General features: G+C 30.2%; 28 protein-coding genes across 60 annotated transcripts; 14 read left to right on the top strand and 14 right to left on the bottom strand.

Moving 5' to 3' along the window:
- Positions 1 to 19268: 19268 nt before the first annotated feature.
- LOC127241389 (pleiotropic drug resistance protein 2-like) lies at positions 19269 to 27564 on the top strand. Its single transcript, XM_051260412.1, has 17 exons — positions 19269 to 19637; positions 19745 to 19865; positions 21067 to 21155; positions 21261 to 21345; positions 21452 to 21742; positions 21955 to 22045; positions 22860 to 23760; positions 23937 to 24097; positions 24172 to 24275; positions 24360 to 24525; positions 24612 to 24775; positions 24862 to 25194; positions 25270 to 25560; positions 25639 to 25722; positions 25794 to 26155; positions 26235 to 26661; positions 26778 to 27564. The coding sequence occupies exons 1-17, from the start codon at positions 19309 to 19311 to the stop codon at positions 27048 to 27050; spliced, it is 4272 nt and encodes a 1423-aa protein (XP_051116369.1). The 5' UTR covers positions 19269 to 19308; the 3' UTR covers positions 27051 to 27564.
- A 54-nt stretch (positions 27565 to 27618) lies between these two features.
- Positions 27619 to 28869, bottom strand: LOC127241390 (uncharacterized). Its single transcript, XM_051260413.1, has 4 exons — positions 28470 to 28869; positions 28278 to 28388; positions 28078 to 28158; positions 27619 to 27988 (listed from the first exon to the last, which is right to left on the bottom strand). Exons 1-4 carry the CDS (start codon positions 28686 to 28688, stop codon positions 27914 to 27916), a joined length of 486 nt encoding a protein of 161 aa, XP_051116370.1. The 5' UTR covers positions 28689 to 28869; the 3' UTR covers positions 27619 to 27913.
- Positions 28870 to 41429: 12560 nt separating this feature from the next.
- Positions 41430 to 43402, top strand: LOC127241167 (cytochrome P450 77A2-like). The gene has a single exon (XM_051260085.1). The coding sequence runs from the start codon at positions 41672 to 41674 to the stop codon at positions 43208 to 43210; it is 1539 nt and encodes a 512-aa protein (XP_051116042.1). The 5' UTR covers positions 41430 to 41671; the 3' UTR covers positions 43211 to 43402.
- A 4161-nt stretch (positions 43403 to 47563) lies between these two features.
- LOC127241494 (uncharacterized) lies at positions 47564 to 50668 on the bottom strand. The gene is made up of 2 exons (XM_051260578.1): positions 48626 to 50668; positions 47564 to 47939 (listed from the first exon to the last, which is right to left on the bottom strand). Exon 1 carries the CDS (start codon positions 50101 to 50103, stop codon positions 48793 to 48795), a length of 1311 nt encoding a protein of 436 aa, XP_051116535.1. The 5' UTR covers positions 50104 to 50668; the 3' UTR covers positions 47564 to 47939; positions 48626 to 48792.
- A 6164-nt stretch (positions 50669 to 56832) lies between these two features.
- On the top strand, positions 56833 to 59636 carry LOC127241527 (uncharacterized). The gene is made up of 5 exons (XM_051260639.1): positions 56833 to 57525; positions 57769 to 57890; positions 58005 to 58045; positions 58144 to 58242; positions 59234 to 59636. Exons 1-5 carry the CDS (start codon positions 57048 to 57050, stop codon positions 59397 to 59399), a joined length of 906 nt encoding a protein of 301 aa, XP_051116596.1. The 5' UTR covers positions 56833 to 57047; the 3' UTR covers positions 59400 to 59636.
- A 7218-nt stretch (positions 59637 to 66854) lies between these two features.
- LOC127241287 (DNA-directed RNA polymerase I subunit 1) lies at positions 66855 to 78114 on the bottom strand. The gene is made up of 20 exons (XM_051260242.1): positions 77796 to 78114; positions 77549 to 77708; positions 77152 to 77463; positions 76155 to 76346; positions 75861 to 76040; positions 75339 to 75501; positions 74379 to 74566; positions 73688 to 73948; positions 73195 to 73283; positions 72924 to 73071; positions 72581 to 72799; positions 72199 to 72498; positions 71956 to 72094; positions 70709 to 70926; positions 70086 to 70288; positions 69761 to 69959; positions 69330 to 69667; positions 68521 to 68661; positions 67712 to 68444; positions 66855 to 67633 (listed from the first exon to the last, which is right to left on the bottom strand). The coding sequence occupies exons 1-20, from the start codon at positions 77966 to 77968 to the stop codon at positions 67013 to 67015; spliced, it is 4977 nt and encodes a 1658-aa protein (XP_051116199.1). The 5' UTR covers positions 77969 to 78114; the 3' UTR covers positions 66855 to 67012.
- Positions 78115 to 81924: 3810 nt separating this feature from the next.
- Positions 81925 to 89271, bottom strand: LOC127241529 (uncharacterized). Of its 2 annotated transcripts, none has more exons than XM_051260642.1 (6): positions 89028 to 89271; positions 87322 to 88014; positions 86837 to 86925; positions 86416 to 86515; positions 83231 to 83433; positions 81925 to 82181 (listed from the first exon to the last, which is right to left on the bottom strand). In XM_051260642.1, the coding sequence occupies exons 1-5, from the start codon at positions 89184 to 89186 to the stop codon at positions 83284 to 83286; spliced, it is 1191 nt and encodes a 396-aa protein (XP_051116599.1). In that variant the 5' UTR covers positions 89187 to 89271; the 3' UTR covers positions 81925 to 82181; positions 83231 to 83283. The 2 variants fall into 2 exon arrangements, with proteins under 2 accessions (XP_051116599.1, XP_051116598.1); XM_051260641.1 differs by having other exon boundaries at positions 81925 to 82186; positions 89028 to 89269.
- Positions 89272 to 100509: 11238 nt separating this feature from the next.
- Positions 100510 to 101670, top strand: LOC127241213 (putative F-box protein At1g32420). The gene is made up of 2 exons (XM_051260143.1): positions 100510 to 101104; positions 101168 to 101670. Exons 1-2 carry the CDS (start codon positions 100510 to 100512, stop codon positions 101668 to 101670), a joined length of 1098 nt encoding a protein of 365 aa, XP_051116100.1.
- Positions 101671 to 105396: 3726 nt separating this feature from the next.
- On the top strand, positions 105397 to 155545 carry LOC127241288 (phosphatidylinositol-3-phosphatase myotubularin-1). 6 transcript variants are annotated; one of them, XM_051260247.1, is made up of 19 exons: positions 105397 to 105581; positions 140683 to 140751; positions 143305 to 143379; positions 143959 to 144030; positions 144868 to 144937; positions 145231 to 145280; positions 145783 to 146075; positions 146184 to 146257; positions 146334 to 146397; positions 146570 to 146635; positions 146857 to 146956; positions 147046 to 147159; positions 148663 to 148832; positions 149052 to 149136; positions 150283 to 150495; positions 151879 to 151938; positions 152035 to 152099; positions 153594 to 153873; positions 154565 to 155545. In XM_051260247.1, the coding sequence occupies exons 1-19, from the start codon at positions 105459 to 105461 to the stop codon at positions 155078 to 155080; spliced, it is 2559 nt and encodes an 852-aa protein (XP_051116204.1). In that variant the 5' UTR covers positions 105397 to 105458; the 3' UTR covers positions 155081 to 155545. The 6 variants fall into 6 exon arrangements, 5 of the variants coding, with proteins under 5 accessions (XP_051116204.1, XP_051116203.1, XP_051116206.1 ...); XM_051260246.1 differs by lacking the exon at positions 140683 to 140751 and adding an exon at positions 112346 to 112414; XR_007836497.1 differs by lacking the exon at positions 105397 to 105581 and adding an exon at positions 140348 to 140532 and having other exon boundaries at positions 150329 to 150495; positions 154565 to 154711.
- Positions 114271 to 115921, top strand: LOC127241289 (uncharacterized). The gene is made up of 2 exons (XM_051260250.1): positions 114271 to 114674; positions 115659 to 115921. The coding sequence occupies exons 1-2, from the start codon at positions 114366 to 114368 to the stop codon at positions 115707 to 115709; spliced, it is 360 nt and encodes a 119-aa protein (XP_051116207.1). The 5' UTR covers positions 114271 to 114365; the 3' UTR covers positions 115710 to 115921.
- On the top strand, positions 117309 to 119921 carry LOC127241198 (uncharacterized). Its single transcript, XM_051260127.1, has 8 exons — positions 117309 to 117466; positions 117551 to 117679; positions 118230 to 118308; positions 118412 to 118520; positions 118623 to 118690; positions 118775 to 119221; positions 119304 to 119325; positions 119792 to 119921. Exons 1-8 carry the CDS (start codon positions 117309 to 117311, stop codon positions 119830 to 119832), a joined length of 1053 nt encoding a protein of 350 aa, XP_051116084.1. The 3' UTR covers positions 119833 to 119921.
- Positions 155546 to 157499: 1954 nt separating the features above from the next.
- On the bottom strand, positions 157500 to 159637 carry LOC127241540 (uncharacterized). The gene is made up of 2 exons (XM_051260661.1): positions 159222 to 159637; positions 157500 to 157826 (listed from the first exon to the last, which is right to left on the bottom strand). Exons 1-2 carry the CDS (start codon positions 159525 to 159527, stop codon positions 157710 to 157712), a joined length of 423 nt encoding a protein of 140 aa, XP_051116618.1. The 5' UTR covers positions 159528 to 159637; the 3' UTR covers positions 157500 to 157709.
- Positions 159638 to 169874: 10237 nt separating this feature from the next.
- On the bottom strand, positions 169875 to 174916 carry LOC127241466 (cyclin-L1-1). 2 transcript variants are annotated; one of them, XM_051260522.1, is made up of 9 exons: positions 174751 to 174916; positions 173233 to 173422; positions 172640 to 172721; positions 172309 to 172449; positions 172001 to 172170; positions 171345 to 171615; positions 170865 to 171273; positions 170345 to 170380; positions 169875 to 170213 (listed from the first exon to the last, which is right to left on the bottom strand). In XM_051260522.1, exons 2-9 carry the CDS (start codon positions 173382 to 173384, stop codon positions 170134 to 170136), a joined length of 1341 nt encoding a protein of 446 aa, XP_051116479.1. In that variant the 5' UTR covers positions 173385 to 173422; positions 174751 to 174916; the 3' UTR covers positions 169875 to 170133. The 2 variants fall into 2 exon arrangements, with proteins under 2 accessions (XP_051116479.1, XP_051116478.1); XM_051260521.1 differs by having other exon boundaries at positions 174760 to 174916.
- Positions 174917 to 186655: 11739 nt separating this feature from the next.
- LOC127241212 (uncharacterized) lies at positions 186656 to 186976 on the top strand. The gene has a single exon (XM_051260142.1). The coding sequence runs from the start codon at positions 186656 to 186658 to the stop codon at positions 186974 to 186976; it is 321 nt and encodes a 106-aa protein (XP_051116099.1).
- Positions 186977 to 195833: 8857 nt separating this feature from the next.
- On the bottom strand, positions 195834 to 199930 carry LOC127241520 (uncharacterized). Of its 6 annotated transcripts, none has more exons than XM_051260619.1 (5): positions 199816 to 199930; positions 198521 to 198746; positions 196558 to 197587; positions 196162 to 196268; positions 195834 to 196083 (listed from the first exon to the last, which is right to left on the bottom strand). In XM_051260619.1, the coding sequence occupies exons 2-5, from the start codon at positions 198652 to 198654 to the stop codon at positions 195978 to 195980; spliced, it is 1377 nt and encodes a 458-aa protein (XP_051116576.1). In that variant the 5' UTR covers positions 198655 to 198746; positions 199816 to 199930; the 3' UTR covers positions 195834 to 195977. The 6 variants fall into 6 exon arrangements, with proteins under 6 accessions (XP_051116576.1, XP_051116578.1, XP_051116577.1 ...); XM_051260621.1 differs by having other exon boundaries at positions 198521 to 198736; positions 199816 to 199918; XM_051260620.1 differs by having other exon boundaries at positions 199677 to 199895.
- Positions 199931 to 200736: 806 nt separating this feature from the next.
- LOC127241290 (uncharacterized) lies at positions 200737 to 209767 on the bottom strand. 4 transcript variants are annotated; one of them, XM_051260252.1, is made up of 14 exons: positions 209108 to 209767; positions 207507 to 207593; positions 207182 to 207285; positions 206997 to 207047; positions 205909 to 206080; positions 205482 to 205802; positions 204622 to 204825; positions 204022 to 204534; positions 203711 to 203920; positions 203338 to 203526; positions 202999 to 203171; positions 202456 to 202608; positions 201718 to 201799; positions 200737 to 201634 (listed from the first exon to the last, which is right to left on the bottom strand). In XM_051260252.1, the coding sequence occupies exons 1-14, from the start codon at positions 209585 to 209587 to the stop codon at positions 201248 to 201250; spliced, it is 3126 nt and encodes a 1041-aa protein (XP_051116209.1). In that variant the 5' UTR covers positions 209588 to 209767; the 3' UTR covers positions 200737 to 201247. The 4 variants fall into 4 exon arrangements, with proteins under 4 accessions (XP_051116209.1, XP_051116210.1, XP_051116208.1 ...); XM_051260253.1 differs by having other exon boundaries at positions 200738 to 201637; positions 204658 to 204825; XM_051260251.1 differs by having other exon boundaries at positions 200739 to 201637.
- Positions 209768 to 212528: 2761 nt separating this feature from the next.
- Positions 212529 to 217522, top strand: LOC127241291 (3-phosphoinositide-dependent protein kinase 2-like). 3 transcript variants are annotated; one of them, XM_051260257.1, is made up of 12 exons: positions 212529 to 212666; positions 212861 to 213387; positions 214382 to 214562; positions 214672 to 214724; positions 214800 to 214901; positions 214975 to 215083; positions 215171 to 215249; positions 215335 to 215500; positions 215583 to 215717; positions 215814 to 215962; positions 216049 to 216271; positions 217219 to 217522. In XM_051260257.1, exons 2-12 carry the CDS (start codon positions 213178 to 213180, stop codon positions 217303 to 217305), a joined length of 1494 nt encoding a protein of 497 aa, XP_051116214.1. In that variant the 5' UTR covers positions 212529 to 212666; positions 212861 to 213177; the 3' UTR covers positions 217306 to 217522. The 3 variants fall into 3 exon arrangements, with proteins under 3 accessions (XP_051116214.1, XP_051116215.1, XP_051116213.1); XM_051260258.1 differs by lacking the exon at positions 212529 to 212666 and adding an exon at positions 212756 to 212860 and having other exon boundaries at positions 212987 to 213387; XM_051260256.1 differs by lacking the exon at positions 212529 to 212666 and having other exon boundaries at positions 212778 to 213387.
- Positions 217523 to 219814: 2292 nt separating this feature from the next.
- Positions 219815 to 220942, top strand: LOC127241211 (F-box protein At1g67130-like). The gene has a single exon (XM_051260141.1). The coding sequence runs from the start codon at positions 219815 to 219817 to the stop codon at positions 220940 to 220942; it is 1128 nt and encodes a 375-aa protein (XP_051116098.1).
- Positions 220943 to 222466: 1524 nt separating this feature from the next.
- Positions 222467 to 223636, top strand: LOC127241210 (putative F-box protein At3g16210). Its single transcript, XM_051260139.1, has one exon. The coding sequence runs from the start codon at positions 222467 to 222469 to the stop codon at positions 223634 to 223636; it is 1170 nt and encodes a 389-aa protein (XP_051116096.1).
- Positions 223637 to 229641: 6005 nt separating this feature from the next.
- Positions 229642 to 234294, bottom strand: LOC127241158 (uncharacterized). The gene is made up of 7 exons (XM_051260074.1): positions 233832 to 234294; positions 233165 to 233734; positions 231796 to 233088; positions 231276 to 231609; positions 230946 to 231207; positions 230656 to 230872; positions 229642 to 230599 (listed from the first exon to the last, which is right to left on the bottom strand). The coding sequence occupies exons 1-7, from the start codon at positions 233943 to 233945 to the stop codon at positions 230213 to 230215; spliced, it is 3177 nt and encodes a 1058-aa protein (XP_051116031.1). The 5' UTR covers positions 233946 to 234294; the 3' UTR covers positions 229642 to 230212.
- Positions 234295 to 235624: 1330 nt separating this feature from the next.
- Positions 235625 to 239028, bottom strand: LOC127241424 (uncharacterized). The gene is made up of 6 exons (XM_051260466.1): positions 238883 to 239028; positions 238620 to 238768; positions 238301 to 238433; positions 237160 to 237404; positions 236652 to 236823; positions 235625 to 236151 (listed from the first exon to the last, which is right to left on the bottom strand). The coding sequence occupies exons 2-6, from the start codon at positions 238739 to 238741 to the stop codon at positions 235981 to 235983; spliced, it is 843 nt and encodes a 280-aa protein (XP_051116423.1). The 5' UTR covers positions 238742 to 238768; positions 238883 to 239028; the 3' UTR covers positions 235625 to 235980.
- Positions 239029 to 239053: 25 nt separating this feature from the next.
- Positions 239054 to 239647, top strand: LOC127241425 (uncharacterized). Its single transcript, XM_051260467.1, has 2 exons — positions 239054 to 239193; positions 239307 to 239647. Exons 1-2 carry the CDS (start codon positions 239091 to 239093, stop codon positions 239645 to 239647), a joined length of 444 nt encoding a protein of 147 aa, XP_051116424.1. The 5' UTR covers positions 239054 to 239090.
- An 87-nt stretch (positions 239648 to 239734) lies between these two features.
- LOC127241423 (ribonuclease H2 subunit A) lies at positions 239735 to 241290 on the bottom strand. The gene is made up of 6 exons (XM_051260465.1): positions 240926 to 241290; positions 240712 to 240799; positions 240440 to 240577; positions 240246 to 240333; positions 240042 to 240162; positions 239735 to 239970 (listed from the first exon to the last, which is right to left on the bottom strand). Exons 1-6 carry the CDS (start codon positions 241273 to 241275, stop codon positions 239793 to 239795), a joined length of 963 nt encoding a protein of 320 aa, XP_051116422.1. The 5' UTR covers positions 241276 to 241290; the 3' UTR covers positions 239735 to 239792.
- Positions 241291 to 246618: 5328 nt separating this feature from the next.
- LOC127241209 (F-box protein At2g43440-like) lies at positions 246619 to 248149 on the bottom strand. The gene is made up of 3 exons (XM_051260138.1): positions 247821 to 248149; positions 247066 to 247387; positions 246619 to 246969 (listed from the first exon to the last, which is right to left on the bottom strand). The coding sequence occupies exons 1-3, from the start codon at positions 248147 to 248149 to the stop codon at positions 246619 to 246621; spliced, it is 1002 nt and encodes a 333-aa protein (XP_051116095.1).
- Positions 248150 to 251390: 3241 nt separating this feature from the next.
- Positions 251391 to 258544, bottom strand: LOC127241375 (uncharacterized). 11 transcript variants are annotated; one of them, XM_051260388.1, is made up of 18 exons: positions 257892 to 258544; positions 257692 to 257749; positions 257064 to 257195; positions 256818 to 256979; positions 256537 to 256718; positions 256360 to 256403; positions 254741 to 254815; positions 254532 to 254657; positions 254353 to 254434; positions 254029 to 254137; positions 253858 to 253922; positions 253631 to 253768; positions 253343 to 253548; positions 252983 to 253129; positions 252837 to 252897; positions 252344 to 252448; positions 251826 to 251939; positions 251391 to 251720 (listed from the first exon to the last, which is right to left on the bottom strand). In XM_051260388.1, the coding sequence occupies exons 6-18, from the start codon at positions 256401 to 256403 to the stop codon at positions 251685 to 251687; spliced, it is 1308 nt and encodes a 435-aa protein (XP_051116345.1). In that variant the 5' UTR covers positions 256537 to 256718; positions 256818 to 256979; positions 257064 to 257195; positions 257692 to 257749; positions 257892 to 258544; the 3' UTR covers positions 251391 to 251684. The 11 variants fall into 11 exon arrangements, with proteins under 11 accessions (XP_051116345.1, XP_051116346.1, XP_051116347.1 ...); XM_051260389.1 differs by having other exon boundaries at positions 256537 to 256713; XM_051260390.1 differs by having other exon boundaries at positions 256537 to 256708.
- LOC127241208 (uncharacterized) lies at positions 256837 to 258537 on the bottom strand. Its single transcript, XM_051260137.1, has 5 exons — positions 258402 to 258537; positions 258091 to 258170; positions 257692 to 257763; positions 257135 to 257195; positions 256837 to 257018 (listed from the first exon to the last, which is right to left on the bottom strand). Exons 1-5 carry the CDS (start codon positions 258535 to 258537, stop codon positions 256837 to 256839), a joined length of 531 nt encoding a protein of 176 aa, XP_051116094.1.
- A 1851-nt stretch (positions 258545 to 260395) lies between the features above and the next one.
- On the top strand, positions 260396 to 268254 carry LOC127241493 (ribonuclease H2 subunit A-like). Of its 6 annotated transcripts, none has more exons than XM_051260577.1 (5): positions 260396 to 260505; positions 260620 to 260707; positions 260792 to 260912; positions 260984 to 261095; positions 261253 to 265102. In XM_051260577.1, exons 2-5 carry the CDS (start codon positions 260650 to 260652, stop codon positions 261271 to 261273), a joined length of 312 nt encoding a protein of 103 aa, XP_051116534.1. In that variant the 5' UTR covers positions 260396 to 260505; positions 260620 to 260649; the 3' UTR covers positions 261274 to 265102. The 6 variants fall into 6 exon arrangements, 5 of the variants coding, with proteins under 5 accessions (XP_051116534.1, XP_051116533.1, XP_051116530.1 ...); XR_007836542.1 differs by adding an exon at positions 268178 to 268254 and having other exon boundaries at positions 260404 to 260707; positions 261253 to 264316; XM_051260576.1 differs by having other exon boundaries at positions 260404 to 260707; positions 261253 to 261318; positions 262368 to 265102.
- Positions 268255 to 274545: 6291 nt separating this feature from the next.
- LOC127241402 (pentatricopeptide repeat-containing protein At5g04780, mitochondrial) lies at positions 274546 to 276809 on the top strand. Its single transcript, XM_051260431.1, has one exon. The coding sequence runs from the start codon at positions 274658 to 274660 to the stop codon at positions 276512 to 276514; it is 1857 nt and encodes a 618-aa protein (XP_051116388.1). The 5' UTR covers positions 274546 to 274657; the 3' UTR covers positions 276515 to 276809.
- The last annotated feature ends 8386 nt before the right edge of the window (positions 276810 to 285195 follow it).

The following is a 285195-nucleotide window of genomic DNA, read 5'->3' as shown; positions in this document are numbered from 1 at the left end:
AAACAGTTGTTTTTATAATGATTCATCCAAATAAAAATCCGAACTGCTTCTACTTTTGACTTCTACTTCTGCTTCTACTACTTTTGGCTTCTGTTTAATTTTTTAAGTCAATCCAAACGGATCACAATTGTATATATGAAACTTTATGGTTCGACTGCTTTGATAGTGAATCTTACCTTAGTTGGAACCCCCAGACATAACTCATTGATGAGCGAACTTAGTTAACAATTATTTTGTGTTTATGTTCTTCTTTGTCACCAGTATGTGCATTCTTAATCAGCTCATCTAGCAAATAGCGAGTTTGTGTTATTCAATTTTTTTCTGTTTTTATTCTAAATGTTGAGATATTGCTGCTATTAGGTGTTTAAGCGAATTTTCGGGGCCGACAGTTCTCTTATGTTCTTCGGTTCAGTTCGATGCGATTTCGATTTTTAATATTTTTTTTGGTGTGATTAACCGAATTGATTATAATATATTAGTATATTTTAAATTTTATATTAATTATTATATTATATTCTCATTAGGTTTGGTTCAGATTCGATTCAAAATATTTGTAAATATTTTTGTGCAATTGCAAGTTTAATTACTTTTTAATATATATATTTTTAAATTCGATTCGATTCAAATTATTTGTAAATACTACAATTATTTTTGTTAATCAGAAATTTCAATTCGAATACCATTCACATTTTTGAGTAATTATTCGATTCAATTTGAATACCAAATACTTATGTATTTGCAAATATCCAAATGTGCACTATTAGAGGAACTAATCTAAAATTATAATTTTTTATAATTATTACTTTTTTTTAAAAAAAAAAGTCTAATGGACTGGGCCTTCTATAATTGCAGACCATGCCGAAGTTAAAGGCTGTGTCTCTTTTGGATATTTAGATTCTTTTTTCTCATTTATGTACCTATGAGATATACAACATAAGAAATTGGTGAAAAATAATTTTTTTTTATTCAAATAAAATAATTATTTGATACAATATTAATTTTCTAATCATTTATGCAATAAAACATAAAATTTGGTGAAGTTGAGAATTTATTTATCAAGATAAAATAGATATTTGATATAATATTTATATATAAAAGAATTAGATATGGGGTGTTTGGCAAATAAAGCTTCTAGCTTATTGAACAGCTTTTAACTGTTTGATCAGTCAAAAAATTAATTTAAGTGTTTGGTAAATTAGCTCTTTGGAATAGCTTTTTGGACTCAAAAAACTAATTTCTGAAAAGCTAACTTACCCAGCGTTTTCAAATAGTTTTTTCTGTAAAAAAAAATTTATTCCTTATATGCCTTTAAAAATTTATTATACATTTTACACAAATAAATATATTTTGATTATTTATTAATTATATTAGAATATTTTATTATATTATAGTTTTACTTTTATAAATTTAAAATAATTAATTTTTATATAAAAATTATTTTAATTGTAAAATATATAAATTTATTAAAATCAACATAATATAGAAAATATAAATATTAATAATTTATTTTTTTTATTAAAGTTGCATTATATAAATTTTATACTAAAAATAAATTAAATTTATTGAAAATTTTAATATAATGAACTAATCGATAACTAACATAATAAATATATACACGAAAAATTTATTATTTTATATTTTATATCATTTTCAATAGAAAAAAACTATTTATATATTTTAATAAAAATATATTATTTTTAAATATAATTGTAATAAAAATAAATACTTTTATAACACTTTTACAACTTTCAATAACTAATAACAAAAAATTTTAAACATTATAAACTCAAAAGAATATAATTGAATATATTAGAAACAAAAATAAAATAGAAATGTCCTCAATTGTCATTTTACGTATAAACAGCTAATATCAAACAGTTGTTTTACCAAATATTTTAATATAACCAGCTAATCGAATCAGCTAGTCAAATCGGCTAATTAAATCAGCTAACAGCTAATAGCTATCGGCTAATTGCCAAACACGTCCATGATATTTCGAAAAATATTCAGCAATAATATCGAAAATTTCGGCGACAATATCTATTAGAAACATTCAGAAATTCCGAAAGGAGATAGGATCGGAGCAAAATATTCTAAAATGAATTAGAGTTAGAGTTGAAATAAAAGGTTTATCCGCGTAGTATTCTTAGGTGATATAATTTTTTATAAATATTATTAAAAAAATATAATATACATATATTAATATAATATGTATATTTTATTTATTCATAAAAAGATAATAATTCGGTTGATGTATTTTTTTAACAATAAAAAGTAAAATTCGAAAATAGAGAAATATCTTCGAATTTGATAGATGAGTGTCTGAGATTAGGGATCTCTAAACACCGTAGAATACATAAAATAAGATAGGAAAAATAAAATAAAAGACTGGAAAATAAAGTGGTGATCCCCAAAAGTAATTATCTTGAATTTTTGTAAGTTGAAGATGCCTTTTTCGAACAGTACGAAATCCTTAAATAACCCCTTGAAGAGGTGGTTCGAACCGCTGTCTGGTCGGTTACCATAACCGCTATTAACCACCCCAAAAGTTCTCTTCTATTGACACGTGTATCAACCGTCCTATCACGTCCGACCTTCAAAAACCGCTCGTCAGTTGAAGCCACCCTCCACTATCAGGAACTGCCCTCTCACCTCGCCTGCAGATTAAATGCTTCACTGCCCGACCTTGTTACGCACGACCTTATACTATCTTATCTCCATAGCAGACCTAACTGTGCCCGACCATCGAACTCGGCATGATTATACTCGACCTCAGCGCCCGTCCTTATCGCACCCGACCTTCAATCCCGACCTCATACCGTCTCAATTTTGTGTCCGACCTTGTTATGCCTGACCTTTGGACTTGATCCGACTTCAGTGTCCGACCTTCTTACGCCCGACCTTTGGGATTTGTCCCGACCAGGTCCGACTTCAAAGTCCGACCTTATTAGGTTCCGACCAAGTCTGACTTCATTACCCGACCTTATTCCGTCCGACCTTAAGTTTGACTCGACCAAGTCATTGCAGCTATATTTGGACTTTTGAAAGCCCACTAAACTTTTGAATAAATCTTAACCTAATTTGGTACGCCCATTCTCAAAACCCTACCCACTATTTTTTGTGCTCAACAAATTCAATATAAAATATTATTTTATATTAATAATACAATTCTATATTTCTCACATAAAAGATCCATCCAAAAAAACACAAAATAAACAAACTTAAAATTGTCATTGGTTTTTCCTTTTTTCATGACTAGGGACTGAACCTCAAACAGATAATTCATTGTTTCTTTGGATTTTGTTTGAGAAAATTTAATTTGCATTTGACATTAAAATAATATTCAAATAAATATTTTTATGAAGAAAATATATATTTACTTTTAAAAAAAAAAAAAAGAAAAAACAGAATTCAACTTGAAAGAATTATGTGAAAGAAACACAATCATTCTCAAGAACTTGACCCCTAATAATTAGTAGTGGTTGGCATATAGTTGCAAGGCTGTTTTGAATTTTAATGGACCCGGGCAATAATAAAAAGTGATCGACGTGGGAACTCGACCGGACTGAATACCCTGCAAACCAGGTCCGATGGAAAAGTTACATTAAGCGAACCATGTGTGGCAGGTGACCTGAGGCATCGGGGGTTTGAGAACCCATGACCTCATTGTCACAAGTTCAACTCCTACACCACCAAGCCATCCCTTACGGAAAATAAAAAGTGAGTTCCTTATTTAATTATGGGTGTGTTTCTTTAGAGGGGTTCGGGGGAATTTAGGTTTGAGTTTGGTTTTTATTTGAATTTTGAAATGGGTTTAAATTTTGTTGTTGTTATTTTATTTTTTTTTTGTGTTTTGGGTTTGGTTGGGGTTTTGGGAGTTTTAACAGATTTGATGAATAATGAATAAAATAATATAAATGTGTATTAAATTTAATTGATAAAAGTTATATTGTACGACCTGATTATGAATTTATAATGTACCCAATATATATATATTTAAATTTTTATTTATTTTGTATTATAGAAAATTTTATTCTTTACAAAATGACATATATATTATATATATTTTATTAAATTATAATATAAATAAATATCAAATAATTATAATTACAGGTTCTTGTGCATTGCCGTGCATAAGACCCTTGAACTTTTCGAATTTAAATAAAAAAAACTGTAGCATTTCAGCAACTGTCGGACATAAGAAAATTAAGTGAATTCCGCGCCACTTTCCAAACCTACAGTAATCGCATACCAAGTTTAGTCAAACCTCATGTGAAGAAACATTACGTTATATATTAATAATATAAAATTAATAATTTCTTATTATTTGTAAGTACTTTTTGGGTTGGTTTGCTTTTATTGAAAATAAAAGATACAATTTTTTTAATAAAATATTATATAGAAATATTTTAAAATTAAATTAAAATTTTAAATTTAAATACAATCAAACAAATTTTAATATTATATATATTTAAAATATCTATTTTATATATACGTATACATATTTTGAACAAAAGAAATTCCCGAAGAATCTAAAAAATTTTGAACTTTGGACCTGGTTAAGTGACCTATACCCAAAGTCGGTCGATAGAGTTGGCATGACATAAGAGAATTAAAAGTCATAACTTCATTCAAAATGATGTCTAAAAGTTCACATATGTATCGGTGTTAGAAGACGGGCCATGGTGATAAGGCTTCCAAGAATTTCGGGAGAATGCATAGATGGGTCGAGGGGTCAAACACAACGATTTTGAATAGTATATCTGTATCGATGACAATTACAATATACTGCATTAAATTTTGAAGTCTTCGAATCTTGCTTGTCACACATGGTTCGCCTAGTGTAATTTGTTTTGTCAAATCTAATTTACAGACTATTAGATTCGATCGGGGGTTTACTCAAAACGTACCAAAAGAATAGCGGTTGTGAGTTCCCACGTTATATATATATATATATATAAAATATATATATATATATATTTAGAGGCAATCAAACATAGGTTGCATAGATTTGGAGGAATTACTTATCAGCTGAAAATTTTACACAATTTTTTTTTTAATCAATTTGTAAGTTGCATGAGACTCTATTATCTTCTCAAAAATATTGCCAAAAAAAAAAAAAATAGAGAATTCGGTGCAATATTTTTAAAAATTTACGAAAGTATTCTGCAATTTTTTGGAGATTTTGTGCAATGTGATAATTTTTCTAGTTACAATGCTATGAAAAAATAAATAAATTATGTTAATAATCAAATTAAAATCCGAATTATAAACATGGTATAAAATGAATACATACATATAATAATAATAATAATAATAATAATAACTAATGTAAATAATCATAGCAAAATATATCAAATATAAAAAATGTTTCAACAATATAAAATGAGAAGTGAAATAGATTGATTGAATAAATAATTTACCAATATATTATTAGCCTAGTAATTTTTGAGGGGGTGATTATTTATGTTATCAATTCATTTTGTTTAGTATATCATTTAATTTTCTTCTTAAAACATTTTGTGTTTTTTTTTTCTCTTTCTTTTTTTTTTAATTCTTTTAGTGAAATAAATTATAGATATAAAGTTTTGTTTGATTTTGGTTTAAATTAAGTTTTTTATTTGATTTTTTATTTAAATATATTGTTAGATGATATTGAAACAAATTAAAATAATTTATTTTATCAAAAATTGGGTTGACCGAACAATTTTTTCTTTATTATTTGAGGAAAAAAAACACACACACACATACACCATGAAGTTGCATAATAAAATTTTACTGTAATTTTCGGAAGTCACTGAAAACTCCATATGGTACTAAAATTTCATATTACCTATTCACGGTTCCAAAAATATTGCATAAAAAAACTATTTTCGTTAGTACTCAGCGGTGATTGCAATTCATATGTCCACGTACAATTGTTCATCGGGTTATATTGTCACACTATAGTATAATAATTGTAAAATTTGTTGTATTGTTCAGCCATGCTCATCTCAACACGTAAAGTACTAACGACCATACTCTTCTTTATCAAAAGTCACATTTTAGGCGCGTGAATTGTGATCGTCGTTTAGTACTAATAAATAAGGTTTATTATGCAATATTTTGGAAACCGCGAGTAGGTAATATGAAATTCTAAGACTCGATGGAGTTTTTAGGAAATTCCGAAATCAGAGGTGGGTTTTATACTATTTTGCCTAAAAATATTTTAAAAATCAAAGAAAATTGAACTCTTATATTTAACATAAATTTTTCATTCATAATATCGAATAAAACTACCGCTTTGTTTGGTTTGTGTTCAATTTAGAACTTTCACTAAATTTTTAATTTAAATACTCCATCGGTGTCATTTAATTTTTCTGGTACACCGCAAATATAGGATTTTAGAAGTATCATAATTAGTAAATAAAAAAAAAATATTAATAAAAATAGTCACAGTAAAATACAAATAATTATAAATTAATATAACTAATTTTGTTTGATTATTGTTTTAAATTGATTTGAAATGAATTATTATATTAAGTTTTTATTTAAATAATATTGTAATGTGATACTTGCTAAAGAAAACGGTATATTTTTTCTAGAAAAATTTGATGAGTAATTACGTTGGTTGAATTTGAAATGGTAAAAAAAGAAATTCTTAATTAAATTAAAATTAAAAAAAAAATTAAAAATTTATAAATTCAAAATATAGATAAAGTGTGTATTTTTCTTTAAAAAAAATATATAATAAAATAAGAGATGCAACACGAACCAAAATAAATCAATAGCAATGTGACATAATATGTGAGACGAAAAAAATACTCCCTCCATCTCATGCAATATGGCATATTACTACAGATACGAAAATTTAGATAAAATATAATTAGTAAGTAATTAAAGAGTTTATTAGTAAAAATAATTATAGATAATATTAAGATAATTAAATAGTTTAATTAAGATTAAAAAATTATAAAGTATAAATTTAAAATGTGATTAAAGTGTATAATCAAAATTAGAAAAAAAGTTTACAAATTATGTGGGACGAATCAAAATAAAAAATATTGACAAATTATATGGAACGAAAAAAATAATATTTATAACATAATATTTTAGGGTAAACTGTTTTTTTAGTCCCGTAACTGGACTCCCTTATCATTTTAGTCTCGTAAGTGGAGCCTGTCGCAAACTAGTCCCATAAGTGAAAATTTTTCCTTGTTTTAGTCCTCGGGCGCCGGAAACGCCCACGTGGCTCGCCGGAAACCACGTGTCCGCCAGGTCAGCAACACCTGGCAGACACGTAGATTTTATTTTATTTTTTTATTTTTTAATTTTTTTTTTAAATTTTATTTGCTTTTTTTCTAAATTTTTTAATTTGGTCAAATTAAAAAAAATTAAAAAATATAAAAAAATGAAAAAAAAAATTCACATGTCTGTCAGGTGTCGTTGATCTGGCGGGAACCCGGTGGACACGTGGCTTCCGAACCACGCGGATATCTTCGGCGTCGGAGGACTAAAACAACAAAAAAAATTTCTGCGGGAACCAGGTGGACACGTGGCTTCCGAACCACGCGGATATCTTCGGCGTCGGAGGACTAAAACAACAAAAAAAATTTCTACTTATAGGACTAGTTTGCGATATGTTCCACTTACAGGACTATAATAATAAGGGAGACCAGTTATGAGACTAAAAAAATAATGTATCCAATATTTTATTAAAAATTATACTTATGAAATAATAAAAATATTCATTTAAACACGTATGCACCCCGTCTCAAATATCTTCACGTGCAATTAAATTAAAGATCTTATCCCAATTAGACGGGAAATAAATGTCGGCCTAACTAAAAAGGAAAATTTTATTCATAATAAATAGATAAAAATAATAATATGGGCAAGTAATTATAAGCATTCATTGCATGTCAAGTTGCCACCAATGTTATTGTAATAAAAGTGGTCCATGTATCACTTACTTAATTTAGATGTATGGCCACTTTGTGTTTCTAGAGTTTTATTTTATTTTATTTTATTTTATTTTAAAATAATTTTTTTTTTTTTTAAGTGCCGTCGTCATCGACTTTTTTATTATTTTAATTTTTATAATTAAAATTTAATTTGAAATAGTTCGTAAGTAGAAAATTTTCTTACATTTGATTATACGGCCGTGAAAGTAACTGTTTGGCACCCACGTAGCAATGCTTGTCTGGTGTATACCTGTCCTTCAGCGTGTTACGTGGGTATCACGCAAGTATCTTTAGCGCCGAAAAAACAAATGTTTGAAAATTTTCCACTTATAAATATATTTCAAGACATATTTTAATTACATGACTAAAATAATTAGAGGTGCAATTACGGAACAAAGAAAAAATACCGTTTATTTTATTGAATTTGATTTTTAATAATAGTTTAAGTATAATATTTAATATAAAAAAATATTTTTATAGAACGAAAAATCAGTATATAAAAGTTGATACTAATCGGTATAAAATATTTATAGCCTAATTTTTTGTATGCCGAATTAAGGTATACAAGTAGTTCAGTACAATATCGGTATTGGTATCTATGGTACAATATATGGTATGGTATAAAATTTCTTACGGTGCTAATTTGTGTTCTTTTATGTTTTTATTATATCAAAATACTAATTAAATAAAAACCACTCAATTTTAAATCAAAACCAAAACACATCTATAAGACTGCATTTAGTTACTGATTGAGTTTTTGAATTGAAAGTTAAATTAGGATGAGAGTGATTTATTTAATTAATATTTAATTTATACTGCAATATATATATGATTTAAAATTTTAAAAATATGCATTTAATTATTTTAATAAAATATACTTCGTCTGTCTCAATTCAATTGGGCCTTCTGAGGTTTTGTAGTAGATTAATAAATAATAGTATTTCATTGGTCAGTAATAGTGTGCAAGAGTTTTTGACATTTTTGCTCTTTAACTTTTTGTATAAAGTAATTATATATGTAATGTTATATTTGTAATTTAATAAAAATCAAAGATATTTCGGTATCAATATATGATTACTTTTTCTAAACTATGAAATTAATACTTAGAAAAGAGACAAACGAAAATAGTAAAAAATGTACTTTAAACTAGGACGGAAGAAGTACTATATAGCATGGATATTATTTTATCTATGATAAAATTTTATATAATACAAATAATTAAAAATTAGTATAAATATTTATTTATAATTAACATAAAATATTTCACAAATAAATGATGAGTTCTTAATTAAATATATTGTTTATTGAAATAAAATACTACCTCCATCTCCAAAGAAATGTAACATTTATTTTTTGCACATAGATTTTTAAATATTAGTATTATATTTGTTTACTGCGAAATGACAAAAATGTCCATATTAGATTGTGTGATATAAAAGTAATGTCATTTGTCTAATATATTAGAAGTTGTAAGGGTATTAATTATGTTAGAGAGGTAGTACAATTACTAAATAAAAAAATGATATCCTTATTTTGAGCGAATAAAAATAAAAAATAGTATCCTTCTTATGAGACTAATAAAATATAAAAATTGAAGATTTTGAATGTATTTTAAATGAGTCTCGTATAATACAATATTTTGAGAAAAAAACATAGCTCCAACTAGAATTATATCCCACAAAATTAATTAAAAATCAAGGACATACTAAACTATCAATATATGGAATACTAAAAATAACTAAAAATATTTAAATTGATAGTTAAAAATAACAATACAAATATAATATTATTCATTTATTTTTAATATTTAGTTATTTTATTTTATTTGGTATTCTAGCATAAAATGTATTACCTATATATCTAAACATTGATATATCTATCTGTCTATCGATGTCGTAATATATAGTTAACTTGGGTATGATAATGATATACTGCATTATTCAAAATTTTATATCATTATCATATCGAAAATCAACGGTACTGTATCATACCGTACCAAAATTTATAATAGACCGAAAATATGATATATATATATATATATTTCAATACAATATGAACACTATATTGTATTTTCGGTATTTTTTTCACAACTTCACTCAAATCTTTGTCCGCCAATATTATATTAGTATTTCTTTAGTAGCGGATCTTGTGCTGATTCAACCAATCAGCATGGTGCTGATTTGACCGAATCAACATATATCATATACATAATCAACATATATTTACACATAATACATCATATATTGAGTATAATATAATATATGTTGAATTATAATAACATATGTTATATTATAAATATGTTGAGATATATATATAAAATATATGTTGATTATTTGTATAGCATATATTGATCCGATCAAATTAATATCCTACTGACTTAACCAGATCAACAACGGATCAATGTCCTACTTCTGTTATAGTTGGTTTGCTATACTTATGTATACCCTATTTATAGTAAATTATTTTATTCAATCATATTTTTATTACCTTCAATTTAACAAATAATACTTCCCACATAAATTGTTCATATTTTTTATTTTCGTTCATTCCACATATTTTATCATTGTTTTTTTCAGAAATATAATTATACATTTTAATCACATTTTAAATTTTATTATTTATAATTTTTTCATCTTAATTAAATTATTTAGTAATTTTAATATTAATTTATAAATATTTTTATAATACAATAATTATTTTTACTAATATATTTTTTAATTACTTATTAATTATATTTTATCTAAACTTTTATATTTACGGTAACTAGTACAATTTATAACAATTTTGTCATTACTTTTTTACTTACCTGGTCACCTTTTATTAGCTCCTACATAAATTTGTTGTTATTTCTTCATTTTATTTATACTTAACATTATAATATTAGTATTTGTTTTAGTTTTCATATTCAATTAAAATGGAAAATTATTTTGGTCTCGTAAATGGAGCATGTCGCAAACTAGTTTTATAAGTAAAATTTTTTTGTTGGTTTAGTCCTCCGGCGCCGGAGACACCCGCGTGGCTCGCCGGAGGCCACGTGTCCGCCAGGTCAGCGACACCTGGCGGACACGTAGATTTTATTTTTTATTTTTATTTTTTTAATTTTTTTTTAAAATTTATTTTTAATTTTATTTATTTGGTCCAATTAAAAAAAGAATAAAAAAATAAAAAAAATAAAATAAAATTCACGTGTCCGCCAAGTGCCACTGACTTGGTTGGTCACCTGGCGGACATGAGCCACGCGGGTGTCTTCGGCGCCGGAAGGCTAAAACAATGTCAATTTTCCACTTATGGGACTAGTTTGCGACATGCTTCACTTAAGAGACTAAAAAATGATAAAGAGGTCCAATTACGGAATTAAAAAAATAATTTACCAAAAAAAAAAGCAAATACAAACCACCAAATACATAAAATTTTAATTTAAACTCATTATTTGGATATTTATTTAAATAATAGAAAATTATTTATACATAATCAATACAGTAGTGTATGATCATCCTCTCTCGAAGCTAACTATAGACTATAATATATTACTTAGACTGATTAAATATAGGATGTGCATTTTTCGACACATATTTATTATTTTTATATTAAATTTTACTTGAATTTTAATATTGTTTTATTATATAATATTTCATAAAAAAAAAATAATATTATATCATTATTAAAAATAATGCAATATTAAAACATATTACACGAATAACAAAAACTATTTAATTCGTGAGAAAATCGTACATTAAAAATACTTTGTATAATATTAAATCAAATTTAATTATATTAATATGAAATCCAACTTAATATTAAAAAAAAAAAAGGATAATATGAACGTCACCAAATTTCAAATCCTTTAAAAACACAAAAAATAAGAAAGAATTGAAACATTATTCAAAAATAAAGGGAATCCAAATATGTCCAAACATTTATTTTTTAATTTCAAAGTCAAAAAACATTAAATAATCTCATATAATAATAATTTAGTCCAAAGTTATTAGACCCAAGATAAATTTGACAAATTTACATCAAAATTGTTGGAAAATTTTCGATAGGGTCGTAGGATTATCGTACACTCAAATAATTCCTACAAAGAAAATTAATCGATAGCAAATCCAATCAAAATAAAAAATATTGAAATGAAAGAAAAATAATAAAATCAATGCTAGAAATATATGTAGAAATTGCGACTCAGTTCACTGTCAATCGACTACAAATTATCCAATGAAGCCACACCACCGAAACAGATAGTCAGATTTCAAAAACTAACTACTCGTCATCTAATTTTGTACTCATTTGATCAGATACAAATTTTAAGAAAAATAGATAAAAATAAAATATTTTAGTTTTTAAGATAAAAAAAAAAGTAATATTATTTTAATAAAAAAATATCAATAAATTTAAATAACAAAAAAAAATAATAAATTTGGATATTAAATTAAATATTATTTTTATAATATATATTTATTATATAAAATAAAAATAAAATATATATACCGTGGATCTCACCTAAAAGTAAATTTTGTAGTTTTTTTTTTTTAAAAGACATGTATACCTCATTCCTAAATCTTATAAAAATATATTATTCAAAATACAAAAATAGTACTATATTTGTCCGACTCTAAGGATCTCATTTACTTTTTGTGTATTCATCTTTGAATATTAATTATTATATCAAAGTGTAGTACAAATTAAAAAAAAAATTGCAAAAGTACTTCTATTAGTATCTTATAACAGTAATATAAAGATATTTGTACAAAAAAATTATACAAATATAAAAATATTTTTAATATTAAGTATAATGACACAGTAAAAATGGCCTTTACCCTTGCACGCGGACGAAGAGAATAAAATATAGTATATAGTTAAATTGTTGGTTGATGATTGAAATTCATAAGCTTGTGAAATTAATTATTATTAAATTTATTGGTAGTCATTTGATTTGTATAAATTGTGTTCAATTAATAATTTGGTTTTTATATACTCTTATCATCCCATATATAAAGTTTTATTTTTTATTTTTGCCAATTTCATATTTATATCATTTTTTTTTTTTGAAAAGAGTTTTATACGTTTTAATCATATTTTAAAATTTTAAAAATATATATGTTTTAATTTTTATTAAATTAATTAGTTATTTTAATTTTAATTTATAATTATTTGTATTATATAATATTAATTTTACTAATATATTTTTAATTATTAATAAATTATTGAGTTCTTAGATTCACATATCTACAATTACTATAATACGATATCCGGGACGGAAAAGATATTTCTTATCATATCTTTTTTCTTATTGAGAGACTGATATTTATATTGAATTATTTTTCACAACTAGTTTGAATATTAATTTCAATTCATAGTGGGGTTTCGGTTTTTTATACTATTAGTTTTGAATAGTAAAATTTGTAATTGAAATTGTTGTTTGATGTGATATTGATATAATATTTTGAATGTCAAATTAAATTTTAATTTAATATAATAATAAAAAATAGGTGATTAATTTGATTTTTTTTAAAAAATATTAAAATAATAAAAACAAAAACAAAATCTTAGAAATACACACAGACGAGTTTGTTTTGTGAAAGAGATATTTTTTATATAAAATATAGAGAATTGTTTAGATAATATAAAAATAATAAATGTGTATAATATATTAACTTTTCTTTGGAAAAATGTGTAAAAAAAATCAAAGAGAATACCATATTTACAAACCTAACTTATGAATTAAATGATACTACCTCCATCCGACTCTAAGGTCTTATTTACTTTTTGAATATTAATTATTATATTAAAATGTAATACAAATTTTTTTAAAAAAAATTACAAAAATATTTCTATTAGTGTCTTATAATACTAATAAAAAGATATTTGTATAAAAAATTATACAAATATAATAATATTTTTAATGTTAAATATAATGACGCAGAACGTAAATATGTCGTTAGAGGGGGAGAATACTTTTCTAGTCATGTGAATCCTTAATTGCGGAGTTATTTAAATTTAAATAAAGAATAAAATATTTAGAACGTGTTTGATTGACTTTTGCAATTTGTTTCTTATTTTTGCTTTTGAAAAACTAAAAATAAAAATTTAACTACATTACATTAAAATATATATATATATATATATATTTTTTAAAAAAATCATTTTTATAAAATTCATTCAAGCACAAAATTAAATTATTTTCTTATTTTACTTTTGCTTTATGAATCCATTTTTCATATTGTTTATTGTTTTCACTTAAGATATATTTTTTTGATACGATGTACAGTGAATTGTATAGGTAATATAAAAAAAATAATATTTTTATATTAAATATTGATATTTTGTGAGATAATAAAATATAATATATTATATATATTAAAAATTATGTCGGAGAAAAAAAGTTAGAAGAACAAACCCATATATTTCATCCAAAGAACAATTTTAATTGCAAAATTACTTATTTATTGATGCCTAACTCAAAATTTTTATTTATTTTGAAATGCATTTAACTCTGTGTAGTATAATTAATTTGAAATTAAATTATTATTTTGATTTATTATATTTATTATATAAGTATATAATTAAAATTTATAATCTAGAAATCATTCAAAAAAAAAAATAACTTTTAAATCAAATTATATAATCTATAATTTTAAAAGCCTATTATTTATAATTTTTAAAATAAATAAAAAAGTATTAATAGGAAAATATATTTACTTTAATAATGTGTCATTTTTTATTATTTTTACTAATTCTATATTTTAAAAAGTACAAATTATCTTATGGTTAATATGTATTGTCTCTAGTTTGAATATTTGAATCTATAAATGTGTACTAATTTAATTTAAGGGACATAATAAAATTAGTACAGATTTTTAAAATATGGTAAATTATACAATATCCCTTTGTATTTTAATAAAAATGTACAAAATATCTTGTATTTTATTTATTGTGTGAAATTCATTTGTGTTATATTAAAATTTGTACAAAATATTTTTTTCGTCCAAAACTGATATTTTGGTGTAAAAACGAATATAATTATGTGAGTTTTATACAAATAAAAAAGAAAAATCTTAATTAATATTTTTTGAATAAAATAAATAAATAGATAATTGATTAATCTTTTATTTTATAACTTTTTTTAAAATAAAATGTTATATGATTTTTACAAAAATAATAAAATAAAGGATTGATAAATTATTTATTTATTTATTTATTTTAAAAATATTATTTAAGATTTTTTACTTTTTTTATTTGTATAAAATTTATATAATTATATTCGTTTTTACACTAAAGTATCAGTTTTGGACGAAGAGAGTATTTTGTGCAAATTTTAATATAACACAAGGAGATCTTACGCAATAAATAAAATACGAGATGTTTTATGCATTTTTAGTGAAATACGGGCGGTAAAGTATAATATACCTTAAAAATATTCCAATAAAAATATTTTTTATAAAAATATTTTAAAATAACAAATGAAAATGAAATATATATTAGTTATATCAATTCGTTGTCATTTTTTTTCTCCTTGGTGCAACACTATATAGGAGAAAAAAAAAATGGGCCGAACAAAGCAAAAAAAAAAAAAAAAAAAAAAAAAAGTAAAAATATAACTATATAATAAATATAAAAACAAAATTTGGGTCAAATTATTAAAAATATTAATTTTTTCATTTTTTGAACTAAAAAAAAAATCATATTTTGAGGGTAGCTAGGGTGTGAGGTGACCCATAGTCCCTATGTGCTTTTGTCCGTGGGTGCGAGGGGTGAAGTAAAAATTATTTTAAAAATATAAAAAAATAATATTTCCTCCGTCCCATATTTATATATCCATTTGTTTTTTGCACGAAGTTTTAGAAATATTAGTATTATATTGAGATAAAGGATAAAGTAGAAATAAAGATAAAAAAACTAAATTAACCCTATTAGTATTATATGATATAAAGGTAATGACATTTGTGTAATATATTATAAATTAGAAGGGTACTTGTAATGTTAGGTAGATATTACAATTACTAAAAAAGTAAACGGATACTTTGTTGTGGGACGGACCAAAATGAAAAAATAGATAAATTGTTAAGGGACGGAGAGAGTATATGTGTTGAATATTAATTTATTATTATTATTATTATTATTTTTTCAAAATTGTCAGAAGTTTGAATTTATGATATTATGAATTTATCCCCGCATCATTAAGTTATTTTTTTTTATGGGACTTGAATATTAATTTTTTGTAAATATATATATTATACTCCCTCCGTCCTAAATTAGATGAACCTTTTGGGATTTTGTAGTAGATTAAGAAATACTACTCTCTCCGTCCCATAACTATGGTATTGTTTGCTTTTTGCACGAAGTTTTAGAAATATTAGTATTATATTGGAATATAGTAGGAATAAAGGAGTAATGACATTTGTGTAATATATTGTAAATTGAAAGGGTATTGTAACGTTAGGTAGACAGTACAATTACTAAAAAATGAAATTGATAGAGACAGACTAAAATGGAAAAATAGATAATTTGTTACGAGACGGAGGGAGTAGTATGTTTGTAATTCAAGTAAAAATTAAGAATATTTTAATATTAATGTATAATTATTTTTTCTAAAATAAAAATAATAATATTTGAAGTGAAATACCTAAAAATGCTATAAAAAAATACCTAAAAACGATTGATATTATGTTGACCTATCAAAAACCCCGTTTTAATTGTGAAAGCCATGGTACTCTTTGTACCTATTATTGTAATTAAAAGAAAGAATTAATTTCGAAAATATTAATTTTAAAATCTTTTTAATTTCCAAGGTTTTGTTTGTTTGTGGCACTTTTGGTTAACGTTATTAATTTGTGTTTTGAATAGAAATTTTTTTTTATCTAAAATCATCATTCAATATAATATAAATATTTATTTATTTGATATTTTAAATATAAAATTAAATTTTATTTTAATATAATAACAAAAATAAATATTTAATCTCATATATTTAAAAAAAGAAAAAAAAATTGAAATATTAAAATCCAACAGGAAACCCCCAACAAACCCCGTAATTTGCATGTAGGTATTTGCATATTCTTTACTGCCACATTATGGGTAGACCGTAGACTAGCGTGGGTAGTAGGGTGGGCATGTGTGTATAGGTTTTAGATCTAATTATAACACCAAAATAATAATAATAATAATAATAATAATATCAAATATCAAATTAAATACTATTTTCCTTCCATTTAGAAATATATATTTTACTTATTCGACGTAGAATTTAAAAAAAAATAAATAAAAAAATTATCCCTGCGTTCTATAAATAAATATTTATTTATTTTTTTACACGTAATTTTAAAAATATTAGTATTATATTGAGATATAGTAGAAATAAAGTAGAAATGACTAAAATAATCTTATTAGTATGTGTGATATAAAGGTAATGTCATTTGTGTAATATATTGTAAGTTATAAGGGTATTTGTAATGTTAGGTAGATAATACAATTACTAAAAAAGAAAATAGATACTTTGTTACGAGACAGACTAAAATGGAAAAATAAGATACTTTGTAATAGGACGGAGGGAGTATTCCTTTCGTCTCGGATATTGATACGAGAATTTATGGGTGTGTTTGTTTGGGGGATTGGATTAGATTTCCACTATTCATCCCATTTTTTTCTCCCCAAAAAAATCAAATCAAACATCTATTTCTCGTTTTTTATATTATACTAAAAATAAATTTTACATTCAAAACATCACATCAACACCTATTTATATCACATGATACAACTATTCAAATTAAAAAATTTTACTATTCAAATCCCAATTTAAAATCCAAACCCCCAAACAAACACACCTTATGAGGGGTATAATTAGTAAATAATTAAACATATATTAGTAAAAATAATTATCGTATAATAAAAATAATTATATAAATTAAAATTAAAATAACTAATAAGTATAATTAAAATTTTAAAAATTATAAATTAAATTTTTTAAAATAAGATTAAAGCGTATAATTATTTTCCAAAAAAGAAAAGCGGCAAAATAAGTGGGACGGACGAAAATGAAAATGTGAACATAAGATGTGGGACGGAGGGAGTAATATTTTAATTATAATTGATAGTTAAAATAATGTAAATATAATTTTGTCTTTTTTTTATGTAAAAATAATGATACGATAGTAAAATAGATAATATTTGTAAGAAAATAAGAATTTTTAAATTGTTATTTTATAATTTGACAACTCAAAATAAATTAATTACTTATTAATTATATTTTATTTAAATTTATGTATCTACAATAATAGTTCCATATTACATGAGATTGAAGGAGTATTATTTTTTAATCTATTAAAAAAATTTAAAAAATACATAAGAGTAGGACAAATAGAATATTATATATTATATTTTTTAATAATATTATTAAAAATTGTATCACTAAAAGAATTAGCTGTTGGTATATACACCTTATGTTGTTTCTTCAGCACTCTTATTTTTCTGTAATAATTTTTTTTCTTTTCCATTTCAATATGCTATCTAATGTATGCATACAGTTTCCATGTACACGCAACTAACATTTAAGAAGATTATACGAGACAAACGAAAATGAAGTGTATAATTATTAAAATATTTTAAGAATATAAAGTGTATAATTACTTTTTAAAAATAAAAAATAAATTATATGAGACAAATAAAAAAAATAAATATTTTATATAAAACAAATGAGTACTACTACTTTTTACTATTTTTAAAATTATTTTTACTTTTCATATTATAAAAAGAGAAAAGGTATGTACTATATTAAAAATCGGACTCTAACAAAATGGGTTATTTAAAGGAAGAAAAAAAAAAGAAAAGTTAAATTTTAGGGTTTGAATTTTGAGTTGGAATTTGAATAGTAAAATTTTTGAATTTGAATAGTTGTATGATGTGATATAAATAGGTGTTGATGCGATGTTTTGAATGTAAAATTGATTTTTAGTATAATATAAAAAATAAAAAATAAGTGTTTGATTTGATATTTTTTAGAAAAAAAAATGATAAAATAATGTATTTAAAATCCAATCCCCAGAACAAAACAGATCTGAAAAAAATATTAAAAGACATGAATGTCAAATTCATAATTAACTTTGCAGATTTAAAATAAATTTGAATGAACGCCCAACCAAATACTTTAAATTTCATTACGTCCAAATCCATCCAACCAAACTTTCTACAAAAAAAAAAAAAAAAACAATAAATAAATAAAATAAAAATTGCCAAATAAAATCCCATCATATCCTAAAGAATTATAGAGTGAAGTATAAAAATATGAAAGCTACACATCTATATCTATATCTATATATATAAAAATGTATGTTTTCATGGCCATAAATGAAGTTTGATAGCCTAACAATCAACCATGGCTCCACCACCACAATCCGCCGGAGATTCGCCGCCGGTTAGCCGGAGATTCCGACCGGCGGCAGATGCGGCGGGACGTGCAACGACGCGAGGCAACGACGATCGAGAGGAGCTACTTTGGGCCGCCATCGAGAGGCTGCCGACGTTTGATCGCGCGACGAAAGGGATAATGAAGACAGTGTCCGAAGAAGGCAAAGAGTTGTCCGAACAGGTCGATTTTGCGAATCTCAGAGATCATGAAAGAGCGATTCTTGTCGGAAATGTACTCCGGGCCGTAGGAAATGATCCCGAAAAGTTCTTGCGACGGCTGCGCGAAAGAATCGACCGGTAAATGAGCGATGAAAAAAATAAAGTTGAAGGTTAGTTGTGTTTTTGCATTGCTCGTCGTAAAATGCATTCGTTTTTTTTTTTTTTTTTTAAAAAAAAAAAAATAGGGTCGGCATCGATGTCCCAAAGGTTGAAGTTCGGTACGAGCATTTGTCGATCGAAGGCGAGACTTACGTCGCGTCGAGGGCGCTCCCGACTTTGCTGAACGTGACGTTGAATGCGATAGAGGTATCGTTTCATCTTCATTACTCGATATTCCGTCGATTGAGCTAGCGCGAACAAATCTATTGTCGTTGCATAACTTATAACAACGAAAAACATCAGATCTCTCTAGAACTTCGAAATTAAACGTATTTAGGCAAGAATAGTATTAACTGGGGCAGACCTAGGTAGGGGCAAAGGAGCTTTTTTTTATTTTTAAATTTAATATATATATATATAATTGAATAAATTAAAAATATACTTTATCTTTGTTCCAACTCAAAGTAGTCTTTTTAAGTATTTTCATCTATTCCCCTTCAAAGTTTTTTTTTTTATTATTATTTTAGTAAAATTAATCATACATCAATACCAAAATTCATTTAACTTTCACCTAAATTACAAATATACTATTACGATTTAACATAAAGTTAAAGGCAAAAATGTCAAAACATCTTATATATTTCTAATTACTAGTAAAATACTGTTGTTTCTTAATGTTTGTTTGGGGGATTGGATTGGATTTACACTATTCATCCAATTTTTTTCTCCCAAAAACAACCAATCAAATATCTATTTTTTTTTTATATTATACTAAAAATCAATTTTACATTCAAAACATCACATCAACACCTATTTATATCACATCGTACTATTCAAATTCCAACTCAAAATCCAAACTCCCAAACAAACACACCCTAAGAGTAACTCCAACCCATTGTACCAAAATTGGGGGCGGGGGAGGAGGAGCTCCAACCCACCCCAAATATACTTTTTAGAGTAAAAATTGAAGTTTATAATTAGAGTAAAATTACTGTAGATCAACTATTGCATTTTTACTGTAGCAACTGCAAAAATGGAGTGGAGAGTTGAAGATGTCTAATACTCCTTCGGGAGTACTAAATTTTTATATAAGATGTGTTTGTATGAGTATTAAATTTTGAATAATAAAAATAATCATATTTAAAGTATTTTTTTTTTCTACTAAAATAAATTTATCTTAGTTGATGTTATAGTAATTTGTTATTTTGCACGGTTTTTAAAATATGGCAGGTCGAAAATTAACAAATAAATTGTGTTATTTTGAAAATTTTAAAAGTTATATTTTTTTCGTCGAATCCTAGTTTCACCCCCGAGTACTAAGATGGGTGAACTTCTAACAAGTCCTTATGTTTCAGAATTAATTATTTTTTTTAAAAAAAATTATGGTCGTTGTTGTCGTTTCGCATAGGGACTCATCGAAAAGGTGAAGATTCTCCCGTCGAAGAAACAACACATCAAGTTGCTCGACGATGTTAGCGGGATTTTAAGGCCTTCGAGGTTCGTATTACTATTCCAAATATCGAAAATCTATCGAAAAAAAAAAACACACAGTTAACCTAAAATTCGAATGTAAGAACTAACGACGAACTTCTTGGCATCCAGGATGACGCTGCTTCTCGGGCCTCCCGGTGCGGACAAGACGGAGTTTCTTAAATCGTTAGCTGGAAACATCGGGAAGGATCTTCGGGTGCTCGCTAGATCGATTCGATTAAAAAAATTTCGCTTCTTGTTTTAACATTTAAATACTTCTATTGAAATGTTCGGTGTAATAACTTCTTCGATGACGATGTCAGGTCAGCGGAAGGATCACATACAACGGTTACGAGCTCTCCGAATTCGTTCCGCAGAAAATCAGTTCTTACGTCGGGCAGCAGGATCTTCACCACGGCGAGATGACGGTCCGAGAGACGTTGGATTTCGCGGCACGGTGTTTAGGAGTCGGGACGAGATATGATCTTCTTGTCGAGCTGTCGAGGCGCGAAAAAGAAGCCGGGATTAAGCCGGATCCCGAAATCGACGCGTTTATGAAATCGACGGCGATTGCCGGTCAAGAATGTAGTCTCGCAACGGACTACATTCTTAAGGTGTGTTTCTTTTTCACCCGTGGTTACGTAAATTTTGAAAATTTTGACACTATTTATCAATAATAATTTATTAATATATATTTTTTAAAATATTTATTTTACACAATCATCACTTCAAATATTTTTTGTTTAAATTTTAATTTTTTTTTTTTTAAATTTCAAAAATCTATATTTTAAAAGGACTCTTTAAGGACATGAGGTAATGACTGCAGATACTTGAACTAGAAATATGCGCTGATACATTGGTCGGAGATGTAATGAGACGAGGAATATCTGGTGGTCAGAAAAAGAGACTCACAATTGGTATGTTAATTTAGAGCCTGCTTTGAGCAAGACCTCATTTGTTAAGAAACTAATATTTTTTAAAATTATTATTTTTAAATATGTAATATTATTTTTTAATTATTATAAAAATAAAATAACATAGAAATTTATTCTTTTAAGTAAAATAATTTTTCTATTAAAATTTTATATAAATAATTTTTAATAGTAATTTAATAATGTTTGTTTTCAAAATAAAAATTTTCGAACAATTTTATAAGTAATGTGTTCGTATATGTTTATTATATTATTATGAAATATATTTAATTACTCTTAAAAAAAAGTATAAATAAAAAAAAGTATTTTTTGTATTTAAAAATATCGCATTTAATAATTATATTAAAAATATTAATAAAGTGAATACATTTACGCTTTTTTCTTATTTGATTTTTACAAAAATGATAACAATAAAGAATTGAACAATTATTGATTTATTTATTTATTTTATTGAAAAATATATTTAATATATTTTATTTTTATTTTTATAAAATTTTCATAATTTCAATCATATTTACAACTAAACATTAAACGAAAATGGTATTGCTTGGTTCGATTTAACACAAGAAGTTTCGCATAATAAATAAAATATAAGCCTATTTTGTACATTTTTTACTAAAAATAAAAAGAAATTTTATACATTTACCTCAAAATAAAACTAGTAAAAATATCTAGAGGAGATTATTCTAATCGAATTAGATTACAAAATTCTCGTATTCTTGTGTGCGTTCAGGTGTGCGTTCAGTTTACTTATATTTCCTCGATTTCTCTATGCTTATACCGAACATATCATACGTAGGAGAAATGTTGGTCGGACCGGCGGGAGTCTTTTACATGGACGAGATATCGAACGGGCTAGATAGCTCGACGACGTTCCAAATTATCAAGTACTTAAAGCAGATGGTTCGTACGATGGACACGACGATGTTAATGTCGCTTCTCCAGCCAGCGCCAGAGACTTTCGAGCTCTTCGACGACATTATTTTGCTCGTCCAAGGTCATATAGTCTACCACGGTCCACGTGACTCCATACTCGAATTCTTCGAAGGTGTTGGATTTAAGTGCCCCGAGAGGAAAAGCGTCGCCGACTTCTTACAAGAAGTTACATCGATGAAGGATCAAGAGCAATATTGGTTCCAAAAGAATGAGCCTTATCGATACGTTCCATCATCTGAATTAGCGAGCAAGTTTAGCTCGTTTTCCGTAGGGAAGAAGCTAATCGACGATTTATCCGTTCCGTACGAAAAAAGTGAAGCTCGTCGTGATGTTCTCATCACTAGTAAATACGGGCTTTCGAATGTCGAATTGTTGAAGACGTGTTTGGCGCGGGAATGGCTTATGATGAAACGGAACGCGTTGTTTTATGTTTTCAAGATGTTCCAGATCACGATCATGGCGATCATCGCCTTCACCGTCTTCTTTAGGACGGAGATGAAGTTTGGGCACTTAGAAGACGGTCGAAAAGTTATGGCGGCACTGTTTTTCAGTCTTAACAATGTTATGTTCAATAGCTTATCGGAGCTCGGTTTGACGGTTTATCGACTTCCCCTGTTTTTCAAGCAGCGCGACGCTCATTTCTACCCGGCTTGGGCGTTTTCGTTACCGATATGGATTTTTGGGGTACCTCTTTCGGTTATGGAATCGTCGATCTGGACAGGTGTTACTTATTACACCATCGGATTCGCTCCTTCGGCTAGTCGGTATCACCTTTGCATCGATATTTGTTTTTTCATAAACTATTGATGTAATACTCCAGCTCGCAAGCTAAGCGTATCAGGATCATAGGCTGATCACTCCCTGTGAGGCTCGTGGGCCGGAGTGTTACAATAAAGTTTGGATCGGTGTTTATGTTATTTTATATTCGTACTATTTTCAGGTTCTTTCGACAATTGCTGGTGTTTGTGATCGTGCATCAGATGGGATTATCGCTCTTTCGATTCATAGCCGTGATCGGGCGAAGCATCGTCACCGTAAGCATTTTGAGCGCCTTTACATTGGTGTTGATCTTCGATCTCGCCGGCTTCATTATCGATAGAGGTGAGTTTATATTTTCACTCGCTTTGATCGTGATTGATGGTCGCGTCGAATGAATTTTTCTTTTCCGTGCTTAGATGAGCTTGCGCCGTGGATGCTTTGGGGCTACTATGCGTCGCCTATGATGTACGGTCAGAGCGCGATAGCCATAAATGAGTTCCTCGACGAAAGATGGAGCCGGGTAAGTGTTTTTTACGCATATTTTAAACTTTTAGGTAAGATGGTCATTTAACAGTTAGTTTAATGCATTTTGTCCGTTTCATAGCCCAACACCGATCCGAGATTTGCTCAAGCTACTGTCGGGAAGGTTCTCCTCAAGTCAAGGGCGATGTTTTCGGAGGATTACATGTATTGGATATGTGTCTCCGCTCTTCTTTCGTTCTCAATCTTCTTCACCATTTGCTTCACAGTTGCGCTAGCCTACCTCGACCGTACGATTCTTATTTTCCCGTTCTTTTTTTTTTTTTTTTACCGTTCTCTCGGATCATGTTCTAATGTTCGTTGGATGTTTATGCAGCTTTAGGTGGTTCGGAGTCTCTAGCGATTGAAGCGAAGAAGGTGAAAGAGAAGAAGGACGACGGAAATGAAGAGGAGAGCTCAAGAAAACGAGGAATGGTGCTTCCGTTCACTCCGTTGTGGCTAGCGTTCGATCACGTCAACTATTACGTCGACATGCCTATGGTTCGTCAATTCTTTAACGACTATCTACCGTATAGCTTGTTCCAAAACTCCAAAAAGTTATATTGATATCGTAATGTCTTCCCTAGGAAATGAGGAAGCGAGGGGTGAGCGAGTCCCGTCTTCGACTATTGAGAGACGTGAGCGGAGCCTTTAGGCCCGGGATTCTTACCGCATTGGTGGGCGAGAGCGGCGCCGGTAAGACAACCTTGATGGATGTCTTAGCGGGAAGGAAAACATCGGGACACATCGAAGGAAACATCATCATTTCCGGATACCCAAAGAATCAATCTACATTCGCTCGGATCAGCGGCTACTGCGAGCAGATCGATATCCATTCTCCACAAGTTACCGTCTACGAGTCTCTCGTGTACTCCGCGTGGTTACGTCTCTCGCCGGAAGTGACCGAGGAGACGCGAAAAGTAAGTAAGCTATCTCGAACTCGATATATTTTTAACGGTAGTCGGAAATTAGCCTAACTATCGAAGCTTCGACAGATGTTCGTCGAGGAAGTGATGGAGCTGATCGAACTGAATCCGGTGAGGGATGCTTTAGTCGGCCTCCCGGGAGTAAACGGGTTGTCGCTCGAACAACGGAAGAGGCTCACCATCGCCGTCGAGCTCGTCGCCAATCCTTCAATAATCTTCATGGACGAACCGACGTCCGGTCTCGATGCTAGAGCAGCAGCGATCGTGATGCGCACGGTGCGTTCGACGGTAGACACGGGACGGACAGTAGTCTGCACAATCCACCAACCGAGCATCGACATTTTCGAATCTTTCGACGAGGTAATTCACAAACCCAGCTATCGGTATCCATTTTCAGCCATCATCGTCGTCTTTTCACTTACACCAACTTCGTCGTAGCTGTTGCTGATGAAACGAGGAGGACAAGTAATCTACGCCGGCCCTCTCGGTCATCACTCGTGCCATCTGATTGAATATTTCGCCGTAAGTAATCCTAACAAAACAAATACACTAACCTCTCGACACATCGATAACGAAATTCTCTCTTCCGCCAGTCCGTGCCGGGAATTCCTCTGATCAAAGATGGCTACAACCCAGCCACTTGGATGCTCGACCTCACCACGCCCGCAGTCGAAGCTCAACTCAACGTCGACTTTGCGGAAGTTTACGCCAACTCCGACCTCCACCGTAGAAATCAAGAACTCGTTCGCGAACTAAGCAGCCCAGGTCCGGACTCGCAAGATCTACATTTTCCAACCAAATACGCACAACCATTCACGACGCAATGTAAAGCTTGCTTCTGGAAACAAAACTTGTCGTATTGGCGACATCCGGAGTATAACGCCGCAAGGGTCCTCGTTACGTTGATCCTCGGAGTCCTATTCGGAGCCATATTCTGGAACGGAGGACAAAAACTGTGAGTCGGAACAACTCGATATCGAAATAATCGACAATTACCTTGTCCGGCGTCTGTCTAACAATTGCTTTCCTCGCAGATCGACGGAGCAAGATTTAATGACTCTTCTCGGAGCTATGTACGCTTCTGTCATTTTTCTCGGCGGGACGAGTGCTTTCTCCGTGCAGTCGGTTATTTCGGTGGAACGAACGGTGTTTTACCGGGAAAAGGCGGCGGGAATGTACTCGGCTCTGCCGTACGCATTCTCTCAGGTAGCGATTGAGACGGTATACGTTGCGATCCAAACTTTGGTGTACACTCTCCTACTTTTCTCCATGGTTGGATTCGAGTGGCGTGCGGACAAATTCTGCTGGTTCTATTACTACATGTTCATGTGTTTCGTCTACTTCATCGCCTACGGAATGATGCTCGTCGCCCTCACGCCGAACTTCCAGATTGCCGCGATCACGATGTCGTTCTTCCTCAGCTTCTGGAACCTGTTTTCCGGCTTCATCATCCTTAAACGGGTAATACTCAACCCGCCGCAATAACCATCGCTCAACATAAGCTCTTACCTAAACAAAATGACAAGACAAACACAAACCTTAAACTTATTACATGGAAATGCTCGGTTTTTCGACAGGAAATACCTGTGTGGTGGAGATGGTACTTGTGGTGCTCCCCTGTTTCTTGGACCATCAATGGCCTCATTACGTCGCAGTTAGGGGACAGGACGGAGGTCGTTCGAGTGCCTGGCGTCGCCGGAGATGTCCTAATTAAGGATTATTTCGACAGATTTTTGGGGTTCAGACATGACTTGCTTGGAGCTGTTGCGGCTGCGCATCTTGGCTGGGTATTACTTTTCTCTACTCTATTCGCCTTTGGCATTAAACACCTCAACTTCCAAAGGAAGTAGCGAGGATAAGCTATTACAACATTCTTTTATTGCAACTCGATTTTACGACGAGATTGCGACAAGGGGCTTAACAAGCCATGGGACTAAACCTATATCAGCAATATTTAGACTATTGTACCTCAAAATTATTTAGTTGGAAATCACAATTACAACAAACAGTAGCTTTCTTCACTACCGAATCTGAGTATGTAGCAATAACCGAGGCATTAAAACAAGCATTGTGGCTAAAAGGTTTAATAACTTAAATTGGCTATTTGCAAAATAATGTTATAGTGTTCCCGGATAGTCGGTCCGAAATACAATTATTTAAGAATCCTGTATTCCACGACAGAACTAAACACATTGATGTACGATTTCATTTTATACACAATATTATATCTAAAGAACTGTTAAAATTCCAAAAAGATTCCTTCTAAATATAATCGGGCTGTTAACAAGACTTCCTAAAGAATTCTATCCCCCAAAGCCACGGGACTAAACATATTTCAGTAATATATCGGCAATATTAATCGACTATTGCACCTCGAAATTATTTACCGAAACAAAACAAAGATACATGTAAGAACTCTTGCATAACATCTACAAGCATTTGTTCTCAATAAATGAAGAAAAGAACATATTTTTCGAGTACTAAGAATCAATCCAAACCAATTAATCCACAAATCGATATTCGAACTTCATTACATTGTAAATTGTCAGTAATCCTAACCAGTAATGGCTGCACTCGCTCTACCATTGTCAATCAACTCCAAAAAATTAACATGGCAACAAACAGATGGTTAAAATCGAAATCGAACAGCGAAAAAAATAAAAAATCAAAGAGATCACACAGAACATACATAAGATCATTGAATTTGAATAACTCAGATGTCTGAGTTCACAAACTTGCTGAGTTCTTCCAACTTTTTCATCCTCAGCTTCTCACTCTGACCCACCAACTGCAAATCCATTACACGTTTGATTGATTTATTCAATTCGGAAGTATAGAAAAATTGTCGGGAATGGTTTCTACAATTGAATTAATTACCTCGACAAGTGTATTGGTGAGCTGAGATTTCTCGTTGTTCTTTTCTTGCAAAGCCTCCATAGCTTCTTTGTACTCTTTCTCCTGTGCAATTCCAACGAGAATTTTTTTTTTTTAAGAAAATAAACGTATTATTGGGAATTTTGAATCGAAGTTAATTGCGGAAGAACAAAAAGGGGGAAAGGGAAACTTGTCTGTCTTACTTTCTTTTGGCAGATCTGTCCAAGAGATTTGAGGTCGCGATTGGCTAAATCGATTCTCTTACGAACAGTGGCGACTTCCTTCCTCATAGGATCGCTGAGAACTTCGAGTTCCTGCGAAGAAGACGAAGTAATTTTGAAATTAACGGAAACCCTAATTCTTTTTTGCAATTAATTAATCAAGTAGGTAGGTACCTCCCAAACTTGGGCGAGGCGTCGGGTCTCTTCCTCGGCGCGGGTGAGCTGAGACTGGACTTTTTCTCTCATGGCGATTTTGCGGCGTTCGATTTCGTCTTCTCTGGCCTGGAAGGAAGCCTCGTACTCCTCGGCGACGTCGGTGGACGAGGTTGTCCGGCAGACGTTGCCCATCAGAGACTGAGATTGATCTGCAGGGGTGGGGGTGGGGGTACTCATGGCTACAGGTTGTGCTGCGGTGTTAATTATATGGTGACATTTGGGTCTGGATCTTCCATGGCTGCTCTTGCCGCTTTGATTATATATGATATGATGGTGGTGATAGTTACTTACTTTACACGGTGGCTTCCACTGACTTGCTTAAGCTTTAATGCTGGCCTGCCCTCCCTCACAGCTCATCTGTTGGTGTTTGTTATAAAATTATATGCAAGTTTTCTTGACCACGACAACTAAATACTCCCTCTCTCTCGTATGTGTCCATTTGCATGTGTATTTTATAAGAAATATCGCCAAAACAATAATTATACATTTATTTTTTATGCAGAATTTAAAATATTTTAATTATAGCGAGCGCATAAAAGTAAAAGTAGTGTAATGATATTTTTGTTTATTTTTTTTATATAAAAATAATAATGTAATGTAAAATAGAGATATTTGTAAAAAAAAAAAAAGGATATTGAACGTCACAAAATAGAAATATGTATACTTTGTATCTGGACCGGAGATAGCATTTTTTACTTGGAAAAAAAAAAAGAGTGGATACATTTGAATTTAACAGATGAAGATGATAAAATAATTATACTCTCTCTTGGCAAAGATGAAGCTTTTTATTTGGAAACAGAAACTTAGGTAGTATAGATTAATTATTTAGATAACGATGATTAATTATTTAATTATTAAAATAAATTAAAAATATATGTTTAAATATTTTAATATTATATCTCAATAAAATATATAAAATATGGATATAATTGATAGAGAACAAAATTTTATATAATACAAATAAGTTAAATTGATTTATATTTATTAATTGTGTTTAAAATTGATAAATAGATTTTAAAAAAATCATCTTTTGTGTGAAAAAAAAGGTCATCTATAGCTAAACGGCATATGTATATAATTTGGATGAAAAAAATAATATTTTTTACCCCATTCAAATCTATATTTATATATTTCTTCTTTGTAGTAAAAATTTATTCTCATTTTTTAGCAAAAAAAACAAATATATTTGTTTTTTGTATTTTTTAAATTAAAAAATTAATAATTATTACCTAATTTTATTAAAACTAGTTTTCAAACATTTGAGCGCAACATCGAAATTTGAACCCATAATTTGATGGTCACAAGTTTCCTCTCCACACCACCAGACAATTTTTACGGGATAACAAACTCCATTTTGTTAGCCCCACATATATTTGTTCTTTTGTTGTTTGTACAATTTTACTTATTTATTTATTTATATATAAAATATGCACATGTTATCGTTATTTTTCAAATATGTAATGAAAAATAAACTATTTTTTGAATATTTATTGAAAAAAAAAAAAAAAGCAATGCGATGTGGTCAGTTGCTTTTAAGGTTTAATTTTAATTGTGTATTATTCATCAAATTTTCAATTATTAAATTATAATAATGTTATAATTTTTATTTTTATTATTTTAATATAAATTAAAAATTAAATTAAAAGAAAATCCATTATGAGAATGACACATGTAATGTTGTGTTAGATCAATTGAATTCAAAGTCATGCGAATGTCGTTATCAGGTGGTCAATTTTTTGTCATCTTCACTCTAAAGTCACGCTTCACAAAGCCTCTCTTTGTTTATTATTCGTTGGTGGCCGATCAATTCATTCTATTCTTTATTTTTCTTTTTATTTTTATTTATATATATATATATATATATATTTGGCGTGAGAATCCACCGCCGTTATTCAAAAGTGCGCACTTATAAACACTCAGTCGAATCTAATACCTTGCAAACTATTTTTTATTTTTTTAAAAAAAATTTTCAAAATCTATATATCTATATTTATTTTGTGTATGTGGACTAAAAAATATTATTCCCTTCGTCCCAAACAAGGTGTAACATTTATTTTGGGCACGAGTTTTTAGATGAGTAGTAACAAGTAGGATAATTTAAAAATTAGGTGATATGATAGAAAGAAAAATGTATATTTTATTTTATTTTTATTTGGGTGATAGAGATGTGATAAAGTGTGCAGTAGAAATTAAGTATAATTAATTATTTTCTATTTTGGAAATATTGCAAGATGTTTAGGACATACCAAAAAAGAAATATTGCAAGATGTTTAGGACATACCAAAAAAGAAATATTGCACGGTGTTTGGGACGGAGAGAGTAATATTTTTATTATTTTAATATAAATTAAACATTAAATTAAATTAATTTTACATTCAAAACATCATATCAACACTTATTTATATCACATCATACAATTATCCAAATTCAAATTTTTTACTATTCAAATCCCAACTCAAAATCCAAACTCTCAAACAAACACACAATGAACCTCTTAATTTTATTTATTTTTTATTATGCTATAAATAAATAATATATATATTAGAGGTGCATATATTAAATCGCTTTAATTTTGTGATATATATGCATATACTAGGACACGCCTTGCGCGTTACACCGTGCGAGTATTGTATAATGTAAGTATTTTGTTTGGAGTATAATTTTAACAAAATATATATAAAATTAATGACTATATAATTTACAAGTAATTTCATAATCGGAATAGGTTCTTTGGTTACATCAATACTAACAAAAAATTGCTCACAGTTTCAAAAGTATCAATAAAAGTATCATTTAGACCCTAGTAGGTAAATGGTTTTAATATAGGTAGATATTATCTTTGATGATGCCAGAAATACAATACAAAAATCAGTATCTAATCACTATTTAATGAATGACACTTTTTAAAAAATACTAACTTGAAAAATGCTCAAATGCACACAAATTATGCAATCAAAGCCCAAAAACAAATAAAGCCCATTCAATTCGAGAAGAGAAACATAGCCCAATGCTACATAAACTAGAAAGGCCCAACGTATCATAATAGAGGTCCAAACCCATCCAGCCCTTCAAAGCATACAGGCAATCCGAGATGACCCGGTACAAAAACCCGACCCGGAATCGGGCAGTATCTTTGGTCAAACTGCCAATCAATCCATCTATCCATCCCAACGACTTCGAATCGAATCAAACCATCCACCGCAATACCAATCAAAACTTGAATACAATAATAATAATTATTATAATAATAATAATAAAAAGCAAAACAGAACTGCATATAAGAACAACTAATCCATCAAAAAACACTGCAAAAGCCAATCCAAAAACCAACTTCTCAACCACAAACCACCATGCAACAATCAAATTGAACCAAACACAAGCAATTCAAACCTGGTACCCTGGACTAGAGAACACATGAATTTGTTCCGAATCAAAATTGTTTATCTATGTGTGTATTTATGTGCGTAGATACTTTTTCTAATCTCCAATATGACTTTAGAAATCCTCATCTTCTTCACCATTTCGAGAGCCATCCCATTTCAGAATCCGCACATTTCCATCCTAACATTACTTAGATAAAAAATAATGGTCAGGTTAGATTAGATGGGTGTATAAAGCAGACTATGAGCAACAACATTAAAGGTAAAAATAAAAAAAATTACTTACATCTGTTCCACATACAATGCCTCCACCAACTGAAGGATGAAAACATGCTGTAGTAGCCATTTTTTCTGTGTTGGAAAGAGTCTTCATATGTTTCATATCACGAACCCTGTATATCTGAGAGACCATAAATGCATTTAAATACTTGGAAAGAATTGAGTATTGTCAACACACAAAAATGTATTTAGTGCTTTTAGTATATTTTTGCAATTTTTAATATCAAGACCAACTATATTAAAAAAAAAAAAATGATAACTATTCTTATTTGAGTTCATTCATGATCCAATAGTATAATTTTTATTGGAATACACAAGATACAAACATATAAGACTTCGTGTATTCTAAAATCCTTTATGTTAATAAGTCTTAAAAGTGGAATTCAACAAAATATCTCAATTTTATCTTTCTCAGTATAATAATAATAATAACATGATGAATTGGAGTTGTCAAAATGTACAAGTTTTAGTAAATCAAAGTATGCAAAATAGAAAATGTTATTTTGCACATTACTCCCACCTCCAGATTTGTATGCCTAACTTTAATCGAAGCGTATCTTTTAAGTGAACTATGACGCTCGCCATAATCTAGCAAAAAATGTTCTGAGGTAGGCAAGAACGGGAGAGTTGCCAAATTAAAATAAAAATAAATTATAAAATAATAAGCTTTCATAAAAATATATTAGAAATTTGAAACACCATCATTATCTTACATTTCTACATATTTATTACAATGGACCTATCACGAAGCCTACTAAGTTTTTGAAAAATTCATATACCAATAAATAGTGTCATTTATTCCCAAAATTAGTTAACTTCCCACTGTAAGTATCCTTTATAACTTCCCAAAATATAGATATAATGAGACACCATATTAAAATTTGCCTTTTACAACTAATAAAGAAGTAATGGTCTTATATTCAATTGTTATCCCCGTCAAACGCTTGATAAATTGTCATAAGTAAAGTGATCCAAATTAGTTAACATAACTAACCTGTATTAAACTCAAGCATTGAGGTGCTGATATTGCACAAGACTTTGAAATAGAACCAAAACTATAAGAAGGAAAACAAGCATTAGCTTCACAAAAAGATATTAGAATTGGGTAAATTAACATGCAAGAAAATATGACTCACGTAGCCTCCTCAAGAGAATATATCCTTAATTCTTGTATAAATTCATCATTTAGTAACATCATTCGTGTAGTTTGTAAAGTTGAACCACCAAATAGCGTCAACTCTAGGTAGGACACATGCTACGCAAAGTGCTAAAAATCTTCCGCAGGGAGAAAAATGAGTGCATGCTTCCCTAGCAAAGTAATGTTCTAATAATTAGAATTTAAGACTGTCTAAAAAATTTTGGGAAGCATTAGTCAATTCACATCGAAGCAATTCCCAGAATAGCAAATAACTTTACATACCTACGAAGCATAACATTGGAAATTATTAAGCGAGGCTGAAGAGGTGTGTATGGATTGTTTATATCAGATCTCCACAATGTAATCCTCGTATTATAATATGATAATAAATCCTGAAAATCTCTTGTATTTCTGATAATCGATGCTCGTGCTACAGTTGTAAGTTGCATGAACATATCAAATAAACTTTCCTGAAAGACAATCATTATAAAAGTAATATAACTGAGATTAGTATATAGAAAAAAAAACTAACAATGACAAAATGAAACCTGAGCAGTTAGGAAATATAGTGCAACATATGGGTGAAAACACACTGCATTGTATGCAAAGTTTGTATCTTGTCTCAACATAAGTTGAGGTTCAGCTCCCACTCTGTATTCCCAGATAAAACCCGTTGCATACAAAAAAGTTGGATCAAGTTTTCATAACATCAAACAAGGCTAATAATGTTGTTTCTTTTTTCCGAAATCCTAACCTCCTCTAGACAGGTTACTGCCAAGATTTCCTGTTGGGCATTGAAAGATATTGAAGACACCTCACTTGCTGCAAAGTAGCAAGAAAAAGCAATAAATGACAAATGCCTTAACAAAGTGTTTTTTTTTTTAAAAAAAAAAGATGTATTGAACAATATAAATTTTGAGATTTTAAGAAAATGATGCTCTCTGATAATGGCTTCTGTTATTGGATTCCACACCCGTACTCCATTTCAACTTCCAGTTGTAAAAATATTAGTATAGACTGGATGAAATTTAATCTGCAAAATCCTTCGAATACAAGAATGACTTTAAATTTTGCAAGGTTCTAACCAAACAAAGAAACTCTTAGACATTAAATGTTAAAAAATCGTAGATAGCTTATAATAGTTAGTTGAACTTAGTTAATGGACAACTTACTGCCCAATTTATGCCGTGATCATTCCTTTCGAGCGACATTAATAATCTTCCAGTTTGAAAATCAGTTAACCTCACATCAAAGTTTTCACTGTAAATAATAATAGCATCAGAGAATTTTTACAAAAATATTTTGGCTAGCTTATATTGAATTATACACACGCAAAAAGAGAGAACAAAAACTAACTGAGTAGAAGCAAGAATCTTCTCGTCAGAAGTGACGGCTATTGCCATTTATGCACTTAGTACAGGACATCTAGAGCAATACTCGATAGACATTTTCTCTGCCATGATATAAACATGCATGTAAATTTTAACATTTATAATAATTAATAATTCATTCATAAAAATTTTATTTAAATCACGCGTTAATGTTGTTTCTTCTATAAGGCGGTATTTCTCTGAGGTGTAAAAGCCTACAAAGGTTCCTCTCATTGGCGAAAGTTTATTACTGTACAATGAAGATAAACTTGTTTATGCTGAAGAATGACAAAATTGACAGAGAAACCAACCATTGAAGGGATTGAACTTGTGAAAACTGAAAATGTACAAAAAATAAATCAAACTTACTCTAAAAACAGATAAACAAAGATCTAGCTGACTATGCGGACTGATATTCAATGTAGAGACAATGTAGATAAACTTGTTGATGCGACAAAATTGACTAAAAAACCAACAATCGAATGAATTGAACTTGTAAAAACTAAAAATGAACAAAAAATATGAAAATGTATATAAAATAAATGGAACTTACTGCTAAGAAACATGCTAAGAACATAGATTGAACATCAAACTTACCGCTAAGAAGATCTAGTTGTTGGACTGATGACTGGTGCAGACTGATTTCCAATGCATTGATGCTGCATAACGATGAAATTGACTAAGAAACAAACAATCGAATGGATTGAACTTTTAGAAAATGAAAATGTACAAAAAAACAAATCTAACTTATTGCTGCTAAGAACACAAAGATTTGAACTTGCACAACTAATCAAACTTACTGCTAAGAACACTCTACCGAACAGATATGATTGAACTTATAAAATTGAAAATGAAAAAACTAAGTCGAACTTACCGCTAAAAAGATCTAGTTGTTGGACTGACGATTGATAGGGACTAATTTCCAATACATTGATTTTGCATAACGATGAATTAACTAACAGACTAACAATCGAATGGATTGAACTTGTAAAATATGAAAACGTACAAAGAAAAAATCTAACTTACTATTGCAAAGAACACAGAGATTGAACTTGAACAACTGAACGAATTTACTGCTAAGAACACCCTACGAACAGAGATGATTGAACTTGTAAAACTAAAATTGAACAAAATAAGTCAAACTTACCGCTAAGAAGATCTAGCTGCAGGAATGATGACTGATGCGGACTAATTTCCAATGCATTAATGCTGCATAACGATGAAATTAACTAAGAGACTAACAATCGAATCGATTGAACTTGTAAAAAATGAAAACGTACAAAGAAAAAATCTAATTTACTGTTGCTAAAAACACAGATACTGAACTTGTACAATTGATCGAACTTACTACTAAAAACACACTATGAACATAGATGATTGAACTTATAAACCTGAAAATGAACAAAATAAGTCGAACTTACCGTTAAAAAGATCTAACTTCTGGACTGATGACGGAGGTGGACTGATTTCCAAAGCATTGATGTTGTATAACGATGAAATTGACCAAGAGACTAACAATCGAATGGATTGAACTTGTAAAAAACGAAAATGTACAAAAAAATAAATCTAACTTATTGCTACTAAGAACACAAAGATTGAACTTTTTGCTAAGAACAACTTACGAACAGAGATGATTGAATTTATAAAATTGAAAATGAACAAAATAAGTCGAACTTACCGCTAAGAATATCTAGCAGCTGGACTGATGACCGATGTGAAAAAATTACCGATGCATTGATACTACATAACTATGAAATTGACTAAGAGACTAACAATCGAATGGATTGAACTTTAAAAAAAATCGAAAACGTTTAAAGAAAAAATCTAACTTACTGTTGCTAAGAACACAGAGATTGAACTTGTACAATTAATCAAACTTACTGCTAAGAACACCCTACGAACATAGTTGATTGAACTTGTCAAACTGAAAATGAACAAAATAAGTCGAACTTACTGCTAAAAATATCTAGCTACTAGACTGATAACTTATGTGGAAAAATTTCTAATGTATTGATGCTGCATAACGATGAAATTGACTAAGAGAGTAAAAATCGAATGGATTGAACTTTTAAAAAACAAAAACGTTCAAAGAAAAAATCTAACTTACTATTCGTAAGAACACAGAGATTGAACTTGTACAACTGATCGAACTTACTACTAAGAACACCCTATAAACAGAGATGATTGAACTTGTAAGGCAAAATATGTCGAACTTACCCTTAAGAAAATCTAGCAGTTGGACAGATGATTGATGCCGACTAATTTCCAATCCATTGATGCTGCATAACGATGAAATTAACTAACATACTAATAATCGAATTAATTGAACTTGTAAAAAAGAAAAATGTTCAAAGAAAAAATCTAACTTACTGTTGCTAAGAACACAGAGATTGAACTTATACAACTGATCGAACTTACTACTAAGAACACCCTACGAACAGAGATGATTGAACTTGTAAAACTGAAAATGAATAAAATAAGTCGAACTTACCGCTAAGAAGATCTAGTTGTTGGACTGATGACTGTTGCAGACTGATTTACAATGCATTGATACTGCATAACTATGAAATTGACTAAGAGACTAACAATAGAATGGATTGAACTTATAAAAAGAACTAAAACGTACAAAAAAATAAATCTAACTTACTACTGCTAAGAACACAGAGATTGAACTTGTACAACTAATCGAACTTACTGCTAATAATACCTTACAAACAGAGGTGATTGAACTTATAAAACTGAAAATGAACAAAATAAGTCAAACTTACCGTTAAGAAGATCTAGCTGCTGGACTGATGACTGATGTTGACTGATTTCCAATCCATTGATGCTGCATAACGATGAAATTAACTCAGAGACTAATAATCGAATGGATTGAACTTGTAAAAAAGAAAAACGTTCAAAGAAAAAATCTAACTTACCGTTGCTAAGAACACAGATATTGAACTTATACAACTGATTGAACTTACTGCTAAGAACACCCTACGAACAGAGATGATTGAACTTGTAAAACTGAAAATGAATAAAATAAGTCGAACTTACTGCTAAGAAGATCTAACTGCTGGACTGATAACTGATGTGGAAAAAATTTCAACGCATTGATGATGCATAACGATAAAATTGACTAAAAGACTAACAATCGAATCGATTGATCTTTTAAAAAACGAAAACGTTCAAAGAAAAAATCTAATTTACTATTTCTAAAAATACAGAGATTGAACTTGTACAACTAATCGAACATACAACTAAGAACACCTTACGAACATAGTTGATTAAACTTGTAAAACTGAAAATGAACAAAATAAGTCGAACTTACCCTTAAAAAGATCTAGCTGCTAGACTGATAATAAATTTGTGAAAAAATTTTCAATCCATTAATGCTGCATAACAATGAAATTGACTAAGAGACTAACAATAGAATGGATTGAATTTGTAAAAAACTAAAACGTACAAAAAAATAAATCTAACTTACTACAGCTAAAAACACAGATATTGAACTTGTACAACTGATCGAATTTACTACTAACAACACCCTACGAACAGAGGTAATTGAACTTATAAAACTGAAAATGAACAAAATAAGTCGAACTTACCGCTAAGAAGATCTAGCTGTTAAACTGATGATTGATGTGGAAAAATTTCCAATGCATTGATGTTGCATAATGATGAAATTGACTAAAAGATAAACAATAGAATGGATTGAACTTGTAAAAATTTAAAACATACAAAACAATAAATCTAACTTACTACTGCTAAGAACACAAATATTGAACTTGTACAACTGATCGAACTTACTACTAAGAACACCCTACGATTAGAGGTGATTGAACTTATAAAACAGAAAATGAACAAAAAAAAGTAAAATTTACCGCTAAGAAGATCTAGCTGCTGGACTGATGACTGATGCGGACTGATTTTCAATCCATTAATGCTGCATAACGATAAAATTGACTAAGAGACTAACTATCGAATGGATTGAATATGTAAAAAATGAAAACGTATAAAAAAATAAATCTAACTTACTGTCTCTAAGAACACAGAGATTGAACTTGTACAACTAATCGAACATATAGCTAAGAACACCCTACGAACAGAGTTGATTGAACTTGTAAAACTGATAATAAACAAAATAAGTCGAACTTACCGCTAAGAAGATCTAGCTGCTAGACTGATGATTGATGTGGAAAAATTTCCAATGCATTGATGCTGCATAACGATAAAATTGACTAAAAGACTAACAATTGAATGGATTGAACTTTTAAAAAACGAAAACGTTCAAAGAAAAAATCTAACTTACTATTTCTAAAAATACAGAGATTGAACTTGTACAACTAATTGAACATACAACTAAGAACACCTTACGAACATAGTTGATTGAACTTGTAAAACTGAAAATGAACAAAATAAGTCGAACTTACCGTTAAAAAGATCTAGCTGCTAGACTGATAATAAATTTGTGAAAAAAATTTCAATCCATTGATGCTGCATAACAATGAAATTGACTAAGAGACTAATAATAGAATGGATTGAACTTGTAAAAAACTAAAACGTACAAAAAAATAAATCTAACTAACTACTGCTAAAAACACAGAGATTGAACTTGTACAACTGATCGAACTTACTGCTAAGAACATCCTAAGAACAGAAGTGATTGAACTTATAAAACTGAAAATGAACAAAATAAGTCAAAACTTACCGCTAAGAAGATATAGCTGCTGGACTGATGACTGATGCGGACTGATTTCCAATCCATTGATGCTGCATAACGATGAAATTGACTAAGAAACTAACTATCGAATCGATTGAACTTTTAAAAAACAAAAACGTTTAAAGAAAAAATTTTAACTTACTGTCTCTAAGAACACAGAGATTGAACTTGTACAACTAATCGAACATATAGCTAAGAACACCCTACGAACAAAGTTGATTGAACTTGTAAAACTGATAATCAACAAAATAAGTCGAACTTACCGCTAAAAAGATCTAGCTGCTGGACTGATGACTGATGTGGAAAAATTTTCAATGCATTGATGCTGCATAACGATAAAATTGACTAAGAGACTAACAATCGAATGGATTGAACTTTTAAAAAATGAAAACGTTCAAAGAAAAAATCTAACTTACTGTTTCTAAGAACACAGAGATTGAACTTGTACAACTGATCAAACATACAACTAAGAATACCCTACGAACATAGTTGATTGAACTTGTAAAACTGAAAATGAACAAAATAAGTCGAACTTACCGCTAAAAAGATCTAGCTTCTAGACTGATAATAAATTTGTGGAAAAATTTTCAATGCATTGATGTTGCATAACGATGAAATTGACTAAGAGACTAACAATAGAATGGATTGAACTTGTAAAAAATTAAAACGTACAAAAAAATAAATCTAACTTACTATTGCTAAGAACACAAAGATTGAACTTGTACAACTGATCAAACTTACTGCTAAGGACATCCTACGAACAGAAGTGATTGAACTTATAAAACTGAAAATGAATAAAATAAGTCAAAACTTACTGCTAAGAAAATATAACTGCTGGACTGATGACTGATGCGGACTGATTTTCAATCCATTGATGATTCATAACGATGAAATTGACGAAGAGACTAACAATCGAATGGATTGAACTTGTAAAAAACGAAAATGTACAGAAAAATAAATTTAACTTACTGCTGCTAAGAACACAGAGATTGAACTTGTACAACTGATCGAACTTATTGCTAAGAACACCCTACGAACAGATATGATTGAACTAATAAAATTGAAAATAAACAAAATAAGTCTAACTTACCGCTAAGAAAATCTAGCTGCTGGACTGATGACTGATGCGGACTTATTTCCAATGCAATGATGCTGCATAACGATGAAATTGACTAAGAGACTAACAATCGAATGGATTGAACTTGTAAAAAAAATGTACAAAAAAATAAATATAACTTATTGTTGCTAAAAAAATAGAGATTGAACTTGTACAATTGATCGAACTTACTGCTAAAAACACCCTACGAATAGAGATGATTGAACTTATAAAACTGAAAATGAACAATATAAATCGAACTTACTGAGTTGCTGGCCTGATGACTTATGCGGACTGATTTCTTAGCCTGTATGTCCTTGTCATACAAAATAACATATTAAAACAAACATATGAAAATTAAACAAATAATACATACTTTATAAAGTATAATATGTATAATCATTTTTATTTTATATTTGTTGTGATAATAGACGGTATATGCTAGATCAATTTTAATATGTGTTGTGAATACTATTGTCATATGTATTATATTTATATTATATAAATATATACTTTATACTATCGACTTATACAAAATATGTTTTCTAGTATATTTGACTTGTGCTATCTATACTATATATGCTTCTTATATATAGTAACAGCCGCATATAAAATATTGTTTTAAGTTTTTATTTATATATATAACATAAGAATCCATAATTTTTATCCTTTGAGTGTGCTTTAATACGTTTTAAGTTGAATTTAGTAACCTAAAAACTAAATCAATAATACAAATCACAATAAACAAACTATATGTAATATACAAGACTTAAAAGAGGTCGAGAATTTGATATCATGGATCAAAGTCTTTTTATGATGGATTGCATGTAGAGTTAATTAAAATGGTGAAAATGATTAACTGCACATGTGAGTACCTAGCTAGCTAGCTAAGAGGACAAGTTCAGCTGTATATCTCTAACTTTTCTTGCTCAAATTTAATGGCCGAATATGGTTGTTAACCTCCATTAATGGCGTCCAACAACTCCCCCTTCCTCCTTCGACCTCTCTTCTTTTCACCTGTAATTTCGAATACACACTGGAACCAAACCCTAACCCTAATCCACAGCTGATTTAATTTGGGTCCTTAATTAATTAATTGCTTCCACCCGTAATTTCAAGCTCCACCTGTTGATATACATTCCCCGATTTCCCCCAATTTCTGCACTCCGAGCTCCGGTCATCTTCATCAATGGAGTTCCTACCTTTCCTGCTCTCCTCTGCGCTCTTTGCCGCTTCAATTTTCGTGTTTTTTCTCTCCAGGAAGTCCCGCTCGAAGAAGCTCAACCTCCCGCCGGGGCCGCCGGGGCAGGCGGTGGTCGGAAACCTCTTCCAGGTGGCGCGCTCCGGGAAACCGTTTTTTCAGTACGTCAGGGAACTTATCCCTCAGTACGGACCGATTCTGACTCTCCGGATGGGTCGCCGGACGATGATCGTGATCAGCGGCGCCGATTTGGCCTACGAGGCGTTGATCGAGAAAGGGCAGATTTTCGCGACCAGACCGCCGGAAAATCCGACGAGGACCATTTTTAGCAGCAACAAGTTTACGGTGAACGCGGCGGTGTACGGGCCGGTGTGGCGGTCGCTGCGGCGGAATTTGGTGCAGAATATGCTCGGAGCGGCGAGGGTCCGGGAGTTCCGCGCCGCCCGCGCGGCGGCGATGGAGAAGCTGGTGGAGAGAATCGCCGCCGAGGCGGAGGCGAACGGCGGCTCTGTTTGGGTGCTGAAGAACGCGAGATTCGCCGTATTTTGTATTCTTCTGGCGATGTGCTTCGGCGTCGAATTGGACGAGGAGACGATCGAGGAAGTCGATTTGATGATGAAGAATGTTTTGATTGTTCTCGATCCCAGATTGGATGATTTCCTGCCGTTGCTCCGCCCCTTCTTCGCCAAGCAGCGGCGGCGCGTGATGGAGGTGCGCCGCCGGCAGATCGAAACCCTAGTTCCCTTAATTGAGCGCCGCCGCCGCGAAATTAGGGATTTGGGGTCGAATCCGCCGCCGCCGGCGGCGAAGATTGCGTCGTTTTCGTACCTCGATACGCTGTTTGATTTAAAAATCGACGGCCGGAAGTCGGTGCCGTCGGACGCGGAGCTGGTGACGCTCTGCTCGGAGTTTCTCAACGGCGGTACGGACACCACCGGGACGGCGATCGAGTGGGCGGTGGCGCGGCTGATCGAGAATCCGAAGATCCAGACGCGCCTCCGCGACGAGATCGTAGCCGCCGTGGGGGAGCGGCGCGTGGACGAGAAGGACGTGGAGAGAATGCCGTATTTAAACGCCGTCGTGAAGGAGCTTCTCCGGAAGCATCCGCCGACGTACTTCGCGCTGACGCACGCCGTGACGGAGCCGGCGAAGCTCGCCGGATACGACATTCCGACGGACGCCAACGTCGAGTTCTTCCTGCCGGGGATCTCCGACGACCCGAAGATATGGCCCGAACCGGACCGGTTCGACCCGGACCGGTTCTTCTCCGGTCGGGAGGAGGCCGACATTACCGGCGTCTCCGGCGTGAAAATGATGCCGTTCGGCGTCGGCCGGCGGATCTGCCCCGGGCTGGGGCTGGCGACGGTGCACGTGAGCCTGATGCTGGCGAGGATGGTGCAGGAATTCGAGTGGTCGGCGGCGGCGGCGGCGCCGGTGGATCTGAGCGAGAAGTTGGAGTTTACGGTGGTGATGAAGAACAGCCTTAGGGCTAAGGTCACGCGGCGGTCGCCGCCGTCCGTACAATAATTATTTAATTAATTAATAATTTATTTGTATTGAATTCAATTGCTGGTGGCTGTTTTATTACGTCAAATTATAATTGCTTGTGTTGTTATTTTTTGAAATTGCTGTTTGTTTGGGAATTTATTTTATTTGTAAAATTGTTGTATTGGCTTTGCTTGGAAAGTATTGTCGTATCTATTTATGGTTTATTTGCCATTATAATGGTCGGCATCTAATTTAGTCATTTTTGTCGCCATAAATAAATTTGATAACTAATTTGAATGTCTATTTCAATAATATTCCTGAATTATTTTAATGAACAAAAACATTAATATATATATATATATATATATGTTGAAGCCTAAAATTTGGATGTTTGACATCTTTCGGGAACTCGGTGGGTGTCGGTTTCGGAAATACTCTAAATAGTCTGTTCGTCATCAGACTAGGAGCGGCTCAGGCGGTGGAGCCGTTGCACGGCTTCGAGCCTAAACGGATGATTTCGATGGTTTAAACTAAAATCTACTAGAAATTCCATAAAAATAAGTTGGAAACATTTATTAACATAAAATAGATTAAAATTAACAAAAAGACAACATAAATTTGGACATAAATGGATAATACTTATAAAATCTATGGATAAACTATGAAAATAAAAGGCAAAATAGTATAAAAATTCCATGTGGTTATCTGAATGTGCTGAAAACCCTATATGATCTTAAAGTTCTATAAAATTTACTTGTGGTTTAAAAAATGTTGCAAAAAACCCTCCATTTTTTGTTAAGAGTTAACGTGAGTGCATTTCACGCGCCCAAACTACAATTTTTTGTAGAAAAATTGATATATTGATATGTGAAATTAAAAAAGTACTCTTCCTAAGGCATTTCAAAATATATTAATTAAAAGAGAAGGACATTTTTAGTTATTTTACTTATATTTTAAAAAAATATAATTAAATAATAATAATAAATAAAAAAGAAAGAAATAATATGTATGTATATGTGTATATATGAGTTTAAAAAAAATAACATAGGTGAAAAAAATATAAGAAATGAGAAGAAGAAAGAAGAAAAAAGACATAGATGGTGGTTCTGTAAGTTTTGATGTAATTTTAGATGTCTATGTTGGAGAAGAAGAAAAAAGAAAGGAAGACGTCGGCGGCGCAGCACTGTAAGTTTTGATGTTATGTGTATGTGTAAGCTTGTGTGTGTGTTTTACGTGCAAATGTCTTTATGTGTGTATGAGTGAAAAAAAAAAAACTAGTTAAAGTCAGAAAGTTGGTCAAATTTCTGCTAAGGACTATAACGTTCCAGACATATAAAATATTAACGTCGTTAGTTTAATTTTGAAGAAAGGAAAAAATGTGCAACATTTTAGAAACCACAAAATAGATTTTATGGAATTTTAAAACCAAATGGAGTTTTCAACACATTCGAAATACTACAGAGAAATTTTATGCTATTTTATCAAAATAAAATAATAAACTTTAAGGATAAGATGTGTCTTCTTTTTGTCGTGTTTGTTGTTTTGTGTTTCTCACTAAATATAACCTAAAATTGCAACCATCTCCTAAATTTTAGGAAATTATTGTAATTATTTCTTCAAACTCTTCATCTATTTCCTCCAACTTATAAACATGGGGATTGAACCATATTTTTCAAGTTTTTGGGAGTTAAGATTAGATTAATCTATAAGTTCCGCCGCCAAGCTCTATTTTTGTCGGAATGTTGTGCAGTAGGGGCGAATGTACGTAGGGGCAGAGCCCTTCCCCCACCCCCCAACAAATTTTTTATTACATATATAATTTTATTTATATATAATCTTAAAAATCATAAGAATAAATTTAAAAAGTGCTAAAAGAATTATATAAAATGTATTTATTTTGAGGTTTTAATTTTGGGTTTAAGTTTTAAATGGTAAAAAATTTAAATTTAATTGTTTAATATAATATAAATAAGTTTTGATATGATATTTTAAATTATTTTTTAGTAAAATATTAAAAAATTAAAACAAAAATTTGATTTAATTTTTTTTATTTTTTGGAAGTAAAGAATAGTAAAAATTCTTTAAAAAGAAAAAAAAAACTCCAATTAAATATGTTTGATGATTTTTCTAAAAGTGAAATAATGTATTTTAAATAATATTACAAAACAATATATATAATTGTTGTCATTATGGTTTGTAATTGTGCAAGGTTTCTAATATATGACAATTCCAAATTATCCGACAATAAATAAATTCTAAGAGTGTTTGTTTTGTGAAATAGTTTGATGAGATTTTCTTTTATATGAAATATAAAAAATTGTGTATGTAATATAAAAATAATACGTGTATAATATATTATTTTTCGTGGAAAATATGTAGGTTTGTTTTGACAAAAAAAAAAAACACACTTAATATTTTTAAAAATTTGAAAGAGTAACCCCCTTCAAAAAAGTCTGGTTCCGCCTCTATCTGCGGCCTGGGAGCTCCGACTCCATTTTTATCTTCGAGTCTTCTTCAAGTTCAGGTGTTTTTGGAGGTATGTACAACAATATAAATGAAGTGAACAAAATTGAATTGTATATGTGAAATGAGTATTTTCTATGATTAAAAATTGGACAGTTACAAAAATTTAAATCTCACCTCTATATCATACTATAGCTTAATTAAACTAGGGCGAGTTGTTGGATTTAAATGAATTTGTTAGATATATGACCTAAGCAATTCAAACAATAACAAATAATTAATCGGCTTTGTTCTTTTTAGAGTTTCATTTAATTTTTTTTTAATAAATAATCATCCATATCTTTATAAATATATATATTTTTATTATTTTTTTTTATAAAAAATTACATTCAAATTAATATTTTAAAAACAAAACCTAATAATTTATTTATTTATGTTTTCGGTCATTCATTGTTTTAGGTACAATTATATTCATTCCGTCAAGTTAATTAAGTATATATTTATTTTTGCATCAAGTTTTTTAAAAAACAATAATATTTTAATTGCAATATGTAATTAAAAATAGTGTATTTTGCCCTTATATTTTTTATATAAAAGTATTGATATGGTAGTATAGTAGAAATATTTGTGAAAAAAATAGTATATTTAATAAAATGATTATTTTGTAATTAAAAATTCAAAATAAATATATATATTTGTGAGTGAACGGAATCGTATGTATTGATGTATCTAACTAATAATATGGACTTTATGTGTCGTTATAACTGATCAAATCAAGTCAAAATTTACTTTGTTGAATAAGTATCGTTTTTTTAGGAGTTAGTTTTCTCTTCTTTTTTTTGGATTCGGATCAGGTGTAGAAAGCTTAGTTTTCAGTACTGTGTTGAAAATAATTTCAACCCTCGGATCTTGAAGGATGATGAATTCTGATGATGATGATGAGTAGGGTTGTGTTGGTGGTGGCAAACAGTTGAGTTTGTTGGTGGTGGACTGGTGTTGATGGTAGTAGCACACGAACAACTGGGTGGAGGAGAAGAAGGGGGTGGTGGTGGAGGAGGCGGCGGCGGCGGTGGCGGCAGTGGTGGTAGAGGAGGACAATTTCGTGGAGATGGAGAAAACGGCGACAGTAGTGTTAGAGGACAGCTTGGATGGAAATGGAAGAGGAGACTGCCGCTGTGGTAGTGAAGGAAAAGAAGAGAAGTTGGTGGATGTGGTGGGTGGAGGTGGAAGTGGCGGTGAAGGAGGAGGGAGTGGTGATAGGAGGGCTGATTTGGGAGGATCAGCATGTGCTGATTTCGAAGTGTTCACCACAGGATCCGGATCTCTTTTTTTTTTATGCCATAAATAAAAAAGATTAAAAAATAAACCATATATGTTGAATAGGGAATAAATATTTGATGTAATAATACATTAAGTTCAATTTTGATTTTGAATGTGATATTTTTAAATAATATATATATGAATCGCATAAAAAAAAAAATATTTTTTATATAATATTTCGAACAGAAAATAAATTGTAAATAGTATTATATTTATTTATTTTTTTAGAAAAAAAAAAAAGGGCTTTATGACAATAGATCAAGTACTGTATACATAAAAGAATAAACAATAATATATAGGCATTTCATATTTTAATCAATTCTACTATTTCATCAAAAAAACTCTGGCATGTCCATGTGCCACCAATTTTATAGAATATTTTTATGATTTAATATATGTGCTGCCACTAAAATGTTACAATTATGCAAAAATATCATTCGTTATCCAAAATAATTAAAATATAATCTAATTAAAATAACAAATTTATATTTTAAAAGTATAAATATATAAAAGCAATATTTATTACTAATATTTTTATATTATCAATAATAATTTATTTTTTAATATTAATATTAATATTTGTATATATTTTATTTTTAATTTATTTATTGTGCCCCAGTAAAAAGAATTTCTAAATCCGCCTCTGAGCATGTCGAAGGACAATGCAGTTGCCGAAAAAGCTTCAGCACAACACGTTGACAACAAGATTCCATGTGACAATCGTTTGGTAACTTTACAGGCTAGCGTGCTGCATAACCAAATACAGGTTGAAATTCAAGCCTCGTTCCATAACTCAGCAACAATTTGTAATGAAGTCGCATGATTTAGGGACGAGGAAGCTCGAAAAGAAAGAGTCTCGGACCGTTAGCTCCAATCGGATCCTCCCATGACTTAGCCATCAGGTACGGCGCCAATCTCCATTTTGCGCCGTTTCAATATAGTCGAAGTAACCATATTGAACAAGGGCAACAGGTCCGGAGTACCTCTGTCATCGAAAAATTAATTAGTTCTTCTCTTTTTTGTGTTATTTTTATTAGAGGTAATCGGTTTTAGAAAAGGTAATATGTGCGTGATGATGTAGTTTTCATAAAGGTAGTTAGTCTCGTTATAGAAAAAATATTGAGAAAATAATTACAGAAATAACGGAGAAGGTGACTGTAAAAAAATACTTTTACCACAACATACTTCACCTATAAAACATAACTGTCAAGTCCCGTAAGGGAGGGCGGGATTAGACATGTGACCGTGAGCTCACATACCAACAATTCACAGAATCATAGGGTGGTAGAAAACTTCGGGTTAAAAAGATCGAAAAAAAAACATAAATTCAATCACAACAGGCAAAGAAAACAAATATCACTTAAGTTCTTGAGAAATGCAACCGAAGACAAACAAAATACCTCACTTTTAACACGGCATTCGCATCCTAGTTAAAAATAAACATCATTCATCGAGGTATCAACACATTCGGATTCATTGTAACATACTAGCTAGCCAATTTCTTGTCAAATGCTCAATTTAAAATATAAAGAAGAATATAAAGTTGCAATAGGTAGCAATGGTAGCAAAGCAAACTCAAACTATCACGAAAAATTAAAAGACAAATGCACATTTTCATAGCAACCAAAGTATGAATTAACGCATAGAACATTATGAATGAACACATAGTACCTGCGTTTGAATCCTCCAAATTATAGAACTCGAGAAAAATTCTCATAATTACTCTCGGGCAATCGTTGCTGTTGATTCTTGTCTTTCGTATTTATGCATAAATTGAATCCAACAACTGCACGGGGTAAGAATCAAGACATTTTCGAATTTAACAATGTCGGATCAGATCAATTGGTTTTTGGGATTTTCCGAATTGAATCTAGATAAGATCCCGGAACAACCAATCTCAACTTCCTCAAGAAACCACACTCATCTGCATCGAATGCAGATTCAATTCTCAATTTTGTCGCAACAAGAACGAAATTCTCGCCATTTCCAACATCGATCTCGTACAGCTCCTCAAACACTTTCCCAACCTCACTAATCAACCCCTGATAACTTAACTTGCTCAAAGGTATCACATTTATTATCAGAGCTCCCTTGTCGCATAGAATGCCATTGATGGCTCGAAAAACAGACTCAGAAACAAACTGACGAGGCGGCGCGCAAACGCCGAACTCTGCGTCATCAGAATCTAAATCAACCATAACTACATCAAACTTATTCCCCTCAGCTACATCAATGGACAGATCATTAACATATTTAATTGCATCTTCGACGATCAAATCGATTGTGTCATTGCATTCTAACCCAAAATATCTCTTCGCCACTTGAATCACGGCGGCGTCGGCCTCGACGCCGACGACCTCAAAGCTCAATTTGGTATGCAGAAACATAAGCAGAGCTCCTCCTCCAACCCCCAAACATAAGGCCCTTGGAACAATTCGATCTTCCAAAAAATTACAGAGCACTGAAATTCCTGCAACCATGGGGATTAGATACGGCTGAACTAATTCGTTGGAGTCTAAATCAAATTCCATGGAATCCAAGCTCTCGAGCTTTGATTCTTCCTTTGGATGGATACTAATCTGAGTTTGGATGAAATTCGGCATTCTCTTAAACCTCAGCCGCCTCCTAAACTCCTTACCGCCGTCGATTTCCAGCTCGACGTTCTCGATCAACATCTCCCCAACGCGAGGCCCCTCGCAAATCTCCAAAATCGAGCTTCGAATTACCTCATCTTCGTAGTCTAAGAAAACCGCCGGTTCGGGAATTTCTCCGGTCGCTGATTTGGGGGTTAGGGCTAACAACAGCGGCGCCAAATTCCGCGGCGGCGCTGCGGAATTAGGTATGACGGTGGAATAATCGTAGGAAATAGGGTGCGGGGAGGCCTGCGGGTTGCCAATTAAGATCAGGCGGGAGAGAGGTTGGGAGGTGGGGGAAGAGAGGAGGAGCTGGAGGTGGCCGGAGAAGGTGGAGAAAATCCAGTCGGATTCGCGGCCAAGTGGAACCCGCATGGCCGCTGTAGAGGCGGCGGCATCCTCAGAGGCGGCGGCCGGCGAATCGAGGACAGCAATCCGGTGGGGATGGCCGGGAATTGTGAAGGCGATGTATCGGGAAGGCACTAGGGTTTCGAAGGTCGATGGGATGAGTGCCATTCACAGTTCACATGACATTTTTCCTGATGTGTTTTCCCTAATCATCATCAAAACTGAGATTAAAACCTAATTCCACCGATTGGATAAAACCTAATTCCATCGATTGGATAAAACCTAATTCCATCTATATTCCCCAGCCATAATACATCATCCTTCCTAAATCTCAACCATCGAAACCAAACCAAACCTACAGTGATTCAACCAAATTGTGATCCAGATCATCAATAATCTATCTATTTCCCCAACCACGGATCTGTCAACTTACACAGATGAAGAGGAAATGTCGAAGAGCGGCGCCTCCCAACCCGACCTCTCCGGCCGGCAACGAATCCCTCCTCAACAAAATCGAATCGAGCGCCGCAAATTGTGCCACCAAATAAATTGGAAAAGCCTACTACCGGCGATTCAATCAATCCTCTCTCTCCTCAAAATGCTTCTTCTACCATCGATCGATCGATCGATTCGACTAAGATCATCTCCAACCCCATGGGGTGTAAAAAATGGGGGGCAGTGACACTGTACCTCCACTCGAAAATGGAGTGGAGTTTTTGGTGTATTTTTTATATTTTGGGTATTGAATGGTGTAATTTTAATTTTTCGGTATATTATATAATTTTATTTTTTAAAAAATTGTGATATAATTATTGTGCTGTTGTGTTATAATGGTTGCGCTCATGTAATATATTTATTTGCTCTTGTGATAAAAAAAATTATGTTTTTGTTATATGTTCTTGTGATATAATGGCTGTGCTTTTATGATATAATGGTCATATAATGATTGTGCTCTTGTGATAAAATAATTGTGCTCTTATGATATAATGATTGTACTTTTGTGATATAATCATTATATTCTTGTGATATAATTGTGGTGCTTTTGTGATATAATGATTGTGCTCTTGTGATATAATGATTATATTATATTTGTCTTGATAGTATTTAATTATTTATTTAAAATAATTTTATTTGTAATAATTATTAATTATAAATATTAATTTTCATATATGTAACTTTTAAATAAAATATAAATTATATGTATATGGACCTAATGCAAAGATAAATTAAAATTTGGGTGTAATTTATAAATATAAAAAATTATATAAAATAATATAAAAAATGAATATATAGAAAATATACGTTTTTTTAGAGTAAAAATTGAAATTGATGATTAGACTATAATTTTACTGTAGCAACTGTAAAAATGAAGAGAAAATTTGGAGATGGCCTTAACAAGCTTTTTTTCCCGAAATTTAACGTCTTTCTTTCTTTTGTGCGACGTGCCACGGGCTTTTTGACAGAAGAAAGGCGAAAGGAAAAGTAGCATGTCGGGATAGTGTGCACCTTGTTCTAATCGGTCGGGTCGGGTCAGCCCAAATTCAAGTGTTCGTTGATAAGGAGAGAAAAAAATATATATATTTTTAATATAATATGAATATATATTATATATATTAATTTTTATTTAATATATAAAATTACATATAGAAATAAATATTTTATTTAATTTTTTTATTTTAATTTTATAAAATAATCAATATATGATTTTTTAAAATTTTGTATTATAAAATAATTATATTTTTCTAATAATGATTACATAATTTTTAATTTTTAATATATTAAAATTTTATTATATAAAATAAATAATAATTTTAATAAAATGAAAAATAATAAAAATTAGGGGACGTAAAATTCGGTTCTACAATGTAAGTGAAAAATTGAATGAGTTTAGGGTAAAATCGTACTTGTTTGTTATTCATTTTAAGATACAAATTAATAGATATGATTTTAATTAATATATTACTATATTTATTGATTGTAATATCGGTAAATTGAAGATAATTATCTAAACCATCGAAATTTTTTCTAAAACTACCCCATCTTATTTTATTTCCCTAAAACTCCATTTACATATATTTATATTTTTTTAATTCCAAATTTCTATTTTTACTCTCGGTCGCCCGCAATGACTCTCCATAAAAGGTAAGTGTGTGTTTTAAATTTTGTATTATTCTCTAATTTTAATTTTATTGGTAGTATTATTTGCTTCTTTATTGTATTCTATGTATTCTATTTTTTTATTTTTTGTCTCGATTGTATTTTCTCGCATTAATAATAATTTTATGTGTTTGTTGAATATAATATATTGATTTTTTATGTTAAAAATTTTCAATTTGTTGAATACATATTGTTTTGTTTTTGTAGGAAATTTATAGAAAAAGAATATCGTAATTGAAAGAAAATAGAAGAAATAATTGTTGATGATTATAAGATAATTATTGATAAATATATTTTGAGTCCGACCAAATCTTGTTAGTAGGGCCAATTTTTGTGCATTAGTGGTGTAACGTTGATCATTGTATATCTTATAAATATTCAATTTTTTGTTGATTAAATATTAAACTTAAATTGTTTGTAGCTTTCACTTATATTTTAATTTGATTTAGCAAGGAAACGAAATAATATCTTAAATAAGCTCAAAATTGTTTAAAATATTACTATTATATAAAATTTTATTATATTTAAAATGATGTCTATATTCCATATATATTTTATTGATATATAATTATAAAAATATTTAAAATATCAACAACATTACTCATATAAAAAATAACAAAATAATATCATAACTTATTATTAATAACACAGTGATCTACACTATCTAAAATAATGTATCCCTAACAAAATGATTCATTTTTTACGGGCTGGAAGTATTAGATTTGTTATTATATTTTAATTTTGTAATATTTTTATAATTTTTAAAATTTTGTATTCCATGAAATTATACTAATAACAAATATATTTTATTAATTAACATTTTAACATAAGTATATAAATAGTTGATTTTAGCAACAGCCTTGTGGGTATTTCCTTCCTCAGTGAAACCCACTCTCAATCGCTCTTTTTAGGTTGGCTGCCACCGTTGGAACCAATGAAGCAAATGATTGACCATGAAAACATCAATTTGGATTTGGGTATAGAGGGTTGGTCCCAAGAGATCCTTCTAGTAAGAGCAAGATAGATTTTTTGAAAAACCCTAGATAGGAAAAGAAAACTATGGTGGACCCGCCGCAAGAAAGGAACGTCAGATTGGTTCGAATCCAATTCGTGAGATAGAAATGATCTTAAGAGGGACCTAGCTAAATTCTCGAACAGGTGATTCTGTAGTCGCAGCTTACTCTTTCTCGAGGTGGGATACCCAAAGACTCGTCGAATCAACTCAACTACTGCTAGCGAAAGAGATTCATTTTCAATCCACCAAAGGGACTAAATCTTGAATTGCCAGTACAGTGATTTCCGGTCTTCCTCACCTGTTCTAGTGACATAGGATATTTTCTAGAGGACCGACGTAAACAAGCTCGCGACTCTAATAGAAAGAAAGGGTAAGCTCTCTATTTGCTTGCAATGCTATGCCTATCAAAGAAAGTAGGTGAAGGCTTCCTTAGCGGCCAACTACTCATTACGCTGTTTGACTTCACTGGGGTTGGACGAATTATCCGAAGAGGATCGTTTAACCGTAGCAAGAGCGCGAAAAATTGGATACCTATCCAGAAGTTTTCCCAACTCAATCATAGATGATGGAATCATCAAAGATTTGACCTTTTCGAACTCTCTCTGTAACTCACTAGAGGCCCGGGAAACAAAGATGAGACAATTCGGCTACTAATCTCACTCTCGGCGCAAAATTTTTTCCGATCTTGAGTCTGCTAACCCGACCTACGACCAGATTGCTTACATTTTCTGTTGCACAATTGGACTCCTCTCAAACATAGAGTTAGTAAGTCCAACAATCAATCAGAGCTGCCGGGCTCAGCGAATGCAGCCTTCACTCATTCTTGGGCCTTCGGGGCCCTTAGGGACGACTCCAGTCAAGCAATACAAAGAATGACATTGACCGGCCAAATATCACGTAGAAAAGACTAGCGAATGATGGCCCACTCCACCCAAGACGAAGTAGGTGACTTTGGAAGCTCAAAGAAGATCTCAATAAGCAGAAAGACCGGCATTGTTCACTAAAAAAGGGTTGTATGGATCTAAGCAGGAAAGATGCTGATTGGAACTTGGCGCTTCTTCAATCGGCAGCAACTCAGGAACCCGTCCAGGTAGGTTTGCTCAGGTTATGGCAGGTGCCTGGGCTACGAATACTTGCAAAGAGCTTATTAGCGTATTCGTTCACTGCTGTCACTTCCTTCTTACCATTTCTCTTCGAAAATCTCTACAAAACCACAGCGCTCCGCGTTCTATCTAAGTTCCGCTCTTACGTACGCCCCACCTCACATAGAAAAACCCGTGTGAGTGGGAGAGAACCATCTCGTCTTACGCGATGTTGTTGCCCGACGATTGCTACTAAGAACCTAATAGAACTTTGTGGCTCTTGGCCCAGACAACGTCCTAGGCGAAGAAAGCTGAAGCCTTTTTAAGAAGTGTATTAGTAAAAATAATTATTATTTAGTAAAAATAATTATAAATTAAGATAACTAAATAGTTTAATTAAGATAAAAAAATTTTAATTTTAAAATATAATTAAAGTGTATAATCAATTTTCTAAAAAATGAAAGGACAAATTATGTAGGACGGAGAAAATAGAAAATAGGGACAACTCATGTGGGACGGAAGGATTATAACATTGGAAAATGTATCCGGTTGATATAGCAAAAAGATAAAGCAATATAGAGAACAAAAAGTAGATACTAATGCTCTAGTATTTTGGGTATGTTTCTCCAAGGGGTCCCTGTTTTTTTTTTAAAATAAAATAAAAATAAATTTTTATTTAATATTTATTATAATTAAATAAAAATATATATATATACAATATATATGTCATTTTGTAAAAAATAAAATTTTTATAATATAAATAAATAAAAATTTAAATATATATATGTTGTGTATAATATAAATTCATAATCAAATCATACAATATAAATTTTATCAATTAAATTTAATACACATTTATATTATTTTATTCATTATCCGTCAAATCAATACACATCAAAATTCTCCAAACTCCAACCAAACCCAAACACACAAGAAACAACAAAATCCAAACTAATCACAAAATCCAAATAAAAATCAAACCCAAATTCAATTTTTCCCAAACTCTGTCCAAGAAACATACTTGTGTTTGAATTAATATAAATTTGAATTTTTTTTAATAATTTATTATTGAAAAACGTATATAAATAATAATTTTAATTTTAATTTAAAATCACAGCCAATACATTCATTTATGATTTTTGTTTATATGTATAATTAATAACTTTCACCAACATTTATTTGTTCGGTAAAATCAAACAAAATAATTAAATCCCAAACAAACATGCTCTTTATTTAGAAATCTGATAGTAATTTTTTTTATTATCACATGTCATACTAAGTGTGATTTATTTTATTGGTTAGTTTGCAGATTATTTGGTTCAACAGGGAGTTATCCGGATCTTACCCAAATGACAACGGTTGTGGATTTCTACGTCTTTAGATTTCACATGCCATACATGGAAATTGCAGAGTATTAGATTAGACCGCGATGGGAATATTAATTATTAAATACTAATAAAAATATATGTGTATTTTTCTCTTAATTTGTATATAGTAATTAATATTCAAAACTTAATAAAATAATAAATAAATGTAAACTTATGACTTATAAACATTATTATGAAAATATTAAAATAAATATGTACTCTCTCCGTCTGGTTAAAGGTAAGCATTTATTTTTTTGGCGCATAGTTTAAGAAATTCTCCATTCATCCCACTTAATTTATCAGCTATTTTTATTTTCGTCTGTCCCCACGTAATTTTTCCTTTCAATTTTTTTTAAATATAATTATATACTTTAATCAAATTTTTAATTTTTTATTATTATTTTAATTAAATTAAATTATTTTGTCATATTAATTTTAATTTATAACTATTTGTATTAAATTATAATTATTTTTACTAATATACTTCTTAATTACTTACTAATTACACAATATATAAAACTTCGTGTCTAAACAAAATAAGACAATTAAGTGGGATGGAGAGAGCAATAATATATTAACGATATCGGGTAGTTAAAAGTAGTGTAATATATAATTTTTTCTAGCATGACGTATATAAAATAAACATTTATAGTAAGTTTATAATAAAATATTACTTCATCCCAGATATTTTGGGCTTATTAAAAAGTGTATTAGAAAAAATAATTATTATTTATTAAAAATAATTATAGATTAAGATTAAAATAGGTAAATAGTTCAATTAAAATTAAGAAAAAATTTAAAATGTAATTAAAATGTATAATTATATTTTTAAAAATAAAAATAACAAATTATAGGACAGACAAAAATAAAAATTAATGAAAAATTATATGAGACCGGAGGCGGTACATATTTACTAAAACAAAAATATTTTATAAAAAATAATAATATATACTTAATAAAAGATTATTATTTTTATTTAATAAACTTAAGTAGGATAGTTATTTACTATTTTCGTCCAATCTAATTTATCACATTTGAATGAGCTACATTTTAGATATAATATAATTAGTAAATAATTAAAAAATATATTATTAAAATATTATAAAATTTAAAATATAATTAATTTGTATAATTATATTTTTTTTAATTAGGTGGATAAAAAATAATAGAGATAAATTATGGGACGGACGGATTACTTCAATTAAAAAAAATAAAAAAATTATTTTTTTTATTTAATAAACTTAAGTAGGATAGTTATTTATTAAACAGTTGGCATAGTGAGCGAATTGGGTAGAGAGAGAGAATAGTGGTGAAGAGAAGGGGAGCAGAGCATTGGGTGTGGGTGGAAGAAGGAGCCACATTTTGGTATCAGCCTCCATCGTCAGCACCATCATCATCACCATCAGTAGTAGCTCAGAATCAGACTCACAGAGGAGAGAGATACAGATACAGATAGAGATAGAGAGAGAGAGGACAAAACCGATTCTGGTGATGCTCGGCGTATTCTGCGCCCGTCCAAGGCCTTGTTTCCTCGTTTCTCACTACGCCCACGGCCTCGCCGCCTCCTTTGATCGACTCCTCCGCACCTCCTCCCTCCACCACTCGCCGCCGCCGCCGCCGCCGCTTCTTCGAGATCCCACCTACCGCGCCCCCTTTCAATGTCCTCCCCAGGGCACTGGAGCCGCTTCTATTTGGAACTCCCTCCTGCCTTCCTACTGGCGTCGCCGCCGCGCCGCTCTCCTCAGCCGACACGACCACGACGCCGTCAATCCGGGGGAAGGCTCCTGGAACGTTGCGTGGGACGCTAGACCGGCGCGGTGGCTTCACCATCCGGATTCGGCTTGGCTCCTCTTCGGCGCCAGCGCGAGCATGGCCGCCGCGCACGTGGTGGAGTCCGAACCGACTTCCGAGGTCTCCGTGCCGGCGGAGGAGCTTATTGCAGAGAAGCCTTGTAAATATCGGGTGATTGGTGAGACAAATCGTTCTGATTGATTGCTTGATTCCATTTTGATGCTTATTTTGCCGAAATCCTATCTTCAGATTGTGCTTGAACTCCTTGCTTGTGTCGTATTCATTTTTTGTTGTTTCGTTTTGCCTTTTTGTTCTTCTGCTCGATTTCGAAATTAACTGTAATAAGCAATTCTCGTTATCATCTTCCTCCAACTAACACGCCTCAGAGATTGTTGGATCATCGTTTTTCGTTCTGTTGCAGGGGTTTTAGCAGATGGAAGGTGTTTGTTCAGAGCAATAGCGCGCAATGCCTGCTTGAGAAATGGTGGAGAAGCTCCAGACGAGAATCGTGAGACAGAGCTTGCTGATGAATTAAGAGCTCAAGTACACACATATTCATATATATATACATACATACATACATACATATTCAATTTTTGTTTGTCAATCTATGGTAGCATAGATTATATGTTTTATTGACTGTGTTCATGTGTTCAGGTGGTCGAAGAGCTGTTGAAGAGGCGAGAAGAAGTAGAGTGGTGTGTCTCGAGAATTTTCATATAAAGTCTTGACTGAATGATTTTTTGGTTGAAAAAACTTGGTTTAATCAAGATGTTGTTACCGCTGTGTGTTCTAGGTTTCTTGATGAAGATTTCGATAAGTATGTGAAGGGAATTGAGCAGCCCTTTGCCTGGGGTGGAGAACCTGAGTTGTTGATGGCTTCACATGTTCTTAGGTGAGTCTTGTTAGGGCTTATCTTATTATTTGTATGTTTTGTATGAGAGATTGAAATGAATTAGAATATCGAGGGGGAGAGCTTACTTTATCCCGGGAGGGATGTAATTTGTCGAAGAATTATGGAATGGATTGATTAACCAAGCAAATAACAACATTGGTGAATTTAGATTCATTTACAAAACTTAAATGATTGTAGTAATTGATCCTTGTAGTTAGAAGTTAGACCCAGTGATTATGTAAATGATATCTCATGATAGAATGTATGCAATCTTTTAATTCTGCTAATCGTTCATGTTAATTATGCTATTTATGTGAATTCGAGTTGTTTTGAAGCATGCTTGTGGGTCAATTAGTGCATTTCTGAATTTTCTTCTTCTTTAGCTATGAATTCCTCGGTATCTTATGCTTTTGATCAAATTATGTTAGAGGGTTATATTCAAGGCTGATTCTGGTCGAAACTTCCATATATTGTCGGCAAATTGTAGGTTTGTTTCGGTCCTAGGCTAATATCCTTGAGAATTCACTTGATCTGTTTTAGCTATTTGTGTAACACATCATTTTAGCCTATCAATTGGATTCGTTTTCAAAGGGATACATCACTCGATCAAGATAAGAAACTTACGATAGTTTTATTTGATTCTCAGTTCAAAGGTTTTTATTGCCTCCTATTAGACAGCACCGAAAGAAAAATTACAATATGTCATGAATCTCTAGTTAATGCTCATACATTTGTGGAATGACGTGTGACACAAATTTATATATGATCTCCAACGAATTGGAATAATACCATATATAAAAACACGTTGGAGATTCGAGCATGCTTTTTGGATTATGGTTATCTTTTCTTTAAATTCCTGATTCCGGCGCAGACTTATTTTGTGTGTACCCAATATAATGTGCTATATTGTTGAACGCTATCTGATACAGTTTAATTACGTCATTTTGTTCGAAACTTCTGGATATCATTGTCTAATTAAATGTTGGTACAGGACTTCCATATCCGTGTACATGAAAGAGGAGGGCACTGAGAATTTCATAAAAATCGCGGATTATGGTAAGGAGTATGAGAAAGACGAGGAGGACAGTCCCATCAACGTTGTTTTTCATGGATATGGTCATTACGACATTTTGGAAACAATGCTGGAGTCCAGGTAGATTCAAGATTGAAAAACTCGGACCGTTAGGCAATTATTTTACCCGAATAAGAAGTAACTGAAATGCACTCAGTTGAAGCAATTTTTTTTCGACTTCATCTTTCTCTAATACTTGAAATTTCTGTCGAATGCGATGAAATATATATGTTCGCCGTTTTGTCTTCTATATCAAGATAGATGCCTAAGAGATGTGCGCCGCATAATTTGTTAATCTTTATAAAATGTATAGTTTCTCGTAGCCTAATCTATCTATGGCTTTCGAAACTCGGAGAATTTCTTATATCTGCCCGTAGTTGGTGTTACATATACACGGAAATGAGTTTAGGACGCCCGATCGAACATGTATTACCATTGCCTATGTAATAGAGTCCGGCGCACGATTTTTATTTATTTTTTTAGATAACGTGGGAATCCGCAGCCGCTATTCTTCGGTGTGCGACCTTTATTTATTTTTTTAGATAACATGGGAATCCGCAACCGCTATTTTTCGGTGCGCAATTTTTATTTATTTATTTTTTAGATAATGTGGGAATCCGTCAGCGGCTATTCTTCGGTGCGCGATTTTTATTTATTAATTTTTAAATTTTGTGGTTTTCTTGATTCTTTTCTTGAGTTAGCTAGAGTATGAAAGAAATAGTTGGCAGTTAATTTGTGTAATATTTGTTGGTTACGGTTACACAACACATTGGGAACAAAATAAAATTATTTAGGAGCTGAAGATTGTATTTCCTTTACTTGAGTAAATAATCATGTTGTGTTCATGTGTTAATTAGTATAAAGATTATTTTATTTATTTAACTGTGGTTGATCTAATTTTATAAAATTAATTTATATTAATCTTATGTAAATATATATTTTGTATTTATTTGTATTATATACACTTCAGCCAAAAAAAATAAACACATTTTTCACAACAGAATTTAACATTAAAAATATTTTTATATTTGTATAATTTATTTTATATATATTATTGTATTTCTATTATAAAAAATTAATAAACGTATTTTTATTTTTATATTTTTTTTAATTACATTTTAATATAATAATTAATATTAAAAAATTAAAATAAAAAAAATTACTGTGTACTTTATGATTGGTTTGAAGTAGTATAATTCTTTTTTTCATTAAAGTATTTTTTTTAAAACACATTAATATATATATATTTAATTAAATATATTATATCATAACTTAAATATTAACCAAACAATCTAAAATGATAACTAAGCTGACTTTTGATTCTCAATTTTGATTCAATACTTAATTTTTTATTCAAAATATTATATTTAACTATGATTTCACACTAAAAAAGAAAGTACCGGTCAATTATTATTGTTTTCAATATTGTTTTATTATAATTTATTAATAATATTTATATTTTTTTACAAATATTATATTAAATAATTATTTTTATTTAAAATATTATATTAGTGTTTTGTTAGTTAGTTTCAAACTCACATTTTTTTATTGACTAATTATTCCAAAAAAAAATATTAAACTAAATATATATTTTTTGTATTATATAAATAAAAAATATTTTTTATTTAAAATATCAAATTAAAATTTATTTATATTATATTACAATTATTTCAATCAAAAATTTATTATTCTTAATCTCAAACATAGCTATCATACCTACAAATTAACAAACTCTATTGTTTTGTGAAATTGCTGGAAATAAAAAAAATAAAATAAAATCATGTGAGATATAGCCAATGTGTGTTGAGAATATAATAATAATAATGAATATGTGTAGTATATTAATTTTTTTTTAAAAAAAGAACAAAGACTATTTATTCATTTAACAATTATTTTTATTTTTTTACTATTCAATATTTACAATTTTTTATTAAAATATAATTTTTCATCACCCAAATATATGCTCAAATATTCAAACATAAATTTTAACAAAAATAGTTAATAATTATTAATTTTTGTCTTTTATAATAAAAAATACAAAAAAAATGCACTTTTTTTTTAATTAACAATAATAATAATATTTTTTATATGATAATTCATAAGAAATGAGCATATCGTTTTAAATGACGAAAAGATATTATTTTTATTTAAGAAAACATATTATAAAATTATTAAAAGCATTGTAAAAAAAAATTTGATGGTGCATGTATCTCCAGCATTAGAATTATGATTAAAGTTTTACATACTTCCCTAAATAAAATTTATATTTCAATTACAATACTAACAAATATTTCCTAAATAAAATTTATATTTCAATTACATATATAAAATTTAAAGTTACCATCTATTTTTGTCTATAACATAGAAAATTATGTAGAAAATATAAAAATAATAAATATGTATAATATATTATTTTTTAAAAAAGATATACGTAAATTTTTTTCAAAAAAAAAACACACTTTTATTATAACATAAAATATGGAACAAATAGAATAATTATCTTTCTTTACAAAATATTACATAGAATCCAATATTCAAATCAAAACATAAAATCTAATTTCAAGTAAATTCACCATATGTATTTTTTCATGTGTTTATGTAAATATTTAAAATTTATTATACTATTCATTTAAATTTATTATAAAGTTGTCCATTTTAAAATTTTCTCAATTTTCAAACACATCATTTTTATTATTCTTAAAGAGGCATAGGGCGTGTTTTTTTTGTAAAATATTTTGAAGAGATATTTTTTATATGAAGTATATGAAATTGTGTAAATAATATAAAAATAATGAATGTATATGATATATTAATTATTTTGAAAAAACCGATATGGGAAAAAAAATATATAAAGAGAACACATTTATACTTATACAAAATATTACCGAAAACAAATATTTTATGAGGAATCGGGATATTATTGATTTATTTTTGAAACTAAAAAAAAAATAATAAAATACTTTTCAATATCTAACAATAAAATTTATAAAGTTTTTTGTTTTGATTTGATTCGAAATGTAGATGGTAACTTTAGTTTTCGTTTAAATATTATTTTTATTTGATAATTTGTGAGAAAAAATAATATAGTTTTATAGAAAATCATGAAATCAATAGTAGAAATTTTTTTATTTGAAAAAAATAAATAAATAAATAAACAGGTCGTTTCTTTTTGTATTTTATAATAATTTTTATTTTTCCTAAAAAATCGAATAATAGTTAAATATAATATTTCATAAATAAATAAATAAATATAATTTTATTGGAAACTTTCATATATATATATATATGAAATGAAAAAATTAGAGTTTGTATGTTTAGTGCTTACATTTTTTTTATTTTTATTGTTAGATACAAAAAAATTGTAATAATTTTATAGAAATGATATTTTGTATGTTTGATTTTTTTTTTATTATATATGTGTAGTAATCGATTTTCATTAGACGATACTTCCTCAGTCTCACATAAAATGTTTATATTTGCAATTTCTGTTCGTTCTATATAATTTTTTCTTTATTTTTTTAAAAATATTATTATACACTCTAATCATATTTTAAATTTTATAATTTATAATTTATTTAATATTAATTAAATTATTAAATTATTTTAATTTTAATTTATAATTATTTTTATCAATATTTTTTAATTACTTACTATTTTTTTTTAAAAAATTGTGTTTATAATAAAATTGAAAAATATTGTGGAATAGAGGTAGTATTTATTTGTTCAATAATATTGTTCAGGAACAGTGCTACTTATTTAAATATTTAATAATAAAAAATAATGATCACACATATGAAGTGGGGAATATTCGTCTTCGGTGTGTTTTCCGTTGAACGGTTACGGTCACGTGTTAAAAACACGTGATTTTTCTGTAGTAATGCATGGATTAAAAAAAAACAAAAAAGTGTATGGATACTTGGTTTGTATTGTTACACGTGGATCTCTATGATTGCTTAAAAATTGCATGACTTTATCATGTCATTAATTATCGATCCATCAAAATTATACTCCCGTCTCAAATCAAATAAGCTTTTTGAAATTTTGTACTTCCTCTATCTCTCCGTCCTAAATAAGGTGCAATATTTATTTTTGATACGAGTTTTTAAGAAGGTAGTATTAAGTAGGATAATTTAGAAATTAAGTGATTGAATGGAGAGAGAAATATGTATTTTTTTTTTTATTTGGACGATGTGAGAAGATAAAATGTGGGGTAGAGATCAAGTATAATTAATTATTTTCTATTTTGAAAATATTGTAGAGGATATACCAAAAAAAATATATTGCAGGGTGTTTGAGACGGAGGAAGTATAAATTAAAAAATATATATTTTTTATTAGTCAGTGAAATTAAAAATATTTTGTTATTAGTATAGAAGTATATTTACTTTTTAAATAAAAAATATATATTTTGAATTGACAAAGTAAAAAATTTTATCCGTTAATCAATAAGTTTATTTATTTATAATTTTATCTCTTATTTTAAAAATAAAAATATAATTCTTTAAATTTTACGTGTCAACCAAACACACATAATTTTAAAAATATACTCCAATAATATTTGTTTACTACTTATACATGCACTTTGGCTCTATCTGTGTTTGTGTTCTAGCTATGATATTATTATTCATTAATATTCTATCGTTTGAAAATAGTAAATTAACTACTCCCTCTGTCCCATAACAAGGTATTTATTTACTTTTTGAGTCATTATACTTAACTTTAAAAATATTCTTATATTTGTATAATTTTTTATATAAATGTCATTATATTAGTATTATAAGACACTAATAGAAATATTTTTACAATTTTTTCTTGATTTGTAATAAATTTTGATATAATAATTAGTATTCAAAGATCAAACATGAAAAAAATATATGAATACTTAATTATGAGACAGAGAGTATTAATTATGTTTTTATTTTATATTACGGTTAAAATTAATTTTATATTTAAAATATTACATAATATTTATTTATAACATATTAAACAATTTTTACAATTCAAAACCTTAAACTCACAAATACAATTTTTGTTCTTTTAAAGTATGATTTATCTTTTATTTCTTCGATTGTATATGGTCTTTTATAAAAATAAATAATGTATTTTTATAAAGATATCACAACAATTATATTTAGAGTATGTTTGGTACATATAATAAATTTACAGTGAAACAAGAATAGAAGATAAAATTGCATAGAAGAGGTAAATTCTAAGAGTTATTGAACAATACAAGTAAAATTGCAAAAAATATCAGTAGTTTGTGAAATTTGCTGAGAAAATATTTTGGTTCTAAAATTTCAATTCATCTATTTGTGGTTACAAAAATATTTCACACTCGCCCCATTCAAAAGTAGACCGATGGTGTTGATATTTTGTTGTTGTGGACCGTTATATCTCTATTGAATTTTTACTTAGGCAAAATTACGGGAGGGGTAAAAAGTCATACTAAGATATGTTTGAAGTGTCTTTAGATGATAACCTTCCCTCATAACTTCAAATTGTCAAATGAAGTTCTGAGATCGAACTAGGAAGAGAAGCCATGTGAAAATTTAACGGCAAAGCCAAATCGGAATACTAAAAGAACCACAAGCCTCCGTTTGATAATATTGCACACTTACCCCTCCTCATTGGTCCACAAAATTTCTTTTGCAAATCACTTATGAGCAAGGTGAAGGTAATTTAACAAAAGACTGAGGAACGAGGGTAATAAATGATACACTTACGGTCGACGGAGGCCATCGGAATTAGAATGACGCAGAGCGGTGAGCTCAATTTTGTAATTTTCTTCTTTCTAATTTGGGATTTCTAATCATGCTCGGAGTAACGAGGCGTTTTATATAATATTTATTAAATACTAACGAAAGAGATAATTTTTGTAATATTTTTAAAACTACAAATAGATAAATTAAAATTTTAGAACTTGAGAGTTTTTTCAACAAGTTTTGCTATACACGGGCAAATTTTTTTAATTTTGCCTAAAAATCTTGGGTCTTGTAATAGTAAAATAAATAAAACTTGGGATGACCTCGTAGATACGAGAATTTGAGTAAAATATAATTAATAAATAATTAAAAAATATATTAGTAAAAATTATTATTATACTCCTTCCGTATGACTATAAGGATCTCATTTATTTTTTGCGTCATTGTATTTAATATTAAAAATATTTTTATCTTTGTATATTTTTTTTTGTACAAATGTTAGTATAATAATTAATATTCAAGTATCAACACTCAAAAGTAAATGAAACCCTTAGAGCCGGATAAAAGTAGTATAATATAAATAATTATAAATTAAGATAAATAACTAACTAATTTAGTTTAGATTTTAAAAAAATGATTATGAAATTTAAAATAAGATTAAAGTGTATAATATTTTTTTTTTAGAAAAAATGACATAAAGTGTAACATACAAAAATAAAAATAATAGACAAATAAAGTGAAACGAAGAGAGTAAATTTTATAAGTGTTTCTAGTTTATATTTAAAATTTGAAATTTATTTAAATTTTAATATAAATAATATTTTGATATAATATTTTTTAAATAAAATAATACTCCCTCCGTCCAACTTCTCATGTCCATATTTCCATTTTCGTCCGTCCCACTTATTTTGTCACTTTTCTTTTTTGGAAAATAATTATACACTTTAATCTTATTTTTAAAAATTTAATTTATAATTTTTTAAATTTTAATTATACTAATCAATTATCTTAATCTTAATCTATAATAATTTTTATTATACTATAATTATTTTTACTAATACATTTTTAATTATTTAGTAATTATATCCCTCCTAAATTCTCGTATCTACAGTAAGGCGGATAAAATATCCGGAACAGAGGAAGTACTATATTTTAATTGAAATTTGTGATGGATGACTAATAATATTTTGGTTTCTTAATTTGATTTTATCATATATATATATTATTAATAAAATACCGTATATCCAAAAAATATTAGAAAAAATATTTTATTAAAAATTTTGAGAAAAAGATATAAACGTTGAGATCACCGATCTCCTGTATATTACATAAGATTACTAGACTAAATAATAAAATATACTCCCTCCGCAGTCTTGATTGGATTGGACACCGAATTAAAAAATATTGATAATAATATTGGTAGTTAGATAAAATCGTATTGATAAAAAATTTTTTTTTGCAGAAATAGTAACAATTGTATAATAAAAATAAAAAAAATAAAAAATAATTTTAAGGTGATACGTTTATTTATGAAAATAAAAATATTATTTTGAGATGAAAAAAAATAGTAAACAAACTGTTATAATGGAATAGAGTATAATTTAAATAAAATACTTTTTTTGTCATTCAAATTTATTCTTTTTTTTTTTTTTATCTATCCAAATTTATTCTCGTTACTTTTTCTGGTAAAAAGATATTACTTTTTCTATTTTTTTTATCCAAAAATATAAAATTTTTTATTTTTATCTATTTCTCTTAAAATTATACTGGTGAACATACAATTGAATGACGAAAAAAAAATATATATATAATATAAAAATATATATAGATATTAATTTATATATTCATTATAGAAGCTAACTTACTCTATCAAACCAAATCATTTTTCATAACTTGTCAAAGTTTCTAGTTCCTAACGATAACAAACACTACTTCAATTTCACAACAAAACTTCATATTCTGCATAAAAGTAAACAAAACTTACAGAGACTTGCAGATCAACAATCTTCTTCCAGTTTCTGCATCATATCAAAGCATCCAGTCCCTACTTTCGCAGGCAACCCCAGGCAAATCCGAGACGACGGCGTTTCCAAGCTGTCGACCAAACCGTGGGACGCGGCCTCGACTATAAACTTGGAAGCCGTCTCGAATGACATCTTGAGAAACGGCGACAACGACTCGGAAATGCTCCCGTGCCTGCTCATTGGCCGGTACCCTCCCGTGTGCGTCATGTAATCTGCAATCAAGCTCAAGTGACGAAAATCAATTTTTACTCCGTAAATGTCGAAGACTTGTTTCACCTCTCTTATTACAGTAGCTCTTGCGGCTTCGACGCCGTATGTTTTCAGCATGGCGTGGATGTTGTTAGAATAGAGACGACTGACATCAAGATCGTCTTGCAAATCCCAGAACGATCTGAAATCGACGCCCGAAGCTTTCATTGCCCAATACAAGTTTTCATCTCCATCATTCTTTTCAGCTTTTGCGCCGTTTGATTTCAGGTTGTCGTCCCAAATCACTGTTTTTTCGTCTGGATCGTATTGCACCACCTTGCATTGGCTGATCTTGCTCTTGCTCGAGCGCTTGATGTACACTTTTTTGGCGGTTTTTAGGGCGACCTGGAAAATGAATTCGTCGGGATGTGATAATATTCTTTTAGGAATATAATGTGAAAACTTATATATATATATAGATACCTGAGCAATCAAGACATGGGGTTCTGTCGTGAATCTGAAGTGAACTTCAAACTTTAAACCTTCACACTCGATATAGATAGCCCTCCGGACTTTCTGATCGGATGATGATTTCGCTATTTTACTCAGGATTTTCTCTGATGTTTTTGCCTTTTCCCGACTAGATTTAGCTTCTGATACAGCTTCATCTTTGTGATCTTCTGAGTCATCAATATCTTCATCTTCTCCAGCTTCGATATCTTCAGATTGATGATCTTCGCTGTTCTTAGAATTTCCCGGATCTTCATTAGGGTCGCTGTCGGATCCATCCTCGTAATCGACCTCATCCGTACCCTGTTGCTTTCTCTTTTGTGCATCCGCGTCAAGATCATCGCCATCTTCGTCGTCGTCATTGTCCTCGTCATTATCATCGTCCCTTTTCTGTTTCTGGGCACCTGGCTCGTCCTCATCAGCTTCATTCGATGCTTCAGATCTTGGTGCAGATGTGGAATTTTGTATTCCGCTTACTTTGGATAGAAATACAACATGACTTTCGATTGCATCCTCGAGCTCCCTCAAGAACGAAGATTTCAAAGTTTCATGTGTGTCTTCCAATCGAACAAACTCGCTATCCTTCAGTTTAATTATCAGTTTATAGATCCGGTCTTTATGCAACGAGAGCTGAACTTCCATGCTCTCTACCAAATCGGATACACTCACCTTTTTCACACTCGAAACAAGAGAAACAACGTCGTGCCTGCAAACGACAAAATTTATTTTAGTCCATAGTTAAAAATTGAAAAATTTCATATTAGCTATCAGTACAAACTTACTTTGATCTCCTCTGTGAGAATGGGCATGTCAAGAGGGGAGTCTTGATAACATCTGATGCAGTCATCAAAATCTCCTGAAGCCTTGGAATACCGAGAGTAACATTCATTTCCCCGCGCCCCGCCAGATGAAAAGTGTTGAGTCTGTTGAAATGCAAACATGTGATTAACCATTGCACATTAAAAAGAACTACCATTGAACTGATATTTCAAACTTTAAAATTGTATAGAACCTTAAAGGATGCATAGCCTGAGACCCTGAGTACAAATGATAAATATGCTAGCAAAATCGTAAAACGAACTCAGATAAATGCTTACCAGTTCAGTGTTAAAGAGCAGGCGAATATATAGGTTTAAACACATTCAGTCTGTCCACTCCCAGTGAAACAATTCTCCATAGATATTATTAAAAAATACAGATATACACACACATTAATATAATACAATATATATCATTCACTCATAAAAAGTCAACCATTCAACACAAAATATTATTTTTTATATTACCAACACAATTTCACATACCACACACAAAAAAAATCAATTCATATAAAAAACGTTGAATGAACAAATTCATTATATTTTCTTAACAGCTCATTTACTCCAACTTTTGTTGTTCATATATAGATAAGTAGGCAGCAGGTTTTGTCAAATTAAAGTTTTCTTTTAACTACAGACTATATATGTAAATTATATAAGATCAGTAGGTGAAAGATTAAGCAAGTTGTTGTCGACGATCTGGATTTCTTGGATTTAAGAATGCAAGATCTTTAAATAAAGTGCAACAACGAATATAGAGAAAGGAAACTTACGTCATCTGAGTCGATGGTTCGCCTACAGACTGAGCTGCAATGACCCCTACAGGTTCTCCGGCTTGTACAAGGCTAGACAAGTATTTCTGCTCCACCAACTTCATAAACCTGTCTCGATTCATTCCAAGAGCCTCCTCATTTTTCAATTGGTGATCTTTCTTACTCGACCTGTGCTTCTTGTGTGTGTTCTTTCCACTTGCTTTATGTTTTACAGATAACTTCTCTTGCTTCTCTTGAACATAGCTCCTAGCTTCTTTTTCAAGTCCCTCGGGAAGTCTGTTGATGTAACTACCAAATTCATGCATATTCTGGAATTTCTGACTGAAAGTTTCCTGATTCTGAATCATTTAAAACAGAAACGCGACATTATGAGTCTATGTTATAAAAGTTACAACACATAAGTCTATTTTATAAAAGATGATATTACTTACATCTTCTAGCGCCTTAAAATTGTTCAGGAAGCTTGTCTTGTGCACATCAATGCCATCTTCTCCATAGTAAAATTGAACGATAGAACCATCAGCATCACGGACAGTATAATCATAGTGAACTTTCAGGCTCTCAAGATTTTTCATCAAACAACGCTGTAGATATCCACTGCGAGATGTTTTGACTGCAGTGTCAACCAACCTGAATAAAATTAACAAATAGCAGCACAAAATGTGAGTCCAAATTCATCAGAGCAATCAAATAGGAAATCAACTTCAGTAAGTTGTTTAAAAGGTGCAACGATGCAAGTCAAATACTAGGCCTTACCCTTCACGACCAGCCATGCAATGGAAATAGTATTCCTGTGGTCGAAGCCCGGTAAGAAAGCGATCAGTAATAAAGCCTCCAGCTCTAGATGTGAAATCCCATGGTGGAAAGCTGGGCAAAGTCTTTCCAGAAACCATCCGAGGTACCCTTTTACCTTCCAGCTCCTGCTGCCCAAGATAGACAGATATTTGCTGGAAATTCACCTGAGGAATTGGATAATACCATATTAACTTTATTACTAATCATTTATATAAGAAATTAAGGTAAGAAAGTGTAGAGCCACACTAAAACAAAAGATGTACATGATAAATAAGGAAAAAAAAAGCCATTAGCAAATGACTAAAGGAAGACAGTGAAACAATCTAAAATCTCCTGAAAACACAACCATGTAGATTCTAGAAACAAGACAAATGTGTTGTAATAGTGTACAACATCAAATAGAAGGGAAACCATATTACGTGGTGTGTAGCTGCTAATTTGTCTAAAGAAATAATTTTCAGCAAGAAAAGTAGTAATATGTATTGTAAAAATATAAGCACACATTTATGTATATAAAACATCCATTTAATTTAGACATCATCAATTATAACAACTTCATGGCTGATGATGGTATTCAAACTTACCGTACTACCCTTTGCCCCAGTTGTTGTCATGACAGAGATGCAATTCTTAGGGAAAGGTTTTAATAAACCAGTTGTCAGCAAGTGTTTGAGTATCTGAGAACCTTCCCTAGTTAGCCTATTTGTCAATTTGTTTTTCATTTTCATGTCCAAAGCTGCAGTAGCAGATTCTCTGTCCTGGCAAATGACTTTCTCAACCTCCAATTGCAGTTCTTGAGGGCCTATGTAACCAAAATGAAACATAATGTTCAAGAATAAATAATCAAATATATAAATATGTCAAAAAACACCACTCTGAAAATCACATCAACCATTACACATGCAATATAGTAAAAAATGGGAATGGCATCATGTCGATGTTACGCCATTTTTATATAGTATTTTTAGCTAAAGCATAAATCCCCTCTAAATACCATGATAACTGAAGCACAAGAAAGCATCACGCTGCACCTCTATTGCCAGCGAAGAATCATAACATTGATAAAATCACTGAAAAGGCCATCATGGCTAATTTTGAATTTAATCAATAGCCTGATAATTGTAATATCTCAAGTTTCAGGGCATCTGTTTCTATCAGAAGTCATCAAAACTTAATGTAAGTAAAAAAAATAAAAACCTGTGCATTCTTTGTTACATAGGCACTATACTTCTGCCAAAGCAATGATTTCATGGAGACTTTACCTATTCCATTTTATTACAAATAGTCATATTTGCATAAGAATGAGGGCACTGGATTGAAAACAATCAAGAATAGAGCAATGAGTTCCAATTGTAATATTGGCATTGAGTGTATATAATTGTTTGTAACCAAGCATTGGAGTGATGAAATTGGCTGGTTCCCATTATTTGAATCCACAGTGAGACAAAAATAGAAAAAGGCAGCAGCCTGCACACTTGATCGCCTTTGTCTAAACAATTCAAAGCATTTAAAGTACAATTGGGTATTGTATTAAATCTTTCTAAAAACTAACAATAAATAACATAGGATCCCAAAATCTAGATGAATACGATCCCATAAGAAAGAAAATTCCTCATTTAATAAAATTTCGAGAAATCAAGCATTATAAAAATTGTACGAAGTAAAAAACAAAGTTACTTCATGAGTACAAAAATATATTGCAGCGGGAAATGGTAGCTACGTCCACAGCTGTCAGCAGACAACTTGGGAATAAAGTCAAAGGCAAAAGTTATAAACAAAATTAGCTATCTCAAAATAACAGATAAAAGCAATAAAAGCCAAGATATAATACCGATTTGCCCAGGTTTGAATTTCACAAAATCACAGTGAACCTCTTCCCCAACATCTTCGCCTTCAAGCTTCTCCTTCCTTTGGGCATCATAATTAGGTAATATGATAAGGTCATCTAGCCCACAAGTGAATCCATGAAACTGAGCAACATAATACACATTAATTAAAGGTATGATTCCAAATGTTCGGAAAAAGGATTCTTCAAACAGAAGAAATACAATTTATAACACAACATAAGAAGCACCTGTAAAAAGATAGTAAATAGGCGACTCAATGCAGATAGAAAGATGCCTGCACTGTATGAACCATATAGCTCCTGCACTGTATGAACCAAGCCAAACTTTCCAAATTGAGCCTTGTCAATCACTCCCCGCAAAAGCTCATTTTTCCAGATCAACAAGCTGTGTTCAGCATTATGGTCATCATCTTCCTCTCCATTTTTGAAACTGTTACCCGTAAAATAATTCTTTGGAATTTTCCCCTGATTTTTAACAGTACAGGGTGCATAACCATGGGTTATATGGTTCAACAAGGCAGTGATGACCTGAAAAGGCAGAGAAACAGATTACGGTAACTTACTAGATCATGCATCTCGAAGACTGGAAAGTGGACGTTAAAAACTCAACCTGTTTTCCTGTCCAAAGAGGCTCAGGTTTCCATATCGTAGGCAAAACACAGTCCACCATACCTTCAGCATCCACTAAAGAAACCTTCCTAGAATTATTCCCAGGATTTGAACCAGACACACGAGCAAACACGCCAGAACCATAAAGCAGCTGACTAAATTCACTACGATTTAGAAATGTATTCTTCATTGTAAGGAGCACAGCACCCACAATATGGTCCTGGATTATTAGATCATTAATATAATCAATCATGCAGGTGCTCGAGCAAATATTTTAAGAAAACCACTGCAACAATTTTCTGGAAGGAGGACTATAGAAACTGAAGTTCAGAAATGATACTGACCTGAATCAAGCCCCTCACAGTATCACCCTTTGTGGGAACAATATATTGTTCATTTGCATTTACAATATTATAGGCCTCGGCACGGGAAATTTCATCTTGAGGAAAATGGACATTAATCTCATCACCATCAAAATCAGCATTATAGGAGCTGAAACCAAATTAAGAGGTTAGTATTATCCTTAGGTAATATATTATCGATGTAAAGAAACTTAAAAAGAATTTACCATAAAAATATAAAATAAAAATATAATAATAATAATAATAAGCTAACCTGCAATTTGCATAATGCATGCGAATTGTTTTTTCTCCTTTTAATACACGAACAACATGAGCCATTATACTTGGCTTATGTAGTGTCGGCTGAAATTGAAAATTCAAATTTTGTTAACATAACAGCTAATAAGGATCAGCTGCATTGTTAGTAGTTTACGTTAACCCAGAGAGAAGAATACTGACAAGTGCATGGAATACAGAAAAAGAATACATTGACACAATGTAACACATGAAATCAAACATCTATAACATAACATCATTTGTTTGATGTGAACTGTTATTATGTATATCAACATTTCAGTCTCGACAGGGAAAAACTTTCCTAGCATACATCAACCCAGTACGAACTTAACTTTTAGAGTCCTAATTAAATAACATTTGATCTACCATAGAAAGACCCAGTATAGAGGATATAAATAAACACCAAATGATGTTGTAGATATGATTAGCAAAATGAATAAACTACAGCTTTAATGAATCAACACAAGTACCTGCCGATTTACAAGCACAACATCACCATCTTGCAAGTGGCGACACACGATTTTTCCCTCAAACTCAAGCCCATTTTTGCCTGATTGTGAAACTGCTCCTCTTGAAGAAGGTAACTTCCTTGATATTGCTAGACGCATTTTTTTGCTTGTTGGCAGCTTTACAGTGGCTACACTGTCAATGTAGGATGTTGCCCCAGGATGAATTTGAGGCCCATTGATGACTGCACGTCTCAATTTCTCAGCATTCCAAGGAGTAACCCTCTGTAATCATTAAAGGTGATAAGGAAATCTTAAAATTTTAAGGTGAGGATGCAATTGATACTTGAGTAATTACTTAAAAATCTTGTCTTCTAAAATGGAAGGTTCAATGTTACTTCAAATTTTATAATCTCCCAGACCAGTAAAACTTCTCAAGTATGTCTAACATAACAACAGTTCAGTATATGGTTTATAATGTCATGGAAAGCAACTAGCCATGAGATCAAACATAACAACCACAAACAGGAAGAAAATAACCATATAGATTGATTGGATTTAGTTTATGTCCAATTAACTATAGGGCAGTTTATTAACATCAATCACTATATATTGCATGACACTACTTTCATATACTTGGCACACATTAATAACATCTTCCTTAGGACAAAACTGACACAAGAAAATAGATGCAGAATGAAAGCATTCTCCATACCTCTGGATAGGTCAACGTCAATGCAAAGTGTGGGGGAATTCCAATTTCATTTACTGCCAAATAAGGATCTGGGGAAATAACAGATCGACAGGCAAAATTGACCCTTTTGCCCATCATTTTTTGCCGGAAAATACCCTCTTTCTTTTCAAGGAATTGACAAATTCCAGAAACATCTTTTTGAGCTTGAGCTGCAATAAAAGATAGAACCTTATATCCATGTATAGATCCATTTGCAAGCTTACACAGTAAAAACAAAGTCGAAAATGTATTAAGTATGTTGTCATTCAATACTAGAAAACAGAACACATCATTAAATGGGAGTTATAGATCATATGTGCATCCTTGAAGCAACCAATTTTAATTAATTTTTAGAAAAATATAAATAATTTAAACTTAAAAAAAAAAAAAAAAAAAAAAAAAAAAAAACGCATTCCATATTCTCGGACAAACTCTATGTGTAATACTATACAGATGTTCATGTAGTCCAACTAGCTTGGAAGCAAGAACAGAATGACACAAGACACATATTGATGTGATCCAACTACAAGAGCAGTTATGCAAAGCACATAAAAAGGGAATCATTCCATCACATGAGCCCTTTTTTCCCTGGATCTAAACATGACTGACAATTGGCAAGATATAAATATTAATTGCTAGTATTTGAGAATTTGAGTTGTTTTAATATAAATTCTACTGAATTTGTGCATATTCCATATTCTCTAGGTTTGAAAACATTTGACGAAATTGGTGAAAAAATCAAGGATAAATGAAGAACACGGACAGAAAGATTGGAGTCTGCTATTCATGGCCATGAACAACTCTTGCAGAGGTGATCTAAATGGCTAAATTAAACCACAATCACATGTGCTATATTTGTAACTCCTGCCCTTGATTCTAACCGTGACACAGAAATTAATTTTAAAACAGCGCTAAAGCTGAAAACAAGATCAACAGACTCACTAGTTGCTGTTTTGCTATCAAATAAGAGATTGATAGATTGTTGAAGATCCATCCATCGAGTAATGATCTTTGACGTTTCAGCACTATTAATATGAGCATTTCCTAAAGCACTATTTGTTTGCAACACCTTCCCTAATAGAACAGTATGTGGGTGCTCCATCACCTGAAAGGAAACCAATTATGGTCACAACTTGCAGTAACGACAGTTTATAGGTAATAAGATCTTTGTAATCATATAATCAGCTTAATTCACCATCCTCCCGCATAATCAAGAAAAGATGTACTAAGAATGACACTTAATAAATAAATATATATACGTATCATACTTCAAAGGTTTTATTTCAGTGGTGTTATGAGTCTTAAATAAATTGAACCACCAAGGGACTGTCCTTAAAAATAAATTCTCTTCTGAATGTGCCATGCAATCAAGTGAAAAAATGTGCAGGCAAATAAAAACTATAAGATCATAGATGGAAAGTGTCGAACATAGATGCTGGACCAACAGGATACCCCAACACTTACAGAATTGCCACCTTTGGCTGGAGGCCGGAATTTTATTGGTGGAACAAGCACTGTTTCGAGGAAGAACATAGAGTAGCCTTCCATGTCTCCAGAAAATTTAAATTGATTCTGTTGAATATTACAGATATATGAGCAAAGGGTGGCTTCATTTTTCCATAAATGCCTCAAAATATCTTTAACCTGTCAAAACAATAAATACAATTTTATAATGACTCGTCAAAGGGAAATTTTACAAGGTAATTAGGAAAAATGCGAGTAACTAGAACAATAAAGATTTATCCCCGTATAACCCACCTCTGAAGGTAAGAGAGGTCCAGAGAATAAATTGTTTGGATCCTTCAAACCAGGATTAAAATTCCGACTCACACCTTTTTTGCCAGACTTTTTGGTACTGTTAGAAATGTCTATATCTCCCTCGCTTTGATCTATATCCAACTTGGCATTTCGTATGGCATTTGACCGTAAATGAGTACTGGAGAGTCCAGTCTGCACACAGAATAGTAACATAGATAGTAAGAAGAAATAGAGGAAAAATCACAAATACATAATCATTTAAAGCAACAATTGTTGTTTCACGCACATGAAATTCAAATTCACGCTTACAACTGCGATGAACAATGATCATTCTACCTACACAAACTTAGTTATTTCCCCCTTGCTCAACCTTGTGGATTCAACAGTTTTAAAGTTTCTGTTCCATATCCGAAGCACTCAATATATAAATACCCAAGTAAATAGCAACTTATCCAGAAAATTTCTAGTGTCGCGGAAATGAAACACAAATTCATAACAAATATGGTTTCAATATGTGCTAGATCAAAGTCGTAAAACAAATCCTTCAGGCTTTGCGAAGATCAAGTTTATCTTCTCAAACTTTTTCCCTGGAACAAACTCCTCTAAACTATTTACTGACGAACAATGAGAAAAAGGATAAGATAACCAATTATATACACAAAACGACAAATACAAGCATCAGTAACATGCTCCCAGAGTGAGAATCTGCGTACAATAATAAATTGCATCATTTCATATCTTAATTCAACTTTGCATTACCAGACACCTAAAATGGGTATTAAACTATTAATGAATAGAACACAAATTTCCAAAACAATTACATACAGCTACAATATCAAGAAGGCACTAACAAAGATGTATTAAAAATTTTTGCATTAAAATTGATATATTCGATCAGAGAACTTCCAATATATCCCGATTTCCGGCAACAGCACAGGCTACTAATACATTAATTAAAGTATCCTTTTCAAATCCTCCCCAGTCAAATCAAACTTACCACATTAAACCATCCAAATGTAGGTTTACTGATCTTCGGATTCTTGCACTCACAATGAGTGCACTTCTTCTCTTTTTTCCTCATGAAATTACTCAAAACCGACATTGCTTCACTAAGAAGACATGAATCCCAGCAAGTTTCAGTTCCCTGCTCATGCTGATCTTCTCCACCAGATGGGCTCTCTTCTTCGTCCCCGAGAAACGACATATCAAAATTTTTCTTCTTTTGCGCAGCTTGTCGCGCACCCAAATTCTTTGCAGCTACAAAGTTCCCCCCCGCAATAAGTTTCAATTGAGACACACAGCTTTCAACCTAAATCAAGCAAGCATTATTTCAAATGATTGAATGAATGAATAAATCCAAAATAGTAGGCAACACTTAAGTAGAAAGATGCTACCTCCTCCCTGCGTGCCCTAAAGTGAAAGCAATAGAAACATGTCTTGTTCAAAAGATTGCTCAGCATACTGAAGAGCAAGGGATTGTAGGCTAAGGAGACAAGGTCGATATGGCCACAGTGGCCAGGGCAATAGAATCCACGCTGCCCGCATGACACGCATCTGCAGATTAGAAAATGATGAATGACAGTAATGTAATAAATCAGCAAAATCAAAATCCTTTGTTCCGATTATTAGTTCACTGCTTACGGGGATTTGTCGTCGACAGGTCCCATGGCCGGATCATAGAGTCCGCCAGAAATTACAGCGCCCAATGTATCGACGGTGTGAGGATTTGTTATCTTCACGACGCTGTGACTCCTCACCTCTTCATCCGTCATGAATTTGAAGTGCACAGACTCTACAACCTCGGTCGTCGCCATGGCCGGAGAAAAAGCACGATGAAACAATAGAGAAGAAGAAGGAGGAGGAGGAGATATGTGAGAGTGACTGTGGCCGCAGCCGGTGGCCGGGGCGGCGGCGGCGGCGGCGAGGGTTTAAGGGCGCGGTTGGGTTTTGTATTCCAATCAAATACAGGGTATGATATATAAGGACAAGTGTGGGACCCAACATTTTTTTTTATGTTTTTGTAATAATAATAATATTATTATTATTATTATGTTCGTCCGTCAACTTTTCGTCTTTAACGGGAGTGTGTGTATCTTTTTCTTTTTTTTTTTTTTTCATTTATAATTAAGACAAATAAATAAAAATAGTACTATATTTTTTATATAAACAAAAAAATATATATATTTTCTCCGTCCCAACTTAAATTATTATTTTTTATTTTACTAAAAATAATTATACATTAATATCAAAATACTTTAACTTTTGTCTAAATTACAAATATATTATTATTTTTTATCATGTTAAAATCTACACACTCACTAATAAAATACTATATTTCTTAATCTATTACAAAACTCCAAATAGCCTCTTTGGACCGGAGAATGGAGTATTTTTTTATACAAAAACAATTTTATTTGTTTATAATTTTATTATTTCCTCAATTTCAGCTAATTTGTCTATTTTAGCTGATGGATGGAGTTTTGCGTATTAATAATAAAAATAATTATAAATTAAGATTAAAATAAATAAATATGGTTAAAGTGTATAATTATATGATTAGAAAAAAATAAAAATTATGTGAAACAAAAATGAAAAAGATGGACAAATTAAATGTGAAGAATAGAGCATTTTTTACTTTGACTAATAATTGTCACTATATTTTTTATTTATATGTTACATTTATCCAAACAAATTTCTACTCTTTCTTTTAAATTTGTGCTTATTTTTTTGGCAAAATTGAATGAAACACGTTTGAGGTTTAATGAATTTGCGCTAAACTTTTCATACTTTTAATACTTAGTTAAATTTTCTTAAAACTGGTGTCTTACCCTAGTCGTCCTTACTTATTTAACGCTCTTAGTGTTTGATCTGGACGTATTTAAATTTCCAATAAATTTCATATTTTTCAGTTTTAAACTCTTAAAATTACAAATATTAATTCATTTTACATTTAGCCTCAAAATTACTAAATAATTCTTAGAACCAAGAGAAAATAATTATTTCTTCTTTGAAGCTAAATATAAAAAAATAATTATATTTGTAATTTTAAATATTTAGAAATATAAATTATGACTGTTGGGGGTGCGCAAATCAAACATTGTTAAGTTAAATAAAGACAATTAAAGAGTAGATAGTAGAGTTTATGAAACCACGAAGAAATATGATGCAATTTTAAAAGTACGGGGACTTGACGCTAAAAAAATAACCAAAAACACATTATATATTAATAAACTTGTTCAAAAATTCGAGCACATTTTTAAGTGACAAGAAGAAATATAAATTTAGAATGTGTTTGTTTGGGGTTTAAATTTTGGTTTAAAATTTGAATAGTTATATGATATAATATAAATAAATATAAAATTATTTTTTAGTATAATATAAAAATAAAAAATGAGTTTTAATTTGATATTTTTTTTTTTAAAAAAATAATCATGAATAATAAAAATTTAGAAAAAATTGATAAGAGAACACACGCCTAAGGACAAAATAGTGTTGTCGACTTGTCGTGTCCAAGTACATACACGGAAACAATTAGTTAGCGCTATGTATTGATATGATATTTTGAATGTAAAACTAAAATTTAATATTATATAATAAATAAAAAATAAAATATTTGACTTAATATTTTTTAAAAAAATTAAAAAAATAAAATCATGATAAAAATCTAAAGAAGTAAATTTTAAATATTTTTTACTTTTTTTTTTATCGGATTTTATGTTTATTTTTTTTTATTTTTTTATTTTTTACTCTTACTAGGATTTGACTGTGTTTACTCAGATCATCTCCACAAAAAATGAGGGGAGGGGCTTCAACCCACCCCCAAATTCCCTCCCCCCATTTTTGCAGATATCCATAATGCTACTCTATTTCTTTTAGTAACACTGTTACTCCACTCTATTTTTTAAGTGGAGTTTTTATGGTGTTTTCTTTTTTTTTATATTTTTGGTATTTTTAGGTGTATTGTGTAATTTTTATTTTTTTTAGTAGATAATATATAATTTTATATTTTTAAAAGTTGTATGTAATTTTATTTTTTTAAAAAAATAATGTATAATTTTATTTCTTAAAAGTGATATAATTTTGAATTTTGGAAAGTAATATATAATTTTATTTTTTTAAAAAAATAATGTATAATTTTATTTTTTAAATTGATATATAATTTTACTATTTGAAAAGTAATATAATTTTTATTTTTCTAAAAGTGATATGTAATTTTATTTTTTAAATTAAAATGTAATTTTACTTTGTAAAAAGTTATGTTTAATTTTTTATTTTAAAATTAATTATTTTATATATTTTTCACAAAAAAAATTATAATATGTATAATTATTAAAAAACGATATGTTTGTATTTTTATATATGTAATTTTTTTAGAAAAATAAATTATATGTGTATGGATCTAATGTAAAAATAAATTAAAATTGGGATGTAATTTATAAATATGAAAAATTATATAAAATAATATAAAAGATGAATATATAGGGAATATAAGAGTAAAAATTGAAGTTCATGTTGGAGTAAAAACATTTTTACTGTAGCAACCGAAAAAATGGTTGGAGTAAAAACATTTTTACTGTACCAACTGAAAAAATGGAGTAGAGGGTTGGAGACACCTCATAATCCATTTGTATACAAGTTTTTTTTTTTTTTTTTGAATTTTTCAAATAATAAAAAGTTTGACATTTAAGGGTGTGTTTGTTTGGGAGATTGGATTTTAAATACACTATTTATCCCATTTTTTTTCCTAAAAAACATCAAATCAAATATTTTTATTTTATTTTTATATTATACTAAAAATCAATTTTACATTCAAAATATCACATCAACATCTATTTATATCACATTATACAACTATTCAAATTCAAAATTTTTACTATTCAAATTCCAACTCAAATCCAAACCCCCAAACAACACACCCTTAATATAATAATTTGTCATAGTAAAAAATATATATTGTGCTGGAAAAAAGAAATTGTTATTAAAATAGTATCAAATTTTTAAAAATTGATGGGTCTTTTTCTATAGAAGAATACACCAAATGCATGACTCGTGATCATCAAAACTCGGCAAAAGAGGACGTTAAATATAATATTTATAAAATAATGTAAATTATTAAAAAAAAATAATTAAAGAGATTCATAATATAAATTTGATTGTAATTAATATTTTTTTATAATTTTTTTACAAACATCAAATTAAATATTTATTTATTTATTTATTATATTAAACTAAAATTTAATTTTAAATTTAAAACATAATAATATTTCAGTATAACAGTATAACCCAAAACAATACATTAAATATTATTTTACTATAATATTTTAATATTGTAATATAATACTCCTTCATCATTAACAACATATTTATTTGCTTTTTAAATTATTATATTTAATATTAAAAATATTATTACATCATTCCATTTGTATTAGACAATACTAACAAAAATATTTGTCGGTTTTCTTCTGATTTGAACTTACACCCGAATATAATATTAATATTTAAAATTTATATGCAAAAACCAAAATAAAGTGCATCTTACAAAATAGAAAAAAAAAACATATTTTATAACAAAAAAAAAAAAAAAAATTAGATGACAAGAGTACTACATTTTTACTAAAAAGTATATATGTTGTCCACTAAATTTATGCATAATTCAATTTTTAATTAAATTTCATTAGTCACTATTGTTTATTCTCCTGAATAATAACCAATTTGTCGCTATTTTTTATAAATAATAATAAAAAAAAATTATAATTGAAAAACTAAACCAAAACTCCAAAATAACTTTGTCCTAGTTGTTCATGCCACTTTACCATTCCCAACTTACTCAAAATTCCACAAGAATTTAGCATAAGCACCCAAGCTAAGTTCAAAAATAGCATATCATAAGATGCATGTCTACAAAACAAAACACAACTCAAATATCTACCAAGTTCAAACTGCAGTTACACAAAAGTTGAGTTGAGAGATCGACCTGTATACTATGTGCCGAGAATAATCCGGTCGCTGGAGGTAAAGTCTTGTTCACTGCCCTACAGAGTTTAGTACAAAAATTAGTCCGGACAGAATAGACCAATAATGCATTCTTCTAATGTTGGATACTTTTTTTAATTTTACAAGCAGCAATCTAATCCGCCATGGCGTTTATTTCCAAATATTTCATCGGAATTAGGTGTCCATTACAAATACTACAAGGAAAAAACAAAAGGCGAATAGGCTCAATTGAAGCATATCCATCCAAGACATGAGAATTTCAAAAAAGCTTTAGGAATAACATTGAAAGAAAAAGCAAACAATTGGTTTAGGAATACCATATAGAAAGTCGGGAATTATTAAAGGAAATATAAAAGCAAATAATTTTACCAAAAATAGCTATTATATTTATACCCAATATATAAAAAGAAAGGCGGCGGCTAAAGTCCTGAAATTAAAAATCAAGAATGTGCTAAACAACACACAATGTAATAACAAACAACATACCGTATTACTTTTGACAACACATCATTTTATATTAATATAATACAAATATAGCACATGAACTAACAACACAAACTATAGTCATTCACAACACACAACAATTGCATGCTTTTATACAACACACATATAATTCCGAACAAACAACACATGCCTTTATTACATATAGACAACACATCATTTATATTAATATGTAATAAAGACATGTGTTGTTTGTATATTCAAATCAGCATCGTAACCATTTCCAAAAAGGAATTTCCACTAAGCATGAACCGATTTTAACCGACGATACATTTTACCAAGGCATTTGAAATTACATGAAGCTACGGAATCTTGCAAGATCCTTAATTAAAACCATAACCAATAAGGGCACCCTTTTTACCTGAAAAAAGACAAACCGACCTTACTTTTATTTGTTCAAAGGACGAAAGCACTATCTGTTATTGCTACACATTTTATAATTTTTAAGCGTGCTAATTATGGTCCTAGGCAGTAGAAACTTCGATGTAAATTCCTAAAAAAATGCACAAACACATAACGGAGAAAACAAGGAAAAGAAAACAGATAATGCTAATAAGGAAAGCTTAATTAAAAAAAAATACCTATAACAACTCTTATCACAGGTTAGATACTTGCACTTCCATTGTACCAATAGCTACAGCGACTTATCCACCTTAGAAGCCTTTGAACTAGTCATGCAGTCGGAAAAAGCTGCTATTCGAATATTGTCGGAGAGGGATTGCCTTACGGATTTGACTGCATTAAAGTAACTTCCTTCAAAAGGGGCTTTTAGTCCATCAATAACCTATAATCATCATAAACAGAAAGAACAAGATGTCAAAAATGGTAATATACTATAGGAAAAAACTAAACAATAACATCAAGCTTAGTGACGAACCCGAGCTCGACTCATCCCCCCCAAGAAATAATCGCAATAAACACATTAACCTTCTCATATGGCTAAGCTGAAGTGTGGAGTCTTTGTAAGGTTCAAACTTAAAATAGACTCAACTCATTATTATCTATGCGTGTTGATATCTATGGTTTGATGTTATACTTAGATATGCTTATTAAATACTAACAATTTTATTTTATTTTATCAAAACATATTTATATCAAACAAACTATCTTTTGTTCCTATGTTATATGGTTGTTTTACTTTATAACGATATTTTTTATTAATTTGTTGCAATGATTGTTACAATAATCCAACTTCCTTTCTCATTAAATATCTATCGTAGTTATATCAACAAAATTAGAGCGATAGGTAAGCTTTCACCAAGCCACAATCCGCATTTCTTATGAGTAGAGCATTAGTTTCACATTAGAAAATTCCGATTGGCAATTGTATTTCTTTTGTTAATGCCAGGATAAAATATTGTTGTTGGCATCCTCAATAGATTGTCTGGATACATCATTTCCGTCTCCCAAAATGTTCAGTTCAATTAGGGTGTGTTTGTTTGGGGGTTTGGATTTTGGATTGAATTTGAATATTAAAAAATTTGAATTGAAATAGTTGTATGATGTGATATAAATATGGATTGATGTGATGTTTTGAATGTAAATTTAATTTTTAATATAATATAAAAAATAAAAAATAAGTATTTGATTTGATGTTTATTGGAGGAAAAATTTATGTGAACAGTAGAAGTCCACCAAAATCCTTCAAACAAACACACCCTTAATGTCATAGGCTCATTTCTACAGGCTCAAGCTATGCTTTCTTAGGCTCTATGTTAATATATTTGTCTCAATATCATAATCTTATCTTAATTGGCGACACTCTTTTGTGTATGCTAAACATACTCAGTGTTCCATTTCCTATAAGTAATAAAAGACCATGGGTGTTTTTGTTTTGTGTTTTGGTTTGAAAGAATATTTTTTATGTGAGATATAGAGAATTATGTAAGTAATATAAAAATAATAAATGTTTGTAATATATTATGTTTTGTGGAAAAATGTCTTCGGAAATTTTGGGTAAAAGACCAAAGCCCATCTTCTCATTTCTTGGTAACCCTTAGTGATATTTTGGGGCCATCAACTATTACCAAACATCCAAGTGTCTAGGTGGAGGTGGTTTGTTACATTTATTGATGGTTGCACAAGAGTCTCTTAGATTATTTATTAAAATACGAGTGTTATTTGAACCACAATTTTCCAATTTTTCATGCAACGATTCATAATTAATTTGGCACAAAAATAAAGCACGTTCGTTTAGATAATGCTCGTGACTATTTCAATCATACCTTGAGGCATTTTTTTAGAAGGAATGAATTATACATAAATTATCTCGTATCACCACTCAATAACAAAATAAAGTGGTGGAGAGAAGAAAATGCACACACCTTCTTGATACACTCAAGCTTTCTTGTTTGGACAAAATGTGCCAAAAGTAAATTGGAGAGAAGTTGTCTTTGCATTAACTTATGTCATAAATAGAATTCCTTCTAGGGTTTTAGGATTTCAAATCCACTATAGAATCCATCCAACTTCTACGCAAATATTTGCTTCTTTTTTTTTTTTAATCTTATTCAATGGATTTTTTTGGGGTGTGTTTCTTTTGGGGTTTTGGATTTTGAATTAGGATTTGAATAGTAAAAATTTTGAATTGGAATAATTGAATGATGTGATATAAATAGATGTTTTGAATGTAAAATTAATTTTTAGTATAATATAAAAAATAAAAAATAGATATTTTATTTGATTTTTTTTTTTGGGGGGGGGGAATGTTGATGAATTGTGAAAATCATATAAAATCCCCCAAACAAACACACCCTTGGTGTACTTTTGTTCATACTACTAGACAACTCTATGTACCAATTGATGTTACATTTGTTGAAAATAAACCCTATTATACCGATCCTTTAATTTGATGTTACATTTATTGAAAATAAGCCCTATTACAAAAATCCAAGCGTTACAAGGCAAGTTAATTGCGAAAGGATACAAAGACATATGGAGTAGATTTTCAAGAAATGTTTGCTCCAACGGCAAAGATGAAGTGAAGGTAAATAGTTTTTAAAGGTAATTTGGTTGAGGGAATCCAGGTAATAAATAGTTTTTAAAAGTAATAAATAGTCTTTAATTTTACCGGATTTAATGAAGTAATTGTAGGACAAAATTACGGGATTTGGTTGACTGATCTTAGGGTGTTTTTCTTTTGATTGGATTGGGTAAAAGTTTGATTTGAATTTGGTATTAAAATAATATTTGATTGAATATTATGTGAAAGTAAAAAATGTATTTTTTTAGAGAACACAGAGACTAAATAGTAAAAAACTGAAGGTTTGAGGCTAAAGAAACACACCCGTATTTGCCTTGTTTAGTGTACCAAGAAATAGTACATATATAGATTAGAATTTATAATAGGAAATAGAATTGAAATATACACAATTACTCATGTTCTTTTCTACACTCTTTTTTTCAGTATTAACCTTTGACACCACTATTAAAAAACATACGTCCCCAAGAGAGAGAATATTGGAGGAACGAGAAAAACCTTGGGAAGAAAGAGCTACCATCACTACCAAGGCTAGTACAATTAAAACATCTAAAAGGCTAGAAATAAGAATTTAGTGTGCTCTTTATGTATTTTGGAGGTTTGGTTTTTGTTGTTTTTAAATGATATAGTTATTGAATGTGATGTTTTACATTAAAAATTGGTTTCTTTCAAGTAACTATGCCATTGCACATTGAAAAAATTGGAAAAAAAAAAAAAAAAAAAACCCGACTTCCAAAAGCATTAAAAGTATCTTAAAATTTAAAACAAGAAAATACATATAGTTACCAATACAGAGACTCCAGATACATCGACAGCCTTCAATGAAAGAAGCTCCAAAAGTCTCACAGGGGTTGCAACAAGAAACTCTGGTTCACAGCTCTTCAAACTGACAAATTTAATGCATTAGACATTTAGATGCCAGTAAGAGTAGCACAATAATAGTCCAAAACGGACAAACAACTAAGCTATGGCATTACTTGACACCAAAAGTGACGAATAGTCCAAAGGGAAAAAAAAGACAAATTTGGATTGCATAATAAAAGCCATCTTTTATGCAACCCCACGGTAACAATTTTGAAACTACACACAATATAACTTCAGGCACAAAAATTTGAAACTAAGCAAGTACAAAATTGCATGCTTCCGATCATAACAACTAGTGCATAAAGGGAAATAAAATAAATAAATAGAAGGCTGGTATGCTAACCCATTAATTTGATGATCAATGGAGGCACCTGGATGCAAACTCACTGTGTGTATTCCAAGTTTTTTCAAAGGCTTGCAAACCTGGCGTACCTGGTAAAGGTCAAGTATGGTATAAACAGATTATTGAGATTGCTAAAAATCATTGAGGTATCTCAACAAACCATTAGAACATTACTTACGTGTGGTATAACATTCAGAGACGAATCATATTTTATGCTTTACGTAATGTAGAAAAATTGCAATAGTTATTATGCAAAGTTGCAAACCAACATATAATAATACAAAAATATACAAGGTATTTGTGAACTCCAAATTTTGTACAAAGGTTACATCATTTAAATGACAATGCATTATACTACGTAGAAAATTCATGACAAAAAACATGAAAAACATATATATTGAATAAAGATGCAGCAAATAATGTTTGGCTAATGGAGGACATGATACATTCTAAAAAGTAACTAGTGTAGCCTACAGAGCACAAACCTCAGAAGCTTTTTCTTGTGATGGCACTAGGTATAAAAGAAAAGGACGACTAAGAGATAAGCCTTCTTTCTTCTTCATTGATATGGTATCAGCAGCAGTTACTGCTATCCAAGCAATTTGCTCTGTTGTGGAATTAGCTTCATCTGTTTCCAGTACATCTTTTCCCACGCAATAGGAATCCCAGAAGTCAATTCCCCACTCACTGGTATAGATTGGTTTTTCCCCTTGATCATTTAATGCTCCGCCATTTTGCAAACCATCTTCGATAGAAGCAAAGCATTTACTCAGAAACATCGAAGGGTTAGTGTAGTTCTTGTTGCTCTCAGAACTACGATCTATCAGAGAATAGTTGGACCCATCCCACTTGAGAGTCTGATTGTGATATGATTTTCCCAGATTGATCGCAATCTCAGGCCCCGGAAATCTAAAAGAGGAAAATATTAATTTCCCAAATTTGACTTTCTCAAACTTCTGCTCTTGAAGATCTTCAGGTGTGCTGTCATTTATGGGTTTCTCTTGAAGATCTTCAGGTGTGTTAGCATCATTTATAGGCTCATTCTTTAACCTACTAGATTTCTTATCCACAAGTTTCTTAGTTACTTTCAAATCTCTCTTTCTTTTCCTTGTCGGTTCTGACTTCACCTGTCTTTCATTGAAGGGATCCTCAGGAGTTGGAAGGCTGAAGCACATACCCTGAAAAGCAAAGTTACCAAAATTTCATACATAAAACCAACTACAAATCTTGCAGGATTGATTCAGAATGCATTGGCTTGCTAGTTTCTATTATAAAAAACGGCCGTAATACGTCAAGAGTCTTTCAACAAGTAGATAAAAACATCATGAAGTATGTTAATTTCAAATTGGTTTGAAGAGTTTGAGAGAAGTATAGTGGGTAAAAGTATTTTGGATGTCATGCTTGATAAAAAATTATACCTTGTGTTTTCAAATATTTTTAAGCACTCCTTCCCCATCAAATCCATCATATTCAATACCCATTTTCCATTCGAAATATTACATATGAAAAGTTTTTTCTAATTTCTATTAAAAAAAAAAAATCTAGAAATCCAGATTTGTTCACGTAGTAATTATTTTCACTTTTTTTACCTTTCAACATTCACGACTCCTACTAAAATGATCACATCAAAACCATTGTTCAAACAAAACCAAAATACAAATCACAAACATCTAAAACACAAACAAAGACACAGTTACCTTAAAGAAGGAAAATTCATTTTACTCTGAAGTTTACCAATAAAATTGACTTCATTCTATTTTTAAAATATATTCCACAGAACATCATTATCTTCCACCTCAGAATTTCTAGTTCACACACTTCAATTGGTTTAGTTTTATCCTTGTATAACAAAATGCATATCAATTAACTGATTTGCTTCTCTCATTGTAAAGGTTTTCGTCTTTGTTTTCAGGAACCAATCAATAGGTTTTGTATTTCTTTTATTTCGTATACATTTCTCCAGTGTTTCAAACAATACGATAAACTCGTCTAGCCATACGATAAAATCCAAACGCACCGCAATCGTGATCAATACACTACCAGATATCACCAACGCAAGGAAAACAACTAATACACTTAAGATAAAGTTACGAAATACGAAAGTAGAGAAAAAATAGGGCATAAAAATCTAATCGAAATAACAATGTCAAAAAGCTCATTTTTCACCACCAGAAATTAACAACAAAGAGACCTGACACATTCGGCGTTTTCCGGAATGGCGTCGCTTCTTGGCGGCAATAAGGGCAGCAACTCGATTGGAGACCTTGGATGAGGACTCGCCTTGCTTCTCCTGCTTCTTTCTGCTCTTCTTGACCTTGCGCCGGCTTATCGAGTCGTCGCTTCTACCCATTTTCCGGCTGGACGAGACGGCAGCTACCTCTCTCCTCTCGCGAGTCGCCTCTCCCCTCCGATTCACTCCGGCGGGGGGTTTATATAGTGGTGGGGTTTCTGGACATGCTCGGCATTTTGAGGATTGTCGGGGATTTACTTGTAATTTCATTCTTGCATTGCACTCTGGCTAATGACGTGCTTATTGAGTGTGGTTGGACCGGTCTGTACAAATCCGATGTGATGTTTATTCAAGCGGTCCGACCGGACCGGTCTAGCCCCATTTGACTCGAGCTTGATTAAACACGGTAAATAAAATAGCGAAGGTGTGTTTGTTTGAAGGATTTGTACAGACCGGTCCAACCACACTCAATACACTATTCATCTCATTTTTTTCTTAAAAATATCAAATTAAACATTTATTTTTCATTTCTTATATTATACTAAAAATTAATTTTACATTTAAAACGTAACATCAACACCTATTTATATCACATTATACAACTATTTCAATTCAAATTTTTTATCATTCAAATCTTAACTCAAAATTCAAACCTCAAACAAACACACCCTTAGACTTTCAAGGTAGATAATGAAATTACAGAGAAAATAATAGCAAATGAGAATTAATTCTCTTATTTCATAAAATAAAGAATTTAGTTGATGAATGATTAATTGGACCAAAGGAAAGGTTTAACGAATGAAAATTCATGAATAAATATTTTTGATGATTTTTTTTTTTAAGAAAATTACAAATTATATACGATATTTTTGTAAAATCATACTCCCTCAGTCTTATATCTATCTATTCATTTACTTTTTCCCCGAGTTTTAGAAATAGTAGTATTATTTTGGAATGTAGTAGAAATAAAAATAAAAATATGAAACTAACATTAGTAGTATTGTATGATATAAAGGTAATGACATTTGTGTAATATATTGTAAATTGAAATAGTATTTGTAATGTTAGATAGATAGTACAATTACTTAAAAAAAATAATAATAAATGAATACTTTGTTATGCGACGGATCAAAATGAAAAAATGAATACATTGTTAAAGGATGAAGGGAGTATTATAGTATAATTTTTATAAAAAAAAAAATCGTAAAAAATAAATATTTAAATAATAAATTAAATACTACTCCCTCCATCTCAATTAAAATAGTATTGTTTACTATTTTTGTCAATCCCAAAACAATAGTCTCATTTCCATAAATAACCATATCACCATAAAACTATCCCTATTTTTTCATTATTATTACACAATTGCCACTACTTTTTACACTAATATACTCACAAGGGCAAAAAAGTCATTTATCCTTACTTTTTACCAACTACTAATATAATATCAATATTCCTTGAATCTCGTGCCAAACACAGTAAGACTATATTTTTGGGACGGAGGGAGTATAATTTTTGTAAAAGTTAAATAATATAATTTTAAAATTATAAAAACTAAATAGTACATAAAGGATAAAAAAAAATTTTAAAAAAATACTGCAACATTAATTTTTCTCAGAGAAATAAAAATTTCTCTTACTCAAACAAACAAAATAAATGAAAATATTTCTATTTTTCTGCTATCAATTCCATGTACCAAAAACCCCGTATGGAAAAAATAGAATTTAAATTTAATATTAAAATAATGTATAATAAAATATTTCGAAAGAGAAAAATATATACATATCTTAAAAAATACAGAATCTAAATAGTAAAAATTTAAAGTTTAAATATAAAATATACAAACCCTAAATTAAAATACTTTCTCCTTCGACAGCAGGCTTCTTATTTCACTTTTTACATACGGATTAAGATAAATTATTATTTTACCCGCACATTCACTCAAGATCAAACACTAATCATAACACTCATAAAAGATATCATACCGTTTGATTTACAAGAACTTGATAGCTAACATGCTCTAATTATAGATTAGGGACGATGTCTACGGATAAAAAAAAAAAAAAAAAAAAAAAAAAAAAAAAAAAAAAAAAAAAGATATATTTTTCTATTAATATTATAAATATATATATTTCTTTTGTTCATCAAATTTATATATATTTTTTCTTTGTAAAAAAATGTGTATTATATTTTTAATCAAATACTAATTTTTATACATTCATTAATTTATATATATGAACGTTATATTTATTTATAATTATACTACAACTATTTGCAAACTCAATTTATCAAAAATAAAAATATATATATATTTTATCAATCTATTCATATATTTTTTAAAATATTCTTATTTTATATTATAATAAATTAATATAATATTATATTCATTAAAGTTTGTATTTAGGTCGAATGAGTATAAATTTAGTGGACGGAGTAATATACATATTTACACTATATATATTATATTTTACATATTTACGGAAAATAAAAAAATCAATATAAATTATATGTTTTTTAATATCTAACATAAAATTCAAAAAAAAAAAAACATTCTATATTATGCTTGACCAGTTTCATATTGAACTATGAGTGCTTGATTTGTGTTTCTAGTCTAGTTGTTTTGGTAATTTTATTATTATGATTACGAAATAATTTATAAATTCCAATTTTTGTTTTACTTAATTTATTTTTATGAAGTTCATATTCGTAAATATTGTTGTATTTATTATGTTTAGTCAAATAAAATTATACTTTTTATATTTATTAACAAATTATTCATTTTTCAATTTTAGTTGTCTCATAATAAAATATATATTTCTTTTTCTAATAGTTATATTATCAATTTAATATTAAAAATACTCTTACAACTTATCGTATATTACACAGATGTCATTATTTTATATCATACAATATTAATAAATTTATTTTTGTTATTTTCTTAATTTGTACTATATCTCAATGTTATATTATATTCCGAGTGTTATAACAAAATGGTTTAGGCTTATGTTTACAATAGGTGTAGATGCTGGATGATGTTTCAATTATATGCCTCGACCCCAACGACTTAAAAAATATCATTTGCAAAATTGCAATGATGAGAGATGTATCAAAATAGGGGACCTCTATGCCGATGAGGTAAAAATGTTCATGGTCCAATTGTCTTTTCTTATACACGATATCTTTTAAAAGGAATTATACTAAACTTTTGATGGACACACAAGAATAAAAATATGTGTTTGAAGGAACTAAGACTCGATAGGAACAAGCTCGCCGGCTTTTTCTATATGCTAGCTTGCCATTCTCCATTATCCGTGCTACTTCATAAATTTTTTGTTTGTTTAATCCACTAATAGAGACGGCTATTCGAATCTCTAATTATTGTATAAATACCTGCTGGTCAGTCTCGGACAAAATAGATATCCAAAACCATCCATTTCGGACTCCGGTATAACGTCAATGTTGAGGAGGAAATGCGAGATAAGCTAGTGCAATAAGTTAGTTAGTTCAGGGAATTCGTGCATAATATTACTTCTTTATGATATATCATCATTTCATTCTTTTTTTTTTTTTCCAAAACTAAATTATTTCTTTATCACCTTAATGAAAGTAATGTGTGTTTTGTTAGACAACGACAAAAAAATTAAATGTAATGTGATGTATATGTCTAATCGAATGAAAGTAGAGCATCCAATTCACGACAAAGATTTATCATTCCATCTTATGATTCTTCCTTAATTAATTGTTCCTACAAATTCTCCTTCTCAATTTTTTATTCTTGTTTAAATCTTGTCTTTTACAAATAATCAACTGAAATTTGTATCTTTTGTTTGATTTTTTTAAAAATGTATACTTATTTGCAGGGTACTAGGCTCGGCGGGGTTATCCCCGTGCGCATTTTCTGTAACGGCTGCAAGTTCACGTTGTAAAAAAAAAAAAAAAGTATTTATTTGTATGCTAAGTGTTCATGTGCTTGGAAAAACATAAAAGTATGTCGAGTTCGAGTGCAACCAAAGTATTTTACAAAAACGACTACATAATGTAGTTATCTTTCTCAGGAAATAACGGAAAACAAATCAAAAATAGACGAAGAACCAGAGGACAATGAACACCAAACATGTGCAGTGCAGGCAAAGGGTGTGATGTTTTAATGAGGGTAATGTTTTACAAAACTGTATACTATTTTATAAAAATAATACTAAATTTATAATTAAGAATATTCTATACTATTCTATAAAAATAAAAATAATACTAAATTTATAATTAAAAATATTCTATATTATTCTATACTAGTAAATAATGAAGAATGTATTAATAAAATTAATTACAATATAATACAAATAATTATATATTTAGATTATAATAACTAATTAATTTAATAAAAATTAAATAAATTATAGATTATAAAGTTTATAATACGATTGAAATATATAATTTGTCTTTAGAAAAAGGAAAGTAACGAACGAACATAAAGAATGTGAGGGACTAAAGGAATATCAATACTAATAAAAATTAAATAATTATTAGTGATAAAAAATAAAAATTTTTTGTGTCGATGATTTTTTTTTTTATAAATTTATTAATTTTAAATACAATAATAAATATAAATAAATTTAATTATATTTATAACCCCTTACACTTAAAATCTATCCAAAATCTCTTTATTTCTATCTCTTATTAATTAAAAATATTTTTATCTTTAAAATTTTCGATATTTGTATAAAACTAAATCATGTTAATTATAAATAAATAAATATTTTTTATTTATTTGTATTATATAAAATTTTATTCTATACAAAATAATATCAATGGTGCATATGTTTTATTTAAATATAATATTAAAAATATTTAAATACATATTTTAATTTTTTTATCAATATATAATATACTTTAATTATACATCACCATTAAATAATTATTTCTCACTTATCTAAATAACTAATTTATACTACATAAGTTGTTGTTCTCAAACAAAAAGCATCATACGGGACGAAGGAGTATAATATTATTTTTGTATATTAATATTTTAAATTTATAGTACTAATATTATATAATTATATCTGGTTTAAATATATTATTATTTAATATATTAATATTTTTTTACTTATTTTTATTTAATATTTAAGTTAAATATTTATTAATGGTTTGTTTGTCAGATATTTTTTTATATGATTTTCAATATGTACAGGAGTATTTTATATTTTTAAAAAATAAATATTCAATATAAAATATTTTTACAATTATTTTTTATTTTAACGACACAATACAATTATGTTTACTTCACATAAAAAATAATTAAATAAAAAAAGAAACTCTAAGTTTATTAGTATTATTCTAATTACAATCTAATAAATTATTATTTATATAATTTTTATACAATATATAAATAACAAAAATATATCTAAACAAAATCAAAATTGTCACTTTTTGAATAAATGGTGTGTTTGTATTGTGAAATAGTTGGAAAGAAATTTTTTTATGAGATTTAGAGAATTGTATAGAAATTATAAAAATAATAAATATTTATATATATTTTGTTAAGCAAAATATTGTACTCGTTCGTCCCTGCTATCATGTCCGTTGAGTATAATTAGGAAATAAATCAAAATTAGATAACTAATTTGTCTAATTAAAATTCTTAAAAAAATTATAAATTAAAAATTTTAAAATAAAATTAAAGTGTATAATTAATAAGTTGAGGGACAAATTATAAAGTTCAAATATTAAAATAAAATTAAAATGTATAATTAATAAGTGGATGAAAGAAAATAGAAATGTGGATATAGTAAGTGACAGAAAGAAATATTAATATAAATACATATAGAGTGTCTTTACTTTGAATGATTAGATTATAATACATATATTATTTTTATGGATTAAATAATAATGAGATTAATTAATATGATGGTTACTTTATTTGATTAAATATAAATTAACATAAACTTTAGTATAAATATTATTTGAATAAATTAATCTTACCCATTTAGGTAGTATAAATTATCCTTAATTAGCGTATTAATGTAGCGAACTTTAGTCAATATCCGAGTTTTAATTCATCATAGTAAACATGTTATTAAAGTGTATAAAATAATACTCCATTCGTTCAACTAAAAAGTATACATATTTCTATTTATGGTCATTCAATCACAAAGTAAACATTTCATTAAATACGTCATTTTTTTTTACAAATAGCAAAGATCCGTCGTGCATTATATCCAAAGACCTTCACAGGATTACGAAACCATACCAAAAATGATGACATTCCACCGGATGAAATGGCACCATGAGTGTCAACATATTCTCTAAGCTCACTAAGGCTGGCTGTCTCTCGACTATTCGAAAATAGTTCATTTAAAAGAATTTGGAATTGAGAATATATATATACAAAAACAGGCAACATTAAGGCATAAGTTGGAAAATACCATATTTAGACACACCTGATTCTAATCCGCCAGCAAGGACGGCTATTAGTATGAGCAGGGTGAGTAAGAGTAACTGCTTATGACTCATTTTTAAAAATATTAGTCCATTATCATTATTAAAATTTAAATTTTATTTTCTATTTTCTATTTTATTATTATTATTATTCAATTCAAGCAGAGTCCATTCACTCAGACCAAAACTCACTTCTCCCTCTTTTCCTATTTTCTCTTTCATTTTTTCTCAGTTTTTCTCACTATTCAAGCCTTCAGACGAAACGCCCTTAATTCGATTTCTATTTTTTTTCTCCCGAGTCAACACCATCATCAGACCGTTGCCTTTCAACTTCTTGTTTAACCAACGCTTTATAGGGCCTAAGATTTATTTTTGCTCAGGGCCCCGAAAAAGATCGAGACGGCTCTGTCCGCCACCCGTAACTCTATTCGCTATAGCATTCTGAGGCCTTAGTATCAACAATATATAACTCATTCCTATAGGTGAACAGCTTATTCAATCAAAAGTTTTTTTGATTTTTTTTTTTATTTTTGTTTTTTAAAATTATTTTATTTTTGCATGTAATTGCAACCATATTACTAAAAACCTCAATCAAAGATGACGTGTTCTAGTTTCCGCAAACTAACTAACACATGTTACAAACATATTCCCGCCATTTTCTTTCTGCCTCCCCACAAACAGACTAAGCGGTGTTATATTGAAATATAAATACGCAAATTTACGCAACTAACTAATCTGTTACGCAGTTTCTCCCCTTCTCTTCTCTGTTAAGCAGTTATCCTACTTGACGACCAAACAGCCATGAATGCAGAGGAACCTCACGTCGAAGTTGTGAAGGCCACCACCAACAACAACAACGGCAGTAATATTTGTAGCATCGTATCGTGCAGAGAATTGTCGTCCAGAGCACCCAAAAGTTTTTTGAGGAGGAACTACGATGCTGCTATTGGATCATGGTATATGCAACTAATGCTTTATTCATTGTTGTAGGCGTGTGTAAAGTAGTTTGTATGCATATTTATATCTATATAAATTCACAGGGCAGAGGGCAAGTCCCTCGGGAATTTATCGAGCTCATTCTGCAGTCTAGCGCCTCCACCCGAAGTAGAAGAAAAGAAAGTGAAGTCGACAACCTTCAATGCGGATGGAACAATGCTTGCGGCGAATCTGTTAGTTTATTATTTTCTCTTCGTGTGCATTTGGAAAATTCAATTTAGCTTGCCAAAATTGTTTCGTACGCTGTTAATATATAACCTGTCTATACCATCTTATGATTCTTCCTTAATTAATTGTTCATACAAATTCTTCTTTCTCAATTTTTTTGTTCTTTGTTTAAATCTTGTCTTTTACAATTAACCATTTGAAATTTGTATCTTTCGTTTGATTATTTAAAATGTATACTTATTTGCAGGGTATTAGGCTCGGCCAAGTTTACCCAGTACACATTTTCGAATAGCGGCCGCAGATTCACGTTGTAAAAAAAAAAAGTACTTATTTGTATGGTAAATGTTCATGTGCTTAGAAACATAAAAGTATGTCGAGTTCAAGTGTAACCAAAATATTTTGCAAGAATGACTGTATAATGTAATTCTCTTTCTCAAGAAATAACAGAAAATAAATCAAAATTAGACGAATAACCAGAGGACAATGAACAAGAAACATGGTGCAGTGCAGGCAAAGGCTATGATGTTTTAATTAGGGTAAATGTTTTAGAAAATTGTATACTATTTTATAACAATAATACTAAATTTATAATTAAAAATATTCTATACTATTCTATAAAAATAAAAATAATACTAAATTTATAATTAAAAATATTCTATATTATTCTATACTAGTAAATAATGAAGAATGTATAAATTAATTACAATATAATACAAATAATTATATATTTAGATTATAATAACTAATTAATTTAATAAAAATCAAATAAATTATAAATTATAAAATTTATAATACGATTGAAATATATAATTCTATTTTTTTTTAAAAAAAAAATAATGGACGAACATAAAAAAATGTGGGGGCCTAAAGGAATATCAATACTAATAAAAATTAAATAATTATTAGTGATAAAAAATAAAAATTTTTTGTGTTGACACAGATAATTTTTTTTTTTCTCATCAAAATAATGACTTTTTTTTTTTTATAAATTTATCAATTTTAAACACAATAATAAATATAAATAAATTTTAAGACCTATTCAAAATTTCTTTATTTCTATCTCTTCTTAATTAAAAATATTTCTATCTTTAAACCTTCCCATATTTGTATAAAACTAAATTATGTTAATTATAAATAAATATTTTATTTTATAAAATTTTGACGAAGGAGCATAATATTATTTTTGTATATTAATATTTTAAATTTATAGTACTAATATTATATAATTATATCTGGTTTAAATATATTATTATTCAATATATTAATATTTTTTAATTATTTTTATTTAATATTTAAGTTAAATATTTATTAATGGTTTGTTTGTCAAATATTTTTCTTATATGATTTTCAATATATATATTTTATATTTTTACAAAAATAAACATTCAAAATAAAATATTATTATTATTATTTATTTATTTTAATAACACAATACAATTCTATTTACTTCATATAACAATAATCAAATAAAAATACTAAACAAAAAAACTCTAAGTTTGTTCGGATTATTTTAATTACAATCTAATAAATTATTATTTATATAATTTTTATACAATATATAAATAAAAAAAATATATCTAAACAAAATCAAAATTGTCAGGTATTGAATAAAGGATGTGTTTGTATTGTGAAATAGTTGGAAAGAATTTTTTTTTACGAGGTCTAGAGAATTGTATAGAAATTATAAAAATAATAAATGTCTATATATAGTCAATTAAGATTTTATAGGATTCTATTAGATTTTTTAAAATTCGGCGGTATTCAATTCAAATTTTTAGAAGTATTTTAAAATACAGAGGTATTCAGTTCAAACTTTTGAATTTTGGCCAAAATACCAAATGAAAGTAGATCCGTTTAAGAATCAGGAACTATCAAGAACCCGGCCCATGAGAGTAGCTGGTAAATTGGAACTGGCGCTGATTCATAATCGTAGTGTAACGTGTATCAAGTTTTTTAAAATACGAAGGTATTCAATTCAAACTTTTAAAAATCTTTTAAAATATAGTTGTATTCAACGATTCATATACTTTAAAAGTTTATAAATTTTATTGAATTTTAAAGGAAAGTTATGTATAAATTGTATAGTATGAGATTTCTCATGATAAACAGAGATTTTGATGAATTCTTAAAATATAATATATTATTATTATAATAAGTGATAAATATTATGATAATAATTATTAATATTATTATAATGTCTTAATCAAATAATAATAATTTCAAAAATTAAAATATGATAGCAAATTATTAGCAATTTTTTTGGAAATATATATTTTTAATTAAAAGTTTAAATTAATTATTTTTGCATAAAAAATATCCAAATAAATTTAATTTATATATAGAGGATTTGAACCCGAGTTACTTTAAATCCATTTTATCCTATTGTCATTTCACATTAACTTTATTAAAGTAATAATTCATATATACATAATAAAATTATGCTAAAGTTCTAATCTATTAAAATAAATTAATATATTGAATAATAATATAATAAAATTTAAAAAAGTTAATATATAAAAATAGTACACCCTCCATTCTAAACAAAGTGCAAAATTTGCTTTGACGTCGATTTTTAAGTGAGTAATATTAGATAATTTAGAAATTATGTGATGTAATTGAGATAAATGTATATTTTATTTTATTTTTTTATTAAGATGATGTGCGGTAGAGATTAAGTATAATTAAATATTTTATATTTTGTAAATGTTGCAGGTGCTTTAGACGGAGGGAGTATTATGCTATAATTATTATACATCACTAATTATATACTCCCTCCGTCCCACATACCGTGTCTGCTACACTATAGACACGGTATTTTAGGAGGGGTGTAATTAGTAGATAATTAAGAATGTATTAGTGAAAATAATTATCCTATAAATTAAGATTAAGATAACTAATTAGTTTAACTAAAATTAAAAAAATAAATTAAAAAGTTTAAAATGAGATTAAAGTGTATAATCATTTTCCAAAAAAGGAAAATGACATGGTATGTGGGACGGACAGAAACGGCAACGTGGAGGAAGTATAATATATAATGGGGACGGACAGAAACGGCAACGTGGAGGAAGTATAATATATAATGGTGATGAAGGTAAAGATAACAAGAATAAAGATAAAAATAATAAATAATTTAATATTTTTTTTTCAACTATATTACATTTTTGTACTTTTATTTAATTATTTGAATATTTATTTATCTACAAATGTGTATAATATAAATTATAAAAATCAATAAAAAAATTATTTTACAATCCTATGAAATCTATACAAATTCATAAACAATCCAAATAAATCTATAAAAATCTATTTAAATCAATACATCAAATCCATCCAAATCTACATAAACTTGGTAGAATTTCTAAATCCACAACAATCCATGGATTTTTTAAAATCCAACTGAATCTTGCAAAATTTTAAATAAATACACCTCTAAATCTGTGAAAATATATCTAAATCAATTAATAAATCTATCAAACTCTGAAATTTGTGACTTTCTAAATCCATAAATTTTTTAAAATAAAAAAAATTCAAAAACTTTCAAATAAATACACCCAAAAATAGTCTCAAATATTAAATTAGATTATATTAGATATGTATTTTAATATTAGAATGGATATTTTAGAATCTACAATTGCTATCCTAAACAAACTAACCAAAAAAACTGCGTTTAAATCCAACTAATAATGTGTATCTAAATTAATTCGGGATCATTAACTATATATATATATATATATGTATATATTCATTGAATTGACTTTCATGTAGAATTTGGGCAATTTTTTTTTTTTTTATTATTTATTTATTTTGATATTGTGGGGACGTGCAGCCGAGTGCGCACTTAGTTTTTATGGCGGAACAACTCCATCGTGCATTAGTTCCGTCTGATCTTGTAGAGCTCATTCTCATGCGACTTCCTGTCGAGTCTCTCCTCCGATTTAAATCCGTCTCCAAGTCATGGAATGATACGATCTCCAGCCGGGAATTCGCCCTTGCGCATCTCCACCAATCCAAGAATAATCCATCGTCGTCGTCACATCGAAACATGTTTCTTTCCCAGTCCCTTCGTAATAAAAATATATACAGCCTCTCTAGATTAATGGAAAACAATAAATGGAAGCGATTGCCGAAATACTACTTTCGGCTGAGAAACCAATCTTGCTGCCATGGCCTAATGCTCGCTTATTCGAGGAGCTTTTCTCGAGTAATCATCTGGAATCCATCAGCCAGAAAGTATACAGATTTGGGATTTCCTTTTCAGAATCGCAGGCAAGTCGAGTGCGGCATCGGATTCGATCCATTATCGGATGATTATAAAATAGTCGCCCACGAGCCATTTACAGAACCGTACACCTTGATTCCATCGACGATACGGTACACCGTGTTTGACAATAGAAACCGGCGTTGGAACGAGTTGAAAACTACGGTGATGGCATTAATGAGAGGTGACATCAAAAACATTTCTGTCAACGGCGACATGATCTATATTAACAATTGTGTTTTTCCAGGAGAAATGACCGAAATCGATCGTTACTATATTAAAATAAATTTCTTCAACATAAGGGACGAGAAGTTTTACAAAATTATGTACAAAACAGGGCGAGGATCGAGAACCGGTAGTACTTCTTATTGTCTCGTTGATTGTTCGTCAACTCACTTTTGCATGCTCATTGGAGACGCGTGCCATGACAAATGCCGTGTTGGATGGAAGAAAACTGGCGGCGAATGGACGGAGTTTGATGATCTGTCGATTCCGTGGATGGAATTATGGATGAAGTCTACCGACACTTGGGATCTGAGGAAGGTTTTGCGTCCGGAAAATATGTGCAAGATGTACTTGGCCGACTACGACGATGATAGAGAGCTTATATTCATTATTTGTCACCGCTATAAAACATGTTTTATAATTTATAATTTGACTCAAAAGAAGTGTAGAGTGATTTTAAAGCCGAAATTTATGTCTTCTGAATGTCTTTGGATGGGACATTTAGATAATCTCTTTTTTAGTTAGCATTTATAGCTAGTTTTGATTTTCTTTTTGTTTTTGTTTTTAATGTAATATTAATTTTCTCCGATGATTTTGTCCGTATTTTTTGACACAATATATATTATTTCCTTGGAATAAAAAACAATGTATATTATTTCCTAATAATTTTTATTCGAATTAAATTTGCCACACGACTAATAAGATCTTCTATACATATATAATTATATTGTGTTATTTTATTTTTTTTTATTATAATTTAAATTTTATATATATTAGAAATAAGATAGATTGTGATTTTTTTCTCGTAGTTTTTATTTATTTTTTATTTTTTCCATCTTGTAATATAAATAAAATAAAATAAAATAAAATGTACATTAATTTAAGTAGAAGTACGTATCGTGTATAGATACCCATCGTATTTTTACTTTTTTTTTTTATTCTATTTTATTTTTATAATATTTATATTTATATTTTTATTCTTTATATTTGGTATTATATAAAATTTATTCTTTATACAATGATAGGTATATTGATATATTTTCTAAAAAATTGTAATTTTAAAAATAATTATTTTTAATATAAAATAAATATATATTTTATTTATTGAATTGGAAGAAAAAGAATACCATGTGAAGGAAAGATAATCCCGATTTGAAAGTGTGAAGATATTTTTTATGGGTATTTTCATTGTATGTACTCTAAATAATATGAGTCATGAATAAAGTATCACAAAATTCATATTATAATTTTTATTCGTCATTTGGTCGAACTTACTCCTTCGTTAAGTCTTACGATTCCATACTGGGTGTGTCTTAGATGTTATTATTAGAAAATAAACATATAATCAAATATGTCAGTGGAAGCGGAATTTAAACAAACCTCCAGCCATTACTAAAAATTAAATTTGTTCTTACTCTTCTCCAAGCCAACGGTAGATTGGAACCGTGGGAAGATGGCGTTGCCAAACTCTGGAACTCTTGGAGGATGTTGCCAAATTTTGGAACCCTGTGAAGATGTTGCCAGATCCTGGAACCGACGTTGCCAAACCCTAGTTCTCAAATAGTGATGGTGTATTCTGATTTTCTAAGAGTATTTATAATAAAAAAGAGAAACCGTCCATCACGATTTCTCAAGTATATTTTTAATGTGATAGATTTAATGAGAGAAAAATGGGCCACAATTTAAGATTAGTTTAATTATATAAGATAATTAAAAATAATCAAAATTCAAATATGATTAATTAATTAATTAAACCAACAGATATGTAAAGATTGTGAATACCAACAATTAATCAATAGTAAAATTTATTTTTAACCTAATATATAAAAATAAAAAATATGTTTGATTTGATATTTTTTTTAAGTAAAAAATTATTGATTAGTAAAATATCCCCCAACAAACACATAAAAGTAGTTCTTGCTGTTTTGCATTTTTGAAAAGGTTGGATAACTATTGGCTTTACTTGAAGGGGCATATTGAAAAATGAGTTATATAATTTCTTAAATAGTATTTTAATATAATTTCTTAAAAATATATTTTTATAAAAAAAAATTGGACAGAGTAACTAGTAAATTTGAAATCACAACCAAACAAACTATAAAATAATTATAATTATATAAAATTAACACTACACAACTCAATTTCTGTTGACGTAATTTTTTTTAGATGAATTGATTTTTGGTGTATGACATAGAAAATTGTGTCAAATATATAAAATATACTCCTTCCGTCCCAAATAAGATGCAATATTTGTTTTGGACACAGGTTTTTAGATGGGTAGTATTAAGTAGGATAATTTAGAAATTAGGTGATGTGATTGAGAGAGAAATGTATATTTTATTTTTTTTATTTGGGTGATGTGATGAGATAAAGTGTGGGGTAGAGATTAAGTATAATTAATTATTTCCTATTTTAGAAATGTTGCAGGGTCTTTGGGACATACCAAAAAGGAAATGTTGCACGGTGTTTGAGACGGAGGGAGTATTATTTTAGGTTGAATATTTTATTTTTTGTAATGAGTATTTGAAGTTTTTTTTTTCTTTTTTTTACTTTTTGACTTCTGTAATTTTTTTATATTGTTTATTATTATTTTTAAGAAATCGCAAATGAAAAATAATATTGGAAAAATAAAAGTGTTTTGCTAAAATAATTAATAAAATCCAATATATGAGCTTCTTGATCATTCTTATCAAATATAGCATTGAAGTCATTGGTAATATTTTTAATAACAAATAAACATTATCTTGTATTTACAATTTTTATTTCTTTTCATTTATGGGTACATATGAGAAAAATAAAAATAATTTATTTGTCGAATTTGAATTTTCCTAACTAAACAAATACAAAAAATAAGAATATTTTTATTTCATTATCTATATTTTTGTACCAAATGTACCTGTATTTTTTCAATTTGGATTCGATTTGAAATTTTGAATTTTTTTTTATTTAAATAATATTTGTTTTAATTTTATAAAAATAAAAATATCTTTTGTATGAAAAACTTAAAGTTTGAATAATAAAAATTATTAAAAACTCAAAACGAACAAACATATATACATATATATATTTACATATTTATATCAGATTAAATTATTATTAATTTCATAATTTTTATTATTTAAAACTTCAAATCCAATTTATCAAAATGTCAAAGCAAAATTTTCGAAGGACGGTTTCGATTACGGTTTATAAATCATCAAATACCAGTTTATAAATTGTCAATATCGTTTTATAAACCGTCGATAATGATTTATAAGTCGTCAATATTGTTTTATAAGTTGCCGGTTACGACTTGAACAGCTGACTTTTATATATATATATATATTTAATATGTTTTTCTTTTTCTGGTACAATTTGTCTAAATTTAAATTTTATTTAGATATATATTTAATATTTATTTATTATGTATAAATTTTATAAATAATAGTAATTAATTAGAATGTTACAATATAAAATTTAATAAAATAATAAATTTAGTAAGTAATTAAATAAAAATTTGAATTAAAAAATAAAAATTATAAAGATATTAGTAAATTAGATAATAAGATCAAACATGATTATATAAAAAAAATTACTATAAAATTTTAAAATATAAATATAACAAATAATAATTATAAATTTTTTATATCATTAATAATCATTTAGTTTTATTAATATTATTTTTATTTTTATAAAATTTAATACTAATATATATTAAAATTTTAATTATAAATATATTACTATTATTATTAAAATACACCATTTTGCAACCCTAATTAATACATTTACCGAACCAGTTCTCCTCCTCTTTTCTTTTTTCTCCAATTCTTTCTTTTTTTTTTTCTTTTTTTTTATACATATATTTGATGGCCGAACCAGTCATAAACCACCGGTTCACGGAGCCGAACCGTCGAAATAACGGTTTTTGGTTCGGTTGGTATTCGGTTTAGATTTGAACCGTAACCGACCGGTTCGATAACCAAAGAACCGGCGGTTCGAACCGAATGGGCAACTCATCAGCCCACTTTAGTCCTGCCTTCAATATGGTTTCACTTCCGCAGAAATCTCGGGTTCAGATTTTCTGCGGCCTACTCCACTTATATCTTTGCATCCGCCGAATCTTGACCGTTGGCTGGTGTAGGACCTACATTTGGGGCAAGTTAAATCCAACGGCGGTGATTCATTTGGTGTTCCGGGTCCCGGGAGCTCTCGATTCACACCTCAAAAATCGTTAACTTGGAGAAACTGCGGTACAATTCGTTGCCTATCGGTTTCACCTTTTCTTTTTATTCCCCACCAAAAATTTCAATTGGTCCATTTGTTCATGCAGAAGGATGGATTTGCGGAGAAGTCGGTCCGGCCGGACGACGCTCCGGGAATGGGACGTGCGTTTATCGGAGTCGGAGAAGATCGAGGGCACCGGCAGTTGGGATGCCATTGAGTGGACCAAAGTTGATGTGCGTGATTTTCTCCTAGGGTTTTAAATTTTGTAGAAATGTCAAATGCTTTTTGTTTTTCTGTTAGAATGAATTTTCATTAAGATTTTGGGTTTCGTTTTAATGTGGTGGGCCTTGTAATCGAAATTTAAGACCTAATGCTTGTAGTTTACAACTAATCGAACACATATGAAACAAGAAACATCGAATCTTTTATATACTTTCTTAATCGAAGGAGTTCGGACTCAGTTTACCCAATATTTCAACCGACTAGCAACACTTACACACAACCTCGACCCAAACACTACCGACATCCACAGAAACGCACAATCAGCGCGATTAACAACCTAATCGAAAGAAATCTCAAGATTCTAAGCCTAAATCATCGCGGACAATCAATTACACCACGAACAGCCCATAAACATAGAATCGAGAAATCAAACCGAAGAACAGCTCTAGAACAAGCTGTAACACAATCACGGTGGATGAACTTCAAGTTCCGATGGCCAAACTCGCCGGAATGCACCAGACAGATCGATCGCGTTCGTCGGGAAAGCTAGGGCTCCAGAGAGTGAATATCGCGATGTGAAGGAGTGAGGATTCGTCTGTCTAGTGAACCGGGAAGCGATGTATATATATATCAGACCCCTTGGACCGGTTTGAGGGCGGTCCAGGGCGGTTCAGGCCAACCGAACCCATCCTCCAATTCATCACTCAATCGGGTCGAACCGCGGGCATGGGATCCGGGTTTCGATAGGTCGGGTCGGGTCGGGTCGAAGTGTAATATGCACAAAACATCACAAATCTCCACCTTTTTGGGCATTGGAGAAAGTGCTTCAAGGGTGTCATCCCTGTCCGAGCTCCAACGATTTAGTCTTTTAACCTGCGGACTTATTAACACGGTTAATGTTCTCAAGTTTTAAAACAACTATAAAAAACAACTCAGCTTCACAACTAACAAAAACAGCTACATGATTAAATATATCATGCTGAAAACAGAATTTTAAACAACAAAAGATACAAACCTTCAAGTTTTAAAGATTCTCCTAATCAAAAGTATCTATATAAACTGTTTTCTTACACAAATTGAATTTTGTTATTGATAAAACTTTTGTTCCCATGTCCGCAGGATTATACTCAGAAGGTATTTTTTCTAGTTTTAAAAAACCCTTAGACACTATATCACGAATGAAATGAAACCTAACATCTATATGTTTCGTTCGATCATGAAAGACTGGGTTTTTACAAAGCTGAATTCCGGATTGACTATCTGAAAAAACTGTTACTTCATTTTTCAAGTAGCCTATTTCATTTAATAAACCTTTTAACCACATACCTTCCTTCAATGCTTCAGTTATGGCCACATATTCCGATTCTGTCGTAGAGAGGGCAACAATATGTTGTAGTTGGGATTTCCAACTAACACAAGAATCACACAAAGTAAAGATATACGACGTAGTAGACTTCCTAGAGTCTCTATCATTCGCATAGTTAGAATCCACATAGCCATTCAGTTTTAACTCATTAGTGTGTTTACCAAATACTAGACCAACTTCAATAGTATCAACTAAGTATTTAAACACACACTTTAATGCACTCCAGTGTTCAACACCCGGGTTAGCCATGTATCTACTCAAACAACTAATAGAATATGTTAAATCAGGCCTAGTGCACACCATCAGGTACATAATAGAACCTACAGCGCTAGTATAAGGCACATTCAGCATGTATTTCACATCAGTTTCAGATTTTGGGCATTGCTCTTTAGATAAAATAAAATTAGAAGTGAGGGGGACAGCAGAAGGTTTAGCATCAGCCATACAGAATTTATTCAAAATTTTCTTAATGTATGAAGACTGATTTAAAAACAGCATGTTATCTTTTCTTTTCCTAAGTATATTCATACCAAGAATTACCTTTGCATCTCCTAGGTATTTCATATCAAACTTCTTGCTTAAACAATCTTTTACATGATTAATTGTTTCCAAACTAGGACACATAATCAACATATCATCAACATATAATAGCAAGAATATGGGATGCTCACATGCTATTTTAAAATACAAACAATGATCAAAATTGCTTCTATTAAATTTCAAAGATTTCATGCATTCATCAAACTTTATGTTCCATTGCCTAGGGGACTGTTTCAGTCCATAAAGGGATTTTTTTAAAAGACACACATGATTAGGATTAGTTTTATCAAAGAAGCCTTCCGGCTGTTTCATGTAAATCCTTTCATACAAATCACCATGTAAAAATGCAGTTTTTACATCTAATTGTTTCAATTCCCAATTAAAATAGGCAACCAAAGTAAGCATGAGTCTTATAGTAGAATATTTAACAACAGGAGCAAAAATTTCATTGTAATCTATTCCCTCCTTTTGTGTAAACCCCTTAGCAACTAATCTTGCTTTAAATCTAACTCCATTTTCATCTTGTTTTACTTTGTACAGCCATTTACAATCAACAACAGAACTGTTAGCTAACTTTGGCACCAAAATCCAGGTTTTATTCTCCTTTAATGACTTCATTTCTTCATTCATTGCATTAACCCACTCATTTCTTTGTTTTGATTTCATAGCTTCACTATATGACCTTGGTTCATTACCATCTAATGATTCAAACACATTATAAGCTAAGGAGATAACATCAACATCAAAATCATCTAACCTAGGGGGTTGTCTTACATTTCGCCTAACTCTATCCCTAGCAAGTTGATAATTTTCCAGATTTTGATCAATATTTTCAGCAATACCAGATTCCATTCTCTCATCAACATCATCAGAACTGATCTCCAGACCAGTCTCTGAATTTCCAGAATTAAAATCTGGATCAGAACTGGTTGTTCTGGTATCAGTTCTATTTGAGGCACTGTGATCAAGTAATTCAGCCTCTAAATTGGCTAAATTATAATGATTTTGCTCCACCTCATTTTGAGTATCATTAGACTCATTAACAGCAGTATTTTCATCATTTAAAGTCTGATTTTGCTTCAAACAGGGCATTTCATTCTCATTAAATGCTACATCTCGACTAACAAAAGTTTTGAAACCTGGTTTAGTGTTTAACCATAGCCTATATCCCTTAACACCCTCGGGATACCCTAGGAACACACACTTCTCAGCCCTAGGTTCAAGTTTATCATTGAAAACACGTATAAAAGCAGAACAGCCAAATACTTTCAGGTTTGAAAAATCAATTCTCTTTCCACTCCACCTAAATTCAGGACATTCACCTTTCAAAGGCACTGAAGGTGATCTGTTAATTAAATAGGCTGCTGTAAGAACAGCCTCACCCCAAAAGCTCTTGGATAAACCCGAGGAAGCAAGCAAGCTTCGAACTCTTTCTAATAGAGTTCGGTTCATCCTCTCAGCCACCCCATTTTGTTGAGGTGTATAAGGGGCTGTTTTATGTCGCTTTATTCCATTTTCAATGCAAAAGCTATCAAACCAAGTATTGCAATATTCTAAGCCATTGTCAGTTCTCAAACACTTAATCTTCTTACCCGTTTGATTTTCAATAGAAATTTTCCAATTTTTAAAAATTTCAAACACATCAGACTTTTGTTTCATTAAAAATACCCAAACTTTCCTTGAAAAATCATCAATTATAGTCAAAAAATATCTTCTACCACCATGTGTGGGTTCACTAGCTGGTCCCCACACATCTGAGTGAAGATATTCAAGGATATCTTTTGAAAAAATCCTACTTTCAGTAGGTTTTTGAGGAAAAGTAACTCTATGATGCTTTCCATATATGCAATTGTCACAAAATGGCACATTTGAGAAATTTCCAGCACCTAAACAACCAGTTTTATGCAGAATCTCCAATCCTCTATTACTTAAATGACCTAATCTCCTATGCCACAACTCAGTGCTGTCATGGACAACATTCACACAAGCATCAGATTCACAAATAGGCACAGCAGACACAATATAGAGATTATTTCTCAAATCAGCCTTGAAAACTACTAAAGAACCCTTAGTTATTTTCATAAAATCCATTCCCCATTTTCCTTCTAGTCCTAAAGAAGACAAACCAGCACAAGAAAGCAAGTTATTTGACAGATTAGGGACATGTCTCACATTGCACAGCTTTAAAACATTTCCAGATTTAAATTTCAGCACAACAGTCCCTATTCCTTTAACACTGCAAACCTTATTATCAGCCATAGTCACATTACAGTTTAAAAGAGTTTTATAATCACTGAAAAATTCCTTAAAAGGAGTCATGTGATAGGTGCAAGCTGAATCTAATAACCATTCATTCTTATTAAAAGCAGTCACATTGGAACATTCAGCAGTAACAGCAAACACTTCACCTAAGCTATCATCATGAGAAATCAAATTTACTTGTTCATTTGAAGAGGTATTAATAGTGGGTGTTCCATTTCTAAAGTTATTGTTGTTGTTATTCAAGTTTCTATTCTTCTTAGGACAATTCCTAATGAAATGTGAAGTGTCACCACAATTAAAACACCGTTTAACATACTTTGAAGGGGTTTGAGATCTATTCCTAGACTTACTCCTAGACTTCTTCTTATATTGACTATTGTAGGAGTTATTCCATTGCTTATTGTTATTTGAAAAAGAGCCATTTTTATTCGGTCTAAAGGGAGATCTACCCCTAACATGCATCACCTCACCATGTGATTGTTTATTAGCTTTACTTAGTTTCAAATCCACTTCTTTACTTTTTAGACCATTTACCACAACATCTAGAGTAATTACATCCCTACCATATTTTATAGCTGATTTTACATCTGAATATGTACTAGGGATTGCATTTAACATAACAATAGAGCTGTAGTCATCTATGTTTTTATCCCCTGTAAGTTTTATATCTTGAATTAACTTTGAAAAAACATCTAAATTTTCATCTATTGTCTTTGAAAGATCTAATTTGAAACTAAAGAACTGTTCTAACAAATGTATCCTATTTGGAAGTGAAGTTTCAGTATACATGTTATTTAATTTGTCCCACAAATCCTCAGCTGAACCATAAGTACCTATTTTTCTAATTACATGGTCAGCTAGGTTTAAAATAATGCACGAAGATGCAAGTTCATCAAGTTCAAACCTTTCTTCAAGAGAAAGGTCTGTTGCTTGATCAGGTTCAACTGCTTTTATCAATCTTTGAGTTACAAGAACACTTCTCATCTTTTGTTTCCAAATTGCAAAATCAGATTTTCCATCAAAAGGTTGTATATTAAAAAATGCTTGACTAGCCATGAATTTTAAAATGAAGAGAAAACCAATCTGTTTTAAGAAAAAGACACAAGAACAGGCCAAATTTCACAAAAAAAAAGCTACTGGTCCTTAGAACAGATTCACTGAATCGCTTTAAAAACAGATTTATTGTTTATAAAATCTCAACAAAAATATCCACCAGATAAGAATGCTCCAGAACAGAGAAAACTGAATAGTAACTAATCCAATGGTTAGTTTCTTGAGAAAACTAACTTAGGAGCAGTTAATATTTCATAACACACAACCAGCTTTGCACAAACTGCTCTAACTAACACTTTAACTGTCACAATAACCTCAAACAGCCACACTTATCACAGAAACAGCCACTTAGCACAAAAACAGCCACTTAACAAACTCAAATCGCCACACTTAGTCACCCCAAAACTGAAATCTCACAAAAATATGTAACAGGGTTAGGAATGTTACCCACTCCAAGCTCCGCAACTATTCTTTGACTTTCTTTTCGTAATTCAAGGCCTCCAACCTGTAAAATCCTTCCAACTGCGCACTTAATACACAAATTAGTAAAGTTTGGATGAATCAATCAACAAGGAACTACCCAAATCAACCAAACAAGGATGATTTCAAGTCCTAATCTCCTACAGGCCTATCTTAGTCCTTAATCAAGGAGATCTAAACTTTACAGAAGTGAAAACACCATAAAAATTCAGTTTTCACTTCGACAGAACAGTAAACAACCAAGACTTCGAAAACCTTGAAATTATTTACACAAAACCTTCGGATTTTACAGAGAGAACTAGGTGTTCACTCCAGGAACTCGAAAATCACGATTCCAGTAAACTAGCAAGCCCTAACTAGCTCTGATACCACTTGTAATCGAAATTTAAGACCTAATGCTTGTAGTTTACAACTAATCGAACACATATGAAACAAGAAACATCGAATCTTTTATATACTTTCTTAATCGAAGGAGTTCGGACTCAGTTTACCCAATATTTCAACCGACTAGCAACACTTACACACAACCTCGACCCAAACACTACCGACATCCACAGAAACGCACAATCAGCGCGATTAACAACCTAATCGAAAGAAATCTCAAGATTCTAAGCCTAAATCATCGCGGACAATCAATTACACCACGAACAGCCCATAAACATAGAATCGAGAAATCAAACCGAAGAACAGCTCTAGAACAAGCTGTAACACAATCACGGTGGATGAACTTCAAGTTCCGATGGCCAAACTCGCCGGAATGCACCAGACAGATCGATCGCGTTCGTCGGGAAAGCTAGGGCTCCAGAGAGTGAATATCGCGATGTGAAGGAGTGAGGATTCGTCTGTCTAGTGAACCGGGAAGCGATGTATATATATATCAGACCCCTTGGACCGGTTTGAGGGCGGTCCAGGGCGGTTCAGGCCAACCGAACCCATCCTCCAATTCATCACTCAATCGGGTCGAACCGCGGGCACGGGATCCGGGTTTCGATAGGTCGGGTCGGGTCGAAGTGTAATATGCACAAAACATCACAGGCCTTTTGATTATATATGTATATGTGATTTCTTTGGCAGCCTGTTTCGAGGTCTATTCCAAGTGCTCTGCAACAATTTTTGATTGAAGCGGAGCAAGTTATAGTAGAGGTAATGCCTTTACTTTGAATGATTATTTTAATAATGTATGGAATGATCGAATGCTCTGATTTTACCAAATCTGAAGAGTTTAAATTTAATTCTGGATCATTGGATATCTAGCATATACAAAACTCTAGATGCTCCAAGAGAAATTTTTTATAGTGCCCTTCCTTCCTTACCTGATTTTTTTTTTTTGTGTGATAATTTTCTGTTATGAAGTGTAAGCTAGTCTTTATGCTTCAATCTTTCTGTTATTCATTCTGAGCCATACTTGTTTCTGCTCGAATAATCTTGAAACAATATTGAGAGGCAGTTACTCATAGTAGGAAAATCTTTTTACAGAGTGATGGATCTAGAAACATTATAGGACTTGGAACAATTCCATTGGCAACAATTGAGAAGTTCAGCAAAATTGTAAGTTGAGCAGTGTTTTATGTTTCTTCATAGCTATACTTTGTTAATCTTTATATTCTTGCTTCAAGATGCCACTAGTCTTTTTGTGTTTTTATTTGCGCCAAAACAACCTGTTTGCTTCTGAAAACATTTTGAGACTTTGCTTTCTTTGATCAAGTGCACCTGCAATCTGGCGATTTCGTTGCTTGTCCTTAATTGATATAGACGATATTACCTCTTTATTTGCCAATTCTCTTAAATCAGGGTGTGTTTGGATGTGTTTTGGAAGGTTCTAGGTTTGAAGTTTTTTTTAATGGAAAATAGGTTTTAAAAATGATGTTTTGTTTGGACATGCTTTGGAAAAATGATAAATAGTTTGTGTTGTAAGATGGGTAATAAATGATTTAACAAGTGTGAGTATAATGAATCAGATTTGTTAGTTATTGAAAATAAGCCATATTACAAAAATCCAAGCTTACAAGGCAAGTTAGTTGCGAAAGGATACACAGACACAGACATATGGAGTAGATTATCAAGAAACGTTTGCTCCAACGGCAAAGATGGAGTAATAAAGGTAAATAGTTTTTAAAGGTAATTTGGTTGAGGGAATCCAGTTAATAAATAGTTTTCAAAAGTAATAAATAGTCTTTAATTTTACTGGATTTAATGAAGTAATTATAGGACAAAATTACAGGATTTGGTTGACTGATCTGATCTCTTGGGAAAAAGTTTGATTTGAATTTAGTATTAAAATAATGTTTGATGAAATATTTTGTGAAAGTAAAAAGTGTATTTTTTTAGAAAACGCAGAGACTAAATAGTAAAAAACTGAGGGTTTGAGGCTAAAGAAACACACCCGTATTTGCCTTGTTTAAGCATAACATCGTACTCTTCCGTCTCTGCTATCATGTTCGCTGAGTATAATTAGTAAATAAATTTAAATTAGATAACTAATTAGTCTAATTAAAATTAAAAAATTGTAAATTAAAAATTTTAAAATTAAATCAAAATGTATAATTAATAGATGGAGGGACAAATTATAAATTTAAAATATTAAAATAAAATTAAAATATATAATTAATAAGTGAAAAAAGTAAAATAGAAAAGTGAACATAATAAGTGGCACTAAAAAATATTAATATAAATACATATATAGTGCGTTTATTTGAAGGATTATATTATAATACATATATTATTTTTATGAATTAAATAATAATGAGACTAACTAATACTATGATCTTCACTTTATTTGATTAAATATAAAATAACATAAATTTTAGTATAAATATTATTTGAATAAATTAATCTTATCTATCTAGTTAGTATTAATTATTTTTAATTAACATATTAATATAGCAGACTTTAGTATATAAAATAATATTATATTATTATATTTTTTAAAAGTATATAATAATAATAATATTTAAAAATTAATATTTAAAGTAGAATAGCGTTGGATAAATCTACAAACTTCTGTACTTTAGTCTTCACTTTTTCACTTTTCTTTCTTTCTCCTAACCCACAGCGACTCTATCGTCTTCCTCCGCCGCTCCACCGCCGCTGAAGAATGCCTCAAATGGAAGAATCCGAGGAGGAGAAGAACAATCCTATCATAATTTTCTTCACCAATTTGCTTTATAGAATCAAGCTGCCGTTTCCACCGAAGAACACTGCCAGCGAGAAGGATGAGCCAGCCGTCGCTTCTGTTCGCGCGGAGGAGCCTCTTATTGTAAAGTCTCCGGCGGCGGAGGAGGAGGATGAGAGAGGAAAGCCTGGCGTGGTGGCTTTTCCGAGGCGGAGCTTTGTTCCGTTGAAGCTGGAGGAGGCGGACGCTGAGGCGGCTGAGCGGAGTACTAATCCGGCGGTTCTTTGGCAGGTATTTATGTGTGATTAATGAATCTGTTATTGCATTGGTTTTAGGTTTTGGTGTGTAACTCGATTTTGATTCGGTTGCGGAAAGGATGATTGATTGGGCGATTGTGGTTGGTGACTGATTGTGTTTGAATTGAGATTATTTGATTGCGACATATGCGGTGTGATTTGATGTAGATAATTCGATTATCTTCAAGCCGTACAAGATGCATTTTCTATGGCTGTGTATCTTTTTAGGTTAAAATTATCTTTACTCTGAATCTATTCCACGATTCTTTTGTGCACAAAAACGGATTATCTTCAACTATATATGCCTGAATCTGACTGTGGTGCGAAATTTAGTTGATCTTGATTTTGTTTATTATGTTGCTTTACTTTCTCATAATCTGAAGCACAATTGCAGTGGGGCTATTAGTTTGTATCAATCAGATCCTATTTGTTGGCTTAGAAATACCTTTTTGTATTCATAGTATGGATTTTAACAAATTTCTTTTCATTTTAATAAATATTTGAAAAAAAAGAGAGTCATATAAGGAATTTGATGGCACTAAATTATCACTTCTTGTTGGAAAAAGTGTTTGTGAAGTAGTGATTGACTTAAGACTTTAACATTGATAGTATCAAATTGGTGTTAGCTGGGAATGGATTACAAACTTTGGAAAGATAAAGATAATTAATGAATGGTAGTCAATTGTCAGGGTTAGTATAACTGAATAATGTATATATATATATATATATCACTTCGGTTAGGTGCGGATTGGGGATTTATCGGTACCATATTGATTGCTCCAATTAGTACATGAAAATACTATAGATAGCATATGAAAAACAGGCCTCATCCTGTTGTTTTAAATTTCCATTTTGAATCTTCTGAGTGTTTCGGTTAATGTAACAGGTCATGATCTATGTCTTAAAAGAAGGTTTCTTGATTATCTCAAACACTTATGCAACTTGCCTTGCTCACTACCTACTCTGTTCTGTTCTGCAGGTCCTAAGCATTCAGCAGATCTACAGAATCAGCACAATGTCTTGGGGATGACAAAAACGCCACAAAAAGCTTATCGCCGCATCTAAATCTTTGTCAATTCTCATCATACCATCAGATACATTTCCGGCATTGGCCTTCCAAAAGATTATCTAACCATTTCACATGTGGCTGATGTGATTTTTCTTATTAACTTTCTGAAAGTGCTGCAATGTATTTTTTGGATAAGATCTTCAATGCATCAATTGACTTTTGTGTAGATACAAAATGCTTGTTATTTGCTAATATTGTATGCTATGTTACAAAACTAGACGTCCAACTAGATATTACATAGTATTCGGATATTCTCTTAATGACAAATAGCAAAGATCCGTCGTGCATTATATCTAAAGACCTTCACAGGATTACAAAACCATACCAAAAATGATGACATTCCATCAGATGAAATGGCTGGCTGTCTCTCGACTATCTAAAAATAGTTCATTTAAGAGAATTTGGACTTGAGAATATATATATATATATATATATACAAAAACATGCAACATTAAGGCATAAGTTGGAAAATACCATATTTAGACACATCTCAGATTGAGAAGAACTGGCAGATGATTCTGATCTGTCACAGAAGACAAGACCCCTTTTTTACATATCAGCATTGCTGAATTAAAATTACACACTATCCTCTTCCTTTTAAAAGTATTAGTCCATTATCATTATTAAATTTTAAATTTTAATTTATATTTTATATTTTTTATTATTATCCAATTCAAATTTTATTTTTAAGATTAAATTTAAAAATCTAATATTATTTCTCTCTTTTATTTTTTTTTTCTTATATATATATATATATATTTATCTCTTCTTCTTAATCACAAAGCGCTGCATGTTTAGAAATTCAATCTGTCCTCTACACCTTTTCCCTTTCACGTCCTTGCCGCGCAACGCCAACCCACTCAGACCAAAACTCACTTCTCCCTCTTTCTCTATTTTCTCTTTCATTTTTTCTCACTATTCAAGCCTTCAGACGAAGCGCCCTCAGTTCGATTTCCATTTTTTTGTTCAGAGTCAACACCATGAAGCACTCTCAGTTCGATTTCCATTTTTTTTCTTCGGAGTCAACACCATCATCAGACCGTTCAACTTCTTGTCTAGCCAACGCTAATATCAGTGATATCATTTTAAAAATATATTTAATCGTGTATTTATAGGGCCTAAAATTTATTTTTGCTCAGGGCCCCAAAAAAGATCGAGACGTCTCTGTAACTCTATTCGCTATAGCATTTTCCCGAGGCCTTGCATCAGCAATATATAACTCTTTCCTACAAGTGAACAACTTATTCAATCAAAAGTTTTTTTGTTTTTCTTTTTTTTTTTTAAAAAAAAATTATTTTATTTTTTCAATGTAATTGCAACCATATTACTAAAAACCTCAATCATGAAGATTCGCTTACACTTAGTAAGCATGATAGAGATCACGCGTTCCGCAGTTACAAACATATTCCCGCCATTTTCTTTCTGCCTCACCACAAACACACTAAGCAGTGTTATATTGAAATATAAATACGCAAATTTACGCAACTCACTAATCTGTTAAGCAGTTTCTCCCCTTCTCTTCTCTGTTAAGCAGTTAGATGACTTGACGACCAAACAACCATGAATGCGCAGGAACCTCGCGTCCAAGTTGTGAAGGCCGCCAACAACAACAACAACAACGGCAGTAATATCTGTAGCATCTTATCGCGCAGAGAATTGTCGTCCAGAGCACCCAAAAGTTTTTTGAGGAGGAACTGCAATGCTGCTATTGGATCATGGTATATGCAATTAATGCTTTATTCATTGTTGTAGACGTGTGTAAAGTAGTTTGTATGCATATTTATATCTATATAAATTCACAGGGCAGAGGGCATGTCCCTCAGGAATTTATCGAGCTCATTCTGCAGTCTAGAGCCTCCACCCGAAGTACAAGTAAAGAAAGTGAAGTCGACAACCTTCAATGCTGATGGAACAATGCTTGCGGCGAATCTGTTAGTTTATTATTTTCTCTTCGTGTGCATTTGGAAAATTCAATTTAGCTTGCCAAAACTGTTAGATCTATCATGCTATTAATATATAAGTTGTCTATATATCATCTCATGAATTTATCAAACTAGAAATATCATAGGCTCAGTCAATAGCTTGCTGCTAATATGGTTGTTTATATTCTCTCTGTTTGCATGTGCATAATTCAATTTAGCTTGCCAAAATTGTTACATCTGTGACGCTGTTGATATATAACCTGTCTATACCTCATCTCATGAATTTATTAAGTTCGCACAAAAGCCTTCGGTGCAGATGGAAAAATGCTTAATCTGTTAGTTTATTTTCTCTTTGTGTGCATGTGCATAATAGCTAAAACTGTTACATATATCATGCTATTAATATAGGCTGTCTATACCTCATCTCATGAAGTCAATAGCCTTCAATGCATATGAAAAAATTGCTTGCTACTAATCTGTTAGTTTATTTTCTCTTCGTGTCCATGTGAATTAATTTGCTAAAACTGTTACATCTATGATGCTATTAATACTTACACAGAGTATATGGTACGAAGTTAATTGATACTCAAACTGAAAGATGCATACAGTTGGCTGATTCTATACATGTAATTTGGCCGGTAAGCTGTCTATTGATTAGGTTCATTCAACTGTCATAAGCTATATATCATCTTTTAGAATTCAATGTATAAACTGTTCATCTAACTATTGGGGCTTCTGTAGGCTAACTTCCATCCGATTGATCGTGATGTTCTTACAAACAGAACAATGATGGCACAAGTATCAGTGTGGAATGTAAACACTTCAGCCTATATTAGAATGCGTGAATTTGGTAATTTCAAATTTTATATTGTTCAATACATTTATTTATTTATCTATTAAAAAAACACTTTGTTAATGCAGTTTTTCTTTAATTTTTCTTGCCACTTTGTAGATACGATTCCAAGATTTTTATCCTTCCATGCCCAAAAAGAAATCTTAGCAGTAGGCACTGAAGATGAGGTTAGCATTCAGAGAAAAACAAATATTATTAACCTTGTTTGATATTATGAAAGCTTCTATGAGCTAACTTTTTGTATGCAACAGATTTTTATATGGCAATATAGAGAGGGATTGGAAGAAGAAGATGGAGAGGCAGTGGATGAGGAAGAAGAAGATGCAGAGGAAGTGGATGAGGAAGAAGAATATGGAGAAGATGGAGAGGAAATGGATGAGGAAGAAGGAGATGCAGAGGAAGTGGATGAGGAACAAGAATATGCAGAGGAAATGGATGAGGAAGAAGAAGATGCAGAGGAAGTGGATGAGGAAGAAGAAGATGGAGAATATGGAGAGGAAATGGATGAGGAAGAAGAAGATGGAGAGGAAATGTATGAGGAAGAAGAATATGCAGAGGAAGTGGATGAGGAAGAAGAAGATGCAGAGGAAGAAGATGATGCAGAGGAAGTGGAACAAAATCCTATCCTAAGGACCAATGATACTCTCCGCTTGGTCTGTTTTCATCCTTGTGTTGCACGATGTCTTCTGACGGCTGAGGTTCTGTTTTGTGCAGTTATTTTTTTATTTTTTATTTTTACATTATTCTCAATATATAATTTTTATAGTGATTGTCTTTCAGGAGTGCATCTTTGGTAATTCAGGTATCCAATATGCCAAAACAGCATGCTTGCTTTACATCCCTCCAACTCTAGATTTGTCGGATGCACGGCCTAGTGAATCGCCAACTCCGTATGCTAATGCATGGATTGGAAAAGGCTTAACTGATATTAGAATATGGCACTATAATCTCAATAATCCATACAAACATCTTAGACGTGCCGACTGCTACTTAACAATTCCCAATGTTGTAGTTCGTAGGTACGTAAAATTGTCTACTGTTTGCTCTTCTGGAATTGGTTGGTTTCATTGATGGATATTAACATGATTCCCAATGGAAATTGGCATATGTTTTCATGAAAATTTTAGACCGTCTTTATTAGGTTGTAAAAAATTACATTTTACATGATTAACCAGGAGATTGCCTTTAATATTAAGATTATTATCATTTTTCCTTCTCTCTCATAGACGAATGACATCAAATGCTGACATATGATATTATTTTTCTAGTGAAATGGGTGCTCATTGTTCTCCATGCGGAAGATATTTAGCGGTTTGTTTAGCATGTAAACTAAGACATGATGATTGTGGCGCCTCAACTTCAACAACTAAACAAGAGAGATCCTCATCCAAAAAATTTGTATTTGAATTAAGAATATATTCTCTTGAAGAGACTACGTAAGTCTTGTGTTTTCTTGCACGCTACAAGTTTACCCAATTCTAATATTTATTTTTAAGCTGATGTTTGTTTTCCTTTTTATAGCTTCGGTTCTATTTTGATGTCTCGTATGATCTTGGCACCACAATGCTTGACTTCAATACAGGTTAGTAGTGTTATCTAATTTGGTGTTTCAATATTTCTGATTCATCGATTTGAATGTCGAAATACTTATCATTTTATAATTTATTTTTATTTTCATTTGGCACCTTTCTAGTTCTCGCCTACCTCAGAACACTTACTGTTAGCTTATGGCATTCAGCACGATTCACTTCTCAGACGCACTCGAATTGAGAGAGGGGTGAAAGTATTGAGTTATATAATTCTAGAGGTGAGAATTATGTGTAGAATCACATTTTTTGTTGTGCATACTTTGGCGAGCTGTTGTTTTCACTTATGATTTACTAAAATTGAGATATTTTGGCAACTCCAATTCATCATGTCATTTTGTCTGTGTGTAGTGTGAGAAAGCTCAAATTGCAATATTTGGTTGAATTCCACTTTAAGACCTACTGGCATAAAGGATTTTAGGATACACAAAGTCTTATATGTCTATATCTTGTGTATTCAGATAAAATATACCAGTGGATCATGAATGGTCTTGATATCAAGAATGACAAAACTATACCGAGCACTAAATGCATTTTGTGTGTGTGTGTGTTGACACAATACTCAATTTCTTCCAAGTACTTAAATTCTTTGTATGGTTTCTCAGATATACAGGGTTCGTGATTTGCAACTTATTACGATTCTTTCCAGCACAAAAGAAATGGCAACTGCAGCATGTTTCCATCCTTCAAGTGGTGGAGGCTTCGCGTATGGAACTAATGTACATGAAAAAAACTTTTTTACTTTTGTTGATGTTGTTGTTGTTATCTTATGTTTTACTCGTACATCTAATCTGGCCATTATTTTCATATAAATAATGTTAGGATGGAAATGTGCGTTTTATGAAATGGGATGGCTCTCGAAATGATGAACCAGAGGAGGTTCATGAAGTCAGATTGGAGGTCAGAAAGAATTATTCTTGCTATTATTATTCATTCCTTTTGTATATACCCTCCCTAGCTTATCGATGAATTGGTCATTGAATCCCAAATTAAAATAAGTCAATGCATGAAATCATGAATCCATTAGGCATTGTTGTTTAATCCATGTGTTTGTCCTGCCCTATTTTTGTGTATTTACTTTTGATTGCTTAAATGGCCTTATGCTTATTGGTTAAAGGTTTAGAGATTTGCTCGATCACAAGGGAAGGGTGGCCAGCATATTAACAGAGCATATTATTGATTGAGGTTTGTATAATTCCAAATTTTCTTAAATCGATATCTTTTGGTGTTTGTGCATGCATATATTCAGACTTTTGATCTAGCTTTTGTTGCCCTTTCAAATTCATCTTAGCTTTACTTTAATTTTCTGAGTTCCAAATGCCTAGCTAGCATCTCATGCAAAAAATCCATTTTTTGTTTCTTGTTGTTTATATTCCGCTTTACACACACATCTAATATGACCATTGTTTTTTTTATCTAAATAATGTTAGGATAGAAAGGTGCGGATTCTCAAATGAGATAGGCTCTCAAAATGATGAATACGATGAGGATTTCTGAAGTCATATTGAAGGTTAGAAAGCATATCTACGTACATACATATACATTCAGACGTACATACATACATACATACATAAATACATACTTACGTATAAGCTCGATGTTTACACATTTTTTGCTGCCATATATAATAATGTCATTTCTTTTATATATATGGATTGATTCAAGAAGGTACAGGTTATTCTGTATCAAATATTATGACACAAATAGCTAATATATTAAGTTGGTCAAATAAGCTAATTGAATCACCAATCTCTTCCGAAAGCCATTCGTACAATGTATCACCACGTCGAATTTGCCCCGTAGCAAGACTTTGTCGAAAATGCCTAAGCATTTCTTTACTTTTACAAATTCTCACACACACAGCACTCCTTGAAAATGTCTCGAGCTTGTTCGTGTTTTTCGAAGAACGCTACCGCTGCGGCCAAGGCCGTCCCTGGGCCCGGGCGAAAGGGGTGCCCGCCCAGGGCCCAATCTAAATTAGGGCCCATTATTTAATTATGTTATATATATAACTTATTTGACATTAATTAATTAATAGAAAAGCATGGCTTGGTGGTTAAGTTTTTATCTAACATTCAAAATTTAAAAATATTTTTTTACGCATTAAAAAAGAATTAGACAAAGTTAATATTAATAGTATTATTGATATTTTGCATATAAAAATATTAGAAAATTTATTTTATTTAATTATTTATATTTTATTATAAATAAAAACTATATTATTTATACATATTTAGGGGCCCCTAATTTTTGTTTTAAAATTGTTAATGTTAATACTATTATTGATATTTTATCTAAAAATTCTAAAAAAATTATTTTATTTAATAATTTATATTCTATTATAGGTAAAGAAAACATCGGAGTAGATCATTTATATATATTTAGGGGTTTTTAATTTTTGTTTTAATTATTTTTTTTTGCACTAAAAAGATAATAAATATTAGACAATTATTATTATTATTATTATTATTATTATTATTATTATTAGACAAAATTATCAATAACTCCTTTAATTATACTTTAAAAATTGCATGAAACCCCTTATACTTTAAAAAATGTTTCATGAAACTCATTTATATATATATATGTTTTTTTTTATGATGAGAAGATGACTTTTCATTTATATTTTTTGCATGGCGAGGGTTTCAGATAGCGTTTGTTAAAATATAAGGGAGCGTTACGCAATTTGTAAAGTATGTGAAAATTTATACTAAGGGGGTATATTCAATTGAGATTTTAATGGATTTTTTTGGATTTTAAAAAGTTTATGGATTTATGTGGATTTAGAAAATCCACAGAGTCTACGTTGAGTTTGATGGATTTTAGTAATTGATTTAGATGGATTTCTACGGATTTGATTGAATTCATTATGGATTTATATGAATTTTGTAGGATTGTAAAATAATTTTTTTAATATATAGTAATTATATAAATTTATATCAAACAACAAATTTTATAAATATAATAAATAATTATTAATAAGATAATATTTAATATTAATAAATAATATATAAGTATTAATAAATAATATATATGTAAAAAGGTTATATTAAAATAAATAAATAAATAATATATAATTTTTGAAAAAAATATTAAAATAAATAAATAAATATAAATTAATGGTTCAACAAAAAATATATATTTAAATATCTATTTCACCGTTATCGTAATGATAATATAGTGTATTCGATAATTGAAAAGAAAAGACGACAGTAATATAATAATATTTTTTAAAATTATATTTATAATATTAAAATGTATATTTAAAAAGAAATCATAATAATTTGCTAATATTTAAATTATTATTTTTATTAAAAATTATAATATTAGTAATAAATATTATCATATTATTGATCACATATACAACAACAACAACAACAATAATAATAATAACAATAATAATAATAATAATAATAATAATAATAATAATAATTTTAATAATCCATGAAAATCTGTGATGGTAAGGAGATATTCTGTTCTATACAAAAGTCTATATTGAATACCTCAGGATTTTAAAAGACTTTTAAAAGTCTGGACTGAATACCTCTAGATTTTAAAAGACTTTTAAAAGTCTTGATTGAATAAACCCAGATTTTGAAAGTCCAACAAAATCCTACAAAATCTATATTGAATACATCCCCTAAGTTTCGAAATTAAATTTATGCTAGAAAAATTGTTTTTTTTTTTTTATATTTTATTATAGGTAAAAAATATTATATATATATATATTTAAGGGCCCTGACTTTTATTTCGCCCCGTGCCCTTCGAAAGTCAGAAACGGCCCTGGCCGCGGCAACAACATCGGCAACGCGCATACGACCATTTGTTGATTAACTGCCAAATTCGGTATGTAGAATCAGATGCCATGAATCTTTGGCCGGAAGATAGTGCAATGTTTGTACAATTGTACCATCCTTCTTGCGACTATGTCGAAATACTCTCGTAACGCTTCTACGATAGCGTCGCTGTCCAAGAGATCTCCTTCAAGGATTTTAAATGTGATTAGAAAATCCTTTATATCCTCGGCACACATGTCCGAAAAATAGATCTCACTGCAGTCGCCAATGTTGTCGCTTTTGTTCTTGTTTGAACAGATTGCGACAACCGACAGCTCGGGGATTGTCGCAACCTTTATATAACATCTGAGAACGACCATGCTCAAGAGCCGCCGACGCTCCTCGTGACGACATTCGGTATAGCATCGTAAGATTCAAAGAATGAGTAAGTCCGACTAGATAACGAAGCTATAGCATACAGTGTGATTGGTTTTGACCTGTTATTAAAAATAAAGAAATAGATCGAGATTTTATTAACTAAATCGATTAGAAACTTTAAACTTGGTAGGCTCTGCCCCAAAACTACTCGAAAATACAAAATCGACACAATACACACTATAAACGCGACAAACACAAACAAACCGGTCCGAAACCCACGAAACACGACGAAAAACAAAGCAGACAGCTAAACAGTGGACAGAAAAAAGGAACTACACAAACCGATCACAAAATCTCGAATCGAACCCCTTACAGTTCAAAAACAAGAAGGGTGGCTGAAAGCAACACCTATTCTCCACAAAATTCTGGAGAAAATGGCTCGCCGGAAGTCGATTTTAGTGAGAAGTTGGAGAGAAAGCGGGAGAAGAGAGAGAGAGATGAATTATGTGTGACGAAGCATCTCTCCCCACAAATATATATGTAGATTAAAAAGAGATGGACGGCCACGATCTCAACCCTAAATAGACGGTTGAGATCTAGTCTAATAAAAAGGATGCGGATTGGGTCGGGGTGACGGGTCACAAATAGGAGCGGGTCACAGGCCAAGGTCAAGTGGGTCGCGGATCATGGGCCAGTGCCGAAGTTTGAATAGGCTGCTAATTAAAGTGTGTGTGTCTTATTTGGGGTGGATTTTATATGTGGTTCAGAGAGAAGCACATATAAGATCAGGTAAGGCAAAGATCCAACTGCTCAAAGAGAAATCCTCAATCCAACAGCCAGCAGTCAGTCTTGCATTAGACCGGTTCACTCATTCACTCTCATAGATTGCGATTCTTCTCTCTACAGAAAATCCTCTCTGCTTGACACCTTCCGGTCGATCTTCCCTTGAGTTTCCGGTGGCGTTGTCCGGCGAAGCTGTGGATTTGACTTGTGCTTTTGATGTTCAGCCTGTTCCGAGGTTGTTCTTCGGTTTGCCTTCTCGATTCTTGCCTTATTTGTTGTTCGTGGTGTATTTGTTTGTCCGCGATGAAATTAGGCTTAGAATGTTGATGTTTCCTTAGATTGGGTTTCGATTCGCTCATTTGTTGTGTTCCCGTGGATGTCGTTTGCAGTTTGGGTCTAGGTCGTGTGCGATAGTTGACTTTGGTTTATATACTTTGGGTAAACTGAGTCCGAACATTTTTGCCTTTGATATATAAAAGATTCTTTAGGTTTTTTTAGATTTATATTTTTCGTGTAAATATCAAACTTGTCGATCCTAGATTTAGCATAACATGACCGATACCGAAGGTATACACAGGAAATATATTGATTCCTCGGTGTTTTATTTCTCGTGTTTTCCAAATCGAATTTGGCAGGAGAGTCAGACACTCAGGGTTCCCCTCATTTCTCGCGTTTCATGCTTATTGTGCTAAAATCACAATATATAATGCTACATAGAGTTATATAATGTATGAGACTATCTATTGCATTATTTGTTGTATGAGTTATATACTGTATTGTGATGTATAATCTCCTTATTGGGTTGCAATCAAAATATATTATATTATACTCCCTCCGTTTCGGAAAAAATGAGCCATTTGGTTATGGGCACGGTATTTTAGGTAAATTAGATGAGTAAGTTATCAATAATAAGTTATGATTTTATTTTATTATTTTTTATAGGAGTAGTGTTGTTGGTATTTTAAATATTTTTATTATTATATTTCAATATACTATATGCAATATGTATATCATTTTGTAGATAGTAAAATTTTATATAATACAAATAAATAAAAAAATATTTATTTATTTATGATTAACTTAAAATTAATTTTATAGAAAAATGAGAAGTTTTAAATATAGATAAAAATATTCGTTTATTGAATACATATAGAAATAAAGAGGTTTTGAATGGTCGTCGTAAAAAGTTATAAATTTAATTAAATTAATTTATATTTATTAAATATATTTAAAATATAAAAAAATAAAATAGGTCATTTTTACTAAAAATAGAAATTGATCTTTGAAGATTTCAAAATATATATTATATATTATATTAAAATATATTGTTAGGCTTATATTATTTTCTTTATAAATACAATACCCAAAAAGTAGAGAGGAAACATTAGACGCAATGGTAAGGTTTTAAGAAAGTTTAATACAAATTCTATTCTCCGAAAGCTTATGTCCATAATTTTCTATTTACACTGAAAAAATAATTATGTATAGTCATAAACTCATAATTAGGAAAAAAAGAAAAATTCTTAAAAATATATTTATTCTTTTTACAAAATATCTTATTAAATTATTATTTAAACTTTCAATCTAAAAAATTCAATCTCCAAAAAAAAAAAAAATAACCTTTTATTTTTTAAATCTTTATAGTTTATAGGAAATTAAAATGATCTATTTCTATATTAAAATTAACTATAAGTAATTCTACATAATTGACCATTATAATAAAAAATGTCTGGTTTACATTCAACAGTTTATCAATTACGTATTATTATACTCTCCCCGTCTTATTGGAAGGGTGACATTTGCTTTTTGCACGTAAATTTTTGAATATTAGTATTATATTTAATTTTAGTAAAAATGACAAAAATACCCATATTACTATAGTGTAATATAAAAGTAATGACATTTGTGTAATATATTGTAAGTTGAAATGGTATTTATTATGTTAGGTAGGTAGTACAATTACTAAATTAGGAAATGGTAACCTTGTTTTAGGACGGATGAAAATAGAAAATGGTAACTTTTCAATGAGACGGAGGGAGTAATTTTAATTATAAATATAAATATTTTAATTATATTTGATCATATACTTATTCTTTAACAAAAGACCTTTTTTAATTATATTTGGTAATGAATATAATGGGATAGAGATGACAATGAGTCGAGTTCAGTCAGTCTGTCGAGATTCGATCCAAATACATAGTGTTGGACCCGAGATTCAAACTGGATCCAACTATACCCGGATCCGACTATACATGGATCCAACTCGAACAATACCCTATAAAACCTAATGGACCTGACAAATATGCGGAAAGCTTTTATAATTCTTAAATTTTTCATATATATCATTGATATATTATTAATATATTGATTTGGTCCAAGTCGGGTAGAGTCCAATCCTAGGCCCAGACCAGATAAGAGTACACAATACCTGATCCATACCCGAATAATTGCATCCGACCCCCAAATAAACGGGTTGAGTCTCGGATCTATTCGAACTCGGGGGCCCCTTATTTAATTTTTTTTATATACAACTAATATTTTTAAAAATTATTTATCTAATTATTTACTTTTTTTTAGAGTTTATTTGGTATTTTTATCAATAAAGGGGCGATTATTAGTAGGAGCACAATGAGCTATAGCTCAGGGCCCAATTTTAAGAGAGGGCATATATTTTAAAATATTAATATATTATTATTAGATATATTAAATTTCAAATTAAATATTAAATTTTAAATTATATTTTTTCTTCTCCATAATTATCTAAATTAATTTTAATTCTAAAATTATTTTTAAAACCCTAATCCCAAATTTAATCGTCGCGTTCACAATCCCCTCATTCTTCTTCTTTTCTCCCTTGGTTCAGCGACATAGACAGACTAATCCCCCTCCCCCTCCCTCTTCTTTTTCTTTTCTCCATCGGTTCAGCGATATAGACATACACACAATCCCCGTCTCTCTCATTTTTTTCTCCCTCGATTCAGCGACATAGATAGACAGACAATTCACCTCCATCTCATTCTTCTTTTCTCCTTCGGTTCAGCGACATAGACAGACAAACAGGCGACACCGTGCCTTTTTTTTTTTTTTTTTTCTGGTATGAATTCATTTAATAATTTTAATTCTCTCATCTATTAATTCTAATACAATATTTTTATTATTTTTTCAATTCAATTTTTTTGGATAAATTGTTGGATTACGGTTTATGGATTGCAGGATATGATTTATATGTGGAGTTAGAAGTTGCTACAAGAGTGTTTACCTAAGAAAAAATTTGATACTCTGGATATTATAAACTTTTTGAAATTTATTGATTGTTTTCCCAATACAATTGTTGCCTATAGGATATTGTTAACCATCCTTGCAACAACCGAAAGAAGTTTTTTAAAATTAAAGTTGCTTAAGACTTAATTCTATGTTCCAAGAAAGGCTAAACGGTCTGCCTTTAGTAGCAATTGAAAATGAAATTTTGGACAAAAGTAAATTATGAAGATTTGATTGACGGATTTGCTTCAAAAATGCACGAAGTACTTTAAATTTTATAATTTATTTTTATTATGTTATTTTCTAAATTCATTTTTTTTTTGTGCGGTCGGAATCCTCTTTTGATAAATATATCAAGTTTGCTATATAATTTTTTGGAAAGTTTGTTTAAATTTGGTTTGTTCCGGCTTCTTTTTAACTTAGTTATATTATATTATATAAATTTTTGTGCAGAGATTTTGTAACCAAAGATACATTTAGGGTTTGTTATTATTATTGGATTATTATCTTTATAATACCTAATTTTATTTTTTTTTACTGATGATACATTTTGTGCGTAGCAGCTTTTATTAATATATAATTAAAATAATTTTTACTTTTATGGAATTAATTATTATATTTATCGATGATATTATTTTGAAAATTCATTTATTTACATATTTATAGGGTCTACATATTATTTTTGCTCAAGACCCTCAAAAAGTCCGAGACGGCTCTAAATAAAAATATACTATTCTACTTCATAAAATATCATATTAAAATAAATTTAAATAAAAAAATGTCCCCTAAAGAAGGAAAAACAGAATTTTCAGATCTTTACAAGTTAGTTATCTTATTTCAATTGAAGAAAAAAAAAGTAAGTTTGTAAATCATTTGTGTTGGATGGAAGCAGGAATTGGAGGAGTTTTCCTAACACAGTGCTACATGGCGTGAGAGGATGCAGATAATTTCGTTTAAAGGTTTCATATAAAATTCTACTGTTCATCCAAATTTTTTTCCAAAAAAAAATCAAATTAAACACTTATTTTTTATATTATATTAAAAATTAATTATTTTTATATTATGAAATAATTGTAAAAAATATTTTTGTTGAATTATAAATATATATATCAAATAATTTTAACCAAGAAGTGAAAATAATAATAAATATAACCTACAATATGATTATATTGAAAACATAGTCGTGAACATGGCCTAAAACATGGTTGTGTTGAGAACAGGGTCGTGAACATGGCCTAGACATGGCTGTGTTGAGAACATTGGCAGAAACATGATTGTGTTCAGAACACGGACATAAACAGGGCCGTGTTCAGAAGTGCAGGGTAATCAACATAGCCGTATTGGCTGCCTAGGACGCCCAGTCACCTTCTGAGTCATCCACCACGACCGTGTTCAAGCCAACACGGCCATGTTTAGTCCCAGTCAACCATCTTGGGACTAAAATTGATAAATTTTTGTTTGAGTGGGACCAAAATTAATAAAAAATTTTGAATGGAACCAAAATTGATAATTATGATATTGAATTGGACCAAAAATGATTTTTTCTCTATATAAATTTATTTTTTAAAATTATATTTAATTTGAAATTCGGGCTGGGCCAGACACAGCTCGATGTTGATTGGCCCGGACGCGGCCCTATTCATACTCGTGCCAGGCCAGACACGGCCCGAAATTTTTCGGGCCTGTTTGTTTAGACCCAAGCACAGTTTTTTTTCGTGCCGAGTTCAAGTCGAATTTTCAGGTCGTGCTTAATTTTGCCACCTCTAATTGATATTGTGTATTCATATTTTAAAAAAATAAAAATTGTTGCTTTTATTTATTTCAGTTTAATTTATATTCAAATGAGAATGATGTGTCTCTACAATATGAATATGAAAGTAAGAAATTATTATATTTATATTATTTTATTCAATTTATTATCTTATATTTTTTCTATTAGTTTTTACTCTATTAGTTTATTGATATCGTAAAATTTGTGTTATTCTTTGATAGAATATATTCATTTTGTTAGGGGTGGGAAAAAAGTCGAACCGAACTACTGAATTGAACCGAATTTTTGGTTTACCAAGCAAATTCGATTGAATACAAATACTGCATATTTGATATTTGTTCGTTCGATTTTTGATTTTTTTTTTCAACAAAAACTAATTTCATAGTTGTTATCATAAATATTATAATCTATATTATAAAAAATAATATAAACATAATATTTAAGAAAGATAACATTAAATTAATTATTTTAATTTTTTTAACCATATTTATATAATAGATCATACTAATAATAACAATATTAGTGGTAATCCAAGGGTTACATCGTGATCAAATATTCAAACTACTAAAGGGAATGTGTCTAAAATCCATATGTTAAAAAACAGTTACAATGGTAACCCAACCAAAATTACTTGTAGATCCAAAACTTTAGTTCAATGGGACAACTAAGTTGTAATTGTTCGGCACGAACACTTGATCTCCATTCCCTGAAAAGATACGAGTGTTATGAAGTGTAAAGTGGTGAGGTTGAGTCATTGACTCTTAATAATCCTAAAAAGAGAGTTGGATACTTTAAGATAGGATTACCTATATAAGTGTGAAGTGAGGGCCGTTTCAAATAAAATACTTATCAATCCAAATAGGTGATCCATGGCCGAAACAGATTAAAACGTAAGAATAAAATGAGGCTGAAATAGGGACATGTCAATATTATCGACTAAGATGCACACCAAGGTGGAATAGTTCAATAGATCGTGTCAACTAGACCACCAGTGCAGACAATAATATTGAGTAAAGAAGATTCAAAGCCACAAGCTACCTATCATGACATGTCAATGTCTCTAGAACTAAGTTGTGTCTTGTCCTAATATGAGGAGCATTTCCACTCATATGAGATATTATTGGATAATCGGTTAATCGGTTATTTATTTAATCGATGCAATTTAATTTATAAATTAAATTCATAAATTTTGAAACTGAATATTCAGTGAGTTGAAATGCATATGGACTATATAATGATTATAAGATATATTCATGCTGATAGGCCATAGGTGCGCATCGCTCACCCGAGCCAGATAATATGGTTTTGGGTTTGTGCTTGGATTCTGGTTTGGTAAATAAATGAATTAATATAATCCATGAACTCCAGAGTATAATAGAGATGACAAATATTTTTTGTCAATTTTGAAACCCAAGAGAATAAAAGTATAGCCCTAATATAATTGCATGAACATGCATGATCATAAGTTAAACACATTAATTATAATATGTGAAAAAAAAAATAGAATTGAAGTACGTGCAAGCATGACTTTGCATGCTATTGTCATGCATGTATTAAATATAAATGCATTTAATGCATTTGTTATTGAATACTCCCCCTCCCTTAATAATTTATTTATTTTTCTATTTTAGTACGTCTTATAACAAAATATTCATTTTTTTAATAACTGTATTTTCTACTAACATTAGAAATACCCTATCACTTACAATATATTATCAAAATGTCATTACATTTGTATCACACAATACTAATAAGGTTATTTTAATCTTTTCTACTTTATTAACACCATAATATAATACTAATATTTTTAAAACTCCGTGCAAAAAATAAACGGATAGATAGATAAAGGACGGAGAGAGTATATTTTATGCACTTTGCAAGCATGCAATTACATGCATTTAATTGATTTGAATGAGAATGCATTTTGCAATCGTGCTAGGCCGTTCATCTGTTTGAAATATAAAATTGATGGTGCCGTTATGATTTTGAATTTAATTTCCCCTCATGAGCATGCCTATAAAAGGCCAAGTCGAAGCCCATTTCAAAAACACATCTAAATCCATTCTTAATTTCTCTCCTCTCCAATATATATATTCTTGTTTCCGGCGGTTTCTCCAATGAGATTCTGATCAATATTCTAGAGATTTTCCTTCTTTTCAAGCCTCCCGACACGGCATTAGTTCACCTCATTTTAGTTAGTCAGATCCGAAATATTGGGATGCCATCTAATTCGAAGACGAACATCGTTTTATCTTTGGGAATGTTGCGCCACGAATCAGAGGCACTATTGGGGCATATTCATGTTTACAAAGTGAGGTTCTACCTTACTCGACGTGATTATTGAATTTAATTCGATAAAGAAAAAATTGTGATTATCGAAATAAATAAATTGATTATCGAATTTATTTCGATAAAATAATTGATTATCAAATTTAAATTTGATAAATTGGTTATCGAATTTATTTTGATAAAGTTGTTATGATATAGAATTTATTTCGATAATTTTATTCTTGCAATGTAATTTTATTTTTATATTTCTAACATGTATATATATATATATGATTTGATTCCATATGTTAATAGGAAAATTGCCGTTGGGCAGGAAGAGAGAAATTAATATGAGAAAAAAAAATTCGTTTGCAACTTGATAAAATTTGATAATTTCGGGGATGTATTCAATTAAAATATGGGTATATTTAATCTATACTTTTAAAATAGAAAGATATTCAATTCAAACTTTTAAAAGTTTTTTAAAATCCAAAGGTATTCAATTAATAATTTTAAAATTTAAAAGTATTCAACAATAAATAAACTTTTAAAATTTATGAATTTATTATTATTATTATTATTATTGTTGTTGTTGTTGTTGATGATGATGATGATGATGATATATAAGTGATAAATATTATAATACATATGTATTATTATTATTTTTCTTTTTTATTATTGAATATATTATATTATGGTAAAATTAACTAAATGTACATATTTTTTTTTTCATTGAAGCGGGTTATATTTATTTACTTTTTAATGTTTTATTTCATTTCTTTTTGCAAAAATTGTAAATTCAATTTTATTTTTGGTATGTCTATTTGTAAATATTTTGAAAGAATTTTTTTTTAGGTATAAAAAATTGTATAGTTAATATAAAAATAATGAATGTTATGATATATTAGGTTTTTATCGATATATTAATTTTTTATGTAAAAAATTATATAAATAAGAATAATAATAATAACTAATAAACAATATAAAAATAAATTGATATATTGAATGATAATATAATAAAAATTATAAAATAAAAAATATTAATATACAAAATACTATATGTTATACTATTTCTACATCATTAATAATTATATATTATTTATCAATATTAACTATATTTTATAAAAATATAATAATATATAAAAACTTTAATTATAAATATATTATATTTATAAAATTTATGTTTACATAATTTTATATAATTATATAAATTAATAAAAAGAATTATTTTACAATTTTACAAAATCCATATAAATTAATAGAAAATTTAATTAAGATGGTGTATTCAATTAAGATTTTATAGGATTCTATTAGACTTTTTAAAATTTGGGTGTATTCAATCTAAACTTTTATAAATTTTTTAAAATGCAGAGGTATTCAATTCAGACTTTTAACGACAAGGAATTTTGACCAAAATATCAAATGAAAGTAGATCCGTTTAAGAACCAGGAACTATCAAGAACCCGGCCCATGAGAGTAGCTGGTAAATTAAAATTGGAACTGGCGCTGATTCAAAATCGTGGTGTGATGTGTATTAAGTTTTTTAAAATCCGGAGGCATTTAATTCATACTTTTAAAATCTTTTAAAATCTAGTTGTATTCAATAATCCATATACTTTAAAAGTCTATGGATTTTATTAAATTTTAAAGGAAAATTATGTATAAATTGTATAGTATGAAATATTTCATGATAAATAAAGATTTTGATGAATTCCTAAAATTTATTATTATTATTATTATTATTATTATTATTATTATAAGTGATAAATATTATGATAATAATTATTAATATTATTATATTGTCTTAATAAAATATTAATAATTTCAAAAATTAAAATATAATAGGAAATTATTAGCAATTTTTTTGGAAATATATATTTTTAACTAAAATTTTAAATTAATTATTTTTGCATAAAAAATATCCAAATAAATTTAATTTATATATATAGATGATTTGAACCCGAATTACTTTAAATCTATTTTATCCCATTGCTATTTCACATTAAATTTATTAAAGTAATAATACATATACAAATAATAAAATTATGCTAAAGTGCTAATCTATTAAAACAAATTAATATATTGAAGAATAATAATATAATAAAAATTTAAAAAAAATTAATATATAAAAATAGTATTCCCTCCTTCCCAAATAATATGCAATATTTGCTTTGACACAGATTTTTAGATGGATAATATTAAGTAAGATAATTTAAAAATTAGATGATGTGATAGAGAGGAAAATGTATATTTTATTTTATTTATTAGGGTGATGTGATGGGATAAAATGTGCGGTAGAGAGTATAATTAATTATTTCTTTTTTTTTTTATTAAATATTTTGAAAATGTTACAGGGTGTTTGAGACCGAGGGAATATTATGTTATAATTATTATATATCACTAATTATTATATATAATATATAATGGATTAGGAAATGAAGATGACGAGAATAAAAATAAAAATAATTTTATATTTTTTTCAACTATATTACATTTTTGTATTTCTATTTAATCATTTGAATATTTTTTTATCTACAAATGTGTATAATATAAATTATAAAAATCAATAAAAAAATTATTTTACAATCCTATGAAATCTATACAAATCCATAAACAATCCAAATAAATCTATAAAAATCTATTTAAATCAATACATCAAATCCATCCAAATCTGCATAAACTTGGTAGAATTTCTAAATCCACAAAAATCCATGGATTTTTTAAAATCCAACCAAATCTTGCAAAATTTTAAGAAATTTGTGACTTTCTAAATCCATAAATTTTTTAAAATAAAAAAAAAATTCAAAAACTTTCAAATAAATACACCCAAAGAATAGTCTCAAATATTAAATTAGATTATATTAGGTATGTATTTTAATATTAGAATGGATATTTTAGAATCTACACTTGCTATCCTAAACAAACTAACCAAAAAAACTGCGTTTAAATCCAACTAATAATGTTTATCTAAATTAATTCGGGATCATTAACTATATATATATATATAGATTCATTGAATTGACTTTCATGTAGAATTTGGGCAATTTTTTTTTTTATAATTTATTTTTTTTGATATTGTGGGAACGTGCAGCCACTACCGAGAGTGCGCACTTAGTTTTTATGGCAGAACAACTCCATCGTGCATTAGTTCCGTCTGATCTTGTAGAGCTCATTCTCATGCGACTTCCCGTCGAGTCTCTCCTCCGATTTAAATCCGTCTCCAAGTCATGGAATGATACGATCTCCAGCCGGGAATTCGCCCTTGCGCATCTCCACCAATCCAAGAATAATCCATCGTCGTCGTCACATCGAAACATGTTTCTTTCCCAGTCCCTTCGTAATAAAAATATATACAGCCTCTCTAGATTAATGGAAAACAATAAATGGAAGCGATTGCCGAAATACTACTTTCGGCTGAGAAACCAATGTTGCTGCCATGGCCTAATGCTCGCTTATTCGAGGAGCTTTTCTCGAGTAATCATCTGGAATCCATCAGCCAGAAAGTATACAGATTTGGGATTTCCTTTTCAGAATCGCAGGCAAGTCGAGTGCGGCATCGGATTTGATCCATTATCGGATGATTATAAAATAGTCGCCCACGAGCCATTTACAGAACCGTACACCTTGATTCCATCGACGATACGGTACACCGTGTTTGACAATAGAAACCGGCGTTGGAACGAGTTGAAAACTACGGTGATGGCATTAATGAGAGGTGACATCAAAAACATTTCTGTCGACGGCGACATGATCTATATTAACAATTGTGTTTTTCCAGGAGAAATGACCGAAATCGATCGTTACTATATTAAAATAAATTTCTTCAACATAAGGGACGAGAAGTTTTACGACATTATGTACAAAACAGGGCGAGGATCGAGAACCGGTAGTACTTCTTATTGTCTCGTTGATTGTTCGTCAACTCACTTTTGCATGCTCATTGGAGACGCGTGCCATGACAAGTGCCGTGTTGGGTGGAAGAAAACTGGCGGCGAATGGACGGAGTTTGATGATCTGTCGATTCCGTGGATGGAATTATGGATGAAGTCTACCGACACTTGGGATCTGAGGAAGGTTTTGCGTCCGGAAAATATGTGCAAGATGTACTTGGCCGACTACGACGATGATAGAGAGCTTATATTCATTATTTGTCACCGCTATAAAACATGTTTTATAATTTATAATTTGACTCAAAAGAAGTGTAGAGTGATTTTAAAGCCGAAATTTATGTCTTCTGAATGTCTTTGGATGGGACATTTAGATAATCTCTTTTTTAGTTAGCATTTATAGCTAGTTTTGATTTTCTTTTTGTTTTTGTTTTTAATGTAATATTAATTTTTTCCGATGATTTTGTCCGTATTTTTTGACACAATATATATTATTTCCTTGGAATAAAAAACAATGTATATTATTTCCTAATAATTTTTATTCGAATTAAATTTGCCACACGACTAATAAGAAGATCTTCTATACATATATAATTATATTGTGTTATTTTATTTTTTTTTATTATAATTTAAATTTTATATATATTAGAAATAAGATAGATTGTGATTTTTTTCTCGTAGTTTTTATTTATTTTTTATTTTTTCCATCTTGTAATATAAATAAAATAAAATAAAATAAAATGTACATTAATTTAAGTAGAAGTATGTATCGTGTATAGATACCCATCGTATTTTTACTTTTTTTTATATTCTATTTTATTTTTATAATATTTATATTTATATTTTTATTCTTTATATTTTGTATTATATAAAATTTATTCTTTATACAATGATAGGTATATTGATATATTTTCTAAAAAATTGTAATTTTAAAAATAATTATTTTTAATATAAAATAAATATATATTTTATTTATTGAATTGGAAGAAAAAGAATACCATGTGAAGGAAAGATAATCCCGATTTGAAAGTGTGAAGATATTTTTTATGGGTATTTTCATTGTATGTACTCTAAATAATATGAGTCATGAATAAAGTATCACAAAATTCATATTATAATTTTTATTCGTCATTTGGTCGAACTTACTCCTTCGTTAAGTCTTACGATTCCATACTGGGTGTGTCTTAGATGTTATTATTAGAAAATAAACATATAATCAAATATGTCAGTGGAAGCGGAATTTAAACAAACCTCCAGCCATTGCTAAAAATTAAATTTGTTCTTACTCTTCTCCAAGCCAACGGTAGATTGGAACCGTGGGAAGATGGTGTTGCCAAACTCTGGAACTCTTGGAGGATGTTGCCAAATTTTGGAACCCTGTGAAGATGTTGCCAGATCCTGGAACCGACGTTGCCAAACCCTGGTTCTCAAATAGTGATGGTGTATTCTGATTTTCTAAGAGTATTTATAATAAAAAAGAGAAACCGTCCATCACGATTTCTCAAGTATATTTTGAATGTGATAGATTTAATGAGAGAAAAATGGGCCACAATTTAAGATTAGTTTAATTATATAAGATAATTCAAAAATAATCAAAATTCAAATATGATTAATTAATTAATTAAACCAACATATATGTAAAGATTGTGAATACCAACAATTAATCAATAGTAAAATTTATTTTTAACCTAATATATAAAAATAAAAAATATGTTTGATTTGATATTTTTTTTAAGTAAAAAATTATTGATTAGTAAAATATCCCCCAACAAACACATAAAAGTAGTTCTTGCTGTTTTGCATTTTTGAAAAGGTTGGATAACTATTGGCTTTACTTGAAGGGGCATATTGAAAAATGAGTTATATAATTTCTTAAATAGTATTTTAATATAATTTCTTAAAAATATATTTTTATAAAAAAAAATTGGACAGAGTAACTAGTAAATTTGAAATCACAACCAAACAAACTATAAAATAATCATAATTATATAAAATTAACACTACACAACTCAATTTCTGTTGACGTAATTTTTTTTTAGATGAATTGATTTTTGGTGTATGACATAGAAAATTGTGTCAAATATATAAAATATACTCCCTCCGTCCCAAATAAGATGCAATATTTGTTTTGGACACAGGTTTTTAGATGGGTAGTATTAAGTAGGATAATTTAGAAATTAGGTGATGTGATTGAGAGAGAAATGTATATTTTATTTTTTTTATTTGGTTGATGTGATGAGATAAAGTGTGGGGTAGAGATTAAGTATAATTAATTATTTCCTATTTTAGAAATGTTGCAGGGTCTTTGGGACATACCAAAAAGGAAATATTGCACGGTGTTTGAGACGGAGGGAGTATTATTTTAGGTTGAATATTTTATTTTTTGTAATGAGTATTTGAAGTTTTTTTTTCTTTTTTTTACTTTTTGACTTCTGTAATTTTTTTATATTGTTTATTATTATTTTTAAGAAATCGCAAATGAAAAATAATATTGGAAAAATAAAAGTGTTTTGCTAAAATAATTAATAAAATCCAATATATGAGCTTCTTGATCATTCTTATCAAATATAGCATTGAAGTCATTGGTAATATTTTTAATAACAAATAAACATTATCTTGTATTTACAATTTTTATTTCTTTTCATTTATGGGTACATATGAGAAAAATAAAAATAATTTATTTGTCGAATTTGAATTTTCCTAACTAAACAAATACAAAAAATAAGAATATTTTTATTTCATTATCTATATTTTTGTACCAAATGTACCTGTATTTTTTCAATTTGGATTCGATTTGAAATTTTGATTTTTTTTTATTTAAATAATATTTGTTTTAATTTTATAAAAATAAAAATATCTTTTGTATGAAAAACTTAAAGTTTAAATAATAAAAATTATTAAAAACTCAAAACGAACAAACATATATACATATATATATATTTACATATTTATATCAGATTAAATTATTATTAATTTCATAATTTTTATTATTTAAAACTTCAAATCCAATTTATCAAAATGTCAAAGCAAAATTTTCGAAGGACGGTTTCGATTACGGTTTATAAATCATCAAATACCAGTTTATAAATTATCAATATCGTTTTATAAACCGTCGATAATGATTTATAAGTCGTCAATATTGTTTTATAAGTTGCCGGTTACGACTTGAACAACTGACTTTTATATATATATATAATATGTTTTTCTTTTTCTGGTACAATTTGTCTAAATTTAAATTTTACTTAGATATATATTTAATATTTATTTATTATGTATAAATTTTAAAAATAATAGTAATTAATTAGAATGTTACAATATAAAATTTAATAAAATAATAAATTTAGTAAGTAATTAAATAAAATTTTGAATTAAAAAATAAAAATTATAAAGATATTAGTAAATTAGATAATAAGATCAAACATGATTATATAAAAAAATTACTATAAAATTTTAAAATATAAATATAACAAATAATAATTATAAATTTTTTATATCATTAATAATCATTTAGTTTTATTAATATTATTTTTATTTTTATAAAATTTAATACTAATATATATTAAAATTTTAATTATAAATATATTACTATTATTATTAAAATACACCATTTTGCAACCCTAATTAATACATTTACCGAACCAGTTCTCCTCTTCTTTTTTTTTCTCCAATTCTTTCCTTTTTTTTCTTTTTTTTTTTATATATATATTTGATGGCCGAACCAGTCATAAACCACCGTTCACGGAACCGAACCGTCGAAATAACGGTTTTTGGTTCGGTTGGTATTCGGTTTAGATTTGAACCGTAACCGACCGGTTCGATAACCAAAGAACCGGCGGTTCGAACCGAATGGGCAACTCATCAGCCCACTTTAGTCCTGCCTTCAATATGGTTTCACTTCCGCAGAAATCTCGGGTTCAGATTTTCTGCGGCCTACTCCACTTATATCTTTGCATCCGCCGAATCTTGACCGTTGGCTGGTGTAGGACCTACATTTGGGGCAAGTTAAATCCAACGGCGGTGATTCATCTGGTGTTCCGGGTCCCGGGAGCTCTCGATTCACACCTCAAAAATCGTTAACTTGGAGAAACTGCGGTACAATTCGTTGCCTATCGGTTTCACCTTTTCTTTTTATTCCCCACCAAAAATTTCAATTGGTCCATTTGTTCATGCAGAAGGATGGATTTGCGGAGAAGTCGGTCCGGCCGGACGACGCTCCGGGAATGGGACGTGCGTTTATCGGAGTCGGAGAAGATCGAGGGCACCGGCAGTTGGGATGCCATTGAGTGGACCAAAGTTGATGTGCGTGATTTTCTCCTAGGGTTTTAAATTTTGTAGAAATGTCAAATGCTTTTTGTTTTTTTGTTAGAATGAATTTTCATTAAGATTTTGGGTTTCGTTTTAATGTGGTGGGCCTTTTGATTATATATGTATATGTGATTTCTTTGGCAGCCTGTTTCGAGGTCTATTCCAAGTGCTCTGCAACAATTTTTGATTGAAGCGGAGCAAGTTATAGTAGAGGTAATGCCTTTACTTTGAATGATTATTTTAATAATGTAGGGAATGATCGAATGCTCTGATTTTACCAATTAGAAATACTCCTCATTTTCTGCGTTTAGAATTGTGCTTTAGTTTTGTTGGGTCTTCTGATTAAAGGATCAAATAAGTATGTATACATAAATTAGCAATATATACAGTGCAATCAGTTAATGTGCTTTGGGGATTTGCAGTTTGTTCTTGTTGAACTATCAGTTAATGTGCTTTATGATAAACAGAAACACTAACATTAATTTTGAAGCACTGATACCATAAGTTGTGTTAAGAACCCGGTATATGTTCAACTAATTTACTTGAAATCCTGAACTATCAAGCAAATAATTAAACTATGCATCCTGATTTACTTGAAATACTAAAGGTAATCTTAAAAGTATGTATACATAAATTAGCAATATATGCAGTGCAATCAGTTAATGTGCTTTGGGGATTTGCAGTTTGTTCTTGTTGAACTATCAGTTAATGTGCTTTATGATCAAGGTTGTCACGGCGACTTTTGCGGCGCGGCGCCTATGAACCGCCATACTGCCATGGCGACATGGCGCCCGCTATGGCGACAAAATGGTGGCGAACACGGCGCACATATATAAAAAACTTATATATATATCATATGTTATAAGAAACTAATGTCTATAATTATTAATTTTATAGTAACATGTCAAGAAAATACAAAATAATTAACAAATAAAATAAATAATTAATTTGAAATTTTAAAATAAATAATAATGTAATAGCACTTCCAGAGTAATAAAGTATGTAACAAATTAAAAAATATAAGAAATAGTGGAAAAGAACTCTATGATGGGATGATGCGGTTATTAGCGACTAGACCAGAGGAGAGGAGAGAGATATGTGAAGGGGAGGGGCTGCACAAAGCAGCGGACACTAGCGACTAGACCAGAGAGCAGGGGAGACAGATGACAGGGGGAGAGAGAGGATGAGAAGTTAAGGGTTCGGTTTCAAAGTTGATGTCGATGCGGTTTTGGGGCTTGGGTTGGGCTTCAAAGGCTCTGGGCTAGCCTTCCCAGTGCCATGGCATCGCCGTGGCGGCGTTGAAGTGTCGCCACAGCGTTGCTAAAGCATCTCCAAACAACATTCTTTGATAAGGCGAGGCGAAGAGTTGCGGCGCCCCTTAAAAGCCGCCAGGATGCCATGGCGCCCGCCATGGCGACGCCATGACAACAATGTTTATGATAAACAGAAACACTAACATTAATTTTGAAGCACTGATACCATAAGTTGTTATAAGAACCCGGTATATGTTCAACTAATTTACTTGAAATCCTGAACTATCAAGCAAATAATTAAACTATGCATCCTGATTTACTTGAAATACTAAAGGTTATCTCAAAACCATATTTGGTACAAAGTATTATTCTATATGAAAATGCCATGAACTTTATAAGCCTACATATAATGGAATGGTAACTTCAGTTTATGGAGCTCTTTGATATTGCTCTACTTATTATATCATAAGAAGATGTCTTTGAAAGTTTAATTAATATTTATTTATTGGAAAAAGATGGTAAGTTTTTAATAGATATTTCAGCACGTTACATGTAAAATGATAAAAGAGCTGAATAAACATCGTTTTATTTTATTGCCAACACAACAAAGTGTTGATCTTGTCATTCAATACTCCCATGTTCTATGCCTTCACAATTCATTTCAATATCCTCTTCACCATATCAAACGTACCTGTAGTCCTGAAAAATGGTATGCTGCTTCCGATAGTGAAAGATGCTCCATTGATGTTCATACCATATGTACATTTGCACACACATGTTTGGACATCTTTCCATGTTCGTCACACTTTACCTACAAATTCAATTGTGTCTAGAAAATGTATGATTTCTATCTTCTAAGACCATCAGGAGTTTTGGGTTAGGTTTGGGGTTAGATTTTGCTGCAGATGGTTTTGGTATTAATTGTTTTCTCAATTTTATCTTTGATGAAATGTTTGGTGATTTTGTAGAGAATGGGCATAAGATGAATAATATAAAATTATGAAACATTTGCTCTTAGACGTACATGTAGCTGGAACTCATTCCTTTCAAGTCATTGATGCCTCTCGAAGTTTGTAAACAGTAAAGCAAAACAAGAAAAAAAATTTCACATGTTATTAGTGTTGGGTGAGTCAAATGATCTCTTGCTTGAATGCATTAGCACTTTTCCTATATGTCTTTGCAATGGTATATAGATTGATCAATGCCACTGTTAGTTATAGGAAAATCATGACATTCTAGAATAGTTCTTTTTCGATCTGTTGAAAAACAGGGTACCCTTGGTGTTGCTGCTGCTTGCACTTTCTTTGCACTCTGTAATGCTTAAATATTTCCGTTTCTACATGGTTGTAATGTTGTGACATTATTTTGCTTTATCCTGTGCTTAATATATGATGTCTTTTATGTTTGCTGACCGTATACTCATGAAATTTAAGACATTGCAGCTGAATTTTATTATTTTAGTTTGAACAACTACAATTTGTGAGGATAACTGAGATTTATGATTAACCTCCAGGGACATGGTGTTGTGCTTGTGAATATTGATGAGGCAGGAACATTGTTTGTTACAAACTTCCGTCTTATATTCCTGGTAAGTCATAGTGCAAGTCCATCCGTTCTATAATAGTATATTGTAGTATCTATAATTGATTATTGATCTCCCTATGGCTTTCATAGCTTTGGGAGGTTGCTTTGTGGTAGGTAATGTGCAGCTTTGTCTTTTGTGTGCTTGTATCAGAACTTTTGAGTAGAGGTTCCCTCTCACATATTCTTAGACTTATTATCTTTTGTTTAATATTGATACAGGTAACACAACCTTTGTCTCTGATATAATTAAAAAAGTGCCACTACTAGATGTAAATTAGGAATTGACTTATCTTTTTGTTAAAAATGGATTAATCCAAATCTGAAGAGTTTAAATTTAGTTCTTGATCATTGGATATCTAGCATATATGAAACTCGAGATGCTCCCAGAGAAATTTTTTATAGTGCCCTTCCTTCCTTTCCTGATTTTTTTTTTTTTTTGTGATAATTTTCTGTTATAAAGTGTAAGCTAGTCATTATGCTTCAATCTTTTTGTTATTCATTCTGAGCCATACCTGTTTCTGCTCGAAGAATCTTGAAACAATATTGAGAGGCAGTTACTCATAGTAGGAAAATCTTTTTACAGAGTGATGGATCTAGAAACATTATAGGACTTGGAACAATTCCATTGGCAACAATTGAGAAGTTCAGCAAAATTGTAAGTTGAGCGGTGTTTTATGTTTCTTCATAGCTATACTTTGTTAATCTTTATATTCTTGCTTCAAGATGCCACTAGTCTTTTTGTGTTTTTATTTGCGCCAAAACAACCTGTTTGCTTCTGAAAACATTTTGAGACTTTGCTTTCTTTGATCAAGTGCACCTGCAATCTGATGATTTCGTTGCTTGTCCTTAATTGATATAGACGATATTACCTCTTTATTTGCCAATTCTCTTAAATCAGGGTGTCTTTGGATGTGTTTTGGGAGGTTCTAGATTTGAAGGTTTTTTAATGGAAAATAGGTTTTAAAAATGATGTTTTGTTTGGACATGCTTTGGAAAAATGATAAATAGTTTGTGTTGTAAGATGGGTAATAACTGATTTAACAAATGTGAGTATAATGAATCAGATATGTTAGTTATTTTCGGAGTCCTTTGGAAAAGTGAAAAAAATTTCATTATTGAATGCACAGTTTGAAAGGGGGATTGAAAACACATGCAAACACTCAAATCATTTTGTCAATCTTCTGAGAGGTTCACTCTGGGACTATATCCGTAGAAAATTTGGATATTATCTTTTCTCACAGTGATTTGGTAGGTTAGTTTCTTAATTTCATCTACGCTTGGGGGAAGCTTGAGTGTTTCTACTATGATTATCCAGACAGATCATACTAAGAAGTTCATACTTTTGTTGCAAGCATTTCCTTGTTATGTAGTTATGCTTTATATCCCCTTCTCTACAATTCTACTTTTTCATATCATTTATTGAGTGAGGCTATAATGGTTACTTGAATTGGTGGAGTAGTCTTTGTAGTCTGATTACCTTACCTGTATGAAGGTTATGAAGATTCCATCAGGCCCTAGGCAAGTTGACAGGAATCCATCACAACGATTGCTTCAGGTCACTGGTATGCTTCTTACATCTTTGGCCAAATTAATAAACATACACGCTATTAATCAAACTGTCCACTTTTATTATAGATATTTTGGAAAGGTCATAAAAGTTGTGCTTGTTTTTGTAGTGATGAATTTTCAATTATTGGTTTATAGTCCCAAACAAATGTCATGATTATGGACTTGGTTGATTCTATATCTGTATATGAGTGTGCATATCTTCCTTTATGCCATTATGTCAGTGAGTTATACTTTGCCTTTACGTCATTGTAATAGTGACTTATAATGAAATTTGTTCTGCATGCAGGCAAAGATATGAGAATCATTGTATATGGTTTCAGGCCTCGCACAAAACAGGTTAGACATCCTGGTTAAGAAAGTACATTGTTTGATTTGCTTAACCTTTCCATTGGAGATGATATACGCCATTTTCTCCCATATGTTAGCCTAGATCTTGTAAACTTTCTTGAACATGGGTGAGTAATTAGGATGATTATTATTGTGAATTGAATTATGAGAATTCAAGTAGTGTGCATCCTATAGATAGAACTCGGAAGTAAGACCGGGGGAGGGGGGTGTGGTTAGAAAATGGACACCTATAAGGCTTAGGTTTTTTTTCAAGAATATTCTGTTTTTAATGTGTTGTGAAGTTAAACTATGCAATTTAACTGCTTGAGGTTCAACTATGCAAACTGATGGATTTTAGAACATTGTCCATGTCCAATATTCAGATCTGAGTGATTAATTGATACATACTTCATCAAGAATCTCTACTATATTTTATTTGTGAAACAAATCCGAAACTTACTCAATCCTTGTGATGAGATGCCTTTAAGTGATACCATTTGGTGATTTGCAGAGGCGTGCTGTATATGAGGCATTGTTAAGGTGTACTCGGTTGTCTAGGCTTTGGGATTTATATGCTTTTTCATCAGGACCTTCTAGATTTAGCAATACAAATCCTAAGGTGCGGCTATTAAATGAGTACTTCCGGCTGCTTGGACTTGGGGGGTCATATAGTGCTTCCTCTAGAACCATTGAAGATGGTTCGTTCACACTGTCAAATGAATGGTGGAGAATAAGCAGTGTGAACTCTAATTACACAATGTGCCCAACTTATCCATTCGCATTACTCGTTCCCAATTCAATAAGGTAAGAAAATTTGCTCGCATTTGTTGTCTCCTTTCGAGTAACTGCAGGAAGTGAAAATAATACTCTGCATTGGTGCACATCATGTATTTGTTTGACCACTGTTCTCAGTGATGTAGAACTGCAACAGGCTTGTACCTTTCGTGGACGATGTCGGTTGCCTGTAATTTCCTGGTGTCATCCAGGTATGTGTTAGTTGAGTTCAAATGTGTACTGCTATTTACACACCTATGTTCAGTCAGTCTGACTATGAAGCTATAGGGACTGGAGGTGTGCTTGCGCGTTCTTCACAGCCGCTGGTTGGCCTCATGATGAATATGAGAAGGTGAAGTTTAGATAATAAATTGATATTGGTGTTTTTAGCTGTTAAATACTATTGGATAAGAGTGTAGATCCTGCTTGTTATGGTTGTGATTGAAAAACTGGTGCAATAAGAGTGGTGGAATTTGCATGCTGACAAACCATTTAAGCCTTCTTAATTCATACCTTTTCTGCAGCAATGCAGATGAGAAACTTGTTGCTGCACTCTGGACTCAACTTGCTGGAATTAAGGAACGCAGAAGGTAATATTTCCCTATTTATTTTAGAAATAAGTATGAGTTTAATTATTTATGCATATTTGCCTATAAGCCATTTTGTTCTTATTGATCTTGCCTTATTTTGCTTCTACTATAACATCATCCGTACTAAGCATCGGCGAATCTTCATGATTTAGGTTTTTACAATATAGTTGCATCTACATGTGAAAAAAAAACTTTCCATTTAATAAACTGTCCACTTGTAGGAAGTTATATATTGCTGATGCAAGGCCTAGGAAAAATGCTATAGCAAATGGAGCTATGGGTGGTGGATCAGAATCATCTGCCAATTATTCTCAATCTGAGGTATGTCTAAATATGGTATTTTCCAACTCATGCATGTTTTTCTGCATATGTTTTTTAAGTCCAAATTCTCTTAAATGAACTATTTTCAGATAGTCTTCTTTGGGATAGACAATATACATGCCATGAGAGACAGCCTTACTCGGCTTAGAGAATATGTTGACACTCATGGTGCCAATTCATCTGATGGAATGTCATCATTTTTGGTATGATTTCGTAATCCTGTAAAGGTCTTTGAATATAATCCACGATGGATCTTTGTTATTTGTCATTAAGAGAATATCTGAATATTATGTAACTGGATTCTATTAGTGTTGTGTTGTGTGATTGGTTATATGCTCTAGTAACAAGTAGTAGCAATATGGATGCTGGGGAATTGTATCCTACAGGAATAACTCTGGGTTGTTAATATTATTGAATTTTTAGATTCTTCAATATGTAAAATCTAATTGGACTTCTAGTTTTGTTACATAGCATACAATATTAACTAATAACAAGCATTTCGTATCTACACCTTAGTCAATTGATCACCTTTTGATTGTAGCTGTTTGGTTATATAACCATAGAAACACACAGTTTTTCTTTTTTTTTTTTGAGTTGATGTCCATTATGTTGAAACCTCACATCCAAATCATCTTTTATGGTGAATCTAACCTTGTGTTTCCGTGCTGTTTGCTCCATTGGCAGATGTGTTTGATGCAATCTATATCAGTTTGAGATGTATTTTACCTGCTATTAGTTTCTTGGGCATATATCATGATGCATGATGCATCAAACATTGTATCAAAATACACAGGAGTTGCATAAAGTACATTATTTGGATTATTCTCATCCAAGTAAAAACAGTTAGAAAGTTGTTGATGCATAATGCATTACAACCCCTACTTATTCTATTAATAACTTGCCTTTGTTATAGCATTAGTATTTGACACCAGTATCAACTCATATGAATTTAAGTAATTAAAATATAATTCAGAAAATAACACCAAACGTTCCGAAGGTAAAAAAACTCATTTAAATATTGGATTACAAAAGGACAATTGAGATAAACAGGGGTAGGCAAAAATATTGAACAAACAATATGAAACAACATTGAAGTTAACAGTGTTAGAGTGGAGAGAACAGTTGCTTTTGACTTGGGGTTTAATTTGTTAATTTTAATTTTCAAAAGAAGTATGAAATAGTGAAGGCAGCTTTCATAAAGATGTATTTGGCATCTGGTGCTGATTTTGTGCCTTAAGATCCTTGAGCCATGCTGGCTTTACGATGTGCTCCGGTCTTAGAATTTTCTTTGGCCCCCTAACATATATCAGCTGTTAAAGATAAAAAAAACCTGAATAATCATTTTATATTGGGAACATTTCATCTCTTATCTATTTTAAAAATATCTGCAAGTACTCCAAAAATAGGTGAGTTGCACCTTGATTGGTTACCAAATTTGCTACTATTGGATTATTCATATAGTAGATCTTAGTAGCATGATATGTATATATATATATATGTATATTAGAAGAATAAATATTGGTATACGGACATATTGAAGAATGACAGTTGGCATCTGTAGATGGACTGATGAAGCTTGCTGATGTCATTATTAAATTTCTGTGGACATGCAGCTTGCATACATGTTTTGATTGGATATTATGATCATAATAAATTTTGATTCAGAAAAATAAGAGATGTTCCTATTGTTGCCTTTTTACTGATAGAGGCATGGTGGGTGGACTTGGGGAGGAGGAAATCTCAGCAGTATGTCTGCTTCAGTATCTACTCTTGGAGCGACTGGTTGGTTAATACATGTACAGAGTGTTTTGGCTGGTTCGGCTTGGATTGCTGCTCGTGTTGCTTTGGAATCAGCTGCAGTGCTTGTTCATTGTAGGTGAGATATCGTATGCATTGATCTCTAACGATTGCTGTCTCTTCAATGCATGTTAGTGTCTTTTAATTTTTAATTTTAGGTGAGATATATCCAACAACAACTATTTCACTACAAAAACATCAAAACTAAAAAAGATAAAAATCTGAAAAAACAAAAGTATACACACCCTAAGTATCTAGTTTCTGATCTTCTACTGAATGTTACAAATTGTGTTTCTAGTGATGGGTGGGATAGAACGACACAAGTGGTTGCCCTTGCAAATTTATTGCTTGATCCATATTACCGCACGATTAGAGGTTTTCAGGTACAAACTTCATTCGGTTTCTTTTTCTTCTCCGTTCTTAGGTTAGCACCTCCAAATAGTTTTATGTGGTACATCATGTTTGGATACATTGACACCCTCTGTTACATACCCATGCTAAAAATTTGCATGTTTTACATTTTCTGAATATGATCTCGGAATATAATTGTACTGTTGAATTGAGGTTCGTATTACTCAGTTTGGATGTTATACAGCTGGTGTAGTGTTAGTTTCAGTTATAATGTGGATTGTTAATGTAACAATTGTCTACTCTATGTATAGCATTTTTTACTTTTTTTAATTTTAAATGTGTATATGGTGTCAATGTATTTAATCTTTTAATGCTTTGGTGATGGATTATTATTTTAGTAATTTAAATAATTGTTTTAGGGTCAATACCTGTTGACTAAACAAAATACCATGTGAAGATAGACCAAATATTTAATCTCATATTTTGTGATTATGTATTAAATGTTAATTAAGTTGCACCAAGAAAAGTCTTTTGAAGAATAAGAATATCCAATTTCAACTTTATGGTAGGTCTTACCTTATGATAAACAAACATCATTAATGCCAATTATGAAATTGGATTTTATGGTCTGTTGTTAATAAAGAAAGGTATAAATAGCCAACTAATATTCTCTGTTGACAATTCTGAAAACTGTTAATGCTAAAGGCTGTAGTGTCTTCTAGCTGTAGGTCTACTATATCACTAATTATAGAAGATTCTTACAACAGGGGACTTATCATTGTATCTAATCTCGTATATGGTGAGGTGTTTCTACAATTCATATTTAAGATTTTTCTGCAGCTGATTTTACGTGATACCCTATCACGCACAAGTTTACATGGTCAAATTGTTAATTTGGCATGTCTCACCCCTCAGAATATATTACTTTGGAAGTTAGTGTTCCAGTTTTCTTTTGTGTGTGTGTGTTTTAGAGAGCATATGAGACAAGCCCCATCTATGTACTTACACACCTAAAATTGGAAACCACTCCAAAACTATTAGAAATCTATATCAATCCCAATCAAAATTTTGTTTACTTTTAATTAGTAGCAATAATGTGATTAGATTTGGGAGAAAAATATGATTTTAGTAATATATATATGTATATATATATATGTTGATCTTTTCTTCTAATGTAGGCACTAATTGAGAAAGATTGGCTTGCATTTGGTCATCCATTTTCAGTTCGAATGGGAATGCCAACTATACCTGAAGACAGCCCTCCTGTCGAGTTTTCACGACAGGCTTCTACAGGGAGTATGCCTTCGCCACCAACACGCCAATCATCTCAATCGGCATCTCAACCAGCATCTTCCCATGCACAAAATAATTGCTCGCCCATCTTCTTGCAGGTATATGTTCTAGAAAAACATTCTTCCCCTCTTTACATTATGTGGAACTGTTTATTTCTAATATTCATACTTATGAACTTACTGACTGTATTGTTGCACCTGTCTTGTATGCCATTTTAATGTCTCGTAATCATGCTCAGAAATGTGATTTAGAGCTAATGTGCCACTTTGAATAAACAAATGGAATCTAACTTCAAATTCTAGAATATGGCTCTATCTACTTATGTTTTCAAACGGTTCCATTTTGAAAAAACATCGCATCCAATACATATTTTTCATTTAAAATATACATCAAAAACCTATTTTCTATTCAAAATATCACATCTAATATATTTATTGTCGCATCAAACACCAATTTTCTATTCGACTTTTTACTATACCCAAACCAAACCAACCCAAAACTCAAAAGCACTTCCTAAACATATCTAAACGCTAAGATTTTTGGAACTATGTGTTGTTAATAATGATAGTAATAGATTTATTTAATAGATGGAGAATTACATACAGGTAGATACCTGAGGTAAAACAGTAAACCTGGAAAAAAATCAGAAATATCTAAGGAAAAACTGATAGTTGAAAAAGCACATGGAGAAGGCAACAAAGAGGTCGGAGAACTACAACAAAATTGATAACTCACCATTCCCCCTTAATTAATCATAGACATATAAAAGCTAATATAGTATTGAGTCTCATACTTGAGTTCTTGGTGCTTCGCATTTTTGAGAAGGCGCTTGACTCGAAGGGGCATGTTGAAAAATGAGTTCATGGTACCAATGCTCACCTTATAATAAATAACGTAAACATTAAGGACTAACTAACAGCTGTAGAAACTTTCAGGTTTTTGGGATTATCATAATTATATAAAATTAACATCACACAACTCATTTTCCTAAGCATCTTCTTTGATGACACAAGTATGGGCATCTACTTTCCGTGACTTATTTGTAACTATACAGGTGTGTTTACTAAAATGATCGATAAAATTCAGTATATGAGCTTGACTGGTCATCTTTATCAAATATAGCATTGAATAACATTGATATTATCCTTCAAATGCATCTTGATCTTTGACTGGTTAAGAAAAACAGCTACCAAGAGCTGCGTTTCTAGGTCTCTGCCCAAATGGAAAGCTGAATGAATGATATTTATTCAGATGTGAGGATATTCATTTGATCGCATCTGGAATTTTAAAATGCCGCATCAAAGTGTTTTCTATTAATCTGTTTGATTTCAGTCTAAGTGAAAGCCTTACTCTTGAATAAATATATATTGTTATCGCTAAGTTGATAACTTTCAATCTAAGTTGCATTGTCTACTGATTCAATTTTCCACTTTGCATTGTTGACTAATTTCACTTATCTATTTATTTATTTTATTCTTCAGTGGGTTGATTGTGTATCACAACTGTTGCGGATGTACCCTTATGCCTTTGAATTCTCCTCGGTATGTTCTGTTGGATGTATCAAGGAAGGTTCTTTATTTTTTTTCCTCCTGTAATCTGTTAGAATATTGCTTGATTCAACAGTTCTTGACGTGCAGGTTTTCCTGGTGGATTTACTGGATTCTGTGCTTTCCCACCGTTTTGGAAACTTTTTCTGCAACAGGTATAGTTCTTTCACTTCCTGTCAAAACTCAAAATGTATTCTCGGTGTGTTCCTTTCCCGGTTATGCTCCTTGCTAGATGCTGTATTGTGTATTTATCCTATTTTCTTTCAAATTATCCTTAGACGAGGTGCAGGATGTAAAATGTAACTTTTTTAACCTAGTAAAGGTAATTTCAGAGCAACTAAAAGGCACAACCAGTCTGTGCTTTAGGTAGAAGCACTGCCTTGAGGTTTTTCACCATAAAATCTAAATGATATTCCTTCCTATTTAATTTTATTATTTACTTTAACACACACGTATATATTTTTTCTGAATTACATTTCCTTCAAATTCTCTTATCCCTTTCATAAATCCTTAATTCGAAGAAATTTTCATCATAATCTAATCTTTATCCTTTATATTTGTATATAACCCACAGGGAACAATTTTTGTTGATTAAGAAATATATTTGTCTGAAAGCAAGTCTATAGTCTGTTCTTTGTGTCTGTTTCTAAAACTTCTAAATCTTCTCCACCATCTTTTTATCTGAATTGAGGAATTTCTATGTTCTACCGTCATATTGAGCATTGAAAGGTCTATGCACACATGATCAACCATTTAATTACATTTCTCTCATGTTCTCATATATTAGCGGTTTCCCTATTTTCCACTTTATTCATTGATTACATGTTTTATCTTCTTGCTAGTTTCATCACCTCTTTGCATACGCATCAAAATCCCATTTACGGTGCATGCCCATCCTGTTTTGCTCATGTCCAAATTGTTTTTGGTCCCCTATAGTGATTATGATGTATTTCCATCTATGCCTAACTGTTGGAACTCAATGGTTAACAACTTTAGAAATTTCAACCATTCATATTCGAAGATAGATCTTAAATACTTGAAAACTAGATGGCTTTAGTTCTTTCCCAACAATTTCCTATCATCACTTATAAGATGACTGAAGTAGCGTTCCATATGTTTTTCACCAACTTCTAATATCACATAATACAATATGTTAACTTACAGTGACTTCAACTGAATTGAAAATTATGGATATGTTTTGAACCATGATATACTAAGATTCATGGTTCATTATGGTGTTCGTTTTTATTGATTAATTTGCCTATGCCTAATGATTGAATGTGAACGATTGTGTGCGTGTATACATAATGGTTAAAGACAAGGTATGCAAAGAACCAGCAGATTTTATTTTATTTATTTATTTCCGAAATACTGTAAGCACAAGGGCTTGTATCTTATGTGTCTGATTTTGTATTAAATATGTAAGACTCTAATAGTGGCTATGTACAAAGCCATTCTGCTTTCTGATACAAACTAAGCTATCAATCTTGCACATATGTTCGGGGCAGTATATCTAGTTTACTTTTAGTAACGCTACAATAAGTAAACTTAGCATAGTCGTATAAAACATAGAAGCCTACATTAAACTACATCTATTTTGTTGTACTTCATCTCTTAATATTTCGTCGTATTTTTTCCTTGGTGATCAGTGAGAAAGAAAGGGAGCAAGCTGGTGTTTTTGATGCATGTGGTTGCTTGTGGATGTATTTATCAGATATGCGGGCTTCAGAAGGGAGGTCTCATGCACATTATAATCCCTTCTACGATCCATCTAAATCTTCCGGCCCATTACTACCCCCTGCTGCAGCTTTAGCTCCAACACTTTGGCCTCAGTTTCACCTCCGATGGACTTGTCCTATCGAAGCCCAAGCAGGGGAGGTTGAAGCACATTGTCGAAACATGGCTAACAAAATCTCTGAGCTGAAGAAGGTAATCATACTTTTTCTGGTTGCACATGCCCTGAATTCTTTATAGGCCAGATACCACATTCTGACTTCCTAGTTTCATCTTGCCTGCTCTAAGCTTTTCTGTGTTCAATGCGTACGTTTGGATAGTAGCATCGTTTTGGCCCAAGCCAATCATTTTGGTTTCTTCAGTGTCGAAGTTGACATTTTCATTTGTTTTGCCTTCATATTTCTTGTTTCTAAATGTCGTCAACCAAAAAGTCGACCATACAGCTAGTAATCATTGTCCCTAAGATGACTTAGTCTTTTTTACCAAACTGTTTGGCAATGCCTAGACTATGATAAAATTAGTTTTTGATACTTCTAGATGACCTTTTAAAAAAGAAAAAAAAATAAATTTGTCCTCTTATATTTTAATCGCAGTTACTTTTTTGGGTCAAATTTGGTCATTTTGTCAATCTACTTCAATTTGAATGAAATTTAATAGTTATCAACAGGATGAATTCTTTTCTTGTCTCCCCGAACACATCCCACCCGCCCCAAACCCCCCGAATGCCCGCCCAGTAATTTTATTTATTCTGTTGCAACTTAACTGAATTAACAAAAAGACTAATATCGAATTAAAAGGAATTCAAAAGGAAATCAACTTTATAATATAAGTGCAATTTGATTTTATTGTTTATGGAAGTGATCGAGTAAAACCATATTTTTGACAGGCGAAGGAGTCGGCAGAGAGCAAAGCGGAAGAAACAACAGCCACGATGGTTTCCTTGACAGCTGAATTGCAAAACGAAAAACTCAGCAGCAGTTCAGCGTGGGATTGGGCGAGACGAGCCAGAAAGGAAACTGCTGCAATAAAGCGGGCAGTTCAGTCGCTCGGGTGTAAGGTTCACTTCTCAGAAGACGGGGATTGCATTGTCGACGTTGAAAGCAATCCGACAACAGAAATCCCTCAAAAATCTCTGTTTTCAGCCTCGGAAACTCAATCCGGAGGCAATTTACAGGTCGATGAGAAATCGAGTTTGTCCCTTTCCCAAATCGAAGACGATGACTTCGACCACCCCATCACACGGGTTTGTGAATCTTTGTGTCCCTTGCGCACTCGGGACGGAGGCTGTCGATGGCCAGATGCAGGCTGCGCCCAATTCGGAAGTCAGTTTGTCGGTCTCAAGGCAAACTTTGATGCATTTGATCGTCTTTCTATACACGAAAGCTATTTCGGGTCACAATAGAAGAAGCTTCAGATTCGGAAAAAAATCGAGCCTTAGATTTCTCTTCAACGGATACAAACTGTCCAGCTGATTATTGCTGTATAGGATTGGAAATGAAGTTCTTCCTTCGAAAATTTTGTCGTGAGGAACTTCTGGAGACGGAGTTAACGTAGACTCGAATAATTTGAAGATGGATCCTCGGGGATCTCCGGAGTGTACATAATGGGTATCGATAGAGTTAGTTTTGGTCAGCCTTAACTTCTAGTCGATCAATCAATCGATCTTTGGAGACGACGAACCGGAATTAAACTTTTATGTGTTCGGTATAGATTTTTAGTGTTTTTTAGTATTGTCTTTTGCTTCTTTGGAGATTTTAGTCTTGTTAATATTAGCAACATTCATTGCCCATGTGATTCTTGAATTCTTGCAATGATCTTTAATAAGTTGCGTGGAAAGTGAAAATATTGTTATGAAATTATGTCACAATTGGGCGAGTCTGCAATATATGTGTGTATATATATATATATATGAGCCGGCAATGAGTCGATTTGTATTAGAAATTCGTATTTATTCATATATATATATATATGTATAACCTAATAAATAAAATACTTAAAAAGCCTCACTATTGTAACTTGTAAGTACAAAAAGGCCTATTATACACTATATTTAACAAATTGAGTTCCTCTTGTCATCGCCATGAAATGAATGCAATATATTGACAATGATGATATTATACGGTGAATATCTGAGTTTTTTTTTTTTTAATCATTTAAAACTAAAATTAATACTTTTTTAACTTGTATAATTTTCAATAAAAATATATTACTCTTTGTCTCAAAATAAGGGTACTATATTTCTAATTTAATACTCCCTCCGTCCCATTGAAAGGTTGTCATTTTTCATTTTCGTCCGTCCCAAAACAAGGTTACTATTTCTTAATTTAGTAATTGTACTACCTACCTAACATAATAAATACCCTTCCAACTTACACTATGTTACACAAATATCATTACTTTTATATTACACAATACTAATAGGGGTATTTTCGTCTTTTTCACTACAATCTATTATAATACTAATATTCAAAAATCTACGTCCAAAAAGTAAACGCCACCCTTGTTCCGGGACGGAGGGAGTAATTGTATTATCTAACTAATATAATTAATATTCTTACAATTTTCAATATATTACATAAATGTTACACAATCTAATTAAAATATTTTTTTTTTACTATAAACCAATATAATTACTAATATTAAAAAATTTACAGCAAATGATGTGGATTTTATGGAACTGAGGTAGTATTTCTTCTTGTAAAATATCATATTAAAATATATTTTAAAAAAAATTCAATCAATATTTCATTTTAAATCAATTTCAAACCACAAATCAAACAAACCTTATATATCTATCTATTATGACATGGATAAGGGAACTCACCGGGACTCCGGCAGTTTACACTTAGGATTTTACAGTCACAAATTCGTTAATGTAATGCAAATGATGCACAATCAAGTTTGACTTCATTGCTGAGTTTTTTTTTTTTTTTTTTTTTTTTTTTTTTTGGTTTTTTAATCAGATTAATATACAATGGATTAAGTTAGAACCATTAATTGTGTGGTGCGACTGATCTACTTTTTCGGGTGTGTTTATTTGGGATTCTTCCTCAATTTTTTTCGAAAAACATTAAATCAAACATCTATTTTTTATTTTTTATATTATATTAAAAATCAATTTTACATTCAAAACATAACCGAACCTAATAATCCTGTAAATTAGGGGACTAGGCGAACTATGTGTGGCAGATGATCTGAGACGTCGGGGGTTTGAACCAATGACCCCTGACAGGACAGAATTCATATTTATTTTTGTCTCTAGGGGTATCGTGAACAGTGTCACTATTGTTTAGGGTTCAATTATTTTTAATTTGGTTTTAATAGTAGTGTGATAATAATAATAATAATAATAACCATCTTTTTTATAATTGTAAAAAATAATAATAATAATAATAATAATAATAATAATAATAATAAACTTCAAATAAGCATTAGGATTGTTAATAGCATATCCAAGTCAATTCATTTGTCTTTCATTTGCTTGATAGGTCATCAAACTTCATATGTAGTAAGTAGAATTTACTTGTTTTTACTAATGTTTTTTTTTTTTTTTATTTAAAATCAAAATCACCATAAATTAAATCTTAAATCTGCACAGCTGTTAAAAATATCCCATTCTTCTAACAAAAGATTACATAAAATCCTATTTAAATCAAAATTCGAATTCAAATAAAAGCCAAACAAACCTAAATTCCAAAATATCAAGGCTATGCTCTTTCAAACACACCTGAATATAATATTTCATCAGTATGCAAATCATAAATTGATTTCATAATATTCATAAACAAATAAAATAAAATAAAATTTTCAAAATATGGATGTTGGCCTGCAATAAGTAACAAGACTATACTAAGAACAAGAACAAAAACAAAAACGTCGACATTTAGTCCACTCTGTCAAGAATAAAAGGCAATGGTAGCAGCAACTAAAAAGAAGAAAAATAATTCGATTTCTTGGGTTCAAAGTGTAAGAGGTTTCTTGCAAAAGAGAAATTACATAGCAATGGCAATCGGGATAGGATACTATACTATTCATGAGTCGGGGGAGGTGGTTGGGGGGGGCTCGTCGCCTGGCTTCTTCTGCCCCTTGTGTTCGTTCCATCGTTTCCAAGCCCACCTCAAGACGAAAAATCCCCCAATAGCATAAACCTGTGTTCATCCATTGTAAAAAGATAGAAAAAAAATTCACCACATATAATCCATACGTGCATATGCAATTAATATAATAGAGTACGATTGCGACAAACATAAATAATCAATCATTCAAGCGGCTAAATATGAAAAACTAATCAAAGTCTATTATGTATAATCTTCACTAAGGCCTTGGATCTCAAAAGGCGAACTGTATTCCTTTTATAACTAAAAAACAAATAATATCCCGACTAAAAAATAATTACGGCGAATTCCATAGTTTGCATGAGGAAAAACATACAATATTCATTGTTTGCACGAAAGATTTATCCCACTTGTTCATTAGCGGGACAAAATGATATAAATAAGTGTTTGATGTGATGTTTTGAATGTAAAATTAATTTTTAGTATAATATAAAAAATGAAAAATAGATGTTTAATAATGTTTTTTGTAAAAAAAAAAAAGAGAAATTGATAAATAGTAGATTTTTGGGAAAATTCCATAAACGAACACATTAATCTACCCCGCGTATAAAATAAACTTGACAGTACACACTAATACTTTATACAATATATGATGTGGGTTATATTTTCATATGCTATCTATAGTATTTTCATGTACTAATTGGAGCAATCAATATGGTACCGATAAATCCCCATTCCGCACCTAACCGAAGTGATATATATATATATATATACATTATTCAGTTATACTAACCCTGACAATTGACTACCATTCATTAATTATCTTTATCTTTCCAAAGTTTGTAATCCATTCCCAGCTAACACCAATTTGATACTATCAATGTTAAAGTCTTAAGTCAATCACTACTTCACAAACACTTTTTCCAACAAGAAGTGATAATTTAGTGCCATCAAATTCCTTATATGACTCTCTTTTTTTTCAAATATTTATTAAAATGAAAAGAAATTTGTTAAAATCCATACTATGAATACAAAAAGGTATTTCTAAGCCAACAAATAGGATCTGATTGATACAAACTAATAGCCCCACTGCAATTGTGCTTCAGATTATGAGAAAGTAAAGCAACATAATAAACAAAATCAAGATCAACTAAATTTCGCACCACAGTCAGATTCAGGCATATATAGTTGAAGATAATCCGTTTTTGTGCACAAAAGAATCGTGGAATAGATTCAGAGTAAAGATAATTTTAACCTAAAAAGATACACAGCCATAGAAAATGCATCTTGTACGGCTTGAAGATAATCGAATTATCTACATCAAATCACACCGCATATGTCGCAATCAAATAATCTCAATTCAAACACAATCAATCACCAACCACAATCGCCCAATCAATCATCCTTTCCGCAACCGAATCAGAATCGAGTTACACACCAAAACCTAAAACCAATGCAATAACAGATTCATTAATCACACATACACACCTGCCAAAGAACCGCCGGATTAGTACTCCGCTCAGCCGCCTCAGCGTCAGCCTCCTCCAGCTTCAACGGAACAAAGTTCCGCCGCGGAAAAGCCACCACGCCAGGCTTTCCGCTCTCATCCTCCTCCGCCGCCGGAGACTTTACAATAAGAGGCTCCTCTGCGCGAACAGCAGCGACGGCCGGCTCATCCTTCTCGCTGGCGGTGTTCTTCGGTGGAAACGGCAGCTTGATTCCAGAAAGCAAATTGGTGAAGAAAACTATGATTGGATTGTTCTTCTCCCCCTCGGATTCTTCCATTTGAGGCATTTTTCAGCGGCGGCGGAGCGGCGGAGGAAGACGATAGAGTCACTGTGGGGTAGGAGAAAGAAAGAAAGAAAAGTGAAAAAGTGAAAGACTAGACTACAGAAGTTTGTAGATTTATCCAAAGCTATTCTAATTTAAATATTAATTTTTAAATATTACCCCCTCAGTCCACACTTAAATTAAGCAAAAGATTAAATCGAAGCTTTAGGTCACCTGTTACACAAATATTTTAATTTAGCTATTTGTTACAGTTTAATTCGGATATGTTTAGAGATATCGGGTTTGTTGGAAATGTTTGCGGTTTAATATAATAAAAAAATATAATAATACAGGGTGTCTTTCTTTATCGGGTTTTGGATAAATTTGGATTTGAATTTTGAATTAGATTTGGAATTTATGTGTTTAAGTTTAGATTGAGTCACGAGAATTTTGATGTGTATTAATTTGATGGTAATGAATATAAATTTATATAATTTAATTATAAATTTTTATTATATCTATATATATTTAAATTTTTATTTATCTGTATTAGAAAAAAAAAATATTATTCTCTACTAATATATATTGTATATATTTTATTAAATTATAATTATTATAAAAATTTAAATTTACATTTATAATTTTTAAAAAAAAAAAAAACCGGCCTGATGTCAAGGCTGTCACCTTGCCCCAAAAAACCGAACAGCCCAGTTTTGGATTGATTCATTATGCAAAACACAAACACTAGCCCAAAATTGGACTAGAGTAACATACCTACAGTATATGTATTTACATTAATACTTTATTCGTACCACTTATCATGTTTATATTTTTATTTTCATCCCTCCACTTATTAATTGTTCATTTTAATTTTAATTTTATTTTAAAATTTATAATTTTTAAAATTGTAATTTAATTAACTAATTAATTCTAATATATTTTTGTTTGGGGTTGGGATTTGAATAGTAAAAATTTTGAATTTGAATAGTTGTATAATGTGATATAAATAGTTGTTGATGTGATATTTTGAATGTAAAATTGATTTTTAGTATAATATAAAAAATGAAAAATAGGTGTTTGATTTGATATTTTTAGGGGGAAAAAATGGAATGAATAGTAGAAATCTTATTCAATCCCCTAAACAAACACACCAGTGAACATGATAATAGAGACAGAATGTACAATATTTTGCTTAACAAAATATATACTTCTTCCGTCCAAGTACAAAGTATACATATTTTTATTTTAGAACGTCAAATTACAAAATAACTATTTTATTAAATACTTTATTTTTTTTTTCAACAAATATTCTTACTTTACATCACTACATCACATTATTACTTTTATACAAAAAAAAAAAGTAAGAACAAAAATATCATCATACTACTTTTACATATATACTATAATTTATTAAATTATGTGCCAAAAATAAATGTATACCTTTTGCTTGGACGAACAGAGTATTACACAAAAATAAAAATAAGCAATATATATTTCTTTTAAGTACTGAAAAACAAACTTTTTGAATAACGTCAAAAAACATTCAAAATTAATTGTTTCTAACCACCGGGCTTTAAATATTATATTTACTTTCGTCTTAAATCTCTCAATTACATTTTGTATTATTATTTTTAATATTAAAAAAATTTGAATATTTATATAATTAATATTTAAATATTAACATTAAAAAAATAAAGAGAAAAATTGATTATGGACGAAGCTAATATTTAAAATACATTATTTATTTATATTATCATAATTATATCTTTTATATTTATTTATTTTTATTATTTCTAAACTAATTGAATCTAAAACGTTTTTTTTTTTTTTGTTCAAATTAATTTATAATAGTCAAATATTTGGGTTGTTTCTTTACCCTATTTTCTTCAAATTTTACTGCCTTTTCCAAATAAATAAATAAACACTATAGATATGTTTGTATGGGTGAGCAAAATATTGGATTCGAATCAAATTAAAATTTAAATTTTGGTTCAAATTTTTCGGATTTTTTAATCGGTTCAAATTGAATTTTTGACAAATTTTGAATTTTTAAATTCGATCCATATACATAAAATTTGAACCAATGATATTTAATATATTTTAAATATTTTATTAAAATTATTATATTTTAATATAAATAAAAACTCAAAATTATTAATTATATTTTAATATATTTAATTTTTATATTATATTAAAAAGAAATTTTATATTTTAAAATATTATAACAATACTTATTTATATATAACTATTTCCATTAACTTTTTAACTATTTAAATTTCAATCCAAAATTGGATTCGAGTTTCCTCCTCCCGGAGGAGCGCGAATTCGGTTCGTATGGCGGGCTTGAGTACGTGAGTGATGTATTTGGACAATTCTAGGGCGGATTCGTCGAAGGAAGACTGAATTTCTCCGCGAATTTGTTCCCGAAGCATGCTGGCCGGAAGGCTGACGATAGGATCGGACCTCCCCGCCGCCGCGGAAGCTTCGTATAGTGGGGCAGCCTCCTGTGCAAGGTGCGATGACGAATCGCCGACGGTTTCCTTGTTCTTCGACATCTCCATGGTTGTCGGCGGCATCAATTTTCTCATTCAAAGTTGCATGCAAAAGCCGCGAGACGTTGGCGTCCCACTGGCGTGCCAATCTGTTATCATAAAAAATCGCCACCGATGGCTTGATCGGAAAAGCCTATCAGAATTGATTTGTTCATAGAGTTTTCCGGTTTCTTCAAGAAAAAATCCGGGCTATCTCGCGTTAACCGAAAAAATAAAAATTGACGAAAAAAGAAAAGGTAGAATTGAAAATCAAACATGAATTGAAAGAAAAAAATTATAAAAATCTTAAAAAGTTATTGAAATGGAAAAATTGCAGTGGGAAAAAATTATAAAAATCTTGAAAAATTATTGAAATGAAAAAATTGACAGAGAAAATAACGAAGAAGATGATCAATGAATATCGCCTCCTCTCTTTTTCCTTCTTCATTTCCTTTAAATCTTGCTTAAAATCTTGTTTGGATAAGACTTTATTCCTTATTTTCCTCCAACCTCTTAAATTTCCATTTTAAAAAATCAATTTTATCCATTAGCCTCCATTGGACTGTTTCTACGTTGTGCTAACTTGATCATTGGGTTGGTCGGATCCGCAGGCCCATTTGCTTATCTGGACATTCTCTTGGGCCGCAAACTTCTCGAAACTTGGGCTGCACTTGTTCTGGATTGATCCAATTAATTTTAGGTGTGTACACTGCTAAAAAAAAAAAATTGAAATAATATATAATGTGATATAAATAATATTAATGTAACGTTTTGAATATAAAATTAATTTTTATTATAATATATATATAAAAAAAATAATAATAATTGATATAATTATTTTTAAACTACAACCGAATTGATTTGGAACAAAGCTATGTTAGTCGTAATCAGATGCAATATCAGGTCCGCTATGTTCAAATCGGTGTTTTTGTTAATGTTTTTTTTAATAATAAAACCAAAAATGATTATTTATTTATTTATAATGAGACAAAAAAGTATATATATATATTTATAATAAGATTAAAATTAATTATTTTTATATTTTATTGAGATTACTATTAATTTTTTTTTCCCAAATTATTATTTAAATAATATATTGACACTATGAAAAAAACTTTAATTTGCTACAAAAAATTTCACTATGAATTATTTTTGTAGTAAAAATTTGTTATTTTGCTACATAATTTAATTTGTAGCTAAAACTAATATATTTCCTATATTTTGTAATTTCATAGCCGGTTATGTTTTAATGGCAATAAATTAAAAATATTGGTAGTCAAAACTCTTTTTAAAAAATTAATATTGGTTAATTTTTTTAAAAAATAAATTAAAAGATTTTCAAAAATAAGTTCAAAAATAATATAAACATAAATAAAATTAAAATTAATAATTTTAATTTGAGCCTTTTTATTTATATTTATCAATCTTAAGAAAGGAAAACATAAAATTGCTTGAGAAAAGAGATCAATTATTTTATATAAATATATGAAAATTTATATTAATAATTATAATCATAACAATAGCAGTAAAAACAAATATTATTGGCTAATTATGAAGCTTTAATAAAAAAAAATAAAAAATATATATATATATATTTTTGAATAGGATAAAAAAAACCATATTTATTTTATCCATTAAAAATAAATAAATAAATAAATATACTAAGGCACAAATCGTCGTTCCATTTCAAATCTCTCTACGGTCCACCATTCGAAGTTTTCTAGATAATTTTTTTAAGCATGGTTAGACTTAATAAAACGGTTTGAACCATCGGATACGGTTTGAAATCATCGATTTTCTATTTATCAATTTTTTTTGAATCACAGTTATTGTTTCGATTCAACGGTTTGTGTTCGAAATCGAAGATTCCGATTTAAAAACAGACCGTTACATTTGAATCGCTAGTTTATATTTATATGTTTTTTTGAAAATTTTATACGGTATTCTTTTTATTATTTTAGCACATATGTTTTTCCAAAAAAAATTAATACATTCATTATTTTTATGTTATCTGCGCTCTTCTATACTTCATATGAAAAAAAAAGAAAAAAAAAATTCTTTTTAACTATTTTACAAAACAAACACATTCTTTATTCAAAAATTGACAATTTCGATTTTGTTTAGATATATTTTTGTTATTTATATATTGTATAAAAATTATATATAGATTGTAATTTAAATAATACTAATAAACTTAGGGTTTGTTTGTTTAGTGTTTTTATTTGATTATTTTTTAGGTGAGGTAAATAGAATTGTGTTGTGTTGTGTTGTTAATATAAAAAAACAATAGTAAAAGTATTTTATATTGAATGTTGGTTTTTGTAAGAATATAAAAAATATATATATTCCTTTCGTCCTGAAAGTAAATATTCATTTGCTTTTTGCACGTAGTTTTAGAAATATTAGCATTATATTGGGATATAGTAGAAATAAAGTAAAAATGACTGAAATAACCTTATAAGTATGTGTGATATAAAGGTAATGACATTTGTGTAATATATTGTAAATTGTGAGGGTATTTGTAACGTTAGGTAGATAGTACAGTTACTTAAAAAAAAAAAGAAATGGATACTTTATTATGAGACGGACTAAAATAAAAAAATAAATACTTTGTCGTGGAAATGAGGAAGCACAAAAAAAACATATGCAAAATATTGGACAAACTAACCATTAATAAATATTTATCTTAAATATTAAATAAAAACAACTCAAATATATTAATCTATTAGATAGTAATATATTTAAATCAGATATAATTATATAATAAAAATTAGTATTATAAATTAATATTGATATTCCCTTTGTCCTCGTACTTTTCATTTTCATCCGTCCCGCATATTATGTTACTTTTTTTTATTTTAAAAATTATATATTTTAATCGCATTTTAAATTTTATAATCTATAATTTATTTAATTTTTATTAAATTAATTAGTTATCTTTAACTTAAACATATAATTATTTGTATTATATTATAATTAATTTTATTAATATATTTTTAATTATTTACTAGTATATAATAATATAAAATATTTAAATTATAAATTTAGTATTATTTTTATTTTTATAGAATAGTATAGAATATTTTTAATCATAAACTTAGTATTATTTTTATAAAATAGTATACAGTTTTCTAAAACATTCACCCTAATTAAAACATCACAGCCTTTGCCTGCAATGCACCATGTTTATGCTCTCCTCCTCTTCTTCTCTTCACGCGTTCGTTGTTGTTCATTGTCCTCTTTGGCTGCTTCTTCGTCTAATTTTGATTTGTTTTCCGTATTTCCCGAGAAAGAGCATTACATTATGTAGTTGTTCTTGTAAAATATTTTGGTTGCACTCGAATTTGACATACTTTTATGTTTCTAAGCACATGAACACTTAGCATACAAATAAGTATTTTTCTTTTTTTTACAACGTGAACCCGCAGCCGCAATTTGAAAATACGTATTGGGTAAACTCCCGTCGAACTTAATACTCCGACACATACATTAAAAAAAAATCAAACGACATTGAAAATTAAGAAGAAGAATTTGTGGGAACAATTAATTAAGGAAAAAAATCAGAAGATGGAATGATAAATCTTTGTCGTGACTTATGCTCTAATTTCATTCCATGAGACATATATCTCATTTAATTTATTTTGTCATTGTCTAACAAAACACACATTACATTCATTAAAGTGCTAAAGAAAAGATCTAGTTTGAAAAAAAGAATGATCACGAAGAAGAAGTAATATTTTGTGGACAAATGCCGTGAACTGACTAACTTGTTGCCCTCCTCAAAACACTGAAATTATACTGGAGTCCGAAAAAGATGATTTCCGATATGTACTCAGTTCGGGACTGACCTGCATATATTTATACGATAATTAAATACTGGAATAGTCGTCTGTAAGAGTGGACTAAACAAACAAGAAATGTATGAAGTAGCACGGATAATGGAGGATGGTGAGCTAGCATATAGAAAAGGCCGGCGAGATTGTTCCTATCAATTCTGAGTTCCTTTCAACACATATATGTTATTCTTAATATGTCCAAAAGTTTAATATAATTCCTTTGAAAGGATATCATGTATAGGAAGTGACACTTGGACCATGAACACTTTTATCTCATCGGTTTAGAGGTCTCATAGGAGTGAACATTCTATTTGAACTAAATCAAATTTCGAGTTTTGATCGATTTTCGATTTGTAAAAATTAAAACTGAAAAAATGAACCAAAATATGCTAAGTTGAACCAAACTAATTCGGTTCGATTTAAAACCGAACAAATAAAATTTTTTGGAATTTTTATGTTAATACTCGAACTCATTTGTTCAATTTATTTTTCATCACCAATATAGATACATCTATCCCCAATACATGTTCCAAACAACTTACAAATTGATCAAATACTTAAGTATATATATTTAAATATCAAAATTATAATATATATAAAATAAAATATTTCTTTTATTTAAAATTCGATTTTTTCGATTTGGAAATTAAAAATCATAACTTGCCGAAACCGAAATTTATAAATTCGATTTTTATTTGTTATGGGTTTTATAAGAAGAAGAGAATGAATAAGATTTATTAGTTATATTATTAAGCTTTCATTTTACTAATTGTGGTTAAATGCTTGCCAAACTTGACCTTGCAATGCTTATAATTTTATTTTTAGAATTTCATATAATTATCTTAGGGTGTGTTTGTTCGGCGGTTTGGATTTTGAGTTGGAATTTGAATAGTAAAAATTTTGAATTTAAACAGTGGTATGATGTGATATAAATAGGTATTGATGTGATATTTTGAATGTAAAATTAATTTTTGATATGATACAAAAGATAAAAAATAGTTATTTAATTTGATATTTTTGAATTTTTATGAATAGTAAAAATCTGGACAAATATCCTATACAAACACATCCCTTAGAGTATTTACATTATTCTGTTTTTCAAAAGTTTGAAAAAAAGGTAAAAAATTGTAAAAAAAAATGTATTTGCTAACACATGCATATTGGATGTTAAATGACCGTCTCATCTAAAAGCTCGAACTATTAAGAAAACGCACAATTAATCATATTTCTAACAATGAGTTAGAAATGAAATCAGCTTATTGATACCGCTAAAATTAATTAATATAATGTTACAATGTGAAATATATATATATACTCCATCCGTTTCAAACACGGTGCAACATTTGTGTTTGGCACGAGAATTTAGGTGAGAAGTATTAAGTATAGTAATTTGAGATAATTTGAATATTAAGTTATGTGATTGAAGAGAGAAATGATTATTTGTTTTTTTACTTGAGTGATGTGATGGGATAAAGTGAAGTATATATTAATATATGTATAAAAATATTATTAATTATTTCTAAATTTGAAAATATTGCAGTGAATTTGAAACAAACAAAAAATGAAATGTTGTAGGGTGTTTGGGACGGAGGAATCATATTATAATGTCACAGTAGGTATATTAAGTAGCATATAATCTAATCTAGCCATATTTTCGGACAATTCAATAATAAAGCAAGAAATTAAATTAGACTTGTGACTATTAGGTTATGGGTTCAAACCCCGATGCCTTAAATCACCTGCCACAATGGTTCGCCTAGTGTGACTTTCCCGTCGGACCTGGTTTGCAGGGTATTAGATTTGGTCGGAGGTTTACCTAATGTGCACTTTCGGGTAGCGACTGCGGATTCTCATGTCATTAAAAAAAAAAATAAAAAATTAAAGTCAGGTCCATTCGATGAATCAAGATTCCAACAACTGTGCATTTGTACAATTTGTAGAATACATTCCAAAATTAATATATATATATATAGTAATATAAAGAAACAAGAATTTACAGGTTCCAGCAACTTTGTAGAATATATTCTAAAGTGATATATATATATATAGAGATAAACAAGTCATTCATATAGATATCTATATATATTATGATCATGCATATAGAGGGTGGGTTTCTTGCTTCTTGTGGAGATCAATTGAGAGAAAAAATTAAAAGGGAAATTAAATATGTTAAAAAATAAATAAATTAACTAGTTTTTTTTATTATTATTATTTAAAAAAAAATGTAAAAGATGCTGTATTTTATTTTATATTTATATATGTTACAATATATATATATTCTCATAAGGCAATGACTTTCCGGTGTTTGGCAACCGTTGGTAATTTGAATCATCAATAAAAATGACGATATAATTCAAGTCCACGAGGGTAAAAGTTGGTCGTTCCCCACCACAATGTCCTACCTTAATTAATATATATATATATATATATATAGCATACAATCTAATCTAGCTTGGTTATATTGTTGGCTAATCAAAAAATAAAACAAAGAAATTAATAAAAGTTAAGGCCAAATCGATCGATCAAGATTCCAACATCTTTACGTATGTACAATCATTTCAAAGTGATGTAGAAAAACAAGAGTGCATTTTTTTAATTGGTGTTAAATGGCTAGTCGATCGATTCAATTCAGTTTAGACACGTGGTTTCTGGCAAGCTATGCGGGCGTCTCCGGCGCCGGAAGACTAAAATATCAAAAAATTTCACTTATAGAACTAGTTTGCATTTACGAGATTAAAATGATAAGGGTTCAGTTACGGGACTAAAAAACAATTTATCCTATAAAAGTTAATATGTTATTATTGATTTTTTGTGAGAAAATAAAATATACACTAGAAATAGTGTAGGAAAATAAAAGTTTTGGACAAACAAAATCAAAATATATCAATTTTTTAAACAAACAAATAAAAAAATTATCGTATTTATTTATGACGGATGGACTGACTGTAATATACTCTTTGTGTCCACTAGTAAATTTTTATTTGTTTAGTATGTTTAAATCAAAACTTTCTTATTTTATTTTTAAAAAAATAACTTTTAACTAAATATCAAAATCTCCTATTTTTTACCTTTCACATTAATTTTTAAAGATAAAATAAACATTATATTATTTTATTGCAGTGTATATTTATAAAACATTAATTTATCTTAATTTACATACAAGAATCAAATTTAAAAAAAAAAACTATCAATGAACAAAGAAAATATGTAAAAAATATATTTATCAATCTATAAAATTCATTTATATTTGAGTTAGATATTTCAGAAAGTATATGAGTTAATTTTGAAATAAGAATTTTTTAAAATAAATTTAGTATGTAAATAGTGGTGGCATAATTGTAAATAAATATAATATTAAAAAATATAAATAAAATAATATATAAAAATTATTTGTTCAAAATAAAAAATACATATTTTGTGGACAAATAAAAAATATATATATAAATTTAATGAAAGAGCAAGTATCAAATATTTATTTAAATTAAAAAAAAAATCAAATTTTAAATTCAATTCAAATTTATTTAAAAAAAAAACCCAACAAAGGTTAATATCTGCATGGGATTCAATCATCCTTTTAAGGTGTGTTTGTTCGGGTTTTTGAGTTTGGATTTTTAAATGGTAATTGTTACGTTCGATTTGATATTTTTTAATATAAAATAAATTTATAATATAATATAAAAAATAATAAATAATTATCTTAATATATTTGGAGGGAGAAAACCTAACAAATCGTGTTTGTTAAAATTTTGTTAGTTTTTCAATGATAGGCCAAAATTGTTTATGATAGAATTAAAATTGATTGAGACTTTTTTTATTATTATTATTGAAGCCAAAATTAAGGACTAATTTAATTTTTTTTTCCTATTTAATAATTATGTTTTGAATGAAAATTTAATTTGTGTGATTTATTAATAAAAAATAAATTTAATCATTTGGAAGGAAAATAAAATTTTGATAAATAGTGTCATTAAAATTAAACTATTGTGGAATGCATAGTTGAAAAGTAAGGCTGAAACTTTGCACGTCACAATAATAAATAAATGGTAAGAAAATTTTCACAAGCAAGTTGGTACGATTGAAAATGAGAAACTAAAGATAAATCCGTACTCCATCCAACTTAAAAATCAGCTATACCTCATAAGCCACTCCTCCAATTGATGGCATTAAAAATCAATCCATCCCTATGATTGTAGGTAGGAACAACAACAGATCTGCAACAAACACTCTTGGGCACATTGCGACGAGCTTCCCGGTCCGACCCATTCAAGGGCGAGAAACATGTTTGCTGCTGCGGCGATCTTTATCTCTCGATGATGAATAAGAAGAGCTGTGGTAATCCCAATCTGCATCAACGATAAGGTTAGATAACAGTCGCCATATATCAATATATACTACATCACTATCCTATAACAGGTGAGGTGAGATTCCAACTATCCAATACATCAATCAACAACTTTAAAGGATAAACGTGTACCTCGAGAAGAATGGCGCTTCGACTTGTCCAACCGACCTGAATAAATAGGAACGGCCATTGTAAGGTAATGAATCCAATACATCATCATCACCATATATATATATATATATGAACACACACACACACAAGAATATATATACTCCCTCTGTCCGCAAACTTGTGTTTACTTTTTCATTTAAATATGCTCAGCAAAATTATGCTAATACCATAAATAGCAACTACTCCCTCCGTCTCACTTAATTCGTCCACTATTTCTATTTTCGTCCATTCCACATAATTTGTCGATTCTTTTTTTCGAAAACATAATTATATACTTCAATTATATTTTAAAATTCACAATTTATATATTTTTTATTTTAATTAAACTATTTAGTCATAATTATTTTTATTAAGTCATAATTATTTTCATTAATACACTTCTTAATTACTTACTAATTACACAATACCTAAAAATCCGCACCTAAATACCCTCATGTATATAACTTTTACTTTTATAGTCGAAAAGTATATACGAACTAACCTGAATCTCTTCCTTTGTCTCTGGAGCGATGTCCTCGATCCTTAACCTTATCTCTGTCCCTGTCACCATCTTCCCGTCCTCCTCCTCCTCCTCGTTCCCTGTCTGATTCTCTCCCTCTGCTCCTCGGTCTCTCTTTGTCCCTCTCTCTTTCTGTCTCTCTCTCCCTTTCCCTCTCTTTCGTCCTTTCTCCACTAGTATCAGTTTTATGATCCGATACCAATTTTGTCTCTGCCTCTTCTCTCGATTCGCCACCACCAACCGTGCCTCTAGATTCATCGTCGCTTTTCTTTGTCTCTTTCAATTTATCGAGAGCAGCCTTGATGAGTTCATCCTTACCGACTTCCTGATTTGAGGACCCTTTTGCAGTATTAGCTTCTTCGTTTGGAGTTGTTCCGGCGGCAGAGTTGTCCTGAGTATACAAATTGTAATTAAGAAGAATGGTGTTATGCAAAGTTAATTTACTTGATGAATGGCAATTACCTTTGGAACTGATTGATTTGGGTCGGGGGTTCGATTGGATGTAGCAAATGAACCCCCTTCCTTACATACGGGTACATATTGCGCCTTTGGAAGGCTGTACAGATGGGCTAGAACTTTGCAAACCTCGTTGATTCCAGCTTTGTCGGCATCAAATGCTTTCCACCACGGAGGATTCTCGGGTAATGGCACTTGGAATCTACGGGCAGCAGCATATACAACACCACAGGCCACTACCTCGCTCTTGAACCTCACGCACAAAGTTGTGCGAAGACTATTCACAAGCAGCAAAAAAAGTAATACAATATCAGAATGGAGTGTAAAATTGCATTGAAGATCATGTAAGCCAAGGTATAATAAGGTATACGTCACGAATTCAAGCAATGATGGATGATATCAGTGAAGGATTTAGCAAGTGCCTGGAAAATGTATGTCGCAATAAGAGCAGTAAAAAATTTATATATGTTTTCAACTTTATTTTTACTATTCATCAATTTTTTGTTTCGGAAAAATATCAGATTGAACATCTATTTTTCATTTTCTATATTATATTAAAAATCAATTTTTACATTCAAAATATAACACATGAAGTTATCCACTATTTGGACACAAATGCTATATGCACATGCTTATTATGTATTAGTGCCCCGAACATTTACCTGTCATTTGCGAGGTTCCAAGCTTCCTGTCGGAGCTCTGGTGGTGTTTCAAGTGTGGCAAGGTAATTAGATATAAATTTATGAGGATGCTCAACGTGACATATGAAGCCCATCTCTTTCAAAAGATGTCGTTCTGTTCGGATCAAATCAGCCTTCAGATCCACATATCTCTGTTAAAGCAACAAACATAGTAATTAAACTAAAACCCTCATTTCTCCCAAATTTCATGTATGAGTACTAGCGGCCAGAATAATCAGAGTAAAGTTTGCTTCTATGCTTCCGATTATATGGTAAAAATTTATGGCTACCTTGGAAGAAGTATCCAAATGTTCTATGGGCAAGTTTTCCCTCCTACATTCCATCCTGTGAAAAACAATAAGAACCTGCCTCGCTTTCCTAGGACTCTCTTCGAGTTTTGAAGCAAGCCAAACACAACTGGCAGCAACTCTCTGCAAGAAAATCGAAATCTCGTTCAAATTTACCAAATAGTAAAGGCCGGGTAAGTTTCAAATGCCATAGTGATGATACGATGGTTTAAAGAAGAATCTGAACTGATATCGTAAAAGATATACTACAGTGTGAATGAACTCAATAGCCATGAAATGGTTATCTTAGGAATGCTGGGAAAAAAGATTTTACCTTCACATTAAATCGTGCAAATGATTTCTTGCAGTAGAATCGATGAAATAGAACCTGGCCGGTGGCCATGACGGCTTGAGGTCTGAAGGAGTTAGTAAAGGAGAATTAGAACTTACTGGGAGAGAAAAATGAATTCCATAAAGTCGATGGCTCGTCTTAATTTTTTTACTACACTAATACTTTATTCACACTAGGGGTGTGTTTGTTTCAAAGTTTTGTAACAAATTCTACTATTCATCAAATTTTTTCCCCAAAAAAACATCAAATCAAATACCTAATTTTTATTTATATTATACTAAAAATTACTTTTACATTAAAAACATCACATCAAAACCTATTTATATCACATTATACAACTATTCAAATTCAAATTTTTTACTATTCAAATTCCAACTCAAAATGCAAACCCTCAAACAAACACACCCTAGGTTTATTAATTACCCTTTAAAAGAGAAAAATCATTATTAGTGAAATCTAGCACAAGTAAAGAATGTATAGACCAATAATACAGAATATAAATTATAATAATAATAATAATAATAATAATAATAATAATAAATCTAATAAGCGGAAGACAACAGAAGAGAGGATACAATTTGAGCAGTATTCCACTCTCCTGTATAAGATCACAGCCGTATATTCGAAGTGTAGCTTCAGTGGCTTCATCAATACCATCTTTGGTAGAAGGTGAGTTCTTCAGCTGCTCATCCGTCAGATAAAATGTATCAATTGCAGTATAAATCATGTTTTGTATTCCACCAATAGGAACAGACCTAGCGAAAACTGCACAGAATGCAGAAAGTATATGAGCTAAAAATACTTAATTGTATAGAATTTGTAAACATACCATAATCCACGTTCTTCTAAAAAACTAGCAGTGGGTGTGAAATATGTCGACAGAGCGCATGCTAAAATCTAGCACATCAATAACTTGAACCACAAAACTCTTTGTTTTCAAATTTCAATGACCTAACCGAATTATAAACCAACTACAGAAATTGCTCGTAACAAAAATCAAAATGATAAGCCTTCAAGATATATGTTCAAAGATTAAGCAAATGAATATTCGATCGTTTGACATGACCATGCCTAATTGTGCAAACCTTGAAAACAATAACAGATTTCAAAAATGAAGTTTCTTTATCGAATTTGAGGGGTTAGAAGTCTTCAAACAAAGATTATTCTTTCAATACTAAAATGACGCGAAAAGATTGAAATATATTAAGGTTATTACTTCACTACACAATTGCTCATTTACTTTATACTTCCACCACTGACCGATCTATTCTTGTTCCTTTTCATCACAAGTACAGAACAAAGGAATACCAACTTTACAATACATGGAACAAAAAACAAAATCAAATAGATCCCATTGAAGAACTCTCTATTCCTAACAAAAACCTACAAGGATCAGACATTTAGCTGTTCACTCGATGTCACGCCAAATTATCAAATTATGAATATGGACTGAATTATGCTATGTAGGATAAATCTCAGAAGGCAATGATAAAAATTCCGAATTCCCTACATTCACTATAACACTGCTAACTACACAAAACTCCCATATTATACAATCAACGACATTTAGACTGAGTATACAAATACAACTAGTAAGCCTACTCTAAAAGCCACTATTTCGTACACAAGAACTAGACAAAAGAGCAGTTTTCAACAAGAAGAATGACTGCATCTGTGTCTATCTATTCGATCACCTAATGCATCACTATTCCTTTAAAGCAAATGACAAAGCCCTATACTCAATCACATCACATAACCATCAATGATAATTACATCACACATCTTAGAAACTGTTCTTCAAACAAATAAATTGCGAACTGAAAAAACAGATCAATGAATCCACTTTCTTACGTATATCTTGAAAAGAATTTCCATTCCACAATGAACACCTTGTCTCGCATAAATTTCATCAAAATAATGGTTACAAGCATAGATTATTTGACAAAATGAGAAACCTAAAGAACCAAAGATCGTTGCAATATTGTGATTCTAAGAAAATTAAACTAGGAAACGACCTATCCCTCGATTAATGCTAAATTAGAGATATCGCCAAAAAAAACCCTAGCCCTAACCCTAAACCCGTTTTAACTCACTGTATTTACCCGCTTGGCTTGTCTACCCTAGAACACGGTTTTCTCTTCTGCCTCTGTTTACGTCGCCAGCCTCCCGTCGTCCGCCATCGCCGTACGGATTACTTTGAGTTGATGCGTGTAGACGCAGGGCGGAGACGAGCAGTCGGCAGCATTTTAAAGTTAGGACTTAGGATTGGGGATTTGGATTTTGATACGATAAATAAAATAAAATAAAATAAAATAAATTTGAATTAAAATAATTGTAATAAATTAGGTGATATAAATTCGTAATATAATGTTTTAAATGTAAAATACTTTCTCCTCCAAAATATTTTGTCCGTGTTACTGTAGACACAGGAATTTATGAAAAGTATAATTAGTAAATAATTAAAAATATATTAGTAATAATAATTATAGTAAAATAAAAATAATTATAAATTAAAATTAAAATAATTAATTAGTATAATTAAAATTTTAAAAATATAAATTAAATTTTTAAAAATAAAATTAAAGTGTATAAATATTTTCCAAAAAAATGAAAGTGACAAAATAAGTGAGACGGACGAAAATAGAAAGGTGAACATAAGAAGTGAGAGGAAAAAAGTAATTTTAATATCATATAAAAAAATAAAAATTAAGTATTTAATTGATAACTTCAGGAAAAAAAAAAAAAAAAAGGAATGAATAATACATATCTCACGGTCACAACAAGTTCACTTTTTACACCAAACCATCTTTTACCATGAGTAATTATATTTAATTTTATAAACACATAGTGTATTTTTTTGATGGATTTGAGAAAATTTTAATTTAGATTTGATATTAAAATAATGCATAATGAAATATTTATAAGGAAAAAAATTAATAATCCCTCAATTCAATTTTTATTGTTCTAAAATATATTTACAGGTATTTTAGGTGATTTTTTTTTTGCTATAGATTAACAAATTTGCTATTAATGATATGGTAGAAATTAAAAATAGTAAATGAATAAAAAGTAAAAAAATAAAATTTGTATTTAAAAAAATAATAATAAAAATATGACAATAATTTTACAAGTTTATTATTCAATGTTCTAATTTTTTATTAGAATTTTTCTTTTTGAAACTTCCTTTCATAATTTTAGTGAAAGCCCAAATTCATATAATGAGAGTCAAGTTTTTATAATTATTTCTTAGAGGCAGGGAATTGGGCCTTTGGGCCCTTTGTGTTCACCTTGGCCCATTTGTGTTCACCTTGGCCCATAAGAAATAAAAACTTGTTTTGTCAATATGAATCAAATATATATACATATTTTTTCTTTGATTATTGGTTAAAACTTGTATTATAATTATAAAAAAATATTTAATTAATCAGATCATATAGAAAATTAAATATATACTTAAAAATTATTAATTTAAAGTGCTTACAACATAACTATTACTATATAATTATTTTTTTTATTATTATTGTTACATGAGAGTAGATATTTTTATTCATAATCCTACCTATTATATTTTTAGATTTGAAATATAAATCAAACACCTCTAGGATAATTTCAAATTTATATACTTCATCCATCTCAATACAATAGTCTTGTTTACCAATTTTGTCCGTCTCAAAACAATAGTATCATTTTTATAAATAATCATATCACTGTAAAATTATCCCTACTTTTTCATTATTATTACACAATTGACACTATATTTTATTCTAATATACTCACAAGGGCAAAAAAAGTCATTTATTCTTACATTTTACCCACTACCAATATAATATCAATATTTCTTAAATTTCGTGCGACAGACTATATTTTTGAGACGGATAGAGTATTTTGCATTAATTGCATGCTTTAATATGTAATTATGATAAATAAAATAATATGCACAGTAATTTTTTTAGTGGATTTAGACACCAATATTAGTAAAAAGGGAGGAATTTACACATTATTATTTGTTGGTATTATAAATCTACAATTATATAGGATTTATTTTATTTTGATTTTAATATTATGTTAGATATAATATTTTGTGGGATAATATATTATATTTTATCATCACATTATTATTTTTACACAGGGTTGTCCAGATGTTTTTAAAGTCCTGAGTAAAAATTAAATAATAAGCTTTAAAAACAAATATTTTTTTTTTTTTTCCGCTAGTGTGGAGTAGATTGTCCGGTCTCATTTGCGAGACATATTTTAACTATTATAAAATTTCACGATATCTTAATTATTAAAACCAATAACTTAATAATAATTACAAAATCTAAAGGCAAAGAATATAAGATTAATTTTTTAAAAAATCCGTTTAGAATTTATTAAAATTATAATTGGATTTGAGATTAATTTTAAAACAAAAAATAGTTAGAGTTTATTAGAATTAAAATTGGATTAGATAATTGTAAATAAAAATACGATATAAAATTTAAATTAAATTTTAATATACTAATAATAATGAGCTTTAAAAATATTTACGAATTTTAAAGGCGAGAAAATAGAATTAAATTTAGAAAATTTCAGTTAAAATTTAATTAAAATTAAATTTGATAATTATCGAGAAAAAAAAAGAGATAAAATCTAAATTAAATAGTAATATATAATAATAGTAAAATTAAATTAAAAAATATAACTCCTATTGAAACAAGACCCTTGGTGTTTTTACACCAAAAGACAATGATAAAATTGTCTTTGCACTACTTCTAAGTATCTAATGCAATTAAAACACCATTAATTTTTTAAATTTTACGCCAAAAATAAATATATATTTTTTAGCTGGATACAAATATTATGTTTTTATTTGAAAATATGATAATTGTATAATAATAATAAAGTGAAACCAATGCTCATTTTCTTGAAGAAAATAGTTGTGTTTGGTTGCTGTTTAAAATTAATTGAAATTGAATATTAATTTAAAATTTTATTTAAATACTTCTTCAATCACATAACAAACTAGTCCGTCACATAATAAATTATTAATTTTTTTTTAGTAGTTATACTATATATTCAACATTACAAATACTCTTACAACTTACAATATGTTACATAAATATCATTACTTTTATATCACGCAATACTAATAAAGATATTTTAGTTATTTCTACTTATTCTTATTATATCCCAATATAATACAAATATTTCTAAAATTATGTACAAAAAGTAAACGGATACATAGTTATGGGACGGAGGGAATAATATTTTTTGTTATAGAAAATAATAATTTCTCTGTTATCCAAATTTATTTTCACTTTTTATTATTATTTTTTTTTGTCAACTAAATTTATTTCCGTTTTCATTTTTAGTAAAAAAATATACTCCCTCCGTCCCGCAGCAAGGTTGTCATTTGGTTTTTGTGTCATTATACTTGACATTAAAAATATCCTTATATTTGAATAATTTACTCTAAAAATTTCATTGTATTGGTATTATAAAAGACTAATAAACATATTCTTGTCTTTTTTTTCTCGATTTGTACTACGTCTTGATATAATATTTAAACTTCAAATATCAACATGCAAAAAACCAATGACAACCTTGCAGCGGAACGGAGGAAGTATCACTTTTTCTACTTTTTTTTTTCCTTAAAAAAATAAAATTTTATATTTTTATCTATTTTTCTTAAAGCTCGAATTTGATCCAATGGGCACACAATTGGATGATAAAAGAGGTATATTTTTATTAAAAATTGGACATAATAAATATTATTAATTTCAATCTAAAATCATAACCAAATATATTAATATTTCATAAATTGATCATCAACTTATTTTTCGTTTAATTGTCTTTTTCAAAAATTTTATTAATAAAAATTAATTAAAAAACATTATGTTCAAAATAATTTTTTTATTTATATTTTTGATAAAAAAAAATAACATTCTTTACTAAATATATTACATTCAATGCTCACTTATATCAGGTTATATACATTGAGTATTTACTATTTTTAAACCATCACAAAATTCCAAAACATTTCTAAAATATATTTAAATTCAATATTTTTTTTCATTAAAAAAAAAAATAAGTCAGCATGTGATGTAAATATATATATATACATATATTTGGATCGAAAAATCCAAAATCAATTGTTATAATATTCTATCACATGGTCACCTGCTGCACATGGTTCGCCTAATGTGACTTTTTTGTCAAGCCTAATTTGCAGGGTATTAGAGGGTTTACTCAATGCACACTTTCGGATAGCGATTGCAGACTCCACGTCATTAAATATATATATATATATATATATAAATATAGTAGCAATATAATTGAAGGAGAGAGAGAGTTTTGATCATGTGCTGTATGGAATTAGGTTGAAATATTTGTTAGCCAACCATGACTAATTATGTACTATCAATTTAATTAATTTAATTTAATAAGCCTCATTTGTATAGAGATTTTTTGTAAGTTTAATTTTGTTTAAGTTATAAATATTTAATTTTTTTTTAATAAATACCACTATATGTATCATCTAAATTTATATTCTATTTTTTTTTATTGTCATCAAAATTTATTTATATTTTCTTATTTAGTAAAAAAAATATAAATTTTCTACTTTTTTTATATAAATAAATTATATTTTTTATATATTTCTTTTTTTTTTTTAACTCGTGCCCGATAAACTAAACATACATTTCAATTACGGAAGGAGTATAAAAAAAATTTAAAATATATTTATAAACATAACCTTAATCTAATGAAAGGGTTCATAATATATAAAATACTCCCTTTGTTCATTAATAATATATCTATTTTTTCATTTTGGTCCGATTCATAACAAAGTATTCGTTTAATTTTTTAGTAATTGTACTATCTACCTAACATTATAAATAACCTTCTAATTTACAATATATTATACAAATATCATTATCTTTATATCATACAATACTAATAGGGTTAATTTAGTCCTTTTATCTTTATTTATATTTTATCTCAATATAATACTAATATTTCTAAAATTTCGTATAAAAAACAAATTGATATATAAATATGAGACAGAAAGTTTATTACTGAGATAGAGTTGGTTAGGCACATTGAGGATGGTATCCTATGCTCCTCCAATCTAATCTAATCTAATCTAATTAATTCAATCTTACTTAATTATTTAATTAATACCTACTATTTTTAATCTCTCAATTTATTCTTCTAAAATATATATATATATATATATATATATATAGAGAGAGAGAGAGAGAAAGCATGGCATGTTACGTGGTTCCATCATCCATGTGAAGAGGAAGCATGATGTCTATTTGTATATATAGAAAAAATTGCAAAAAAATATTCTTTATATATATATATATTCAATTATTACTTTTGTTCTATATTTATTTCGCTGGTAAAATATATCTTAAAATTTTGCAAAATTTGTAATTTCTATCTTTGCAAACATGTGATATATTTTGCCAAGGAGATAAATACAAGACAAAAGTGATAATGAGATATAGATGAGAGATCTTTTTGCAATTTTTCGCTTGTATATATATTTACAAAAATTATAAAAATAAGCTATGTTTATATACATTTTTTTTTAAAAAAAAAAAGTTTTGGGATTATTTATTTATATATTTTTTTTCAAAAGATAATAATGCATTACATGCCAATTTTTTTTAATTATTATTTTCACAAAATTTCAAAATTAGAAAAAAAAAAAAAAATTGTCCAAATAAATCTAAGTTTATATAAATCTATTCAATTACTAATTTCTTTGAGATTATCTTTAATATATATATATATATATATGATGCAATCCATATAATTTCTTATTTAGATTCATTATTTTCTCTCATGTAGCTTCATATGATGGGTGAATATTGATTTATAATTGACAAATTTTAAGAAAATAATATTCTCTCCGTCTCGTATCTATATATTCATTTGCTTTTTATACTGAATTTTAGAAATATTAGTACTCCATCTGTCCCGTTGGAAGGGTGACGTTTGTTTTTTGCACATAGATTTTTGAATACTAGTATATCGGATTGTAGTAAAAAATACAAAAATACACATGTTAGCAAGGTGTAATATAAAAGTAATGACATTTGTGTAATATATTGTAAGTTGAAATGGTATTTATTATGTTAAGTGGGTAGTACAATTACGAAATTAGGAAATGGTAACCTTGTATTGGGACGGACGAAAATGGAAAATGGTAACCTTTCAATGAGACGGATGGAATATAATATTGGGATAAAGTATAAATAAATGTAAAAATACTAAATTAACCCTATTAGTATTGCATGATATAAAGGTAATGATATTTGTGTTATATATTGTAAATTGGAAGGATATTTGTAATGTTAGGTAGGTAGTATAATCACTAAAAAAATGAAATGAATACTTTATTATTGGACAGATCAAAATGGAAAAATGGATAGATTGTCAAGAGACGGAAGTAATATATATTTATCAAAAAAATTGCAAGTTGAAAAGTAGTATTTTTTTTTTTTTGAAACAACAAAACATTTACAAATTTGAACTGGTACGAGAAATTTTAGAAAACATTTCAAAAATAAATCCAATTCAAAATTTTGAAAATTAAATCCAAAAGTATTTTATATTTCAATTTTGTTCAAATTGAATATTCGAACTTCGAGTATTTTGCGCATTCCTACTTCACATAAATTAAATTACTACTTAAACACAAAATGCAAAAAATTCAACAAATTCTTTAGGGCATTATTATATCATATATTATTAAATATTCTATAGATTTAGGATATTTTACTCTTTTATTACTATCAATATAATGTTCGTCGATAAATTAATTTTATATTTAAAATATTTATTTATTTAATTATATATTGATTATAATTATATAACTGAATTATTACAATTAAATAAATAAATATTTTAAATATAAAATTAATTTGTTGAGGAATATTATATAATCAATATATTTAATTTAATTTATTCTTCAATGAAACTTGTTTTTAATCGGTTTGGATTTTGTGTTGAATCGTATTATTTTGCAATATATATTATCGATATAGTTCAATATATATAGGTTCTTTTTCCTTTGTTTCTTCTTTTTTTTTTTAAGTTTGATTTCATTTTGCATCGTTCAATCATCACAATATTTTATAGAAAAAATTATATTGTTTTATCTTACAAAATATTATATTCAAAATAATATTATTAAAAAAAGAAAAGAATTAATTAACTTTTTAAAAAATAAGAAAATTTCATTAACATTTGGTTCAATGAATATTATTTTGAAATATTCTTATAAATATATCTAAATAGTCTCCATATTTACTAAAAAATGTGTCTATTTTATCATTTCAATTTAAATACTATTTTCTTAAATCTTCATGTCTAAGAATTTTTGAACACTAGACAAATGAAGTATGATAATGGGCACAAAAGTCAAAAGAGAATATAAATAAAATAATTTAATAGAATTATTCTAATTTGTAATGAATGAAATTAAATCACAAAATAATTGAAATACACTATTAATAATTCAATTAACCTTTCTAAAGCTAATAATCTCTTCGTTTCACATAATTGGTCTTTATTTTTTATTTTCGTCCGTCTTACATAACTTCTCATTTCTATTTTTGGAAATACAGTTATGCACTTTAATCACATTTTAAAATTTATAATTTTTTCAATTTTAATTAAACTATTTGTTTATCTTAATTTATAATTATTTTTACTAATACACTTCTTAATTATCTACTAATTATATTTTACTTAAATTTCTGTATCAACAGTAATAAACTCAAAATATCTGGGAGGGAGGGAGTATAAAATTCTCCGATTTTGGAAAAAATATTTTTTGCTCCATTTTTCATCATTGCTTCAAAAAAGATATTTTTCCCCTAATTTTCAATTATCTAATTTTCAAAATATTACTAATATTAAAGATTAATCCAAAATAAATAAATAATAATTAAAAAAAAGGAATATAAGATTGAGACGGTGGAAAAAGCTTTTGTGATAATGGTGGGACCCATTTTAGTTATAGCACTTTATAACTTTTTGCAGTAAGCGTAAGTTACAAACTAACAACCACCATATCAATACACGCTCCAGGGACTTGAGCTCCTTCAGACATTCTAATGCTTGTTTTATTATGTTAAATTTTAAAAATTTTATGGGTCTGTTTTTTTACCGCAGTTTTTTCAAATTTTACTATTTGAATTTTGTATTTTTCAGAAAGAATATTTTTTTTTTTTTTACAAAACATCTCATCAAACATTATTTTTATATCAAATTCAAATCAAATTTTTTCTAAACTCATCAAAATAAACACACTCATATATATATATATATATTAAAAATATTTTTTAATTTAGAATATCATATTTTATCGAAACTTCATACTTCAATTTTCTATTTTTGTCCGTCCCCAAAATAAGGGTACTATTTTCTAATTTAATAACTGTCCGACCTAAATACCTTTCCAACTTATAATATATTACACAAATGTCATCACTTTTATAACACGCCATACTAATATTGGCATTTTCGTCTTTTTTACTACAAACTAATATAATACTAATATTAAAAAATTTATATGCAAAAAACAAACGGTGTTTTTCTTACAGAACTGAAGGAGTATAATATTTTTCATATATTAAAAAGAATAAAATAAATTCAAAATATTATTGTAATAAAATCTTACCTGATTGTATTTTTTTAGTCTGATTATCATTATACAATTAATTATTATTATTTTTATAATTATTAATTTTTTATAAATATATATATTATTTGTTTATACTATAATATTACATCCATAGTACCGTTTAAACAATAATTCAAAAAATAAATCAAATTGAAAAATAGGACAATGTATTTGTTGGAGAATTTTGGATTTGAATTTGTCTTTTAAATAGTTAAAATTTAAATTGAAACATTTATTTATTGTAATATAAATGTGTGTTAATATGATATTTAAATAAAAATTAAATTTCAATTTAATATAATAAATAAAAAGTACTCTATATTTAATTTGATATTTTATTAAAATTTTAGGTAATTATTTAAATTTTGATTTAAATATTTTTTTGATATAATATTTTATATAAAAAATAGTTTATTTTTATTAAAAATAAAAATAAATAAATAATAAAAAAATTTATTTAAAATAAAATACACACTTTCAAATTCTAAATTGTGGTGTCATATTGATAAGCTTGTATTTTTAGTATTTTAAATATTGTGAAATAATCTTTGTTAGTAAGAGTTAGTGAGATTTGAGAAAGTATTTTGAAGAATCGTAATTTTGTTTTGGTAAATTAATTTTTTTATTAAAAGAAAATGCAACTTAAAGAAAAAATTGCTTATTATATTAAAACATAATACAACGTAAGAAAAAAATGCAAAAATACTTCTATTATTAGTGTTTTATAATGTTAATAGAAGGATATTTTTATAAAAAATCATAAAAATATAAGGAAAATTTTAATGTTAAGTATAATGACGCAAAAGATAAATGTGATCCTTAAAGGCGGACGAAGTGAGTATTTATTTTCGTTAAAAATATACTCCCTCTGTCCCAATACAATAGTCTTGTTTATCATTTTTGTCCGTCCCAAAATAATAGTCTTATTTCCATATAAAACTACCACTACTTTTTCATTTTTATTACACATTTGTGATTACTTTTTCCACTAATACACTTACAAGGACTAAAAAGTCTTTTATCCATATTTTTTTTACCAACTATCAATATAATATTAATATTCCTTAAATCTCGTACCCAATCCAATTAAGACTATATTTATGGGATTGGGGAGTATAAAAAATTCAGTATTTTTGGCAAGGAATTGGAAGTCCAGGAGCTCCGGAGAAAATGCAAAAACTTGGAGTGCAGTCATCACAAATCCCCAAAAGTAGTCAAATTTTCCCATCAAATTCAGCTCCCAACTGAAATTTATAGCTGTCCCATCTTCTCTCTCAATCTCTCTCTCTCTCTCTCTCTCTCTCTCTCTCTCTCTCTCTCTCTCTCTCTACAAATATATATGTATATATGTATATATACACACACTTTTCATGTGAAAGTGGCAAGTGTTAACTTCTCCATTACTGCATTATAATTAATATTAATTAAATAAATAATTAATTAATAGAAAATTAGATTTAGCCAAATGGGGCATGTAAGAACGTAACAGCACAACCACAGCCCGTCATTCACTTTAGGACAATCTGCTGCTGCTGCAACAACAATAAGAATATGGAATTTTATTTTCATCAAGTTAAGTATCTCCTTTTACAATACACAATTAATTATAGCAAAAACTATATATATATAAATATATTTTTAATTATCATAACCGGTTTATTTTTTTTTTTTATCATTTTAGTCTCGTAACTAGATCATATATTGAATTAGTAATTTAGTTAAAGTGCTGAATTTCAAAATGCCTTGAAAATAATTTTCAAGGCATAATTAGCACTCTAGCTCATCCCATTGAATTAGTTTCACAATTAAGAAAAAAAATTGGTAGTAGCAGTCCTCAGGTGCCGAAATTGCTGATGTGGCACATCAGATATTGTGTGAATGACACGTGGACAATAATTGATGATCATTTCTGCCAAAAATTTTAAAATTATAAGACTAATCCAATAGATAGTATAGTTATGATCCTAAAATAATTGTCAAATGTTTACCCTTTGTCTACCCATTTAGTGGACATGTGTGCTCTATCGTGTCACACATTCATATCCGGCATCAGAGAATCAATTGTGCAGAGAAAAAAAAAAAAAACTCACTTAGGAGATCATTTATATACATATGTCAATTACAAGATTAATACGATAGACAATCAGTTACAAGATTTAAAAAAAAAAAAATACCACTTCCATCAGGTTTTAAAGGTCTCATTTACTTTTTACACGTTGATTTTTGAATATTAATTATTATGTTAAAACGTAGTACAAATTAATAAAAAATTACAAAAATACTTTCATTAGTGTCTTATAATACTAATAGAAGGACATTTGTAAAAAAAAAATAATACAAATACAAGAATATTTTTAATGTTAAGTATAATGATGTAAAAGGTAAATGCGACCCTTAGAGACGGACGGATGGAGTAGTATTTTTCTTAATTATATATCAAATCGTATATGTAAATAAATCACTCTATTATTACTTCATCCACGTAGAGAAAAATAGAGTGTATTGATTAGGACTAATCAGCACATCGATAAACATTTCTTAATCCATAATTGGATTTAAATCAATGTATTCTTAGTGAATTATTACCATATGCTATCATTCCCTATTACAAATATATGATACGTTAATATGCAAATTGCGATGAAATCGAACGGGAGTATTAAACGCTCATTTGTGGGCCGTCGGATACTCCCAAATGATTTATAATTGACGGTCGGGATATACGACAAACATTAGCATTGTTTAACACATGAATAATTAATTGATCGATGAATAAACATTTAACATTAGAGATTTGGGATCGCTTCCAATTTGGTGAGATGGGATTTCATACCTAAAAATTGTAACAATTTAATTATAAAATAAAATAAAATAAAATAAAATAAAAAAGACAAAATGGTAATGTATTTGATATGGGATTTCAGACCTAAAGATTACTCCAACTGTTCAATGACATGGACATGTGCCAAAAGTTGTGTTCTTCTGGGCACTTTCTTGCCGACTCCATGGACCTCAACGCCAGACGCATCCTCACCGTCCGTAGATTCAATCAACGCTGTAGATATTACGTAGAGAAAAGAGTCCATGGATCTTTCAAGAACCAATCTCACTTGTGTAAGAATAAAGATATGCCACCCACCATTTTTACCCTCTCTCTCTCTCTCTCTCTCTAAAAATTTCCTTCCACTCCACGCCTCCCCTCTCTCTCACTCTATATATATACATATATACATACACATGTATTTATATATGTATTTGATGTAATAATCTCCCACATAGTGGTGTCTCCATTTCTGCCAAAAAAAAAAAAAAACACAATGTCTGCAGATCTTGATGAATTCCGGCCGCCGGCGATCAAAACACAGTCCGACGGCGACAGTATCCGATGCATCGGAGATCGAGATTCCGATATTCCGGTGACCCCTGAGCACAGCAAGATCCCGGCGATCCTCACCTGCCCGCCAGCGCCGAGGAAGCGGCGGCCGTCAAGGAGGCGCGTGGGAGGCACGTGCAAGAGGAAGCTTCGCGTGTTGGATTTCTTCGAGATCGTCGCCGCCGAAGAAATCGAAGAGTTCTTCAGAACCTCCGAGGAAAAACTCGGCGGCGGCGCCGCCGTCAAGAAGAGATGCGTAATGTAAAAAAAAAAAATTATTTTTATTTTTATTTTTTAAATTCGATTTGCACTATATATATATATATATATATTTTTTAAAAAAAAATTTCAAATTTCACAATACATTACATACACATAATGTCTGTATATATAATATTATTTATATATATATATAAACATCCGTACGTGGAAATTGTGTATGTAAATTAAATTAATTATTTTATATTTGGAGTTTTTTCTTGGATTTAATCCAATTAGAAAGTGTATTTTTATATATTTATTTTTCAGAATTATATATAGGTTTTTATTGTTGTATTGAAAAAAATATTTGTGATTGGTTTGGGGTGTAATATTATAATACTTTATTTTTAATTACACGCCATTGACGAGTGGTATAATTAAAAATAAATGGTTAGTTTTATTGCGATGGGTTGTCATTTAGGTTAGTCTATGATAATGATAGTTTCAATTTTTATTTTTAATTTTATTTGTTTGGTATATACGACATAATTTGTAATTACTTTTATATATAATTTGCGAGTTTATATATAATTTGTGGGTTTTCACGTCATAAAAAAAAAAGAAAAAAAAAGATAGATTTATTACGTATAATAAATATAATTAGTAAGTAATTAAAAAGTGTATTAGTAAAAATAATTATGATATAATAATAATTATATGTTAAGATTAGATAACTAAATAATTTTTAATTAAAATTAAAAAAATTATAAATTATAAAATTTAAAATATGATTAAAATATATAATTATATTTTTAAAAAAAAATGAGAAACTGAGACCGAAGAAGTATCACTTATGGGACAAACTGAGCTATGTTTACTTTTAAATTTTTAGTATCAATTTTTTTTTTATATATTTAATTTTTAGAATTCTTTGTTAAATTATACTATGATTTTTTTTTTTTACAAAACATAATATTTAACTAGCTATTTAAATAAAAATAAAATAAAAACTTAATAATGAATCAACATTTAACACATTTTAAGATTATATGCAAGATAATTTGCAAGTTGAAAGATGCATTTAGAAGTTTGAATTTACTGTTTTTGAGTAATAGTTAGGCATTAATGTAATATATATATATTTTTTATTAAAAATAAATTTAAGATATATTTTTTAATGTTTTAAAAATTGTGGATGTTATTTTGTTTTTTATTTTAAAAAATAGAACTTTATACTCCCTTCGTCCCCCTGCAAGGTTGCCATTGACTTTTGCATATTGATATTTGAATATTAATTATTATATCAAAACGTAAATACAAATCGAGAAAAAAAGACAATACTATGTTTATTAGTCTCTTATAATACCAATAAAATAACATTTTTAGAGTAAATTATTCAAATATAATGATATTTTTAATATCAAATACAATGACACAAAAATCAAATGGCAACCTTGCAGCGGGACAGAGAGAATATAATATAATTGATAAAAAAAATATGCATAATTAATATAAATTAGTTTATAAAAATAATTAATTTAAATAAATTTGATATAAATATGTTATTACTAGTGAATCTCATTTAAAAAAATTATGAGAAAATAATTGAGATTAAAAAATTAGGAGCATATGCCAACCTGGACTCTAATTACAAACAAACAGACCCTAATGTCGTTCCATAGTAAATTTCTAAAATATATTAATAATAATTAATATATTTATTAATATTATTAAATTAAAAATAACAATTAATAAACAATAGAGAGAGATCTCAATCTTTGATTCGATCTTCTGTGTATATATATATATATATATTTATTGTCTTTAATATAATTAATACAATTCATTGAATTAGGTTCAACTAATTAGACATCGAACAAGTTACTATTATTATTATTATTATTATTATTATTATTATTATTATTATTATTGATGGAATAATGATTATTCTATTTAGATTCAACATACATAAAGCTTGATATTGATTTTTTTTTAAAAATACAAATATACCCTCTCCGTCCCACTTTATATTTAAGTAAATAATAAAATAAATAAATAATTATAAATTAAATTAAGATAACTAATTAATTTAATTAAAATTTAAAATATTAATAAATATGAAAATTAAAATGCATAATTATTTTTTTAAAAAATAAAAAAAAATAATTAGGATAAGACGGAAAAAAATAAAAATAATTGACAAATAAAATAGAGCAGACAAAGATTATTACTTTAATTTATAAAACATCGTATAATCACATCCAATTAATTAAACCATTGTCGAATTTTTGAACTATTTATTAATATTTTGTACTAAAAAAATATTCTTATTTATTTTCTATTTAAAACACTTACATAAAAATTATTAGAATATATTTTATTGGAAACATATCCTTAATAAATGATGAATGCTATTAAATTATGAATTGTTTGGGAATATATAATAATAATAATAATAATAATAATAATAAGAACTTTTGATGGGATCATCAAATTGTCAATTAATTGTTTATTTAATTATTGGGTTTATTTCATAATAATTTAGTTGGGAATTGAATATTGTTTAATTAATTGTATATTTATATGTGTAGATAAGTTTAATTTGTGGCTGACACTAAACTGCACTGCTTTGGGATTTAAAATCTTACCTTGATTGGATTATTCATTACATGATCAAACAAAGTCAAATAGTTACTTAAAAAAAATAATTATCATCTATATTAGTCTGTCCTATATTTATATATTCATTTGCTTTTTGTACGAAGTTTTATAAATATTAATATTATATTGAGATAAAATAAAAATAAAAGTAAAAAGATTAAATTACCCCTATTAGTATTGTATGATACAAAGGTAATGACATTTGTGTAATATATTGTAAATTGGAAGGGTATTTGTAATATTAGGTAGATAATATAATTACTAAAAAAGAAAATGAATATTTTATTATAGGACGGACCAAAATGATAAAATAGATATATTGTTAAGGGACGGAGAGAGTATTATTTTAATTTTCCATGTGCTAAAAACATCAAATCAAACTAAAATAAGAATATATGTTAAAAATATTGAAAAGGAAAAAATTTTATTGGTAAAATTCCATACTTTTCATACATACACTGGTTATACATGTAAGTTTTGGTTTTCATTGTGACCCTGTTAGTATATATACAACAATAACATATACTCCCTATGCCAAACAAAAAATATATATTTATTTTTGGCGCAAAATTTAAAAAATAATAATATTTTAATTATAGCGGGTAGGTAAAAGTAGTGTAATGATATTTTTTTCTTTTACTTTTTGGTATGTAAGTAATGATGTGATATAAAAAGTAAGAGTATTTGTGGAAACAAGTGATGTATTTAATGAAATTGTTACTTTGTAATTGGACGTCCCAAAATAAAAATATACATACTTTCTAACTGGACGGATGAAATATTTGACAATATGTAATAATACAATAAACAATAGTGCTAATACATATTTTGATAATATATAATACTTCTTTCGTCCCGACACATATTACTCTTTTTTTTTATTCGTCCCACAAAAAGATGATTCTTTTCTATTTTTACTAAATTTATCAATCTTAAACACTATCAACAAATATAAATCAGTTTAATTAAATTTTTCACATCTTACATGTAAGACCAACTCCAATTTTTTTTTTTTAATTTCTATTTCTCATCAATTAACAAATATTTTTATTTAGTTTTATAATTTCTCTTTTATTTTTTTTTTTTAGAGGAACATGGCGGTTGAGAATAGAGTTATAAACAAGAGTAAGAAAACAACTGTGTTTAGAACACATGAATGAACACATGTAACAATACGGCCCTATTTAGAATATGGTCTTGAATAGGGACATAAACACGACCATGTCCAGTGTTAGGGTAATGAACATGGTCCCTGTCACCTACCATAATAAAATTGATAAATTCTAGCTTGAATGAGAACAAATTTGATTAAATAAAAGTTAAAGGTATTTTGAAATTTTGGTATTAGTATATGATTACTTTTTCTAAAAAAAAAAAAACACTTTGAAGTGGAACAGACGAAAATAATAACAATGATACTGCTTTAAATGAAGTCGGAGAGATTATATCTCTATAAATACGTAACGCTATAATACTACTTGATATATAAAAATATGTATACTTTTATTTTTATGTATTTTATTATTGTAATATTTAAAAATCATATTTATATACATAACAATTTTCTTTATGCTTTTGTACAAATTATAAAAACTTCTAAATAAAAATTAAGAATAAAATAAATCCAAAAGGACATGAATATATCACTTCAATCCTAATTTTACTTTTGTTATTGTTGTGTTTACATATCGAAAAAATTTAAAAATCGAGAAGGAATAAAACGATTCAATTATAATAACTTGTATTGAATTGAACCAAAGGAATCAAACACAAAATTGCAAAAATATACGAAGGTTATCTCATGGCACATACTATCGAATAAAACCAACCTAAGGGGGAGTATTTCGACTCTGACAAAGTAAAAAACGACCCAAAGAAGCCCTAAATCAAATTATAGGATAAACCCTAAGGGTGTGTTTGTTTGTGCATTTGAGTTTTTGGGTTTGAATTTTTTAATAGGTAAAAATTAAATTTGAATAGTTGTTTGATGTTATATAAATAGATGATGATGTGATGTTTTGAATATAAAATAAATTTATAGTATAATATAAAAAAAGAAAAATAATTATTTGATTTGATGTTTTTTGAGAAAAAATAAATCTGAATAGTAAAAGTTGTGTAAAATCCACAAAAGAACACAATCGAACATATTTAATTACGACTAATAATCATCGGAAAACCTCAATTTTACACACGCATAGTGGAGAGGAAGGAGGCAAAGGGAGGGAGAGAATATCTCGATACACCATTGATAAAATCGAACGGCTCAGAATACATTCCTAGTTATGACACAAGAATAATGAGCGTGTTCTTTTCGTAAAAATAAATCTAATATAATTTTCTATAAAATAAATATATTATATATATTTATTATTTTTATATTACCTATATAATTCTTTATACTTCGCATCAAAATATATTTTTTAAACCATTTTACAACACAAAAAGGCTCAATATTTGCTCTGTCCCAATATAATTATTAATTTAATCCGGAACACTTCAAAATATTTGCAACTTTCATCCCTTTATACTAATTTATTTATTTTATTTTTTTTAGCTTTATAGATAAAAAATGTGTTTCTTTAATATTTTAATTTGAAATATCTTTTCACATAAAAATTTGTGTCCGTAAGTAATAGTATAAAAAAAAAGTAAACTGTTTTTTTAGTACCGTAACTGGAACCTTTGTCATTTTAGTCCCGTAAGTGGAGCCTGTCGCAAACTAGTCCCATAAGTGAAAAATTTTCGTTGTTTTAGTCCTCCAGCGCCGGAGATGCCCGCGTGGCACACCGGAGGTGACGTGTCCGCCAGGTGTCGCTGACCTGGCGGACACGTGGATTTTTATTTTATTTTTTTCATTTTTAATTTTTTTTTAAAACTTATTTTTAATTTATTTTAAATTTTATGTGTATTTTTTTTTTATTTTTTTTATTTGGTCCAATTAAAAAAAATTTAAAAAAATTATAAAAAATAATAATAATAATAAATCCACGTGTCCACTAGGTGTCGCTGACCTGGCGGGACACCTGGCGGACACGTCACCTCCGGCGAGCCACGCGGGCGTCTTCGGCGCCGGATGACTAAAACAATGAAAATTTTTCACTTATGAACTAGTTTGCGACAGGCTCCACTTACGAGACTAAAATGATAAAAGGGTCCAGTTACGGAACTAAAAAAATAGTTTACCCTATAAAAAAATATTCTTCCATCACAAAAAATATAGTCATTTTTCTTTATTTGTATGCCATGAAAAAATATGTTCATTTTTTTTTTTGTTACAAACATATTACTTTTTACTTTTTTAACCACTTTTTTTTTTTTAAAAAAATTTAATAATAAAAAACAAAAAGTACACACTACACTAAAATTAATGAGCATAGTTTTACACCACGATCTTTTAGTGTCCAATCTAAATGAACATATTTTTACACTACGAAAGGAGTAATATTTTTTGTTGCATGTTAATTATTTTTGTTAAAATAAAATATATACTCCCTCCGTTCATTTACAAGGGTTACATTTAATTTTGGCGCGGTGCTTTAAAAACAATAATATTTTAATTATAGTGAGTAGTTAAAAGTAGTGTAATTACATTTTTGCCCTTATTAAAAGTAATGATGTGATGTAAAGTAGGGGTATTTGTGGAAAAAAGTAGGGTATTTAATGAAATGTAAACTTTGTAATTGGACGTCCCAAAATAGAAACATGTAAACTTTGTAAACGGAGAGAGTATTTCTTTTCGTCTTCTCACAAAAAGTAAATATTTACTTTTTATACGTAGTTTAAAAAGTATTGTAGTTTAATAATAGTTGATGATAGTTTTTTTTTTTTTTTTTTTTATGTAAATACCATTTTATCGTTATTATATATAAAATTAATGTGAGAATATTGATATAAATAAGTATAAATGTAAAAATATTTATAATGTATGACAAGATCCATACGTACTAACAAAGAAATTAATAGTTTATATTTGAACGACAAAATATATATATAATTATTAAGTGAACTGAGAGAGGTATTATATATTGCAAATCGTATCAATAAAAAATATTTTAAATAAAAGGTAATGATAAAATAATACAAAAAGTTAATAAAATTATACTACTACTACTGCCTTTCATTCCAAATTTCCAATACAATATATTTTTTTCACCATTTTTACTTGTCTTATTCAAAATATATATTTTTTACTATAGTATAAACAATTTATTTATAAATATAAAAATACTTTGAAATTTAACAAAAATATCTATTTTTTTAGCACTTAAAAAAAAATACTTCCTCCGTCCTAGATAATTTGGGCGTGTTACTGTACACACGAGAATTAAGGTAAAATATGATTAGTAAGTAATTAAGAAATATACTAGTAAAAATAATTATAAATTAAGATTAAGATAATTAAATAGTTTAATTAAGATTTAAAAAATTATAAAATGTAATTAAAGTTTATAATTATATTTTTAAAAAAAAAGACAAGTTATGTGGAACAGATGAAAATAAAAAATAAAAGACAAATTATATGGGACGAATGAAGTACTAAAATATTATATATATATTTCACTAATAAATAAAATAATATTAATTTTTAATGTATTAAAAAAAACAAATAAGCAAATCAAAATTAAATAAACAAATCCTTTGTGACGGTATTCGGCCTCTCCATTTTATTAATTCACTTATTTTATTTTTTGTGTCGTATTTTTTCATAAACCTGTCAGCGGTAAATTTGGATCCCAAATCCCAATGGGCGACACACATAATGATTAGCATCTCATCATTTAGAAAAAAAAAAAAAAATACTTATATAAGAAAAATATTAATCCCTCCGTCCCATATAATTTGTCTATTTTTCATATTTTCGTCCGTCCGACATAATTTATTCTTTCTATTTTTGGAAATATAATTATGCACTTTAATCACATTTTAAATTTTAAATTTTATAATTTTTTAAATTTTAATTAAATTATTTACTTATCTTAATCTTAATGTATAATTATTTTTACTAAATAATAATTATTTTTACTAATATACTTCTTAATTACTTACTAATTATACTTTAGCTAAATTCCCGCGTCTACAGTAATACACCCATATTACATGTGACGGAGGGAGTAACATAAATCAAAATAAATTAAATTAAGGGGCTGTTTGGTTCATGGACTTTTTTTTTGTGGGATTGGGATTTCTTAGTAGGATTTATATGTGATGAGATTTATTATATTTAGGATTTGGAATCCCATGTTTGGTTGGTAAAATGTGGTGGGATTTATATTTCGTTGATTTGGATTTTTATATTCTAAATGACATAATTGTCCTCTTATGAATTTTATTCATTTTGACAAATTAAACCTCTAATTTATTATTAATGGATCACGGTAATATAATAATAATATATCAACCATACATATCAAAAAATAATTTCGAATAATATAATTATATTAAATATATATTTTTTTGAGTTTAACGTATTCATTATTTTATTATAATATTTTTCTAATAAAATACATTAATTTTAATATACATTGGATCCGGTACATGTATAATTTTAAATTAAAATTTAAGAATTGTAAAAAAAAGGGATTTTTCGGATTCATCAAGTCTTACCGGGTATAGTCTCGGTCGGATCTAGTATAATCGGATCCAATTTGAATCTCGAATTTAACAATATATATTTAGGATGAATATCAGTTCCGACTGAACCCGACTTATAGTCGTCCCTATAATTTTATAATTCAAATAAAATTTATAATAAATAATAATTTAAACAATGAATTTATTAGTTTATTTAAAAAAATATTGTACAATAAAAAATAATATAAATTTAATTAAGTATATAATTCAAATAATAATTAATGTTAAAATTATTTAATTTTTTATATAAATATAATACTATTTTTTTTTTTATAAGAGAATATAAATGTAAAAATTAAAATTTTAAGAATGGGATTTAAAAGTAACAGGGGTATCCCCATTACAAAAAAAATCCCTTATTTGTAGGATTATAGACACCATTTTCAAGTTCCATTATTTTAAATTCCACCTTCTTTTTCTTAACCAAACATGGATTTTATAGGATTTTAAAATCCAAATCCCATGGAATCCCATCAAATCCTTGAACCAAACAGCCACTTAGTTTTTTACCCGTGGACCAAAATTAATTAAAATTATTTATAATGATACGAATAAATATTTTTAGCTTACAAAAATTGATAATATTGGGATCAATTTTGATTTTTTCCTATTAAATAGTATATCAATTTATATACATACATTCAAATTTTTACTGCTCTTAAACTCATTCAAATCATAAGAGAGGTATCCCTACCCCGATCCCACAGACAGACAAAAACACAGCCCACAAACTTACAATGAACAAAAAAACCAATCTAACAGCTAAAACCTCATTCATTCAAAAACTTAACAAGAGCAGAGAGAAAGGTCTTCACCAATGCCAAAATCGGGTTATTTTCAATTCTAGACGATTTCTTCGACCCCTTCCAAGTTTCGCTGCCCACGAAAGCACAAAAATGACAACTTGAAAACTTAATAAAAACTTATCGACGAATTTGGAGGAAGCTGACTTACAGGTTGATTCTGTCCATTTTCTGTAACCCATTCTTATTTTGAGTATCAGCTTCAGTTCCTACTTGGGGAGGTGTCCCAGAGACCAAATTTGTAGAAGAATGCCCAACCTGAAGAAATATCCGATGCAGAAAAGGGATTATTTATTATGAGGCTCCAACTAAAAACCAAATTATTACTTGCAAGAATATGACAAGGTAATGTTCAATGGAAGCGTAAAATAATGGCCGTTGGATCAGTGTGTGATTCGGTAAAAAGACATAATAGAAGAATAGAAAATCACAACTACATGTATCTAAAGCATTTTCCGTAGAAATGAATATATTTCAATAAAACCAAAACATCTCATCGTATAAGAACACAAAAAATTTACTAATAAAGCTATTAGACAAAATTTACCTTAGTTTCATCGAGCAAGGAGCTTTTAGATCCATGGTCATTTGTGAAGTCGTGAAGATTTTGCACTGACTTCTCATCCGTATGTTCATTTTCTAATTTCAACGACACTTCTTTATGATTCTGTTCATCCTTCCCATTAACAACATCCATATTGCTTTCAATAAATGATACCTTTTCACTTCTAATTGAAATACCCGATTCTCCATCCACATCAGCTGTCCTAGAAATCGGTTGCACTGGGAGTATTTCAACAGCAGAACTGGACTTTGTTGTTATAGCAACTTGTGGCGCTTCCTTATCCCGGTCTCCAAAATTCACTTTACTGATAATTTCCATGTCAGCTGACTCCGTATGAGCTTGTTTTTCAGTTCCATTAAGTTTATCAACAATCTGCTCAGTATTATCGAGATATTGTTCAGCTCCATGGCCCTGAGTCTCTGGAAAATCATGATTCTTTTGGCTAGACTGAAGCATCCTCTGACTGTTGTCCGCATCAATCGAATCAAAATTTGTCAAGAGTGGTTTTTGAACAGTATTGTCTTCAATCCCTTCACTTTCATTGATGATATTCTTATTATCGAACTCGTCCTTCTGCTTCCAAGAATTAGAATCTTCTTTCACTATATCTTTATAATGTAAAGGATGAGCAATCCTTGCTTCTTCGCATACTTTTTCTTCTGTAGCTACCTTGCATAGTTCATTGACACCTTGTTCATCATTCAATTCAGGGTCACTAAACTGCAAGCTGGAGCTTGGCATGAGTTCCACATTGGTAGTTGGAGATGAAAAAGGAGTCGAAATATAAAAATTTTTGGGTGCTAGAAAATCAATTTTATGTTCCAATGAACTAGACCCTTGCTCAGTAAATCCAGAAGGGTAGTGTTCATCTAGAAATTTATTAGGAGGAGCTAACACCCTGTTTTCTTGAATGATCTCACGAACAATCTCACGCACTGTATAAAAAGAACCACCGACTTCCTTGTGAGTAAGATTGAGGGAAGGAAAATTCCCATTATTTGACTTCTGATATCTGCGAGCAAGTGAAATATAATTCAATGACAGCATAAACCCAAAAAAATAAAAATGAATCAAGAAACACAGACAAATATATTTAAAAAAATTCCACCTCCACGCAGAAAGAAGATTAACAAAATTTTCACATGAGACATCTTAATAGGGAGAAATGACTGAAAATGAATTTAAAAAAACGCGAAATAAATTCAAGTGGTTTCAACTTAATACAAGGAAAATGCTCACCTCAAGACTTAAACTACTTAGTTGTTATAGGATAACTTAGCTTCTATCAACCTATTTTTACAACTTTGTTTTCGCACTATTCATCAAATCCAACACATATTAAAAATTTATAGTATTACATCAAAAACCTATTACAAAAATTACATCCAACACCTATTCATCAAATAACTATTTTTATTCACCCTTTTACTGTTTGCAAAATAACCTAAAACAACAAAACAATTCCAATATCTGAACACACCCTCAAATTCAGATATGTCCAAGAAGTAAGCTCTCAGATGGATTCTATTTGGCCAGAAGGTCGGGCCCACAATACATCACATATCCTTAATGTGACCTTTCAAGTCAGCCAATTGCAAGTTCATCTGATTAAGTACAAGAATTAGAATCATGCTAAACTAATGTCTCTAAAGGGACTATCTATTGTATGAATATTTTGGAACTGACCATTTTAAAGGAATCATTTTAGTAGAGTTGATTGATGATGTCAAAAGGGATTGTCCTATGTTGTTACAGTGTGCACATATAAGTGTGTGAAAACATAGCATAACGTAATTACTTCATCAAGATTGAGTCAACCATAGTCATAGCGAAGGGGGTGAGCCAAGACAGTGAATTCTACTAATATCTAGCTTTTAATTGACTAAATAAGCAGTTAAGAACTTGAGGGGCTAAACAAAAAACTGAGAGAGCACGGCACAATTACTTCTTTATGAAAGATTGGACCATCGTCTTCCTCTCTTCTTTTGAACGTCTAATCCTCGATTTCTTCCCCCCTGCATCATTGCTAGTGGCAAGGGCAAAAGTTTGTCCTTGCCAGCCACCCTGGATTGCATGCATGATCTATGTGGTTCACAGCAAACACCTAAAATGCAAGTCTACAAAAGGAAAACCGAGGATAGCAGCTTCCTGATGTGTCCACCTGTAAATATCTGCATCAGGTACACAGTCTGGTACATTTACAGTCATTCCACAGGACACAAAAATCATCTACCTTAACACTGCTATAAAGGTAAGTGATGAAGAGAATATTAATCACATAAGATCATCTGATCAGGTAATACGGCTTCAAATTAACACTGGATGCTTTTCAAATTATGGAATAATCAATTTATTTCTAAAACATGCAAGTTTACATCAGACAAACGACAAACCCATCCTCATAGCATTGCATCCAATGCCTAAAGAAAATGGAATTATTACGCTTAGACATGTTTTTTTAAGTGCTTTGGTGTTTTGAGAATAGTAAAACTTTGAATGGAAAATAAGTGTTGGATGTAATGTTTTGAGTTGAAATAGATTTTCTATGTAACATTGTAAATGAAAATTTATAGATTGAATATGATGTTTCTAGGACAACACATTTTTATGAATTGCGCGGAAAACAGAATAAAAAACAGAGCATTTTAAGTTGTTTGGGTTTTCTATATTGTTTTCACACTATGTAATCTACATGAAACTATCCCTCATAAAAGATCACATCAAAACCTTATTTCCTATTCCAAATTCACGGTCAAAACCTATTTTGCATTAAAACGTTTTCATACCGAAAGCACAGGGTAAGAAACAATCCAAATCACAACCGCATATTACTGCAGAAAAAAAAATAAAAAAAAATAAAAAATATCTGCAACAACAAGAAACGAAGAACAAATGAAACCTATTTGAGATTAAGATAAAACACAATCAGCAGCACAAACCACAAACTCATAAACTCTTCGTACGAACATAATTCAGAGACTACTGCTTCGTTTCTACAATGTCAGTTCAGTGTCAACAAAACAATGGCTACTCTTATCACACTAAAATCCAAAAACTTAAGCGTAATTAAATACAAAAGTTTAGAATAACAGAACAGAGACATGGGCAGCTCGAAGGAAATTAAAATGATCCGCAGATCCACACTCAGCTCCCAAAATGTAAATGTGACAAGGAAACTAACAGCTGCAGCAGCAACCATAATAGAGCTACAATTGAAAATGTGGGAAGCTTTTGGTTTACCGAGTCTGTGAGAGAGAAATGCAGAGAAGAGGGGTTTTGATGCGGATGAAATAAAAACACTGTAAACCCTAACTGGATAAAATTTGGGCATCGAATAGCAGTTACGAAGTCGCGAAAAAATAAATCATCCAAGGCGGATGACCTCTGAACACGTTTTTAATTTTGTATAGATTACGAAAGTATAAAAACAAACAAATAGTAGTACATCTTTGAATTTTTTACAATTTATTTGTTTTTTATTTTAAACTTAGATCTCCACTTAAATAAAACCAAACAAACCATTATTACTACTTATCAATAATAGTAAACTCACGTCGGCCTAGTAAGATTTACCCGTCAGACCTAGTTTGTAAATATTAAGTTACGATCGACAATTTACTCAGTGCGCACTTTCAGATGCGAATTTTCACGTTATAAAAAAATATAACAATAATAATAAATAATAATAATAATAATAATAAACTTTTTGAGTCATGTTTACAGGTCATTAGGTTTAGCCAGAGTTTATCGCAAATTTATTTTAAATTAAAATAGTACTTCTTAAGAATTATGTAATGTAAAGTGGGATAAATGTATATTTAATTATAATCTACTTTTAAAATATTGTAGCACTTGATACTATATCATACTTGTTCCGTCTATTTTCTATTGCTCTTTATTTTGTGTATAGAAAAAAAAAAAAAAAAAAAAAGTAAATAAAGTAAAGACAAATAAACAGAGGACAGTAATTCTTAGACATTCTAAATAAAAAAGTAAGATATTAATTTTTGGATGAAATACATGTATTATATTAATATATTTTATGCTGAAATTAGTAATAATATTATATTATATGTTGTGGCTCGTCACAATGACCGCCGCCAAAACAATTGTTACATAACAAATTAAAATAATCATGAACCCACTAAAATTTCTTAATAAAAATAAAAATAAAACTAAAACTAACCCCAACATTAACTAAGCTCTTAAGTTAGTTAAGAGCTCTTTGTCACAATCAGAACACGGGCGTGTTATTTTCCTTCGAACTCCCGAACACGTATGTCAAAAATCCTACGGCCTGTTGTCTTTCATTATTATGCTTTTGTCAAAGGTACGTATCTATATGTTTATATATATATATATATACAGTAACTAAAAAATGTATATAGTTCTCGTGTAGAAACGAAAAAACAAGGCCAAACAAAAAAATCACGAACCAAAATTGGTACAAATATAAATAGAAAATAAAACCAAGGATCCGTTGGCCTTGGCCATGCCCATTTTTGGCAAGGCTTCCGGAATCCCGAAAAGCCGGCGGAGCATTGGCCGGGCCAAGGCATCTTTCAGCGGCGCAAACATCTCTCGTTCCGGAAAGATCTAATCCGTCGATTGTGCCGCGTCTTTCTGTCCGTCGGATGATTCGATTCGATGGAAGAACAAATCGTTACCCCTCCTATCCTGCTAGTGTCTTCTGCTTGTACCCATGCTTTAATCGATCGATCAATTTCTCCTTCATTTTCCGTTTCTTGTCCATTTTCAGCCGGTACCGTTGCTCCCGCTCCTGTTCGTACACTCCTTGCCAGTAGACTTCGCCAGTTAATGGCCACAGCCATTTCTCGTAGGGGTGGTCGCCGTCGTCCGCGGCTTCTGCGAGATCTTCATCCATGCTTTTGAGTAAGGTGCTGTTGAAGTATTTTACCCACATCAGACCTTTGCGCTGTTCGACGGGGTGCTGCTCTTGCAACGACCCGGTGTGAGGATTGATGTGAACTATCCTTCGAGCGCTGTGATAGGCCCATACGTTTACTAAGAGCTCCAAAAGTCGACAGTAACAATGTTTCTTCTGTACATGGACATAAAACGGTAAGGCGCATGTAGTAGAGGATTCGTTCGAATAGTACGTTGGGGGTTGAATATATTCACCTCGAGCGCTGAAAATCCTAGTTTACAATCCGGCATCTTGCTTGAGTTCATGTGTAGACTGTGGAGAGAATCGGCGAACATCCTGGGGTCATCGGCTTCAAAGTTAGAGTTAAAAAACCATTTTTTTCTTTATCAACATTAGATGACGTAAAAAGCGGGCTTACAATTAGGGCTGTTAAACGAGCCGAGCGAGCTCGAGTATTGATTGTTTGAGCTCGGCTTGAACTTGTTAATGGTACAGGCTCGACTTGTTAAGAGTTCGAGCCAAAATAGTGCCTCAAGTTCGGCTCGTAAGGCTCAAACTCGAGCTCGGTTTGAATTTTATTATATTATATATATTTTCTAATATATAAATTAAATAGGACTTCCTAAAGAAAACGGCGGATCTTCCTCTCCTTGCAAACACTCTAAGACGCAACAACGGTTATTCAATATATTTAATTTTATTCATAATTTTTAATAATAAAATATTCAAATTTTAATAATAAATGTAAATTTTGATATAAAAAATTATATATATTATATTAATATATAAATAATATAAATATATTATTACAAACGAGCTCAATTAAGCTACTCGCGAGTAGAGCTCAAGCTCGGCTCATTTGTAAAAAAAAATAATTTTTGAGCTCGACTAGTTTATCTCTATAAACGAGCCGAGTCGAGCTTGGCTCGCGAGCTACTCTGATTTGTTTAACAGCTCTACTTACAATGAATGTAATAAAAGGGTAGAAATACCTGGAAAACATTACGAATTCGAGGAAGGAAGGGGTCGGCATGACCCAGCTATGTAGTGCCAACCAATGCCCTCCGCCTTCGGGCATGGGGGGAAGTGCTTCCACATTCGATGGTAAGCCATACATTCGACGGAATGCATATTCAAATGTTGTTCTGTAGGTTTGAAACAATGGAGTCAGGGTTGTTTTTTATGATATTGCAATTCGAGAAGCTCTGTTTTTCAAGTAAAAGAACTATAGAAAGCATTTCGTGTCTAAACATAACTAATGCATTCAAATTAAATCAACATGAAAAGAAATTAAAGGGCGCAACTAAGACTATAGTGATATCCGAATAAGTCATCTGATAAATGGCCAAAAATAACTTTCATAACGGATCAAAAGTGTACTAACCGACACATTTAACCTTCCTACATTTAGAATGTCCCTAGGCAGATCGAAGGTTAGGCAAATCATGGTTTTCCAGAATGGCAACATCCATATTTAGAAAAATCCCGAAAGTAATAAACATTTAATTGCACGAGAGTTCTCAGAGAGCACTTACCGACATCTTCCTGCATTGATAATGTCGCAGGTGGACCAAAAAGTGGGCAAATCATGGTTTTCGACAATGCCAATATCCGTATTCAAACTTGCCCAAAAGTATATAACATCTCCTTTCGTGTTTTCTTGTATAGCTTTCTCTAAAACGTCTTCTGCTTTTCTGGATAACGATACCTGTAATGATTCATCCCATAATGTGGTTTAGTGTGCAGGAAATAAAACATCAACCGTAAGAACGGGATATTTAGATTAGTCAACTAAAAAAGGATGAGACACAAAGACATTGATTACAAACTTCCAAATGATCATATATTGATGCACATTATAATCAATCGTCTACCTTCCTCCCAGCAGCACGCCACGACTGAAATCCAATCCAAGGTGTTTTGTGAATGTCATTGATCACATTAGCAATTGAAAACATTCCTCCAATCTCACAGAGAATATCACGATAATACGTGTCATTCAGGATGGGAAGGCGACCAACTGCATCGACATCATCTGAACTCAATCTTCGGGCTTTAGTAGACTGATGTGCAAAGCAAATTGAAATAAGCAAAAATCATACCACAGATTACGCACAAACTAAGAAATTAACTAATCCGAATGCATAGCCGATACATTCTCTGCCCATTACAAGACTACAAAAAAAGTTAAAATGAATCAACAAATACCTAATTGTAAATGCATCTACAGAGACATAAGAAACTTACAAGACTTAATCCACGGTATAATGAACCATGGTGTAAAAATGGCCAACCCCCAGCACCATCGTAGATCTCATATATGCACAGTGGCTGCCCAGTTCTTTCTAGCTCTCCTTCGTCCCTCTCATTAGCTTCAAACCTCAGCTTTTCTGATTTTCTGGCATTGCGATAGATATCATCCCACTCACCAATGTCTTTCTCCATTCTTTCATCGATCTACAGAGAACCATGATGCCTCAGCCAAATGACATCATATAGATAACAGTGGGAGTGTTATGAGGTGAAAAATACTATAACACTAAAGTAAAATGGTATACCTCCTCATTTTCTAGCCTATCAACTTCCTCGGAACTTTCCATTTCACTCACGATGTCCCAGTCCTGCACTGTGGGTAACTCATCTTCCAAATCTTCAGTGCTATTCTGAGCTTCATGTTTTCCTGGATGATAATTAGTCATGCTTTCTTCGATATGGTAAAATATACTTGAATTTTTCCCCAGAAGGCCTTCTTCATGTAGGTCTTCAGCATTACTAGAGAGCCAGTCGAGTTCCTTTCTGAAGAGATGCCATTCCCATATGCTACCATTCAGATGAGAAGTATGGCCTGGTAGCATGACATCTGATGGGAAATCACAGACATGCTCCAGTAGTTTTGCATAAGCTTTGAAGCTCTCCGATGCAAACATATTCTTGGCACGATGTCTTCCCGAGGATGCAACAGAATGTGCTAATTTAGTCAATTTTCCTTCAGATATCAGAAGTGAAAAGGCATTTTTCAAGGCTTCAGGATCCTTTTTTTGGAAAATAATCCCGTGAACCCCATCAACAACCTACCATTTCAGAGAAAAAAAGAAGACAATAATTATTTATCAGAATAGCTAAACAATACTTGATGATGGATGGGATTAAAGGCATACATATTTTGTTATGACGGGATAATCTGGGGCAATTACAGGAATTTCAAATGACAAAGCCCTAGTCACCAAGGGAGGAAATCCCTGTTCATCTTGAGAGGAGCCATATAAAATGACGTCAGCCATCAGCATTAATCCATTCACATCACTATTTATGCCGTAATGCTTCAATGATCCTTGAAGCAATCCCAAACGAGCTGCGACATCCTAGAAGGATGTAGAAAATCAATATATTCACCAAATGAAGCAAGGTAATTTCAGTTATATACACACATGCATAAATATATATATATATATATATGTATAACAAACAAAAAGAACTCCACTTTAAAAGAACTCCTTATTAAGCAAACAAAAATAGAGATAGAGATAAACTATACTAGATAGAGACGTCCGAAATAAAGTCCACTTTGAATAAGATCTGAATCAAAAGTCAGATTAATTAATTATAATGCATCAAAAACATCAGCAGGGAAAGTTACAACCAGGAAATGTCACTGAATCAGTGTTTAAATGTAGGTTTGGGGCCAGGCTCCCCCTATTCAATATTTTTTCCCCTTAACGCCTATTTTTCAATATTTTATATTTACATGAAAAATTAATTTTTCATTCAAACCATCAACATCAAACACCTATTCATATTACATCAAACACCTAATCCAATTCAAAATTTACTATTCCCAGCCCCAAACCCAACTCCAAATCTTACATTCAAACACACCATAGAGTTTTTTTGCCTTTTATGTATGGGTCCAGCTATGCCATCCTCATGTTTAAAGTTTCCGTTGAAATATTAAAGAACTAATTCTCATAAATAAAAGGAGAAATAACATAATTTCAAAATGCAAATAGTGAATCCATACCTGAAAATCATCATCATAGTCTTTGCTGGAGTTCCCAAAAAGGAAAATAAACTTGGAGGTAAATCCGGCATCATTTGACCCAGCATATTTGATGAGCAGTGGCTCTAGATCATGGATTGTCACAGCATAGTCCCACGCTAGCTCATTGTAGAAAAAGGAACTCCCAACAATCAAAACCAGTACATCATCATCATCAAAACCATTCTCCTTTCGAAGCTGATCCTTGGAATGGGTCTTGCTATATCTTTCTGCAGCCCAAACATCTATTGGTGATCCAGGAATCACAAAGAAGTTTCCAGTGTCAAGCAAGCTATATAACATCTGATACACCAGAAGGTATAATAAATAACAGATGAAGTGGTCAAACTTAACCGTGTTGCTAAAAATATCGAAAATACAAAATAAAATTTAGGAACAGAAGATTTACCGGAAAAGAAAAATCCGGAAACACAACCGCATCAGCCCTGCTGAAGGCATTTTTCCAATTAGAAATTAGGTGGTTCCAGCCACTGCTCTCATATAGTAGCAGGCGATTAGCAAGTGTATCCTCTTGAATAATCCATATCAGGGGAACAGAGCAGAAAGGCTCCTGCATAAGGCTGCATATATATAAAACTTACAAATCATAGAATATCAAAAGACACAGATGCAATATATAGATCAGAGATTTTACCATTATATTCAGATCATTGCACACTCAAGGCTACTATAAAAGTAGATTGGTTCAAAAGCAATTACCCCACGTTATATGAATGAACACTACAGCCAAGAACATCTCGCTGAACAAGATTAATAAAGTAACACAAACTATTTCTGCACCTTAACTCAAATTTACAAGCTATAAATTAGTTACTTACATGCCCAATGGCATATAGTGAATAAAACAATAAGTAGTTAAAAAGAAATGCATATGGTGTGTAAAACCCTTGTAATTGATAATTGTGTTTCTAACCTTATACGTAATTGATATTTATTATGTTTCTAACCTTATGGAGGGTTATGCATCTGATAACTTCCTGCCCTGACTCCGGCCCCATGAAGGGTTAAATATTTAATAACTTTCTGCTCTGACTATAGACCTGATGAGTGTTTTGGACTTGATTTTGAAAGTATATCATGATCTCTTGAACAAATTCAAGCTAGTCTTTACGATATATATACGGACCCATCCAGATTTAAAATTTAAAAACCTGCAACCTGCTATGAATGTAAAATTGTGGACTCAAACCCGCCCCAATTTCCATCTCTAATTTTATCATAGTGCTTTAACATTTATGTAATTTAAAATAGCAAAGTAAATCTATTGAGGCACCAGTTGCATAGCAATAAATGAATGAAAATGCCAAATTCAATAAACTTTGAACAATAAGTATATGTATCACACAATTACCTAGGTTATAGAAACCAACTATGAAAAGAGGCGATTACCATTTTTTTGTGGAATAAATATTAGCACTTCAGGAGATAAATAATTAAATAAACTATTTTGAGCTCCAAAAAGATCATGCTTAATACCTAGAAATGGCATCCTTGGCTTCAAGAGAGTCAGCAACAACACCTTCAAAACTGCAGGCACCGAAAGACATTAGTGATGGAAGAACCAAGAAAAACTAATTAACAGAAGAACTGAATTGTAATTGAAATAAAAATTAATAATAATAAAAGATAAAGCAAGAAAGATAAATCTAAAAAGAACATACATTGACCAATCAATATGACCATATCTTTCAGGGCTTAAGATTGAGATTTGACCTCCAATTTCTTGCCACACTGAAAGTGCCCCACCATCTCCCATGGCATATATCTGCAGGAGATGAATTAGGGAAAACCAAACTTTTAGTGCACATTAAGTAGATACAGACCTTAAATTTTGGTAACACCAAAAGGGGAAAAAAAATAATAAAATGATTATTGTGGGCAGCTTGTATTGATTCCAATACTAACCTAAGGAACTAGACTTAGATACCAGAGATTAAAATTGACAATTAAGAGCATCAAATATTAAATTGTAGAAACAAAAATTACCTTGAATAAATAGCCAAGACCCTTTAAATTCTTAATCACGGAGTATAGCATCAATGTCGATGGATCCTTCTTCATGTTCCCTATTATCTTACATTCATGAAAAGAAAAAAAGGGGCACAATATAAAGCACATTATTCAAATGCAAGCAGTTACAATAAGTTTAATGGCACCATATATGAATCAGTATAAAGCATTTAAAATATAATATCATGTGATAAAACCAAATCCCATGTCTTTCTGAAAATGCATTTTAGAAGCTAAAAATAAAACAAAAATTTTAGATATAGTGATTTTCTTTTTCATGGTAGTTTGAAATTCTAAAAAGAAGAAAAAGGAAAAAGGTCTCTGATCACCACCATTAATTAGAATAATTTCCCCAAGTGTCAAGGTTTTCGTTAGCACATTAACTTGGCGAACGACCATAAATAGAAGTCTCACTCTTGCCCACACATTCAAAACACAAAATTCAATAATTTATACGTAGCAACATATATCCTTCTTATTTCAAATAGGATCATACATCTAACTTGATCTACTTTACCACCTTTAAAGATTCTTCATTAACAAAGCATTAGCATTACAGGTTTTTCACGTTTAATTACTGGCATTAAAAACTACCTATCAAGTTAACTAAATTTGTACAGGAAGAGAATACATAAAATAAAAATCTATGCAGAAGGCATTATGGCTTTTCCACCATAGTACAATTGGCCCATGTTTTATTTATCGAAAAATTTCACCAGTAAAGAGAAAATCAAGAGTTCAATGATTGTTTAAATCTTGCAGAGAGTAGAAACTAGAAAGACGTATGTGCACATTTGTAAGGTGAAGGCTTAGTTTAACAGTACTGTTGGTAGACTACATAAATACGTATATAATGATGCATATCCTCATTAACTTAAACTTTTTGGGTGACATGGTCATTTAACAAGTATTAATTTCCATCCTCGATACATTGCCTTAACAATACACATTACACAACAAAATACAGACTCCACGCCAATTGAATACAGCCTTCATCATCCACAAAACATATCATCCCTTCCTTCCATAATGAAAACCGCCAAATTATACTAAATTCCAGTTAAGAGACATTATTTCGAAATCAACACTCCAAAAAATAGCAGATTTAGATATATTCACGAGCATCCTCAAAGCAACTTTCAGCCTAAGATTCAATATGCTTTAAATAGTATGCAGAACCAACATATAAGACCATTCAAACTCAAAATGTGAACTTTTTCTTTCCTGTAGCCTGATTTCTACTATTTCTTCGAATCCTACCAAATCAAACACTTATTTTCATTTTTATATTATACTAAAAATCAATTTTGTCTCTTTATATCAATCACATCAAAATAATATTTCAAGTTTAAATTTTACTATTCAAAAATCTACCTCAAAATCCAATCCCCCAACCAAACACACCCTGAACTTAAACACCAGATAATTCCATGGAAAACTCACAGGTACAGAAAATTACCCTCATCATGGCGAAGAACATAAATTTTAGAGGCTAAAACCCCAATTCAACGAACTTAAATTTCAGCAACACAATGCACGTAAAGAGAGCTGTATTAATCAATCAATCAATCAGTTACCAGTCCGATTCTGGGAGGGCGGACGCCAATCCTAGGCTGGCTTCGGAGCCAATCGAGCTTGCTTCCGTTGAGTTCGAGCCATCTCCGCTGCACGAACTCCAATGAGCTCCCCAACTCCAACCCCTCCCTAACCGACCACCTCCACCTCATTCTATCCCGGCCAACTCCTGGCCGAAAAATGAAGACCGACATGATCGAGCTCTGTAAAACCATCGAGGCCAAACCGAACATGAAAATGACCATGAAAATGCAGAGGTAAAACCACGATTTCCCTTTAAAGGGGAAGAAGAAGAACTTCCGCTTGTGGTGGTGGTGAGATCGGGAGGTTTTGGGCACCGCCTTTGACGAACGCGACAGCACGGCGGCGCTCCCACTGTTTTGGTATCTCTTGAACGGAAAACGATCCCGGATCGAACCCAAGGCCGCCGCAGCGGCGTCGTCGGAGGCGGGCTCCGGGGTGGGCACTGAGTTGCGCCCCATCGTGGATCCAAATTTCCGGGCTCCCGATGCGATTCTATGTATGTATCCGCCGCAAAAGGAAGAGTGGGCGGTGACGGAGATTCGGAGTAACTCTGGCAGCGATTGATTGAGAGTGGCTATGGACAGACACTGTGATTTGAAAAAGAAAGAAGGAAACCAAACCTGCAGCGAGTTTTTTTTTTTTTTTTAGAGAGAGAATTGAGTTTGGGACGGTGACGCGTTTTCCCTTTACGCGCTTTTTCCTATATCGAACTTTTGTTTGTGTTATTTTTTTTAGTCCCTCTTAAAGTAAAGTACGCTTTTTCCTTTTGGAGTATGAAAAATGCACTAATGGTATAAATTGCCAAAATAAATGTTTAGCCCGTCTTTTTGCACAAAAGTTTAGAAATATTATTTGATATATGTGTAATATATTGTAAATAAATGGATATCTGTAATGTTAGGTAGACGAACTAAAATAAAAAAAATAGATAAATTGCTAAGAGAATGAGAGTATATAAAACTTAAAAATTAGTTAATGAATTTAAAAAATATATATAATTTATGTTAAATATCATGATTTAAATTTTTAAATTTTTTTTTTAAAAAAATAGTATTTTTAAAAATTTTTGTTGAAGGTATAAAAGTAATAAATTTTTATAATTGTCTTTATTGTTAAAAGTAATGAGTTTTGTTATAGTAAAACTAAAAAAGATAATAATAAAAATAATGAAAAAAATGTAATTGTAACGGATACTCATATATTAAACATACTTTTACATTAAAATATTATTTTAAATGTATATTTATATTATATTATTATATAACTATTTAAGTTTAAAATTGATGTTTAAATCCAAATTCCAAAAAAAAACACATCCTTTAATGTTTCTTTAAGAAAATAAATAAATAGTATAGTTTTGTGTTGTTTTTAATCCTAAAATTCTAAATATATATATCTTGAGTAACATAAAGTGTAAATAATAAAAAAAAAAAAAAAAAATTGATAAAAACTCTAAAGAAACACTCCCATGATTTTTTAGATCCAATCTTAAATATTTTTATTTATGTGTATATGCATATATATTAATAAATAAATTGTTATTAATAATTTATAAAATAAAAGTTAAGAAGTTTATCTAACAAAATAAAGTAGATCAAATTATAATTGATTTGAGTTTGATATTAAAATAATATTTGAATGTTTTGTGAAAAAAAAAATTGTGTATTTTTTTTTTTTCGAAAAATACAGAATTCAAATAGTAAAATTTAAAAAATTTTAGTTAAAGAAACATACATGTTCTTAGCCTGATAATTTTTATTTCCGTATTGCCTCTACTGCACCAAGCTCTACTCAAGCTTGTGTATTATTCCCTTCGTCTTAATACAATAGTCTTATTTATCATTTTTGTCCGTTTCAAAACAATAGTCTTATTTTCATAAATAATCACATCACTGTAAAACTAACTTTACTTTTTCATTTTTATTACACAATTGTCACTACGTTTTACACTAATACATTCAAAATGGCAAAAAAATCTTTTACTTATATATTTTTTACCAACTACCAATATAATATCAATATTCCTTAAACATGGTGTCCAACCCAATTAAGACTATATTTATGGGACAGATGAAGTATAACAAATTCGAATATTGTATTATTGTGTGTGTATATATATATATATATTTTTTTATATTTTGGCCTATGTTCAAAATTGAAAAAAGAATAATATTCGATTAAATAATAGAAAATTTTATTTGCAATTTGATCTGAAAAATATTAGCTCAAATATCTAATTTTGAATTTTATTTTATATCGAATATTATATTAAATATATATTCATATTATACTATTACACAACTATTTAAATTTATAATTGAAAATTAAATCCAAATTCCAAACAAACACATCATTAATGTTTCTTTAAGAATATCTCAAATTCATCCTGTGAAAATGGCAAAATTGTTATTTTTGTCAAGATGAGTTACTCCAATAAACCCTACAAAATTACAGTTGCTAGACCCTCTCAAGAGACATAGTATGTCTTTTTTATATTTTTAATTTTAATTTTTAAATATATATAAAAATTATATTTTTATCTCTATTTACTTTTTTTTGTCAAGATATTTTTTATTATTTATAAAATATTTTATTTTTATATTTAAATTTTATAATTAATATTTATATTAAATATTTGATGTTATTTATAAATTAAATTTTTTTATATATAATAATATATAAAATAAAATATATAGAAAATATTGTTTAAACCTGCAAAAGTTAGATATTATAATTGAAAATAAATAACTTAAAAAATCTGAAAAAAAATGTATTGCAAATTATGAAAAAAAAAGTTATAAATTGGAGATAATTTTTTTTTTTTTAAAAAATACTCCCTTTGTAATAATTTTTTTTTTAAAAAAATACTCCCTCTATCCCAGTTACATGTTCATGTTCATGTTGTCATTTACGTCCGTCTCACATCTAATGTCAGTTTTCTTTTTTGAAAATGATTATCCATTTTAATCTTTTTTTAAATTTTCTAATTTTTTTTAAATTTTAATTTATAATAATTTATATTATATATTAATTATTTTCATTAATACATTCTTAATTATCTACTAATTATACTTATACGGTGTCCAAGACACCTGTTGCGAGACAGAGGTAGTAATAAATAGTAAAGTTATGTGTTTCTTTAAAACTCAAATCCCAAACTTATCTAAATATATATATATACACATATATTTTTTATGTATAATTTTTTTTTAATTATATATTATTTTAATATTAAACATAAATCAAAATTTTTTAAATTAAATAAAAAGAAAAACACTTGTCAAAACAAAGCTTGAAAAAGGTGTGTAAGGATGGTGGGTGGTGGTGGTGGGATTGAAGTTGTTACCTTTAAGTCATCCGTTCAAACCCAACACCTCTGGTTAAAGCGGATCCGGCGTCCTAAAATAAGGGAATAATGAGGCCTGAGAAGGGATCAAGGGGAAAATTCACACTGCATTTTCCATCTTCAGTTTCTTTTATTTTTGATTGATCGATTTGCTATTTTATTTCTCGAGATTTCGAAATGACCAAGAACAGGTACAGGTTTGAACAAAATGACAGGCACTGCACTCACATAATTGGCACTAGCATCATTTATTACACTGATTCATAAATTAGGTTTAGGAAATGCACAAAGATCTTACCTTTATTATACATACATACATTTATATGTGTGCTTCGCTTTTGTGGGGTTGCTCTTACAAATGGGTGGTGTGTTATTGGCTTTACAGGTGGCTCTCTCTCTCTCTCTCTCTCTCGGGGAGCAAAATCAAATCAAATCAGGGGAATATATAAAGCCAATTCCATCTGATTTTGATTGATGTTCGATTGCTCATTCTCTCCCCTCTCTCTCTCAGGTTTCTGCAATTCAACGGTCGTCATTCCCCTTTTTCGCATTGGGGGCTGCGAAAATTACACCCAACCCTCCCCCTACTTCCTAGATTTTCTTTCCAGAAAAAGGGATTTGCGGAATTACTGCCTGTATTTTTAGGGATTGTGTTTATACGATGCGTCTCTTCGATTGTGAACGATTGTTTTGGGGGAAATTATGCTGCCATTGATGGGGGAAGGAGGAGGGACAGTGGATAAAATGGAGAAGGAATTCGAATCGAAGATCGGGGTTTCCTGCAATGATAATAGTAATAGCAACAGTAATCCTCAGAGATCTAAGAACTTCGTGTTCCGAGCGCCTCAGGAGAATTTTAGCATTCAGGATTTTGAGCTGGGGAAGATTTATGGCGTTGGTTCTTATTCCAAGGTTGTTTAATCCTTTTTTATCTCTCTCATTTCTTCATCTTATGGTTTGGTGTTTTTGTAATTAGGGTTCATCCTTTCGTGATTATATGTTTTTGTTTTCGTTTTTCCATGTAATTTGTTCTAATTTCATGAACCTGTTTCCATATCTTGTTTCACATTTGTGGAATTTTTGGTTATAATGAGTAGAAAATGAGATTAAGAGAATCCTTGCTTCCGGCATTTTTTATGTTTTTGTGAGCTTCGAATTTGCCATTCTTTTGCTGTAATGGAAGGGGAGAGTGATGAAAAAAATACAACGTTGTAATGAAACTTCGATTCGAAGGATTTTGTTTTGGGACATTTAGGCATAAATCGAAACACATTGTAGATTGAATTCGCGAATATATAATTGTCGATACCTCAGAAGCTCACTAATAGAATATGATAATTTGAATGTAATGGCAAATGGAAAACAGAGAAAAGTTCACGTGTTGTTGAAGTTCGGCAAAGAAAAGTTCGTAGATTTGTAGCTAATGTCCGAAGAATTATGATTCTTATGAAGAAATTTTTGTCGTGATGTTTCCTTTTGCTGTAATTGAAGGGCAGAGTAATGAAAAATACAATGGTGTGATGAAACTTCGATTTTGAAGGATTTTGTTTTTGTATTTTAGGTTTAGTTGAAACACATTGTAGATTGAATATGCGAAAATATAGTTGTCGATAGAAAAGTTATGGCAAATGGAAAACAGAGAGAAGTTGTCGTGTTGTGTTTTTGAAATGCAGCGTAGAAAAGTTCGTAGAAGCCATTTTTAGGTAATGTCTAAAGAATTCTGTGACTTCTGAATCGATGTTTTCAGCAGCGCTAAAATTTGTTTTCTCCATATGAAGTGATTGAATCTTCGATTGAAAAGAAATGATATGTAGAGTTGTAGCAATATAGGTTTTACACGTCGTCGTCTAAGTGTCCTTTTACTTGTTATAGAAAAGCTTAATCCAGTTTATCCGTGGATCGTCAGGTTGTGAGGGCGAAGAAGAAAGATACAGGAACTGTGTATGCTATGAAAATCATGGATAAAAAGTTCATCACGAAGGAAAACAAAACGGCGTACGTGAAGCTGGAGCGCATCGTATTGGATCAGTTGGATCATCCCGGCGTTGTGCGTCTGTATTTTACATTTCAGGATACTTTCTCGCTCTGTGAGTATCAGCTGTCGACTTACTGCTTTGTTCCTTGATTTTTTTCTGGTCGATCCATGGCTACCGGATGTTGTAATTCTTGTTCCCTGCATTTAATTATTTCATGAAGACATGGCGCTCGAATCCTGCGAAGGCGGGGAACTGTTTGACCAAATAACACGGGTAAGTCTGAAGCTTGAATGTTTGTCTCGATTTCTTGACTAAATTTATGGAGAACATCGAATTATTTTGGCGCAGAAGGGACGGTTATCCGAGGATGAAGCTCGTTTCTATGCAGCTGAAGTTGTGGATGCGCTCGAGTATATTCACTCGATGGGATTGATACATCGAGATATTAAGGTACTTTGCGACGCCGGAAATTTTGAATGTCGGCCTTTTTAATTTAGCAGTTGTAATCGCTATTGAACGGCAGCCGGAGAATTTGCTACTCACGAAAGACGGGCATATCAAGATTGCCGATTTTGGTAGCGTCAAGCCGATGCAAGATAGCCGGATAACGGTCCTTCCAAATGCCGCTTCGGGTAGACTTTAAAAACTTGAAATCTTCTTCGAATCAGAATGTGGTTTTTAATTGTTTTTCTCGTTTTTATCGATGAATATATATGTAGATGATAAGGCGTGCACTTTTGTCGGGACGGCTGCGTATGTTCCTCCGGAGGTTTTAAACTCTTCTCCGGCGACTTTTGGGTAAATAACTTGCATAATGCGTTTCAAGCGACAATTTTCTCCTACTTTTTAAATCGTAGTTAAAATTGTCGACAAATTTGGTTAGGAACGACCTTTGGGCGCTGGGATGCACTCTGTACCAAATGCTTTCGGGGACTTCGCCGTTCAAGGACGCTAGCGAATGGTTAATATTCCAAAGAATTATTGCGAGGGACATTAGGTTTCCCGATTACTTTTCTGCCGAAGCGCGGGATCTCATCGACCGGTTGTTGGTAAGGACTTTCGTAGGTCTAGAAGAGGCTTCTATCGACGTTTCTATTAAGCGATTTGTTTACGGGTATGGTTTCGACGTAGGACATCGACCCGAGTAAACGACCAGGCGCAAGACGCGACGGTTATACGTCTCTCAAAAGTCATCCTTTCTTCAAGGGAATCGATTGGGCGAATTTGAGATCTCAAACTACACCCGAACTCGCTGTCGATCCCAGGGTAAGAATTCGAGCTTCAAGCCGTTTTTATATTACTTGAAGACCCTCGATTCTTTCTGCGAACTTCTCGAGTATTTTGAATCGATGGAACATATAGGTTCAATCCAATGGAAGTGAAGACCAAGAATCGACATGGAATCCGATGCACGCCGGCGACGGTTCACTGAAAACTTGCGATGCAGCGTCAGCTTCCGAAGCCGGCAGCGTCACGCGGCTTGCTTCCATCGATTCCTTTGATTCGAAGTGGTACGCGCGAATTTTATCCAAAATTAACTCGTAGCAATGTAACCGAACTTTCGTATATCGAACTCTTCGCGCCGTTGTTTGAACAGGCAACAGTTTCTCGACCCCGGCGAGTCTGTGCTCATGATCTCGACGGTGAAGAAAATGCAGAAACTTACGAGCAAGAAAGTGCAGCTCATCCTCACGAACAAGCCGAAGTTGATCTACGTCGACCCTGCAAAACTCGTCGTCAAAGGGAACATAATCTGGTCCGACAGCCCGAACGATCTCAGCATTCAAGTCATCAGTCCGTCGAGCTTCAAGATTTGCACCGTAAGTTTTGCAGCATTTGTTTTTCCGTTAATCATAAAAACGAGTCGAGCTCAAGCTCGACGAGACAAGTAGGTCGAATTATATTTTCAAGACAAAATTGCTTATAATCTACTGTAATTTTGAAAAGTATGCACCATACTCGTTAATTAAGGTCTTTCTGTATTTTAAAAAATATTGCATATAATCTTCAAAAAATTAAGTAAAATTTCCTTGTATTTTCGAAAATATTAAATTAAGTCCCCTGAAAATTGAATTTTATACGGTATTTTTAAATCATGAGGTAGAAATATGTAGATTTTTCAAACAATTATGCTTATTTTTAATATATAAGCTGTTAACAAGCCGAGCCGAGCCGAATTTTAAGTGTTTGTGTTCGTTCGTTAAAGTTCGCGAACAGGGCGTTTGTAGTGTTTGAGCTCGACTCGTTTAGACTCGATTAAACTCATTCGAGTTCGTTTATCATTTTTTTAATTCATATATAAATTAAAAAGGAAATTCAAAATTATTTTATTTATTTATTTTAAATTGATATTTTATTCATTTATAAATTATAATTTTATATGTATAATAATATTTATAATAAATATATTATTTTAACGAATGTTCGCGAACAAAGTTCAGGCTCGTTCGTTAATCAAACAAGTCTGTTTATGTTGTTCGCATCAACTTGTTAACGTTTGCGAATGAGCTTTAACCGAGCTGAGTTCACAAACGGCTCGATTCGTTCAACAACTCTATATACAATAGATAAAGTTCGACCGTGTTTAGTAATCAAGCGAGCTTGAGCTTAGCTCGCCAAAATCCCGGATTTGACAAATTAGATTCTCTTCTCAAATTGATTCGACTCGAATAACATCTATAGTTCTAGTCATGGTGACACATAAAAACACGCGTCACTCTCGACTCCATGCTCGGCATTGTAATAAAATGTGTTTGTTCTTTCGCAGCCGAAGAAAGTGATATTGATCGAGGACACGAAGCAACGAGCGCAGCAATGGAAACGGGCGATCGAGGCCCTTCAAGGTCAGCACTGACGTTCGAGAGGCTGTCTCTCGATTTTATCGATTGTGATTCTACCGTCTTTTTGAGCGCGCCGATTCTCTTACCAGAGAGGTATCATCGCCGCCGCCGCTGCTGTCGCCGAACCCTTTTCATAAGGTTGTGCGTATGATTAACATCCGCCATTTTTTTTATTTTTTTTTTGACACAAATGTGGTTCGTTTAATTCAATTCAATTTAATTTAATTTAATTTTCTTAATACCAAATTAATTTCTGATGCTTGTTTGTTGATGATTTTTTGAGATTCCTGAGAAAAGAGGAAAAAGAGATTCATTCTATGAAGTAATTATGTCGAAGCTGATAGAGAAAAGCATTCGTGTAAAAGTGAGAAATGCTATGGGCAAATTTTTATTTTTATATTTTTATATGACGTAATTTTTCAAAAAAAAAAAAAATAAAATTATGTTATTATTATTTTTTTTGTAAAATATTGAACTTAATTTACTATTCAAACCATATTGAAGTCTTGAAAAAATCACTCATTTTGAATATTTTTACCATTTTTAGTGGGGATTAGAATTAGTTAAAATAACAAATATTCCAATAATAGAGATACAAGTGGGATGTATTTGATCTGAATTTTGTAATATTTTATTTTAATTCAGATTTTAAACCGTGGGAATATTCGATGTGTACTTTTAAAATTTTTCAAAGTATTAAAAAATCTATAAACTTTAAAATTTTATAAATTTTGTTAGATTAGGGTTTAAAATGCTGAATAAATAATACAATGTGAAATATCTAGTTCTCATGAGAAATTTATATATATTCTTAAAAATATATTATTATTATTATTATTATTATTTTTATAAGTGATAAATATTATAATAATATTTATTAATATTATTATACTTTTTATTAAAATAATAATAATTTGTAAAAAGTACAATGTACCAAAAATAATATAATAACAAAATATTAGCAATTTTTTAAAAAAATAAATATATTTTTAATTAAAATTATGAATTAAATTTTATTGTCTCTTGCATTTAAAAATTATCCAGATAATTTTAATTAAAAGAATATGGAGAGAATTTGAAAAACGAGTCATCACTTGGCAACGTGATTATTTATCAGCCCATCGTGGTGGTGTGGGATAGACTTGTGATCGTTTGGTTATGTGTTCAAAACCCGATGCCTCTAGGTTTACATGCTACATATGGTTCGCCTGGTGTGACTTGTCTTGTTGGAGTTGCAGAGTGCAAACTTTTGGTAGCAGTTACGGGTCACGTTTTGAATGATTTTAAAAAATAGGTTAGAGTAATAATTATTGATAGTTTGAAAAAGTATGAATAATTTTGTTATAAAGTGGAGACCACAATTACTAAATAAAGAAACAAAATAATTATTTTAGGATGGACAAAAATGGAAAAACAACACAACTCTATTGAAAACGGAGGGAGTATATTTATTTTAACTATTACATTTTTGATATTTTTTTTAATTATTTGGATTTTTTTTATCTATAAATATATTACATAAAAATTTATACAAATTAATAAAAAAATTATTATACAATGCTATGGAATCTATATCAACTTATAAACGATCCAATCAAATTTATAAAAATCCATTTAAATCAATATATAAAATTTCTTAGTATATATAATAAATAAAAAACAAGTGTTTAACTTATAGTTTTAAAAAGGATAAAAATTTGGAATAATAAAATCAAAAGTAAAGTTGTACAAGTAAACACAGGAAGTGAGATTCGATTTTCTATTTTACTGTTCCAATTTTTTTTTTTTCTTCAAAAATATCAAATCAAACACCTATTTTTTATTTATTATATTACATTAAAATTGAATTTTACATTCAAAACATCACATTAATATATATTTATATCACATCAAATAATTATTTCAATTCAAAATCAAAACCAAAAACAAAAAACTATAATTAAATTTTACTACTCCCTCCGTCCCAAAACTATAGTCTGAGTTGGATTTGGCACGAGATTTAAAGAATATTGATATTATATTGATAGAAGGTAAAAAGTAGGGTAAAAGACTTTTTTGCCCTTGTGAGTGTATTAGTGTATAAAGTAGTGACAATTGTGTAATAATAATGAAAAAATAAAGATAGTTTTATAGTGATATGGTTATTTATGAAAATGAGACTGTTGTTTTAGGACGACAAAAATGGTAAAACAAACTATTGTATTGGGACGGAGAAAGTATTTGTTTTTGTTTTTTATTTTATTTTTTTAAATCAAAAATTATATTATTCAAAAATAAAAATAGAGACACATGTAAATATGCTTCTTTTTAATATTAATAGTTTGTTACTATAATTCCGTGGATATTTAGAATTTATAGCATAGACCCTTTCTATCATGAACAAACTTACCTAAAAACCTGTATTCGAATCTAACTAAAAATATTTATTCAAAATCGAAGAATTATATATATATATATTTTTTACACAGAATTTGGACAATTTTAATCCCTCTTCAAATGGCCCTATTCATCGAACATTTGAAGATGACAGAAGCTGTACAAGAACAACCTCTACGTGATTTAGTTTCACCTGATGTTGTCGAGTTCATTCTCCCGCGACTTCCGGTCAAGTCTCTCCTCCGATTCAAATCCGTTTCCAAGTTATGGAAACAAATGATCTCCAGCCGGGATGTAGCCCTCGCGCATCTCCGTCGATCCAAAAACAAGCCATTGTCGTTGTCATTTCATAACATTTTTCTTTTTTGGTCCCTTCGTAATAAAGCATCGTGGCTCTCTAGATTAATGTCGAACAATGAAATGAAGCCGTTGCCGCTGGACCCCAACTCGGAATACATTTTTCACAGTGGCCAATGTTGTTGCGATGGCCTAATACTCTTATACTCGATGTCTTCTCACGGAATCGTTATTTGGAATTCATCTGCCAGAACGTATACAAATTTGGGACTCCCTTTTCCGTGTCGCGGATCTTTAGGAAGATACGGCATCGGTTTCGATCCATTATCGAACGATTATAAAATAGTTGCCACCGATTGGAATACGAAACAATACGCCGTGTTTAACACCAGAATCCATAATTGGAACGCGTTGAAAAATGTCGAGATAGTTTTCGAAGATGAGCTCCGGAACTTCCCTTTAGATGGCCGTATGATCTATTTGAGCAATTGGGTCGAACCGCGAGGAGGAGCTGAAGACGAAGACGATCATTACAAATTTGTAATGTACTTTTTCAACACAAGGGACGACAAGTTTTATAAATTATTTTACGATATAGGGCAAAGATGGATCATGGGAACGACGTATTGTCTTGTTGATTGTTCGTCGACCCAATTTTGCATGCTCATCGGCGACACTTACACGGACAAGTGCCGTGTTTTGTGGAAGAAAATCGACGGTGGCGATTGGATGGAGTTCGATGACTTGCCGATTCAGTGGACGAAGTTATGGACGGTGTATAACGATACGCAGCCTAACTTCAAGATGTACTTGACCGACGATGATAGAGAGCTAAAATTAACTATGCATCGTGATAATAACACATATTTTGTAATTTATGATTTGATCGAAAGAAAGTATAGTGCGAGTTTGAAGCCGGATAATGTGTTTTGTGATCCTCATTTGATGGGATACTTAGATAATCTCTTTTTCACTTAGAATATATTTGATGGCTTTGTCTCGTCGTCGAAGGATATTCTTTTACAGTCTTTTTTATCATTTTTGTTCGTCTCAAAATAATAGTAAAATTTACTGTACTTTTTCATTATTATTACACAAATACCATTGTTTTTTTTGCACTGATAGCAAATAAATTGTACGTCTCAAAATAATAGGTACTTTTTCATTATTATTACACAAATACCAGCTTTTTGCACTGATAGCAAATAAATTGTTCGTCTCAAAATAATAGTAAAATTTACTGTACTTTTTCATTATTATTACACCAACTATTAATATAATATTATTTTTTACTTAGTATTTTATTTACCAACTATTAATATAATATCATTATTTTTTAAGTCGCCGTAGTGGGAGTATATATTATTTCAAATAAATTTTTATTCTAATTAAATTGATAAATTTTCTCACAGGGCAAAGGAAGGGTTTATTTAATAATTTTCTAGTATTATCCTTCGTATTGCCGTATTGAATTGCATAAAATAGCAATTAAATATTATATTTAATATAATCGTTATATATTGAATAATATAACTTAAAAAAATCTTGTCAGCTTACATATATAATTTCTCCAAATATTATTAATTTGAAATAGTTTTATTTTTAACAAAAATAAAATAAAATTATATAACTCTCTTGCAGTTTTCTTTTTTTTTTTGTTTTTGTTTTTTTACAATTATTTTATTTAAAAAATAAAAATACAGATACACAAATAAATATAAAAAGAACATAATTTAAATAATTACAATATTTAATTTGTATATTTTTTTAAATAATTTTTTAATAATTTGTTTCTTTTAACAAAAAATCTAAATTTTTACTATTTGGACAATGACATTTTTTTTTCTAAAAACATCTTATTATATATTATTTTAATGTTAAATACAAATCAAAATTTTTTCAAATCCATCCAAAAAAACATATATTCCTATCAAATTTGTTTCTAACAGTATTTTTGAGTTATGGTACACATTATTAAAAAATTATAATATTTGAGAATGGATATTTAGATATTACTATTAAATCTATTTATAAATATAATATTTGAGTTATTGTATATATTTTTAAAAATTATAATATTCATTATATATTTTATCTATGAAAATTTAATAATTCAATGTGAAATATTATTTTTTATATTAACAATAAACGATTTTTGCCATTAATAAAACAAAAATCGGAACCGATACAATAGATTCAATTTGAAATCACAATCACTTCCTATTTTTTTTGAGTTTACCATAAAAATCTATTTAGAATGTGTTTGTTTGAATAATTATTATTTTTTTATTATTTATAATTTCTTTCTTTAAAAAAAATATTAAATCAAATATTTATTTATTTATTTTTATATTACGTTAAATTTACATCCAAAATTTTCAATTCTAAAATTTTAATCTTCAAACCAAATCCAAGCATATTCAAAATTTCAATCTTCAAATCAAAATCAAAAGCCGTGTGTATATATATACTCCTACTCTCTTGTTCATCAAACATTCGAAGATGGAAGAAGCCATAGATGAACAGCAAATTCAACTTGGTCGTGCATCTAGGGAATTAGTTTCGGCCGATGTCGTGGAACTCATTCTCACGCGACTCCCCGTCAAATCTCTCTTCAGATTTAAGTCCGTCTCCAAATCATGGAACCAAACGATCTCCAACCGCGGCTTCGCCCTCGCGCATCTATATCAATCCAGGAACAATCCATCGTTGCCGTCATATCGAAACATATTTCTTGTCTGGTCCTTGCATAAGGAAGCGTACAGTCTCTCCAAATTAACGGAAAACGATGAATTGAAGCCATTGCTGGACCTCAAGTCGGGATTTTCCTTCGAAAAAGAGCAATGTTGTTGCGATGGCCTAATGCTCGTATATTCGACGGTTTGTACTAAAAGTGGAATCACCGTCTGGAATCCATCTGCCAGAACGTATACAGATTTGGGGTTCCCTTTTCCGGATCGCAATCCTGTCACATGCGGCATCGGATTCGATCCATTATCGAAGGATTATAAAATAGTCGCCCTTGAATGGTTTAACGAGCGATACGCCGTATTTAACAATAGTACCCGGGGTTGGAGCGAGTTGAAAAGTCCGGAGATAACATTTGAAGATGACATCAAAAACTTCCCTTTCGACGGCGATATGGTCTATTTGCACAGTTGGATTGATCAACAAGGAGAATCCGAAACCGCGAGTTACAATATTGAAATGCACTTCTACAACCTAAGGGACGACAAGTTCTATAAATTTTTTTACAATACAGGGCGAGGATCGAGAACCAGAACTTCATATTGTCTTGTCGATTGTTCGTCCACTCAATTTTGCGTGCTCCTCGGCGACGTTCACCTCGACAAGTGTCGTATTGTGTGGAAGAAAAAAGGCGGCGAATGGGTGGAAGTTGATGACTTGCCGATTCCGTGGACGGAGTTATGGATGGGTAATGACTACATGTGGTATCGGAGGATGGCTTCTTGGCGTCAACGCTTTTCTAAAATGTACGTGATCGACTACAATGATAGAGAGCTTATGTTCACTATTCAGCGCCCCGATAACACATGTTTCATAATCTATAATTTGATCGAAAAAAAGTTTAGAGTGGTTTTAAAGTCTGATGATGTGGTTTACGAACGTCCTTTGATAGGATACTCGGATAATCTCTTTTTTAGTACTTAGAATATATATATATATATATATAGCTTTTTGTTATGTTTTGTTTTTGTTACTGTATTTAATTTTAATTTATGTTTTGTTTTTGTTACTGTATTTAATTTTAATTTATGTTTTGTTAGGCGAAAAATATTATATTAATTTGATTTGATGACTTTGTATAGTTGAAATATTTTGTGACATAATGTATATTATTTTTAATTAATTTTTATTCGAGTTAGATTGATAAATTTTCTCCACTAGACGACTAATAAATTCTGTCTCAATGTTACTGCGTTGAAACCTCAACCCTAACTTACAATGATTTTCAATTTTATTATAAATTGTACAATTAATGTCGATTTTTTGTTAAATTATATACATAATTTACTATTTATTTTCCTAAATTTCATATACTAATATTCGTACATTGTTAACACACATGGTATATATGTATTAACTTTTATTTGTTCTTTTTATCCTCCATCATGTAAATTTATCCTATTTGATGAGGCGCGGATTTTAAAAAAAAAGGGTTAAAAAAAATTATGATAAAAAAAAGTAGAAAAAGTTATGCCCATACAAAATTTATATCCATTTGATCGGGACACAGTTTTAAGAAAAATGGATAAAAATAATTTTTTTTTACCATTTTATGATTAAAAAAATAAAAATTGTGGTATTTTTTTTTTAAATATAAAAATAAATTTGAATAACAATCAGAAACAAAAAATAATAATAAGTTTAGATGAATGAGGCCGTAGTAATTATATATAAATTGTCTATATAAATTATCATATTTTTTTTTGGTAACAATCAAATTTAATTCAATGTATTGTCCGATTGTAGATATATTTATTGAATGTAAATTTCATTAGAATTATGAATATATAATCGAATATGTAAACATTATTTTGTTTTTCTTTTACAAAATTATGTGACGGCATGGGATCGTCGGCCCCAATTGCTTTCCAGCTCCCAACCTCTCCAATAGGAGGGTGACACGTGGCAATTTTTTGTCTAATTTTTTATTTTTATTGGAAAAGAAAGAAACAAGAAAAATTGTATAAAAAAAAAATATAAAAGGAGTTGTGAGTATCAAACTTAATTATTTTTCTTTTTTAAATATGTTGAAAGATTGAATGAGATTTTCTCCCATATTTGTAGTATGACTTCTTTATCTATGGTTAAAAGATTAAAAAGGAAAAAAAAAATTATTGATAAAATTTCAAACATTTCAATATATATATATGGCATGAATCTTGATTCGGTCAAGTCACCATGATACTTATTTGATCAGATCAAAATATATGATACAAGGGTGACCTATATATATATATATATTTCAACATATTTATAATACAATTTTATATTATATTATATTATAACTCTAACATATGTTAAGATATGTATAAAGATATGCTAGTCACTTGTATGATATATGCTTACCCGATCAAATTAGCACCATAACAACACTGAATCCGCAGTCATATATATTTTTCTGTATTTTGTTGCAAATAGAATTTCATCTTATTGCAATTTTAAGAATTATTGCAAGATCATTCTAATCAACATATGAAAAATAGATAGATATTACATGATTTTAATTAAAACATATGTGCCGACAATTCATACTTTTATAAGTGTGTTACTGAACACATTTCTAATGTTGAAATCAATAATAGTATGTATTGTATGGACTATTGTTACATGTTATTTTATTTGTTATATTTATATTATATTTAGATTTGCATTATCGATAATTTAGGTGGCTAGACAGGCTTTCGATAGTCTCGTTCGGCTCTTTCGCAACCCAATGGGTACCCCTGAGTTTGATGATAAAACCGGCCTGGTGAAAGCGAAAACGAAAGCGAAAGCAGTACTGAATTTTCTTATTCCCGGAAGTTTGACAAACATCGTCGATGGCCTAAAAATGGGTCTTGGGTTTTGGAGGATATGTAATACAACCGTATACTACATACGATCATTTTCTTGTCGAGTGGGAGTGAAGATTGTTATTGAACCATCCGAAATCGACACTTGACGAATGAAGAGTATCTGACTCTACTGATTAATTCGATCTACGAAACACAGGAAATGAAACGCCGAGGAATTGATCCGTTTTCCATCTATACCTTTGGTGTCGGTATGAGCTAAAGTTGTAAATGAATCAAATAATTTTAATTGATATTGAATTCAAAATTTTAATTTTTGTATTTGAAATTTTATGATTTAAATTTAAATACAAATATAAAATTTTAATATTTGATTGAAATATTGATGAATATTTGATTCTTGAAAAAAATATAAATATAAATATAATATAGAATATTGTATGCACATATATTTCCCAAAATAAATACATCAAAACAAATTTATTTATAACATTACTTTTAAAATATTATATAAATAAATACATAATATAATTAAAAGTACAACAATATAATTATATTTTATATTTGTTAAAATAAAAAGAATTTTTTTTTGTCAATTTGGAAATATAATAAATATCAGAACTATATATATATATCTTATCAAGTTATAGGGGGTGTTTGGCAAATAACTTTTTTTTGAAATATTTTTAGCTTATTGAGTAGCTTTTAGCTGTTTGACCAGTCAAAAAGTTAATTTAGGTGTTTGGTAAATTAGCTTTTGAAATAGCTTTTTGGACCCAAAAATCTAATTTCTGAAAAGCTAACTTACCCGGCGTTTTGAAATAGTTTTTTCTGTAAAAAATTTTTTATTCCTTATATGCCCTTAAAAATTTATTATACATTTTACACAAATAAATATATTTATTAATTATATTAGAATATTTATTATATTATAATTTTACTTTTACAAATTTAAAATAATTAATTTTTATATAAATATTAATTTAATTGTAAAATATATAAATTTATTAAAATCAACATAAAATAAAAAATATAAATATTAATAATTTATTTTTTTATTAAAATTACATTATATAAATTTTATACTAAAAATAAATTAAAATAAATTAAATTTATTGAAAATTATAAATATAATGAACTAATTGTTAACTAACATAATAAATATATACACGAAAAATTTATTATTTTATATTTTACATTATTTTCAATAAAAAACTATCTATATATTTTAATAAAAATATATTATTTTTTAAATCTAACTGTAATAAAAATAAATACTTTTATAACATTTTTATAAGTTTCAATAACTAATAACAAAAAATTTTAAATATTCTAAACTCAAAAGAATATAATTAAATATATTATAAATAAGAATAAAATAGAAATGTCCTCAATTGTCATTACGTATAAACAACTAATATCAAACACTTGTTTTACCAAACATTTTAATACAAACAGCTAATCGAATCAGCTAGTCAAACCAGCTAATTGAATCAACTAACAACTATCAGCTAATTGAATCAGCTAACAGCTAACACAACTATCAGCTAATTGCCAAACACGCCCATAATATTTTTGTTGAAAATTTTAATTGTTTGTTTGGGGGATTTTGGATTTTATTTCACTATTCATCTCATTTTTTCTCCCAAAAAACATCAAATCAAATACATATTTTTTATTTTTTATATTATACTGAAAATCAATTTTACATTCAAAATATCACATCTACCTATTTATATCACATCATACAACTATTTAAATTCAAAATTTTTACTATTCAAATCCCAATTTAAAATCGAAACCCCCGAACAAACACACAATTAAAAAATAATCTTTAAATAATATTTTCGTTAACACATATTAAAATTCCGTACTTTATAAATTACTCACACGACTTGCCAATGAGTACTAATATATATATATATATATATATAAAGATTATGTGTTTTTATTTTTCATTTCTTTCTACCTAATTTTATGGTTTATATATTTTATCTATTGTAGGTTTAAGATTTTATATTTCTTATATTATATTATTTTTAATAATTTTTTATTTACGATTTATCTATAAAATACTATAGAATTATATTATTTATATATTTTTTTATATTATAAATAAAATAATAACGAATACATCTATTAAAAAAAACAATATATTAAATGTGTTAAATATAGATTAAGATATATATATATAATTATATTAAAATATCTTTAATTCAACTTTGCTTGGGGTTCACGATTATTGCTTAAAATTTATAGGTTTGACTCTCGTATATTTCTCTAATAGTTTAAGCTTTCAGATGAAATAATCATTTAATACGACAAAATCAAAGATGGCCGTAGACGAACAACAACTTCGTCCTGTTTCAGCCGATGTTGTCGAGCTCATTCTCAAGCAACTTCCCGTCAAATCTCTCTTCCGATTCAAATCCGTTGCCAAGTCATGGAACCATACGATCTGCAGTCGGGACTTCGCCCTTGCACATCTCCATCATTCCAAGAACAATCCATCGTCGTCGTATCGAAACATGTTTGTTTACCGGTCCTTTCGCACGAATGTATATTGCCTCTCTAGATTATCAGAAAACAATGAATTGAAGCCATTGCTAGATCTCAACTCATCTGAATACTCCTTTCGAGGAGGGCAATGTCACTGCGACGGCCTAATACTTGTACATTCGACGTATTTTCCTCGCCGAATCTTCGTTTGGAATCCATCTGCCAGAACGTATACAAATTTATGGCACCCTATTCCGGATCTCAGTCTTATCAGATACGGCATTGGTTTCGATCCATTATCGAAGGATTATAAAATAGTCGTCACCGATGCGTTTATCGAACAATACTCAGTGTTTAACAGAAGCATCGAGGATTGGAACGAGTTGAAAAGAGTGAAGATAACATTCGAAGATGACATTAAAAACTTCCCTTTTGACGGCCATATGATCTATTTGAACAATCGGGTTGAACCAAAAAGAGGAAGTTACAATATTGAAATGTACTTCTTCAACGCAAGAGACGACAAGTTCTATAAATTTTTTTACAATACAGGGCAAGGATCGAGAACCGGAACTTCACATTGTTACGTTGATTGTTCATCCACCCAATTTTGCATGCTCCTTCGCGACACTCGCCTCGAAAAATTCCGTGTTGTGTGGAAGAGAAGCGCCGGCGAATGGATGGAGTTTGAAAACGTGTCGATTCCATGGATGAAGCTATTGATTCCGTATCGGAGGATGGTCTATTCTCCAGCCTCGATGTGGAAGATGTACTTGACCGACGATGGTAGAGAGCTTTTCTTCACTATAATTTGATCGAAAAAAAAAGTAGAGTGATTTTAAGGCCGAATGATTTGTCTTATGAACTTCCTTTGATAGGATACTCGGAAAACCTCTTCTTTAGTGATACAACTACATTATATAGCTAAATTTTCTTTTCTTTTTTTTTGCTTATGTTTTTAGTATATGTTTTGTTAGGCGAAATATTATACTTCCTCCGTCCATTTTCTATTGTCCTAAAGTATATCTACACGGTTTTTGAAGTGATTGTCTTTTTGTTATTAATGGACAAATTTGTTCTTAAGTGTATGGTAGAGATTAAAAGTAATAAATGAATTAAGGGTAAAAATGTAAAATTTGTATTTAAAAAAAAAATAGGACAATAGTTGTTAAATAGGAAAGTAGAACATTAGTTTGGGGACGGAGGAAGTATTAATTTGATTCGACAAATTTCTCTAGCTCGTTGAAGGATATTGTGTTAAGAATAATTTCTAATCACTTGTATTCAAAAGTTTCTATGATTAGTGATTGCACAAAAACAATCTATAATTTGTAACACTTGTATCTTGCATTTGACATTATTTCTAACTTAGAATCGTGTCAAGTAGAGTAGTCCTTCACCCTTATGAACTGTGGGAGACCCAACATTATTTCCAATGTAGCATATATTCAACAATCGAATTCGATAACAATCGCAGAGTTCGAATTCGACAGTTGATAAATGAGGGGAAACCCAAGTATCTGACTCTACTGTCGAATTCGATCTGCCAAAAACGGGAAATGAAACACCAAGGAATCAATCTGTTTCCCATGTATACCTTCGATATCTGTTTAGGCTATGATCCAAGATGCCAGAGGACGCCCTACAAGATGCTGTTCCGAATGTTATCTAAAAGTTGCGACTATCATGAGCTGCCAGTTGTCACAATCTGTTCAAACACGACCATGCTGGCGAAATCTATTTTTCGGACATGTACGCCGAGGAGGTGAAGGATTTTCTACATTCGAAATCCCTTGAGGAAATATCTTGGACAACGATGCTATCGTAGAAGGGTTGGGTGAGTACATAGACATAGTCGCAAGAAAGACCGTGCAATTGTATTGACATTGCACGATTTTCCGGCCAAAGACTCAAGGCATCGGATACAACATACCTAATTTGGCAATCAATCAACAGATGGATCGTCTATTCGTCGCAACGCAGTTGCCATGGCGCTAGCATTCTTTGGAAAAGGCCAATGAGCTCGATCTCGGGCTCAAAACATTTTAAGGAGTGCCGAGTAAGAATTGGTAAGAGTAAAGACATACTCGTGCATTTTTATACATTGTAAGGATGGCTTTCAGAAGAGAGAAATGAAACCAGAGATTCGAAAAGAATACGAGAATGGCAGTTGAGCTTAGGCCATCTCGTTTATGAGCCGTCGTTACACTTAAATCTCTCGTTTATCAGACTCGACGTCGGGGCTCTCTCTTGGCTCGACATCTTCCAAATTCAACGCAGCGAATCGAGAGGACAATGCCTCGTCACTCGCAACCTGGCTATCGACTTTCTTGCTCGGTTTCGATTTCGGTTCGATATCAATGATCCTAACGGATCGCACATCGGATGAATCTTCCCCGACCGCGTCCATGCTCCATACTAGCTTCAATTGCTTCTTCAAATCGCAACATTCAAGCGAGGAAGTTTCCGATTCGGAATAATCTTTAACGTTGCGCCAACCGTTCGAGACCTTCACTAGCACCGCCGCCACTTCTTTGTGCACCTCCATGTCCCGAATTTTGGCTATCGACTCGTAAAACTTTGGATCGAAGCAAACCTACAAGGAATCGTTAAGTTTCGACAAGTTTGTATATATAAATATCGACAATGTACCTTCTGCTTTGCCGTTTTGAAAAGTATACTCTCCGTACAAAACACGGCGTCGAGCTGGCGAAGCTTGATCAACGAGGTGCTGATCGCCGAGGACAAGTTGCGATCGTCGCAAGCGTTGTAAAAGCAATCGCGATTCTTGGCGTCGACGACTAACTTTCGCCAAATAGTATTGCTGTTCATCAAAGTCGCCTCGTCGCCTAATATCCATAGACAGAACCTGTAGGAACGACGAAAAAAACTAAGGTAAGACTGTTACGACAAAAGACATTTTTACGTCGATAGCTACTAACCGAGGTCGAGTCAACGCCACATTAGTCCGTTGATGATTGTCGAGAAAGCCAATTGATCCGTTCCCGTTGCAACAAACCGTGGAGATGATTATGATATCTTCTTCGCCGCCTTGGAATCCATCAACGGATTGGATGTTCACCGAGAAAGCATCGTTCGCATCAGCGCTGTACTTCTTTAGGAGCTTTTCCCGAATGGCAAACACTTGAGCTTTGTACGGCGAAATGCAGCCGACGCGCACGCATTTCTTGGTCTTAACCGATTCTATACGACGAAGAATTCGTTACTAATCTACGAAGAAATTGACATGTTTTAAGCAATGGAAAGTGTACCTTTATAGAGTATCGAAACTATCTCAGCGACTACAGAAACCTCGACGATGTTTTTCCGACTATGACTGTTGTCGAACGCCTCTTTCCCATTCGATACGTTGATAAACGAATAGGTTCCGAAGAGTTTTCCTTCGTCTCCTCGCACAAAGCACTTCTTGTAGCTTTCCTCCATGACATTCGGACCGTTCTTGATCTGGTTTTCGTAGAACATCCCGTTCGGGAACAAACTTATGCTCGGATGCATTCTGTACTGAATATTCAAGAGATGTTTGCCGTGTCCCAATGCGACGAGCCTCTCGAATAAACTCCTCCCGAAACGGGCCTTTTGACAAATCTGCCAATACCAACAAAAAGTCGTCGATACTTCGATTCAGTACAAGAAAATAACAGTTTTGTAACAAAACTTTTGTTCCTAATTCTAATTTTTCCGTTACTAATGACAATAGGGACAAAATTCCATTACAAATATATTATTTTTTTTGTAATGAATATGGAAAAATCAAATGGGAATGTCGCGCACCTTGCTCACAACCATCGCAGGGAGCTGTTTCTCATCCCCAACGAGCACGGCATGGCGCAGCGACGGTAGCTGCAATGGGATACACGACTCGCATTCTTTAAGCTGTGCAGCTTCATCGATAATCGCCAGCTCGAGCGACATGTTCGTCATGTAGAGTTTCGCCGAGCTTGAAGCTGTGCAGAAAACCAATTCGGCATTTTCCAGACAAAAGCTCCTGATGTCGCAACCAACATTGACAACGAACGTTTCGTGGAGAGAGTTGAGTTCTTTCAAGCACTCGACTCTTACCCCGTTCAAATTAAACACACAATCGACCCTTAGCGCTCCATCCTCTTTCGATAAAGTTGTGCTTCTCTTCCTATTATCTTTCAAATCGAACTTGCATAGCTGAGTTTCGATCTCTTGGAGCATAGAAACGGCGCTTGTCATTTTCTCGACCATTTTGATCGAAAGAAAACTTGTCGGCAAATGAGTGTATAGTCCTCTTAGAGAAAAGATCAGCAGCTTTCCTAACGAAAAGAATGTCTCTTTGAAGAACTCGTCGAATGACAACCGTATAATCTTTCCGCCCACGCCTTTGGAACACTTAGAGTTTCTCGCCTTAACGTCCCCGCGAGGAAATTTTCTCATTAATTTACTCCTCTTCTTCTTCGGCATTACGCTTTCGATAACGATCCTCTTCCAAATATCGCCTTTGAGCATTTCTTCGAAACTTTCGACCTTTTCCATGATATCGATATCGCCATTGTGATCATCTTTCTCTTCCTCTTGTTTGTATTTTTTGTAGCTTTCATTAGGATTGTCGAGTAGCCGTATCATCTTCGCTAAAGTACCTCGCCACCCAATTTCGGGATCCAAACATCGACCGAGCACCTTAACACGGTGATTAAGAAACACATCGAAAAGATCCTTGTGCTCGTCGATCTTCATTCTCTCCTCGTTCCCGAACACGACCACATCCCCTAATCCATACACGCCGTGCACTAATTCGCCGCTCAAGTAACTCATCAATCGCTTCGCGACTCCAATCACGGCAACATTTGTCGGGGCGCAAATTAGTGTCTTGCATCGCATCCTCAATAGAAGAAACACTAACGACGCCACCGTTTTCGTCTTCCCCGTCCCCGGGGGACCCCATATTAGCTTCACACGGCTTCGATGCCCGCATCTCGTTAAAGCAACGCAATTCGAAACCGCATCCTTTTGAGATTCGTTGAGCCCGAACGAGTCCAACGTCGCCTTAACTCCCGCCTCCATTTCATCGTCTCCGCAAATCGCGCAATTTTCCTCCACCTGCAAAACCAAAAAGAATGAGAATTCGACGAATACGCGACGATCATTGTAACAAGATTGCAATAATCAATCTTACAGCAGTTGGATTGTAACTAAGAACAGAGGTTATGATCTTCAAGTTTGCATCTTTTCCCTGATGCAATGCCGACCAAATTCGCTTGTTCGACGTGATGTTCGTAAGATAAACGGCGAAGAGATGATCTTCGCTCCCTCGAAAATGTATCTGTTTCGGACAAACCATCTCTATAAAAGAACAGGGGTTGTCGTCTTCATCGAATTCCTCGCCGCTGACGACAATGGCAATGGTGTATGGTCTCATAGGCCTATTGAGATCGTCGATGCACTTCGGCACGACATCCGTCAGTGCGATCAAGTCGCCGTTCATAGGATTGTAAAGCGGCGGCAACGATTTTGTCGTTGTCCTGGCGTCAAATTCTTCGATTGTTTCGAGATTTAATTTATGCAGCCATCTGTTATTAAGCTTCTCAGCTGTCCGGACATTGGCAATTTGTCGAACAGGTTGTGTGCGTACACATGTGAGGGAGGAATGCAGCTGAGCGCGAGTTTCTTCGATGAGGGGATTGATGAATGAGCGGTGGTAGGCGGCGGCGCCGCCCGACGGGAATGTGTCGGGAATTTGTGCAACCTGAGAACGTACAAATTGAATCAAACAACAACAACAACAACAATAATGGCAGCAGCTAAGATATTGAAATTGAGATTGAGAAAAGGATGGAAAGAACCTTGTGGGTGAATAAGTGTTGATTGAGTAAATTGGGAAGAGACCATGAAAACACAATGTCGACTAGTTCCTTTGTCGATTTATTCTTAGAGCTTCGTTTCTGCTGTTGTTCCATCTTCTTCTTCTTCGTCGTCTTCTTCGAGAACACGAAACAGGCTTGTGTGTTTGTTGAAATTGAAATTGAAAAAACAGTAGGAGGGAGTGAAGGGTAGGGGAGAACTGAAGGGGCATTTTTGTTTGAATTAAATGTATTAATTAATGTGAGAAGCTGAGATGAATGATGATTGATGATGAGAGGGAAGACGAAGAAGCCCTAAATCATATAGCGTTTGTCTCTCTTCTTTTCTGCACTTTACTCAATGCATGTACTCATTCATTAACGGTGCTAATTACTTATATACTGTATATATACTGTATATATATATATACATGTATGGATGGATGGGTAAAGTATAAGTATTGTTAAAAATAAATTTTGATGTTTCGGTATATAAAATGTCGTGTAGATAATATAAAAATAAAATATATTATTATTTTTTTTTTTGGGAAAAAGTGTGCAGACAAATAAACATTGAAAGAACAAAGCTTGTTATAAGTGAATAATTTGATAAGATTGGATCACCTCTATATATATATTAGCTCTATTCGCTCAGTTTTCGGGTTGATTGATTTTTAGAGTAATGATAATAGATAATTGTGCCAAAAATATAAAATACTTCATTTGTACATAGTTTATTTTTTCGTTTATTTTTTGCACGTAGATTTTAATATATTAGTATTATATCGATATATGGTATAATTGATATATATAAAAACTATTATACCCCTTTAACATCTATGATATTAAGTGATGTTATTGATAATATTTGTGTAATATTATATAAAAGGTGGGGTAATTTTATATTTTAATGGAAAGTACATTTACTAAAAAAAAAAAGAAATGAATACATTTACGATGGACAGACTAAAATAGCAAAATGAATAAATTGACGATGGATGGAGGGAGTATTAAATTAAAATAATTTTAACTTATCTTATATAATTTTTTTTAGTTTTAAAATTGTTTAAAAAGTAAATATTTTAATATTTTAAATAAAAATTATTTTTTATATATATATAATTTAATAATATACTCCACTTTTCTAGGCCGGGATCGATAAGAAGAAGTCATAAAAAAGAGATCTTTCTATTATTATTATTATTTGATTTCTATCTAACAAATAAAAAGTACAAAAAAAAAAAAAAAAAATTCGTTGTCTCATATACCATATCTGTTACACTGTAGACAATGGGTGTAAATGTATTAGTAAAAATAATTATCTTATAATATAAATAATTAAAATGTGTAATATTTTTTTTAAAAAAATAAAATGATATAGAATATAAAACAGACATAAACGACAACTTGAACATGTGAGATGAGAAAGTAATATTAAAAATAAATCAATTTAGTAAGATAATGATATTATGTCATTATTTTATATATAAATAATCTTGTTAATATTTTAAAATAAAAATTAATATAATAATTAAAAACAATTTTTTTTTTTTTTAAAAAAAAAGAAAACACACAGCATCTATTAGTCAGCCGCTTGAAGAACAGCAATCGTACCCTTAAGGTTTGTTTCTCGAAACCAAAATCTTCAATTTATTCTATATTTTTTAAAAAAATATCATCTTACAAAATATTCACATTGTTTTAATACCTAACCTAAAACCTAAACTTAAACCAAAATTTTCTCAAAATTATAAATAAAAACAAACCAAAATAATGCACCTCCCACCGAGCCTAGTCGTGCCCTCAAATCAGCGACTGGATTGAAGTAGATTGTGCTATTACTTTAAGCAGTCGGATTCTCACGCTATAAAAAAATAAAAATTCGCCAAAAGTTCCATTTTCAAAATTTGTGATTTTCGGGTCGAGCCTGTAACAAACATTCAAAATCTTGCAGTATCTAAGCATAGACGTTGATCCTTGCTTTCTCCAAGAAAAAGGTTAGATTGTTTTCATGGTTTGGTAAAGAAATTACAAAACTCATAAAAATATTGTATTCATATAACAAAACACCCTTAATGCAAACCTGTTTCCATCGTCATTAACAGCCATTTTGCATTTCTTCACACTCGGGTTTGCTTTCTCCATCGTTTCTTCAGTCAAGATGCTGGCATAGTTGAATAAGCTCATCGACTCTTAGGAATCTAAAACTCGCATTTGGAAGATGAAGACCAAGTCTGTACTCACGGTCATCAAATTCGATTTGTTTTAATGTTCTCATGTAAGTGGTAGTCGCAGCCCTCGGATGACCTCGGGCAATGGCTACCTGTTTGTTACCCAAAAGGGATTCGTCAATCAGCATCATACTCACTAGTACATCATAAAATAAAATAAAAAAAGGTGTGTGTTTCTATAACTTCATTGCACGGGTTTACTTACGTATTTAGACTGAATATAATGTTGAACTATCTAAGACGATGAACAGACTCGTTAATGAAATTGCTTCCTTCATTTTTCACTAACTTGGGATTCTCTAACTCATTAATCATGCATATTTGATCACATGCTTGTATAAGATCGAAATAAAAGCTGACAAACTCAATGAAATTAACAGGGAGAGCAATATTATAGAAAAACGAAGAAGTCATTTAGAACCAAAATGAACAGATGTTTTGTGAATGTATATTCAATGGTGGTATGCCATGTAATAAAAGAATTGCTATGGCGACAGCTACAAGATTTAAGTAGGAAGAGAAGAACGAACTCAAACCCGACTTTGTAGCAAACATAACAAGAAGCATGGAGCTAGATCAAGTGTGCACTAACCGAATGATTTTGCCCCAGTTGCAGGAGCCAAAATTTCCAATCGTTTAACACTTCCCCGGAAACTTTGACAGATATATTTTCCCAGTTCGTGTGATGAAATTCAACATCGTCTAACTTGTATCCCAAACCGCTACCCATGGCCTTGACAAAAGCTTCCTTCAGACACCAATATCTGCATGAATTAGTATTGACAAAAAGAATTTCCGAAGAAATAAGTTTAGAGGTACAATAATGTCAAATTGACAGTTTTGATTACATTTTCTATATCATGGTCCTCATAAAGGAGATTATAATCTGTGTTACAATTAAGACCAAATAAGATTCTTCCAAACAATATTTCATATATATATGTGTATACATTATATATGTATATATTCGTCTCAACAAAATAAATACGATCAAACTAATCCAAACATATTTATTGTACATGAAAGAAATAAAGTTGGGTCACGATTCATGAAAAGTTGCAAAATATGAAACAGAGACGAATCGAATTGTATAAGTGTACCTGTAAAAGACTTTCAACATCTCATCAGAAGAGCTAGCACTGAAGATATGACACCATTCTAGAGTAGAGAAGTATGAAGAGAAGCTACTAATAAAACTTTCAACCGTGTCATCCACAGGGAGAGAATAAGATACAATATCCAACCCGACAAGACATATTGGTTCAGACGCAATTGCAACATAATCGCCATGGTGAGATACATTAAAATTAAAATTTGGAAAAGCCAATGTCCCGTTATCACAGACCTGATAGAGAATAACAGAAGATTATACATGTGAGAGTTACGGCATATTCAAATGGTAGTTCGCAATTTACTATTTCTTGAAATACAGATTTGCTAGTTGCCAATATTGAAGCAACAATAATGTTATAACTTATAAATCAAGAATGATCCTTTCCAAATAAATCCTACAGATCAACCCAGTTTAAAATGACCTCCAGGCTCCAATAAGCGCCATAGGTTCTTAACAAGCATATCGCGAATTCTTCTAAAGCTTGCAATCAAATTCCTAATTCATCATGAAATACATTAACAATCTGATATATTCATAGCAATTTTCTATTGTTGACAGTGATTATTCCTAATACTCTCTCCGCCAAATTTATTTTCACCTTTTTAATAAGTCAGCTAAATTTACCTAAATACTAACTTTGACAAAGTTAACAAAAATATTTAATTATTATCCTTTATTCGACCATTTATTTACAACAAATACTTATTTCATTCTTTCTCTTCATTTATTTTAACTTCTAACTAAGTTTTCATAAATACCTCCGATTAACTCTTTAACATTTTATCACTTTTTCAATAAAATATTCATTTTTCTTAATCTCCTGATCAGCCCAAATTTTCACGGAGGGAGTACCAACAGTTGGTCATTTACAAATCATCCCCACTTATCCACTCGTGTGTTCGTCTATTCATCTAATTCCCCCCCCCCTAAACACCTATTTTTTATTTTTTATATTATATTAAAAATCAATTTTACATTTCAAAACATCAAGTCAACACATATTTATATCACATCGTACTGTTCAAATTCAAATTTTTACTATTCAAATCTAAACCTCTTGAGAAGAATATATTGATACCAAAAGGTCCATATCTTAGATGTCTATAATACAGAAGAAGAAGGTTTACCAAAAAGGGTTTTCCCTCTGGAGTCCGCTCAATGACAATCTGATCAAATGGAATTCCCAATACTCGATTCACTAGGGCATACTGCAACAACCGGCTTACAATTGCCCTTTTCCGATCCTCAAATTTCAAAAACCTAATCAACCAATACACAGCAATCAACCCATTCATTCCAGAATCCTCTGTGAAAAAGCGAAACTCACAGCCCTAAAACATAAACTCTTATCGATTGTAACTGAAGAAGCAGCAGCAGCAGATGTAGAAGCTAACTTCATTCCTACTGCAGTTCAGCTCAAAGAGCAATTCGAAAATCACGAGGTACCTGGTTATAGAGGAGTGCTGGTGCTGAGGAAGAAGAGACATCGCCAGCGAGAATTCATGTGATGAAGGATTCCATTCGGATATGTCGATCACCCACCGCTGCACACCTTTCTCGACCTCCATTTCTGCGCGTCGTTCGAACAAGGATTCCTGTGAAATTAATTTATATAGGTAGTTAATTAGATTATTTAATATTTAATAATATATGTGCAATGGAATTGAAAGAAACAACCGACATTTGATGATGACCGTTTCTACGCTCACCTATGATTCTCTTCTGAAATTGTAACCTGAAACAGCGGCTGAGTCGATTCCTTGCTTCGCATAAGAGGTAACTTTAGCAATGTCTGTGGCGCACGCCAGACATTCGCGTGGAATTGATGAGATCGACATGTTCAGCAACTCGCTCACTCGCCATAAAATTAAATCTGCGGTGCAGCGCTGAGAGGAAATCTTCACCAACAGCTTGGAAATGAAAATCGTTAAAGCACTAGGAGTTTTGGTGATTATTACCAGTTTTTGTTCGCCAGCCATATGCTTGAAACCGCTTGGAGAAATCGAAATCTCTCCCTCAGGTACACCACTCCAGCTTTTCTGCATTTCTATCTATCGTTTTGATGAACAACAATGTGCATTTCTGCCATATATATATAGTAAAAGTTGATAATGTTAAAAAACTTGTGCACAGATCATATACAAGGAAGCACGAAAAGCGAGACGGTTGTGGAGCGCCGTTCCAGCAACTACAGCAGAACCGAGATAGCTGATCGGAAAAAATTCGCACACGCAAGCGGCGGACGGGGCGGCGGCGGACACCCAGCGGTTGTTTCAGGTAGTGACGCTCATGGCGATGGATCTCACCCTAAGGGAGCCGCTGGTTTTATACCGCTGTACGCAGCTGGTGTTGCCGGAGCAACTAACCGCCACAACAACCACGGAAAGCACAACGGCGGCGCTCGCGGTTACAGCAGCGCCGGACTAACAATTCTCGTCCTAATTGCATCGGTATGCCTTCTGCTCCGAAACTGATCTTTCATATGAAGCTTCAAATAATCGAATTTCATTGTGCATAGTTGAATATATATGTTTGTTCATCATACTTTTACACATAAGAAATGAAAAACATGAAATCATAGTTCGAATTTCAAGAGGTATGATCAGATGAAAACGACATTTAGAACTGCGGAAGTAGCTCTAGTTTCCGAGATTGAAAGAATTTGCACCGACCTTTACCGCTAGATTCAATATCTTCACTTTTTCTCTTAGCTGGAGTGATGCTGTACCTAGTTAGCTTCATTTGCCGCTTGCCGTTGCTTCCATTACCATCCTCATCCGCAGCAGCATCCGATTCCCTATATTGCAGAATACATTAAACTCAGGCAGATAAAATGCATCAGATTTTCTCTAAGAACATAAAACTAACCATAAAACCTCGACGAAATCTTTAAAATAAGCCGAGCAAGTTCCCCAACTGAAGCGCACCAACGTAGGGAATCCAAACACCGAATGCTTATGATTACTAAGCCAAGCCTTCGTCTGTGGATCTGTCGAACGAATAACATACAATTTTCTCAACTAAATACACAAATCGTCGATAAGATTGTAGAGTAGAAAAAGGGAAGCATACCTCCAGGGTATCCCGACCCAAAATTCCTTTGTAGATTCTCTGCTGTTTCATCCAGCATCCAATCGCGCAGAGCTCTATCTCTCGTCACCTGACGAGCATGATAACCTCTGTGATAACTCATCTAAGTGCAGAACGGATTTATTTGAATGAAGAACCGATTCTTTTGGAAACCATAAATAAGAAGGATCAGATACCTTTGCAACAATACTAGCACCACTAACAACAGGATAGAGACTGTCGGCTTTTTTCGCCACGACGAATTTGATGCTCGGAAATCTCTCCGAAAGCTTCACTCTATACTTTTCAGTATCCCCAACAGTATCCAAATAAACCTGGATCGACAACAAACTTTTTACAACAACGTAGCACACAAATCGAAGAATCGATATATAAAATTTCTATTCAAAACTTAACATCCAAAAAGTTCATCGAAACTGCAAGTAGAATAGAAGAGGAATTTAATTACCTCAGTAAGAAGAACACCGCTGCTCAACACTCTGTCGATAAGTCCCATGGCTGAAGCGTGTGATATTTCATTCAAATTGATTTTACTTCTGCAGAAAAAACAAAGAATCAAAGCAGTGTCTGTCAGGATAGCTTCATCTTCTTCTTCTTCTTCTCTGTTAGGATTGATTCGATTGATTGGGAGAGGTAATCGGTTAGTAAATACTGCTACTTACTTCTTCAACATCTTATCGGAAAGTTCTCGAGGATCGATGACGTCGACGGACCATCCGATGGAGTCGTTGGCCTTGAGATTTTCGAAGAGCTCCTCTCTCTTCTCCTCTTTCAGCGTCTTCGAATCTGCGAAGCTGAGAGTGGAGAGCGTTTGGTTATAAGATTGAGCGCAGTACAAGCATCCATAGACCATGGGGCCTAAGACGGGGCCGCGGCCGGCTTCGTCGATTCCCATTATGCAGGGCTCCGACGCCCATTCCGGCGCCGCCTTCTCATTCTCCGATCCCATCCCCCAAATCCCTCCCGCCACAATTTGGGGCTTTTTCTTACGAGGCACCGGTTTGTAAACCATTTTAACTTCACTATGGATGTCAACGGGCCGGTTCGGGACCGGTTTTACAGGGAGACCGCCCTGCTATAAAATATTATGGCCCCAAACCCGTTCCGCTTCAACTTGCCCCCAATCTTTCCGGAGCCAACATGAGAAACTATTCTTTTCTTTTTTAAAAAAGAATAAAATAAAAAATTTTAAAAATAATTTAATGATAAAGAACAATCATTGACGATAGTCAGTCAACATCAGTCCTGATTATAAAGAGAATTGTAAGAAAAACAATTAAGAAGATAAATTTGATTTAAACTTAAAGTTTTATTTTATATTTGATTTTTTAAAATAAATAAATGTTGGGGTGCAAACCCAACTCTCAAGTAAACTTCACTGCTGACGCCTTTGGAGAATATCCAAAAACAAATCCGTGCGGGCTCAGTCCAAAGCGGACAATATCATACTAGTGTTGAGTTGACCCAGTCCCAACAGTGGTATCAGAGCCCGGTTAGATGGTGAAGTGGACTGTGTGGCATTGGGCATTGGTTGTGGTCCCTCGTGACCTGCGGATATGCTTGTGTCGAAAGTCTCCTGGCGGTGTTAGGTCGGTCCCGATTGAGGTGGTCAGGCAGGGGTCCCTTTGTAATAGGCGGCATAAGGTGGGCATGGAAGGTCCAATGGTTGGTCCTTGGTTTGAGGGGAGGATTGTTGACTTGCAAACACAAGTCCCAAGTGAACTCCACTAGTTTGAGGCCTTTTGGAGGATATCCAAAAACAAATCCTCGCGGCTTCAGCCCAAAGCGGACAATATCATAAGTTGACCCAGTCTCAACAATAAATAATATAATTTATATTATATAAAAATATAAATAAATTATAATAATTATTAAAATATCTGAGTTCGGGTTCGGGTCCGAGGTGGGGTGGATTTATAGTAAAACCCGTAACATGCTCTGAATCCGGTTGGATCTAAAACTTAAAATCCACAGCTCGCCCCGAACCAAAATTTTTAGACTCGAACTCGCCTCGTTAAGACCGGGTCTGGGGCGAATCCGGGGCTAACCTGCCCCATTTGACATCCGGAAACTTCACTTGCCTAGTTGGTTCGAACCGACAGTTCTGATCGAAACCAAACCGGTTTTCTATACGGTTCGATTTCGATTCCTTCAAGTCGTGAACCCGTAAATTTTTCGGTGACCGGCTTGTTAATTTTATTTTTTTGAAAATATATACTCCATAAATCTTATGGAATACCTTTCTTGATCGGAAAAAAAATAAAAGAAAAAAAAAAGCAACAAGAAGAGAAGAAAGTACATGGAGAAATTGGTGGCCGGGCGTATGTGGAATTATTAAATCAAATATTTTAATAATTTCTCTATGCCAACGTCATTGTTTTAATAATAGTAAATTATAATATTATTTTTTATATAATTGATTATATTAATAATTTTAAATAAATTTAATATATATAATTTGAAAAATAGAATATTATTTAAATATTATAAAATTATATTATAATTAAAAAAATATATGCAATATAAATATATTTTGTAAAAAATAATATATTCTAAATAAATAAAAAATATGTTTATTTATTTATAATTATCATAAATTAATTTTATAAAATATGTTGAACTTTAAATATAGATAAAAATATTTGTTTCTACGAAGATAAGACAGAAATAAAAAAATTTTAAGTGGTCATATAACACAGACAACAGTTGATTTTAACACATGACATACTTGTATAGAAATGTGCACATACCTTTATTATACATAGTATATGTCGTGTGTAATACTAATTTGTGTTGTTTGCATATATAACGTGCTTAAATCAACACAGTAACAATCCCCTAAAAAAAAATACACAATCCATATTAAATTTTAAAAAGAAAATAGAAGAAAAGTATACCTATTGATATTGATGAGAAAAAAAAAATACTATTAATAGTCATGTCATAGCTTTTATCTTGTTATTGACTTGTAATTAAAAAAATCAAAATTAAAATCAAAATCAAACTATATATAAAATATAAAATATAAAATATGATAATTAAACCAAACAAAAATATTAAATAAGCGAATTAAATGGACAAATTTATATGTTCATTGATAGAGGCGGTAAGAATCCGCTAGTTTAAAAAAAAAAATCTAATTACAAAAGTAAGAATCAATAAAATAAAAAAAAATGAATTTTTTTTTTAATTCCAAACAAACACCGACTTGCCTCAAGATGCAATAAATGACAAATTTTGGTGAATATTTAAAATTAATTTTTTTTATCTTTTTATATATAAAATTTTACAATTAATTTTTTTTATTCAAAAAATTCTTAAAATTATGAGAATGCATTAATATGTCTTGTCAAATAAATATATATATATGTCATATATGATATTACATGAAAAATTCGATATCAAATTATTAAAATTAACAATATCAAATTAATTACATCATTATTTTCAAAATATTCAAATAGATACGCATCTATTTACTATATATATATATATATATATATATCTCAATAAATAGATTTATTCATCCATAATTTTATTATTTTTATTTTAATAAATACTTATTAATTTTTTTATTACATATCCACTATTTTTTTATTAATTCTTTAATAAATTTTATAGAATATATTCACTATACTTTTTATATATCCTACTTTAACAATATCATTATTTGAATATTTCTACATCTTTGTGACCAATTAAACTTATATAATAATTTTACTAAAACGAGGTAGTATTTTACATATACAATGGATAATATGTAAAAATGTATGAACTAAAATGGAATAATTTAATTTTGTATGGAATTCAATAGTATTTTATTTAGAGATGGAAAATGTAGCGGGTTTGGGTCTAAAAAATATGCTTCGGAGCGTATTATGGATTTTAAGTTTTAAACTCGATCGGGTTCATATCGATTTGATGTAAAAAGTAAAAGTACACTTCAAAAAACTGAGAATTACTCATGAAATTTTTCCATCGCAAATCGTGATTTTTCCGTGAGTAAATTGATTTGCAATGGAATTACTCACGGACAAATATTTTGTCTATATATGTGTCGTCGCTAAAATCACACGATGAAAAGTTCGTGAGTAATTTTGCGGCGAAACTACTAACGAACACGTATTTCGTCCATAAAAATGTCGTTGCTAAAACTGCACACAAAAATTCCGTGAGTAATTTTGCGACAAACTACTCACAAAATTTTCCGTGAATAAATCCATCGCAAAACTCTTGTTTGCGATGAAAATATTTCCATGAGTAATTTGTCTCAAACATTACTCATGGATTTTTTTCGTCGCAAAAGGTCTACTTTGATTTTTTGACATTCCTATTTGCAACAAAATAAATTTCGCTGAGTAATTTTTCTCCAACCCCAAAAACTTTATATTTCAATTTATCTATTCCTGTCTCAAGCAATAATATCTAAAAAAAAAAAAAGGGTTAACTTATAAAATAAATCTCACCAAACAAAACTAATCTAATAAGCAAAATATAATCAAATCACACTATATATTTATAAAATAATTTCCTAGTCGATATTACAAAATTCAATAAATATGGAATGGTACGATCCAACAATTTACAATTGTAGATTGCTCCGAAGATTTCAAACGGTAGATATATAAGCATTGTATCGGTGTTCGTTTGTGTAAGAAAAGCTTACTTGTGATCAAGATGAGCTGTAATATCGTCGCCTCCATGGAAGGCTGCTTGGGAAATCTCGAATGCGACTTTGATGACTTGTTTCCATGTCCCTCCCTCCAATGTCTACTTTCACCTTTGGATCTTTCGGTTCTTCCATTGGCAAAGAATATCCGGCCCGGAGGTGGCCAACTCAAGTCGTACGCAGCTTTTTAGAGATCGACAAAATAAATAATCAAGTGCGGGACAATTTAAATAGCTTACTAGAAGCTCTTACATTTCAATTTTTTAGAACTAGTTATACATGTAACTAGAGATAATCCACCATTAATGAATGATAAGTTTTGAAATTCTATGCATTACCATAGAGAGGTCTTGAACAAGTTCAAAGTATTACCTTACTTTGGGTTTGTTCACCTTTTTTTTTTTTTTTTTTTTTTGGCACAATTCCTATAAATATTATAAAAAAAAAATATAATATATCCCCTATTAATACAATAAATAATACTCTATCTGTCCTACATAATTTGTCTATATTTTCTATTTTCGTCAATCCCACATAATTTGTCATTTCTTTTTTTAGAAAATTGATTATACACTTTAATCACATTTTAAAATTTTAAATTTAAATTTTTTAATCTTAATTAAATGATTTAGTTATCTTAATCTTAATCTATAATTATTTTTACTATAATATTAAACGATTTAGTTATCTTAATTTTTAATGATACATTTCTTAATTACTTACTATTTATATTTTACATAAATTTCCATATCTAGGATGGAGGGTGTATATTTTTTGATTCAATAAAAAAGTCGATAATTCAACAAAAATATTATTTTTTTATATTGTCAACACGATTCTTCGTATATAGTATTGAAAATAGCTTACTCCAAAATCACTAAGGTTGTGTTCTTTTGTGGGTATTACCATATGTATTTACTATACCTATTCTTTTTTCCCTCAAAAAATATCAAATCTAACAATTACTTTTTTTTTTTATATTATATTACAAATTTATTTTACATTCAAAACATCACATCAACCTCTATTTATATCACATCAAACAACTATTCAAATTCAACTTTTTACTATTCAGAAATCCAAACCCACAAACAAACACACCCTAAGTGAACAAACCCCTTTATTACATACATACCAAGAAATACTTTCTTCCATTCAATCGAGCTGGGGTTAAAAAACAAACTTGCCTTAGGATCGAACAGTCTGATTGAGCTTTTATTCATAATGCATTCAATAACTCCAATACACATTTGTATATATATATATATATATATATTTCATTCAAAACACCATATTCAACAATTAACAGTCAAAATATATAAATTAAAAACCAAGAATTGCAGAATTTGTAAGTATTATGGACGACATTATATATATATATTTTTTAATGACCTGGAAAACTGCAGTCGCTAGGTCGACGACATTATATCTTCATTTATATGTACGTATTGGAGTAATTGATTATAATCATCCCCTTATTTAATTCCACTTTCATTTTCAGTAAATTATTTGTTAACATTACTACAAAACAACACCTCAATCGAAAAGAACATCATACAAAGACAATTGTTACTACCTAGCGAGAAAATTTATCAATTTAACTCAGAAATTAAATAAAAAAAAAAGAAAGAAAGAAAACAAAAAAAAAAAAAAAAAGAAAACAAAAGCTAGCTATATATATATATTCTAAGTAGTGAAAAAGAGATTATCTAAGTATCCCATCAAAGGACGTTCGTAAAACACACCATCCGGCTTTGAAATCACTCTACTCTTTCTTTCGATCAAATTATAGATTACGAAACATGAGTTATCATCCCTATGAATAGTGAATATAAGCTCTCTATCATTGTAGTCGATCAAGTACATCCGGAAAGAGATCTGATACAAATCCACTATCCTCGGATCCGACATGCTACACCCCATCCATAACTCCGTCCCCAGAATCGGCAAATCATCAAACTCCATCCATTCGCCACCGGTCCTCTTCCACACAATGCGGCACTTGTCGCGGTAAATGTCACCAACGAGAATGCAAAACTGGGTGTACGAAATATCAACATAACAATATGAGGTTTGGGTTCTCGATCCTCGCTCTGTATTGTAAAAAAATTTATAGAACTTGTCGTTCATTACGTTGAAGAAGAACATTTCGATATTGTAACTATTGTTTCCTCTACCCAGTATGGTATAGTACAAATTGATCATGCGGCCATTGAAGGGGAAGTTTTTTATGTCATCTTCAAATGTTGTTCCCATACTTTTCAACTCGTTCCAATGCCCGTTTCTGTTGTTAAACACGGTGTATCGATCGTGAAACGTATCAGCGGCAACTATTTTGTAATCCTTCGTTAATGGATCGAATCCGATGCCGCATAGGCCGATAGCTCGATCCGGAAAAGGAAACCCCAAATCTGTATAAGTTCTGGTAGATAGATTCCAGATGACGATTCCGCTTCTGGTGACAGATGAATAAATTATTTGATTAACATTTTATTTGATTAATTTATTTTGATCGGAAATAAATAAATAAATAAATAAAATAATTTGTTGCAAAATGCAATGAAGTGGACACTTTTCTTTTCTCTTTTTGGAAAATACAAAATAATCTAAAAAATATAATATATATATATAATATATATTATATTTTCCTCTTTAGCTTAAGATACTGAAAATTTTTTCTTTAAAAATTTTTTAGAAAATTTCTCCCGTTTCGTTGATAATTTTCGTTGTTCTATTCTGGGAAGCCATATCGGTAGAGGGTTGAATTCGTTTTAAGGAAATCGCATGCTACGTAGACGCTCGACTTTAATTTTGCATCTATTTGATTTTGTGTTTTCGGATTTAGTTATATCTCAGATTTTGAAAAAACAATTTTCTAACAAAAATACCTCGATTGTACGAGCATTAGGCCATCGCAGCAACATCGCTCATCCGGGAGAATGCAGTATTCCGATTTGAGGCCGAGCAATGGCTTCAATTCATTGTTTTCCATTAATCTAGAGACGTTGTATGCTCTTTGATCAAGGGACTCGAAAAGAAACATGTTTCGATAGGACAACAACGACGATAGATTATTCTTCGATTCATGGAGATGTGCGAGGGCAAAGTCGCGACTGCAAATGGTATCGTTCCATGTCTTAGAGACGGATTTGAATCGGAGTAGAGATTTGACAGGAAGTCGCATGAGAATGAGCTGTAGAAGATCAGCCTCTGCCATCTTCTATTCAATGAAATTAAACAAATCCAATGAATATATATATATATATATGTATATATTTATATTAGTTCGATTCAAACACAATTTTCTCGGTAAGTTTGTTTATGATAGAAACAGATATTAGTAACAAACTACCGATGTTAATTAGGACCATATATTTTATATATTTTTTCTATTTTTATAGCTAGTGAGTAGTGAGAGTAGCCACGGTTTTACTTATATTTTTTTTCAATATTTTATTAAATATTATAATTGCCCTATTGTATTTCATGAAATTATTAGTGTTAGGACCATTGAATTTAATCATAGTAGCTCGTATACATGATTTATTTTTATATTAAATTATATACAGATTTAATATTTTTTATAAATAATATTTATAGGTTTATATTACTCGAATCCATCAGTTTAAAAAATACAATACACAATAAAAATAAAAATAATTTGTAAAAAAAAAAAAGAATAACATAATAAATAATTAATAAAATAATACAAAATAAGTGAAACTATTTCAATAAAAATAAATTTTTTACGATAAAAATTTATAATAATTTTTTTTATGAATTTCCTAAATATTCTTTTAAATTAAAAGACTTAAAATTCTGACATAAAAATATATTAAAATATTATATTCAAAACAACATCAATTTAAAATAAATAAATAAAACATATACAATATACAATAAGAATGAAATGATTTATTACTAAATAAAACAATAAATAATTAAAAAAATCTATACACAATAAAAATAATATACTAAAATAAAAATAAAGTTTGTATATATATATATATATATTAAAATTCAGGTAATGCAGCAAAATGAATCCCTTTTGTTTGCAAAATTTGTTAAAAAACTCATTGGTCCTAAAATTTTGTTTTACGTACTTGTGGTTCAGATAATTACGGCAAAATATATCCTTTTGTTAGTACTTAATGAAGATTGTAGCGGATACACGCTTAAAATGAGAGTATTATTACAAAATCATAGATGATATGAGAGGACATTCTTCTTCAAAGCAGGTATAGAAATACTTGGATCGTTCACCATGTCCTCTCCCGTTATCTACGAAATTGTAATGATACTTGCAATTTAAGCATGTCTATTACAATATTTGTTAACTATTAACGGATGATGTGTTCTTTGCAATATTACCTGAACTACAAATAGTAAAACAAAATGTTAAGACCATAAGATTTTTTGACCGAATTTTGCAAATCACAAGTAATATTTTGCTATTTTGTTTAAAATTTATTATAATTAAGTTTCTAAATATTCTTTCAAATTAAAATATTTAAAATTTATACATAACGTATAAAATTAAATAAAAAATAGAATATAATACTAAAAAAATAAATCAATTAGAAAAAATACATAAGAATTGATTAGTAAAAAATAAAATAATACAATATATAAATAAAAATATATACATACACAATAAAAATAAAAATACTAAAATAAAATTTAAATTTTTTATATATTAAAACTTACTATGATTTTATGTATGAATTTCTCAAATTTTGGCAAAGACTTCAAATTTAAACATATTCTACAAAGTTGAAAAAAAATACTCACTCTGGTCACAAAAAATATGTTTATTTTCTTTATAAATTACATAGAAAATGAACGAGCAGAGGGGTATTAGAATATAGTACTAAAAACCAAATCAATTTTAAAAAATACATAATAATGAAATTACTAAAATAAAAATATAAATTTTATATGAATTCAAATAAAAATACTCAAAATTTGGACATAATTTACAAAATTGAAAAACAAATTAGAATATACTAACTCCGTCTCAAACACGCGTGCAATATTTTCTTTTTTTTTATGTCTCAAACATCCCGCAACATTTTCAAAATAAGAAATAATTAATGATACTTAATTTATACTCACACTTTATTCAATCACATCACCCAAATAAAAAATAAATAAATATTTTTTTATTCATCACATCACCTCATTTCTAAATTATCCTACTTAATATTACCCATCTAAAATCACGTGCCAAAGTCAAATGTTTTATCTTGTTTGGGACGGAGAAAGTAATATTTTAAACAAAATCAAATAGAAAAACACATTTACAATAAGAATTTTTTTTTTTAAAAAAAACTAATTAGTAAATATAAAAAGAATACAATAGACAATTTTTTTTTTAAAAAAAAAACATACAATAATAATAAAAATAATAAAATACAAACAATATTTTATACTATTTATGTCTTTTAACTAAGTATTTATTTTCTTTTTTGTCGAACTTGGAATATTAATATTATATTTATATCTAGTACAATTTTTTTTTTAAAAAAAAAATTCTATTAGTGTTGTATAATACAAATCCAATGATATTTGTATAAAATATTATTTAAATATAATGATATTTTTTATGTTAAATACAATGACACACAAAACAAACAGATACTTTGTTAAACGAATGATGAATTATATTAAAATGTAAACATATCATTACACATACAATTAATTTATATATAAAATACAAGAATAGAGATATCAAAACTATTTCACATTTTTACTAATTAATAAAATATTATTATTTATTAATACTACCTCCATCATCAATACTTATGTCCATTTGACCGAACAAATATTTTAAGAAAAGTAAATAAAAATAGAAAATTTATAATTTTATAATTTTAAAAAAAATGTATTTTTTATTAAAAAAATGAGAATATTTTATATATATATAACAACAAAAAAGCATAAATTTGGATACAAAAACAAAACATAAATATATCAATGCATCTTTGATTCAGATGAAGATAGTATTATTTTTTTTAAAAAAATAAAAAATAGTCTGATTTTTAGTACCGCTCTAACCTTTTTTTTTTATGTTAGGATTTTAAATGCACTATGTTTGAAAATTATTTCGTAAGTAAAAAAAATTTATGCTAAAATTGTTTCAATCATAATTTCTCTGAGTTAGTAGACTTAATTTTACTAAAGACGACTAAAATTTATGCATTATTTATGCATTTCATTATATCTAATACATTGATTTATCTTCTTCAATGGCGTATTGATGATGATGATGATTATTATTATTATTATTATTATTATTATTATGTTATTGTTGTTGCAGTATCTTTTGGAAACGAACGTTTACTCGAGAGAGCACGAGCAACTAAAGGAGCTGAGGCTAGCCACAATCGACAAATACGATTTTTGGCATGCATTTGAATTAATCATATGCATCTGATTTGATCTATAGATCTATCATGATTTGAATCATAAATAATTCGATCTGAATTGGTGTTTTGATTTGATTTGGATTGGATGATGTTAATTGTGAAGTAGTATGATGAATGTGCCGATAGGCGATAGGCGAGAGTCATTTTTAATCACAATGCTGCTCAAAATTATAAACGCGAAGAAGACACTAGAGGTCACACTCTTCACCTGCTGCTCTCTTCTCCTGCTGCTGCTCTCTTCTCGCCTTACATGATGAAGCCTTCAACACCAGCCTGCCTTTCGTCTAGAAAGCCGCCATGGTGGTCAAAATCCAATTCATCCAGTTATATATCCGATTTTAGAAACCGGACCCTTCCATCCTAACATTATTTAGATGAAAATAATAGTTAGGTTAGATGTGTGTTTAAAGCACAATATAAATAAAATAAAATTAAATTAAATTAAATTAAACTTTTTTCACTTACACTCGTTCCATAAGCAAAGCCTTCACCAGCCAAAGGATGAAAACATGCTGCAGCTGCCACTTCTTGTTCGCTGTAAATAGACTTAATTCGTTGCAGATTACGAACACTGTACACCTGAGAGACCATACAATGAAAGGAAATGAACATTGTTAATACACACAAAAATACATTAGTGCTCAGTATAATTTGGTAATTCTTAATATCAAAGACCAACTATATGAAAAAGATGGTGATTATGTTTAATAAAAATTTATTCATGATGCAGTAGAATATTTTATCAAAATACATGAGATACAAGCATACAAGATTATGTATATATCCTAAAATCCATTAAGTCAGTAGATCTTAAAAATGAAATTCAATCATTTTAGCTTTCTCACACTACACACAAAAAATAAATAAATAAATGACATAATGAATTAGAGTTATCAAAATATACTAATTTTAGTAAATCATAAGTGAAAATGTCTCACTAAAATACGCACAACAAAATATGTGATTTTACACATAACCCTCACCTCTAAAATTCTATACTCCGGTGCTTCCCCAATCTCAGTGGTTTTAGAAAGCAATTTGTTGGACTGTCCATAAGCTACCAATAGATGTTCTGAGGTAGGCGAGAACTAGAGCGTTGCCAAATGAAAATAAACAAAATATATATAATGATAAGTATTACAACATTCGAACAAATGTATTAGAAACATTAAAACGTCATAATTATCCTGTATTCTTGCATATTTATTTATTACAATAGACCTATAACCAAGCTAATTGGGAACATTTGAAAAATACATATACTAATAAACAATGTCATTTATTTCCAAAATTAGTTACATTTCCATTGTGAATACCTTTATAACTTTCCAAAGTATAGATACAACCAAACACCAACCTAAAATTTGGCATTTACAATTGATTATAAAGTAATGATCATACATTCAATTGTTAATACTATCAAACACCTCAGAAATGATCATAAGTAAAAAAACCAAATCAGATAACACAACTAACCTGTATTGCAGTCACGTATGCAGGTGCGTAGATTAGACAAGATCGTAAAGAAAAACCAAATCTATATATTAAAAAAAAAGTATCAGTTTTAAGAAAAGATAATAAATTTGGATAAACTTGTAGCATGCAAAAAAAATGAGACTCACATAGGCCCAGGCTCCATAAGAGAATATATCCTTAATTCAAACAAAACCCGACGAGGACCACGACGAGGAGGATCCTCTATTGGCTTAAGACATGCTACACAAACGGCTAAAAATCTTCCGCATGGAGAAATATGAGCACCCATTTCCCTAGCAAAATAATGTCATATGTAAGCGTTTGAAGCCATCCGATTATGAGAAAGAAAAGGAAAATTATTTTAAAATAAAATAAAATAAAATATGGTGATTAATTATGTACAATGAAATTTTATATTGGAAAGTAAAAGCAATTCACATTGGGAATCATCTTAATATCCATAAATGAAACCAATTACATTCCCAAAAGCAAATAACTTTACATACCTACAAAGAATAACCTGTTGAATTGTTAAGCGGCACCTCCGTTCCGTAAGAGCTGTATATGGATTTCTTATGTCATACTCCCATATTCTAAGGTTTGTTGTGTAATGTTGAACCTGTAGAAAAGCAGCTCCCGTAGACACAGAGAGGTTATGCTCATCTCTAGGTACAGTTGCAAGGTCCATAGCCAAAATATCAAATTCACTGGCCTAAAAGGCAATCACAATAAAAATAATATATTAAGATAATGTAAAAAAATAAAATAAAAATAAACAGTGCCAAAAATAGAACCTCAGCAGTCATAAGATATGCAGCAGTGGGATGAAAATATACTGCTCTGATCGAACTTCTTATTGTTAGGATAGGTTCAAGTACAACAAGATCTACCGGTCCTTCTCCCTCTCCTGCTCTATATGGCCATATGAAAAGCTGTGGCATACAAAAGGGTAACTCATAGAAGCTATCATAACATCAATCAAACAAAGTCAATACTGTTTGTTTTTCTCTAAAATGCTAACCTTATTCTCACTGGCTACTGCCAAGATTTCCTCAGTATTGAAAGCGACTGATAACACTTCAGTCCCTGCAAATTGGCAAAATAAATAAATGAAAATGCCTTAACAAAGTGTTTTTTTTTTTAAATAATAATAAATAAATAAAGTATTGATCAATATAAAATTTGAGATTACTAAAGTGATATATCCTGATAACAGCGAAATGATTTGCATTCCACACTTTTACGCCATTCCTTCTAATTCCACTTGTAAACACATTAGATTCAATTGGATGGAATTTAACCTACAAAAAGGCCGAATGCAAGCATGAACTTAAATTCTGTAAGGTTCTAAGCACACAAAGAAACTATTACTTAGCAAAACAATTACATGTTCAAGAACCTATAACCAAGCTATCGTGACACATTGTCCCAATAATTATATTAACAGTTGGACCTTGGGTGCATGCTAAAAGATCATATAGCTTATGACAATGGGATGAACATATAGACAACTTACCGCCCAAGTTGTGACATTTTCCCCAACCGGTTGCAATAGGTATCTTCCAGTTTGCCAAGTAATTATCTTCACTAAATTGCCACTGTAAACATTAAAGCACAGTAGATTTTTACAAAGCAAGTAATAATTTTGGAAAGACTATGTTGAATTATACATTCATAGAGAGAAAATGAACTAACTGATTGAATGCAAGCATATTTCCAGCTTGATTGAAGGCTAATGCACTTATTGGGAAGGGTTCAGGTTGTACCCTCAGAGGAGGGTAGTACTGGCTAAACAAATGTTCTAATGACCTTGCTTCTACCCTGTAATTTATATAGACTTACGATGACAAATATAATTTACAAACCGTTAACAATTAATAAACAAGTTGCATGTATATATATACCATGAGTGGAACTTTCGTTTTGTTCTTTGTCCGTTGGGGGATATCTCCCTTCCGCGTAACAAATTAACAATATTTCTGCAACAAATAGAGAATATGATGAATATTTAAACGACAGAATGTATATATATATATATATATACATACCGCTACTCTATTAAAACACCAAACAAACACCAAACAGCCTTACTGCTACTCTAAAACACCAAACAAAGACCAAACAGTTTAAACACCAAACAAACACAAAACAACCATACTACTACTATATTTAAACACCAAACAAAGACCAAACAGTTTAAACACCAAACAAACACCTAACAGTTTAAACACCATACAAACACAAAACAGCCATACTACTACTATATTTAAACACCAAACAAAGACCAAACAGTTTAAACACCGAACAAACACCAAACAGTTTAAACACCGAACAAACACAAAACAGCCATACTACTACTATATTTAAACACCAAACAAAGACCAGACAGTTTAAACACCAAACAGCCATACTACTATATTTAAACACCAAACAAAAACCAAACAGCCATACTGCTACTCAACAATGCTGTTTTCTCGCAAGCACAAGCTTTGGTGCAGAACATTGCGCTGGATAAAAATATCAGTAAAAAAACAAAACAAAATAACTTACGCCATCAGGGAGAGGTAGAGGGAGACGGAGAGGGAGAGGGAAAGGGAAGAAAACAGAATGAGAGAGCCGGTGCCAAGTTCACAGCAGATGCTGTACAGGACGTAGTACGGCAACTCGGCCGAATAGGAACGGGACGGCCCGGAACGGCCGAATCCAAACCGAACCGGAACTGTCCAATTTCACCTTATGGGGAAAAAAAAAAAAAAGGAAGCCTGACGCGAGGGTTCTGTACATAATATTTCTATAGATTTTTTTTGTTTTTTTTTTAAAAATACTTTTATTTACGGGGTCCAAATATTTTAAATAAAAAAAATAAATTATGTTCATTTATTCATATAATTTTTTTTATACTGAAAAATTCTAAATTTATGTACACCAATATTATATTTTAAATATTATTCATTTATAATACTTAGTTTTTAAAAATATTATATTAAAAAATATATTTATTTATAACATATTCACATTAAATATTTAATTATTTATATTTTCCATAAAGTTCATTTTAAATGTCATATACTCCCCCTTCCGTCAACAAACTAATGTCCTACTTTCATATTTGGGACGTCAAACAACTATTTCCTTTTTTTTAAACATAAATTTTACATTTTTATCGTTCATTCATTTATTACTTTTAATCTCTACCGTAAGGTCAAAGTTGTCCATTTATAACAAAAAGAACAATCACCTAAAAAACTGTATAAATATTCTTCAGGACAAAATGGAAGGAGGAAGTATTTCTTAAGCTAGACATTGTTCAGGTATGATATGTGTATATATAATTATACACACACTAAAATCAAGAAATGAGAAAGTTAAATTGTTTGATACTATTCTTTTAAGTCGATTCTAATTTAAAAAATTCTTAAGCAACGCAAGGCATCATAAAAATAGTTAATGTGTGTATGTGTGCAGCACTAAAATCAAGAAGCCAGATAAATGATCGGCACCAATAAAATCAAGAGATGCTCACCTGTCCATCCCCAACCAAAGGTGAGTAGGGCAGGGCACCAGCATCTGATAACACAAAAATTTGAGGCAACAATGTAAATAAATACATTTGCAAATATCTTAAATGTGAGAGAAATTCTGAAAAGTGCATATGTAAAATAAATGAAGTTGAATCATAGATGCCTTGTATGCAACATACCTGTAACCACTGCACTGCACTGCACTATTGTCGATAGCCTTAACAACTTCCGGAACTGACCCTCTGAAGCCGCCATGTTTCCACGAGAAAGGCCCATGGCGTGATCCTTGTTGAAAAATGATTCAATACAGGATGAGGTGAAGTCAAGATACCATCATAATCCCGTCCTGTCCTGTCCTGTCCTACATTTGTCTGTAACTTTGGCAAACAAAAGGAAAAAGAAGCAAGATAGCAGCAGCTCTGCTGCTCGTGACATTAAATAAAGAAATACAAATAATTACCCGACAATGCTAATGTGTGTCAACCACCAGCAATCGTAATGCCTGGGTTGAGTGAAACCAAACAAGGGAATGCAGAAAGAGCTCCGGATGCTGAGCCTTCAGCTCGCTTAGACTTTTCATCAGACCCTCCACATGATCGTGAACCATGGGAGCGAGGACTCACTGCAAAAGAGATGATCTTCAACTTGTAAGTCAGTGTAACTTGGACAGGACATTCGGAAAATCGCCAAATCAGAGACCAATTACCTTGTTCATTCAACAACATGCTTTGCTTCTCAAAAGTATGCGTATCTATGCTTTAAAGGGTCCGTAAAAACCTTTCCAGAAGGAACACACGCATTCTTTCCACCCCCATGTATAAACTTCCCCACCAGCTAGCTACATTTAACCATGGTAACTCAAGTCAGTTGATAGATCAGAGATTCAAAATGCAAGAAGAACTATATATGTAGCTCATGTACACACGCAACGCAATGCTTCAGCTAGCTCTCAATACAAGTACTTCAGCTTCCCTCCACGAATGGGAGATAGGAGATATCCAAAACTACTACATTTGTTACCGACCGACATGGCCATCAACACTAATCGCCAATCATTTGAATCATTTTCAAATTGCTTAACCTGGAGGGTGGCCTACTTTGCTTTTAATTATAGAGTGAAGCAGAACATTGAAGCTAAAACCTAACATTAATTTATTGAATGGGGATATCTGAAGAGCTCCTGTTAGCCTTCACTATCATGGCATCTGCAGGAAGTGGAAAAGGCTCTGGCATTTCCTTAATAACATCAGCAAAAAAAAGGCCTTTTATTATAGCATAGCACATGAAATTGACAAAGATGTTGAAAAATAAGAAAATAGCAACTACTTTATTACCCCGTGTTTCCCACAAGTCACATAACTTTGGATCCCCATGTAATGAGCTTCCCAGAATCTGTCCACAACAATCTAGGAATTAATTAAGAGTCCTACTACAAGAAACACTTGCAATAAATAAGAGAATGAACTCAAAATTGAAAACTGCAATTAATTATCTATGCTTTCCATCATTAATGTGAGAGATTGTTGTTTCAAACCTTTAAAAAACAGAAAAAAGGGTCAGATCCATGTCTCTTGTCGTTCCAAATTCAAACTTAGTCAACCCACTTCTTCGAACATTCTCCAAATTCAACGAGAACCAATCTTTTTGGAATCAAAATTGAAAATTGAACTTAGATATATTCCAGAACCAACATCCCCCTAAATATAAACATAGAAATTTTTAGTCATCCTGACAGAAAGCCGTGAATCTAGGGCGGGGCGAACATTGCAGCTGAATTCAGCAAAGTGAAACAGCACAGCACCAGAGTAGGCATCTTGCAGAAATGCACAAACATACAGGTTTTTCAATCAATTTCACAGTTAAACGACTGGAAATGCTAAAAAGCAATTTGCTCGGAACCATTCACTAAATACAACAGCTGAAAATAGAAGGCCAGCCACTTCCATCGCTACCCAACAGACAGATAAATCAATCCATCAGTTGTCACTCGAATCCAATGCCGACTCTCCAACTACGCAATTCAGTCAAAGGGGAAACAAATTACCAGAAATTGCCATGGCGAAACCGCAGCCACCGCCGCAAACATCCTTCCAAGGATTTCCCCCGTTGGGTGGCCGCACCACCACCGGCGACAACGCCCCCGGAATATACCCCCACATGAACACCAATTTCTCCCCCATTTTCACACCTTCTTGACCTCCTTCCCCATCGACATTAATTCCTATTAATTTTTCGACAAAAAAGACACTTGTGTGACTTTGCTCTATAGATAGTTTCAACTTGTGTTATTGCGAAAAACAAAAACAAGAAAAGAACCACCCACAATGAATGGGTGGAGGGCATTTTGGACATTTCGCGTGGCGGATTTGTCGTTTTGTGAATTATGAAAACACTGCTGTCACGCGAGCACGAAATGGCCGCCAAAATGATTGGATCCTAGGTGGGTCACCCGACCCGGATTGAGGTGATGTTGAGGGTAGGGTTGTACCCGGAATGATTGAACCCGTTTCGTAACCACACGTAATTCAAGTGGTTTGCCGGGTACGGATCCGTATAACCACATACATAGAATTGTCGCCATTGTTTCTATTATTGTTAGGTTCATTTTGGTGCGACCTCAACAATAACAAGCCAGTTATAATAAAAATAATTTTGATATAATTTATCAAATTCTATCGTAATTTTATCTGTATATTAGTTAAACTTGAAAATAATGGACTATTGTTTGTTGAATTGAGCACATAGAGACAAAGTAATAAGGTTTTGTTATGCTAAAATTTGATTTAGTTTATTATTACTATACAATTACGCCGTGTTTTTAAATCTATAATTTCTTTTCTCACAAAAAGATTATATTTAGGCTATTATTTAAAAATAAATAAATAAATAAAACTACACTTAAAAAAAAAAAAAAATACACACAGTTGTGAATATAAGTAGATCAACTTGGACCTGCAAACCAGGTCTGACGGAAAAGTCACAGTAGGCCGAGGATTTGAACTCATGACCTGACGATCACAAGTTCAACTCCTACACCATTAGGTCATCTCTTACGGCACAACTTGAGCATCTTCTTTCAAAGAGTGGAGATGTGCATTTTTTTAGGTAGTAGGATGTTGCCTTTTGTCATTATTTTTTTTAGCTTGATATAATTTTAGGAGTTGTATCTATAATGATAAAAAGGGAATTTATATACATATAAAAAAAAATTGAAAAAAAAAAATTACACTTACAAATATTGCTAAAATACTTGAAACAAATGAAATATAATTATTTAGAGAACTCTTTTGTTATAGAGTTGATTAATGAGCAAACTAACAAACCGATTCGAACCGAAAAGTTTAGGGTTCTAGACTTTGAGAATAAGGCCATCAGCAAACTAACAGGGAAACCCCCACGTCGGATTAACAAAAAAAATTAAAAATCAATTATTTGCTTGCCAGTGCTATGCATCTGCAGCATTCCCTTGAAACCGGGATATTAGTGTATTTTTGCCGTGTGTTCCAATTAAAAATATCTTTTTAGTTAGTTTTTATATATTATATTTTTTATTATATATATATTTATTAATAATTTTTATATTTTTATATTTTATAAAATTTTATTTTTTACAAAATGATACCAATATTGATATATTTTTTTAAATAAAATTTTAATTAAATATAACCAATTAATAATAATACCAAAAGGTTGTACCATAAAATTGAATTTTCATATCACATTAATTTTTATTATATTAAATATGTTTTTTATATTAAATTTTATTAAATATAAATAATTATAATTAAATAATATTATTAATATTGATCACAATAATAAGAAAATAATAATAATAATAAATATTTATTATTATTTATAAATTAAATTATTAAATAAATAAATACTAATAAATATATATATTAGATAAAAATTATTATTATAAAAATAAATAATTTAATAATACGATGGAAAGAGAAATTAAAATTGGTATAAATGAGTTTCTTATATGAACGATATAAAATGAAATAAATTTCTTCTGACGACTGGCACATGATACGACGTGGAAGACAAGAGACATATGGAAGAAACCGTTTCATTTCATTGATGCGATGGCCTAATGAAATCGAAACCGATAGTCTCTTGTTAGTAGTGGTAGTATCATTGCAAAGGTAGCTAACCCTTCCTATTTATGGTTTCCAAAAAAATCAGTTCTAGATTCAGCCGGACAAATAAATCCCTTCTGCACATAGATGAGTTATCACAGAGATTTTCATCCTCGTCAGGTGACGAGAGAGAGAGCTCTGCGCGATTGGATGCTGGATGAAACAGCAGAAAACCTACATAGGAATTTTAGGTCGGGATACCCTGGAGGTATGCTTCTATTTTTCTACTCTACAATCTTATCGACGATTTGTGTATTTTGTTGAGAAAAAATGTATGTTATTCGTTCGACAGATCCACAAACGAAGGCTTGGCTTAGTAATCACAAGCATTCGGTGTTTGGATTCCCTAAGTTGGTGCGCTTCAGTTGGGGAACTTGCTCGGCTTATTCTAAAGATTTCGTCGAGGTTTTATGGTTAGTCTTATGTTCTTAGAGGAAATCTGATGCATTTTATCTGCCTGAGTTTAACGTATTCTGCGATATAGGGAATCGGGTGAGGATGGTAATGGAAGCAACGGCAAGCGGCAAATGAGCAAACAAGGTACAGCATCACTCCAGCTAAGGGAAAAAGTGAAGACATTGAATCTAGCGGTAAAGGTCGGTGCGAATTCTTTCAATCTCGGAAACTACAGCTACTTTCGCAGTTCTAAATGTTGTTTCATCTGATCATACCTCTTGAAATTCGAACTATGATTTCGTGTTTTTCATCTCTAATGTGTAAAACAATGATGATGTTATGTTTGAAATTTGACAGGATTGCAAGAACCGATTGTGAGGAACAACCTGCATTACACCTTATTTCCGACTCACTGACATTTCTGTAAGTTATTCATGTTTGTTTTGTATGACAAAATCCATTGAAGAAGGCTGCTTCCTATACAAATTTGGAGTTCATGATTCTATTGTTCGTTTTCTTCTATTTACGGAACATGCAACTTTTAAAATTATATCATGCGAATATTCCGGGCTACGAGTATATAGGATGGAAACCCGGGCTGGCAGAAGAATGAAGGGATTAACTTGGTTGTCCCTGTGCCTTGGTGTAACAATGCCACGTACTTGTTGTCCCGTGTATCAACATTCAATATGACTATTGTTAAAGACATGAGGATGCCTAAACAATACATGGCACTACTTGTTCGTTTCGTATGACAAAATCCTTTGAAAAAGGCTGCTGCCTATACAAATTTGGAGTTCCAAATTCGATTGGTTGTCGTCACATTTAAAATTACGTCATAAGAATATTCCGGGCTACGAGTATATAGGATGGAAACCCGGGCTGGCAGAAGAATGAAGGGATAACTTGTTATCCCTGTGCCTGGGTCTAACAACGCCACGTACTTGTTGTCCCGTGTATCAATAATTCAATATGACTAGAAGGAGTAAGGAAATAGGTGACCGTTCTTTTGAGAAAGAAGAATATTGCAGCATGATTAGTATATTGGTAACAAATTAGACAATGCTCTATCATCCAAACTACATTAGAATTCCTTTGTTTGTGTGGGTGTGTATTGAAGTCACCGTTCATGATTAACATCCTTTTCTGATAGTTGCTATCGACTGCTGGAACTGAATGTGACTTTTCAAAGTTTGTATTATGTGTTTCTCTAGTATTGAAGATATTTTATTTATCAGAGTACCCTGCAGTTTAATACATATTGTCCTTATCCTTTTGCTCAGCTCGTCAAACTTTGTAGGTGTTTATTAATATCCAAAGCTGTCAGTTCCTCTAAACAGTAGGTTGGATTGGATGTATCTCACGCCTTTCTTGACTTGGGATTCTTCACTGGAGAACTTGTTCTCACTTTGCTTTCTTCCTATCAACCATTTATGCGACGAGGTGTTTCTCTAATTGGTGTTCCTGTGCAGGCTCTTCACGTAGTTTTTCTTGGCAAGGCTGTTTTTTTAAGACATTCTGATGGTGTTATAAGTGGATGGAACCTGCTGTTTTTAAGATGAGATGACAATTTAAAGGGCACTGAGGTTTTTGTAGGTGGTGATTCTGTGCACTCCAGCTCTCTGTTTTTGCTTCAGATCATTTGCATGTTTAGGCTGTTTTTATTTTTTTATTTTTTTTTATTTTTTTTTATTTCTTTAACGGTGACATTAGTAGATGGAACTTCTATTTTAGCATATGATGGTCAGAGTTTTCTGGCGTGTGCAAGTGTGTTGATGTTTGGCGTCCTCAAGGTGGTAAGAGATGCTGTGTGATTACAAATTTGAACTGTGTTACTATAGGATGATATGTCCTGTTGATGTCTAGTAGAGTTTTCAAGGTGGTTAGGAGCTGGTTCGTGACTTGAAAAATTGCATGATGCTGTTCAAATGATTGGTGCATCTTATGTTATATTGGGTTAGGTTTGCTTGTAGTTGAAGTGTTATTTTTTTTTTTTTTCGTCCAGCTACTATTCAATATTGTTGGTCTTCATGTTCCTAGTTTATTAATGTTTATGTGTGAAGTAATAATCTGTCTATGGGATACATTTGTAACTTTTGTCTAGCAAATGCCTGGTCCTTTCTGGAATTGATTTATCATTCTTTTAGTTCATCAGTTGTATATTTTAATTATACTTCTGTAGCACTTGTTTGTGGGGTGGATAATGCTTAATAGTTTTGAAATCCTATGTCAAGACAACTATGTTTACATCTACCAGCTAGAGGGACATGTTGCCTTAGGTTATGTTTTGACTTTGCAAATGTGACTGATATTTTGGCCTTCTACTTTTACTAGGATGATGCACTAAACTGATGCAATCATTATTCTACACCTCATGAATCAAGCATGCTGTTGACTCTAAGTTGATTATTTCTGGCGTAGTGTTATATATATCAACAAATCGAGGATTTGACGGTGCATTTCATTGATTCAGATCTGAATTCCAAATGCAAAATTTCTTGAACTCTTTCTGAGAAAAGTGAATTTAGATGTTTTTGTTTGTAGACGAAAAAACATTAATGATTGTGAAAACAAGAGGCTTAGATATATTCTCCATTTGATTCTTTTTGTGTTTCTTTGTGAATAAATTATTAGAATGAGGATTGATTCATATGAATTGTTTTATGGATAGAGAATGAGGGAGTGAATGTAGAAATTTGTAGCAAACCCGCTTAAAATGGATTTTGGTTGCGATCGAAGTTCTTCATTCGGTCTTTGTTCTTGGTTAACATTGGACTTATGTGTATATGTATGACTCGTTGCTTGAAGAATCATTTATGTTTCTTGTGCTTTATTCATTCAATTTTTTGTAGTTCTTGCAATGGTCAGTGCCTTGTAAGAAAGGCTTCAAAGGTTTCAGATATTAGAGCTTTAGAAATACAATAAGCCTTGCTTTGGCCATTGATTTTGCTTACATTGGATCTATTTGTATCTGTATGATTTGTTGCTTGTAGAATCAGCTACGTTTCTTGTTGTTTAATCACCCATGCTTCTGCATATCTTGTGGTTGTTGTTGTCTTGTAAAAAGGAATTCAAAGGTTTATGCAACAAGGCCTTGATCTGTCCTTTGATTTTTCTTCCATTGGAATTATGTGTATATCTATGATTTGCTGCTTGAGGAAATCATGTTTTTGTTGTTCTTGTGATTCTCGTTGTCTTGTAAGAAAGACTTCGACGAGAATGCCTGCCCAAAAGCCCGACGAAAACAACGAATGAATGAGAAGTGCAATCTGAGTAAATGGAAGTCAGAAAAGGATGAGAACTGCAAAGGCAATGTGAAGCCATCTTCTCCTAGGCAGAAAGGCTTGTGGTGAAGATGAGACCAGCCACCAGTCCTGGGAGATGCTCGAAGCCGATTGAAGGCCGGCAGCCAATAGAACGGGTAATGTACATGTCCCTATGATCGGGTTCGGTTTCGACGGTTTGTTTTTCAAATATATAGAATAATATCTGCTAAATAAAATTAGGAAAAAAAAAAATATATCTATAAGATTTTATTTAATAGTATTAAATTTTGATTTTTAAATATAGTTTTTTGGTATTTTTAATTTTTAGGTAAATTGTTCTTTTAGTTTTTCCTTATCATTTTAGACTATGTCTGAAAATAGTCTCGTAAGTAAATTTTTTTTAGCTAGTCCTCCGGTGTCGGATTTGTCACGTTAGTCCGTCGTTCCTAATGTGGCGCTGACGTGTGTGTCGTCATCACGTAGATGCCACGTCGGAGGTTCATTTTAGCGGAAAAAAAATTTTATTTGTAAAACTCTTTCATTTCATATAGAGTTTATTTAAAAATGATAAAAATAAGTCATGCTGGGCTAAAAAATAGTTTACTACAATATTATGTAAAATAAAAAAAAAAATCCATAAGATATTATGTAAAATAGAAAAAATTCACTTGTCACTGACGTAGCATTTACATGGTGATGACACATCAATCATGTCAGCGCCACGTCAGCGCATCTACATGGTGATGACACATCAATCATGTCAGCGCCACGTCAGCACATCTACATGGTTGGTGATGACACATCAATCATGTCAGCGCCACATCAGCAACAGCCAGCTAATGTGACAAGTCTGGTACTAGAGGATCATTTTAGCGAAAAAATTTCTATTTACGAAACTATTTTTTCAAATAAGGTCCACAAATAATAAAAATGGTTAGATAGGGACTAAAAAAAGTTTATCTTTAATTTTCTTATTAAAATATTAAACTTAATTTTTTAATATATTATGATTAATGATATATATTTTTTTTAATTGAAATAAGTAGAAAGGTAATTTTATCTATAAAGCGTATATGAAAAAATTGTGTTTATGTTATAAATATATAAGGTGATATAATTATTTGAAATATAATTTTATATTTAAAGCATATATTATAATTATTACTTTACTTTATTATCGGCATTATATTAATTCAAGTCATTTCATTTTTATAATAAATTACTTTTAACTCATTACTTTTACTATTTTATAAATTCATAATTATTTATTCATTTCTATATATTTTTATTATGTAATAATATATAAATAATTTATTTATTTATATATATTTTTATTGTTTAAAAATATTTTTATATAATATTATATTTGAAATTTTGGAATTATCAAAATAAACTTGTTCGATCCATTGCCTGCAAAACTTTCATTTCCAACTGTTGGATTTAAGATCTGATTGAAAGGATTATTTTCACTAGTGATTTCGTTGAATTCAATATAAAAGGTAGAGAAATGCAAATAATTTTAAAATATAATAGATAGAGCATTAGAATTGGTTAATAAATTTTAAATATATATTATAGATAATTTAGGTTAAATTTATAATTTTAAATTTTAAAATTTCAAATTTTTTTGGATAGTATTTATTTATTTTTATTTTTTTAAGGTAACAGGTTTTTAAGAAATGTAATAAATATTGATAACTGTATTTTTTATTAAAAGTAATGCGTTTTGTTATACAGTAAAAAATGAAAAGACAAAAATAAGAAAGTGACGGTAGCACATGCTCTTAATAAAAATACTCTTTTATGTAAAAAGGTTTAGATAAAATTATATATAAATATAGGAATTTTTTTAGATAAATTTTATAAATTACAATCAAATAAATTATTCTATTTTTTACTATATAAAATATCATGACAAATTATTATTCAATTACTTTTTATATGGGATAGATGAGATGAGATGAAAAAAGATTAGATGAGATTGGATTGGATATTCAACGGCACTGACGTGCGGTAACAAAAATCGACGTGATAAATAATTCGGAAAAAACATGGTCGTGTTACAAATAAAATAAATTTTTTCTGATGTGACATTTATTAAATACAATATGATCTAATTTATAGAAGATAGTTGTTTCGTTAAAATGATAATGTTGTGTTTTATATCAATTTTTTAAATGTTATCCACATTAAAAAAATGTACTATGGTTTTTTTTTTTTTTTTTTAATAACGTGAAAACCGGCATCCGTTACCCTTCGGGTAAAAAAAAATCACACTAGGACAATTATATATTACAGACAAGGCATAGAGACATCGTAGTTTGAATTTATCAAGTCACGATCAACGAGTTCATTCTCAAACATCCTTTATGAGATTACAATAGACTAGTTTGGATTAAACAATTATAATGGTACAGAAGAAATGATTAATTGTGTTTTTATGATTACCAATATTGATTTTTTCTCTTTATTATTTTTATTTTGGATAAACTGTTTTTTAGTTTATATAACACTATTTATTATTTTAGGATTTTAAATAAATATTGTTTGAAAATAGTTCCGTAAATAAAATTTTTTTTGCTAAAATGGTCAAGAATTCCGATACTGGAGTTGTCACACTGACTCGCCGTTGCTGACAAGGCGTTGACGCGGCTGACATGGCATCGCCACGTACATGCCATGTTAGTGTGGAATTCTTTCTTACAAAATATCTTAGTAAATTATTTTTCAGTCCCGTATATAATCCACTTTGTCATTTTAGATGTTTTTCTAACTATATATAATCTAACATAATAAAAGGAATAAGAGTAAGAATATAAAATACTCCCTCCGTCCAAGTTAAAAGTATACATTTATTTTTGGCGTGTAGGTAAAAGTAGTGAAATGATATTTCTTTTTTGGTATAAAAGTAATGATGTGATGTAAAGTAGGGGTATTTGTGAAAAAAATGGGGTATTTAATGAAATGGTTACTTTGTAATTGGACATCTAAAAATAGAAATATGTATACTTTCTAACTGGACGGGGAGTACAAAACAAATAATTTATAGTGTAAAATAAATAGTCATAAGGAAATAAATTATGGTTGTGTAAAATAAATTATTGTCAGGTGAATATTTATGTTCTTGGTTTTTTGGAATAAAATAAAATAAATAAGGGTCTGTCTATATGAATGATTCGGCATGGTATATCAAAAATATCATAATATACCACTCACTTCTGTTGAAATAATTTATATTTAACAATTATATTTAGGATATATTATATATACCACTCACTTCTGTTTTAGTAAAAATATGTGTTTTATTTATTGCGTATTCTCACGATTTACCATTTTCGTCCAAAATTGAGTTTAAATATGAATCTAATAATACAAGTCTTATATCAATAAAAATAAAATAAAATAAAATATCTTAAATAATTTTTTTTAATAAAATAAATAAATAAATATTTGATTAATCCTTCATTTAAAATTTTTTTTTTAAGATAAATTGTTATCTGATTTTTACCTAAACTATAAAAATAAACGATTAATCAATAATTTATTTATTTATTTTATTAAAAAAATTATTTAAAATATTTTACAATTTAAGTCTTATTAAATAAAATTCAAAGTATTTTATACATTTTTAATAAAAATGCAATGAAATGTTATATAATTTATCTGTATATTTATTAAAAACTATAATGATTTATGTATTCAATCATTTTGCACAATCAATTTAGGCAAGACAATACAATTGCCACTGCCCTTCAATTTCATCAAATTAAATTAATACTCCCCTCCGTCTCACCGTCTCCGTCTTTTTATTTTTGTCTGTCTATTTATTCTGTTATTTTTTCTATAAGTATTATCCATTTTAATGTTATTTTAAAATTTTTAATTAATTTTTTTAAAATTTTTTTATTATATTAATTAGTTATATTAATCTTAATTTAAAATATTTTTATTAAATAATAATTATTTTTACTAATACATTATTAATTGTTTACTAATTATATCTCTCTCAATTCCAGTGTCTACAGGATATCATATTTGAGAATGAGGGAGTATAATAGTTAGCGTAATAAAACATACATATAAAAAATAGGGGTGAGCAAAATATCCGAAAATTCAATCCGAACCAAACCAAAATTTAAAATTTGGTTCGGATTTTTCGGATTGGATCGAATTGAATTTTTAACAAATTTCGGATTTTCGGATCGGTATACTTAAAATTCGAACCAATCCGAAATCCGAAATATAATATTTTAATATATTTTTTTTATTATATATATTTAATATTTCATTAGAAAATATTATATTTTAATATAAAAAACTCAAATTTATTAATTATATTTTAATATATTTAATTTTTATATATTATATATTTAATATTATAAAATAATAATAAAATTTAAAAGAATTTAAAAATTAAAAAAATAATAATAAAAATATTTAAAATTTCGGATTTTTCGGTTTGGTTCGAATTTTTTAATTCAGATTTCGGATTCTCGGATTTCGGATTTCGATTATTTCGGTTCGGATTGATTTTTTTTAAAATTTCGGATTTCAGATCGGTTTAAATTTGGCAAAATTCGAACCGAAAATCCGAATGCTCATCCCTAATAAAAAAAAACATAAGCAAATGAAAACAAAAGCTAGCTATATAATCTAATCGATATTACTGAAAAAGAGATTTTCTAAGTATCCCATTGTCAAAGGACGTCCAAAATACAAACCATCCGGATGTAAAATCACTCTGCCTTTTCTTTCAACCAAATTATAAATTATGAAACATGAGATATAATCAAATTGAACAGTAAATATAAGCTCTCTATCATCGTCGTCGGTGAAGTACACCTGGACCGTTGTCCCCGGACTCAAACACACCGTCGTCCTATCCATCCATAGCTCCGTCCACGGAATCGGCACGCCATCAAACTTCATCCATTCGCCTCCGGTTTTTTTCCACACAACGCGGCACTCGCTGCGGCGAATGTCGCCAAGAAGCATGCAAAATTGGGTGGACGAACAACCAACAACACAGTATGAAGTCCTGGTTCTCGATCCTCTCCCTGTATTGTAACGAAATTTGTAGGACCTCTCGCTCGTCACATCGAAGAAGAACATTGCAATATTGTAACCATCGGTTCGTCCATCAGTTACGGAATTGCACAAATATTTCATGCGGCCATCGAAAGGGAAGTTTTTGATGTCATCTTCAAATGTTGTCCCCATACTTTTCAACTCGTTCCAACGCCCGTTTCTGTTGTTAAACACGGTGTATTTTTCACGATGCTGATCAGCGGCGACTATTGTATAGCCCTTCGTTAATGGATCGAAAGCAATGGAGCATGTGGGAATAACTAGATACGGAAAAGGGATCCCTAAATCTGTATACGTCATGGCAGATGGATTCCAGACAACGATTCTCCTTCTGCCACCCCAAGAAAACTTCGAATGTACAAGTATTAGGCCGTCGCAGCAAAGGTTCTCCCTCGGGAAAAAGGTGTATTCGGATCCGAGGTTCCGCAATGGCTTCAATTCATAGTTTTCCGTTAATCTGTAGAGGCAGTGTCCTTTTTCATCAAGGGTCCGGTAAACTATCGATATGGATTTTTCTTGGATTGATGGAGATGTGCAAGGGCAAGGGCGAAGTCCCGACTGCAGATCATTTCGTTCCATGACTTGGAGACGGATTTCAATCGAATGATTTGACGGGTAGTCGCGTGAATATAAGCTCTACAAGATCAGTTGAAACTAAGAACTCAGCGTCTGCCATCTTCAGCGAATCCAATGAATCTATCTATATATATATATATATATATATTATTCCCAAATTTTGAATAAACATTGTTAGTTCGATTCAAAAGCAGTTTTTTTCGTTAAGTATCTTTATGGTAGAAACAGATTAGTAATAAACTACTAATGTTAGAGAGAAGCATATTTATATATTTCTCTACTTTTAGTGAGATAAACAATTCTACTTATTTATTCTATATTTTATTACAATTTTATAAAAATATAAAAATCATAATCATTTGAGTTAATTATTTATTTTATCAAAACATACTATCAAACTAACACCACACAATTTATTTATTACAACAAATTTTTCTATTATAAATAATAGTTTTCTACCATTTTAATCTATCGTTCATTCTCACTTCTCAATAACAAAATTTTTCTATTATTTGAATGGTCCGATGGCATAGGGTTGGACTTGTGACCATTAGATCATAGGTTCAAACCCCCGACACCTCAGGTCACATGTCATATATAGTTCGTCTAGTGTGTCTTTTGCGGATTCTCACACCATAAAAAAAATAACAACATTTTTGCAAAGCAAATTCTTGGTTTTCGAACAATTTGAAACCCAATATATTTTTCAGACACAATTCTCACATACATATATATATATAGATATATATATATACACTACTACTCGTATTCGTGACACCGCACAACATAAAATATTTGTATTTTATTTTGTAAGAATGTTGTATTTGTATTAGATTTTGTTGAACAATCTATATATGTTTTTCTATAAATATTAATAGGTATATTTTGAACAATTTGAATATTTGTAACATCATAAGGGGAGAGATGGTGATAGCTAAAGATGAATTTTCATACAAAAATATAAATGCAAAAATATTGAATCTACTTTAAATGGAGGAAAGACTACAACTCCGATAAGCAACGAAATTTGTTAAAATAAAATCGGAATTTTTACGCGCAGCTCTACAAAACAATTGCTCAAAACACAATCAATCACCACATTATAGAAATAGTGCAACATCAAGATCTACAAATGGCTAAAGCATGAACAACAATGTCACAATTACTAAACTGCATTTATTGATATCTAAGCTACTATATCACTACAAGAAAATATCATTTTTGTAACGAGATTTTTTCGTCTTTAAATCCACTTTTTCCGTTACTAATGATATTAGAGACGGAATTAATGATGGAATTACGTTAACTACTTGATCTTTAGGAATAAAATTCCGTTACAAATATATTATTTTTTTTTGTAGTGTATTACAAACACTGGAATCAAAAAATAAAATAATGCACACCAAAAGCTAAATTTATTTTATAATGTGCCTACAATGTATTTATATTGCATAAATTCCATGTAAAAATAAATAATCATTACATATAGAAAAATAAAAAATAAAAAAAAATAAAAAAATCTCAATCAAAACAATAATTTCGACATACAAACATATCGAAACAATATAAAAGATGTCTGAGGCATATGTATTTTTATATAATACAGTAAGTCATGAATCCTAATAGATTCACCTGGTGCTACTCTAAGCAATTAGTAAGAAAAAATTGTAAAAAATATCCTATATGCATACCCATTATCACTTTTGTTCTCTATTTATCTCGCTGACAAAATATATTCTATATATTTGCAAAATTCGTTATTTTTATCATTTGGTCGCGCGTGATCGCATAAACACGTGGGATATATATTGCCAGCGAAATAAATACATGACAAAAATAATAATAGAGTATAAGTGTGAAATATTACTTGCAATTTTCTCCGATTAGCAATCACCTCCAGAGCATCAATTCGTACCAATAGCCAAGAATCGAAAACATATCAGACTACTAAGAAAATATAAAAAGTAGTAAGGTAACAATTACTTCTACCATTGTCATTTTGTACAAAATTAAATTTTTTATTTTTTATTATACAAAAAATAAAAAAGTAAAAATTAATTTATTGTAAAAAATATTTTGAAAAAAATAAAAAGATATTTTCGTTAGATAAGTTGTGCAAGTTCAACATCACACGCCTTTCCTTTCTCTTGAAAATTATTGAGAATTACCGATGGACTTATTATCGAGAATCATCTTGGATGCGGCCATTGCTATATAATAAAAAAAATAAAAAATAAAAATCACCTGTTAGTCTGCAGGAGCAAATGACTAAGCCATCCGTCTAATTTGAAGGGCATAACGCGGTCGAGTAGTTGGACTGAGCTTTATTGAAGAAAGAAGGGAATTGAAGTTGTTTCAAAAAACAATTTTTTTTAAATATTTTAATTTTTTAAATTAGAGAAGGGTAGTTGAGGGAGACTTTTGAATTATTTTATAAGTTTGAAAATTTTGTGTTCTCTATTATCTCATTCTTTGTCTCATAATGATTTATTTATTTAAATTTATATATTTAAATTTATATATTTATGAATATATTTATATAATGTAATTTTAAAAATTTATTTAGAAATTTAAAATATATTAATATATATATATCATTTTGTATAGCATAATCTTTTTAATAATACAGAAAAAATGTATCAACAATTATTTTTCTTTTTTTCTTTTATTTTATACCTCTTTCATATAAGACTAATTTCGGTTGAATTTTTTTTTTTTTCTCTTTTTGTGTTTAAAATATATTTATATTATTTTTTTCCCCATTCTCTTTCTTTCTCAAATTAATTCGGTCTAACATTTTTTTTCTTTTTTTTCTAAAATATACTTATATTATTTTTTCTCTTTTTCTCTCATTCTCTTTCTCTTTTGTAAAACTAAGTCAGTCAATATTTTTATTTTCTCTTTTTTCTCCTTAAAATATATTTATATTATATTTTTTTTTTCAATAAATTAAAAATACAAAATAAAAATCACAAAAAATATTCTACCATTACAAAAAGAATAGAATGAGGAGAGGGAAGATGTGTGTGAAGGCATAATTCTGAAGCATTAATTCCTAACATTGGAGCTATTGTTAGTAATTAGAAAAACTAGCTCAAAAATTTGAATAGAACATCTTGGGTCTGTTTCTTTAACCCCGGTTACCCCGGTTTGGGGTGATTTACGGTAAGTGTTTGCACAGTAAATTACCCAAAATCGGGACTTTCTCATTAGGGCCGACATAATGTTGCAGTCGACAATTTTTTGATTTTTTTTTTCTCTATTTTAAAAAAATTTAAAATGTATAAATTTCTTGCACACGGTCGTGCAAGAACCCAAATAATTATTCATTTTTTATATTTATAATAATCATAGTTTAATAATATATATACACTATATATGTCATTTTTGTAAAAAATAATTTTATTTTGTGATATAAATAAATAAAATTTTAATAATATATATAATCGACTCATACTATTATTAATTTTAAAAATTTAAAATTAATACATATTTATATTATTATATTTATTACTCATAAAATCAATACATATAAACTTTTCAAACTCAAAATTTACACGTAAAAGAAAAACAAAAATTCAAATCTATCTTCAAATTTAAATTAAAACCAAAGTCAAACTCAATTTTCTCAAAACTATATCAAAACAAACATGCACTATAGACAACAAAATGAAATTGAAGGTTTGCCTTTGACAACCTTGAAAATAATTGTAAAGAGGACAAATTTATAGTTTGATCATTATTTTGAATGTGATAATTCTTTTTGTTCGTAATTTTGATCTTGATTTTTTTATCTTAAATTTCTGATTTTTATCGTTTGATAAAGTGGTATTGAGACGTGTTACGCGCATTCTTGAAAGGACTCTTAATACAATTTGATCGTAGTAGTTTTTTTTCTTTGATTTGGTTGACCCGTGATTTTTATTTTATCTTAAAAGATTTTTTATATCAAAATTTTTTTTTTTTTATCTTTCATCTGCAATATAATTCATTTTTGTTCCTCGTATTCTTGCGAGGGAATTGGATTTTTTTTTTATTAATATACATAATGAAAATTTTCAAGTTAATTTGATTTTTAATATAATATTTTAATAGATTGTTTAATTTTGTAGATCATATTCAAATCTTTTAGTTTTTTTTATTTGAAAAATTCATACAGAAAATTACAATAAATTTTAACATATAAAAATTTTATTTTTATTATATTCTTATTATGTATGTATTTTTTAAAATTTTTTTTATTTTCTATAAATTATAGTATTTTTAAATTTTTAATATGTCTATTATTTTAAAAATTTATTTAATTCGAATAATATATATTATATATATAAACCAATTATAAGTAATTTATAAAAAAAATAATAAATTAATATATAATTCAATATAAGTACGGATTACACGCAATTATATATATATATAAATTACTCATTCGGTCCACGTCCTATTTTCTTATTTGGAATATCCAATCATTATTCTTCTATTTTTTTTTCAATACAAATTTTTTTTTTTTTTTTTTTTACCATTGACATATTTACTACTTTTAATCTCTATATTAGACAATAAAAATTAAAATTAAAATAATTATTTAATATCGCAGTTAAATATATCTATAAATTAAATAATGAACATTCAAATATACACCACCTAAATCCGCCAAAATCTCATTACTATGTTCACTCTGCAATCTGAACCGTCGACAGAATCCGACGACTCAGATGTACTTACCCAATTAAGAACACTTCACCACTGTCAATCATTCCAGGAAGAACAGAACCAGAATCGCCATAACAGTGTTCATATGCACTAAATTAACCCAAAATCAATCTCTTTTGATGAACACCTTCTGCAGAAATCACAAATCTTATGCTGCAATCAGAACCATTTCTTCAATCTCCGTTGCTGCTGCGCTCGATCCACCATTCCAAGAACACGGCCGTGTTCTCGTCACAAGATCATCCTTTATCCAGAATCTCCAAACCCTAGTCATAAATTGCGCCGATCAGAGAAGAATCAGGCAAGGCCAATCCTGCCACGCTCAAATTCTCCACTTCCGATTACAATCCGACGCCATAACCTCCAACATTCTGATCAATCTCTACTCCAAATGCGGCCGCATCGAATACGCAGTCAAAGTGTTCGACGAAATGCGCGTGAAGACCGACGTGTCTTGGAACACTCTGATCGGCGGGTACACTCGAATTGGAGGAAGCAATGAATCCTTAAACCTCTTCATAAAGATGCTCAGAGAAGGAAATGGAATCACTGAATTTGCTCTGTCGAGCGTTCTCTGCGTTTGTGCTTCGAAAATTTTATCCTTCGAGAGCCTGCAGTTGCACGCTTTCGCGATTAAAACGTCGATGGAATCGAATGCGTTCGTCGGCACTGCATTGCTTGATGTTTACGCGAAGTGCGGTTTCGTCGGGGACGCTTCGAAGGCGTTCGAATCATTGCCGGAGAAGAATGACGTAACGTGGAGTTCGATGATGGCCGGATTCGTTCAGAACGAGCGTCACGAGGAGGCGTTGAAATTATTCCTAACGGCGCAGAGGAACACCGTCGAAATTAACGCGTACAGTATTTCGTCGTTCCTCAGCGCCTGCGCTGCGTTGGCGGCTTTGATAGAAGGGAAACAGATGCACGGCGTTGTGTTTAAGATCGGGTTCGGCGCGAATCAATTCGTCGCGGCGTCTCTCGTCGACGTGTACGCGAAATGCGGGAGTATTAAAGACTCGTACGCCGCGTTTTGCACTGCGGACGAGAAGAACGTCGTTTTATGGAATACGATGGTATCGGGTTTCGCCCGACACGCGCGGCCATTCGAGGCGATGATATTGTTCGAGAAGATGCAGCAGATGTTGTACAAGCCGAACGAAGTGACGTACGTTTCGATTTTATCGGCGTGCGCCCACATGGGTTTGTCGGAAAAAGGGCGCAAATATTTCAACATGATGGAAACCGAGCACAACCTATCGCCGAACGTTTTTCACTACGCTTGCATGGTCGACATCCTCGGAAGAACCGGGCGAATCGACGAAGCGAGAGATTTAATCGCGACGATGCCGTTCGATGCTACAGCGTCGATTTGGGGTTCGCTTTTAGCTTCTTGCCGGGTTTACGGAAATGTCGAGGTGGCCGAGGTCGCGGCGAGAGAGTTATTCGAGATGGAACCGAACAACGCCGGGAATCACGTCTTGCTTTCGAACATTTACGCCGCGAATCGAAGGTGGGAGGACGTCGCGTCGGCGAGAAAACTTCTTAAAGAGAGCGAAGCCAAGAAAGAGCGCGGCAAGAGTTGGATTGAGATTAAGGACAAAGTTCATTCGTTTATGGTCGGCGAGAGAGCGCATCCACGGATAAACGAGATCTATTCGAGGCTCGACGGATTGTTTGAAGAGATGGCGGAATTGGGGTTCAAGGGCGAGATTGAACACGACTTGCACGACGTCGACGAGAGCTACAAGAGGGAACTTCTCAAGCATCATAGCGAGAAGCTCGCCTTTACGTTCGGGTTAATGTGCTTACCTTCGTGCGCGCCCGTAAGGATCATGAAGAACCTACGGATATGCGGCGATTGCCATGAGTTCATGAAAATCGCGTCGGCTCTCACGGGGAGAGAAATTGTCGTCAGGGACAATAACCGGTTTCACCATTTTAGGGACGGGCGATGTTCGTGCGGAGAGTTTTGGTAGCGATGGCGATCGAGATGCTTCGACCAAAAGAGGTGAATTGTGCTTTAATTCGTTGTTTTACGATGAATCGAGGTTGTTAAGGAGAGTTCTCGTCGTTCTTTCGCTTTTGTCGTCGTGGATGTAAAGAACTTTTCGATCCATGGGCGCATAAGAGGTGGCCGGAGTCGCTAGTTCAAACTCTACCGTTGTTTTATCGACCGAGCATGTCATACAGAACTTTATCTAGTGTAGCTTTTTTTGTTGGCGTGGTTTGCATATTATTACGTTTGATCGGAGGTTTACTCAGGGTGTCTCATTTGGGAGATTTTTTCAAATTTTTGCTATTCACCGAATTTTTTTCTTTAAAAACTTTTAAATAAAATACTTGCTATTTATATTATATTAAAAATCAATTTTACATTCAAAAGATTATATATATAATTATTTTTATCACATCGTATCACTATTTTAATTCAAAATTTTTACTATTAACTTCAAACTCAAAATTTTTACGGCCCTAAATTCAAACTCAAAATTTTTACGGTTCTAAATTCAAACCTCCAAACATACACACCCTCAATGTACACTGGATAAATAACGGCTAATGTGTTGATTCATGGCCTAATGTGTCGACTATATACTTACAATTTGTAGATAGATTAGGGTTAAAAAACTCATTAGTATAATTATAAATTATAGATTTGAAATTTAAGATTATATAATTAAAATGTGTAATACTTTAAAAAAAAAATGACATAAAATGTAGAATGTACGAAAATGAAAAATGTAATATTATATGTAAGAATAAGGGAGTATATGAATTATATTGTTTTAACACGATTTTAGACTATGTTTGGTTTGTGATTTATTTTTTTATAATTTAGTAGTGAATTAGATGCGATAATTTGTGAGAAAAAATATAACATAAAAAGTGTTTTTTTACATAAAATCGTAAACATTAAATAAAAATCACTTGAAAAATAAAAAAAAAAAATCTTTAGTTTCCTTACGTGTTTTATATTTTGTAGGATATGATTATAATATATTAAATTAATTTATTGAAATATATTTACAAGATAAAAAAGATTAAATATTCATTTAATAGATAATTAAAAATAATGATTATATTTACCTAGAATATTCTTGATTTATACTTATACAATTAATTAAAGCCAAAAGAAGTTTTTAATGTAAATATTATTCAAGATAATTAAAGGGTGAATTTTCTTTAGGTATGTAATATCTTTAACCAACTTCAAATTATACCCGGAATTTTCTATATTAATTTTCTTTTAAATAACTATTTCATAATTATTTTATATAAAACATTTGGAAATAGTAAAAAAATAATATTTAATATGATATTTTATAGAAATAAATTAATATTTGATGTGATATTTTTAAAATAATTTCGACGATACTAAATAGAGTTCATGTTATATTTCTAAGTTAATAGTACCAAAATATTTAAAATATTTATATAAACAAAGTCATAGATAGAATTGATATAATATTAGAAATTTTCGGATTATTTATTTTATTACAAAAATTTTAATTTTTTAAAATAATACTATATTTTATTATTTTAATAATTACTTTTAATTAAAATATTAAAACTTTATACTATATAACACGCGAGTGGATAAGTCCCATTTATTTTGATTCAATTAAAGAGTGACAATAATATTAGTGGTTATTAATTTATTAAATAATTACCTCACCAACCCACACTTCATGGCGTGTTTGATTTGCTTCGAATTTAAATAATAAAATAGTTACCGACATTTATTACATATGTAAGTAAAAAAAAATAAAAAATAAAAAATTGTAAACTGTTTTTGTAGTCTCGTACGTAAAAAATTTTCGTTGTTTTAGTTCTCCAGCGCCAGAGACGCCCGTGTGGCTCGCCGGAGGTGACGTGTCCGTCAGGTGTGGGACTAATTTGCGACATGCTCCACTTACGGGACTAAAATGCTAAGGGTGTCCAATTACGGGACTAAAAAAAAAGTTTACCCAAAAAAAAAAAAGGACCGGAGCTTGTTAACGGCTCTTTAACATTTGATTATATTTTAATTATTACTCATTCCGCCGTGCAAATGTGTGTTCATTTAATCGGGCATGAGTTTTAATAAAAGTGAATAATAATTGTTAATTTTTTATTTTATAGTAAAAAACAATACAGAAATAGAATGATTTTTTACTTAAAAATAAAATGAGAATATTTTTGGATGACAACCCAAAAAGAAAAGTGAGTATAGATTTGAATGACTAGGGGAGTACTATTTTTTAGTATTTTCAATCAAAATCAATATTATGCATCATGCACCGTTTTTAATAAAAATATATTATTATTTTTTATAAAATATTATATCAAAATATTAAATATAGGGATGATAAAGCACAATTCACATTTTACATTCTTTTAAATACTCTCTCGTCCGCCTCTAAATGTTACATTTACCTTTTGCGTCATTGTACTTAACATTAACAATATTTTTATATTTGTATAACATTTTGTACAAATGTTCTTCTATTAGTATTATAAGACACTAATTGAAGTATTTTCGCAATTTTTTCTTAATTAGTACTATATTTTGATATAATAATTAACATTCAAATATCAATACGTAAAAAATAAATAAGACCCTTACAACCGGACGAAAATAGTATTATATAGAGTTTTTTTTTTTTTTTTTTTTAATTTTTATCATTCTTTGATAAAAATATATGTACACAATTTTAAAAATAACTTGTTTGTATTTGTGATTTGCAAAAATAATTGTTGAATAACTAATTTTATAAAAAAAATAATAATATATTTTTATATAAAATTACGATAATTATGTGACTTGAAATTAAGCCCAAATCAAATTCAATTCAAAATTAAACTCAAAGCCTATATATACAAAATAATTGTTGATTGTTTTTGCATTTTGTTGTACATATATATTTGTCCCGATCGATTGTTGTTGTTGTACATAGATCAATTTCGGTTTGGTTGGTATCAAATTTATTTTATTTTATTTACAATGATATCCTTCAATTATTGATGAATATTGTATTGGTGATTAATTTGTCGTAACATCGTATATTCGAGATAATTTGGTAGTTATTGATTGATATGTTTCGTCATTTGTATATGTCGGGTCGTATTGTATCTTGAATGAAAAATTTATATGGGCTTACTTAACATACTCTCTCTGTCCCATAACTAGATATCCGTTTGTTTTTTGCACGTAATTTTAAAAATATTAGTATTATAATGGGATATAGTAGGAATAAAGTATAAATGACTAAAATAACCTTATTAGTATGGTGTGATATAAATGTAATGGTATTTGTGTAATATATTGTAAGTTGTAAAGGTATTTGTAATGTATCTCATATGGGTTTCATAATTATAGGAATTGGTTCTATCACCGATATGGGACTAAACGGAGCCTTTTTACAAATAATCTCTCATGGATTTATTGGTGCTGCACTAAAGAAAAAAATGGATACTTTGTTATGGGACGGATAGAATATAAAAGATAAGTAAATAGTGCACGATTTAATTTAATACATCATGTATTGTATAAAATATTAGTATGTATTGTCTGATGTATTTATATATGTGTGTTATATTAACATATTTTATATGCTGAGATCAATTATAATATATATATATAGTGTGTAGATACTACTTCATTCCTCCGGCTCTAAGGGTCACATTTATCTTTTGAATAATTGTATTTAACAATAAAAATATTCTTATATTTTTATAATTTTTTATACAAATGTCTTTCTACTAGTATAATAAGACACTAATGAAAGTATTTTTACAATTTTTTCTTAATTTGTACTACGTTTTGATATAATAATTAATATTCAAATATTAATATGCAAAAAGTAAATGAGATCCTTAAAACCGGATAGAAGTAGTATATTTTTATTATGTTGATATATATATATATACACTTTATTTTATCGGTTTATATCTTATGTGTTAGTTTTTATTTTATAAGTCGTCGATATTGTATTGACAAATTAGAATCAATATGGTAACTACAGCCTATTTATTGTTTCGATATTAATTAAAAAATAATAGTTTTTATTTATATTTGATAAATAATATACTTCCTTCATTTCATAATAAAGTATCAATTTTTTTCATTTTAGTCTGTCACATAACAAAATATCTATTTCTTTTTTTTCTAACTGTACTATCTATCTAATATTACAAATACTTTTACAACTTACAATATATTAACAAATATCATTACCTTTATATCACACCATACTAATAAGGTTATTTTAGTCATTTATACTTTATTTCTACTACATTCTAATATAATATTAATATTTTTAAAACTACGTGTAAAAAAATAAATGAATATCTAATTATCGGACAGACGAGTATCTAATAAGGAATATGCATTAAAAAAAATAAAAAATTGTGTTAGTAACGAACCTAATAGTAAGATGCATTTCTAGTGTATGATTTTCTCTCCTACTTAGAAAATAGTTTCCCACATTGAATAAATTGGTTATTTCTTGATAGGGATTGTTCAACTTAGTGCTTTATGTATTTATTATTATTAATAATAATGTATTTATTATTATTATTATTATTATTAAATAAAGTCAATGGGTTGGTGACAAGAATATTTTAGCATGTGTTCACCTAATTAACATAGTTTTAGCAAATAATACGATTATTACTTCCTCCGTATCATAACAAAATATCAATTTTTTTATTTTAGTCTGTTTTATAACAAAGTATCTATTTCATTTTTTTAGTAACTGTACTATCTACTTAACATTACAAATACCCTTACAACTTATAATATATTACACAAATGTCATTACCTTTATATCTCACATACTAATAAGGTTATTTTAGTCATTTCTACTTTATACCTACTATATTCTAATATAATACTAATATTTCTAAAATTACGTGAAAAAAAATAAATGGATGTTTTTTATGGGACGGAGGGAGGATTATATATGTAGAGGTAGATTTGGAATTTACTTTAAATTTTGATTTAAAAATACATTGTTTTTTTTTTTTAATTTATTAAATCCAAAGTTTTTAAAAAATAATATTCTCTCCGTCTTATTTACAGTGTCCGCTTCTCTATTTCCCACTTATTTTGTTCATTTTTTTTAAAAATAATTATATATTTTAATTTTATTTTAATTTTTTGATTTATATATATTTTTAAAATTTTTAATTAGACTAATTAATTATATTAATTTTAATTTATAATTTATAATTATTTTTATTATACAATTATTATTTTTACTGATATATTTTTAATTATTTACTAATATACTCTCGTAAATTCTCTTGTTAAATATGACACCGTAATCTGAACAGAATCAGTAATAATATATACTTCATCAATCCAAACTCATTTTACTAAGAAGTCTACAAAAAATAAATAAATAAATTAATCTTTATTGCCGCTCCACTGTACCTCCGAGCTCCCACACCTTACACAACTGTTTTTTTTTTTAAAAAAAATTAAAATTAAAATTAAATACTTAATTTTTTATTTTTTATATTATTTTAAAAATTAATTTTATATTTAAAATATTATATCAATATTTATTTATATTATATCATACAATTATTTTAATTCAAATTTTTTATTATTTAAATACCAACCAACTTGATTGATTGTCATTTGATTGATTATTGATACTATATTTTCAATTCTTTTAATTTAAATACTTTTTATTATTATTTTCTTAAGTAAGGATGTACATTTTTTTATAACTCTTTTTACTTATGATGTTTTAATTTTGAATTGAAATAGTTGTTTGATGTAATATAAATATACTTTAATATAATAATTTGAATGTAAAATTAAATTTTAGTGCAATAAAATAAATAAGAATTGAGTGTTTGATTTGATTTTTTTTTTTTAAGAAAAAAAGTTAGAATAGTAAAATCGGGGCTAAAATCTTACGAGCAAAAAGACCTTGTGTTTGTTGGTGGGTTTGAGTTTTTGGATTTGAATTTATAAATAGTAAAAAATTGAATTTGAACAGTTGTTTAATATAATATAAATATATGTTGATTTTATATTTTGAATATAAAATAAATTAGTAGTATAATTGTTACGCACAAAAAATAATAATAATAATAATAATAACAAAAAATAATAATAATAATAATAATAATAATAATAATAATAATAATAATAATAATAAGGTATCCAGAGTCAGTCGGTGGGTTCTCAGTCGGTTGGTTCTCAATCAGATAAGCAAGTCAGATGGTCCGCGGTCGGGCAAGCAGGTCGGATTATCCGCAGTCGGATAAATGGGTCGGTTGATACAAAGGTTGGCTGCTATGGGGGTCGGTCGAAAAAGGAAGTCGGGCGAAGAAAGGTCTGTTGATAGGTCAGACGATTGAAGAGACCAAATAGTGGTCGTTTGATGGGGCGACCAGTGAGTCTTTTGATCTGGCGACCAATTATGTATCTAGATTGGTCGGTTGGTCGGTCGTTGGGTTATGCGGTTGGCGAGGCGGTTAAAGACATGTGTCAATCAAAGAGGCAGTTCTGAGTTCTGTAACTGGTGGGAACGGTTGGTGAAACAGTGCGACGGTTCTGAACGTTTTCTTCAAAGAATATTTAAGGATTTGGATCATCATTTGGCAAGGCATCTTCAATCAACTTCAACAAAGCAAAGTCAGATTTGGGGATCACCACTTTAAATTTCAGTCTTTTATTTTCCATTTTATTTTCTGTACCATACAGTGTTTAGAGATTCCTAATCTCAGGCACTAATTAATCAAGTTTAAGGATATTTTCTATATCTTTGAATTTTACTTTATTTTTGTTGAAAAATTACATCAACAAATTGGCGACCACAGTGGGAGAAAATTGCTGATCCATATGGCAAATTTTCAATTCCACAGTACAGCCGTTGGCTTTATCACGGCAGAAGAAGCTTCCCAACTACGGGCCGAATTGACAGCAGGTTTTACAGCATGTTTTCGGCAAATGTACGACCAGCAGATAGCAAATCTGCAGGCAATACATGACGCAATGCAAAACTTGATGGAGCAATCAAAATTCATGTTGAATTCGGTTCCTGCACCGCCAGAAATGTCATGCCCCCAAACGGACAACGCCATTCCTGAGCATATACCCAGTCAGACAGACTGAAACAGGACCAAACAGGAGGACAGGCCCGACCAGGGACGACCGAATGGACGGAGACAGGTCGGCAGGATCACGACGCCTGGACGGACCATGGTCGGGAAGACCACACCGACTGGACGGACCATGGTCGGGAGGACCACACCGAATGGACGGACCGTAGTCGGGACAACCACACCGACTGGATGGACAAAGGTCGGGAGGACCACGCCGACTGGACGAATACAGATCGGGAAGACCACGTCGACTGGACGGACAAAAATCGGGAGGACTACGTAACCTGGACGGATACAGGTCAGGAGGACCCCGCCGAATGGACGGATACAGGTCAGGAGGACCCCGCCGAATGGACGGACACGGGTCAGGTCGCCGACCATAACTTTTCAGGCGAGCAAAAGAATGACAGAACAACAGTGGCCGAAAGGAGGAATAAGTCGGACGGGAGTCTGAATACAATGGTAGTGCAAGATCGACCAACGTCCAGGCCAGCACCAGTCCGCGATAAATGGAGGTCGGGTCCAACGTAGCCTCAAAGGATGGAGGTCGGATCTGAGGCTGACGTAGCCTCGGATGCTAACCTACTAACTCCTAAAACATCATAAGAAATGATGCTTAGGAGTCTTGAGGAGGAGGCATGTTGTTACGCACAAAAAATAATAATAATAATAATAATAACAAAAAATAATAATAATAATAATAATAATAATAATAACAAAAAATAATAATAATAATAATAATAATAATAATAATAAGGTATCCAGAGTCAGTCGGTGGGTTCTCAGTCGGTTGGTTCTCAATCAGATAAGCAAGTCAGATGGTCCGCGGTCGGGCAAGCAGGTCGGATTATCCGCAGTCGGATAAATGGGTCGGTTGATACAAAGGTTGGCTGCTATGGGGGTCGGTCGAAAAAGGAAGTCGGGCGAAGAAAGGTCTGTTGATAGGTCAGACGATTGAATAGACCAAATAGTGGTCGTTTGATGGGGCGACCAGTGAGTCTTTTGATCTGGCGACCAATTATGTATCTAGATTGGTCGGTTGGTCGGTCGTTGGGTTATGCGGTTGGCGAGGCGGTTAAAGACATGTGTCAATCAAAGAGGCAGTTCTGAGTTCTGTAACTGGTGGGAACGGTTGGTGAAACAGTGCGACGGTTCTGAACGTTTTCTTCAAAGAATATTTAAGGATTTGGATCATCATTTGGCAAGGCATCTTCAATCAACTTCAACAAAGCAAAGTCAGATTTGGGGATCACCACTTTAAATTTCAGTCTTTTATTTTCCAGTTTAGTTTCTGTACCGTACAATGTTTAGAGATTCCTAATCTCAGGCACTAATTAATCAAGTTTAAGGATATTTTCTATATCTTTGAATTTTACTTTATTTTTGTTGAAAAATTACATCAACAATAATATTAAAAAAATAATTGTTTAATTTGATATTTTTGAAGAGAAAAAAAATTTGAATAATAAAAATTTTGACTAGAACCCATAAAAAAACACAACCAATTTTTTTTTTTTTTTTTTTTTTCGCTTTTATTGTTCGTTTCTACTTT

Source organism: Andrographis paniculata, unplaced genomic scaffold (genome assembly GCF_009805555.1).
Source record: "Andrographis paniculata isolate CXL003 unplaced genomic scaffold, ASM980555v1 Contig82END, whole genome shotgun sequence".
NCBI lineage: Eukaryota > Viridiplantae > Streptophyta > Magnoliopsida > Lamiales > Acanthaceae > Andrographis > Andrographis paniculata.
This window is presented reverse-complemented; position numbering and strand designations above follow the sequence as displayed.

What these genes read in the sequence shown, in the direction of transcription:
- LOC127241389 (XM_051260412.1), top strand. Translation starts at nt 19,309, where the DNA reads ATGGCTCCACCACCACAATCCGCCGGAGATTCGCCGCCGGTTAGCCGG. An exon ending in CGGCTTCATTATCGATAGAG is followed by an intron (nt 24,098 to 24,171) that starts GTGAGTTTATAT and finishes TTCCGTGCTTAG; the next exon opens with ATGAGCTTGCGCCGTGGATG. An exon ending in TGCGCTAGCCTACCTCGACC is followed by an intron (nt 24,526 to 24,611) that starts GTACGATTCTTA and finishes ATGTTTATGCAG; the next exon opens with CTTTAGGTGGTTCGGAGTCT.
- LOC127241390 (XM_051260413.1), bottom strand. Translation starts at nt 28,688, where the DNA reads ATGAGTACCCCCACCCCCACCCCTGCAGATCAATCTCAGTCTCTGATG. An exon ending in GACAGATCTGCCAAAAGAAA is followed by an intron (nt 28,159 to 28,277) that starts GTAAGACAGACA and finishes GGAATTGCACAG; the next exon opens with GAGAAAGAGTACAAAGAAGC. An exon ending in TCACCAATACACTTGTCGAG is followed by an intron (nt 27,989 to 28,077) that starts GTAATTAATTCA and finishes ATGGATTTGCAG; the next exon opens with TTGGTGGGTCAGAGTGAGAA.
- LOC127241167 (XM_051260085.1), top strand. Translation starts at nt 41,672, where the DNA reads ATGGAGTTCCTACCTTTCCTGCTCTCCTCTGCGCTCTTTGCCGCTTCA.
- LOC127241494 (XM_051260578.1), bottom strand. Translation starts at nt 50,103, where the DNA reads ATGGCACTCATCCCATCGACCTTCGAAACCCTAGTGCCTTCCCGATAC.
- LOC127241527 (XM_051260639.1), top strand. Translation starts at nt 57,048, where the DNA reads ATGCTCGGCGTATTCTGCGCCCGTCCAAGGCCTTGTTTCCTCGTTTCT. An exon ending in TTGTAAATATCGGGTGATTG is followed by an intron (nt 57,526 to 57,768) that starts GTGAGACAAATC and finishes GTTCTGTTGCAG; the next exon opens with GGGTTTTAGCAGATGGAAGG. An exon ending in ATGGCTTCACATGTTCTTAG is followed by an intron (nt 58,243 to 59,233) that starts GTGAGTCTTGTT and finishes ATGTTGGTACAG; the next exon opens with GACTTCCATATCCGTGTACA.
- LOC127241287 (XM_051260242.1), bottom strand. Translation starts at nt 77,968, where the DNA reads ATGGCGACGACCGAGGTTGTAGAGTCTGTGCACTTCAAATTCATGACG. An exon ending in ATGCATTATGCAAATTGCAG is followed by an intron (nt 73,072 to 73,194) that starts GTTAGCTTATTA and finishes ATTTGGTTTCAG; the next exon opens with CTCCTATAATGCTGATTTTG. An exon ending in CTGGGGCAAAGGGTAGTACG is followed by an intron (nt 70,289 to 70,708) that starts GTAAGTTTGAAT and finishes CCAATTCCTCAG; the next exon opens with GTGAATTTCCAGCAAATATC.
- LOC127241529 (XM_051260642.1), bottom strand. Translation starts at nt 89,186, where the DNA reads ATGGGTAGAAGCGACGACTCGATAAGCCGGCGCAAGGTCAAGAAGAGC. An exon ending in ATTGATCATCAAATTAATGG is followed by an intron (nt 86,516 to 86,836) that starts GTTAGCATACCA and finishes TAAATTTGTCAG; the next exon opens with TTTGAAGAGCTGTGAACCAG. An exon ending in TATCTGGAGTCTCTGTATTG is followed by an intron (nt 83,434 to 86,415) that starts GTAACTATATGT and finishes TGATGATTATAG; the next exon opens with GTTATTGATGGACTAAAAGC.
- LOC127241213 (XM_051260143.1), top strand. Translation starts at nt 100,510, where the DNA reads ATGGCGGAACAACTCCATCGTGCATTAGTTCCGTCTGATCTTGTAGAG. An exon ending in GGTGATGGCATTAATGAGAG is followed by an intron (nt 101,105 to 101,167) that starts GTGACATCAAAA and finishes GTGTTTTTCCAG; the next exon opens with GAGAAATGACCGAAATCGAT.
- LOC127241288 (XM_051260247.1), top strand. Translation starts at nt 105,459, where the DNA reads ATGGATTTGCGGAGAAGTCGGTCCGGCCGGACGACGCTCCGGGAATGG. An exon ending in GCAGTGCTTGTTCATTGTAG is followed by an intron (nt 148,833 to 149,051) that starts GTGAGATATCGT and finishes TTGTGTTTCTAG; the next exon opens with TGATGGGTGGGATAGAACGA. An exon ending in ATGCCTTTGAATTCTCCTCG is followed by an intron (nt 151,939 to 152,034) that starts GTATGTTCTGTT and finishes CTTGACGTGCAG; the next exon opens with GTTTTCCTGGTGGATTTACT.
- LOC127241289 (XM_051260250.1), top strand. Translation starts at nt 114,366, where the DNA reads ATGCCTCAAATGGAAGAATCCGAGGAGGAGAAGAACAATCCTATCATA. An exon ending in ATCCGGCGGTTCTTTGGCAG is followed by an intron (nt 114,675 to 115,658) that starts GTATTTATGTGT and finishes TCTGTTCTGCAG; the next exon opens with GTCCTAAGCATTCAGCAGAT.
- LOC127241198 (XM_051260127.1), top strand. Translation starts at nt 117,309, where the DNA reads ATGAATGCGCAGGAACCTCGCGTCCAAGTTGTGAAGGCCGCCAACAAC. An exon ending in CAGTAGGCACTGAAGATGAG is followed by an intron (nt 118,691 to 118,774) that starts GTTAGCATTCAG and finishes TGTATGCAACAG; the next exon opens with ATTTTTATATGGCAATATAG. An exon ending in GATGTCTTCTGACGGCTGAG is followed by an intron (nt 119,222 to 119,303) that starts GTTCTGTTTTGT and finishes ATTGTCTTTCAG; the next exon opens with GAGTGCATCTTTGGTAATTC.
- LOC127241540 (XM_051260661.1), bottom strand. Translation starts at nt 159,527, where the DNA reads ATGCCTCAAATGGAAGAATCCGAGGGGGAGAAGAACAATCCAATCATA. An exon ending in ATCCGGCGGTTCTTTGGCAG is followed by an intron (nt 157,827 to 159,221) that starts GTGTGTATGTGT and finishes GGATGAACACAG; the next exon opens with GTTTATGCTATTGGGGGATT.
- LOC127241466 (XM_051260522.1), bottom strand. Translation starts at nt 173,384, where the DNA reads ATGATTTATACTGCAATTGATACATTTTATCTGACGGATGAGCAGCTG. An exon ending in AGTGGAATACTGCTCAAATT is followed by an intron (nt 172,722 to 173,232) that starts GTATCCTCTCTT and finishes TAACTCCTTCAG; the next exon opens with ACCTCAAGCCGTCATGGCCA. An exon ending in CAAATCAATCAGTTCCAAAG is followed by an intron (nt 171,274 to 171,344) that starts GTAATTGCCATT and finishes TTGTATACTCAG; the next exon opens with GACAACTCTGCCGCCGGAAC.
- LOC127241212 (XM_051260142.1), top strand. Translation starts at nt 186,656, where the DNA reads ATGTCTGCAGATCTTGATGAATTCCGGCCGCCGGCGATCAAAACACAG.
- LOC127241520 (XM_051260619.1), bottom strand. Translation starts at nt 198,654, where the DNA reads ATGCATGCAATCCAGGGTGGCTGGCAAGGACAAACTTTTGCCCTTGCC. An exon ending in GTCCAATCTTTCATAAAGAA is followed by an intron (nt 197,588 to 198,520) that starts GTAATTGTGCCG and finishes ACTTGCTCGCAG; the next exon opens with ATATCAGAAGTCAAATAATG. An exon ending in AAAATGGACAGAATCAACCT is followed by an intron (nt 196,084 to 196,161) that starts GTAAGTCAGCTT and finishes TTTCGTGGGCAG; the next exon opens with CGAAACTTGGAAGGGGTCGA.
- LOC127241290 (XM_051260251.1), bottom strand. Translation starts at nt 209,587, where the DNA reads ATGGGGCGCAACTCAGTGCCCACCCCGGAGCCCGCCTCCGACGACGCC. An exon ending in GTCTTGGCTATTTATTCAAG is followed by an intron (nt 207,286 to 207,506) that starts GTAATTTTTGTT and finishes CATCTCCTGCAG; the next exon opens with ATATATGCCATGGGAGATGG. An exon ending in ACTATGATGATGATTTTCAG is followed by an intron (nt 204,826 to 205,481) that starts GTATGGATTCAC and finishes ACATCCTTCTAG; the next exon opens with GATGTCGCAGCTCGTTTGGG.
- LOC127241291 (XM_051260257.1), top strand. Translation starts at nt 213,178, where the DNA reads ATGCTGCCATTGATGGGGGAAGGAGGAGGGACAGTGGATAAAATGGAG. An exon ending in CCTTCCAAATGCCGCTTCGG is followed by an intron (nt 215,084 to 215,170) that starts GTAGACTTTAAA and finishes ATATATATGTAG; the next exon opens with ATGATAAGGCGTGCACTTTT. An exon ending in GATTCCTTTGATTCGAAGTG is followed by an intron (nt 215,963 to 216,048) that starts GTACGCGCGAAT and finishes TTGTTTGAACAG; the next exon opens with GCAACAGTTTCTCGACCCCG.
- LOC127241211 (XM_051260141.1), top strand. Translation starts at nt 219,815, where the DNA reads ATGACAGAAGCTGTACAAGAACAACCTCTACGTGATTTAGTTTCACCT.
- LOC127241210 (XM_051260139.1), top strand. Translation starts at nt 222,467, where the DNA reads ATGGAAGAAGCCATAGATGAACAGCAAATTCAACTTGGTCGTGCATCT.
- LOC127241158 (XM_051260074.1), bottom strand. Translation starts at nt 233,945, where the DNA reads ATGGAACAACAGCAGAAACGAAGCTCTAAGAATAAATCGACAAAGGAA. An exon ending in CTGCGATGGTTGTGAGCAAG is followed by an intron (nt 231,610 to 231,795) that starts GTGCGCGACATT and finishes TGGTATTGGCAG; the next exon opens with ATTTGTCAAAAGGCCCGTTT. An exon ending in GTGGCGTTGACTCGACCTCG is followed by an intron (nt 230,873 to 230,945) that starts GTTAGTAGCTAT and finishes TCGTTCCTACAG; the next exon opens with GTTCTGTCTATGGATATTAG.
- LOC127241424 (XM_051260466.1), bottom strand. Translation starts at nt 238,741, where the DNA reads ATGGAGGTCGAGAAAGGTGTGCAGCGGTGGGTGATCGACATATCCGAA. An exon ending in CAGCACTCCTCTATAACCAG is followed by an intron (nt 238,434 to 238,619) that starts GTACCTCGTGAT and finishes TTGGTTGATTAG; the next exon opens with GTTTTTGAAATTTGAGGATC. An exon ending in AACTGGGGCAAAATCATTCG is followed by an intron (nt 236,152 to 236,651) that starts GTTAGTGCACAC and finishes GGTAACAAACAG; the next exon opens with GTAGCCATTGCCCGAGGTCA.
- LOC127241425 (XM_051260467.1), top strand. Translation starts at nt 239,091, where the DNA reads ATGAAAATCGTTAAAGCACTAGGAGTTTTGGTGATTATTACCAGTTTT. An exon ending in AATCGAAATCTCTCCCTCAG is followed by an intron (nt 239,194 to 239,306) that starts GTACACCACTCC and finishes ACTTGTGCACAG; the next exon opens with ATCATATACAAGGAAGCACG.
- LOC127241423 (XM_051260465.1), bottom strand. Translation starts at nt 241,275, where the DNA reads ATGGTTTACAAACCGGTGCCTCGTAAGAAAAAGCCCCAAATTGTGGCG. An exon ending in TCCGATAAGATGTTGAAGAA is followed by an intron (nt 240,800 to 240,925) that starts GTAAGTAGCAGT and finishes TTTTTTCTGCAG; the next exon opens with AAGTAAAATCAATTTGAATG. An exon ending in GTGCTAGTATTGTTGCAAAG is followed by an intron (nt 240,334 to 240,439) that starts GTATCTGATCCT and finishes CATGCTCGTCAG; the next exon opens with GTGACGAGAGATAGAGCTCT.
- LOC127241209 (XM_051260138.1), bottom strand. Translation starts at nt 248,149, where the DNA reads ATGGCAGAGGCTGATCTTCTACAGCTCATTCTCATGCGACTTCCTGTC. An exon ending in CTAATGCTCGTACAATCGAG is followed by an intron (nt 247,388 to 247,820) that starts GTATTTTTGTTA and finishes ATCTGTCACCAG; the next exon opens with AAGCGGAATCGTCATCTGGA. An exon ending in TCGAAATGTTCTTCTTCAAC is followed by an intron (nt 246,970 to 247,065) that starts GTAATGAACGAC and finishes TCGTACACCCAG; the next exon opens with TTTTGCATTCTCGTTGGTGA.
- LOC127241375 (XM_051260388.1), bottom strand. Translation starts at nt 256,403, where the DNA reads ATGCTGGTGCCCTGCCCTACTCACCTTTGGTTGGGGATGGACAG. An exon ending in AAACGAAAGTTCCACTCATG is followed by an intron (nt 254,658 to 254,740) that starts GTATATATATAC and finishes TATAAATTACAG; the next exon opens with GGTAGAAGCAAGGTCATTAG. An exon ending in CAGTAGCCAGTGAGAATAAG is followed by an intron (nt 253,769 to 253,857) that starts GTTAGCATTTTA and finishes TGTATGCCACAG; the next exon opens with CTTTTCATATGGCCATATAG.
- LOC127241208 (XM_051260137.1), bottom strand. Translation starts at nt 258,537, where the DNA reads ATGGGGGAGAAATTGGTGTTCATGTGGGGGTATATTCCGGGGGCGTTG. An exon ending in TTTCGCCATGGCAATTTCTG is followed by an intron (nt 258,171 to 258,401) that starts GTAATTTGTTTC and finishes CATTTCTGCAAG; the next exon opens with ATGCCTACTCTGGTGCTGTG. An exon ending in TGACTTGTGGGAAACACGGG is followed by an intron (nt 257,196 to 257,691) that starts GTAATAAAGTAG and finishes GGTTAAATGTAG; the next exon opens with CTAGCTGGTGGGGAAGTTTA.
- LOC127241493 (XM_051260576.1), top strand. Translation starts at nt 260,587, where the DNA reads ATGAGTTATCACAGAGATTTTCATCCTCGTCAGGTGACGAGAGAGAGA. An exon ending in TAGGTCGGGATACCCTGGAG is followed by an intron (nt 260,708 to 260,791) that starts GTATGCTTCTAT and finishes TTCGTTCGACAG; the next exon opens with ATCCACAAACGAAGGCTTGG. An exon ending in GATTTCGTCGAGGTTTTATG is followed by an intron (nt 260,913 to 260,983) that starts GTTAGTCTTATG and finishes TCTGCGATATAG; the next exon opens with GGAATCGGGTGAGGATGGTA.
- LOC127241402 (XM_051260431.1), top strand. Translation starts at nt 274,658, where the DNA reads ATGAACACCTTCTGCAGAAATCACAAATCTTATGCTGCAATCAGAACC.